Raw genomic sequence first — 288,358 nt, forward strand, 5'->3', positions numbered from 1 at the left:
CTTGTTTTGTTGTACTGTCTGGGAATTTTTTCTACATTGTCCTCCAGCTTGCTGATCTGATTTTCTGCTTCCCCTAGCCTGCTCTTAATTCCTTCTACTGTGTTCAATTCAGAAATTGTATTTTTCATTTCCCCCTGGCTCTTATTGAGAGCTTCTATGTTCTTTTATCATGCTGGTATAATCCTCAGTAAGTTCCTTGTAGTTTCCCTGGAATTCTTTGTAGTTTTCTTTGAGCTCACTGAGTTCAATAAGCTTCCCTATAATCCATGTTTTGAATTCCATGTCTGATAGTTTGCTTTCCTCTATTTCATTTAGCACTCTTTCTGGGGATTCTTCCTTTCCTTTTGATGGGAGGTTGTTTCTCTATCTCCCCATTTTTGTGACCCATCTTGTTTGTTGCTGCTTCTTAGATTGATCTGTTCTTCCTGGTTCTGCCCCTGGTGTTGTCAGATCATGTACCAGTCTGAAAGTATAATATTTTATAAATATTTATTGAATAAATAAACTATTTAGTGTATAAACCTATAAAACACTTATTTTGATGCAGATGTTTCATGTTCACTTTTATGTAGGTAAAACAAATCTGCTCTCTGATAGCTGAACTTGAGTATCTGATGTTGGGGGAATATCATCTAAGAATGTGATCCTACGTGATAAGCCCAGGATGATCACTCTCTCTGTTACACCCAATTCACAAAAACAATGGCTTTGACATGAACAGCATGGTAGAAACACCTGTGCGCAGTTCTCTAGAAGGATCTCAGTGGATAAATTAAAACAAGGGAGCTGTAGCTCTACACAAGGGAGATTATGAGCTGGACTCTTGAGGAGACACCTTGCTGTTCTGAGTTTCTGTGAAAGTACAGAGGAATTCAAGAACAGAAACTGCCAAAGACCATGATGAGGTTATATATGAACATGAACATGACATGAGTGCAGAGAATTGAACTGATGCCATTAAATTTCTATTTCTACCACATGGGCCCCACTCTTTCACTGATCACACATTGGCAGGACCCATGACTGGACATAAAGGTGAAATGAGTTTTCTTCACAACTATGAGAAATCTCTGACAAGTTCCATTTCTCAGCAGAATGGGGCCTTCAGAGTTCCTGTCACATGACTCATAGGTTCCATTACTCCTTGGCAGTGGACAGGCGTTTGTCTAAAACACTGACCTTCCTCAGGAAAAGCAACTATCTGGCTGCACAGATCCTACCTTCAGCTTTTGATTTCTTGTGGGGTATGTGAAAAACATCAGTAGTATCCCTCTTCCTTGTGCCCTTGAGGAAATGAAGGAAACACCAAGACGGGGAGGCTTGAAATGCTAAAACATGCCATGTTATTCTCCCAGGAAAGAACAAGGTCTTCCTATGCATCAGGCACTGCCAAATTGGCCCCTCGATATTTGCAAATTATGTGGTATGCATATCTTAGACTCTCTCACATTTGTTTTAATAAAATCAGGGGGAAAAGCTTTGTAAATGAAAATTTTTTTTTCTAAAATCCAGGTTTTATGATGGAAATATGACTGAATGAAATAGATCAGATATCTGCCCCCACCCCCATTTTCAGGTAACATTCCAGTGGAAATCTGTTTTTAAAAAAATTAAAGTTTTTCACTAATTTGAAAGGATATAGGCAGCTGTGTTCATAGCAGCATTATTTACAATAGCCAAGATATGGAAGTAGCCCAAGTGCCTGTCAGTAGACGAGTGGATTTAAAAAAAAGTGGTGGTACATGCAAGGGTGCAAAACAGTAGATTTTCAGTTGTTTATATGGAAAATAATACAAAAATTAATAAATAATACAAGAATAAAACTGTTCTGTGCATTCACAACTGTAAACCTTTTGCCTACCGTGTATATACAATGGTCATAAGAAAGACTAAACTCTACAATTTTCAACATCATGAATGGACCTAGAAGGTATGATGCTAAATAAAATAAGTCAGACAGAGCAAGACACATACCACATTATTTCACATATATGTGGCATTTAAAGAGCAAAATAAATGAACAAAATAGAAACAGGCTCACAGATACAGAGAACAGACTGATGGCTGCCAGAAGGGAGGGGTTGTGGGGGGTTGGGTGAAAAAGGTGGAGGGATTTAGAACTACAAATTGGTAATCACGAAATAGTCTGAGGATGTAAAATACAACAAAGGGAATATAGTCAATATTGTAATAATTATGAATGGTGCCAGATGGGTACCTTAAATATTGGGGGAACACTTTGTAAAGCATATGATTATTTAGCCACTATGCTGTACACCTGAAACTAGAACATAATTTGGAAAAAATTAAGTGTTTTTAAAAAAACCAGTCATAATAATGTGCACCGACATATAGAAAAGCCAGAATTTGGAGATTGACAGGGTCCTAATCCTCGCTCTTCAATTCATACTGTATGAGACGACTCCCAGCAGCTTACCTAAACTCTAGGAGCTTCAGTATCTTCTGCAGTAAAATGTAGAAACAATACTTATCTCAGAAGATTCTAGAGGGGATTAACCATGATATGAAGTCACTAGCACTGCACCATCCAATATAGTATCCACTGGCCACATGTGGCTATTGAGAAGTTAAAATGTGGCCAGTCAGAATTCAAATGTGCTGTGTGGCATAGACATCAGATTTCCAAGTCTTAGTAGGAAAATAATGTAAACCATCCTTTTTAAATTATTGATCACATGTTGAAATTATATTTTGGAATATATTGAGTTAAATAAAATATATTAAAATTTTTAATTTTATTTTATGTATTTACTTTTAGAAAGGAGAAGGGAGGGGAAAAGAGGGAGAGAAACATTACTTGGTTGCCTCTTGCATATACCCCAACCAAGAACTGGACCTGCAACCCAGCCATGTGCCCTGACTGGGGATCAAACTGGCGACCTTTCACTTTGGGGGACAATGCCCAACTGAGCCACTTCAGACAGGGCTATTTAAAACTTTTACATGTGCACAATTGTGTTATATTTTATACTAGAGACCAACAAAACCGGTTTGTGTTAACAGGTTCATTTATTTTTCTGCACATCTTAAAAGTTTCTGCAGCTACCTCTGAATCATACACACACAAAAGAATCTCCAAATTGTTGACTTTATATACATTTTAGGTTCTTTTCTTGCAAGGTTAACTGTTTGAAAATTGCAGTCACACATCTGTCAGCATCAAAATTATCTCCACATTAGAGAACTAAAAAGAAAAATAAATCTGATACATTGACTGCTGTTATCCATAAACCCCAATAGTAAAGCAGTATCAGTTTTCATTGTTTCATCTTTAAAGAATGTTATAAATTTGGACTTAAAATCCACGCCAATACCTTTTTTCTCTGCTTTATATATTGACATTCCACTGCTCCAACAAGGCAGAAAACCTGGGACAGACTTGAGTCTGGGAACATGCAAGCATTTCTCTTTTGCTCCCAAGAGGACTAAATGTGGAAAGCTGTCCAGAACCAAATGGAACCACTTGGCTTGCTCTAAAAACCAGAAGAGCCTGCGCATTTCCTGGGGCACGGGGAGCGGGGGTAGTTTGCAGGGTTCCAAAGTCGGTGGTTGTGGAGTTCACTGGGGAGCCAGCCATATTACTGGGAAAGAGGAATCAAATGTGTTCTGGAGAAAGTTCCCATTTCTGCCATCATCTATCCCATTTCTGTTGCAGGTGGATGAACTCTTCAGACTGTTGCCTAAATACCTGCTTACTCCAAAATCCATTCATATTTTCAAGGAATTCCAAAGCCATTTGAACATGGGTTCAAAAATGTTCTCCAATGGCTCTAATATTTACCAGCCTTGTGTATATCTAATCCCAACACACCTCAAGGGACCTCTTTCACATCCCAACAATCTCAAAGGCATACCTGTGACCAGCCAAAGTTGCCCATTTCATCTTCTTGTACAGTTATGACTGTGCCTTTCATAGTAGTAGACAGATTCTGTCTCCCTTTGGATTCAACCCACTATCCCTGGCTCTACCATTTGGCATCTTGTTATGGAACCCCTCCTTCATTTGATACCTCTCCAAATACATTCAAGTGAACAAGTCAGTAGTTCAAACCTTCTCTCCTGCAGACTGAGAGGACATGTGTAAAAGCCCTTACCACATGCCTGGTTCACAGAAAACATACACAAAATATTTGCCATCTTCATCATTAACAACCCCAAACTAGGATGAACAATCCTTTATTTACATAATTCTAATTAATTTTGTTGCTCTTTTTTTAAACTAGTCATTATGGAAACTAGTTTGGAGCCCTCCCCTGGAGGATCCCTATCCTGTGTCGAAGCTGCAGTTTGTCTGGATCCCACAAGTGTATCCAGCAGAGTGCAGCCTAACATCATTTCTCTCACTTCAGTTTCATCTGTACAGTCCAAATTCACACGAGCTCTTTTGGTTGCCATGTTGCTATTTCAGGTTAAAAGTATCAATCTTTTACATATACACCATAAACGAAGGTTCTGTTTTAATGTCTAGAATACATCAAACACTGTTGTCAGTGGAAATCAGGTTCATCCATGGGATTGCAAGGAAAACATTCCAAGAACCCACACATGGGATATTGTGGTGTGGCAAAATATTATTTGTGTGGAAAGAGAAGCTGTCCCTTGGATTTTCGATGTTCCATCTCCCTCTATCCCACCATGGAAAAAGTCCATTCATGTCCTCAGCAAGACCAAAACAAAAGCTAGTGTCCTGTCTGCTTCATATTAAACTTAGTCCCTTGAGCCCATGCAGTCTGCTGCAGTCCCTGGTAGCTGTTAGACCCACATAGGTACACGCTCGATGTGAGAGGCGGGCAAACGCAGGGGGGCGATTGTATTACCAGGTTGGTGTAGGTGGAGAGCACACTTCATTGTTCTCCTGGGTTTATATTAGTTTGGGTTTGCAAGGGACCAGGTGCTTTTTCAAAAGAACCAATCAACTTCCCAAGCTTTTGCAGGCTTTTTGATGGGTTCACCTCCCAACCAGGCTAGACTGACAGGCCTGTTTGGTCAAGCAACTCCCCCTGCACCATTTTGACTTCTACTGTGCAGGTATGTGCCTGCCTCCCTGCACTCCCACTGCCCCCACACACTGGTACTGGACAGGAGAAGGAAGGAGTGTTAATCCCCTTGGTGAAGCAATGCTATGATCCCCTGGGGTAAAAAACTGTAGCTTTCTGGTGAAGCAAACAGGTCTATGCTGCCCAGTTTATTAAGCTCAATGTTTAATTCCCTTACTCCCATTTCTCATTCATAATTTGCTAACTATCTATGGTAACAGCACCATTTTCAAAGGTGTCCCTTTAGATGACTCCCCTGCATTTCTTCACATGAGCACAGTACCTCAAGACTACTCAGAACCCAGTGGTTGCTCAACTTGTTAGTGACCAAAATGAAACCAAGTTCCCAGAACTTTACTAGCACCCACACTTACTCAACAATGTGCCCTACAAGAGAAGGTTGAGAGACATGTCGCCTTACAGAAGTCAGCACTGAGAAATGTCCTTGATGCCAGTAAAATACAGAGGTGGCAATAGGACAAGGCCCTTTCAAAATGTGACAGCTGTAATTACTTACTGGCCTGGAATAAAAAAGGGATCTGGCTCAGCAGGGCCAGCTTTTATGGGGGTGAGCACACTTAAGTTAGAAGGACAACCCAAGTACCCTGATTCAGGCCTTATACACCAGGGAGAATGCCCACCAGTCCCCAGCTTCCCCAGGGGATGGAGGATTGCTCTCTGTGGGCAGCAGGATCAGTGTCTTGCAGACACAGCAGGTGAGCTTCCAGAATAGTCACCATTTCAAAACCTGACAACGGTGTACCTGACCTGTGATAAGTATCATGTTTAGTGTCTAAATCTCTCAGGAGGAGGGGAATCATTGAGTCTCCTAAGAGCTCAAACTGAAAACACATCTCAGCAGGAACCCATGTCTTGTGTTGCTTGTTCCAGTGAAAGGTTAACTCCACAGCTTTCACCTGGGGCTGGAAGCCAGCTCTCAGTGAGGTGGTAGGTCCTAAAGCTGAAGGAAGGCCTCTGTGACTAAGGGTAAGAACCAAGGATGCCAATAAAAAGAAATAAAATACAAATTCATGTTAAAGGATGGATGAACCTCAAGAGCACTTTGTGAAATCAACACAGCCAGTCAAAAAGGATACACATTGTATGACTCCATTTATATGAAATGTCTAAAGGGGCAAATCTGTATTGAGAGAAAGCACATAAGTGGTTTCTTAGTTTAGGAGGAGGGGAGGTGGGGGGAGGAGGGGATAACAGCAAAGGGGTGAGGGGTGTCTTCTTGGGATAATAAAAATGTTTTAAAATTGTCGTGGCACCATAGGCACAATTCTGAACAGACTAATGGCCACTAAAGTCTACTTTAAATAGAGGGATTGTATAGTATGAGAACTATATCTCAATAAAGCTGTTAAAAGAATTAAGGGCCCAGACTGGTACATGATCTGACGCCACCATGGGCAGATCCAGGAAGTGCAGATCAATATAAGCAGCAACAAACAAGAAGAGTCACAAAAATGGGGAGACAGAGAAACAACCCCCCATCGAAAGGAAAGGAGGAATCCCCAGAAAGAGTGCAAAATGAAACAGAGAAAAGCAAACTATCAGATATGGAATTCAAAACATGAATTATAGGCAAGCTCAATGAGTTCAGTGAGCTCAAAGAAAACTACAAAGAACTCCAGGGAAACTACAAGGAACTGGCTCTTTGAAGAGATAAACAAAATCGACATGCCTTTAGCCAGGCTCATTAAGAAAAAAAGAGAGGGGACCCAAATAAATAAAATAAAATAAAGGAGAAATCACAATCGATACCACAAAAATACTAAGGATTGTAAGAAATTACTATGAACAATTGTATCACAAGAAATTTGACAACCTAGATGAAAATGGACAAATTTCTGGAAACATATAATCTTCCAAAACTGAAACAAGAAGAAGCAGAGAGCCTGAACAGACCAATAACTAGTGAAATTGAAGCAGTAATCAAAAAACTCCCGGCACACATAAGCCCTGAACCTGATGGCTTCACAGGTGAATTTTATAGAACATTTAGCAAAGAACTAACTCCTATCCTTCTCAAACTATCCCAAAAAACCGAAGAAGGAAGACTCCCAAACTCTATGAAGCCAGTATTACTCTAACTCCAAAACCAGGTCAAGACACAACAAAGAAAGAAAACTACAGGCCAATATCTCTGATGAACATAGATGCTAAAATCCTCAACAAAATATTGGCAAACCAGATCAAGCAACACACAAGAAAGATCATACACCACAATCAAGTAGGATTCATCCCAAGGATGCAAGGAGAGTTTAATATTCACAAATCAATAAAGATAATACACCACATAAACAAAATGAAAGACAAAAATCACATGATCATATCAACAGATGTTGAAAAAACCATTTAAGTACAACACCCATTTATGATTAAAACATTCAGCAAAATGGGAACAGAAGGAGCATACCTCAACATAATAAAGGCCATATACGAGAAACCTGAAGCCAACATCATACTCAATGGGCAAAAACTGAAAGCATTCCCCCTGAGAACAGGAACAAGACAAGGATGTCCACTCTCTCCATTCATATTCAACACGGTGCTGGTAGTTCTAGCCACAGCAATCAGACAAGAAAGAGAAATAAAAGGCATCCAAGTTGGAAAAGAGGAAGAAAAACTTTCATTATTTGCAGAGGACATGATAGTGTATATAAAAAACCCTATAGACTCCACCAAAAAACTACTCAACATAATAAGTGAATTTGGCAAAATAGCAGGGTATAAAGTCAATATTCAGAAAATGAAGGTATTTCTGCACAACAACAATAAAATATCAGAGACAAAAACTAGAAAGAAAAAAAAAACCACTTACTATAGCAACAAGAAAAATAAAGTACCTAAGAATAAACTTAACCAAAGAGGTAGAAGACCTGTACTAAGAAAACTACTTAACACTGAAGAAAAAAATTAAGGAAAATACAAATAAATCGAAGCATATACCATCTTCATGGATGGGAAGAATCCACGTCATTAAAATGTCCATACTACCCAAAGCAATCTCTATTAAAAAACCAATGACACATTTCACAGACCTAGAATACTTCAGAAATTTATATGTAACCAAAAAGACCCCGAATAGCCACAGCAATCTTGAGGAAGAAGAACACAGGAGGAGGAATCCCAATACCTGATACCAAACTATACTACAAGGCCACGATAATCAAAACAGTCTGGTACTTACATAAGAACAGACATATAGATCAATGGAACAGAATAGAGAGCCCAGAAATAAACCCAGGTCTATATGGTCAACTAATATTTGACAAAGGGGGAAGGAACATAAAATGGAGTGAAAAGAGCCTCTTCAACAAATGGTGCTGGGAGAACTGAACAGGGACGTGCAAAAAAATGAAACTAGACCACCAACTTAAACCATACATCAGAATAAACTCAAGATGGATCAAAGACTTAAATGTAAGCCATGACACCATAAAAGTCCTAGAGGAAAACATAGGTAGAAAAATTTCAGATATTCTACGTAACGATATTTTCACTGATGTATCTCCTAAGGCAATAGAAATAAAGGAAAGAATAAACAAACAGGACTACAATCAAACTAAAGAGTTTCTGCTCAGCAAAAGAAAACATCAGCAAGATGAAAAGGGAACCAACCATATGGGAAAATATATTTGCCAATGATACCTCAGACAAGGGATTGATCTTCATAATATATAAAGAACTTACATGTCTCAACAACAAGCAGACAGCCCAATTAAAAAATGGGCAAAGGACCTCAACAAACACTTCTCAAAGGAGGACATACAGAGGGCCCATAGGCATATGAAAGAATGCTCAACATCACTAGCCAGCAGAGAGATGCAAATAAAAACCACAATGAGATACCACCTTACACCAGTCAGAATGACCATCATGGACAAATCAACAAACAACATGTGCTGGTGAGGATGCAGAGAAAAGGGAACTCTAGTGCAGTGCTGGTGGGAATGCAGACTGGTGCAGCCACTGTGGAAAACAGTATAGAATTTCCTCAGAAACTAAAAATGGAACTGTCTTTTGAACCAGCAATTGCATTGCTAGGATTATATCCAAAGAATCCTTAAATACTGATTCAAAAAAACCTATGCACCCCTATGTTCATAGCAGCACTATTTAAAATAGCCAAGTGCTGGAAACAACCTAAGTGACCATCTGTAGATGAGTGGATCAAAAAACTGTGGTACAGGACACTAATGAAAAACAGAAACAAATGAACAAAACTGAACAAGGAACAGATAACAGTTATCAGGGGGGAGGAGGGAGGGAGATAAGGGGGGTAAGTAGAAGAGTTTAGTAAAGCAGCTAGTATAAATAACCCATGGACATGGACACAGGTGGGGACTGACTATGGGAGAAGGGGTAGGCTGGGTGGAGGGTAGCAATGGTGGGACAATTGTAATAGAAAAACAACAAGAATTAAAATTAAAAAAGACTGTGGTACATATACACAATGTAGTAGTATGTATCAGAAAGAAGGAACTTCTACCATTTGCAACAACACTGATGGAACTAGAGAGAATTACATTTAGCGGAATAAGGCAGGCAATGAAAGAAAAATACCATATGATATTATCTAATACAAGAGACTAATGAACAACACAAACACATGAGCAAACCTGAACCAGAGGTATGTAAACAAGGAGTAACTAACAGTGACAAGGGGGCAGGGGGGAGGGAGAGAAGGGGTAAGAAGGGGAAGGGTCTAGTCAAAGAACATGTATAAGTGACCCATGGACATGGACAACTGTGTGAGGACTGACTGTGGGAGAAGGGATGGGCAGGGTGCGAGGAAGCAATGGGGATAAAAGTGGGACAACTGTAGTAGAAAAACAAAAATTTTTAGTAGGGAAAACAAAAATGAAAGCAAAAAATATTAATAAATGAGCCAGCAAATCCCTGCTCCCCTTCAAAAAAAAACCTCACAGTAGAAAAGTGAACAAAATAAAATGTAAAGTATGGAAATGCAACTTTAGTGAATATTATGACGAGGATTTTCCTTCACACTGTATATTTTTCTCCCTACGTAATCCCTCCAGAATTTGGCATTCTGAAGAAGTAATGACATAAGGTTCTTTGCATAAAACTAATAAGACCAGTTGTTAATAGAAGTTTTGTTAACCATGACTTTGACTGGAATGTCATGCCTAAAGGAGGCACGCTTAAGCCCTGAGGAACTGGGATTGAGTTTCAAAAGTAATAAAAGCCCATGAGAAAAGAGGCCTGGTACCTTGGTTTGTGGTGCAGTCCATGGCAATCTTTCCAGGAAGGCACGGAGGTTGCTTTCCTGAAAGATGGCTGGAAGTGACCTTAAGGCACAATGGAAAACCTGAAGGACTCGGAAAAAACAGGTGTTCAAAGGCAAAGCTGAATGGCAAGTACGTGGCTCAACTTCTGTGCCCTGAAGGGCAGACTGAAAATCACCCTAAAGGTTCCTTGTGTAAGTTCCAGCAAAGCAGACATAAAAATCATATGTGATCCTTTGCTGCTCTTGTGTTTATGCAGATGAACAGGATAAATTAAAACTGGACTTAATGCAGTTCCTTTAATGACAAGGAGGGTAATCTTAAGGAGAAAAATTGTGATTCAAGGAAAAGCACAATGCTCAGTGGTAGACTATTTTTAAAAAGAAAAAAGAATTAAGGAAGTATTTAGTATCATGTTTTGGGGGAAAAAAAGTTGTCTAATACTGGTTTCTAAAGGTTTGTAGTTATGTCCAGCTTCCAAACTAATTTAAGGAAGGAGCAGGGTTGCCCTGAACATCCCACCAAAGAACTTCTATTGGGCATGCTGCCAGTTTTATGACTTCTTATACCTAAAGAGAAGAATTTTATATCATTTTGAGCTGAACCATCAAACTTAAGTTTCCTACAACTCAACAAACTAGGAGACAGGACTTGGGAATCAAGAGGCTTCACTGTTATGACAGCAAGCCAAGCTGCAGCAGCAGCAGGAACCTTTGAGGACTAAGGCCTATATAAGAGACGGTGGCCTCATGCCCAGCAAAGAAAGCAATTTCACTGCATCCTAAAATGTGACACCAAAACATACAGCTGATGTCAGTTATGGAGGCTAATTCTGTCCCGGTTGCTTCCTTTAAGTGACCTCTCAGCCAATGCAGGGGAAAGTTGGAACAGCAGGAATGAATGGTGGTCTCATAACAAGCACTCCATGAGGTTTTTATCCCTCATCTACCAGCTACAACAAACACTTAGTAGAAAAGGAAAAACCTTACTCATTTGGTGGCCTAGATACTTACAATTTTATTTTCACCTCAGAGAAATAACATGTTTCTAGGGTGAAGCACAAAGTAGCTACTTTATTAACATATCTAGCTGATAACAGCACAGCCACCTCTCTGTAACCCCAGAGGTTTGGGCAAAGTGCTGATCCCAAGGATGTGGCCCCGGATGTGTCCATGGGAATCATTCCTGCCAGACCAATGGGGTAATCAATAGGGCACAACTGAAGGGCTCAGCCAGTGACCTTGCACCCAAGGGGTTCAGATTATGAGACCCAAGTTACTATGCATGTGTCATTTTGAGAAACGGCAATTTTGATTGTTCTATTAGGTCAGACAAAATGCTATTTTACCTTGTAATCCAATTCAGATGTGCAAAAATATAACTATTTCTTCCTCAATGATCAGCTTCACTCACCTTTAATTTAAAAAATATGGTGATTGAGAGCTCACTACCAATTTGATTCTAAGATCTTTGAACCAACGTTTGCTACTCTCATAGTCCATGGTTAGTGACCCCTTGGGAAATCCCTGCTATGGGAAATGGCAGGATATGGGAGTCACCCACTGGAACTGGGGTGGCAGTGGGCAAGGAGGTGTGCATAAAATACGGATCCTTACAGGAAGGAAATATTCTGAAGGATCAGAATATATTTGAAAACTCATGCCACAGGTAATAGGTGTCATTTTTACTTTATTTAAGGAAGAAAAAGGGAGAGGAACAACAGTAATTTTCATAATACACAGAAGACAAGTTAGCACTGAAAATAAAAAGAAGGCTGTGTACGTGCCACCAGTCTGCCTTGCAGTTCTAGGATTAGTAACTTTAATGCAGCCTGTCATTTGTATTACTGTTTAACAAATTTATAATTGGCAAAATTAGGGATATGAATCACCATAAGTAAACTATGAGAAAAACCTAAATAACCCATTAAAAAGTCAATTAAAAATAAACCATAAATATGTGATGCACATTAGTGTAATAAAACCATTTTTGTAAACATTTTCTCCAACATAACATGGGCATAAAAAAAAAGTAAAAATGCTGCACTGAATACAGTTACTTGGATTTAAATACAGAAAGGTATTAGTTATTAAAGTTTTGAGTAAACCTAAAGACATATTTGTGTTTTGTTTTGAAGAGCACTACTAAAATCATTTTCAATGTTCCATATTTAATGGTATCACCATAATACTGCTTTCTTCTGTAATTTTGCCATTGGCACTTATGTGAAGTCACTGCCTTTTTAAAGGAATAAAATCTTCCCTTCTCCAGAAGAATGAAATTTTAACAGCTCACAATCTTTTATGGAGAAACCTAATTGGGCATCTGCTTCAGGATATAGCAACACAGACTGGGTGATGAGGTGGTGAAGTCAAGGTGACACCACAGCCAAGGAGGGCACACACCAGGAACCCACTCCACAAGCACAAATGGCCAGCCCAGTTGAAGAAATGAAGGCCACCAGTGAATTCAATTCTGTTCAACTCAAACACCAAGAGTATCAGGTGGGTGACTAGGGCAAATAGGACAGGCACTATTCTGACTTGAGCTCAGACCCCATCACATCTTAAGGGGAATCCAGTTTTCAACAAGTTCTAAACACTCAGTAATTCCAATGAAACACCATCTGCATTATCTGCATGATAACCCATTGCATTATTGATACTGAGGTTCAAGTCTGTGGAAAATAAACCCCTGATGTCTTGTCCTTTTATCTCTCCCATATTGATATCAGAAGTTTAGTCTTTTTTCAAAGACAGCTACCCAACTGTCACCTCTCTCTAAAGCTGTGGAAGGGACTACAATAGACCCAGACATCCAGTTCTTTCTCCTCCTGGCACACACGTGTTCATGGTGGCATGTTGTATCTTTCTTGAAAAGCCAGAACATGGGTAGAAAACTGCCAGCAATGATTTGATTTTGAGTCAAGTCCTGTGATGGTAGAAACTGGCCTATCTCAAAAGTCCCTTCCAAAGGTGAGATTAACTCTTCAGTCTTCTTTTCTCTGTTAAGAACAATTAGCTGAAAAGAACTGGTTTTTTCTACTTTGGACTTCAGCATTACTACAGTCATATAAATGGACAAACTGTTTCCATCACCTTGTCCTTACAAAAGAAAGGCTTTCTTAAGTGTATCTTGCCTTTGTGGGTATGTACAATCAGCTGTTGTTACGGCATTTGTGAGTACATTTATTTTTCACTAGATTTTCATAATTCAAAGAATAGCTTTTGGCAAAAATGCTGAGCCAGGAGGAAGAGAGAGATAGTGGTCAAAATGGATGTCAAATAAGATGAGAATGCGGGGCACAGCCTTGGCAAATAGGTGCAAATGACTGTTCTATTTTGGGGAGATAAGCTCCCCATCTTCATGTTATAAAAGAAAATTAACCACAAAGAAGGATTAAGCCTATGAAACACGAAGCTTCTGTTTGGTGCAGAGTACAAAGTAGCCCTCATGAAGTCCTCCCACTCAGAACCCAACAGGAAGAAGGAAGATGGCAGAACCGTGATGTTGAGCCTTGTTCCTTTCCCAAGAGACTGCTACCCTCAGAGCAACTGAGTGACCATGGAGCCAAGAAACAAATTATCACCCAAGACATTTATTACAATGTCATGAACATATTCATGAAGTAAAGTTGGTTTAAAAAACAGAGAACAAGTGAAAGAACAAGAAAATCCAGGGCTTTGATATTACACCTAAAACGAAGGAAGATAATGTTTTATGAATAAGCAGTATTAACAGTATTAACTACATTCTTAAAATAATTTTAGTGCACTGCATTTTTAGAAATACCCTCACCTCCCTGGAAAGGTTCTGGCAAAATCAAGTTTGTGTGACTACTCTGATATGACCACCTGTCTGCTACCAAACCCTGAACTGAGAACAATGTGGCCCCTTACGTTGTAGGCTACAGTGGTCCACCAGCCACTAATGGTGAATGTGTGAAAACGAAGCTTTCTGCTCTCTATACTTAGAAGATTGCATCAATCAGCATGATGAAGCCATATGGCTATTTCCCATCTTCACAGACAATTTCTCATGTGCCTACTGAAACCTGTGACAAAATAAGTCAAACTTCAACCTGATAGTTTTGGTATTAAGATTAAATTAAACAATAATGTTTTCCTCCAAAAACATATAAACTAAACCACCTCTTAATGCATTACAAACAATGAGGTAGGTGAAAAAAATAAACATGTGGTTGAAAAAAATTTTTTTCTTCTGCAAGTGCAGACTGTGGTAAAACTGCTGTCGCACTTCTAGGTTTAAACAAAAATTAAACCTTAACTGAGGCAGTGCTAATACTGTCACACAACAAAGTTCTGGCCATTAGACAAATGCACACATTTTCTTTTTCCTTTTTAGTAAGAACCATCTGCACATGATTTAGGCAAAACCTGGTACACAGAAAAATGACTGAGTTCTTGGTGAAGCCAAAAAAAAAAAAAAAATCCAAACAAAACGGGACCCCCTTAACCCATCCCACCCTGACCCACCCACAAAAAAGTTATCCTAGTAACTGTCTTTCACATTTTATAAATACTAACTTCTTAAACCTGCTCCTTCTTCTCTGTCCACATATTGTCACATTACAAAAAAGAAATGTCAATTAAATACATTGTTAATGTTACTATATTAAATCTGCTCTTGCTTCAGCAAACTGCTCATTAAGACCACCACTCTACACCTCCTTGTGCCCACTTCCAATAAACCAATGGCATTTTCACGGTCTCCACCTTCAGACACCCAAACGACAGGGTCACTCAGAGACAAGGAATTCTGGAGCTGAAGGAAAGGCGTTTGCTTTCTGGTCTTATGCTCAATCCAAAACACTGATAGCACCTGATGGTAGAATCTGAACAGCACCAGCTGCATTGCAGCCTTGATTTATTTTTAAGAAAAAAAAAAAAAAAAAAGACTGGGGATAAACTAGTAGGAAGAGCAGGAAGAAAAGGAGAAAACCCCACGCGTGATGTCTGCGCACATAGCTGTCCTGGACTGCCCCGGTGCAGCTCTGAGCTCCAGTTGCAGGAATTCCAAGTTCTCAGGATCCGGAAGACTCGGGCCAGTGATCCTTACTGCCATGCTTCTACCAGCTCAGAAGAGAAGTCCTGCCCAATGTCATAAAGTAAACCTGACTGCTGCCTCCAGATCGAACAGAAGCAAAGAACACCTGCAAGAGCAAGAGAAAAGGTAGGGCTTACTGTGGAAACACACTGCCTGAAGGAGCAATGCTCCCTGTGATTTTCAGCCAGGTAACCCCAAGCTCCCAACCACCTCAACATCTCCACATGCACAAGATGAAATCCAAAATGCTATTTTCAAAAGAAAATATGGGATGACATCAATCTTTCGTTCATAAGGAGTGATCATCTGTAGCTAAATATTTTTACAACCAAGAAAGCTAATTAAATAACTCTTTATACATTGCCATATTGTAAGCACTTCAAGAGAAAAAAAATGTTTCTGAAATTGGGTTATTTCTTTTACCTCCACTGCAAATGCCTTCTAAAAGATAAATGTGTTTAGAAAACTCAATGAGCAATAGGGAGGGCTCCTTAGCAACTTTTCTCTTTTAAAAAAATTAAGGTTGGTGCAAAAGTAATGTCTGACTTTTTTAAAAGAAAGTTTTAGATAGTATTTATTAAATTTGTGCCTCTTATAATTTTTTGATGTCACAGTGACTAATTTATAACCTTATTTTTTAAATTATCAAAGTATTGTTCACAATTGTCTGCAATATTTGCACCCATGTTCGTCCCATCTAAAAACCACATTAGAAATGTTTTAATCTATGAGTTTCATAAAGGTGCCAATACAAGTACAGCAGCAAAGTCTATTCAGAGAGCTTATGGGGATGATGCAGTGACTGAAAGAAGTTGCAGGAGGTGGTTTTCCCATTTCTGAAGTGGGGATTTCAGCTTGAAAAATGAGCCAAAACAGGGTCATCCAAAAACACTTGATTCCGAAGTGTTGGAAGCTGTTGTCACAGAAAACCCCACCATTACCTCTAGGAAACTTGCAGAACAATTTAGCGTAGCCCATACAATCGTGCTACGCCAACTGAAAAGGCTCAGAAAGGCTTCAGTAGTTGGAAAATGGATCCCACACAAACTGTCTCTGGAGAATCTGCAACAGCGTGTTGCTTGTTGTGAATCATTGCTTTCATGACACTTTTAGGCACCGTTTTTAGGTAGGCTTGTTACAGGTGCTGAGAAATGGGTCCTTTACCATAACGTTAAACGCCGCCGATCGTGGATCAGTCGAGGAGGAAGAAGAGTTCAATACCCAAGAGGAGGACTTCTTCCAAAGAAGATCATGTTGAGTGTATGGTGGGATATGGAAGAACTTGTCCATTATGAACTGTTAGACAACAATCAAACAATTACTGCTAATCTTTACTGTAAACAACTTCGTCGTTTGAAAGCAGCTTTGAACCAAAAGTGACCCTCCTTAGTCAACAGAAAGGGTGTCATCTTCCATCACGATAGTGCTCGTCCTCACACAGCTTGACTCACCAAAAATTTCTTGAAAGAGGTTGGTTGGGAAATATTGTTTCATCCTCCATAGTCTCCTGACCTTGCTCCTTCTGATTATCACTTGTTTCGGGGACTACAGAATGATTTTGATGTTCTTAGGTTGACATCAAGAGAAGAGGTTGAAAATGAGTTGGATTCAAATTTTGCTTCAAACCCTAAAGGATTTTACAAGCGTGGCATTTATAAGCTAGTTGACAGATAGAATGCAGTTCTAGAAAGCAAAGGAGGTTATGTTAATGAATAAATATTTTCATAATCCTGGGCTTTTTCATTTTTAAAATAGACCGAAATCGGACATTATTTTTGCACCAACTTTAGCTAAATGTATTAGTTACTTCATGACTTTATAAAGTAATTTTGTACCTTTTATTAATATACTTTGAGGGATATGGCATTGTGAGTAATTAACTTATTTAAATACCAGAAGTTCAAAAAATATTATACTTATGGCTATATTAAATACACTTGGAAAATATAAGCCAAAAAGCTGGTAAAATCCTGGATAAGGTCTAAGGTTGTATGGATTTTTAAGATAAAAGATTTGGAAGATATTATGTAGGGAAAGAAACGTCACTCCATTAGTAAGGGACTTCTAGATTGCAGGAGAAAGTGGGTTGGTTGTGAGGTGGCTTTTGTGTGGAGTATGCAGTTGGGTTGGGCAGGAGGACCAGCTGCAATGTGGAGGTCCACAGCTCTCTGTCCTGTCAAAGTTTTACAGTTATTTGAGAAGTCAACCTACAGCTTGGTTGCTAGAATATTTTCACATGGAGCAAGAGGTGCAAATGCTCTCAAGAGGTAAGTTTCTAAGATTGCAACTGGCTGCCTAAGGGAGTAAGGCATGTTTTTATCCAAATGAACAGGAAAGTGGGGCTTCGCAAAGACCAGCTCCCACCCTGATGTTCTTCCCAAAGCAGGCCAGAATGGGTCAACACCCTTGGACATCTATCTGCTCCACTCCAAAGCTGGTTTGGGGAGGGACTCCCTGTGAAGTGAGTAGGACAAGGATTAAACAAGGATGTGGTCAGTTTTGAAAAACAAAGGTTTTTATACTGGGGCTTGGATGCCCTGGGGTCTCAGCTACAAGAGGTACTTGTATTTCTGCATAAAATGTTTTATAGTCTTAGGCATTTCTGACATGCAAACTATAAAGTTACTGCACTACTCAAAAGGCAGACTAACAAGTGGTATCTTTCTAATATACATCAGGGGAGAGGGACCTTCTACTCTGCTCAAATCTGCATAGGTGGTTTCTTCTAATCACAAAAGAACCCGCTATCCCTAAGCCAAACATCGTCTAGATAGGCCACCTAATAGGGTTTAAAAAAAAATTCTATATGATAATTTCTGGAGAGATAAATGTCTCTATCTCCTCATAGCAAAAAATATATATACATATTATCCCAAACCCCATAAACACATCAAAAATCCACTACTAAAAAGTTGCTTGATGAAATTATTTCAGAATCTATCAAAACCCTAAGGAAAAGCTTCACCAAACTCCAAGAAAAATAAACCACTGCTAAAAGACAGTAGCAACTAAAAAGAATCTAGAAGAACACCATTACCTTGTCATTGCGTTCACATAAGAATTTCAGTCTTTGAGCCCTTTTGTGCATAAACACACCATCCAGGTGACCAGTTTCCACTGACCGGATCTCTATGGCCTTCTCTCCCCAGCCCATTGTCTGATTAGATCGAATATATGCTTTTTGAGAGGCAAAAACACATACATATTGTTAAAGATAAGGAAACAGCCATGAAAAGAAGCTGCTTATCACACACACACACACACACACACACACACACACACACACACACACCTCTAAACGTCTAGCATTTAAGAATTTTTAAGGAACTCTGCCTTTGTAAAATTTTGGTCTATCCTGGGGAACTATAATTTGAATCAATGGTTGAATCTATTAATTTCCCTGAGGTAGTGCTTATTTGGCTTGAGCAATGATCCACTGAGTTTACAGTTTACTGCTCACATTTTCACCAAACCAGTCATGAGGGAAGGCAGGAAGAAGAAATGACAAGTAGACAGTGACTTAACTGCAACAAAACCAAAATACTTTGAGGGTATAAACTAAAAGCCATGAAAATGTCAGCTGTCCACCATCATTCCTGCACCTTTCTTCATGAATGCATCTCAGAACACAAGAGGTGTTTCTGGTTGTGGCTCTGCCACTTGCAAGAAGCAAACCACATATCCTTCTCTGTATCCCTTTACTTGCCACAATCAGTCAACAACATCTGTCCTACCTTCCCTGAATGTCGTAAGGATTAAATGAAGAATTGTCAATGACAAGAGCTTTAAAAAGTATAAAATAATTACTTGGATTTTGTTCTAAAATAGTCCCATCTAACTTTCCACCATCTATGACCAACCACTCTGATGATAAATACACGAAGTTTTGGAGAAAGCTCTACTTTTACTAATGCTGCTTGCTCTTGAGTGATACATACCTACAGATGTTGGCATCTCTCCCCACTGCAGAACCACATCTTTGGTGATCCTTCCATAGGTATTCACATAAACCCCTTCATCTTCATAGCACACCAGAAGCTCCATCCCATCTGTGTTGGGGAGGATGATGATTGCATGGGGTTTGATGCTACACTGGATCTAGAGAACAGGAACAAAGTACAGGGAAGCAGGTTTGTGGCTACTTCTACCTGAAAAAGTGCTCAGTAAGATTCTCAGAGAATGCACTAGTTCATGTTTCTGGTGATAAATACAGCAACTGGATTACATTTTGGAAAATCTATGCAATCTATATCCCAAAGTCTACTTTTTTGAGTTCACATTTTCTGAGGTCCTTGAAACATTAAGATTGTGGGTTCCATCTAAGAAATTATGTTTCTCAAGCCACTGCCAACCCAGGGGTTTTCTGATCTACTAGTAACTGCCCCGATCCATCCCATGTTAGTCAAAGCCAGGACTAAGAGGTTTTCAGATGGGCTTCACGGAGCCAGGAGAGATAACTTCCACTTGTCTCAGAGCATGGAGCTATGAAAATGGCACATTTAAATACTCACCCCCATATCAGGGGAAGTAAAGAATCCTGCTTGTGTTAGTTCACTAAGCAGAGTAAAGAAAAAGTCAAAACAAAATGAAGCCAGTCAACCAACCATAGAGTGTGGGTTCTTTCTTACGTGTGTTGGTAGATAAATGTCATAGACTGATCCTGAATCCACATCAACAGCATGGAACCCAGCACAGGATCCATAGATCACTTTCAACCTCTGGCCTTCCTCCACAGTGAGATCCACCAGTAATGGCTTATGTACCAATTCTCCAAATGACTACAGGTACAAACAAGTAACCAAGAGAGAAGCAGTAAGATGAAGTAGACCTTATTTCTAATAGATCAAACTAGAGAAGCCAGGCCCAAGTTACAACCAAAGGTAAAAATACGTTAAAAATACATCTTTAATTTATCATGCTTTTGTCTGTTAACAAGAATCTAGAAAACATTTCTTCCAGAAGCCATGTCCCAAATTCTCTCTACCTAGCCCAAGAATTCTGCTCTGTCACTTACTATTTTGTTGAATGTCTTGGTGAGAAAAACATAATAGTGAAATAATCAGGACTTTCTATAGCATACTATTCAATTATTCAAATGCAGACAATGCACAGAGAGGAGGAGTTGTAGGACTCACATATTGAGAATTTTATCAGTATAATTATCACAGTAACTACTTGACTTCTATTTGACATTATTAGTCTTCTACTTTCATTCTGACTAGATATAGTGACAAAAGGCTGTAACATGTAGGCCTAGATGGCCTCAGTTCTTCATTAATATCAGTACCTACAGCTCACAAGACAGATTTAAATAAGATATTAAAAGCAATACAGAAATTATAAAATAAAGAATATATTAAGAGCAGATCTCAGAAGATCATTGCAATTTTATAACTAATCACTTTCATTCAACACGTAGATTTATTTTTTAAGCAAATATGACAATTCCATTTAGCCTGCTTAACTGGGAATTAAGCAATAAGCAATCTAAATATGTCAGTTTTTCCAAATAATTAAAGCTTATCCTGAATAAAATATATCAAAACTATTTCAAAAAATAAGTAAATAGAATGATTTTGGATGACAAAGTCTTAATTTCTCACCTTACACTAAACAGTCCCAGGGACTATGCTCAAGGTTTTGTGTCTAATATTAGAAATGATGTTATTAAGTTATTTATAGTATTTAATGTCACATTAATATCATTTTAATTAAAACTTTCATTAATTTGTATTTAGTACAAACTAAAATTATAAAAAATATTTTAAAATACCCATATAAAATATGTTCTATAATTTTTCTTTAAACAAAAATGGTGTATTATACATATTTTAATCTCCTTTCCTATTTAAGTTGTAATATTAGTCATTCCTTTTGTCATTCAGAATTTCTATAATTTAATTTTAATTAGTACTCTATTGAACAGATATACTTTAACGCTGTCTATTGAATACTTTTTATCTAAATGTTTATACACATACATCCATGACTTTAGGTGGAAGATCAAAGTTAGCTTTTTAAACGGAGGTGGTGTTTGTTATTTTGTCTTTTCCTCTGTTGATATATTGGCACATTGGTCAAAGTGTCTGCACAACATTCAGCTCTCTCCATCTCGCACTCTTGAGGATTTAAAAGCAGATAGCTAGGCTATGACATTAGAAATGGCCTCTCTTATGAAAAGCTCAACAACTCTATTAGCAGACAGCATTTAGGTGATCAGTTTTAACTGTTCAAGGCTTTTGAAATTATTTCCTGGTCACAGAGTGCAAGGCTAATGCTACTTTTCAGTGCACTTGATGTTGTTACCTTAAAGGCCATAAATTTGTGATATGGCTTGGGTGCCCACGCATAAACTTCCACAGAACTCTTCAAAGCAATTACGAGAAATTTGATTCTTTCATATTTTACTGAAAAAACAAACAAGAGAAGTACAAGTTGGTAGCAACATGGGATTATTAAATTCTTTTGGTTGTCTTCCACAAACTTAATAAAAACAACTTCTACTAATTCATCAAAACCAAAGAGAGAAAAATGTTGAGCGAGATCAAGCCTCACAATTTTCTTTTCAAGTTCTTTACTGTGTAATTCAGGCTGTTCCCATAGTGTTGGACCCAATATGAATACTCTGGTTACTATCACTGAGTACTTCCACTAATATTTCTAATCTTCTTATATTGCAAGTATTTAATTGTCAAGGACAATGCCAGCCACACCACCCTCAAGTCCCAAGGGCTCAGTATTACTTGAAAAGAATAATCATGAGACTCTCAGCTAAGAAGCTCCCGAATCACACAAGGAGGTCCAATCTTCCCCATGGCTTCTTCTGAGTCCTGAGACTCAGGAACATAGAAGGCTATACCAAAATATTCATTGACTGAGTGTGAATTCTATCTATTTACGTGTATAAGAACGAGTATCACTTCAAATCACTTCTTGATCTATAGAGGTAATAATTAAAAGGATCCTACCTAAAGTTCTATACCAAAAGAATTGTAGTAAAGAAAATATTTCTTCAACTATCTATACATATAAAAATATATGTATACACACAGGCATATACACACTCACACATGCGCACATGCACAAACACTCATACATGCACATGTGTATACACCCCCCACATACACTCACACAATGAGCACAAACATGCACATACATATGCACAGCACACACGCACACATGCTCACACACACCCGAATACACATCCACACCACAGTGTACCCACACTAACACACACTATTACACCACAGTGTACCCACACTAACACACACTATTACACCACAGTGTACCCACACTAACACACATGCACACACACACCATGGTATACACACACTGACACGTGTGGATGCACACACACAAATTCCTCCTTTACACAAGTGTTTTAGCTCTCTCACAGCCAAGCCACTCTGCTTAAAAACAAGGCATTCTGAGGGGACTTGAGCACACATGACTTACTGGTCTGATGCAGACTTTCCAGTTTCCTTATAAGTTACCTAATCTCACATTATGACTTCACCCTTCCTTTGTATATGAGTGATGACTTGTTAACTCTGATACCTCTCCTTGTTAAAGTCCATATATATTATCACTTTCAAATAAATCATTGACATTAACACTAGGATACAAAAGATTACAAAAGGTTGTCCAAACTAGTGCTATTTAATAGGATTTTCTGTGACTTTGGAAAGGCTTTATATCTGTACTGTTAACATGATAGTGACAAGTTACATGTGGCTATTGGGCACTTAAAATGTACTAGTGCCAATAGAAAAATAAAATTTCAAATTTATTTCATGTTAACTTATATAGAAATTTAAATAGCACACCCGCTTATATAGTACAGCACAGGTCTTGATAAAATGAATACAATTTCTTAAATGTAAAAAGAAAACAAATGAATGGCATCACATACTCATTATTTCCAGAAAATGCTTGTGATTCATTCTGTAAGAATGAGAGGCCTGAGGGTTTCTGGGGTTTTTTTTGTTTGTTTTTTTTTTTTACTTTTTATTTTTATTTCTTAATATGCTTTATTATGCTGCTACAGTTGTCCCAATTTCTTTTCCCTTTGTTCCCCTCCACCCAGAGATATCCCTCCCTTCAGTTGTCCCCCACCCTTAGTCCATGCCCATAGGTTGTGAATATAGTTCTTTTCAACATCTTCCTATCTACTCCACTCCCTCCTACTATGCCTCTTAATTCCTGTACCATCTCCCTCCCTTTCCCCTCTTCCTCCTCCCTGCTGACCTCCCCCGATAATTTTCCCCATACCTGTAATTGTTTTCCCACTCTCGCTGCCTACTTGGTTTGCCTTTGTTTCTATTCCCCAGATTCTGTTGTTGGTTGTTGTGATACAGTTTTCATTTTAATGTTCATAGTTTTGATCCTCTCTTTCCTAAACCAGTCCCTTTAACATCTCATATAACAGTGGTTTGGATCTAATAAACTCCTTCAGTTTACTTTGTCCTGGAAGCACTTTCTCTGCCCTTCGATTCTGAATGACAGCTTTGCTGATAGAGTAATCGTGGTTGTAGGTTTTTGCTTTTCATTACTGTGAATATTTCTTGTCAGTCCCTTCTTGCCTGCAGAGTTTCTTTTGAGAAACCAGCTGACAGTCTTATTGGGACCCTTTGGATGTAATTTTCTTCCTCTTTCTTGCTGCTTTTAAGATTCTCTTTAGCCTTAATTTTTGACATTTTGATTATAATGTGTGTTGGTGTGGTTCTCCCTGGGTCCAGTTGTTTTGGAACTCTGTGCTTCCTGGACCTGTCAGTCTATTTCTTTCCCCAAGTTAGGAAAGTTCTGCTTCATTATTTTTTCACATAATTTTTCTATTTCTAGTTCTTCTTCTTCACCTTCTGGCAAACCTATGATTCAGATGTTGGCCCGCTTATAGCTGTCTGATAAGTTTCTGAGTCTCTCCTCATTTTCCTCACTTCTCGTTTGCTCTTTCTGTACTGGTTAACTGTTCATTCCTTCTGTTCCAATTTGTTGATTTGATCCCTGGTTTTCTTGCCCTCACCACTAGTTTTGTATGTGTTTTTGTTCATTTCAGCAGGACTAGCCTTCATTCCTTCCCTGTCTTGTTTAAGATCTGCTGTTAGGTCTGTAAGCATTTTTATAACCAAAGCTCTGAACTGTGCCTCAGAAAGATTTCCTATTTCCTGATTCATTAGATTAGAAATTTGCTGTCTGGTCAGCTGCGTCACTGGGATCTCTATCATGATCTGTGCTATCCTGACAGTTTTGTGTTTACCTTTGCTTCCTGGGCAGGGCTGTCACACCTCCTATGCTATAGAGGGCAGAGCCCCATGCACTTGTCACAACCGGGGGACCCGTCTCACCACGCTATGGCGTTTTCTGTGGGGGCGGGGGTCCAAGATGAATTCCTGCTGTTCACTCTCCACTGAGAGACCAGGAGCCTCCTCCTCCGTTCCCACCTCCACCGGGCCTCATAGTCCAAGGCAATGGAGGTCTGCCTTCCCCGGCTTTGGAATCACAAGCTGACGGGTCTGGTCTGCAGCCGGGGGTGTGCCCCAGGCACTTCTCACCTCCCCTTAAATATGGGTGTCTGTGCTTACCACTGTTCTGCTGCCATGGACAGCTCAGCTTGACCGCTTCGCCCCTTCTACCTGTCCGGATGAGCACCACTTCTTCATAACTTCGTATGTTGGACTTCCATTTATTTTCTAGAACTTCTTGTTATTGCTAGTTTTGCGGTAGTTGTATTCTTTCTTAGTTGTGGAGGGAGATGGAGCATGTCAGTCTAGGCCTCCATCTTGGCCGGAAGTCTCCTGTTTGCTTCCGTGTCCCAGGGGGAGCTGTTGCTCCTACTATGTTGTAGGGGCGGAGCCTTAGGGATTCGTCAGTAACGGGCAACCTGTTTCACCCTGTTGTGGTGCTGTATGCAGGGGAGGGGTCTGAGAAGGAACAATGTCACTTGCCCAGCATTCGCCCCTTTTCTAGACACTTCTCCCACTTCCGCACAGGACTGGCGCCCCTCTAGCTGCTGCCCTGGCCGTCGTTCCCAGATGGGTGGGTCTGCGGACGTTCTAGGACTGTGGGGGCCCTTTAAACAAGTGGAGTCTGCTGAGAGACCGGCAGTTTCTGCCTCTGTCTCATCCCCCACTGGTTTGCACAGTCAGAAGCAATGAGACTTGATTCTCCCCGGAGCTGCAACAGTGAGCTGCTCTGGTGAGGAGCTGGGAACACTCCCCAGGTGTCCCTCCTGACTTTTTAAAACTTGTGACTGCACTTTCCACCGGCCTGCTGCTGCTGCCGCTGCTGCCACACCACATCGCGTCCTCTCTGCCAGGGCTCCGCCCCTCCTACCTGTCTGGATGAGTGTTTATTCTTTATATCTTTGTTTGCTGGACTTCCATGCACTTTGATTTTCTGGAACTTCTGGTTGTTTCTAGTTTTGAGGTAGTTGTATTCCTTCTTAGTTGTGGAGGGAGACGCAGCATGTCTGTCTACACCTCCATCTTGGTTGGAAGTCCCTGTTTTTGTTTTTTGATGATAAACTAATTTTCCTCGAAAAACTAATTTTCCTCTAATACAGCTGCCTCTAATTTTCCTGTAGAATAATCTATTCATAACATTTCAGCTGTTTATGAGCTTTTTCATTAAATTTAGTCTTAGATAATTTTAGTTATACCTCAACAAATAGAAATGTTTTATATAAATACAACAAAGAAAATCCTAATCTCAAAATCTATACCAAGGAGACAGTACTACTTTTTGGTATCACTCAGAATCATTCTAACTGGTGTGGCTCCTTATAATCATTATTAACCAATGAACTGAGGGCTGTGAACAGAGTACATAAACAAGAAGATAATGTCAAGAACTGTAACATCCCTGGGAACAGAGAACTATAGTATACACTTTCATAAAAATAAAAAAATATATATAAGCAGAAATCAATGTTCAATAGGCCCTTTATGTTAATAAGTCTTAGGTACATATAGACAATTTGTTGCTCTTCTCAACATCCCATTTCAAATGATAGATCAGAGTATATTATCGGCCCCATAAAACTTTAATTTGACTAAGCTCCATTATTTCCCCTTTATTCCCAACATTTGTATTGATATTTTTTATTATTTTTATACAAACACAAATTTTTTTGTTGTTGCTCTTGTGAGATATGATTTCATGGGAACCATGGCATGTATGCCACAAAGAAGAAAACAGTTGCCATGTGACACTGACTGGCCAGCTAGATTCAGTTACTAGCTAAGAGCTCAGTAGCTTTGAACAGTGCTCTTAATCCAAAAGGATAGCAATAGCACCTGGGGCAAACTCTCACAGGTTCTATCAGACTGCCAAGGACTCAACAGTCCTTAGTCCTCAGTCTTCTCAATGTAGAATAAGCCTGAAGTGCAAAGGACAACTCCAAATAGACTGGCTTTCCTTTGGCAAGGCTTCTTTAAAAGAGTTTATTTGAACCACATCTTACAGAGAAGAATGTGAACTGTCAAAGAGAAAAGGTGAAAAGTCTCTCACAAGATGGACTGTGCAGATGCAACAGAGGGCAGAATGAGCAGCAGAAATACACTGTATTATACTTAAAGATGCACCTAGTCTAGATGAGTCTTAAGGATTAGAAGGTGGCCTTAGAAACATAATAGTAATGAGCTATATGTACCAGAAACAAGTTTATTAAAAGCTTCAAAGAACATGTGAATTTTAGATGGAATAATAATTAAACCCTGGAAAAACAAAACCCTTATGACCCTCCTGGAACTCACCAACTTTATAGTGTACACATCCTTCCAAATCCCCGACGGTTGTCCATCCCTGCTTCTTCTCAACTTCTGGATCATTGTGAAGGATTTTATTTCTTAACCAGGACAAATAATAGACACGTAACTTATCCTTCTTGCCTAGCAAAACAAATAAAAATATTTTACATACACATTAAAAAGTAGTTATCATCATCAATAACAACAGTAACCAAAAGAAACTTCAATAAACAATAAGTATCACTCCCTAAGGCAGCAGTCCCATACCATTTTGGCACCAGGGACCATTTTTGTGGAAGACAATTTTTCCATGGACGGGAAATGGGTGGATGGTTTCGGGTGATTCTAGTGCATTACATTCAAGTTCATCTCTTGCTGTGTGGCCTGGTTAGTAACAGGCCCAGACAGGTACTGTTTTGTGGCCTGGAGGTTGGGGATCCCTGCCCTAAGAGAATTATCTTGTATCAATTTCACTAGAAACCCAATTCAAGCTATTTGGATGGACTTTTGAAACCCAAGAATTATCACAAGGTATAAATTTCTCTCCTAATACACATGTGTGTGTGAGCCCCCAAATACTTGAACAGGAATGTTCATAGCGGTATTATTCGTAACAGCTCAAAACAGGAAACAACACAAATTTCTATCAACAGCAGAATGAGTATACAAATTGTGATGTGGTCATACATAAGAATAAAGAGGAACAAAATACAGCTATGAACGACCAAAAAAAAAAGTGTTAAGAGAAGAAGCCAGTCACATCAACAAACTAAAGAATAAAAAATCCTGTGATCATATGAATAGATGCAGAAAAAGAATCTGACAAGAACCCAACACCCATCTCATGATTAAAAAACAAAAACAAAAAACCCTCTAGACAAATAAAAATAGAGGGGAACTGCCTCAGTTTGATAAAGAACATCTACCAAAAACTTACAGCTAACATCATATCTAATGGTATGAAACCAGATACTTTCCCCCTAAGATCAGGAAGCAAGGGAAGAATGTCCCTTGTCACCACTCCTTAATAACATCTCACTGAATGTCCCCCGCTGCAATAAGAAAAGGAATTAAAAAGTTTACAGACTGGGAAGAAAAAAATGAAACTACCTTTGCAGAAGACATGACTGTCTAGGCAGAAAATGCCAAACAATTAGCAAAAAATTCCTGGAACCAATAGCGAGTATAGCAAAGTTGCAAGGTTAATACAGAAGTCAACTGCTTTCCCATATATACTTGTAAAAGCAATTTGAAATTTTAAATCAACCACAGTCTGAAAAGGCAAAATGCTGAATGATTCCAACTGTAACGTTGTGGAAAAGGCAATATAGAGATAGTAAAAAGGATCAGTTGTTTCTAGGGGCTTTGAAGTCTGTTTGGATGATTATGCATTTGTCAGAACCCACAAAATGTACACCAAAAGTGAACCCTAATGTAAACTATGGACTTTAGTTAATGATTGATTCATCAATTGTAACTAATGTTCTAAACCAATGCAAGATAATAGGAGAAATTGGAGGTGGGTAGGGGGTAATATGGGAATTGTCTAGACTTTTTGTTCAATTTTTCTGTAAACCTAAAACTACTTTTAAAATAAGTAGCCAGACACAAAAGAATACCTATCATTTTACCATTTATATGACTTTAGTTCAGTGAAGGCAAAACCAGTCTAAGGTGTTAAAGTAAGTATCATGCTTCCCTCTGGGGAAAAGGGAAGCTGTCTATGACTGGCAGGGAGCACAAGGAAGCTTCTGAGGTGCTTGAATTGCTCCATTTCTTCACCAGGGTGAGGGACACATGGATGAATTCTAACTGTGACAATTCATTGAGCTGTACACTTACAATCTGCGAACTTTCTGTACTATGTCTTATACTCTTTTAAATGTTTTATTGATTATACTGTCACAGTTGTCCCAATTTCTTTTCCCTCTGCTCCCCTCCACCCAGTGACCCCCCTCGCTCCCACTGCCCCCCCCTTTTAGTCCATGTCCATTGGTTGCGCATATATTTTTTCTCAACCTCTTCCTGTCTACTCCACTCTCTCCTACTATGCTTCTTAATTCCTGTACCATTTCCCTCCCTTTTCCCCTTCCCCCTCCCTGCTGACCTCCCCCCAATATGTTCCCCATATCTATAATTCTTGTTCCACTCTCGTTGCCTACTTAGTTTGCCTTTGTTTTTATTCCCTAGCTTCTGTTGTTGGTTGTTATGATGCAGTTTTCATTTTAATGTTCACAATTCTGATCCTCCTTCTTCTAAACCAGTCCCTTTAACATTTCATATAATCGTGGTTTGGATCTAATGAACTTCTTCAGTTTTACTTTGTCCTGGAAGCACTTTCTCTGCCTTTCTATTCTGAATGACAGTTTCGCTGGATAGAGTATTCGTGGCTGTAGGTTTTTGCTTTTTGTTACTTTGAATATTTCTTGCCAGTCCCTTCTTGCCTGCAGGGTCTCTTTTGAGAAATCAGCTGACAGTCTAATTGGGACCCCTTTGTACATGATTTTCTTCTCTCTTGCTGCTTTTAAGATTCTCTCTTTATATTTAATTTTTGACAATTTGATTATAGTGTGTCTTGGAGTGGTTCTCCCTGGGTCCAGTTGTTTTGGAACTCTCTGTGCTTCCTGGACCTGTAAGTCTATTTACTTCCCTAAGTTCGGGAAGTTCTGCTTCATTATTTTTTCACATAATTTTTCTATTTCTAGTTCTTCTTCACCCTCTGGCAATCTTATAATCCGAATGTTTGATCTCTTATAGCTGTCCCAGAGGTTTCTGAGCCTCTCATCATATTCCTCACTTTTTGTTCCCTCTTTCTGCACTGGTTGACTGTTTGTTTCCTCCCTATGTTCCGATTTGATTTGATCTCTGGTTTTCATTTCCTCACCACTTGTCTCGTATGTGTTTTCGTTCCTTTCAGTGTGACTAGCTTTCATTCCTTCCCTGTCTTGTTTCAAATCTTTTATTAATTCTGTAAGCCACCTTATGACTACAGCTCTGAACTGAGCCTCAGAAGGATTTCCTATTTGCTCATCGGTTAGGTCACTCATCTGCTGCCTGGTGAGCTGTGTCACTGGGATTTCCATCATGGTCTGCTTCATCCTGACAGTTTTCTGTTTATCTTTGCTTCCTGGGAGGGCTGTAGGGGGCAGAGCCCCGTGCACTCGTCACTAACCCGCGACTGGCGCCACTGACTACTCTGTAGGGCTTTGTGTGGGGGCGGGGGTCCAAGGTGGATTCCTGCCGTTACTCTCCGCTGAGAGACCAGGAGTCTCTTCCTCTGTCCCCATACCCTCTGGGCCTCACAGTCGGAGGCAATGGGGGTCTGCCTTCCCCTGCGGTGAGCTGACGGGTCTCAACTGAAGCCAGGATTGCTTCCCTGGCATTTCTCCCAGTCCCACCGCTATCCGCGCTGCTAGCACAGACAGCACCAACCAACTTTTCCGCTCCGGTCGCCCCTCCTACCCATCCAGGCGAGCACCACTGGTTTATAACTTCATACGTTGGGCTTCCGTGTAGATTTATTTTCTGGAATTTCTGGTTATGTTAGGTTTTGAGGTAGCTGTATTCCTACTTTGTTTTGGAGGGAGACAGAGCATGTCAGTCTAAGCCTCCATCTTGGCCGGAAGTCTCTGTCTTATACTTTTTAAGTTTTAAGAATTTGGGAAAATATTGAATGTGGAAAATATTCAATATGCTAAGTGAAACAAAGACCACATAGTTTTATGTATAGTGTTTTATTCACATATTATGAGATATATTTATAGAAAAGAGAAGAAAATACAATAAAATGTTAACAAGAGTTATCCTCAAGATAAGATAACATTTATTCTTCCTAAGTTTTTCTATTTTTGAAGCTTCCTACAGATAACATGTATTACTTTTATGACTGTGAAAGCCATTAAGAAAAGAATACAAAAAATTAGACTAAAAAATTATCACTGGTATCAGCTGATTATTGATCCCCATCAATCATCTTGTTCACTGGATTACAAAATGCAGTTTAGATAATATTTTTTCAATTTATTTACTTTTAAAGAGAGGGGGAGGGAGGGAGAAAGAGAGGGAGAGAAACATCAATGTGTGGTTGCCTCTTGCACACCCCCAACTGGGGACCTGGCCTGCAACCCAGGCCTGTGCCTTGACTGGGAATTGAACCACAGACCCCTTGGTTTGCTGGCCAGTACTCAATCCACTGAGACACACCAGCCTGGGCCATTTTCAGTTGCAGAGCTATTTTTTCTCCTATTTCAGAACCTACTCCCCATCAACACTCAAGTTTTAAATGGTTGTTTTCTCAGTTATGAGATGGTGAAACTTCTGCATTTCAACAAACACCTTTACTTAAAACCAAAAGCCTAGTTGAAAACTAAAATAATTGCAAGAAATCTGTTACATATAAACAAATATAACAAGCTTGAGTTAGCAGATAACTAAATCAAAATCACTACTGGTTATTATAAGATTTACTTAAAGTCTTCTAATTTTGCATACTCTTGTGTCCTAGCACTAATACAATTAGGAAATTATGATCTATGAAACATGGATATGTATGCTCAAAGTTAAGCAAGCTAAAGAGATATTTGTGGAAAATGTTTTCATAAAAGGGTAAACTAAAAGGATAAACTAAAGGACTTATTGCAGAAGATGAGTAAATAAATATTAGTGTATCTATGCAAAAAAAATACTCAGTAGCCATGCAAAATGGATATAATGGAAGATGTTTAATGACATTGGAAGAGCAGGCTACATGGTTTGGATCAACAACACCAGCTCTAACTTCAGAACAGTGGTTACCATAGGTGGGTGGAAGGCACAGGACATGCTAACTGTTGTGTACAACAGTGTTTTAACATCTGCTAAAACCAGCTAGTGAGTACATGGGTGTCATATTTCCTCATTATTATTCTCTGTACATCTGAAACATTGCATAACCATTTTTATACAGATTTTTTTCCCCCTGTAAGTGGGTATTTTGGGTGTGCATGTGCTTAAAAGATTGAAAGTTAAAAACCGACAAGTTAATAATTTTATCTTTTACTTTTTATTTCTCCTACTTGCTTTTCTACAGTAGTTTCTTACTTTCTATAATGAACATTACATAATTTATTTTAAAAGTACTTTCTAAAAAGAAACTTAAAAGTGTAAATTGATGTAAGAAAAAAAATACATTACTTTTACTATCATGGCAAGAAATAGTTTCTTTCGCATAAGAAAGTACCACGGGAGGAAGTGAACCCAAACCTATGCACTGGATGAGCCAAATTAAACCCAGCAACCAATACAGGGTAGTGTACAGATCATGTGGGAGATGTCAATTACAAAGTACATGCTTCTGTGCTTTTCAAGACAGCACTTAGGAGGAGCCCCAGGTTAAGTGCACATGTAGGTCACATCTGAGTACATTTTCTTATCTCATTATTATAAAATCACCATACAATTGGTATCTCATTTAGACATTATTTCAGAAAATGAGTTAACTGAATCTTAGTGCTGGGAAGTACTATGTTTCAAACAGTGCTATAATTCTGCTTTACCAAACAAATACTTACCAGATATTGTCACCAAGACATTCAAGCCTTCAAGGACATCCATTTGCTGAAATCGTCTTCGGTTGATTAAAGGATATACCTTCCCTTGGCCACTTCTGTCCAACAGCATCAAGCCACTTTCGGTACCCACTAACAAATTCACTCCTGTTTCAAGAACACAGAAAGGTGTAAACTTTACACTGTGCTTGGCAGATAGTCTGGTTGTATGGAAAGGATAACACCACCTACTTGGCAGAGTGGTTTCCTTAACTCATCCACAAAAACAAATGCTTAGAACAGCCACAAGTTAAAGTAATAAAACTGCACACAAATAACCACAGAGAATGGTCAAATAACTTACTTAAACATAAAAAAGGACATAAGGGTGAAAAGTGAGCAAGCCTCATGCCCCTGACTTCCTCCACGCTCCACCAGTTCCTGTGCTTCTTCGGCTCCCCAGAATGAGCTCCCCATCACCTTTATAAGAGATTCTGCATTGCATTTGCCACAGTAGATACCTGAACAAACCTTTGTCTCATACCATGTTCCTTACTCTTCCTTTATCTATCATTATTTTCACTGGAATGGCTATATATAGCCATTAAATGCTTAACAGTTTATGACTGATCTGGCTTCAATCATTCAGTTTAAGGTTTTCTTAAAGACCATTCTCCATCATCAAGAAAGAAACAAATGCACTGTCCTGTGTTGCTCAGTTTCTCAGGAATATAAACATACTGCAACCTCCCCATGGGACCCACCATGGCTTTCTGACTACATGCTGAGTGTCTATACGCTCCCCAGCTGCATTCCTCTTCTTCCTTCTCACTTCCATGAACCTTCTCTCCTTAAATACTGACATTTCCTTTGTTGTTTGTCTGCTGGAGTAGTCCCTCGGAACTACTAACTCCTACCAAATTCCATACCCCACCCTCCCTGCTTTCTCCCTGCTGTCAATTTCTACTGAAACCAGCATCAACCTTCACCATCTTTATCAACAGCACCATCCTCTCCCACAACCACTCCCTCCAACTAGCCAAACTGACTACCAAAACCAGATAGATCTACTTCTTTTGCTTTCCTTTGCTCACACCCTACTGCAGGATCTGTCCTAACTGATGGACAGAGACTGTAACTGAGGCTGCTATAACAGCCTCCGGTCCCATTTTCTCATGGCTGCACATCAAAAATCTTATCTTCCTACAGTACTTGTACTACAAAACTACACACTCTCTATAGGAAAGGGTACAAAAGCCTCGATCATTAGCACTGATTCCTTAAACTGAGTAATAAAATCATTGAGATAAGAAATAAAGTAACTATGCTTTTACAAAGTAATTGCTCAATCAATTCAGGTAGATGAAATGATACAGAACAAAGTATATATTTCTTGAATGCCATGTTCCACGTTTTATTACACACATACACACACACATATACAAGGGGGCTCCCCCCCAAAATGCAATTATCTTCTGGATGGCAAGCCCCTTGTAGTACAGACTTCCCCCACTAGGTGAGTGTTCTAAGAACCCATCTGTGTCAGTTTATCAGCTGGCATTGTTGTGAGAGGCTGCATTTGGCTTCAGTGAATTTTTTTGAAGACTCTTTTTATGCATTGGCCCATTTCATGATGGGTGATTTACGAATGTGCCTGCCACAAATGCGCGGAGTGTTCAGCAGTTTTTGACCAAAAACGGCAAGGTCCCTGTGCCCCACCCTCCCTATTCATCAGATCTCGCCCCGAATGACTTCTTTGTTTCCCCAGATGAAAAAAGTCCTCAAAAGAGAACATTTTGCTGATGTGGAAGGGGTGAAACAAAAAATGGCAGAAACACTAAAAGACATCAAAATCGGCGAATTCAAAAACTGTTTTCAGTAGTGGAAAAAAGTCTTGATAGGTATATTGTAGCAAATGATGAGTACTCTGAAGGTGACTAAAAGTTTAAACATGTGAGAGAATAATTATGCAATTTTTAATAAATAAATTCCAGTTTCTTTGCCCCCCCCCCTTGTACACATCTTACTTCCAGAAAACTTCAAATGAATGAACGACTGTGAAGGCAACAGGAAAACACCCTCCCAGAGCCCTCCCAGTTGCATGCCAGTCCCTTAATGAGCAGGTGAACCCCACCCAAGCAATCCTAGTGAGAAAACCAGAAGCACCTTTTCAGTCCAGGGGGGGTGGGGGGAGAGCAAGAACCTGAAATTTACATATGTCCATACTATCACTGCTATTCAAACTCAAAAAGAACTTCAGCAACTAACTGAGTGCTACGCATGCATGGACAACAGCTACAGATATGCAAAAGCACTGTGGGCTCAAAACTAACTCCATCCCTGGAGCCCTCAAAATAAATAAATCAATAAATAAAACATGTACAGAAATCCTCATGAATTCTAGAGACATATCTACAATTTCTGTTAATAGTGCAACTTGATAAAAGCCCCATTAAAAATCTACTAGACATACAATGTAGATTTCATCTAGCCCTTGTAGAAACAGTGTATGTTTTACAAGAGCATCCTGCCCAATGTACACCTCTGTCAAATCATAGGTGCCTTCTATCTAGTACTATTTTAATGAGACAGTTTGGTAGAGCCTGATGCATTACCAAACAGCTTCTGAAAATTTGAGGGAAGCCTCTGGAATTTTTGGGAAAGGGAAAAACCTGAATATTCCACTGCCTTTCTTGAGTGATCCTTAAAATTAAGGACCCCCCTCCCAAACATAATCATTTGTACAACATAAGGAAAAAGGCTTTAAGTACATATGGCTTCTTCTTTTATAATCAAGATTTTAGAACGCACCATCTAAACCAGCCCTGTTCAACAGAATTTTCTACTGTGATGTCTAATATGTAAGCCAAAGACTATATGTGGCTATTAAGCACTTGAAATGTGGTTGGCCCAACTGGGGAAAAGAACTTTCTATTTTAATTCATTTAAATTTAATTAGCCACATGAAGCTAGTGGCTACCATAACAGCCAGTGTATCTATGGATGATACTGATATTTTATTAATCAGGTAACATCATGGCTTTGAATAAAAGTTCATGGCATTACACTTTTTCAGGCTTACAACAAGCCATTATGTTTTTACAAAAAACATTAACAGAAATATCATATACATGAGATCATGACTTAATGCTAAGAAAAATAAACTGCTGTCCAACTTAAAAACAGATTTATTATCAGGATAAGATAAACAAATGCTTAAGCAATGCTCCACTCATTTTCATATAATTTTACTTTTGAGATTGGCCATTTTGCTGTATCAATGTAGAATTTATTTGGACATTATTCTTAGCATTTTCCCTTCACATACCTATGTGAGGTAATTCTAAATAGCTTTAATATTATTTGCAGCAGATAAAACAAAACATTAACTGAAAGAGCTGCCACCAGACAAGAGTCTATCCAAAGGTCTTATTTCAAGTAGTACTTCAGCATTTTCCTGGTCAAACTTCAATATCAAGTAGCGACAAAGATCTGTATCAAGAATCTGGTATAACTACCCAAGACATGGGGCTTCTAAAATCTTTCTATTATCTGTGGTTTCCAAAAATAAACAGCATTCAAATATCAATCAGAATTTAACAATTAGAAAAAAGTAAAAGAATAAAAGATAAAGCTGAAAAAATCTTTTCATATAACAAAAAAATTGCAGATATTTTGGCACATCCTACCTTCTAATTCTCCCTTATGTATTTCCAAGAGCTTTGTAAGTTTGTAAAGTACTGATTACTAGCAGTCAAAGGAATACAGGCAATCACTGGACAATAACAACCTTTTAAATTATGGGCCTACAAAAATATTAGGTTTCATGCTCCAATAGTTTTTTTATAAACACAGTTTTTAAACCTTTTGACTGTTAGATATAATTAAACTTTTGCTAATTGTTCAAACATAAGCTGTATTAGGAACTGCAATTGTACTCAGAGGACTCTGGTGCAGGTTGTTGGGAAAAATGACTAAGAACTGTATAACATGTGACTTAAAATTTCCTTTAAATTTCATAAATTATGATATAGGCAAAGCACTGTAGTTAACTGCAGACAATTCATTATAAATGTAAGAACGGAAATAATCATGTTCAAAATAATCCTGGCTGTGAATAGGAAAACTGCCTTATTAAAAAAATATAATAAATATGCATCAAATTTACAAAACAAAGCAGTTATATAAGGTGATTTGATTTAAAAAGAATGCTTGTTACAAGCATTTTCCAGGAAGGTACAGAAAAAAATTGATGGATGTGACAATAGGCAGCAGAATGTAAATGCACCAATTTTACCATTTCAAAATGACGCTTCAGAGTCCTCTGAATTTTCTCCTCTTATTGGCTGTAGCTCTCACAGTACATGCTGTAAGTTTTCCAGGTCCAAGTCTTCATTTTAAATTTAACAGGTAACTCACAACAGCTACCACAAGCAGTTTAAGGACAAGGAGCAACTCAAATACGTTGACTTGTCCAAACATATTTCGACTTTAAAAGTTAGTTCCCAATCTCTCCTTTTAACATAGTGATAAAATGAAAATGAAGTTCCACTTCAGTTTTTAAAAAATAGGCTCAAGATACTCTCCTGTTCTTCTCAGAGGTATTGAAGAATACCACTTAGTGGCACATACAATGGAGTCCAAAACTTTGCAGAACATTCAAGGACTATAAGTGTTAAGACTGTTACCAGTGCGAACATTCTGGATAAAAATTACTTCAATTTCTTAAGAATTAACATATTTAACAGTATTTCTACACCAAGTATAACCTTTTTTTAAAAGTATATTTTATTATGTTGTTACAGTTGTCCCAATTTCTTTTTCCTTTGCTCCCTTCTTCCCAGTACCCCCTCCCTCCAGCAATCCCAACCCCCTTAATTCATGTCCATGGGTCATGTGTATAAGTTCTTTGGCTTCAGCCTTCCCTATATTATTCTAAACTTCCCACTGTCTATTTTGTACCTACCAATTATGCTTCTTAATCCCTGCACCATTTCCCCATTTCTCTCCCTTCTCTCACCCACCTGATAACCCTCCAAATGATCCCCATACCTATAATTCTGTTCCTGTTCTTGTTGTTTGCTTAGTTTTTGTTTTTAATTTTTAGATTCAGTTGTAGATAGTTGAGAGTCTGTTGTCATTTTAATGTTCATAGTATTGATCTTCTTTTTCTTAAATAAGTCCCTTTAACATTTCATATAATAATGGCTTGGTGATGATGAACTCCTTTAGTTTTACCTTGCCTGGGAAGCACTTTATCTGCCCTTCCATTCTAAATGATAGCTTTGCTGGATAGAGTAATCTTGTCTGTAAGTCCTTGCTTTTCATCACATTGAATACTTTTTGCCAGTCCCTTCTTGCTTGCAAAGTTTCTTTTGAGAAATCAGCTGATAATATTATAGGCACCTCTTTGTAGGTAACTCTCTTCTTTTTTCTTGCTACTTTAAAGATTCCCTCTTTACCTTGAACCTTTGGCATTTTAATTATGATGTGTCTTGGTGTGGGCCTCTTTGTGTCTAGCTTGTTTGGGACTCTATGTGCTTCCTGGACTTGTATGTCTATTTCCTTTGCAAAATTTGGAAAGTTTTCCTTCATTATTTTTTCACATAAGCTTTTGATTTCTTGCTCTTCCTCTTCTCCTTCTGGCACTCCTATGATTCGGATATTGGCATGTTTAAAGTTGTCCCAGAGGTTCCTCAGCCTCTCCTCATTTCTTTCAATTCTTGTTTTCTCATTCTGTACCAGTTGACTGTATTTTTCTTCCTTATGTTCCAAATCATTGATTGGAACCTGGTTTCCTTCCTTTCACCATTGGTTTGTGTGGATTTTCCTTTGTTTCATTTAGTATACCCTTCACTTCTTCCCTTATGCGTTTGACATACTTAAGCATATCTGTCCAGTCTGTGAGCATCTTTATCACCAGTGTTTTGAACTCTGTGTCTGTTAGGTTGGCTATCTCTTCATCGCTTAGTTCTCCCACTGGAACCTTAATTCGTTCCCTCTTTTGGGCCATAATTCTGTGTCTCCTCATCTTAACAGATTCCTGTGTTTGCCTCTGTGTCTTAGGTAAAGCTGTTGCTCCTGTTACATTGTAAGGAGCGGAGCCTTAGGTATTCATCAGTACAGGGCGACCTGTTTCACCACATTGTGGCACTGTGTGTGGGGGAGGGGTGCGAGAGGGAACAATGCCGCTTGCCCAGCACGCGCCACCTTTCCAGGCACTTCTCCCACTTCCATATGGGACTGGTGCCTTTTTTAGCTGTTGCCTTTGCCGTCGCTCTCAGAGTGGGTGTTTCTGCAGATGTTCTAGGACCCTGGGGGCCCTTTAAACTAGTGGACTCTGCTGAGACACTGGTAGTTTCTTCCTCCACCCTAACCCTCACTGGTTTGCACAATCAGAAGCAATGGGGCTTTATTTTCCCTGGCACTGAAACTATGAGCTGTGTGGTCTGGTCTGGCGGTGTGAGAACTCTCCAGGTGTCCCTCTCCACTTTAAATGTTTGACTGTGCTTTCCAGTGGCCTGCCGCTGCTATTGCTGCTGCTGCCACCAGACTACATCCTCTCCACCCCAGCTCTGCCCCTCCTACCTGTCTGGATGAGTATTTCTTCTTTGTATCTTTGTTGGACTTCCATGCAGCTCAATTTTCTGGAAGTTCTAGTTGTCTCTAATTTTGAGGTAGTTGTATTCCTTCTTAGTTGTGGAGGGAGACACACTGTGTCTGTCTAGGCCCCCATCTTGGCTGGAAGTCTCAAATATAACCATTTTTTATTATATAAGCAACCCCATGACAGACCTTTGATATGAACAAAAATGATGGCACTCAGCTCCCTGAAAGGATCACAACTGACACTCCCTGAGCAGCAGCAGTGTGCCGTGACTTGCTGTGCCACTGCTTTCATGTGATCCCAACTATCCCCCAAATGGTTATTGCTTCCTTTACCTAGAAGGTTAGTAAAGAAAAAGTCTTACGATCATTAGGGGATTTAAAATATTCAGCAGTGCCACGGACAAAAATCCAGAGCTCAAGGAATAAAAGAGAACATAGGTATATCTGCAATGGGTGGACACAACTTTCCCAGACCCTTGGGATCAAGGCTGAGCGGAGTTCACAAGCGGGCACGAGAGGGGCCAGCAGACAAAGTACAGAAAGTGGATGAGAAGGAAAGTTTATCAAATGTGCAGCCCTTCTTCAACAGGACGAGGAACACCTTGAGAGTCAGAAGGTGGATGCTGGGGGCCTGTGGTCAGCCTCGATTGTTTTGGGCAAAGTGAGCAGCTGTGTGAGGAGAGCTTGCTCAGTGCCTGTGAGAAATGCAGAGGTCATCGATGATGTTCCAGAAATGTACATGTTGAAGAAAATATGCTGGGGACTCAAACCAATGAACAACTGTGTATCTTCTAACCATTTGTGCTTACAATGTCAAGGGAGTAAGAAACTTTTCTGAGTAGGAGCCAGGTCCCTGATAAAAATAAGCAGATTTGGAGTTTGGGAAGAAAGACAACGAAAACAAAGTGAAGGCCTGAAAGACAAAGTCAGTCCAAGAGAAGGATATCTGTGGGAGTGAGGGAGGGGACCAGGGGTGGAAGAAAAGTAAGTTTTAGAAAGTGAGATGTCAGAGTTCTGTGCATGGCCAGCTCTCCTCTCCTGGGGTCTCATGTTGAGAAGACACTTCACCAACACTGCAAGTAATCAACAGGTAAAGTTGGTACCACAGCCCCACTCTGCAAACTGGGCCAGTAGCAGACTACTTTTAAAACCTTCATTTAGATGTCAGGCCCAAGGCACAAAGAGCAAAGAAAAAACACGTTAAATTTAAACATTTAAAGAAAAGCAATTCAACAAGTTTGTTCATCCTCCTTATAAACATGGACCAAATCAAATGTCTTTCTCATCTTTTTACTTTCTATCTTTACATGAAGAAATAGAGATGAGTCATTATTTTCAATACCTAATGGCTGGAGCACATGCCAAAATGCACATGTACCTGCATGACTGTACAGAAGGAGCAGAGCTGCGAGCTCAGATGTCTGCTATTGTATCTGTCAACAGCTCTTCAAAAATCTCCGAAGTATCCAAAACAGTACTTCTCTAAAAGAACAGCCTACCATTCAAAATAAAAATAAAAGGGCCAGAGTAACAGTAAGATACCTACCCCATAAGGCAGCACACAGAATCTCAGAATTAAATCTCTTCTTGTATTTACGGATCTCTGGGGTGTCACTCTGTGGCCTAGTGTTGGTGGGATTCACATTGACCACTGAGCCCTTCCGGGTAGGATCGTGCCTTATGGCTTCCGGCCTCATTCCATCACAGGAAAATCCCACTAAAACACAAGTACACCTGAAATTATTTTCTGTCCACACCAACATTGTGCCTGCCTCCCTCCCCACTATACCAAGAATGTATTCATGTATCATAACTGAGTCTTTGTCCAGGAAAAGAAACTTGTAGGAGATGGATATGGAAAAAGGAAATTAATTATGCAGCTAATTGCAAATAAGGCAATGCAAGCAGGATGGGTGCTTGTGTATCTAAGGTCTGAACCTGCAACGGCCACCATGCCATGCCTTAGCCACCAGAGGGAGCAACACAAAGTAACCAAGTCCTGTTGGTCAGCTGCTTTCTTGTTTCTGCTTTACTTACCCACAGAAGTCACTGTTGTCCCACTAGATGGAGAGATCTGTAGTAATCTGGGGTCTATAAAAGGTGTAAAGGAGGAGGAAGATTTGTGTTTCTGGAGTGTGCTACTAGCGGACTGAGTCTGCAATGTAAATTTCAATTTTATTAATACAATGACAATAAGAAGATAAACATTAAAACAGTTCAACCCACTCCTATACTGCACTGTTTCCCAATACAAAGCCATAGCCCTCCTGCATCAGTCTCCAAAACACTTTCGAGGGCGCCTCTGCACGTGCCCAACACTCTCAGCAACACGCTGCTTATGTCTCTTTTCAGGAATATTGCTGATCCAAGACAGAAATGCTGCATGCTTCTGATAAAACCTATACTTTATGCTCCTAGGTTTTTTTAAAACAAATAATTATAAGGAAAACTCCTAAAGGAGGTTTGAAATGTCTTGATCTCAATTCATCAATTTCTGAATTTACTCTCCTGTCCAAAAAAGTCCAATTAATCTATGCTGGAAACTTGGCAAGTCTTAATTTTATATTACTTATTGTAAAGTGAGGCTCTTGCCAGAAAGCTACAGAATCTTGGCTACCATTGTTTTAGATACATCATCATAAACCCATATCAAATAGGGCTCAGTCCTGAGTGGTGCAAATGACAAAATAAGCCATATGCCTTTGCTCTTTTAGAAGCACTAGTGTTTTGGTTAATAATGTAACTCAAGACCAAAAAAAAAAAAAAAAAACCCCACAAAGAAAGTGAAACAAATTGTTAAGTGAAAATGTAATGACAATTAAAAACAAAACAAACAGAAAAATAAACTTGCCAGTTTAGTGAGTTAAGGGTTATAGTAAATATTGTACATTAGAGCAAAATGGAGCACAGCTGAAATATAAATATAAGGAGTGTGAGTGCAGGTGGGATACATCATTGGAGAAAACAGAATTTATCTGCTCAGGTGCTTTCATCCTATACTGTCTCTCCTACGTGGGCAGATGAAGTCACCACAGCCAAGAGCCCACGCCCTCCTCGGCTCCCAGCTGACAGCGCTGCCTGCTCGTAGGTTTCCTGCTCTTATCCTATGATCTGTGGCCAATCTAGCCCATGCCAATCTGATACTGAGCCTACATTAGAAGCAGTGGACTTGTCCCTGCTTTTCAGGGGGAGAAGACTATTTTGATTCTTTCTAACAAGAGAACCAAAATAGAAGCAGGAGGGCCAGCAGTTAAATGTTCACATGGACAAAACTGGCTGAAGCTACACACCACTTTTAACCTCCTTCAACTATTAGACAAATGCATTTAAATCAAACCCCCCATGAAATCAAATCACTTATTTAATTCAGTAACAGGGTGCTCAAGGCGCACTCTGCATTGCACTGGTAGAAAGGGGGGTGGGGGTGCATGACCCCATTCCAAAGAGCAAAGGATCACCCAACTAGCACCCAGACTGAGCACCACAACCAAGCCTTTGAATGAGCACACAGAGCTTCCCCTTCACGATCTTACATTAAAAGCACACTCAGACTTTCTTGCTTAACATCCTTAATTTCTAGGTTTCCCTGAAAAACATTTGGCCTCTTCTTCAACTCTAAGTGATTGTGTATTTCAAGGAAAAAAGTCCTTTAACAGGGTTGGTGAAAACAAATAATGAGTAATCAATCCACAATACCCCCCAAAACAAAAAAACAATCCAGCCCTGTTTGAAGGAAATTTCTGTTTCAGGATGACAGATTTGTCCAGATAAGGCCAAGTCTGTTTAACCAACTTTTTCCCTGTATTTTATTTATTGGATAAAAAAATATATAAAAGGCAGATTCCACAAATGACTAAGAGTTTCATGTAATTACAGAATGGATCTGAGAACACAGCAATCACTTTATTTAGACTTTTAAAAAATAAACTTGAGTACAGAAAGCCATGCAAGTACACTGATCTAGAGAAGGAAACAGTGACGTGGCACACTTGGAGGGAGGCTGGTCTAGGTTAAGGGATTTGTATGCAGATCTGAAACATGTTACTTGGCGGGTGGGGAGAAGGGTAGGTGACAGAAGAAAGTAGGGGGGGTAGGGGTAGGGGGCGTTGGAAAGGTCTCCTTTGCAAACTAGCTACTAGGCAGTGCTGGTCTAACCCTAGGAAAGCAGCCAGCTGTGGTGCAAGACATACCTCATTAGTAGTGAGCTTGTCCTGGGGTGTCTGTGGGGACATGGTGGGTGTCGGCTGGCTGGAAGATGGGGAGGAGGAAGTGGAGGAAGTGGAGGAGGAATGGCTTTGCTGTAAGAGATCTGGCAAGAGGTGAATGCGACCGGCAAAGCCATTGCTCTCATGATGGCTGGCACGCTTTTGGTCAACTGTACTCTGTAGAAAAAACAGGCATACTTGTCTCGCTCAAGCACTGCTTTATTGCCTATGACCCTACAGATAACTGACTTTGTTCAGGTGCTGTGTGACTTTGCAAACTGCTACATTATCAAGGAAAGACCAGAAGAAATTAGCCTGAATTGGTCACACTTCCTTGCTGAATGCCTAAGTTGAGGCAACAGAACTCAAAGTACCTCATCTGGTGGCAACAGGACTCAAGCAGTAAGCGTTCAGTCTGATTTATCTGCCACACTAGATGCTGTTTCCAAAGTCATGAGCAATGTTTTTTTCTTTAAAAATATTTCTTTCTGAAGCTCTAGGAAGTATCCTGTCCCTTCTTTGAATCCTGGTCTTTTCCATATTCTTCCCACTTTCTAACTGCATTGCCATAGCATGAGACACATTCAGGGAAAAGTCCAAAATGCTGGGTAGGCACCCTGCTATCTTTATAGAGAAGCAGATCACTTTCCTTACAGCTAAGAAATGAACAGACAGTAGAAAAACTTCCAAACGGAGCGCATCAGTGGTACACATTTAACAGTCAACAGTAAGGAAACTAACATTATAGAACATACAGAGCAGCCTCCCTGTGCCGGCGGAGGCTTGTCCGCTCTGGCGGAGCCTGCCTGACCCCACTGCACTGCAGCACTGCAACTCGCGGGGCTGAAAGCTCTCTGCAGAACCACTGAGGCTCTCTGCTAAGGACTGGGCTCTGCCCCCAGCGCCACAAGCCTCCTGAAGGCCCCCCTCTCACTTTTCTACCATCAGACACAGACTGTGAGACTCAGCATGGTGCTTGAATGAGGGCTGCCGCAGAACATGCAGAGGAGCAGCAATGTGAAGTGGAGGACTGCTAGCACCTTCTTGGCATGCAGCACATACCTGCCTCCCTAGCCCAGACTCTTTACCCTCTGGGTCTTGTTAACATGAAAACAGATGGTGATGGAGAACCAGCATGAGTGAGTGAATGAGCAAGTGGGTTAATGACCACAGAAGAAGCTCAGCCTCCAGCAACGGTGCAGAGACACGGGTACCTGGCGGACAATCAGTGTGCCCTCCTTGGATGGGGTCATGGCTGGTTCACTTTCCATATCATCATGGACAATCATAGTTTTCACAGATTCTGTTTCACCATTGCTCAAATTCAGAGATGACCTATTGAGAAAAAATCCAAAGGTGAAGGACCACAAATAACATTAGTTGAGGAAATTCTGTTCATATACTTTTCACCTTCTCAAAGTCATTAGACGAGGTTAGGCCATAGGCAGAACATTTCCCTAAGGAAAACAAACACTTAAAATGCTTAGGGTTTTCCCCTCAACAAGTAAGTTCTTGCCAGTAGTTTGTTTTTGAGCAAAAAAAAAAAAGAATTCAGAATGAATGCTTATGGTTAATTAAAGTAGTTAAAGCAAACTGAATTTCGCTTTTACCCTATCTTCAAATGAAAAAGATAAAATAAAATACACATTGGGGAACAGGGGAGAGGCGCTTCCGCGCGCGCGTGCGCGCACACACACGCACACAGACACACACACACACACACACGGGAAAAAACACAAAGGCTGCCTGCTGCTGAATCCATAACTGTGTGTTACATGTTCCACAGAATCCTGTGATAGGTTTGGAAAAAACTGCCTGGTTCCCAGTGGAAAGAAGACTCAGTGGGGCGCTCTCATCTTTTCTAAAATCCACCAAGGACTGACGCTGCTCTGGTGTCCTCTGGTCCAGACATGGGTTCCCCGGTTCCTTCCTGCTCTCCATCATCATCCTCCTCATCCGTCGTCCCCGACTCCTCACTGGATGAGGAGTAGTCTGTCACTTTGTGCGGTGGTCGCACATCTTCAGCTGCTCGAAGCTCTTTAGCCAGTGCAGTCAAATCCTAATGCAGAGGACAGAAGAGAGAGTAAGGCCAAGCGGGGGTGGGGAGAGTGAAAAAGAAAAAAACAGCAAAGAATGAGAAGTTCTTCATTTTAACCATTAATGAAATAGCTACAACATCAGTTTTGTAAAACTGTTTTGTAGAGTATTTACCAGTATCATGTGAAGAGAGCACTTAAACCTTTTGATAGAAAAGACCAAAAAAGTGAAAAATAGGCAAAAATAGAAAAGACAAAGTCAAAGATGCTGTACAGAGTTCAAATCTCACACCAAAATAAAAACCCATAATAACTTGCTTATGATAAGCTGATGGCATTTCTTCTCAGCTATGAAGTAAAATTCTAGATAAATAAATGTGAGCAGACGGATCCTTGGAGTTTGTTATAAAGATACCTGCCTACATAACAATATTCTTTTAAGGAGATTATCCATAAAGCAAGATTCCAGTTAAATAACACTCATTTAAAGTACGTATTTGGTGAAGTTTTTATTTTTAACTTCAACTCTGAGTTTAAAAAATTTCAAACGAACAGAAAAATGCAAGAGTGAAGTGAGCAGCAGTATACCACTCATATCTTGCTTTGTTAACATCTTGCCACGGTCATATCCACGTTCATGACATATGAAGTGAGAAAGTGACAGCAGTGCTGCTGTGGGCAGGAGATGGGTGGGAGGCCGGCCAGGCACCACTGTGCATGCCTTACCCAGAATCCTCAAATTATCACCCTATAATAGTGCCAATGAATATGGTGAACATCAGAAAGGAAATTCAAGTAAAAGATTATTTTAAAAAATGCTTCATTTCCCTTTACTATTCTATACTATGTTAAGACTCAATTAATTATTCAAATGTAATTTCTAAGTGTGACTATTATTCATATTCTACATTTTCATGTAGAAGTCTAAAGTGTATCTTTCTGCATGGGAATTTTATTTAAAAACAATGACTTTTGCCCTGGCCATTGTGGCTCTGCTGGTTGGAGCATAATTCCATAACTGAAAGGTCATGGGTTTAATTCCTGGTCAGGGCCCATGCCTAGGTTGCATGTTTGGTCCCCAGTCAGGGTGCATTTCGGAGGCAACCAACTAATGTTTCTGTCTCTCTCTGTATCCCTTCCTCACTCTCTGGAATCAGTAAATATATATCCTCAGGTAAGGATTAAAAATAATAATAAGGACTTTTTACAAAGCAGGCTATGTAGCCAAATCCCCCACCCGACTCCCACGCCAACTTTTTTAGCAATTCCATCAAGAGTTTTCTTCTTCTCTCTAATGAAGAACAAGTTTTGTTTTTTTTTGTTTTTTCCTTTGAGCTTAAGGCTCTGAAAAAGCAGTGATCAAGTATTGGACCTTGAGCCTTGAGAACCATCTCATGACTACAGTTGTGGCTTTTTTAAAGTTTTTTTTAAAAAAAGCAATACTTAACAAAAAACACATGCAGCAAATTTTGTGTTAAAAAACTGAAGCAAAAGTTTAGGGTTTTTTAATTCTGGAAAGAACAAAAAGGTAAGTTGAGGAAGGAAAAGCAATGTAGATGGAATACAAGCTAAGTTTAAAAGGCAGTTAAGAGTGGTTCTCTGAAGCTGAATTTCCAGAGATGGGCTTACCACTTCACCCTGCAGTGCAGCCGAAGTCCATTGAGCCAGTGATGAGAAGTGCACACACAGCCCAGGGAAGCATAAAAGAGAAAGGGATACAGGGAGTACAGAAGTCAATTCAGGCAGGAAATCGTAATTCCAACAGGCTTCAAATTCCACAATGTGTGCAGGGACAGGTCAGTTAATGTAACAAGGATTAAAAGAGAAGTACGAGAAAGTCACAACTGCCGCTCTAGGTACCAAAAGGCAGAACTTAAGTAACAGGTGATTTTTAAAAGGCAATGGGAAAAGATTTATTCTAAAAGCCAGTATTATAAATCCCCAATTCACTGAGAATGTATAATGGTTAATGCAAAGCAAAGAGATAAAAGAGCTTTTCTTTCTTTTGTATTTTTTTAAAAAAATAACTAAGTTGGGAAGGAGACAGAAATTCCTCAAATCTGTAAGGGGACCCCACAGAAAGGATTACATATTTTTAATAGAAAGATCTCACTCAAGCTTGAAACAAATAAAACTGATTTTGTACAATTCTTACAGCAGGCTTGAGAGGTCTAAACACTTCTTTTTTGTCTTCAGGTTTTTTCACTGCATTTTCAAGGCGCTGAGATGGAGAACCTTCAGATTTGGATGATGCTGTGAAGTTCAAAAGAGATAAGAAAGGTGGATGCATACAAACATCCAAATGTGTGCTTCAAGGCAGACCCAGCCCATCCAGCCTTTGTCTCCCTCCACCTTGTCCCCCTGGCCCACTTCTGTTAGCCCTACTCATAGCAGGGCTGCCATATGCAGGCCTGACTACAGGGCTCCTGACTCCTTACTTAGACTCCATCAACACACTCATGTTCACAAAACCTTATTATGTCAATAATACTGTAGAAGGAAGTTTCACTGATCTATTATTATGAGTAGGTTTAAATAACCAATATTGATGGCAATAATTGATGGAGACTCTATTGAAAGAAGTAGGTTCAAATCTCAGCTTATTTAGCTAATCACCTTGGACGATTACTTAATCTCACTAAATTGTAGTTATCGTAATCTGTAAAATGGAGACTATATATATCACGGGATTTTTATAAGGATTAAATGAGATGATGCATGTAAAGTACTCACAGTGCTAGGCATGTGTAAGTTCTCAAAAACTATTACCAAAACTGTGATGACTACTAGTTCATTAGCAACCTATACTGTAACATTGTCTTGTGATTTGCAGCTATGTAAAAACCACAGGTCTGTTTACATGATTAAAAAGGATTTACAGTATACTAATCAGAGCCCAATATCGTTCACATAGAAAGGGAAACAGAAAGTCATCCTACATCTCACTCGGAAGCGCTCCCCAGAGCCACTCTGAGACCCAGGCTGGGAACCTGAGTTGCTGGACCCCGAGGAGCTGCCACTGCCAGGCCTGGGCACCAGCTTCTCTACTCTCTCCCACAGCAGCCTGGGCTCAATACCGCTGCTGGAAAAGAAGAGGAGACAGTAGCTAGCGCATCATCCTAAGATGCAGTACCAAATTAAAAGCACAAATAGCATTCAACTCACTGGAAGTTATAACACTGTTCATAGGTTTCATCTCAGATATCCTAACAAATCGAAAATGCTAAATAATATTCTACCATTAGTAGACCCAAAAATCTTCATCAGATATGAGAGGAAATGCTATTGTTTGGTCTAGAAGTGTTACTATTTCTGTCATAGCTACAAATTTAGTTTCTTATTATAAATAATTCCACTTAACAAATCACATACAAAATTATACTGCTTCTAGGCTACTGCACTTGCCCAGCCATTACTGGTCTCAAGAACGGACACTTATGCAGCCTACTCCGTTGCATGAGCTGTGCTGGAAATGTGAGAGAGAGCAGGGACTATGATGTGTCCCTGCCAGGGACGCCCCCAGAAGACAAGTTCGCCAGGACAGAAATGATGCACAGACTCAGTCACAGGAGAATCCTAGTCTGCTGGGGTCATTTAAGGACTAAGAAGGTTCTCTGCAGCTTCTGGACCACCTCCCCTCTCACTGCTTCAAGTTATACTGAGGATCCATGCCCAGAAGGCGAACTGCGGAGGTTCAATAACAATCAGGTACAAAACATTCAACACAGTGACTTCTCCTTCCTCTAGCCTGGTACTGGTCAGTGGAACTTACTGAGATGATGAAAATGTTCTATAGCTGAGCTGTATAATAAGCTAGCCACTAGTTACATGTGAAGACTCACCATTGACATTTGGCTAGTGTTACCAAGAAAATTAAGTCTTAATCATATTTAATTTTAATTAAATTAAGTGCAAATATAGTAGCCACTAGTCTCACACGACTAATAGCTACTGTACTGAACAGCTCTAGCACTTTAAACTAGTACTTGGTTAATTCACTATTTTACTGCAAACTGTAAGTCAACAACTGACTTTCTTTAGAAGCCCATGTGTCATTTCTGCACTCCCAAGGCCTTAGGATATCCTTCAGATAATAAGCTCCTACAGGTTACAATTCTCCTAACACCTGCCCCCCTTACTGCTGTTCCTTTCACTTACTCTCACAGAGAGATTTCATTTTAAAGCTGCCTACACAATCAGATTCAGACACTCTTTTCACTAGAGATCAATTTGATGTTATTCAAGTTCACAGATTTTATGGCAGTTTTTCTTTTATAAACTGATAATCTCCCCTTTGCCCCAGAGCTCCCTATTTACAGCATTTTTTATGAAAAAAAGATGACAAAAGACTGTAGAGGTCACTATGCAATAAACCTGTTCTTAAGCTTCTCTCTCTCTCTCTTTTTTTTTTTTTTTACCTGGTGGAGTTCCTTTGAGCTGCTTGGCTACTCTGCTGCCCACTGCCCTGGAGAGGGGAATCCCGTCGGGACAGAATAGGGGAACGAGATGTTGTTCTCACAGGAACCTTCGGGTAAAAAATACAGCAATTAAGTTCTTGAAAATATGAGAAGAAAAAAGGTTTCCCTACCAAAACATATTTTTACAGCAGTCCTAATTATGTTAGCTTTACTACCACTGACCTACCCTCGATTCCTGATCATTCTCTGCCCTCCACTTATATAACAGAAAGAGAAAACTTAGTCAAAGGCATCAAAGAAGCCAGGACAAATAGCCCTTCTATGCTTCTGTAACATTTAAATGATGTTTGGACTAAAGTTCGGTGGCAGGGGACACACAAAGCATTTCGCTGAGATAATGTGAGAATCAGGAAAATAAGCTCAAAGAAACCAAACAATGTCTACAAATGGCTCAGTAGGAAACAAAGACTGGTAGGAAGCAAGAAAATATTCAGAGGAAGCAAATTCCAAGTAGAGGAAAAACAAACTAAAATTTGTCCTTGTGTTTACTTTCACCAAGTAATTACTAAAAAAAAAAAAAAAAAAAAAGTTAAAAAATCTTAAAAAGCAAAACAAAACCAAAAATTTCTCAATTTAAAAAGAAAAAGTCCTTTTTGAAATTTTTGTTAAATGTTTTTTCTTAATAAAGTATTTTCTGAAAATGTGGGTAATGGTTTATGTTGCAAAGTAACTTTGTTGTTTTTGTATAAACTTGTAATACAACTGCTAAAATATATTTTGATTCTACTTATTCTAAAAGCTTCTTCTTTATAAACTTACTCTTAAATCATTTTGTTACCTAGTTTTTAAATATAGAGTTAACAACCACAATAGATACCAAACTGCCACTGGGTGAATATAACAACTCCTAAGTGTGGAACTTTCTCCACTGTAAGAAGTTCCTTTGAAATTTCATTGCCCCTTAATTTAGGTGAACTCATTATACCCTTTATTAAAATAAATAATTTTTTAAAAATAACAAAAAGGAAAAAGAAGCACACATCTGTCTTTCTGCTTCTTACCCTTGGAGGCACCTCGTCACTGTCTGATCTAGACCAAGCCTTTTGGGTGGGGTCAGGTACTTCCGACTTAGAGTCAGAACTCTGACTTAGCACCTCACTGCGGGAAGGTGGACATGGGTCCTGAGAGCGAAGATGGTGGTGTGCAAATTTGGGAGGAGAAGGGTCACTGAAGGAATGGGATCGCGAGACAGGGGAAACATTGTTCTTGAGAGATGCCAGGTGGGACCACTGTACCTTACAAGAAAACAAAACACAAAACATTCAATGCGTTCTGCATAAAACGCTTTTCTGGTCAATACCAAATCCAAAGCAGAAACTGGGAAATGCAAACTGGGTGCTATAGGGTTAGGTAAGCCAGGTAGCAAAACAGTTACACTTTAAAGTGAAGAAGTGATCTGGGGAACACAATATGTAGAAAAAGAACAAATGTACACTTAGAAGAAAAACTCTTAATATCCAGACAAACATTACAGATAGCAGTAAACATGAAGATTAAGAAACATAAAAAAGGCTTATAGAACTCCTGTCCTGATAGGGGGCAGCCGTGCTACATGCATATCCATGTCAAAGCAGAGACTGGACAGGTAGAGAGCGAGAGAGATCACAAGGTGAACATTGCCATTACATGCAGACCTAGCTATCCACCCTCCCAGTACCTGCAGTGTAAGATTTCAGACCATGTAACAGTAAAATAACACATTTAATGAGCAGAGACAAACCCCTCATGTTTTGACATACTATAACAGAATAACTTAAAACAGCCAACTTTTCAAATATACCAACAATTTTCTTTCTTTTCCCAAGTCTTAAAACACTCAACCCTAGATCTGCATACATCTTCATACTAGTTATGAAAAAGAACTTTATTTGGAAATATTCAATAGTATGATTCCCTAAATTGACCTACTTGACAATTACTTGTTAATTGAGTTTATCTGGTTGCTTTTAAATTGGGAAAAAAATTTCTGAAATAATCTGTATTTTCTTTAAGTTATATTTTATTATTTTAAAATGTGTTCAATATTGTAATTTACATAATTCTGGCTATATATCTATTATAGCAATGCATTAATGAAAACTGGAAATGCCAAATCACAATTGGTTCAACCTTCCCCAAAACAAGATTCAAAATTAGTTTCAGATTTATGATTTCTAGGTGACAGTCACATAACTCTAATTATTGGTATAACCCCAGATGCCTAAAATGTTTTTGATTTTCAGGGGGAAAAGCACAGAACTGAAAGTACTACCTGTAATTTTTTAAAACATGGGTTTTAGATAGAGTCCTACCTAAAAAAAGTTTCCCCAAAGAGAATGTTTTCATAAGTTTATATTTAAGCCAAAAGCAACTTAACACAGGAGGAAAAGGGAGAATATTTCCAGGTGCTATATTAATTAATCATTAACATAAAAAGTAGACCACATAATTTAGGAACTTCTACTTTCTAAACTGCTAGTGGCACAGTAAAGAGTTTCTATTTATGATAGGTTTTAACTTTCAGAATAAAAAATTTAATCCTGGACTCTTCACAGGAATGCCATGAAACCTATTCTACTTGCCCCTCCTCCCTTTCCTTCCCTTTCTTCCGTTGGCCCTGTCCTGCTCTTCACTGCTCCCTTTTTCTTTCCATCCCCTGCTCTCTGAAGTTACCATGGGCTTGTGGGACAGCTCTTCTGTGAATCAAGAAGCTGCTGATCCCATGCAAGCACTTCCCACCACCCTCTTCACCTCTCACCCCACCCAGCACACACCCACAACACCTCATGGTAAGGTCCTGGCTCTTTATTGTTTGAACTTGCACTGGGTTTATTTACTGTAAAGCATATTCAAATCCTTATTGGAATTTGTTTTTTGAAACACCACAGCTAATTTTTTCAAAAGAAAGTAAACTTTTGCCTTCTAACACATATAAACAACAGTAACAAGTAAACTTAGGCCTAAGAACTTGTTTCCAATATTCTCGGTTACATAGCTGCGTGGAGCAAAATGTATAAAACCAGTTGTTTACAGTGAGAAAGTGGAACCAGTGGGAATCTAAGATCTCTGCAGTGAGTAACCTTAACCATCTATTTTCCTCTCCAGACAACAGAGAGGGTTCTCTTAACTGCTGCACTCAACCCAGAGGTTCTCCCTCACCTAGACAGGGGGCTAGAAGGCTATGGCTGGCCAATAAGAGTTTATGACCTTTACCCTGACCTACTTCAGGGAAAGCCACGCCTAACTCATTTCATTAGATTGTAACTTTTTTTAGACTCTTGAACCTTTTGAGAATCTGATAAAAGACCCTTTTCCCAGAAATAAATAAATAAATAAATAAAAGCACGCATTTGGACAAACCAAAAACTTGTACATGAAGTTTAGGGTAGTCATTAGCTCTCTAAAGCCCACTCATGGAACATGCCAGGCACCAAGGATCACAGGTTAAGAAAAGGTTATGGTTCTCCCTCAAAGAACTTGTAACACAAGTTTTCTAAAAACTAAACTGAAAAAAATCTTTGTACTGGAATAAAAAGATACGTATTTGTAAACTTCCGAGTTAGGAAAGGAAAAACATTAAACTAAGAGAAGAAATCACTGAATCTAAATATTCTTAATAAGTACAATAAAATCTTTTTAAAAAATTCCTTATTTTCCCTATCAATTGAGGGGTCTCTTTAACTTAGTCTAAACTCACTCCTGCTTATCTTTTTTCTTTCTAAATGTGGTAACACACCAAAATGTGAATGCCATGAGCAGGCTGGTGGCTCAGTGAGCTATCACGTGCATCTCATGACCCACAGCCACCGGCTGTCGCTACCTGTGGCTCAGGTGGTCTCTGCAGGGCAGGATGCACAGACTCGGAGTTGCCATTGGAAAAAGACTCTGATCTGGAAGGCACTGGTGGCTCCAATACTCTGCCTGTCTGCTTAGACTGGGCTTCAGGGGAGCTGTGGTTAGTTTTCCTAAATCTATCTTCCACCTGCATCAGAGAATTAGAAGACATAACTCAATGTTAGTGGGGAAAAGCAGATACCAAAGAAAGCCTGGAAGTGCATGGACTGTAAAGAGAAGTTTTCTGTTTACTTCAGCTACAGGAAAATAAAGGGGTAGTTTAAAAAGGGAGGATACAAGTAAAGCAGGACCAGAAATTGATTCAGGATAAAGAAATACTTATGAGAATTGAAGTTTAAAAAGAGGCAGCCTTTAAATTCTCCTCCTGGAAAGAATTCTGGGGTTGTGCATGAGAGTAATAAACTAGAAAGAAAAAATTAAATGTGTCACAAGCAATTAAACCAACAGATTAAAAGACTGTCTTCAGGAATCCAAGACACATTTCATTCCAGCAAAAAAGGGGATTCCAGAACACTTGTTCCCAGAATCCACTCTCAGTGAGAGATTCAACGTACTCTACAGGCTGACCAGTTAGCTCCCTAGCTTCCTAGGACCCCAGAACAGTGACTGGCTGCTTTGCCACATCCTTACTGGGAGGTTCTCCCAAATACACCAATTCAGTAATAAGTCAGGATCACTGAAAAGTCAGTAAATCAGGTTATAGGCACACTTCATCCTTATTGCAATTTTGGAAAAATAATTAACCAGGCCACCACTGCCTTCATTTACATTTTAAAGAATAATTCTGCGATATAATCTTTCCCCTTTTTGTTTAGTTTAGTGTTCATCTCAGAATTGTTAATAATCTCTATGGATAAAACACTTAACTGGATAAGAAACCCTGGACGAGTCCGCTTACTTCTCAGAACCCCCATTTCTCAGCTAGAAAACCAAGTGGGTAGATCACCAGCTGAAGTCTATGACCCCTTCTAGCATTATTATTATCCAGTTCTTAAGAGGCAGGGAATCAACACAGGATCAATGTCTAAGCAACACAGGAAAGCAATACCTCTCGAGCTCTGTCAGGAGGCTCAAAGTGGGGCTTGGGCTCTGGAGCATGGTAGCTTGGCTTGTTCCTCTCCTGCTGTGCTGGCAGCTGCTGCTGTGGGTGCGGCCTCCGGTGGTCATGCTGTAGAGACAGGAGATATGCTTGTTCTTGTTGCAACTGTCTCTGGAGCCTCTCTGCCTGCCGGTGCTCCTCCATCTCCCGCCATCGGCACTCCTTGGAGAGGGAGAGAACACTAAATCTACGGGACACTGGAAAGCTTGCCTCTTCTCCAATTCATTCTCAACGTTTTTTAAAGATCATGATTTTTTTCCCCATGTTTTGTAACAAAGCAAAATGGGTGGGATTTTAAATAGCATATTACCTGTGGAAAAATCTGACAGCTTGTTGCTAACAATAATATCACTGGACAGAGTAAGAGAGAATTCAATTAAAAGTCAGTAGCAGTGGTTTCAAAAGGTACCTAGAGTAAACTAGGTAAAACTCCTTATGGCAAGTGCTTTGAACCTTCAGCCCTTAGCATTCTTGTTTGTTCACTGAATGCCAATTTCCGTTCAAAACCTGTTGTCTACCAAATGAGAACACTGAAGTTTTTAATGGGAAATAAGTAAATAAATAAAAGCCACCTGGAAATGTGCCCCAAGCATTAGGACCACAGAGGACATCTCTACTTGAGCCTGTCAGCCCATAGCACTAACCAGAATGGTCTGGTGATGAACACAGCTCTGCCCAGCTCAGGGGAGGGGTGGACACACGAGCCCTGGCACTACAGAACAAGACAGATACGGGGCGTTACCAGTAACATGGCCTGCTCCTGGAGCAGCTGCTGCTGAAGGAGTTCCAAGTGCCGCTGCTCCTCTTCTAGCTGTCGCCTGATATACTCCTGTCACACAGAAATTACCCAGCAATCAATTTATCCAAAAGGAAAGCATCAGAACCACCTGAAGGGATCACCAAGAACCATCTGCCCCATCATCTTTAGTGGTAATTCACTTAGTAATGAATGGCTAACAAAATCTATTGCTAAGGATTTTCCCAAGAACTTCAAACTGGCCACTAAGACCTGAAGAGTCTAATAAATGATGGCATGCTCTCCAATGGTACACACAAAGGTATCTGGAAGTTTTTCTGTTAGAACACAGCTGTTATACACAAATGCTGGGCTCTAAAGGACTGTGATGTTCCCCTTAGATGGGGAACTCTGAGGAAATCAGGAGTTTAATTTTAGGAAAGCAGAGGGCTCTCATTAATAAATGCTTATTACTCATTATTTATAACAATCACAGGTGGCCAATTTTTAAAATTCCAAACCAAATCTGTTTAATATTAAAATAAAACTAACATGATTTGTGTTTTCTCTGATGATACGGAAGGTACCTAGAATGTCTACATTCTAGAAGCCATGGTCTGGGAACATGAGGCTCAGACAACTTTTCACAAATGAACAGGCCCAGGCTCTTCATAAGGGTGTGTGTGGGTGTGTGTGTATGTCTGAAAGGAGGAGGAGGGGACAACTGATTTCTAATGTGAAGAGAAAAATAAACAATAAAAACAGGGAAACATATCCAAGATATGTATATAAAGAGGAAAAATCCAACCTTGAAGACGCATGCATAGTTAATGGACTAGGAAAGCAAGAGACTTTAGTCTGTGACCTCTCGCCAGCTCTCGACTTCCCATTTCCTCAGTCTCCTCATTTGAGAAAATCTCAGAATTATTTTGTGAGGCTCAAATATGAGATAGACATGAAATAACTTCAAAAAGAACCAATATTTTACCAACAAAAGAATTTTCCTTCCTTTTCAACTGGAAAGAAAGCTAAGTACTCTAGAAGAAAGGTAGGCTAAGGGGCCTATGAGGGCAAATTTTATTCTGAAAGTCAGATTATTTCTTTACAGGGCTACTGCTAACAACGCACTGATATCAAGCTGCACACTTTAAGATAAAAATAACCTCACATTTGGTCTGAACACAAGTTTTAGTTAACCAATAATTCTAATTGAGAGAATGCTGGATAACAGAAATTATGAGATTAAATTTCCTTAGGTTTATCTTACAAAGCGAACTTAGCACCCTTTCCCCACCCCCTGCAAAAGCCAATCTGGGGGAAAGCATATCCATAAGACCAGTGGTAAATGCACCAATTCCAACCTGGGCTCTATTTAAGCCTTACTGTCCATGATACATGCTATGCTAAGGACTGCCCTAGCATGGAATATGGCCTCCCCAGCAATGGCTGAGAAAGAAATCTGACTCCAAACTCATCTCTGCTTTGAACTAGACAGAATTAAACCATAAATTAGAAAATCCACTAGTACAGTCATTTGCTTTCTGCCTTCAAAACACAGGGACAACTGAAAAATCCACAACTATCCTAATCACAAAGGTCCTAACCTACAGTCAATGAACACACAGAACACAATGAAACATGTACACAAACATGCATACATATGCAGAAATATGTTCCTACAGCACTGTTAGCATGGAATGATTATTTTGCATTAGAATAAGAAAAACAGAATAAAACTGATTTTTGATGCTATTTTTTTAAAGAAGAGGTAACAAATACTATACACAAAAGCTAATGACTGCCATTAGAACAAAGACTAAATAGTACTTTCATAGCATTCTGTCACAAATTGTTAGAATTAAATTGTGGTTTACTTTTTAAAAACATGTAGTGTATATTTCCTCTTCTTCGCAGTCCCCAAAGGTAAATCAAAATGTAAAACAATACCAACTAAAACACAGCAGTTACCCAGCCCATGAAGTCATTAAGGTAACAGATAAAGGATATCACTTGAATCCTAGGAGAAACCAGTAACGCAGTAGGCAGACCCGATCCTCAGAAAACCCAAAGCATATCATTATAGTGTCAAAGATAAGAACTGAATAATCCAATTTGGAAGTTAATAACATTGTTTCCAAGTACTTTAAGTATGAATCTCAAGCTTTATTTAAATGTGTCCCCATTCATATCTTTTTTCTTTATTCAAAGCTCATAACAAAGAGTGATTTCATTCAAAGACATGAAAGGCAAAGAGGTTAGTGATGGGATCCACACTGACAACACGACCAGACAGCTCTGACCATTCCTGTTTGCACAGGTGGTCCAGGAATCAAAGAGATTTCTAAAGATAATTACATCTGGCACTAATAAAATGCTATAAATAAAACTAAAACCTGATTTTTTTGGTTAAACAAAACAACAATGTTATGACATTGTTACATGCTACATATGTATATATTGAATTATAGGCAAGCATATATTGAATATTCGGTTAGCCAGTGGCTACTTCAAATATTGCTCATAAGAAGTTTCTTAAAATTGGTTTACAATTTCATTTTAAAAAGGTTAATCATCATCTAGACATGTTGTGTTTCAAGCACTTAAGTTTAACAAGAGAAGACCACTTTTCTGGTTTCGAGGTTTCTAAAGTTTAATATTTATATATCTTTTTTTAAAGACAAGAGGCTCAATTTACTGGTGCACTTCCAATTGCGTCCTGAATAACTCCACACACATATGTGTATACTTTTGCCCCAAATACCCAAATTCTACAAAGTAACAAACCTCACAAACTCATGGTTGGAACATTCTTTGGGAACTAACCTGCTCTCTTTCAACTCTCCTCTTCTCTTCTTCTGCCCGTCTCCTATCCTCTTCTTCTTTACGCCTTCTCTCCAGTTCCTCCAGACGCCTCTTCTCTTCTTGTTCTCTTCTTCGCTGCTCACGTTCCTGCTGCCTCCTAGCTTCACGTTCTCTCCTTTGTTGCTGCATAAGGAAAAATGTAATCAGCAAGGGCCTTCTGGCTATGACTCTCAGGACAGTTTGCTGACCAGTTGCAGCAAATTAGGGGGCAATCATGGACTCTGTCTCTATTGGCCAATTACCCCACATTGCTCTTGGACTCAAATATATCAGCTTCCTCATAAATACTGGTTAAAGGTACTGTGTTTCTGTGAATCCTTACAGGGTTTGGTTTCATTTTCACATCAATTATTCCCCATTCTTCCCTGTACTCCAGCAATTAGGCACTAAGGAATTCTTAATCCTTGAGTACCACTAACAGTTACCCAAGGCTCTAAGTCAGAAGAAAAACACAAAAGAGAATGAAATAAAGGAAAACAGAAACAGGGCAAGTAAAGGAGAGGAATAATTTTAAAAAGGAGGGAAAAAGGCACACATCAGGAAAAAAGAGGAATTGACGTCAACCAGAATAGGAACTGCCATTATTACTACTACGAATATATTAATAAATAACTGCCTTTGAGCACATGCTTACTATGCATTTCAAAAGTATATTCAATATTTGATATTCTTTATTCCATGTACTTTATCTAATACAATTCTCATAACAAACCTAGGAAGGAGGTATTTTATTCCTATTTTATTCCTATTCTACAGATGAGAAAATAGGTTCAGAGAAGTTAAGGGACTTGCCCAGTGTCACCGGCTAGTAAGCGCCCAGCTGGAAGGGTCTCTCTGTTTCTAAAGCCTATCCTGTTAACCAGACATCATCCTGTATCCCATCAATATCTGCCAAAGGCGCCGCTGGCTCATGGCTCACCAGACTGGCTCTGACAGCCTTTCCTCCTCTTGGCTGTTCTATTTAAACTCACAGTATAGAACCATGTGACACATGGGCACTTATCTGGCTGCTTGTCTCATCAAGGCCCAGAAATCTGTGAGTAAAGTCCTTCCTCACTGCAGAGTATAAAATTAACAAGTTCTTCCCATAAATATGAAAAAAGAAATGCTAGCCTCCAGATGGGCACTGTCCAACAGAACTCTCTGGGATGATGAAAATGTGTCTCACCACCATTCAGTACACAGGCCACTAGTTCTTACTAAGCACCTGAAAGTGACTAGTATGATAGGGAAAGGGAGTTTCTGATTTTATTTCATTAAAGTTAATTTAAATAATCATGTGGTTAGTGGTTACTATATTAGCCATTTCTGAAGACACAGGAAACCAATATTATCACCACAAATTTTAATGTGACATTAAGATGAAATATTAAGAAAAACAAGAAAGTTTGGGGTAAAGCATTGGGAATATTAGACACAAATATTTATAATGGGTATACAAAGTAAAATATTTATTATAGTTTACATTTTCCTTCTGGGTTTTTCCCCTGACCCTTAACTAGCATTCAATCTGAAGGTAGACACTCAAAAATGATTTCCTGACAAATGTACAGCATCTTTCCTTGTGGAATAACTGAATAAAAAGGATTACTTGGTGTCTGTTATTTCTCATCTGAGTACTACTACACCATTATTCTCAGTGAAGCCTGGAGTGAGCTTTTGGCCCCAGCTCTTCTCTTATTTCATACATTCCACGTTTTGTGGTTTTGTTCCCCAATTGTCTGCTCTTAGAATTCCGTTTCCCCTGGGTGGGGTGGGATCAGGAGAACAGAACTCCTTTCCTGGTGTTTCTAACACCAACAATGCCCCCATACAATGCACTTGCTGCCTGTCGTTTGTTAGCTTAATGTCTTTATACTTTTTTTCAATCTTAGAAAAAGAGAAAAATGAGGCACTAGAGGGTGTTCAAAACCCCATCTAGGAGGACAACTGCGAGCAACTGTCCATGTGATGTAGGACTCAAACGCTGGGCTTTCCGCAGTGAGGTCATTTGTCCTCTGTGGCCTGTACGGGCCAAAGGAGGGCGTGGCTCTCAGCCCTGAGCACTGCCCTGCACCCCTTATGGGGAGAGGCTTTTCTTTCCTAAAAGGAGCTCCCAGAACATAAAACAAACAAAAACACTTCCCCTACCCCAGGACTCTGTTAAAAACAACAGAAAGTTGAGGTCAGAAATCTGAGAGTCACATCCAAGCAATGGTACTAGTCTTTCTTCTTCAAAGCAAATTAAGCAAAGATCTTTTACTTTATACCTGCTGCTTTTACTATCCAGGAACAAAATTTTTGATTTGTACCAGTACATCACTTACAATAACGATACAGTAGCTGAAAACACAACCTTTTTTCTAACACTGGCAATAAAAATCATTATAATTTGCCAATTGGGAAACATGGATTTCTTTGCTTTAAAGATAAATTATTTAATTCTTTCAGATATTCCTGGCTAGCCAAATTTTTCAAAGGAGAACATCTTTTGAACTTCTTTGGAGTAAGAATGCATTAAAGATAAAACAAAAAGCCTTCTGATAAACCTTAAGTTGAAATGCAAAGAAAAATCTCTCTCACTCATTTTAAAGCTGAAAGCACATGAGTGTTCTCCTTGAAGAGGTAAAAATGGACGCATCTGGAAGCTTTGGTCCTGAGGAGCTGCGAGTATAGCTTTGTGCATGTTACCACTTTTAGTGAGAGATACAGCACTACTTGCTGCTTAAGTTCTGAGGAAAAACCATGATGAAGCTGGACACTTTAAGGTTTATAAAAAAGAAATGAGCTGCTGCCATACACTGTCTTTAGCTAACACCTGAGGGCCAGGGGAGCAGGGCCCCACCTTTGGATGAAATAAAGAGCCCACAGTCACAGGCAGAGAGCTTCCTACATGGGCATGTAAACAACTTCTCTCAGTCAGTCAAAAGGACAACAACAAAAAAAAGCAAAAACAAAAGAAGGCAACTTGTGTCTACACCCTTAAAATTTTCCCTTAGCTTAGAGTTCAAGTTCCAAGCCAATCGGAACAATGTGAACAGGTCAAAAGAGGCAAAGGATGGTATATACTGAATTTTACAAATTTCAGATAACAAAGTAGCCAAATTGGGCTAACAGGGTTCTCTGAGAAGTTTCAGTATGCACCATGAAATTCTAATGAGAGAATTGAAAGGACTCAAGGGCTAGGGGTTCTGGTCCTGACTCAGCTGCCCTGGTACAAGCCAATTCCCTATGAGCCTCAGTTTCCTGACTTGTCAAAAGGTGCAGTAGGAGTGAGAAGGAGGCAGTCTATACTAGGTATCATCATGACATCATCTGCAATAAGCCAGGCAGTGAAAGATAAATATCTTATGATCTCACCTAATACAGGAAACTAATGAACAAAACAAACGAGCAAGCAAAATAGGACCAGAGACGTGTAAACAGGGAACACACTGACAGTGACCAGAGGGAAGGAGGGAGGGGGAGAAGAAGGAAAAGAAGGGGAAGGGTCTAGGGAACTAGTGTGAATGACCCATGGACACGGACGACTAAATGGGGATGGCCTGTGGGAGAGGGGGGAGGTGGTGGAGCAGGGGAGAGCAAAGCGGGGAAAATAGGACAACTATAACAAAAAAAACAAAAAATAAATGTAAAAAATATTTTTGGAAGAAATCAGTACTTTGTGTCTAAACTAAGAAAAAATTTAAAAAGGTTTCAAAAGCAGTGAACTATAAAATAATCATTCCTCTTGGAAAGACCTGGGTTCTACCCTCACTTGCCTATACCCTGGGAAGTGTGCCCAGATGCAGTGAGATCAAAAGTCAACAGAAGGGATCCAGGAAGTGCAGATCAATCTAAGAAGCAGCAACAAACAAGAAGGATCACAAAAATGGGGAGACAGAGAAACAACCCCCCGTCAAAAGGAAAGGAAGAATCCCCAGAAAGAGTGCTAAATGAAATAGAGGAAAGCAAAATATCAGACGTGGAATTCAAAACATGGATTATAGGGAAGCTTATTGAACTCAGTGAGCTCAAAGAAAACTACAAAGAATTCCAGGGAAACTACAAGGAACTTACTGAGGATTATATCAGCATGAAAAAAGGACATAGAAGCTCTCAATAAGAGCCAGGGGGAAATGAAGAATACAATTTCTGAATTGAAGAACCCATAGAAGGAATTAAAAACACGCTAGAGGAAGCAGAAAATTGGATCAGCGAGCTGGAGGACAACGTAGAAAAAATTCCCAGACAGTGCAACAAAACGAAAAAAGACTGAAAAAGAATCAAGAGGTTTTAAGAAAGCCACAGGATAACATAAAACATAATAATATCCATATCATAGGAATTCCAGAAGGAGAAGAAGAGGAGCCAAGGGATAGAAAACCTGTTTGAAAAAGTAATGACAGAAAACTTCCCTAATTTGATGAGAGAAAAAGTCATGCAAGTCCAGGAAGCACAGAGGGTCCCAATGAAGATGAACCCAAACAGGCCCACTCCAAGGCACATCATAATTAAAATGGCAACATTGAAAGACAAAAAGAGAATCCTGAAAGTAGCGAGAGAGAAACAGCTAATAACATACAAGGGAGCTCCAATAAGGCTATCATCAGATTTCTCAACAGAAACACTACAAGCCAGAAGGGAATGGCAAAAAATATTCCAAGCAATGAAAAACAAAGGCCTACAACCAAGAATACTCTACCCAGCAAGGATCTCATTCAAAGTGGAAGGTGAAATAAGGAGTTCCCAAGACAAAAGAAGGCTAAAAGAATACATCTCCACCAAGCCAGCATTGCAAGACATGCTAAAGGGAATGCTTTAAGAAGATGAAGAAACAGAGTCAGAGAGGACCACAAGTACAAAGGGGAAAAATGACAATGAATAAGTACCTATCAATAATAACAGAAGAACTTATGCACCCCTATGTTCATAGCAGCACTATTTACAATAGCCAAGTATTGGAAACAACCTAAGTGCCCATCTGTAGATGAGTGGATCAAGAAACTGTGGTACATCAGCACAATGGAGTACTGTGTAGCAGAAAGAAAGAAGGAACTCCTACTATTTGTGAAAACAAGGATGGAACTAGAGAGAATTATGCTTAGATAAATAAGCCAGGCAATGAAAGACAAATACCATATGATATCACCTAATACAGGAAACTAAAGAACAACACAAACAAATGAGCAAACCTGAACTAGAGGCATGTAAACATGGAGCAGACTGACAGTGACAAAGGGGGAGAGAGGAGGGAAGGAAGTGGGTAAGAGGGGGAAGGGTCTAGTCAAAGAACACATATAAATGACCCATGGAAATGGACAATGGGGAGGGGACTGTGGGAGAAGTGGTGGGAGAGTGGGGGGAAGCAATGGGGAAAAAAGTGGGACAACTGTAATAGAAAATCAAACAAAAATTTTTAGTTGTAAATAAAAGAAAGCAAAATAAATAAATGAGCTGGGGGTGGGGGTGGTAGTCAACACAAGGAGGGAATTGAAGAACTAAGATGTTATGTCTCAACATCAGCTGTTTCCAAAAGTGAGCAAGACTATCAACTGGAGGATAGAGGAAAAAATCCCACCAACTTAGAACTTCTATTTATTACACTTGTAGCTCACCCTTTTAAGATAGTGATTTTTGCCATGTTTTATAATGTACATAGGCAACAGTATATAAGTGCATATATCTGTCAGATATACATGCTCAATTTTTTTTACTGATGGGAGGCATAATGAATCTCTGAAGCCACTGCACTACTTAAACAATGCCACATGACCACAGACACATGTGAAAAGCCTTCGAGATGAACTTGCTGCCACTTCCTTAGATACTGTGCAGGAATTAAAATTAAAATTCTTTAATTTTTAGGAATGATATTGAAGTAAAGGCTCCATGGTATCACAATGCCAGAAAGAAAAGCCATGGGTTACATTTGCTTTTTCCTCTGTTATTTTAAAAAAAAAAAATTTTAAATTTTGAAAGCAAACCCTGACCCCATCTCTGCTGATGCCTGGGCTGTTATCAGAAAGAACCAGACAAGCATCAGGAATGCAGCAGTCTGGAAGAAATGACTGCTGCACAGCTGTGAGTCCAGATGCAGCCCAGCACCCAGTTCAAACCAGCCATGGGGTTCCAATCTCCTTGAGTCTCTAGAGAAGAAAGGGAGAGGTTGTAGAGGAAAGCCAAGCACAGGGTGAACCAATATCAAGGCTGGCTTTCCACATACCAGCTCTCACCTACAAGTATTGCCACCCCCAGTTCACTGAGGGCAGGCATGATCCAGGCCAGTTCATTCCCAAGACCGACTTCTTACTTGCCCCTCCTGCTTCCTATCCCTGAGCTGTCATCACCTGGAGCCTCAGGAAAGGATAGGACCTTGGCGCACATCCTCTGCTTTGGCTCAAAATGAAAACACTCAATTCTTGTACAAGGTAGTAAGCTCCAAAGTGGTGAAATGTGTAGAATCCATTTCCTTGGTTATTTCCTTGACTCCCTGCCTGGTGAGAAATCTTAACTTAGGAGGCAAATTTTAAATGCTCTTACAAGTAGATTTCTTCATTTTATTCATGTTTTAAATCAAAGTACAAAGTACTTTAAAGAGTCAAAAAGAATATAAGGCTTATGTAAAAAATAAGCTATCCCACTTCTCATTCCCAATTGTTATTGCCAAGATATAACCACCTTAAATGCTTTTAGTTTTCCCCATAGTATTTACATTCTGCTATTTCCTTTATTATTTATTATTTATTTTTTAAATAACTTATTTGTTTTTTTGTTTATTTATTTTATTTTTAGAGAGAGGGGAAAGGAGAAAGAGAGGGAGAGAAACATCACTGTGTGGTTGCCTCTCACTCACGCCCCCAACTGGGGACCTGATGTGCAACCTAGTCATGTGCCCTGACTGGGAATCCAACCAGCGACACTTGGCTCGCAGGCCGACGCTCAATCCACTGAGACATTCTGGTATTTCGATAACAGGCTTATAGAGTTATTTAAACATTTTTTCCACTTTAGACACCATCTATGGACTTCTCCCAAAGAATATACATTGCATCATACCATCCCATGCTACCAATCTGATCATGTGACAATATCTGGTTAAATGAAAAACCACATTCAAGGCTGAGTCATATATAAATAACTTTCTTTTTAGTTTTTTGAGGAGTCAGTTGCCTTTTGTTTGTTTGCTTGGTTGTTTGATTTTCTAAGGACTTATCATAAAATCATCTGTAAAGTTTCTTGCACTACCATAAAACTCCTTTCAATATGGTCAAATAAACCAAGTATTTTTCTTTATTCTTAGAGATTAAAGCCTCTCACAGCCCTCTCTTATGACGATCTGGACTGACTGCTCCCCAGGCATCACACACTTGTCCACCAATTTCTCAGACACCCTTCTGGACTCTCTCCTGTATAGAGTCCCATTTCCTGGAGCCCTTGTCACTTTCTTATTTGATGGAACACACCCTCTAGTAAATTCTTGAGGAAGAGTGGCAAGAAGGTAAAAGACTTCAGGGACTTCACATTGTCACAAAATTTCCACTCTCACATAGTACAGATAATTTTGGCTGGGAGAAATAATTTCCTCTCAGAATTTCAAAAGCAATGCTCTGTCATATTCCAGTTTCTGATATTGCTGCAGGAGAATGTGAGACGATTCTGATTCTTGTTACCTAGTCCAAGACCCATTCACATCCCTCGACCTGATCCCCCTGCTGCAGCTTTTAGACCCTCTTTTCATCCATGATAGTCTAAAATTTCAAGCTGATTTATGTGCCTGTCTCCAGGTCTATTTTTCATTCATTGTGCTGGGTAGTCAGTAAGTTTTTCGATCCAGAAATTCATATTTCTTAGTTCTGGAAACTTTTCTTGAATTATCCCTGTATGTTTTCCCTATAATATTCACTTTCTGGACCATCTATTAAATGGTAAACCACCTGGACTGATTCTGTTTTTCTTCTGTTCTATTTCCCATAAACTTACCTCTGATCACTAATTTGAGAATTTTAATTTATAACAAAAATTTCAAGTTCTTATTTTCTGAATATTGTTTCATGAATATTTTATCTTCTCTCTTCTCTAAGGATATTAAGATTCTGTGTATGCATGTGTATCTGTGTGAGACAGGTTCTTTGTTCCCTACATTTTCTGTTTCCTTAAAGTTCCTTCTGTTTGTCCTGGAATGGTTCATATTAAAGGTTTTTTATCAGTGTCCACACTTAAAACACAGTAAAAAAGCAATGACGGCTGTGAATAGCACTTGTTATCTATTGAGCTTTAGAGTAAGGTTTAGACTGCCAGGCAGCCCAATCATTTCACTGGGGCCTTATGTCCCCGTGCCGGGGCTGAGGAGAGGCTGTAGGAAAAGGAATTGTGTTTGTAATAAGCATGACTGCCAGCTCTGCGGGAGCTGAGTGAGGGGAGCATGTCTGCGGTCACACACTCAGTGCTCTTGTTTACAGCATCTCTCTGCACACACTCAGCTGTGCCTGATTCTTCCATGTTCTGAGTGTCTGAGCACTTTTTCTAGGTGTAAATATCTAATCTGCTGAGTGGGGAGCGCAGTAGCCTGGCTGCATGGGGTGGGGGCTTGGGGCCCTACTTGTCACCTCCCATTTTCTACTCCTCCAGGATCTGCAGTATCAGTATTCTAATTTTACTCTTCCTAGCACTAACACAACTCAATTTCCTTTCTTGTTCACATTGTCCTTTTAACTTATACCATTTTTGTTTTTTCACAGTCATTTCACTGGGGTTTCTTTTTTAAAATTTTTTCCCATTGGGATTTCTTAAAGTCTGTAACTTCAAGTTGTTTGTGTTCAACTGTTGTCCAAAGTTAATATGTAATTATTTAATTAAAATAATTACAAGTTATTCTAATAAATGCACATCATAAAATAGTAAGCAAACACCTTACAAATAGGAACAGGCTATATCTGATGATCTCAATTGTTGAATAAAAGCCTCTGAAAGGCTTTTTCTTCTTAGTTTCCTGTGAAAGTCCCACAGTCTTGGATAGAAGAGAAATACACACAGAAAAGAGGACAAGCTCCTTGGAGCCAGATGAGCATGTTTCTTTCACTTGTCCTTTTCCCCCTGTAGTAAATATCACAATAGATACTTTTTAAAATTGTAAATCAAACCCTCACACCCAGCACCAGACATCCAAGATGAAAGCTGCGATTCTGTCTTCACTTAGCATTGTAGTAAAGTTTCCAGATCCTACAAAATCCAATCAAATCATAAAGCCATCTTTTCAAGGTCACCTACATTTGCACAGTGCCTCGCAGTTTACATAACAAACCCTTTATGCCCAGGATGTTCCATAGGGTCCTCTGAAGTATTTTAAGCAGGCACTGGAACTCAAATTTGAGATCTCAAGACCAAAGGTCCATTTAAGAATGAGCATAAATTTCAAGAAAAATCCTTTTCTTTCCAGAGATACATCTAGAACTACAAATGGCTGGTTAAAATGTTTGAGAAATAGTTTTTAAGTACCATGTGTACACAGAGATGAACCAGACATAGCTCCTTCGCCACCAAATCTTGTGGGTAAGATAAATAACATATTTTTTAAAAATCCACAAGACAATGTGGAAAGTGGTTAAGTTTCCCAGGACCGACCCACTAAGCAAGTTCTGGTTGGGAGACCATTGGCAAAGGTGAAGAACAATGTAGTCTCTGACTCCTCCACATGATGCTCTAATATCTGAAACTGTAAACTGGACCAAGAGCAAGAATTTAAACTACTAACCATAAAAACCACTACAGTCATAACAGGTCCTCAACTGCAGGGGCTAAGGGGATAATAAAAGTTAAAAAAAAATTTTAAAAAGGCCTCTGTAAATACATCTTAATAGATGATTATTGTGAAAGCAAGAAAATGGCCAAAAATAAAACAGCAACAAAGTAACATCCTTCCAATACTGTGGGTTAACCTTCCTCCTGTGATTTCATAAAACAAAATCCAGGAGAGTCTAATGAATATGTCGTTTCAGGTTTACCTTAAGAATGATAAACATAACATTACCCTTCGAAGCATCTGCAAAGTGATGTCATTATTATTAAGCCATTCTTTCTTTCAAACAAAATCAGACAAATTGAGAAACTGCATGATGCCATGATTTCCAAATCTCTCAAATTTATAGATATCCTTATAACTTAAATCTTTGCATGCATGCCTGAGTAAATAGGTACTTTTCCAACTATACTTTAACTGTCTTTAAGTTCCCTTTCTAGTTTGCTATTTAAAAGCAATGCTTTAACCTCACAATTCTAAAAAATTTTCTAAATGTCTAGTGATAAGTGAGGCCCATTTAAATATGTTCTACTGTGTTCACTGGCACTAGTAGAAACTAGCTTTATTTTATTTTTTTAGGTCAAACTTGTGGCTAAGTTCACTTTTATTTTTTAAGTATATTTTATTGATTATGATATTAGTTATCCCAATTTTTCCCCGTTGGCCCCCTCCACCTGATACCCACCCCCTTCCCTCTGGCAATATCTCCCCATTAGTTCATGTCCACAGGTGGTGAATATTAGGTTCTTTGGCTTCTCCACTTCCTTTACTATTCTTAACACCCCCAAGTCTATTTTGTTTTACCAGTTATGCTTCTTGATCCCTGCACCCCCCCCCCATTCTCTCCCTTAACCCTCCCTGTTGATAACCTTCCATATGATCTCCATATCTATGATTCTGTTCCTGTTCTAGTTGTTTGCTTAGTTTGTTTTTGGTTTTTAGATTCGATTGTTCATAGCTGTGAGTTTGTTGTCATTTTACTGTTCATAATTTTGATTGTCTTCTTTTCTTAAATAAGTCCCTTTAATATTTCATATAGTAAGGGCTTGGTGGTGATAAACTCCTTTAGCTTTATCTTGTCTGGGAAGCACTTTATCTGCCTTTCCATTCTAAATGATAGATTTGCTGGACAGAGTAATCTTGGTTGTAGGTCCTTGCCTCTCATCACTTTGAATATTACCTGTCAGTCCCTTCTTACCTGCAAAGTTTCTTTTGAGGAATCAACTGACAGTCTTACAGGAACTCCTTTGTAAGTAATTCTCTTCTTTTCTCTTGTTACCTTTAAGATTCTCTCTTTATCTTTGGCCTTTGGCATTTTAATTATGATGTGTCTCAGTGTGGTTCTCTTTGGGTCTAGCTTGTCTGGAACTCTGTATTTCTTGGACTTGTATGATTATTTCCTTTGACAAATAAGGGTAGTTTTCTCTCATTATTTTTTCAAATTAGTTTTCAATTTCTTGCTCTTCCTCTTCTCCTTCTGGCACCCCCATGATTCAGATCTTTATATGTTTCAAGTTGTCCCAGAGGTTCCTAATCCTCCCTTTGTTTTTTTCAATTCTTATTTCTTCTTTCCGTTCTGGGTGAATGTTTATTCCTTCCTTTTGTTCCAAATCATTGATTTGAATCCCAACTTCCTTCACATCACTGTTGGTCCCCTGTGTATTTTTCTTTATTTCACTTTGTATTACCTTCACTTCTTCCTTTATTTTGTGGCCATATTCAATCATTTCTCTGCACATCCTTACCACCAGTGTTTTGAACTCTGCACCTGACGGGTTGGCTTCTCCTTTTTGCTTAGTTCTTTTTCTGGAGTTTTGATCTGTTCTTTCATTTAGGCCATACTTCTTTGTCCCCTCAATTTAACAGCCTCCCTGTGTTTGCTCTTGTGTCTTATGTAGAGCTGCTGCACCTGTTACATTGTAAGGGGGTAGAACCTTAGGTATTCGTCAGTGCTGGGTGACCTGTTTCACCACCTTGTGATGCTGTATATGGAGTAGGGGTGGAAGAGGGAACAATGCAGTTTGCTTGGCACATGCCCTGTTTCCATTCACTTCACCCACTTCCCGTATGCACCTGGCGCCTGTCTATTCGTTGTCCTGTTGATGGTTCCCTGAGTGGGTAGGTTTGTGAATGTTCTAGGACCATGGGGGCTCTCTGAATGAACTCTCCTGAGATGGGCAGTTTCTCCCACCACCCTAACCCCCACCGTTTTCACAGCCAGAAGCAATGATGCTTTATTTTCCCAGCACTGGAATTGTGAGCTGTGCTGTCTAGCCTGGGGCTGTTATCACTCTCCAGGTGTCTCTCCAAAGTTTTATCCACCACAAAGGAATGCAGGACTTGTTCTGCCAGCTGGCTGCCTTGCCCTGACTGCTTTGCCTCCATCAAACCGCTTCCTCCTCAGCCTGGCTCCCGAGCTCCCTGCCCCCATCTGTCTGGATGAATATTTCTTCTTAATTCCTTGGCTGTTGGACTTCCATATAGTTCGATTTTCTGGCAGTTCTGGTTGAATTTTGTTTTGAGGTAGAGGTAATCCTTCTTATGGTTGTGAGAGAAGGCAAAGTATGTCTACTTATACCTCCATTTTGGCTGGAAGCCCGAAACTAACTGACTTTAGCAAACCAGTCTATAGTTCAGATTCAGCTATTTCCAAGAACTTCTGAGGTCATGTTACCGTACACACATAACACCAACCCTTGAGGTTTTTAAGTGCAAATTCTGATAAAGCCGTAGTAAAGAAATTATTTGCTTCTCCTCAAAGGCACTCTTCTCCATCTTTAGGAAATAAAGAACATTTTCTGAATTAAACTAACTCTTAGAAAACATAACTATAAAAACACTAGAGTAGGATGCTAAAAGAAAATATATGAACTTATAGGGAGCTCTGAAAGATAAAAGTACTTCCCTCTGAACAACACTGAAGCTGCTGACTTGGCAGAAGACGAGGCCTGGGCTAGAGGGGCACCTGCATGACCACCACAGCAATTACTGTAAAGAGCACAGCTGGAACTGGGCTAACATGTGCTCTTGATGTGACATACAAATGACTGGCCAAACAAAAGCCTTCGTGTAGACAAAGAGGAGTGAAGAAATGGTTCTTATTTCTTTAAAATGCATGGAAACACTGCTGGGGTGAAGGAGTTTACCATGTCTTCCAAGATCTCATAGCCAAAAAAATACACAATGAACACACGTCACAGTTTATTAATTCTTTTCTTAGAAACTTCTGTGTTTTCCTAGTGTTACAATTTAGCTTTAGTACTAATCCAATTTCAACCAAAAATTTTTCCTCTTGCTTTCCTTTGTTTTTAATTTCTTCAATTTCCACCCACCTCTCTAAAATTTTAGTCCCTTTAGAATTTTTAGAAATGATAGAAATGAAATGTCCTTTGGGTGGAAGGAAAAGCAAAGTAAAGAAACTGCTAGGGCTCATGCTAACATTTACCCCTCAATGGAGAAAGGCAGATTCCCCCAAATCACCAAGTGGCAACGGCAACTCCAGGGCTAAAAAACTTTGAAAGGAAAAGATTATAAAGATAGGAAATTTTTTTTTTAATACCTGCAGAAAAATACTGAGATAGGCAAGTCCTGAATGTCCCATCAGCAGTGTTTATTCAAGAAAAGAAAGGGAGCCCTGGCTGGGTGGCTCAGCTAGTTGAAGTGTTGTCCCAAACATCAAAAGGTTCAATCCCTGGACAGGGTACGTACAGAAGACAACCAATTGATGTTTCTCCCCTTCCCCCCAACTCTCTCTCTAACTCTCTCTCTCTGTCTCTCTCTCTCTCTCTCTCTCTCTACCCCCGCCACCCCCGCCTCTCTCTAAAAAAATCAATAAACATATCCTCAGGTGAGAATTCAAAAAGAAAAGAAAAAGAACAGAAAGGGAGAAACAGTAGCAGAAAGAAAGAGGTGGCCTGCTTGGTGAAGTTCTTGACTGAATTTAAGAGCAAACATTAAAGTCTACAGAGCACATGCCAGGGTCTCTGCTGCAAAAGGGTAAGACTGGGAAAACATGGGGAACTGAGTCCCTCTCCCCCCATTTTTTGGTTTATTTTTAAAGAAAAGGATAAGTTGTAATCGCAAATAAAAAGCTTGATCTTGACTCATATCTATGCTAAAAAGGTCATCTATACACAGTAAAAATAATTTAATGTGCTATTGTTGTGATGGCACCATAGGCTTTCTAAAAGTAGCACACCAAACCACATGCTTTTACCAATAATTTGATAGTTTCCATGAGGTCAAATGAAGAAATACAGACTAGGAGACAGGAAACAATTAAATATGTAACCAGTTCAAAAACATATCCAAAGTATGGACTTGACAAAAAAAAGATGTGGTACATATACACTATGGAATAGTACTCAGCCATAAGAAAAGGTGAAATAGTGCCATTTTCAATAACATAGATCTTGAGAATATTATGCTAAGTAAAAGAGTCAGAAAAAGCTAAGAACCGTATGATTTCACTCATGGTGGGATATAAAACTGAAACTCACAGACATAGACAACAGCATGGTGGTTATCAGAGAAAAGGGGGTGCGGGGAAAGACAAGGGTAAAGGGGGCCAAATATATAGTGACAGAAGATGATGTGACTGTGGGTGGTGGGCACACAATGCAATATACAGACCATGTATCACAGAAATGTACACCTGAAACCTATATGGCTCTATGAACCAATGTCACCCCAATAAATTTAATAAAAAATAAAAAAGCACTTGAACAGAAAATGAAAGTATACCAATTAAGGTAGTAATCTTGACTTAAGATTAGTAACAGGGTTTTCTCAAAGACAATATCTTGTCAAATATTTTTATTAAACTTAGAAAAAGAATGAGAAAATATGCTAATCAAATATGTGGATGTCATGGGAGTAGGGAGGAAAAGTTAACAGGTATCAAATCAAGATTCAATTAAAAAGGGGCACAATACAATTAAATATTCTTTATTTTTGCTCAAAAAGAAAAAAACAGGTGAGAATAGGAGAAAAAGCCAGCCTATGAACCACTTTTATGGAGGGGGCGGGGGGGGGAGACAAGGTTCTATATGATCCAAAGCTGTGAAGATATATCTAAACATGAAAGGTAATATAGTAATATTAAAATTGTTTGGTGATGGGAGACGTTTATCACATGGGGTTCTGAATGTGGATAATATAATTATGTAGAATGAGCTGAGAAACAGTAAGTATACCCAGAAGAGAGACTGGGGGCACAGTCAAACAGGTGAGGGACAGGAAAGGGGTGGACGAAACTACCAGTATAAATTTGGCTGCATGAGCGCAGCATTCCCCACTTTTCCTCCTTGGATCATCCAAAAGCAACAAAGAAAATGGAAAACAGAAACAGAAACCTCACTCAAAAATATCTGCAAGGACTTCCAAGACTTCTAGTTCACATAGGAGCCAAGGAGGAGTAAGTAGAGAAAAACAAAGGGGAGAGATGCTAGCAGTAACGAATGTCAAAGAGCACTAAGTGAAGATGGGAGTATATATGTATAGATGGGTTTCTTAAAGATGCAGGACCTATGAGAGGCAAATGCAGTAATGCTTACCTGAAAAGAGGGTTCAGAAACACGTGTGAGGGGCAGATGGCAGAAGAAGTCCTTATACCCAGTGGGTATCATTTTGTGGCAGTTTCAAAGAAAGAACATTCGCACTGTGCTTCCTCACAACCTCAACTTTTGGACTTTTTTTTTTTTTTTTTTTTTTTGCCACTAACAGGTAGAAAAATGGTATCCCCTTTCAGTTTTAATTGTCATTTGTCTTATGAGTGAGGCTGACCATCTTTATCTACTTTGTCTGTTAATAACAAAAGAAATCCCTATTCCCCAAACAGTTCTGATTGAACCTTTAAAGCCAATAAAGGGCCACAAACCACTTGTGGCTCAAATATTACCAAATTACCTTCTGGGACCTAGAGTACAGACAATGCTTAATTTCCCAGGCTAATAAAAAGGAGCTAGATCACCAAGAATCTAAACCTGTGGATTACATTCATGCAAGCATTCCATTTTAGAACCCGGCTTCCTTGCTCCTGATCAAGAGATGCAGAAGGTGACTCTGAGTCTGAACTTTTACTGAGAAGCTGACATTAAAGAGCTAAATGACACAAATAGTAAGTGCAAAGTTCTCATTTAGTAGAAGTCCCTAATTCTTAGCCTCTATCTAGCTAATAAAACAACATGGCTTTAAAACTTCAGCTCCTCTCTTTGAGCCACTGCAATCATCATTCCCTACCATGTTCAGTTGCTTCATGAGAGATACTGGTCACCACCACTGGGCATGAAAGCAGTTCCCATGGCCTGCGTTACAAATGAGCTCAAGCTGAGCTGCCTTGGCATTTCAAGTTATAAACCACCAAACTAACCTGTTTTATGTGAGAAAGGAAAGTACAGCCCAGGATTAGAAAGGACAGTAAAAAATATTGCATGTTCTAGATGAACATGTAGAATAGAGCCTCAAAACTCAAGCATTCTCATAATTCCAAATGGTCAACATGCAACCTCAATAAACCTCGGAACCCACTCCATTATTTTCAAAGAGCATTGAGAATAGTTTTAAAAGTATTCCAAGAGTTTGCAAATAAACTGCAAAAAGAGTTATATAACTAGCAGTGTTGTCCCCTCTACAGAGGAGGGCTCTGTCCTCTGTTTTCTTCCTCAGACTCTGGATGAAGAGTCTCCTTGTTAGACAAGCCCTGGCTTTCTAGAGTGGAAATGATCAAGTGCATGGAATTCAGGTTATAAATACAGAAAACAAAACAAAAACTTCCCTCACAAAATGTAATCTTAAATAACTTGGGTAATAGCATGTGTTGTTGTATTTATAGAATAAAGCCCTGTACTGATACTATATCTATATATGTTTTGCATTTTTTTTCTGGTGTGAAAGATAGATGTGAAATAGGTGTGTAAATTAAATGGAAATAGAAACTAATCAACGAGAAATTTAAAGCTGTGAAATATATATAATAAAAGCAATTAGAAAAAGAAAATAAGAAACCTCTTTTGAGCCCCAAGTGGAACATAGGGAAATAATGTTTCTGTGAATTAAAAATGAAAAAGCCGTGGGTCACCATATTACTAATGTTGATAGTATTAATGAGTTAAATGAGCAGGCAGTACAAAATGTATTTCCCTACCGCAGGATATAACAAAGCCCACATTAACAACTAAATTATAGAAAAGCATTTGTATTATGCCTATTATAATTCTTTTCTTCACTCCTTACTTTTAAATGTACCTGAAGTTAAGGCATTTATAAAAATACCTGAAGTTAAGACATTTGTAGAAAAATGTTTTTCAGGTGAAAAACTCTGAGGGTTTAGAACTTGAACCAAAAGGCCAAAAGTGGAAAGCAACCAGGTCAAGCCTGAGCTAGCCAACTTAACAATGGAAACAGCCTCCAGAACCAGTGTGATACTCATTGGGACCCTGCTGCTCTGCTTCTATCACAGAATGACGCTGAGTAACTGTGGGGCAGGTCCTTGAATTCTGTACAAGAAAAACTTTTCTATGACCTGAAGGAATGTGAAGGCTTGCCCCTCAGAAGTATAGGCTTTCCTTTAGAAATTACTTAATAGCTTAGCCAGGAGGAAGGCAGTGCTTCAGGAGGCTGTAGAGATACTCCTGTGAATGAATGTCTGGTAACCAATACGAATAAAAAAAGAGAAAACCAATTTGGACATTTCCTTTCTCTACCTCTTCTAGCCGCCGTCTCTGTTCTTTCTGCTGCTCAATCCGTTTCTGTCTCTCTGCCAGCAGCTGCCTTTTATACTCCTCCTGCTCCCGGAGCTGCTGCTCCTGCAGGAGCTGCTGTCTCCGAAGAGCCTCTGAGCGTTCCTTGTTCTCCTGCTGCAGTCTCAGGAAATCCCGCCGCAGAGTAGACTCACCAGGCACGTTGACAATGGAGCTGTAGGAGGAAGCAGGGCTTTCAAGGGTGCAGATGGCTCTCACTGCCTCACAGTTACCCTCTCAATGAGTTCCTCCCACTCTGAGATGCAGCTAGTAAGTTCATTGCAATTACTGCATGTACAAGTTAATGGTATTTATTTCCTTTCATCCATTTCATAAATATCTTAAAACTCTGGGATGGCTGCTTGCTTGACAAGACATCTCTACTTAGGCTCCTCACATAACTCAAACTAAAATTAAAAGTTGAAATCATTGTCTTCCATATTCAGTCCCTCTTTGACCCCCCTATCTGCCATCGGTAAAAGCAACATAATGTCCTGGATCTGCCAGGAAAGAAATATCACAGTAACCTTCAGTATTTACCTTACCTTCATTTTCTTCATCTGGTACACCAAGTCTTATGTATTCTCTCCCACTTTCCCTGTTTTCAGGGTCAGTAGCTAAGCCCTAGTTGAGTCCCAAGAATTAACCTGATTAAACAGCATCATTCCTAGATGGTCTCTCCTCCACTTCCAGCACACCCAGAGTAATATGGTCAATAAATCTTACATGGCCTCTCCCATCAGATCATGCTCCTATCCAAAAATAATTACATTGGTCATGAAATCAGTTCAAATTACTCTAAAAGTTCTACTCTCAAATGGATTAAAATCTTCTCCATAAGAAGAAAAAGAAATTAAAGAGTTTTTTCAATAATTTCTCTTATCTCTTGCTATGCTCTCTTCAAACTGCCATCCTCTGCACTGGGTCCTATAGGTCTTTCACTCTTCTATCCCCTGTGTCCAATTAGTCAGTTATGTGTGGCTACAGCATGAACCAGGCAAGACCAATATTAAAATTTTAAATCCTCTTTTCCTTGATTAATTAGTTACTGTGAGGTTTCATACTACCAACTCTTCACCCTTCTGCTTCACTGTACATTGCGACACCAGAGATAAGAAAAACATGGCCTATAACATGGATCAGGGCAGAATATACCTAATAAAGGAAATGAAATGCTGGTCACCACACTTGTGGGAAGAGCAAAACAAGCAAAAAATTGTTTTGGGAAAAATTGTAGTGTTTTCAGTGGCAGCCCTACTGGCCTATCAGTGGACAACTGTGTGTGAAGGGCAGTTTCACGCACTATTAGACCTTTACCATCCACACCCCAGGCTACTGAATGCTAGCAGCAAGCTCCCCTCCCTGGACCTAACACAGCCCACATATTTCCAAGTGACTGGGGGAGGGGAAATAATGCAATCTTGGTAAATAACCACTGAGTAAGAGGATCCAGAGTGAGAAAATGTTTACAGGACTCATTTCAACAAATGGAGAAGAATGGAAGATATTAAGGCACTTTCAAAGTAGTTTAAGATTCGTCACACTACATAGAAGTGAGTCTTTTGAAATCCTGGCATGACTCTTCATATTGCAGGAAGCTGAACGGTGGCTTTATCATTACCTTGGCTCTCCTTCCTGTTCAGGCACTTCCTCCTCTTCTTCCTCACTGCCACTGTACTCATATTCAGTTTCATCTATTTAAAAAAAAGATCAATGGGACAGTTCACAAATCATGACACATGCAAGTACAGGAATGCATCTCCAAGAGAGTTAAGGCAGAAAATAATATACTCTGTGAAAATAACAATGTGCATGGAGAAGTTGGGGGAAGGAGTAGCAAGACACAACTTTCCCACAGTAAGTGGTGGCAAGTCCCTGGGCTATGCTTACTCACTGCCAGGCAAGAGCAGATTTCACTACATTCAAGACAACCCTTCAGGGGATGAGCTACTGAAGGGAAGCAGGGCTATGACAGGGGCTCCAAGCCCTCCACACAGAAAAAAAAAAAATGGCCCAAAAGCATCAGCAAATTCAGAAAACCCAAATCCACTCTGATGTCAAAATTAAAAAGAAAGACTTAACTGCCCAAACGAAGGCAACTAAAGACTTATTTTTACAATTGTACTCAGGGATCTACCTAAAGTGCAGCAGAGAGAAGGTCTGCTGGGCTGACAAGAAGTAAAACACGAAGTACATACTTATGGCAGGCAAAACAATTGGATGTTCCCACAAATTATAGAGGTGAAATCAGGGAGAAACTGATGAAACAATACAGCAAAAGGAGACAAAAGTGGCTCTCCTTGGACCAGACTTAAGAAAAGATTCAACATGAATAACTTATTTTTTTATTTCAATAGGTTTTATGACATCTTTCCAAAAGTAACAGTTTGTTTTATTGGTCCCTCAGTTAATACCAGTACCTGACTTTCAGAGGGCAATTTCATGCCACAGAGCAATCAAAACTAAAAAGATTGAAGAGATTTATAAAACAAAATCTCTTCATAAACAAGAAGTACATTTCTAACTTTTTTCCAGACCTAAGTTTAAAATCAGTTTCCTGGTAAGAAAAATGAGACTGAGAACTTAAACTATGGTTCAGTCTCTATAATATATAATTGTAGATACATCGTGTGTGTGTGTGTGTGTGTGTGTGTATCGCACACAAATTCATCAATCTATATCTCCTATGCTAGACAGTCAAAACTATATAATTTTAAAGAACATAAAAATAGGCTAGCTTCCAAGGGAAATTCCACCTAAATCATCTTTGGAGTCCTTTAAATAGCTTATCTGATATATCTAAAATTTTGTACAATAAACTGTTAATTATTGACAAGAAGCTAAGAATACTTGGAAGATGAATTAATGGATAGAGAAAAAAGAGGCCACTGTGACTTGAAGATAAGAAATGAAGATAAGGTGCCCACTGTCCTATCTGCAAAATGTGGATGATGAAAAATACACAAGATACTCCAGTTAAGTACTTAGTCCAATGCCTGGCATAGCAAATGTTTCATGACTGTTGGCTATTATTAAGAAATTAATAGAAGCCCTGGCCAGTGTGGCTCAGTTAGACTGTCATCCCATGAACTGAAAGGTTGTGAGCTCAATTCCCAGTCAGGGCACATGCCTAGTTTGGGGGTTCAGCTGGGGTGCATACGAAAGCCAACTGATCAGTGGTGTTTTTCTCTCTCTCTCACCTCCCTCCTTCCCCTCTCTCTAAAATCAATAAGTATGTCCTCAGGTGAGTATAAAAAGAAAGTAATGGGAAAAGGATCCAACATGCAAATGACCCTTACCAAAAAAAGCTTTATTTTGTTGCAAAAATTTAGTTCACTTTGTTAAAACTGCATAGCTTAATTACAAAAGGTTAATAATAATTTTTAAGACTGAGTGTATCAGAGAGCAAAACAATGATTGTGAACATCAATGATTTAACTCTGAATACCCAAGTTGTATAAGACGGAAATGAACGTGTAAACAGGTCAGTAAAGGCTTCCAAAGGTTGACTGTGACCGATTCTTTTATTGCATTGAATTTGGCTCTTTTTAGTTTCTTCTTTGGCCTTGAAATTTGAGTGTCAAAACAAATTCATGAACAATATACCTGTGATCCTAATGTTGTTCTGTAAAGTTACTCTAAGCATTTGCAAAACAGAAAGGTCGAAGTAAACTAGAGACCTCAGGGACGCAGCTTTCGTGAAGCTGGTGATGAAGCTTGATCGGTACCTTGCAGGACAGAGGAAAACAGAGCGCACGCCAGGCAGGTGAACACAGAACATAGAAAGATATCAAACCATGATATTGAAAACAGAAAGAAACCTCAATTAGCAAGCGTAAGGGCATGTTCACATTGTGCAATAAAAGGAGAAAAGTAGTTAGGTCATTCATGTGACTCAGGCCTAAGCACAGCGTGGGCAGAAACGGAAAGCAGTAAGAAATTCAGGAGTTCCGATGCGTGAAAATAACAGGTGAACACAGTGATGACAATGTTCACAGCTGATGCTCAAAAAACCGTGAGTGATGTATGTAGGTCACAACGTCCACAATTAAGTAAGAAGTGCAGCAACAGAGATGTGCTCCTGAGAAAGAACAATAAAAACAACCCGCTGTGCTGACCAGCTGCAGGGTCTAACTGGCGTCAGCTTGGCAATACACAGCACAGCTCTGTGGATACTGCCTGGAGCCAGGCAGACCACAGGCCCCTCACTGATCTGCAAAGCACAGACAAACTCCTCAAGCACTGGGTTAGTGAACACACTCACGGTTGGGACAGAAGCAACCTATGCTAGTTGGCAAAAAAAAAATGTTTTAATATATATACATATATATGCATTTTTTAAAGATAAAAATAAAAACAAGTTTAATACCTTTCTCTCCTCTCTTCTTTCTGGTCCGGTCTATATGGTCCTTAAGCTGGATTCTAACTTGCCTTTCATTTGGCTGATCCCTTATAAAAGGGTGTTTCAAAAGCTGCTCTGTGGAGGGCCGCTGCATGTAATTCTTCACCAGGCACCCTTCTATAAAACTAAAAAATTTCTTTGACCTATAAGTGGAAATAAAAAAAGATCATCAACTTACTACCCCAAAAGCAAGGCTCCAAAATGTCAGCAACTTATAAGCCTGAAATCAAAGAAGAGCCTCAGGATCTCTGTGAATGTACTATAAATGCACAGGGATGATGCAGGGGACATAAACAGGAGCTCGGGACACTGGGGACAGGAGCATGACTTACACACCATTGAAGGGTTACATCATTAACAATGACAACATGCCACAAACAGTCATAAAGGAAGTCTGATTTAAATGAACTAATGTTGTTCATTAATCATTTAATCATAGGGGTGGAGGAGGCGAGGAGGTAAAGGGGAAGTTTTTGCGAAAATGAAGGCAGATGGGAGGATAGATGTCTGGAACCTGAAAGACAAGGACAACATAGAAAATAAGAGAAGGAGCCAAGTAAGTGACTGAATGCTGGGGCTTTTCTTGAACCTGTTAATAAGACATTTCAATCAAAGTCTCAAATTGGTTTATAGTATTCCCTCACTTATCGCAGGTATTACGTTCTAGACACCCTCCACCCCCCGCGATAGGTGAAAATACGTGAAGTAGGAACCTTACATTTATTTTAGCATTTACATATATTTTAAGGCTTTATAAACCCTTCCCACACACTTGTAAACTGTTCAAAGTCCCTTATTAACCTTTCCCACTCCCTTATTAACCTTTTCCACATTTTTATAAACACTACTTATGTTCTTAAACATATTCTACACTCTTAAACCTCCGTAACTTTAACAACATATGTATATAGTACCACAAAATCCCGCAATATAGAGAAAAATACGCAATAAATACTTAAATATAATATTTTAAAAAGTCCCGTGATACAATGAGGCCACGATAAGTGAACCGTAACCTAGAGAAGGACTAATGTATTTATTAGTTCTTTATGTTTAATGCATAGAGGGGGAAATAATAGTTTTGAAGGGAGCAAAGACTCTGTCACCAACATTTATAAGACAAGCCACTTGGATTTTTGCTGAGAGGTGCCTGGCTCATGAGGATCCCATCCCTTGTTTTGGCCCAGGCAGTCTCACCCATCACATCTTTCCAGACCCAGCTCAGGATTCATCTTTCCTGGTGAGCCTTTCCTGGCAACACTCCACTCCACACGCCCCAGGTGAGAAGCCTTCCTTCTGGGGCTATCAGTACTTAACACACTAGGCACTTAATGCTCTGTCTCCCTTGCTGGTCTGAAATGGCACAGGTCAGAAACTGGTCCCTATTTTTCAATTTGTCAGCAATATCCAACACTGAGTATGGCAGACCACAATAAGTACATAATAAATTTTTGTTGAATGAATGAGTTATTCAGTCTTTGAAAATGTGATTTAGAAAATTAGTTCAATTCTTTCCAATGAACTTCACTGCTTTTAAGAATCACTTCTGTTGTCCTATATTTCCATTCAAACACTATTTCTTTCAATTCAACAAATATTTATGGATCAACAATTTATATTAGTTTATGCTAGGTTCTTTAAGAAATACACACAGAAAATAAAGTGGAGAATATGTATACACATTAGCAGGTATATCTATCATCAGACTTACAGAGGAAGACAAAAAAGGACTACTGCTAGAGTGGGTTAGACATTAAGGAAAAATAGAATCTTTGCTATTCCAAAAATGGGAGAGAAAAGCCGTCATTCCAGAGTGAAAGGAATGACATGAACAAAGGGCAAAAACTATTAGGAATAATAAATTGTTTTCTGTTGCTAGAATGAAAAGTGGAAAAGAACAGAAAAATAGGTTGGGGTCAGCTCAAAGAAGGGCCCCCAAAGTCACTCAAGGAGGTTGTTACTTTATTCTGTGGTAAACAAGGTACATGGAGGATGTAGTGGAATGCTCTAACAGAGACTCCCAAACCCCACTGCCCACAAGGATCATTTTGGGAGTCATTAAAAATACAAATACCTGGGTCACTCCTCAGACCTAACAAACCAGAAATTTTGAGGCTAGAGCCCTAAACTAAAAGATTCTAAAGGAATCATCATGTACTATGTCCACAGATTAGCACTTGGGAATCAATGTTCTATAGTACATTCTTTAAAATCAACTATCACATTCTGCTGGAAGAGAGTAGAACACTGATCATCGTGGAAGCCACTTCTCCAAAGACAGCAGAAGCTACATGCAGTAGACAGAAAGACAACAATCATAAAGGAAGGAGGACCTAATGCTTGCAATGATCTCGTCCCTTTGGAAAACTCAGGTAAAGTGAGAACAATGGATGAAAACGCATCTAATCAAGTTTGTTGGAGAAAGTCTGAGTAAGACCACAGGAAGAATTTGTTGTCATCTGCATCTGTCTCTTAACATCACTGTATTATGCACATAGTGGAAAATTCCCAAACTGCAAGTAATGAACAAAATCATCAGAGTGGGCCCAGCTGACAAGTCCTGGAAACTGTGAGGTACCCTGAAGACAGAGCATAAACTCCCTTTAATAAAATCTGAGAGAGAAAAAGAAAGTGTGTACTATTAGTTTTGCATGAGACAGGTAAAGTGATACCCCAGCCGCACAGCTTCCTCCTTGGTGATGTCCACTATATGCATTTGGTCTCCCTAGGGCTGGCCACCCATGGGTATCCAGTTATCATGTTTTAATACGGGAGACCATTGAGACTAAAATCTCTGCTACTGTACAGCCTTAAAAAACCTCTCTAAAAACTGGCAACCTCAGTTTTCTGAGTTGAATGTGGTTAAAGAGAATAAAAAGAATGAGAAAAAGAGTCTCTGCAAACAACAAGTGGGGAAAAGGATGGTAAAATGTTTTGGGAGAAAAGACAGGGAGGGACAGGGAGCAGCATGAAAGAAACAAGAGTGAAAACGTGTGTGTGCGGGTACACCCACAGATGGGAAAAGAAAGCTACAAAACATCGGAAGGTGAATAACCGAGAAGAAAAGAGAAGACAGTAACAGCTAAAAGACCAAATCCAGAATGAAAGGCTTAAACTCAAGATCTTCTACCTATACCAGAATTAAAACAGTCAGAATTGAAGAGGAGACAACACTAACTGGAAAATAGTTACAGAAAGGAAAAACACAAAACCAAACCATCATAATCAGGCATTAGTAAGATACATGAGCCCAGGAAAACAGGGAGCAGACAGAGAAGCGAAGGCCCGCAGGCACAGGGAGCCTGAGTGCAAACAAGAGCTGACACAAGAACTCATAGTTCAAGAGGGAACAAGCGGGCACAATTCTCAGACAAAAACAAAGCGTTGCCCTCTACCTTAATAATTTAAAAATTAAATCAAACTAGCATTTTTTTCACACTGCTTCAAGTCTTAACGCTTTCATCAGTGAAGGTCATCATCGTCTCTCTTCACGAATATAATTTTTTGTTTTGCAGATATATAACTGAGAACTGCAGGAGAAAAAAAAGGTGGCAGCCCAAAGACAGAGGACCCTACCTGTAATGTGTTCTTCTGGAATGAAAAAGGCACACTAACTTCAATGTTTTATAATATTAATAGTGAGTGCCACCATTAATTTTAACATCCTGTTTCACCTGAGGAACCATGAGTCAATACAGCCTTGCTTTTAAATGCAAAAATGTTTAGAAAAACATTACACTTAAAAGTGTGTTGATATAGTAAAATGGAACATTCTTCTTTAACCATGTCATGGTGTTCCATTACGGCCACTTGTCACTGTTTTGTAATACAAAGAGAATCTAGCAAGGAAAACAAAACAAACCAACAATACACTTTCTAACTGGTGTTTTGGGAACACTGGCTTTTGTGTTCTTTGTGAATCAGAATGGCCAGAATGTTTTCTCTGAGTAAAACTTAAAAAGGAACAATTTTAAAAAAGAAAAATAAGAAGAAAAGAACAACAACAAAAAAAAAATCATTGGTAGCTTACCATTTTTTTGACTTCAGCCGGGGAGGAGGGTTTCTGGGAATGAGAAACAGTGCTCTCATTGGATGCATGTCACAGAGAGCTGGGGAAAGGAGATGGTTGTGTCAGTATAGCACTTATTTTATTCATTCTTGATATCTAGGGCTCACTCATATATCAAAGGCTCTGTCCCATCATGTGATTGATATGCTTTATGTCAAGCAGGCTAGACAACTAGATATGAGCTCTACGGCAAACTCTGAATTCCCCATTTAAACAGCAAAATATAAGGAGGACCAGTACAACAAGAATGTACAATTTCAAAAAGACATCGAAAAGCTTTCATGAATCAAAGATAAATATTGATTCAAAGTGTTAGAAGAATCACAGTTTAAGTTTCTGAACCATCTATAAGATTTAAATGAAAATAATTTTAGTTTCTTTTGCTTTGCAGGCAGGCTCTCCACCCACTGAGCCACACAGGTCTGGCTTAATAATTTTATTTTCATAGGGTTGCCTGGAACACAGTTAAGCATAGTTAAACCCTCCAAAAATGTCAATTGTTCATTATTATAGCTATTATTACCAAGAAACAGGAAATCTATTAGAGTAAAATGGAATTGTTTAATTCTGTGCAATTACTGGTTGTACTCCCATCACTTGCCCAACAAAGGCATGTTAGGTACACATGTACACAATGGACAATATGGATTTTCATGTGTTTATTTACCTTCATGAGAATCTTACAAGACAGGTGGAAAATGGGAGCAAAAAAAAAAAAAAAAGACAAATACTATTCCCATAGTGTGGGGAAAAAAAAACCTGAGACAAAGGATCAGGTAATACTACTTCCCTGTCTCAGTTCCTCAAAAGAAAGCATGACAGAACATATGGTATTCACAGCAGATATCCATTTCTTTATTGCAAACTAATTCTTAGCTGTTAGTAATTTTTTTCATTCATTCAACAAAACTTTATTCAGCAACAACTACGTACCAGACAGCTATACGCTCTTGGTGTATACATTTTTATTAGGGAACCCAGCAGAAAATGCTATATATTTTTTTCTGTTCTCTGCAATTCTACCACATCCCTGATCAAAAATAAATTTTATGAAGTTGTCATTGATTTAATCCAAAGCAGAAGCAAAATTGCATAGGAATACCAAAAAAAGATCATTCTACAGGTTAAAAGTTTTGTCTCTATTTATAAATTCAAAACACAAGTAATACTTAAATTTCATGTGTTAAGACTGGTTTTACTGAATATTAAGTTCAACTTGTAGAAAGAAAAATTACTGTCTATTATCTGGTGTCACCGTAATTTCAGGTCTCACATCTGAATACAACTTAAATAAAGAATAATGTAGCCTAGAGACTCAGGGAGATCTCCAAAAGCAAAGTGTATACCAGGTATTCCTTTTATATCTAAAGCCTCATGGTATTTATGATTCTCTTCATCTGCACACCCCACCAGGAATGGCTTTCTTTCATTGAGGAATGAAGCCATTTTTTTTTTTTTTTTTTTTTTTTGAAGCCTTGAAGCTAGGGTTAAGTTACACATAACAATTGGCTATAAAGAACATTACTTACGGGGAGCACCTTCTGCCATCTCAATGGCTGTAATGCCACAAGACCAAAGGTCACTCTGCAAAAACAGAACAGTATGTTATAGGTAGCATATCAGTTATGAGGCCACTAGCTTAACAATGCTGGTTAGTCACACAAATGATATAAATATATTATTTGATATGTAAACTGAAAAGAGGTTTGCCAGGAAATTAAAAGCACAAACAGGTTTTAAGATACCTTCCAGAGGAATAATAAAGATAACACTGATTTGTTCATCAGAACCACTAACATCTATGACAGAGCTAGATCCAGTCCATTGAAAGCTCTCTCTGGCTGCTCAGTGTGTTTCTTCATTTCTTTACAAGAATTCAATAATTTAGACTCCTGGCCCTGATATATGTTTATGCTTGTGTTATGTTAACATCTCAAACTTAATAAAGATGTTAAAAATTTAAAGGCTAGAAAGTACTCTCTATAAAAGGTCCACAGCTGAATTAATAAAATCTAACACAGCTCACTACTGTGAGTCTTGCTGCCAAATCTCTCTACTCTCGCCTCAGACTTAGTAGGGGGTGAGCAATAAGCAAAGTGTCTTTCTGTGCACAGAATCTTTTATTTTTAAGTTTTGAATTTTAACTTTATTCACCACTCAAGTATAAGTTCACTTCTGCATCTCTGGAATTGTGACTCCCATGTGGTAGGCACTCAATAAATACTAAATGATGAAGGAATAAAATATTACCAGTTAATTTCTTAAAATCCAAACAAGATTTTTTTTAAAAAAGTAGATAATGGATTATTACTATCATTAGCATTCTTTTGTTTATATGCTACCCTAACAGGAATCACTTAAAGTTGTTTAGTTTAAGGATTTTCTAAATAACCTGTAATTATTTAGAGAAATAAAACACATATGATTACAAGGAGAGGCCCACAACTTTCTCCCTTGCGTTGATAGTTTTCTATATTATAAGGGTACAAAGGAGGGGTTTACCACCTCAACCGAATCAGTGACCAATCTCAGCAGCATCAGTGGTAGGACAAGCAGGTGTTCTACGCTCCCTAGTGTGATACAACACAGGCCACATATCTCCTCTGAGGCGATGTTGCTAAATATAGTTGGGTATAACTATGGATTTTTTAAAAATTATTTTTAATTTACTTATGTATGAAAATATTTTGAGAATGTTGGAAAATGTCTGCAAATTTTGGAGATATAGAATGATATACTAACAAGTGAAAAGTCATAATGTCTGCAATCTATTTTAAAGTACTTCAACAAATAAAAAAATAAAAATTCCTCTGCACCACAGGCTTTTAAGTTGAGTTTCATTAATTGGGTAATTATAGTAAATACTGCGGCACACTGAAGAGTGTTACGATATGAACTCAATTTCAAATATTATTAACAGGTACACCAGAATTTAAAAAGTGCATTATTGATATACGTCCCTAGAGGTCACTCTAATAATTTAAATTCACTTGTATAGCAAAATCACTTGTATAGCTCTTTAACAATTTCAAGCTATTGCTATATATTCTGACCATATTTTTAAAAATAAATATCTGATTATAATACATTCTTCAAAATAAAAAGGAGAGCAAACAGGGCAGAATCATTTAATATGCTAATAACAGAAAGTTCTATGCACAACAAAGTGACCCTGACCACTCTGAAAACAGTATATTATTTAGTAAGAAATCAAGTGATGATCGCAGAATGGAAACAGAAGACAGTAGCTAAATACTGTGCTGTAAACTTGCACCTGCAATACGGTGCCCATGTCATCCTCATAGAGAAAGCAGGAAGGAATAAGGGTGCAAAATTTGTAAGCATACCCCATCCCTCAGGAATGCCAGGGACCCAATGAAGGCCAAGCAAGCAGGTGCCTCTTACTCTGTAATCATAGGTGGCATCTGGATTCTCATCACAGGCGATGACTTCAGGAGCCATCCAGTAGGGGGTGCCTATGAATGTATTTCTCCTCCCAACGGTCCTGTCGAGCTGAGCACTCACACCAAAATCGACTAGGAGGAAGAGAAAGAAAAAGTAAACCACAATTAACAAACAAGGAAAATACTAGAGTAAGAAAAGTGAGGAAGAGAGAGGAAGAGAGGTCTTCAGAATAAACTGAACCAGTAATACTTTATGGACATGCAAACTCCTCAAGATCACCAACAATGATAAGGAGCAATTTTCCTGAGCAAAGCCAACAAGATCCTCTACCAGTCTGGAAGCTGAGAAACCTGGACCTGATCACCTCCTTGAGCTTCCCCTAAAGAGGAGTGGCATTACTCGCAGGGGTAACAGATTCAACATCTGTCTCCAGGTCATCCTCAAAAAACCACCTGGCCAGCTCTCAAGGTGAATGCCCCCACCCCGAGACAAGAGACTCACAGGCCAGGCAGTCAGTGCTACCTAGACAGCACCAGCAATCTACCACCCAGTGATTACTGAGGGACTATCACAGGCCTGGCACCATGGGGCAATGCAGGGCACACACACAGCTTGCTGCGTTGTTAGGAATAAGAACCATTCAAGTTACTCCTCTCTTAGTTTTGAGGGGATTTTCCAATTGGGTAGACTTCCTCCACAGATGACCAATCAATACAGGCACTATGCAAGATAGCAATGATGAAGACCATCTTATTTTTCAAGTAAAACTACTGTGCCTACAATTTTTGAAAGGTGGACTAAATTCTTACAAGCATAAAGAGATTTTCTGTGATGTCTTAGTGGAAGAAAACAATGTAAATTCTGTTTAAAAATCTGACAGAACTATTATATGAAAATGGGATGATAACGAGTTCAGATACAGGTAAGGGGAAACAAATATAAAAGAACCATTATAAAACCATCTCCAGTAAGACATCCTGAGCGCCATCCCTCCATTCATTCATCAATGCATATGTTTATTGAGCACCTACTACATTCAAGGCACTAGGCTAAGTACTGGGTAAGAATACTCTGGCAAATAAAATCAATCCTGGTCATTGCACATCCAGAAAAATAAAGTAAACAAACAGCTTTATAATTATAAATTGTGGTCATTATTATGAAGGAAACAAGCAGTGGAACCCAACACAGATCAGAGGGTCAGGGAAGGCCTATGAGGATGAAGGAAAAAACTGTAGCTTCAAAACTGGGGAACAGTATGTGAGAAGGCCCGGAGTCAGGTTCCAAAGAAGTTAAAAGTTAGTGACTGAGGAAGAAGAGAGAAGTGAGGGTCGTCACAAAATGAGGTTTGAAACTAGCAGGGGCCATGGCTTTTTTTGAGCCATGGTTAGAAATGTGGACTTTATTCAAAGTAAAGTAGAAAACCATTAGTGGTCTTTAAGCAGGAAAATGGCATGATGTGATTTAGACACTAGCCTGTCTACGACACAGAGAACAGAGCAGAGACTAGAAGCATGAGAGAAGGGAGGTGGAGCCAGGCCAAGCAATATGCCTGGTTACCACTTGTTAAATAGAGGAGAAACAGAAAACGTGGGTAGTAGACTGAACTTTGGGCTAAATGCAAACGGGGCAGGGAGTACTGCTGGTCTGCACCAGGTACAAGTATAAGATCCTGTGGTACATCTATCACGTACCAAGTTTCACCTCTGCATTCTCGGTCAGCAGTACATTCTGGCCCTTGATGTCCCGGTGAATCACATGATGGATGTGAAGATGTGCCAGTCCCTGAATAGGAAGACAGATCTGAACTTTAGTTCTTTACCACTGTTAAGTAAATAACCAAGAACACACTCTTTATGACAAAGTGCATGTGTAGACCAAAATGTTTTGTGAACCATATTTAGAACATACAAATTCAATCTTAGTGCACTTCCAGAAAGACATCACCCATAACACTACACAGACAGAAAGAAGCACCTCCACTCCAACTCCAATGGGTTAGGTCCCCCTATGAGCAACATCACCACTTTCTAGCTGCTCCTGGAAGACACTGCAGATTCCTTCTGTACTCTCTCTGCTATAATTTATGCTATTTGTGTACAGGGTGGTTCCTTTCCCATGCTACACCCCTATCTTTCAGTGGGTGACTGTGATATACTTGAACTAGACACATTCCAGGGGGAAAGCAAAGGGTGACAACGTGGCTTAAAGTTTGGCCCTGAACACTGCCTGGTTTTCCCAGCACACAGTGACAAACTGTCGATCAATCCCACCTCTACCTCAAGTGTAAAATATTCTGCCAAAGGAGCTGTGTGTTTAAGCATTTCTTTCCCGAAGAGACAAACACTACTGGGCATATAGTACTTTTTGATAACCTTGGGTCTGGAAGGAAGCCCAAAAGAATGTCTCTTTACGAAAGGAGGAGCAAGAACACAACCACATTTTGCATCCAAATATGGTCTAAAAGATAAAAATGCACCATTTTCACAACTCATTTACATGTTCCATCTTTAGCTAGAAATCTAGAGCCTACCTTCTTAAAATTACAAGGAACCTATTCACTCTGAAAGGACTCAATTCAGAAAGGGCAGATTAGACACAAGGGTTTGATTTTACTGTTTAATTTTTTATGGGTTTTATTGTTAGCATGTTTTGGCTATGAATTAAAGAACACTTGTTTTTCTAGCACAGGGGTTTCTAAATAATTCTTCACCTAAGTCTGCTCGTGAAACAGAACAGAGTGCATTTGATGGCTCTGTATATTCTTTCACTACACAGGATATGCAGTGCTATACCACAAAGCACTGACTAGGGAAAAAAGAGCACTAAAAATATATGGTATCTTAGCACTATAGTTAGGAAGAGTCCCTCCTTTCAGCAGGAAATAACTTTGAACAGCAAAAGAAGAGACCAAAAAATATTGACTCTAATTCTTTAAATATATTAGCTTCCCTAATTCTTTCCTATTTCCTGCTTTTATTACTTCAGTTCATTTTTTATTCTCTAACTTTCACAAACCCCCTCCATACACTTTTATAGGGTTATTTTAGCAACCAACACAAGTACCCATATGTTCTCAGACAAATGCGGCCTGGGTGCACTCTTGTTCCTTAAGAGCAATAAACATGAGAAATGTCTCCTTCCCTGTACTGTGAAGGATGGCAGCTTCTGCATCGACACTGCTGAAGTTGTGGCTAGCAGGGTCTTAACCAATGTCAACCCAAGTCATGATTGCTCTGAACAATGAAGACACTTTTCCTAGATGAAGTACCCAGGAGGGATGGAATATGTGTGTTCAACTACTCTCATGCCAAAAGTCAAGCCACAGTTGTTCTTTTTTAGCAGAGATGACAAGTCCAAATACACAGAAATACCCATTCTAGACCACTGAATCAATGTTTCAAAACTAGGGAACAGTTTTCCTGTAACTATTTCACTCATAGACACAGAACAAGGAGCTGTTGAAGGCTGTCCTTCAGTATTGGGTATGAAAGGCCACAAGTGTCCGTACTCTACAGAAAATACTGGTTTCTACCAAAATGTGCATAACTGCCGTTTGGACTGTGAATGTGAAATTGGGCTGGAATAAATGTGCTGGCTCTGTCCATAAACCTTTTGGTCTCAAGAGTTTCAGTGGACCAGCCCAAGAAAGCTTTTCTATATGCTCAAGACTCTCAACCTTTTGAGGGATCTTAACATAGCAGCATCTGAATCTAGCATCCACTAAGAAATGAGAACATGTTTTAGCACTATAGACATTACCCCTGGCCATGTCTTTGAGATCCCAGGTTACCTGCTTGGGGTGGCCGCCCTCCTTTCTCATGAGAGCTTACCCCCCCTTCCTACCATATTGCCTTCTCTCTACCAGAACTGACACTCAGTAATTCCTTCATCATGAATACACACCAGCTTTTGATGCCCCAACTATTCCAGAGGGTTTTTTTTTTTTAAGTTCATTTAGATTTTTGTCATAGAAAAAATTTCCATCCTAGATGAAATGCAGATGATGGAAACTACCATTTCATATGCTCAGTGAGGTGGAAAATACTTGCTGCATCTCAAAAAGATGTCTATTAAGCTATTATATTCGTTGAACAGGGGAATCAAACAACCTGGGCTAATTTTTAATGTTGCCTGAAACAAATGGTGGTAAAATAGCTAAATATACTTATTAAATATATAGTAGGTAAACAATGCTTGCCTCTGCATATAAAAGCATGTAAACTGTCTATTTGAAATATATTTGCTGCCTTGGATATTCATACTAAAATCTAGCTCTCTGCTTGAGAATTCCTACACTGGAATTACACGTAACAAACACTAAACTCCATCTCAGCAGTGCAGGACAGAGTACTTACTTTCCCACTTTTAGACTCTGCTCCTGGTAAAAACCATAAAAGATAGAACCCTGATGTTTTAATAATGAAATCTGAATATGATTATAAGTAGATGGTTCTCACAACTCATCCTCACAATTAGTTTTCTTAAGGGAAATTTCTATTTTCAATGGCTGTGCACAATATCTAAATAAAAAAAATTAAAACTTATCTCTATGAATTCTACATGGCATTTTTAAAATCTGCAGCCCTTTATGAAACTTAAATATAAAAATTGGGGTAAATTTACCTACAAATAAAAAACAAAGTAACTTTTTTTTTATTAGTGAGAGAAGCATAACAATTAGGTTCCAGTTTAACTCTATAGCCTTTATTTTTTTAATGTGGTGGCAAATGAAATGCAACCAAGTCATCTAAGTGTGTAATATAGGGATAAGTGAAGAGAAAACTGATGACTGACTGACCAAAAAAAGAGAGGCCCACTGGCAACTCAAAGGCACTTTTCAAGTATGGAATACTAAGAACCTTCTGCCTATGACACCAGCCTGGCTCTGCTACTAAAAGGAATCATTCGGAAGCTGCTGTAACAGTAGTTCAGAAACTTACTCTTAGATCATAAGCCAGTTTTCTAAGTGGCTGTAAATAATATTAAACATTAGAACCTTTCCTTGTAAATATTGCAAGATATTCTAACAATTAATGCCACATTCCACAGGATGATTTTGAAAGCCAGAATTTAGCATCTTAGACACAGGATTCCCATAAAAACAATAACAATAATTTCTCCTCTCCTCCATTTTGATTTTCTTTTTAACATCTGAAGATGATTTCAGAGAAATACAGAAAAAAAATTTTTTTATTATGTCTACTCTCTTTAGATACTTGCCAGAATACTTTGATTCTTTATATCAAAACCATGATATAGCTTAAATTATCAAAGCCAGCCAGTGATACAGAGCCCTTGGTTGTTATGAAAAGAATAATATGTACAGTTATAATTAATGTAAGGAAATACTTGGGGCAAGGGAAACAAAAATAAAACACAAGATCACATGTGGGGCGCTGGAGCCATGCCCTGTCCTTACCCTCAGGATCTCTCTGGAGATATAAGCTATCCAGTCTTCTTTGAGCGTGTTCCCTTTGGTGTTCTTCACAAGGTCTGTGATAGACCCAGCCCCACAGAACTCCATAACAAGCTATAAGACAGAAAAGACACACCATGACCATCACAGCCCAACAGTCAGTGAAGCATCATGGACATGAGGGCACACCCGAGACAAGTTAGGAAAACATAGTTGAACCCCTCTTGCCCTTCCTCAAGATTTGAGCACATTATCACTTTGGAAGTATTCAGATTATTGAAAGCATTTCACCACCCAATTTATTAACGATGTAAATTTGGTCCAGGAGATTGAGAGCTTCTGAAGAGGTTATGTTTCTTCTCTCTCCTTAGCACATGGGTACAGGAGGACCATTTTGTCCTTAATTAATGCTCAGTTATCAAAAATCTGAAAAAGACTCCCTAACATTGTTTCTCATTTGCCAGATTCACATTATTATGATTCTCAAACTATTTTACACTGACTGGGTTTAGTACAAGAGCGACGTGTTATTTCTAAGTAATACATAGTTTTTAAAACTACAGTATTTACTTTATCTAAATGTTCAAACAACATGGGAACAAGTATATTTTTAAAGTACCCAGAAAGAGCAACTGAACTAAAGTTTTTACTATGATGGGATTTGGGCAATGGAAAAGAAAGTATCCATTTCCTTTGTACTTTCTTAATTTTGCAAATTTCCTACAATGGCTTTTTTAAAAATAAGGAAAAGTATTCATCTATCTTCCTGCTTTGTAAGCCCAGAACCTTTGGTATAACAAATAAGATAACCATATTTCTGACAGAATCTCAGCTTCATCATCTTGAATATAAATGCATTTAAAAAGAGATAAGTTTGAATATATCAAGCCCAGGAAATTCCCTGGAATTTATTCTTTTTAATTAACTATTATCACTGATATTATTAAAAATTACTGGCATGTTTGTCTTCTTGCAATTTGTCTCTCACTTCCAGGTGATAAAGAAAGATGCATTCAGCCAAGTTTACATATTAATCAATTTCCATATATAAAGTTTTTTGTTTGTTTGTTTGTTTTTTGCTTTATTTTCAAGCTCTTAATCTCCTTGTTCTTTGGTTACGTTGCTCTTAAAACATGCTATTTTACTCCTGAAATACAAATTTAACTCCTTTCCAGGCAAAGTAAAATCAACATCAAAATAAGTATCAGTATAATGTCAACCAAGAAGGCCAAAAAGACATCGGGCATTAGCCCCTTTTTCTTTGCTTTTCTCTTTCCTCCCTCTGGAATGGCCCTAGTGCCCTTTTAATATAACCCAAAAGGAAACCCCACAAAAGCAAAGAAAATGTGTGCCCACCCAGAGCTGGTCATCATGTCCTGGAGGGCTCTTCTTAATGAAAGCACCGTAATATGTTGCAATATTTCTATGATGAGAATATTTCTTCAGCATATTTATCTCCAGTTTGATTTCTTCCTCTTCATCCTTTAGAAAAAATAAAAATAAAATGTGTGGCTTCTGAATGATGGGCATGATTTTACTGGAGATTCCAGTCCCCCCAAAAAGCGAGAGATCTATTCACTTTATACTAGTGCCAACAACTGGGGACTTTGAAATGTGATTACAGCCATGCAAGAAACACATAAGGTACAAAAGGTAAAGATGAACACAGGAAGCATGGAGCAGAGGGCACTTGGGTTCCCAGCTCTTGCACTACTATGTGAGCCTCAGGCTATTTACTCCACTTCCTTGGACCTCAATTTGCTCATCTGTAAAAATGGGAGAAAAAAAGAGAACTGATTGCTACTATTTCAACTAATTACTAGAAAAGGCTATTTCTTTTCTCAAATCCACTTGTGAAGATAAATCACCTGGCACACTTAAGGCAGAAAAGATTCACCTCTAACAACCTTGAGCAACAACAGCCTCACCCTCTGGTGAGGCCATGGGTAGATTACTGAATACAGACCAGCACCACAGGCCCAGTGGACAGCAGACTTAGTGAGAATCTACCACCTCAAAAAGAACCAGGTGAGTCCAGCAAGTCCCACTAACAAAACACCAATCAGCGGCAGCAGGTTGTTCTAGACTCAGTTCTTCCCCAGCCTCTTGCTTTATTAAAAAAGATAAGCAGGGGAAGAAATGCAGAGTCTGTGTGAGGAGATCAGAGGAGGAATGAAGGAAAGAGAGGATGACAGAGCTCTGGAAAAATAACAAGTCACCCTTATGACTGCCAGTCTCCACCCTTCTGTCATACGCACCCCTGGGGAAGAAACCACACCAGCAGGCTTATTCTGCCCTTTGTTGCAGACACATGACATAGAGAGGGTCTGCTAAACCACCTGCAAAAAGTCATGCTAAGAAAAACTTACAGGTAGCATGAGAACAAGGAGAAAACAGAATTAAAGTGAGAAAAAATAAAGAAACTGCAGGAAAAGAAAACAAATCAGCCTTGGTTAGTTAGAAAATAAAAAGATCTTTGAAAAAATCTGATAACCAAATTCCCTTTATTACACATATTTTCAAAAGGAAATGATGACTGGTTCCCTAAAATTTCCTTTTCTGCACTGACACACTCATTCCACTTACAGCTGATATTCTTCCGATGACTCAGAAGTTTCTGAGCAGTCTAGATGCGTGTGTGTGCCGTACGAGGAAAGAAGACAGTGCACATAAGAGCGCATGCTCCCATACACACACAGGAAGGAACACATTAACAAGAAAAGGTAAAACACACACACACACACACAAAGAAGAAACCTCTTGTTACAGCCTAGCACCTCCTAGTGCCATCTGACATCTGTGAGGCACTCACAAGGCCTCAAAGACCCAAAGGAAGTTTGGTTTGCAAATACTGTTCAAGACTAAAAGCTGCAACATCATTAACCAGGTATTAATGAAAAGACCACATGAAAAAAATTAACTATCATTTAAAGCACAACTTCCAGTTGTACATTACGGAGTTAGAAACCAAATACATAACAAAACATGTAATCATCTTAAAACAGTGATTCTCAAAACAATGGCTTCCAGCTCGGTTCTGAACTAATACTTGGTTTCCAGTATAGAATATTACGGCATATTTTATGGGCATAGTTGTCCTGTGGCTTTGGAGGTAATGACTCCAAATAAAAGCAGAATCACATGGCCAAGCAGTCTATATTAACAGTCTGTGCAATAATTCTCATTCAAACCCTTATGCACCAAATGTATATTGTATCATCTGTGACTTCAACATGGCCATGGTTTAATTAACAATGAAAAATGTGATACTGAATAAGTAAGATAACTATCTTAACTCTAAATGAAACCAGTGTTTAGCCGGGCTAGTGTTACAGAATAACACACTTCTATCGGGACCTTTCTTCAAAGGAACTTTATACTAAAATACAAAGGTTGACAATTTCTAATAACATAAGGTATAAGGAAGCAGGCCCCAAATAGAACTAGAAACCGCAGTTCATCAAAAGCTTTATCGTATGCTCTTTCTACACATTCATTCACATGCCCAGTGTATGTACATAGTATACACACAAACTCATCCACACAAAGTGCCATTCATATGCATCTGTGCATAGTGTAACACAACCATTCTCAGAGTATGTGCAGTGTACACACTCACTCACACCCAGTGTATGTGCATAATGTACTCGCACTCATTCATATGCCTAGTGCCATTCACATGCATAGTGTATGTGGACAAGATATACACACCCATTCACACAAAGTGTCATTCATGGTGTAGTGTATGCGCACAGTATACACACACTCCTTCACATGCACAGCATATGTCCATAATTTACATACTTGTTCAGTGTCATTCACACGTACAGTATATGTGAACAGTGTGCACATACTCACACGCCGTGTCAGTCACAGTGTATGTGTATAGTGTACACACACATGCAGTCATTCACATGTATAGCATATGTGCAGAGAGTATACATTCTCATTCACACACACAGCTTATGTGTAGAGTGTACAGTGACCACAACTTATTGGCACGGGGCACATGGAGTCTGCTCTCTTCTGAGTCACCACAAGTAGCTCCCGATGGTATCTCTGGGTTCCTGAGGACAACGCTGAAGAGGTTTGTCAAGATGGAGAGATTCTTAACAAAAAGCAGCACATAAACATACTCATGTTGGAAAAGCATGTGGTGTTACTCCTGAGACAAGGCCTACAGTTAAACACAGTGGGCCCTGCAAAGTCAAACATCCCACTTTCCTTACAATGGAATGGAAATAGGTCATTGGAAAGTGAACCAAAAAATTTTCTCTTTTAATACAAATCATTAAACCTACAAGGATCTGGGGTAAAAAGAATAATGTTGAATTAGAATAGGGGAAAATTAAAATATTTCATAATTTTGTTTCTGTAGTAAGAGCAGCCAATCACTTCTTGAAGCTATGAGCAAAACCCCCCAAAATTCCCGTTATATTTGCTTTAACCCTTTGAGTGCCAATGTTGCTGTGAGCAACGCTGACAAATTTTCCCAAAAGTGCCAGCGTCACTCCCAGCGGCACTTTTTTCAATGGCTATAAATGTAAATAACAATGGAATCATTCATATTTTATGTTTGGTTCTCTTTTTTGTAACTCGGGTTATATACTGATATAACTTTTTCTCATATTGACCCAAATTTCAAATTTTTACACTTGTTCAAATACTGACATACTAATTCTGTTACAATTTTTACTTACATTTTAAATGGTCCTTTTAATTTAATTTATTGTTGCAATAATTGTCAAAACTATGCAGAGTGCATGATAAGGAAGCTTTTGCTAATGGACATTTTCATTGCTTCACAGTATAGCATTAGCATTTTTTCTGGTGTCTCAGCAGAGTAGGTTTATTGCTCTCTCGACGAGAGTCCTTGAGACATTTGACCACCTCATATGGAGAGATAGGAACCTGAGTATGGATATGATATAGAGTGGGGGACCTTATACCATCCTACAATGAGTCAGTCTTTCCGATGAGGGGATATTGTTTACTGAGGAAATGCAAAGTGCTGCATCTTAGGTCCATATCACCAGCAATGGAATCACAGAGTATCCTTGAAATATCTGACCCCCTCATCTGGAGAGATAAGGACCTGATATCCTCTGACGAGTCACCCTTTCAGAATGAGGGGAACGCTGTTTACTGCGGAAACATGAAGTGCTGCATTGGTTCTTGGGGTATCCCTCTAGGAGGTTGTAAACACAACGAAGGTTATGTCTTTCTCTGTGCCAGAACCGATTTGGATGTCACCACTGCCCGACGGTGTTTGCGGAAAACGCGCACTTTTTTCTGCTTTCAATAAAAAGTATCAAAAGTTGGTATCCTCTGGGTGAAGCGATATTCTTATCATACTAGAGTGGATCATTCTTTTGTGCTGCAAGAGCAAGACTACTTTTGAGAGTCGTAGATGAAAAAAAGGACTCATATGAACTTATACGACTCTTACGGCCAGTATTCATTCATTTTGTGCACGTGCTTTTTTATATTGGAAAGACACTTATAGAAAAATTGAAAATGAGTGCCCCAATGAAGAGAAAGGACACTTCGCACGAAGAAGAAATTTCTAAATTGATCAGCAATGAATTGAGTGACAGCGATTTTGTGATAAGTGACCTTGAAACCAGTGCATCAGAAGATGAAGTAAGGGAAGATGAAACTGAACCATCTTCTTCTGAAAGTGATGCTAGTGAAAGCTGCTGGGCTGAGAGGGATGCAGATGGACAGGACACAACACAACTTCAACATCAGTTTGCAGAGCTTCCAGGTTTGAAGCAGCCCCACCAACTGATTCTAAGCCAATTGCTTCTTTTCATCTCTCCTTCACTGAAGTGCTGCTGAAGCTGATGGTCACCGAAACCAACAGATACGCACAACAAACTTACCCCTAATTCTAGAGTGAGTTCTTGGAAACCAATAACAGTTGCAGAAATAAAAGCTTTTATAACTTGTATACTGAACATGGGCCTAATTACCAAACCAAGCATGTTACAGCTACTGGTCAAAAAAGAAATCTTTGTTAACTCCTTGGTTTCGACACATGTTCTCTCGCCGATATCAGTTATTGCTGAGGTTTTTTCATCTTGTACACAATTCCAAAATCCGTACTCCTGATGATCCATCCTATGACCCATGTACTAAATTTCAGCCAATAGTTGATCATGCCAATCTATCTTTCGGCATTACTATACTCCCCACCAACAATTGAGCATTGATAGAGTCTGATTGGTACAGCAGATTGTTGTAGTACTTGCCAAGTAAACACCATCATCGCTGGGGAGTAAAATTTTGGATGATATGTGATGCAGTCTCAAATTACTGTCTTGTATTCTATGCTTACCTTGGAGCATAAAGTAATACAGACAAAGATGATGTGAAAAACATGGTTTGGCCTATACTGTAGTGACTAAATTGCTTACCATAGGAAATTATACGAATAAAGGTTACCACATCTTTTGTGACAGTTTTTTTAGTTCAATTCCCCTGGCTAGATACCTCTACTCAGTAGGGACATACATTACAGGAACACTTCATAGGAATTGAAAATTTCTCCCTCACCAGATTCTACAAAAGTTCAATGTGGGAGAGGTAAGATTTTTTACAAGTGCCTTTCTGTTACTGTGTGGGTTTAGGGAAAAAGAATCTCAAAGAAAGCAGGCATTGCTCCTTAGCTCTTATTCAGGTCCAGCAGTATCGAACACAGCACCAAAAAGAAATATGACACCAATTTCCAAGCCAGATATATTGGAATACAACAGATACATGGGAGGCATAGACACGTCTGATATGATGCTTTACGTGTATTTGGATGAAAGAAGAACACTAAAGTATTGGAAGAAGGTTGTGTTCAATGTATTATCAAGAATGCTGCTGAATGCAAACATTCTTCATAAGGAAAAAATTTTAGGTGTGAACAAACCAATGTCTTGATTGAACCTCAACACCTCCGTAAGAGAAGAGCTTGCCAGAGAATAGCATGAGGTTAGAGACACTATTAACAAATCCAGCAATGAAGAAAACCCACCAGGTACCTCTCACATATATGGTGTAAAGATGCTTCCAGAAAGAAAGCTAAGATTGTGTAAGAATGCTCAATACTGGAAAGAAAAATCAGGTCAAGAACAGTATGTGTGAGATGTGGCAAAGGACTGCACCCAAGATGCGTCGATAGCCACAAATGTTAATATATAAACATTTTACTATTATTTTGTTTTTTGCATTTCATCTTTGTTTATAAACTTTTTCACTGCTGATATCTATTGATATATGTCTCCAGTGTGAATGCCGTTTGTGTTCATTTTTTTGTATGTTATGAAGTTTTATTTTTTTTCCAAAAATTATGCAATATTTGGCATACTTCTTGCTTGTTATCCATGTTGTTATATGTTTTTTCCAAATTATAATCATAGGTTTTATATTATGCCATATATTATACTTCAAAAGCCATATTGAAGGAAAGAATTTATTTTTTCTAAAATAATTGTTATAATTTTAAAGCAACAAATTTTTTGCTAAATTGCATCAAAGAACACTGCTTACAAAAGAAGTGTATTTAATATATGTCGTGAAAATATCAGCAAATTATTATGAATAATAATGTTTTTATAGACATTTTCCATAAACTCTGCATTTCTTAGCAAAATAACCTGGCATTTCTCACACGAATTTTAGCAATTACACATGGTACGCAAAGGGTTAATCGGGGTGATCTGGAACAGAACTCGCAGTATTTCTGAGGTACGTCTGGATCTGCTATTGGGGACCTTAAAGTATGGAAACCAAAAGCAGGACCTGAAACCTAGATCGTGACTAAACGAAAAGCAAATCTACCAGGTAAGGTCCAGTGTGACCAAAACCAAATTCTCCACTAAAACACTCGATCATTAATTGAAGGAAACCAGAATATGTCAACCCAGAAAATGTTTCTTTGACATAAGGATTATTCTGAACTAAAAGTGTAAAAAAAGCACTCTGATCTCCCCTTGAAAGCAAGAGATAAAACTCCCATTTGAAAAACGTCCTCCCTCTACCAAATGGAAAAAAACTTATCCCCAGAGACAGGGAGTTGAAGTCAAGAGAATTCTTCACAAACAAACCTTTTTAAACTAACTCATGTTTTATCCATTTTGGGTTTATTCTGGTTTTTGGTGTAAATTGGTGGTCTAGTTTCATTTTTTTTGCATGTACCAGTCTAGTCCCAAAACCATTTATAGAAGAGGCTATTTTTACTCCATTTTATGCTCATACCCCTTTGTCAAATATTAATTGACCATAGAGACTTGAGGTTATTTCTGTGTTCTCCACTCTGTTCCATTGATCTATGAGTCTGTTCTTCTGCCAGTATCAGACTATTTTGATTACAGTGGCCTTCTAAGTACAGTTCGATATCAGATATTGTGATCCCTCCTACTTTGTTCTTCTTTCTCAAGATTTCTGAGGCTATTCGGGCTCTTTTTTGGTTCCATATAAATTTCTAAAGTATTTGTACTAGATCTGTAAAATAGGCTATTGGTATTTTAATAGGAATTGCACAATAGTCCTAGAGGTAAAATTTCAGATACCCCGCGTAGTAATATTTTCGCCTACATATTGCCTAGGGCAAGGGAAATAAAGGAAAGCATAAACAAATGGGACTATATCAAATTAAAAAGCTTCTGCATGGCTAAAGAAAACATCATCAAAATGTAGAAGGAACCAACCATATGGGAAAACATCTTTTTGCCAATGATACCTTGGACAAGGGTTTGACCTCCAAAATATATAAAGAACTCATATGATACGACTCAACATCAGAAAGACAATCCAATTAAAAAATGGGCAAAGGACCTAAACAGACACTTATCCAAGGAGGACATACAGAGGGCCCATAGGCACATGAAAGGATGCTCAACATCTCTAGCCATGAGAGATGCAAATTAAAACCACAATGAGATACCACCTCACAGCAGTCAGAATGGCCATCATCCACAAATCAACAAACAACAAGCGCTGGTGAGGATGAGGAGAAAAGGGAACCCTAATGCACTGTTGGTGGGAATGCAGACTGGTGCAGCCACTGTGGAAAACAGTATAGAATTCCCTCCAAAAACTAAAAATTGAACTGTAACAGAACCCACGGGCTGTTCAGTTACAAGGGGCCTGCCTGCTTGCCACCAGAAGCATAACTCTCAATACCAGAGTTTGGTGAAAAGAAAAAGAATTGTTTATTTAAAGGTTATACAGATTTAGATTATTGGTGGATTTCCGCCATTAAGTCTCATTTTCTTTAAAGCACCCAAAAAACACATAGTTCTGCCTCCCCCTGCCAAACCAGGCTAGTTTTGGAAAAGTCAGAGATACAGTTTTCCTACTTCCCAGACACAATTCAGTTTTACCAGCAGCTTCCAATCATTCGACTCTGACTGGGGAGGATTTTTCTGTGTTGCGGTGCTCTCCAGCTCTTAATTCAGAACTAGATGGAGTTCCCAGCCTCCTTGTAAAACCCCATGGATCTCTCCTCTCTGCAAACCGCATGGTTTTCCTTCCCAAAATGGCTGCTGCCTTATTTTTAAATCCCTGACTACAGCCTGTGACGCAGTGGGCATGGTAACCGGTTCTGACCATTCACAGAACCTTGTGCAGGCCCTGTATGCTCTTTCCTCACCATTCCATAGTCAAAATCCCTCCCATCTCCTTGGCACCTTGGAAGAACTAAAGCCATTTGCCTAACTAAGACACTAGCTCTGGGGATTTGGGGGGACTCTGCTCTGTAACAGAACTCCCTTTTGATGCAATGATCCCACTGCTGGAATTATACCTGAAGAATCAACACCAATTCAAAAGAACCCATGTACCCCTGTTCATAGTAGTGTTATTTATAATAACCAAGTGCCAGAAACAGCCTAAATGCCCATCAGCAAATGAGCAGATCAAAAACCTGTGGTACATTTACACAATGGAACACTGTGCAGCAGAAAGGAAGAAGGAATTCCTACCCTTTGCCACAGCATGGATGGACTGGGATAGTATAATAATAAGTGAAATAAGCCAGGTGGCAAAAGACAAATACCATATGATCTCACCTATAAGCAGAACCTAATGAACAAAACAAACGAGCAAAACAGAACCAGGGATACAGAAATAAGAAATACACTGACAGCGACCACAGGTAAGCTGGGAGGGGGATAACGGGAAAGAAGAGGAAAGGTCTAGACGAGAAACATGTATAAATGACCCATGGACATGGACAACAGGGTGGGGATTGACTGTGGGAGTGGGAGTGAGAGCAACTGGGGAAAAACTAGGATAACTGTAATTGAATAATAATAAAATCTTTTTAAAAAATTTAAATTAAAGAATTCAATAGCTGGCCCTGTCCAGTATGGCTCAGTTGGTTGGGTATCATCTCACAAAGTGAAAGGTGGCCTGTTGGATTCCAAGTCAGGGCACATGGCACAGCTGCAGGTTCGGCCCCTAATCAGGGTGCATACAAGAGGCAACTGATTGATGTTTCTCTCCCACATCAATCTTTCTCTCCCTTTCTCCCTTCCCTCCCCTCTCTCTAAAAATAAAATTAAATAAAGTCATTAATTCTTTAAAAACATAACTCAATGGAGGGATTGAGCAAATAAAGAGAGAGAGAGAGAGAGAGAAACTCATGGACACGGACAACAGTGTGGTGATTGCCAGGGGGAGTGTGGGAGGTGGAAGAGGATACGGGGGGATAAATTTTGATGGAAGGAGACTTGACTTGGGGTGGTGAATACCTAACACAGTGTACAGATGATGTGTTGTGGAATTGTATGCCTGAAATCTGTATTAATTTTGCTAACCAGTGTCACCTCAATAAAAAGGAAAAAAAGAACTCAAGATAAGTTTATTTCTGGCAACTCACATGGTTCACTGTCTCCCTGGACAAGGGTCCTCACCACCCCAACCCCACTTTGCTGTTCTAGAGTCACAGTCAATTTTCCTGCTCGGTTTGCTGCCTTCAATGGTCAGTTAGTTATGCTGTTTGATGGGACCTTGAAGAACTAGCACCTTACTGGTTAATCTGCCTTCTGCTGTGTCAATGGCACCAGAAAGCTCCGACCTTGGCTTTATAGTAATTTCTTGCTGTTTGCTACAATGGTACCAATGCAGACCAGTAACTCCTTGAGATCGGAAATTTCCACACTTAAGTCTTTTCTGGAGCAAAGCAGAAGGTAAATGGGGCCCAGAATCACCCATCATGCTGCCTTACCTTCCTGACCTACCAGAGGATCCCTTTAAGAGACTCTTGCCTTGGTCCATCCATAGCCTTCCCTAAGGCAGGGGCAAACTCCATGAAGCTTCCCACAGTGCAAGCAAGAAAAGAATAATGTGCAATGCTGAATAGTCTTGCTCCAAAACCCTAAAAGCAGGCCCAAGTAAGGAATGGCAACAAGAGGCACAGCTCTGAAGAAGGTATGGATGTGATAGCAGTACATGTTTCTGCACTTCTCTCTGGATCTATCTGTGTGCTCACATGTACACAGTCCTGCTTACATATCAGATATGATGAGTCAGATAAGGGCTGTACTCTGGAAAGGGTTTTTGATTAGAAAGAATGATAGGAACTTTTGTTCCTGGCCAAGATGGGAGTGTCAAGGACCACATTTACCCTCCCACTTGAACAATTAAAATTAGACAAAACATATGGAAAAGTTTAAGGCACTGAACATCAGGCATTGAAGGACACTGACCTCTGAAACATGGGAAGCATGAAGAAAACCCTACAACTGCTTAGCTTACTGCCCTGAGAGAGATTCCAGATTGCAGCAAAGAGACAGGAAACCCAATCAAGAGTCCAGAGGGTTCTGAGTTGAGGAAAAATATAGCTGAGAGGCTGCAAAGACGACGGGAGCTAGAGTTTGCAAGACAGAAAACTGAAGTGTGAGCAAGCTAAGCTCTGAGAAGCCCTGGTGTATTCAGCAGAGCCCTGTTCAAGACATTTTCATTAGGAAACTAGCAAACTACCTGAGGTCAGGGAGAGAACCCCGAAAGGATTAGGGGGTGGTAGGCAATACCCAGTGCTCACAAGGACAGGGAATACTGCCCAAATGAAAAACTAATCATTCTTAGGAAGTTTGTAGAGCATTCAAGAGACTCTTGCTCAACTAAGGGTCAAAATCAGCCCTAGACTAAATGTTGATCTGACACCAACAAAAGAATCTTTAAAAAGAATCAAACTGTTTCCAAGTAACTAAATGCATCCCACAGCAAAGCTCAAGAATTACAATATAAAACATCCAGTACCCAATATAACAAAAATCACGTGTCTAGCCTCCAATTAAAACTATCAGACATGCAAATAGACAGGAATAAATATACATTGGTGGGGAGGAGGTCAATTTAAACAAACTCAGAATACAGATGATACAAAATTAGCATACAAAAATGATAAACCAGCAACCATTATGCCTCCTGGGCCAACTCATTTGTTTCACATGGTCCATTACATTAGTGCATTTAGATAGCAACAACCTGGATTTATAGATATTTCAACTCCTCAACCAGGGTAGAAGAGTAAAACCCCACACATCATATAGATCATCTGTCTCCACTTTTCCACAACTTAAAAGTATATAATCATAGTTTTTTAAAAATTTAAATCACATACAGGAAAAACTCTGAACAAAATTGATATGTGCAATCTCACTGTTTTTTGATAAAAATTATTAAAATATTTTATTAGTTTGTGCCTGAATCAAAAGTATAAAAATTATCAAAAAATGAAGCAAGTAATTGCTCTACAGACCATTCTTGGAGAAGTGCCAGGAGAGGGAGAGGGTGGTGCCTGGGATGGAGGGTATCTAAGAGCAGTATTTATATAGTTCAGTTATTGCCCAATTCTTGAGGATAGTAGTGGCCAAGCAAAGATTTTGGGTATGTCTCATAGTTTTACCTTAATCTTTCCCTCATTCTTCCTGTCCCCTCCTCCCCTGCTTCATAAGCTTCTATTATGTGGTTTGTTTCATGATACAACGCAGTAAATGAGTAAAAGAAAAAAAAAAAAGAAATCAAACAATGATCACTCACAGAAAAGTAATAAAATCTTCCCTTGGTTAACCATCTTTCAAATGTGATGGTGTTAAACCAAAATCAATAGTATCTCTGACCTGACTCTTGCCGGAAAATAGAAATTTGCTACAATGTACCAATAAATAAACCTTAATTTAAATTGTATACACTGCCATTTTGTTCCAAATAATTATCTTCATTGTGGATAATCTGCATATCTTTGTTCTGAAATAGTTTCCATTCACTTATAACTGAGTTACTTTTAACACAGATTTCACATGCCTGAAAAAGTCTCTGAAGATCCTCATGGAAACCACATGTGAAGAGCCATTCCCTTAGCTCTAAGTATTCAAAAATGGTTTCCATAGAAGTGATTTAAGAAGGCACTGTCAAAAAAAAAAGATGACTACGTTCCACATATCTTTAAGTTAAAAAGGAAACAGAATCAAGACATTATAATTTCTGACCTCCTCCACCGAGGAGCTTTTAGTTGACCACATTCAGTTAAGAACATTCACTTGACAGTACTGTACCACACTGCATCCGCTCACACTGCGGGGAAGGTGGGGATTCAGCATCTATGTGAATACCTCTCCAACATTTCTCACAACTTCTTAAATCTCTGGGATCATTTCTCACTATGGTGGTGCAAAGGGAAGATATAATTATACTTTGTCTTATAAACTGAGCATTTGATACCATTCTGAACACAAAGCGTTCCTGAAGCAGCCTGTGAACTCAGACCACATTAATCTCTAGCATCACCTACCCTGTGGCAGCAGATAGGTGGACGGGCGATCCGCAGTACACTTTGCCAAGCTTTATAAACTCACTGCTGTGTGACGGACTAAGAGGGCCAAGCAGGGTTCCCATGCGTCAATCAAACCAACAGCCAGCCACCAAGAAAGTCCACACCACCATAATCTATTTTCTGCCTGCCTACTATAGCAAGATTAGGTCTATTGCTAAAGAATGATTAGCAGTGTGTGTCCTTAACTATGTATGCTGTGACCTTCTCTTCATATAAGGACACAGTGATAAACTGTAGGTGCCCCTCTTGGAAAAAACAATATGAAAAAATGCCAAAACCCAGATAGCAAAAGACTGGAGGAAACAGACAATCAAGTACCTTTAATATGTGATTCAACTAAGAATGATAATTCATTGCTAAGACTGATATTAACTCTTTGAGTGTCAATGTCGCTGTGAGGAACGCTGACAACTTTTCCCAAAAGTGCCAGCGTTGCTCCCAGCACCTCTTTTTTCAATGGCTATAAATGTAAATAACAAAGGAATAATTCATATTTTATGTTTTGTTCTCTTTTTGTGTACCTCAGATTACATATTGATAGGACTTTTTCTCATGTTGATCCAAATTTCAAATTTTTATGCTTGTTCAAATACTGACATATTAATTCTGTTATAATTTTTACTTACATTTTAAACAGTCCTTTTAATTTCATTTATCTTTGCAATAATCGTCAAAACTCTAAGCAGTGTGCATGATAAGGAAGCTTTTGCTAATGGACATTTTTATTGCTTCATGGTGTAACGTTAGCATTTTGTTTACAAACTGTTTTTCACTGTTGATATCTATTGATATATGTCCCTAATGTGAATGCCGTTTGTGTTCATTTTTTTGTACATTCTGAAGTTTCCTTTTTTTTCCCCCCAAAATTTATGCAATATTTGGCATACTTCTTGGTTGTTATCCATGCTGCTATGTGTTTTTTCAAACTATAATAATAGGTTTTATATTATGCCATATATTATACTTCAAAAGCCATATTGAAGGAAAGAATTTATTTTTTCTAAAATAATTGTTATAATAAAATAATTTTAATGCAATAAATTTTTTGCTAAATTGCATCAAAGAACACTGCTTATAAAAGAAGAGTGTATTTACTATATGTCGTGAAATTTTCAGCAAATTATTGTGAATAATAATGTTTTTATAGGCATTTTTTCATAAACTGCATTTCTCAGCAAAATAGTCTGGCATTTCTCACAGGAATTTTAGCAATTAAGCATGGCACTCAAAGGGTTAATCAGCTGTATTTTGAAGCTGTAAGGAAAGTTGTAACGACCTGGGGACACCCACTGATGCTGTTACAGCTTTTTACTGTTTTCCTTCTGAGACATATTCTGTACATAATACCTATTACTGCTGATACTGAGAACTATTTGTAGTTTATCAGAAAATAATTTTTCTTATAAATGTGATTTTTAAAGATACAGGATTATTGTTTAAAATGTGACTTTTATTGCATGCAGGAATAAAAAGTGTTTTCCAGAAAATATTTAGTTTTAGAGTAGAAGGCAGTAATAATATTGATGTAATTCAATTTAAACAGGCAACGAGAAGATTTTCACAGACTTCAAAGACGAGTTCACATCCCACCTGACGCTTGCTTCTCTTACTTCGTCTAGTTCCCCTACCCAACCAGCAGTGAAGGAGCTATACAGCAGTTACAGAGAGCAAAGGAAAGGTGTAGACTTCTTTTTAATTAAGATTATGAGAAAGACAACTGATTAGCAAACTTTTTGTTAGTAATCACTTTATATAGTTAGGGCAGTCTACTACCTACACAGTTCACAAAACTGTAGTAAGTCATTTTGGTCTAAAAATAGCTCATTAAGGATCATGTTCCTCCATTTTTCCTCCCTCCACACACTCATGCATGTGTGCACACACTGCAAGAAGGGAAATGGTAGGCTGACTCACTGGAGGAGAGATCTGGTCTTGGTCTGGCAACAAACAGTGACACTCCCTGAAGGAGAACACAGTGCTCCCTTTCAGGAAACCACCATCTCCCTGCATTCTGAAGGACTGACTATAAAACGAAATGCATGGCGAGTTTGTGAGGAGCCTCCTGGGTCAGGCGGTCCACCTCACAGTAGAGAGCAGAAAAAAAGAACCACAACCACCTGCAGGTCTAGCTCAGGTCTGAGGGGCTGGCTTTCTATAACAGAATTAAAAAAAAAAAAAAAAGAACAAGTAAAATAAATCCCACCATCATGAACACATTTACACACCAACTTCCTCAAATGCCATCTCCTCCTCCAAGAGGAAATTGACTTAAGAGATCAAAGTGCAAACCAATTGGTTACATGTTCAGATAAATTATCTCTCCAGTGAAGATTCTGAAAGGTCATCAACAAATCAAACCCATAAGCACAAAGAAGTATAATCCATGTTGCAAACTGCCCAACTCATCCACCACTACCTAGCAATACAAACCCCAATTTTACCATCTGCCATGACCCAAAAATGAAGGCGAGGAAGTTGCTATGTCATTTTTCTTGATAGCTTTTTAATAAGAACCAAGCCCTTGCATATGCCTATCCATTGAAACAAAAGCATTCAATCAACCCACTTCTTTTTTTTTTTAATTTTTATTTTCACTGTTTTTCTGTTACAATTGTCCCACTTTTTCCCTCATTGCTACTACCCCCCACCCAGCCCACCCCTTCTCCCACAGTCCATCCTGACCTCGTTGTCCATGTTCATGGGTTATTTATATTAGTTTCTTTACAATCAACTCACTTCTTAACAGACACTGTGTGTGGATAATGGGACAGGACGCACACATAAACGGCTAGTGACTACTAGGAAAGCACAACCAGCTGCTCTGAGGCTGAGGAAAGACCTCCCAAGGTGCACATGGACAGACTTTACAGACCAACCATTAAGGGGGCTGGGAAAAGCCAGCATCAGAGAAATCCAGAGAGGAGGAATCACAATGCATGCAGGATGAAGCAAGAACACCCACAGGCCAGCAAAATACTTTCAGATTCTCAGAGCCTAGACTAAGTTATCAATAAAACAAAACAAATCTGGAAGAGAAATCAAGAAAATCACCTCTTCCTGACAGGCTCAGTATTAACTGGGAGCCTCACAACGGAATCCATCAACAGTGTTCTCTCTCAGTGCATGCGTGTTTGTACACGTGAGTACATTCAATAGCTAGTCTTTCTAAGGCCTGGGCTAAAAAATGCCGCACAAGATTACCGTAGCCTCTGTTTGCAGAATTAATTACGCTGATTGGTTTCTTAATTAGACTGATTGGTTTCTCCAACTAAGCTAAGACACAGAATGGGGGAAAGACTGAGTTTAAAATGTAAGGTTCTCTAAGGCTTACAATCCTTACAAGGAAAACCTCAAAAAAAGGAAAAGAAATGACTCTTGACTTACGGGCCCAGAGTTAATAAAGGTTTAACTTGGTACTTGCTATTCAGAGCAAAGCTCCCCTTCAGTGGTTAATTTTAACAGAAGACAATGCTATTTTAATGACTTGGAAGCAAAGTCATAAATTTTAGGTATAATAAGTAACAAATACTGGAGACCTGTGTGTTTTTAAATGGTATTTTGAACTTTTCAAATATTATAAAAACAAGTGTCAATCCAGAGAACAGACCCCTGTAGGGCCAATGCAAGAGCTAATGAGGTTAAATTATTGCATATTTTGTATATGAATTATAGTATGTATAAATTCATAATATATAACATAAATATAATTAAGTTAATGCATATAGAAGAAAAAAACCCTAAACCTCCCCTTGAAAAATGTTCTGGAGCTGCTAAGAATTGCATCTCAGATACAGCAATCCTTGTGAGATCTGAACTACAGTATTCCCTCACTTATCACGGGTATTACGTTCCAGACCCCCCTGCAAAGTAGGAACCTTAAATTTATTCTACACTCTTAAACCTACATAACTGTAACAACATACGTATACAGTCCCGCAAAACAGCAAAAAATCCGCGATAATTAAATATAATATTTTTAAAAATCCCGTGATACAGTGAGGCCGCGATAAGTGAACCACGACATAAAGAACTACTGTAAACTAATTCACTATTTGGTCAAAGTCTTCACTGCTGCTTTTGCTACCTGTTATATCAAAATGCCATTTCTTAAACTTAGAATGAAGAACATTAGCACATATCCATCAGCACTGGACTAAGTGATTTATAGTTACACACTCAGTCAGATAATTATAATTTTAATTCATTAAAATCTTCAAGTCTGCACAGAAACTATCTTGAGCTCTTGAATCACTTGCATCTTCTATGTATAGCAAGTATACTTGGCATTACTCCATTATGCACCGAATCATTTTCATATAGTTACAGAAGAGAACTTCATTCTTAGACCAGATGTTTTTGGTGTTGGTGCTGCCCAGTACACATGGAAACCCCACAACTGTGTCCACCCATCACAGACATGGTGTCACAGCTTAGAGACAATGTAGCATCTGCCTATCTTTCCTTCCACACAAATGAAGCAACAGATGCTGAAGATGATGTATAAACAAATGCTGGGACTGACATTTGAAGACTGAAGTCAAATATCAGTAGAAATACAGGATCTATCAAACAAGTACCACATAGTACATAAATTTCAAACGTTACCAGGTTTTTTGTAAGTCATACACTGCTTCCTTTTGCTAACTTCATTTTTTTAAATACTCAGATGAGTTAAAATAAAATAATGAAGAACACCATGTCATTTAAGGAGCACCTTTCAAGGAAAATATAATGATTAGGTAGCGATTATGTACAGTGGTGATTAGTGACCACCTTTCAAGATCTTGCAGATCAACTGGAAAAACAAACATAAAAAACAACTAAAAATAATGTGCTTCTAGCCACATAGTACTATGAAATTACTTTCACTGGCCTGTTCTGCAGTAGTTTACAACCTAAGAACCGCACTGTGCACAGAGTCTATGGACACTATGGTCACGGTATGAATACACAGAGTCCCTGGCACTCTTAACAAGCTTTGAAGATAGAAGTGTATTGCAAGATGGTGACGAAAAGAAAGTTAAATGAAGTGTATGTTTGAGACTAGACAAGGCTAAGGAATTCACCTTCTAAATTATTTAGAAGAAACCTTTCTAGAATAAATACAAGTTTATTTTTAAACTAATGCAGCCATACAGATGAACACACATGTTCACTGGTAGTGTCCTGAGTGATTAACAGTAAAAAGAAATAGCTTTGATCCACAAAAGACATAGAACACACCAAAAAGTCATCTACAGTTATCTGGGGGGGTGGGGGGTGGGGGAGCATTCTAAGGAAAAAATTTTTTCTAGATGAGTACATTACTTTTAATATTAGAGAAAATGCGACCATATCACTTTAAAAGTAATTTTACATGTATACATATATACTCATAGATCTCTATATATGAAACTACAGAAATATACATTAACATGTTAACAATAATTAAGCCAAGGTGGCAAAATCATGAAATGCTTTTATTCCATCTTCTTATTTCTCTATATTTTTCCCATGAACTTGTAAGCTAACCTGATGAAAGTAGTTAAGGAAACATTCACCATCCGTGACAACCTCTGTTTTACCTGAAGCAGTATCAGCTGTGACTGCATTGGAACCACAGCACAAACCCCCTGGGCAGGAGGAAGATGCAGAGTCTTAGCAACTTCAGGAAGCCAGCAACCCCTCCCTCTCCCCAAGCTCCTAGGCCACAATCCCACCTGGTGACCCACACCACACAGCACTCATCTCCAGTTATCTCCAGCCCTCCCCACAGAGGAAACAGAAATGGGCACCTGCTCTCCATCCTCCTACAGGGGAAAAGAAAAACAGGAAAATAACTGGAACTGGAGGTCACTGGCAAGGCAGCAGGCTTTTCCTAAAGAAAAGAACAACTCGCTTTGTTGAACTTCAGTGTGAAAAAGCATCTTGGATCACGACTGTTACCCATCCTCTTGTCCCTTTTGTCTCTGGACTGACTAACCCTAACACACAAACCCTGTGAACCATGGTATCATTCATTACAACGCACTCACACAAACATAGCAAGACATGGTATTACCCTACTCAAACTATCATAAAGGACTGCCATGTTAGGTTAGCCAAGAGGTAAGGGAAGGCAATGAGAGAGGGCTGCTAGCACTGTGTGAGCTCTGTCGCTCCCTGTGTACCGGGTTACACGGAGTCAGGTCCAACCAAAAACCACAGATGCTGCTGCTTCACTCTGGAGTTCCAAATCTCTCTTGGCTCTACAATCTTCTTGTCCTTTTCCCTGTTGAACAAAAACACCTCTACAGTCATTTTCCAAATAAAGTGCTTTCACCTTCTTTCTAAACAACTTAAGGAGGAACAAATAACCAGAGAGTCTTCACCAGTTCCAGCCTAAGGGGGAAAACCCAGCATCTTCAGTAAGTGAAGAAAAGTGAGAGGAGACTCCTTGCTGCCCAAGTCCCCAGGCACATTAAAAGTGAAACAGCAACAGAGAAGGCATCTTTTTTTCTTCTCTCACTCATTCACCAGAGACGTGATCACCAGGGGGCTTGTGGGAAGGTGATTTATCATCAGGAAATATACCACACAACAAGTTCCCTCAAACTTAAAGTTACTGCTGTTATTGCTGCTCTCTTAGTTATGACAAAATGTGATGCCACAGACTTCGTTGTTTTATAAACATCCTTGTCATTGGAAAGGAGGATAAGTAGACCCTGAGAGATTTCTTACTTGAAGAAGTGTCAGGGACCGTGGTCAGGACAGGCAGGGTAGGGTGGGGCAAGAACACAAGCTTGCTTAGAATTTCACTTGTTTGGTTCCATCTCCCTATCTTTATTTCACCCCAAACTTCCACTACCTTAAGGATGAAAGGGGTAGGGGACATGCTGTAAGAGCAGCAGGGTCAGTAGAAAAATTAACCAGCCTCATAAAAAGGATGACAATTCAACAGCAGTGTGACATCACTGCCAAGACACGTGGCAAACAAAAATCCCCAAGAGCCATGTAAACTCTTCACTGAAGCCAATGAAGATGGGAGTTCTAAAAGAAGCTGCTAAGTAATACTTCATTTCTAGTCATCGAATGTTAGCAACATTACCTACCTTCTCATGACTCCTGCAGTTGAGCAAAGAAAAGTAAATCAGAAAAGTAAATATTTAATCATGCCCAAAACATGAGAAATAAAGTAGTGAATGTTTTCCCTATAACATTCACCTAAGTATCTCATATCCATTAAAGGAAAAGTTCTACAACAGGTAAATTTCCTTCTATTTCTGCAGCAATTCAATTCAGCACCTACTATGCGCAATATGGTGCTAGGCTACATGGCCGGCTCTGCACACACAGAAGAGATGTGCTCACTCAGAAGCTGGGGGACACGGTGACAGACTAACAGCAATGAGGAAAAATGAACTATCTCTACATGCAGCAACATGAATGAATCTCACGAACACAATGGGAAGAGAGAGCAGCCAGACACAGAGTTGTCTATGGCTCCATTTATGTCAAGTACAAGCACAAGCAAAAATCATCTATCGTGTTAGAAGACAGGGTAGTGGTGACTCTCGGAAGATGAGTCAGTGACTGGAAGGGGACACCTGAGCCATCCTGAGGTGCTGCCAATGTTCTGCCTCTTGACCTAAATGCTAGTTCATAAGTGGAGTGTATTCACTTCTTTTTGAAATTTACTAAACTTATCATTTATGCACACTTTTCTGTATGCATGTTCACATACAGGCAAAAGCAAAAAGACACAACCACCCTTGGGAAGTGGTTTCTTCCAAACCTGTAAGTTACACTCCTATAGCACTGGAATGTTAAAAGAAAAGAGAAAAAGTGTTCAACAATGTTTGGACATTAAAAAGAAACCAACAAAACAGGGTAAAGGAAAACTGTCACAAGGTTTCAGGCCAGGGGCAAAGCCCCCTGGACTTCTGAGGCCCCACACCATGGCAACCAGCAGATCACAGGCCCCAGAAGCAGCAGCCTTGGTTTGAAGGCAGGCTTCCAACCAGTCAAGCCTAGCACCAATGAGCAGCAGTGAAAATGAGAGAGAAAAACCAGAAAATCAATTTCCTTCACCTCACCACAGTTTTAAATAAATGTTTGATCACTGTAATGATTCTAAAGTTCATCTCAACCTCAACACATACTAAACTACATATAATGTCCAAGGGTTCAAAGGGACAAGGGTGACAAATTTGTGAAGTGAATAATTAAAACAAACAGGGGCTTTGAGGCAGGATACAGTGATAATATAATTTGGGCTTTGTCATGACAAGTTAGCACACAGAGCTAAAATCTAAGGCAGCAATTTTCAACTTTTTTCTTTGCATAACACACATAAACTAATTATTAAAATTCTGTGGCACACCAAAACATATATTTTTGCCTATCTGACAAAAAAAAATAGGTATAATTTTGATTCAGTCACAGCAGACAGCTTTTATTGTGTTGGCTGTTGTCATTTTTTTATTTAACTAAATAGTCAGGTATTGCATGTTTTAAAAATTCTTGTGGCACACTGGTTGAAAGTCACTGATCTAGGGGGTTGAGTCTATCTGTGGCACAGCTGAGATGTCAGGTGCAATGGGGAACAACAGGAGGAGACGCTGTCTCTCTGTGCCTGCGCACTCACGAAAGGGCAGCTCTTCCCACGCTGCTTCAGGGCCGCCTCTGGATTAATAGTGCATCCACGATATTGCTAGAAACTTAGCGAATCAACTAGCTGTCTCTCTAATCTTGTTTTAGATCGAACCCACTAAACTCACCCCTCCTTTCTATACGATCAGTACGAAGTCACTAGAGATTTCCCACTTTCCTTCTCTCAGGGTATGATGTTAATGGGGGGGGGGTAAGTTTTCTCCAATTAAACAGTTAAAACTTTTATTCTCAAACCTCTTACACTGTCATATACACTTAAGATTTTCACTGGACATTGACAAACTAATCAAATAAGCAGAAAATTTATTATATGGGGAGTTTAGTTAGGCTATGAATTTATACTCAAGTCCTATATAAAGATAATTTAAACTAAAAAGCAAGTTATTGGAATGTCATTTAGAAAAACATGGGTTTGAGTTGCTAAGGAGGTCCTTTTAAAAGGCTTTACCATTTTGAAAGGTAAAGTGTTTCAGTGGAATGAGCACAGGGTATTTGAAACCTTTTCTTTCCATCTGTACTGATTCACCATTTTATCACATCTCAAAGGGTATCTCATCATACATAATTAAAATATTGGAAGTTTACTTTTCAGGCAGTTTCATGAACAAAAGTACATGAACATACCAATACAAAACCATCAACCAACCATATTTAACTTGCCTGAGCTTTGTTTTTCACATATAAAAAGAAAGAAGGGGCCCTCTTGTGGATTTCTAATATATCTTCCACTACTGACATTATTCATTCATTCCACAGAGGTTCACAAAATGCCTACTAAAATCCAGGCACTGAATTGGTGCTTGGGATGGTGCATCACTGAAAAGAACAAAGATCCCTACTATCATGGAACTTATATTCTTGGGGTGAGGGGACGTGTGGAGCAATGGTAGAGGCAGGTGAAATACACTAAGTAGAACATATGAGCCCATTAAACACCATGGTATGGAAATGGAAAATGCTGGAAAAGGTAAGGGTATCAGGAGCAAGAAGCAGCAATTCATTGTGTCAAGGCGTGCGGGTGAGGGAGCAAGCAGTGCATTCATGAGGGAGTGGCATTCCTGGGAGGTAACAAGCAGCAAGTGACAGGTCTTTGGGCAGGAGCACCTTGGCAGGCTGGAGGACAATAAGCAGGACTGTGTGAATAGAGAGAGGGTGAGGGGAGCAGGAGAGGTCTGAGAAAGAACAGGTGACAGGCCAACCAAGTAGCACTGCAGGCCACCGTAAGAATCTGCATTTTTACTCTGAGCTGTTAGGAGTCAATAAAAGATCTGATTTGACTTTGTTTCAAAAAGATCACTAAGCTGCTATACAGATAAAACACTGTTAAACAAGCAGGAAGAAGGAAGGAAGATGTGCTAGGAGCTACTGTAGAAATCTAGGCAAGACATGATGGCAGTTCAAACCAGAGTGGTAGAAGTTCTGATAAAAAGGGGTCAGATTCATGTATATGATACTTTCTTACACTCTTAGACTGTTATCATTTGTTATGAAATTCAAATATATAAAAACAGGCAAAATAGTGTATCAAACCCTCTTGTACCTAAATCCAGATTCAACATTTACTGCCTTGTGGCCTACTCCCTCCCACCATCCACACAGGCCAAGACTATTTTTCATACAAACTGGATATTGTTTGGAAGTAGCACCAACAGGATTTCCCAACAGGTGAGATGAGTGATATGTGACAGAAAGGGAGTAGTTGGAGGATTCCAAGGCTTTGCTGGCCTGAGCAAACAGAAGTTTAGAGTGGCCACCAACTGAGAAAGGGCAAACAGGAAGACAAACAACACAGGTGTGAGGGAAGACCAGCAACTCACATGAGACATGTTGGAGTTGGGCTATCAGACATGCAGTCAGAGGTGATGACTGCAGAGTCAGGAGAAGAGTCTGGTTCCAAGGCCTGAGACTGCTACTCCTAGAAAGGCCTGCTTCCAAGGCAGGCCCTTAGCTGAAGCTGGGACCTAAATTTCAAGAGGGTTTCCACCACTCCCAGAACTGGTCAGAGTGGCTTGCTGTTCCCTAGATTGTGTGAACAATGTGACTTATGTTGAATACCTACTTTCCTTGTGGGAGTTTGAAATTCTGGGTATGTGCCAGGCAAAGGGTGCTTATGGGACCAGCTCCAAATAAAAACTCTAAGCACTGAGTCTCTAAGGAGCCTCTCTGATAGATAACATTTCATGTCTATTGTGACAACTCATTGCTTGAGGGGTAAAACATGTCCTATGACTCTCTCTGGGACAGGGCCTCGAGACATGCCCAGATTCCTTCAACTTTCATCCCTTTCCTTTGCCGTTCTTGTTTTGTGTTCTTCTATTGTACTGTAAGTCACAGCTGAGGGTACAACAATGTGCTGAGTCCTATGAGTCCTCCTGGTGAATCATCTGACCTCTGGATAATCTTGGACCTCTAATATGCATCCCTTTCAATAAATTTGTTGGGAATGGAAGCAAGAAAGGAGGTATCAGGATGAAAAGCACAATTTTGCATTTATAGCCCAACTAAAAAAATAAAGTTGGTGCACAATGAGAATGGGATCATTTTAAAAGTTCATATTTTAAAAAATACCAATTTATACAAAATGCTGGGTGGTTTTTTAAGTCAACTATTTATTTTACTCAGAAAAATGTCTTTCATTAATGAAGTGGTGAAATTAAACTAAGAAAATATGGAAGCTCTGTCTGACTAGAAAGTGCTTATTAATGATTACAAAGAACATCTTTTCACAACCACCTTTGTTTTACCAAGTGATCAAGAATAGCTCCTTCTAGAGCATAACTAATCTTTCTATTCCACCCTAGATCTCAGGATATATGTATTAAAGAGATCAATTATTCAGTAATCGTTTAAATGAATGAATAAGTGTAACTTAATGAACAGCATTAAAAAAATAAAACTCGCAAACCATGGTTGACATTTGCCATTTCTAGTCCCAATAGCCCAAAACTGCATCTGATTAGTCTTTTATCATATTTTCAGTAAAAATGAATAATACTTTCTTTACTCTTTTTGACATTTAAAATTATTGTACAAAGCAATAGAGAAAAATGTATGATTATAAAGTAATTAAAAATATACTGTACACACATTTTAAATTAAGCACTGTCTCTAATTTTATTTAGAAAGATGTTACATTCTGAAGAAGTAAGTAATGACATAAGGTTCTTTGTATAAAACCAGTAAGACCCGTTGTTCATAGAGGTTTTGCTGACCACAACGTTGACTGGAATGTCATACCTAAAGGAGGCATGCTTGGGCTCTGGTTGTTACCAAAAAACCCTGGGGAACTGGGATTGACTTACAAAGGTAATAAAAGCCCACGAGAAAAAAGGCCTGGTACATTGGTTGGATGCGCAGTCCATGGCAATCTTTCCAGGGAAGGAACGAAGGTTGCTTTCCTGAAAGATGGCTAGAAGGGACCTTAAGGCACAATGGAAAACCCGAAGGACTTGGAAAAGACAGGTGTTTACAGGCAAGGCTGAATGCCAGGTATGTGGCTCAGCTTCTGTGCCCTGAAGGGGAGACTGAAAGTCACCCTAAATGTTCCTTGCATAAGTTCCAGCAAAGCAGATGTAAAGATCATATGTGATCACTTGCTGTTCCTGTTGTATTTATGCAAATCAACAGGATAAATTAAAACTGGACTTAATACAGTCCCTTTAATGACAAGGAGGGTAATCTTAGGGAGAAAAATCATGACTCAAGGAAAACCACAATGCTCAGTGGTAAACTATAAACTAGTGCAGCTAACTGTCTTTAAAGTTTATCCTTATTTAAAATTTGTTTTCATTTGAAAGTTAAACTAGGTCTGTGACATCATCAAAGATGCTTAATTTGCAGGCAAGAAGAATGTCAAATGCCTTGCAACTGGATGTCTTTCCAATAACACAGTCTTGCAGATTTAGAGACTGCTTTGTGGGTTATGTTGCATAAATTTACAAGTGTGTTCTGTTTTCATAGGGCATATGTCTATGATCTCACTACCTGGGTGTCTGTATATATAGGCTTTACTTAATCCTGTCTGCATCATTGCCTCCTGAGACTCAATGGTTTGGCTGAACTAAGTGGTTGGGTTGGTGAAGCATGGGGTGGTCTGTGGGCTTCACTTTAAAACTGGTTTCTCTTTTCTATCCTAATGGCTTGGACAGAAAGGGCCCAGAGGTCTGAGGGGGGGGGGGGGACCTAAAATATTCCCCTCAGCCCAAACTAAGTATAGTGGGCAAAAGGGTTTTGGACAAGTGTAATGTGCCTTGCACACCTTCCTCCAAAGAAGCCCTTCTTTCCCCCAATGTGGGACATTGAAAAATTAATCCCTGCCTTTTGTCATCTAGTGGTTATGGATTGAATGATGTCTTTTAACCCTGTTGCCAACTCTGTTGCCCCCAGACTACAACAAGGATGCCAGCCTGTTAAACCAAGCACGCCATTGTCTGGGGACAGCCAACTCACCTGGAGTCTGCACGATCCTTCCCCAAGTGGGAAGGCCACCCTCCCCCTCAAACCCCCACTCTTATTAGGGATTTCTGGACCCAAGGGTAGGTAGGACGACGACCATGTCCAGCTTGAAGCAGCTAGAGGAGCACAAGACCTTTGTCCATTGTCCTTTATAAGATTATAAAGGGTCTTAAGTCTGAGAGGGGGGAACTGTTTTTAATATTATTAAAAAAATAATTAATTATATTTTTTAAAAGACTAATATAAGAAAGGGTGAGGCTGGGGAATTTACATGCATGACCCATGGACATGAACTAAGGGAGGTGGGACTGCTGGTGGAGGGGGGATGCTGGGCAGAGGGAAGCAAGAGGGAAAAAAATTGGAACTATTGTAACAATATAATCAATAAAATATACTTTTTAAAAAAGATGCTATATACATTTTTTGCCAATGCTCAAAAACTTTTGGAAAGTCTCCTTTAAAACTGCCAGGACATTCTTTAGAAACAGCTAATATAAGCTCAGCACCACCCTTGTGAAGTGCTCTATCATAGCCTGGAAGAAACTGAAAAGAGCACCCTAATGAATCTAGTACAGAATACGATAAGCATGAAATGAACCTGTGGAAGCTATTCTCTAGGTAGTCATTCAAACAGCACTAGAAGACAGCTCAGAAAGCAGGAGAAAAGCAGATTAACTAGAGGGGACAAAGAAGCCCCCTGATGCAGCAGCCTGCGGGGATCCGGACACAGAGAGGACCAGGGCACCTGCAAGTGGCAAAAGCCATGAGAACAGCAGGAAGAAAGGGACCTGGGTGTATCAGAAGTCTTCAGCAAAAGTAATGAGTTATTTTATTTTATTTAATTGGGAGAAGGGAACAAAGAAACCTCTACTTACCATGTAAAAATTAATATGCTGGATTGTTCATCTTTCATATTACTTTTATTTCTCACAAAAGCCTACCAAGTAGAAATTGCTATTCCATATGACAGACAAGGAAACTGAAGTTTTATTAAATTTAGGTCTACGCCCTATTCTAATAAAAGATGTTAATATTGTCTTGGGGTAAAAGTCATAACATGCTATTTAATAATGAGGCTAACAGTCTATGAAGTTTATAAACTATAAATTCACCTTGAAAAATATTCATAGACCTCAAAGTCATGTTTTCAGGAAAAAGGAATAAAAAGATAAATCATTTTAAAAACTTCAGTGATGATTCTAAAAACAAAACTCAGAAATATATTCACCCCTAACCACTAATAACTTTAAAGGGCTCCTTTAATTTCTTTCCCAGGGGGATGAAATTTAAGTGTAAAGAGCACGTTTTACTAATAATTCCTTACAATTAGTGTATAACATCTATGATTAATTTTAATATTTTTTACTAAAAAAAGTGAGTGCTATAAAACATGATTCTCTTCTTGAGTCCTCTATTACAACAGTGTATTATGATCATTTGCCTGGACAATGAAATCAATAATGTGTATCTGTTATAAGTTTATTCACATGCCCATCAGAAATAGAACATGCTGTTCAATTCATCAAAGATTTGAATACCTACAACTAACAGGGCATGGCAACGTCTTAGTTGTCACTACCTTAAAATCTGACAACAGAACATCATTGCTGTGCTCCTCAAGTAAACTTAAGAGACACCATGGTCCAATGAAAAGAAGATCGAGGTACTATTCTGGTGACGAGTTATGGATCTCTAGGCAAAGCAATCACCTTTCTGAACATTAATTGTTGTTATTCATAAATAAAATGAAGACTTTTCAACATGAAAATGCAAAATGACTGAGGTGTACAACTAACTTAGCCTAAACCTTCCTCTGTCTATTAAACAAGCACACAAAAGAATTTTCATATTTTTAAGTTCCCAGTTACATTCTTAAATTGGAATGAATTAATCCAAAATAGAAACACATTCTATCCATCACATCATACCAACATGGTTATTTTTAAAACACTTCTCAGGTCCCTATTTGTTGAGCAGTTCAACCTTAATCCTAAATTAATTTGATAGTACTTTGGGGAAAGATGGCGAGAAAGACTCAGAGGAAAGAGGAGCAATAGCATCTAGAAACATTGTATCCTAGCCTTTATTCTTTTGTGGAGACATGAGGAGAGGGTGGTACCTGCATCAAAGACTGCTGTATGAATTCAAGCAAGTGCCTGTGCAATGCCAGGAACAAGTCCTTAAAAAAAACACTAATTCACTTCGCCCACTGTACACTTTCCAGTCAAATCTTCTTTACCACTTAACGATTAATTCTAGTATCTAGTGAATTTTTTTTAAAAAAGAAACTATTAGAAATAATATAAAGCTTACTCTGACTCATCTGTAAAAGGTGATATGTTCATCTTACTCTATGCCAGGTGTTTTCAATGGGGGTGCTATCACCCAAGGGGATGAAAAGTGGTTCTTGGAGGTGGAGGAAAAAAACCACCACTTTTGTGTATAAAGCATAAAGATATACATACAGTATATGAACAGAGAGTTTAAAATTTTCTTGTTTTGATTAGAGAAGAAATATCTTAAAAGGCTTCTTCTTAAGGAGATGATAATAAAAATAAAGTTAAGAAACACTGCTGTAGTCTATGAGGATACATTTAAACTGTTAGTTTTCAACATCACTATACTTTCCAATTAAAATAAATCAAAATTTAATCAATTTCTAACTTATTTTAAAAGCATTTATTCAAGGAGTTGTACCAATATTAAAAATAAATAAAGATGTACAACATGGGACCTTTATCCATCTACAGATAGGCTGAGTAAAGAAGTGGAAATCAAAGATCAAAATCATTAAAATTTCAAAGTTATCTAAAGTAAGAAAATTTAGCATCCCACAAACTCGGCACATCAGTTTCTCTCTCAGTAGATATGAAATAGAAGGTAGTTTGTTAAGAAAGGTAGGAGGCAGAGAGAGATGTGGCAAGAAAGACTCTTTGGGGGAGGGATACACACTGGCTGTCACAGAGGCACTGATGGCAGCCCCGACAACCATGCACAACCCTGTACAGGTCCACGACCTACACAAGGGCAGGAGAAAGCAAGCCTGCCATATTCAACTGGCCTCTGAGGAACAACAGAAGGGAACAATAGGTCACAAGATCCATAGAGATTTCCCCCTCCCTTCCTTTTGTTCTTCTTTCAGTCCAGACAAGAATAGCACATTCATTACATTGTGCTCCCTTCCAACTGAAAAGTAGCGAAATCATTAAGCCTCACAGGCCTTGTTTTGTCACTGGAGTAAGCTTGTTTTGCTCCCTCTAGCCACAGCATGAACTACCCAAGGGCAAGAAATTTGTCCTCCTCTGTGGGCCCACCTCAGATGGCGCTAAAATACGTGTCCACCAGAAGTGATACACACTGCTTAGCATTAGGTCACTTCTCCTGAGGTCCTTACCACATTATTTGATGACAGGCTGTATAAAGCAAGAGCAGAGCAGGCTTTTTTGGATGCTTTTGACAACCAACATGGAGACACAGTCAACCATGACAGTTATGTCAAGTGCCATGTCAAGAATGAGGTAATGGGGTGTAACAGAAATGCCCTTAGAAGAGGCCCAGAACCCAAAATCACAAGTCTGGACACTTGGATAAGGACTTCATTTGGACACCGATGTGAGTGTCCAAATTGGACACCCCTTCAGGGCTATAAGAACTCAGAGCTCCAAACACCCAAAGCTCAAGCTTAGCTGTATCACGGGTCATGCTTGGAGCCCTGCCAGACTTCCACTCCACTGTACACATGCAGCCACTGCAGACACTTGTCTTGAGACCGACTCCCACCTCTCCATCTGCTAATGCCACCAGTGACCGGGACTTTGCGCAGGAAGCTCACTCTACTCACTTCTATTGTGCAAGCTCCCCCTCTCTGTGTGTAACCTGCATGACTCCATTGGCTTATTGGGGAGGTCTCCTCTAATAAACCTGGCATTGTGGAAAGACACAAACATGTGTGAGTGACACCTTTTAGGGGATGCTTCCTTGCTCACAAACAGGCAGAGGCTAGGTTTTTACTGGTTGTTCGAGGCAATGCTGTATTTTTATGTAGCTTTTATACTCATACCTCTAAAAGCACAGTGCGAGAAAACTGAAGGGTACCCAATAAAATTTGCTGGCTGGCTCCCTGCACCCCAATGGGATTCGGGCCCAGAATCTCCCTGTCTTCCAAGGTGTATGCTACAATTACCAATCACACACATTTTGGACATAAGACTAAAAGAAAGTCAAGATCCATCCATCTTTTAAGGTCCAGATCAAACCAGCTTAGACCCTGATGTTTGAAATTGTTGATAGTTTCAAAGATTCAATTAATTGAGAACTAAAGATCTGGGTTTGATCCCGGAACCCTAACTAGTAATGTACCCCTGAACAGAGGTACCAGTGTGTCTGATCTAGAATTCCCCACTAGTAGATACAAGGAGGCGGCTTCAGGTACCATTGAAGTAAGAGTTTTCAAACTCAAGCAAGCATTAGAACACCCTAAAGAGCTTGTTATAACCCAGATTGCTGGGCCCCAACCCAGGACTTCTGCTCCAGGAGTCTGGGATCAAACCTAAGGCTCTGCATCTCTAACAAGTTCTTGGGTGCTACTGCTGGTCCAGAAACAAGATTTTGAGAATCTGCTACTTTAACCCCATCCTATGCCCCAAGGTCTGGTGGAGGAAATACCACTGGATCAGTCAGAAGACTGGCTTTCAGCAGCTCTCCCCCTCAGCAGTGATTAGCTACAATGAGAAACCACCCCACACAGCACTGTCTCACCTCCATTCGACGTAAACGCCAATATTAATTAAGTAGCCTCTGTTTTCTCTGCAGCATCCCAAAAATGTCTAGTCCTACTTTGTCCAAAGCAATAACAAACACAACCAAGGGCATCAAAACTGCATAACAATACCTAGATATAAGGGTGGACTGTCACCAAGATCATCTAGCCTAAGCTTTTTTAAGCTGTTTATCAAAATGCATGCCTTTTTATATAGTGTTGATTTGTGAACCATGTAAATGATTTATGCATTCAAGAATTAAATTAAATCAGGAGAAAAAGCAAACCCTATAAATGAATCAATATAGGAAATGAATCTAGCTATATACAAAACTAATAAATCTTACAGAGAAAATAATCATTTCATGTAACTTCTGAACACAGCACTCTGGGCTTAATGGACATATTGTAAAGACAATATGAACTTCAGATAAATCTTAAACTTCACTCTATGTCTAACTGTTTAGTAATATCATTATTAAATTCTGAGATTATTTCATGTTCACTTAAAAATAAAGCAAATAAGTAAATGCATTACTTTATTATGAACCGATGTTTTTCAGTCTAGGAGGAAAAAGAAATATGAAGTATACAAGATTTTAAAAATTAGAGAAAAACCTCTTAATTTTTGAAATATATATTTCCATATTGTCTAATGAAAGGACCTAGAAGCAGTAACACCTCAGCAGCAATGAGTACACTTAGCACTCAAACATTGGTTTCAAAATACATTTTCCACTAAAAGGGACTAAGACTCCTCAGAGGAAGTGATTCCACATTCCAGCAGAGGAGCTTCACATATCTGATTGTGCCAGAAAACAAGAAGTAAAAACTAATAGGGTCCTGTCAAAGGGCTATAAGAAGCCAGTCGTGGGAGAGCTTCCATGGCCTCATTTGGCAACACTTAAATAATCATCATAGCAGCTTTAATTGATAGAAGCATCTTGAACAAATAAAATTGAACATGTCTTTAGCAATATCTAGAAAAAGAGAGAGGACAAGCAAGGCTGGGAGTAAATAAGAAGGGAAACTCTTCTTTATAGACTGATATGACATAAAAGATAGAATCTGAAAACCATCATTTCTCAATAATAACTAACTCAGGCAAATGAATGGCAAAACCGTTAGTTAAAAAGTTGTGGGACCGTATTAAGTCCAGTCTTAATTTATCCTGTTGATTTCCATGAACACAACAAGAGCAGCAAATGATCACATATGATTTTTCTGTCTGCTTTGCTGGAACTTACACAAGGAACCTTTAGGGTGATTTTCAGTCTGCCCTTCAGGGCACAGAAGCTAAGCCACATACCTGCCATTCAGCCTTGCCTGTAAACACCTGTCTTTTCCAAGTCCTTCGGGTTTTCCATTGTGCCTTAAGGACACTTACAGTCATCTTTCAGGAAAACAACCTTCGTTCCTTACCTGGAAAGACTGCCATGAACCGCATGACCAACCAATGTACCAGGCCATTTTTCTCATGGGCTTTTACTACATTTGAAAATCAATCCCATTTCCTCAGGGTTTTTTGGTAACAACCAGAGCCAAGCATGCCTCTTTTACACAAGACATTCCAGTCAAAGTCTTGGTCAACAAAATTCTATTAACGACTGGTCGTATTAGTTTTATGAAAAGAATCTTATGTCATTACTTACTTCTTCAGAATGCTAAATTCTGGAACCAGGATCAGGTAGGGAGAAAAATATACAGTGTGAAGGAAAATCCTTGTCCTTCTAATATTCATTAAAATTGCATTCCCACTTTAGATTTTTTTTTGTTGTTGTTCACCTTCCTACGTGTGAGGTTTTTCTTGCGGGTGGGGGGATTTGCTGGCTCATTTATTTATTTTGCTTTCTTTTTCTCCCCTACACGAAAATTTTTGTTTGTTTTTCTATTACAGTTGTCTCACTTCTTTCCCTATTGTTTCCCGGTACCCTGTCCACCCCTTCTCCCAGTCAGTCCCTACCCAGTTGTCCATGTCCATGAGTCATTTATACATGACCCTTGACTAGACCCTTCCCCTTCTTACCCCTCTTCTCTCCCACCCCCTCCCCTTGTCACTGTAAGTCTGCTCCTTGTTTACATGCCTCTGGTTCAATTTTGCTCATTTGTTTGTGTTGTTCATTAGTCTCCTGTAATAGGTGACAGCATATGGCATTTTTCTTTCATTGCCTGGCTTATTTCTCTAAGCATAATTCTCTCTAGTTTCACTGATGATGTTGCAAATGGTAGAAGTTCCTTCTTTCTTTCTGCTACTTAGTACTCCATTGTGTAAATGTACCACAGTTTTTTGATGCACTCATCTACAGATGGGCAATTAGGTTGTTTCCAGCACTTGGCTATTGTAAATAGTGCTGCTATGAACAGAGGGGTGCATAGGTTCTTTTGAATTGGGGTTTCAGGATTCTTCAGATATAACCCTAGCAATGGAATTGCTGGTTTGAAAGGCAGTTCCATTTTTAGTTTTTTGAGGAAATTCCATACTTTTTCCACAGTGGCTGTACCAGTCTGCATTCTCATCAGCAGTGGACTAGGGTTCCCTTTTCTCCGCATCCGCGCCAGCTCATGTGGTTTTGTTGATGATGGCCACTCTGACTGGTGTGAAGTGGTATCTCATTGTGGTTTTTATTTGCATCTCTCTGATGGCTAGTGATGTTGAGCATTCTTTCATACGTCTATGGACCCTCTGTATGTCCTCTTTGGAAAAGTGTTTGTTAGGTCCTTTGCCTATTTTTTCATTGGGTTGTATGTCTTCTGATGTTGAGTCGTATAAGTTCTTTATATATTTTCGAGATCAATTCCATGTCTGAGATATCAATGGCAAATATATTTTCCCATATGGTTGGTTACCTCTTCATCTTGATGTTTTCTTTTGCTGAGCAGAAACTCTTTAGTTTGATGTAGTCCCATTTGTTTATTCTTTCATTTCCCTTGCCTTAAGAGATATATTGGTGAAAATATTGCTATGTGGAATATCTGAAATTATCCTGCCTATGTTTTCCTCTAGGACTTTTATGGTGTCACGACTTACATTTAAGTCTTTGATTCATCCTGAGTTTACAGTAGTCCCTCTCTATCTGGTGGTTCACTTATCGCAGGCTCACTGTATCGCGGGATTTTAAAAAATACTATATGTAAGTATTGATCGCAGACTTTTCATTATAGCACGGGATTTTGTGGTACTGTATATGTATGTTTTTAAAGTTACGTAGGTTTAAGAGTGTAGAATATGTTTAAGAACATAAGTAGCATTTTGAAAAGTGTGGAAAAGGTTAATAAGGGAGTGGGAAAGGTTAATAAGGGAGTGGAAATGGTTTATAAGTGTGTGGGGTTTATAAAGCCTTAAAATATATATAAATACTAAAATAAATGTAACGTTCCTACTTGGCAGATTTTCACCTATCACGGGGGTGTCTAGAATGTAATACCCACGATAACTGAGGGAATACTGTATTCTGGTGTATGGTGTAAGTTGGTGATCTAGTTTCTTTCTTTCTTTTTTTTTTTTTTCTCCATGTCCCTGTCCAGTTCTCTCAACACCATTTGTTGAAGAGGCTCTTTTCACTCCACTTTATGTTCCTTCCCATTTTGTCAAATATTAGTTGACCATATAGACCTGGGTTCATTTCTGGGCTCTCTATTCTGTTCCATTGGTCTATATATGTCTGTTCTTATGCCAGTACCAGATTGATTTGATTACTATGGCTTTGTAGTATAGTCTGGTATCAGGTATTGTGATTCCTCCTCCTGTGTTCTTCTTCCTCAAGATTGCTTTGGCTATTTGGGGTCTTTTTTGTTTCCATATAAATGTTTGAAGTATTTGTTCTAGGTCTATGAAATATGTCATTGGTATTTAAATAGGGATTGCATTGAATCTATAAATTGCTTTGGGTAGTATGGACATTTTAATGATGTTGATTCTTCCCATTCATGAGCATGGCATATGCTTCCATTTATTTGTATCTTCCTTCATTTCTTTCTTCAGTGTTAAATAGTTTTCTGAGTACAGGTCTTTTACCTGTGTTGCTGTCTATATCCTTCTTGAAGTCTTTCAAGACTGTCCTTACATATTTGGGTGCTCCTATGTTGGATGCATATATGTTTACAAGGGTTATATCTTCCTGATGAATGTTTCCCTGCTTTTTTTTCATGTCCATTTGCTTGAAATTCTTTTTTCCATCCCTTCACTTTCAGTCTGTGTAGATCTTTTTTACTGAGGTGGTTCTCTTGTAGACAGCATATATGTGGGTAATGCTTTCTAACCCATTCAACTACCCTATGTCTTTTGATTGGTGCATTTAATGCATTTACATTCAAGGTTATTATTGACAGGTACTTATTCATTGTCATTTTCCCCCTTTGTACTTGTGTTCCTCTCTATCTCTCTTTGTTTCTTCATATTCTTAAAGCAGACCATTTATCATCTTTTGCAAAGCTGGCTTGGTGGAGCTGTATTCTTTTAGCCTTCTGCTTTCTGGAAAACTCTTTATTTCACCTTCCATTTTGAATGAGAGCCTTGCTGGGTAGAGTAGTCTTGGTTGTAGGCCTTTGTTTTTTATTGCTTGGAACATTTTTTGCCATTCCCTTATGTCTTCTAATGTTTCTGTTGAAAAATCTCATGATAGCCGTATTGGAGCTCCTTTGTATGTTATTTTTTTCTCTTGCTGCTTTTAGGATACTCTCTTTGTCTTTCAATATAGGATTTTAATTATGATGCATCTTGGAGTGGGCCTGTTTGAGTTCATCTTCATTGGGACCCTCTGTGCTTCCTGGACTTGTATGACTTTTTCTCTCATCAAGTTAGGGAAGTTTTCTGTCATTAGTTTTTCAAACAGGTTTTCTACCCCTTGCTCCTCTTCTTCTCCTTCTGGAATTCCTATGATACAGATATTATTATGTTTCATGTTTTCCTGCAGCTCTCTTAAAACCTCTTCACTCTTTTTCAGTCTTTTTTCATTTTGTTTCACTGTCTGGGAATTTTTTTCTATGTTGTCCTCCAGCTTGCTGATCCGATTTCCTGCTTCTTCCAGCCTGCTTTTATTTTCTTCTACTGTGGTCTTCAACTCAGAAATTGTATTCTTCATTTCCTCCTGGCTCTTATTGATAGCTTCTATGTCCTTTCTCATGCTGGTGTAATTCTCAGTAAGTTCCTTGTAGTTCCCTGGAGTCCTTATAGTTTCCCTGAAGTTCTTTGTAGTTTTCTTTGAGCTCGCTGAACTCATTGAGCTTCCCTATAATCCATGTTTTGAATTCCATGTCTGATAGTTTGCGTTCCTCTATTTCATTTAGCACTCTTTCCAGGGATTCTTCCTTTCCTTTTGATGGGGGGTTGTTTCCCCGTCTCCCCATTTTTGTGACTCTTCTTGTTTGTTGCTGTTTCTTAGATCGATCTGCATCTCCTGGATCTGCTCCTGATGGCATCAGATCGTGTATTAACCTGGGCCTAGGCAGCCTGTTGGAGACTACCAGAGATGTACTGCCTTTGTCTGTCTCCTTAAATTGTTAATCTATTCAACCTGTGATCAACTGTCAGGCTTAAGCATCGAGGGTGGAGCAGATTAATTCCTGCAGGCTGGGCTTTGGCTTCCCCTCAGGCTGATGTCACTTGGAGGGGAATGTCTGCCTGTAGTATGTGGGATGAGTCAGCACTGGGACCTGGTCGGCTGCTCCCTCAGTTCTCTCCTCAAAGCCACCGCCCCAAAGGCTCCCCAAGCATCTTTAGTCCTCTCTGCCCTCCCTCTGCTTGAGCCCAGGGTAAGTGGGGGCCAAAATATTTTCGTATGTGATCAGTTTAAGAGCTGTTTGTCTCCAGCTGTTTCTCTCATGCCAGCAAGAAACCCTGTGGATACTATTTGACTTTCCACTCTGTTGCTGTAGGCTGGGAAGCTCAGCTGGGAGTTTAGACCCTGCCCTTCTCAGGGGGAACCCCCAGCTACTGAGCTGTTTCTCAGTCTCTTCAGCTACCACCCATGTGAACCCAGCCAGCCCTTTCGCATGTCCGCACTCCCTACCGGTCACGTTGTGATGAAGCGGCCTTTTCTGTCTCTCCGTGGTTATAAGACTTCTCACCAGCTAGTGTTCAGTTGGTTATTCCGGATGATTTTTCCACAATTTAGTTGAAATTCCAGATTGGTCCTGGGAGGAGGCTGGTGTGGCTTCCACTTACTACTCTGCCATCTTAGATCTCTGTGCCCTAGAAGACTCTCTCTATTTTAAGAGAAGCATGCTCAAGTATTTATAAGTGAAGGTCTATGGTGGTGACACAATACACATAAAGAACACTGACAACTGCTGAATGGAAGCGAAGGGTAGAGGGTATTTATTCTTTGAACAGTTCTGTAATTAATAATATTTTCATAATAGAAAGTAGGGAGAAATTATTAAAATAAAAACATAAAATTTAATTCTCAGACAAACCTTAGTAAAGAATGTATGGACCCCAAGTTTAGACTCACTGATCTAGCTAATTGATCTTTTTCCTCTCAGGAATGTCATCTCAAAATAATAGGAGACCCTAAAACTTCAAGAAATAAATTATCAGCTCCTGATATGTACCAGCAATAACACAAGCTGACATTAGGACACAAGGATTGAAATGGAGTTACCAAGATTCAAACACACCACACAGAAATGAATGCACACTCAAGTTGGGAAAACCTGGTGTTTGAATGAATGCCAACTGTCTGTGGCTTTTCTCCAGGCAGGCACAGGGCAATGATGCAGCCTCCTGTGTTATAAATCCTTAACTTGTAAAACCAATCATTTATCTTGCTTTGTTTTCTGCATGGACTTTAATTATGATACTGTATTATAGTTTTACCACTGGGGAAAACTGGGTGCAGGGTACATGGGACCTCCCTATATACTTTCTACAAATTCCTGTGACTCTATAATTACTTCAAAAATAAAACAACACATTATAGATCACATGTCCTGGTCTTGTCCCATTTGAATATATCCTTAACCTGCTCCTTAAAACCTTCCTGTAACCAATCAGATAAATGACATGCTTTCTTTAAAAAGAGTCCTTCAAGATCCTAAAGATAATTAATTCTTAAAATTGTTAAAATCTGAGAAGAAACAGAAAGAGATCTTTACATCTCTTCCAGACCCCCTAGTTTCCGACACAGCCCCTACCACCTCACCACAGGTGAAATGTGAATTCTCCACTGCGACTGGTTTCCAGGACATGTGATCAAGAAAAGCAGGTGCGGTGGACTCAGCGCAGCCGCTCTCGAGCATACCTGTTCAGGACTGCCATAGCTGACAGTTGAAAGGACAGCAGCCACGCACTCCCCTTCCCACATGCTGCTTCTCTGGCCTTCCAAGCCTCAGCAATAATAAGTAGACTGGTAGGTGCCTCTTGATTTCACCTCAGGAATAGGCTCAAGAGTCAGAGCAAGTCTGTGATTTTTCCCCAAAATAAGCATTCGCCCATTTTTGCTCCTGACACGATATTGAGAGGTCAAAAACCAGGAAGAATCCTGCTCTCATCAAGTGAACCCTGTTGCAGGAACTCAGATCTCTGGGTAGGGGCATGTTTACATGCTCCTCTGTCCAGGTGTCCTGTGGCTCAGGAGATAAGCTGGCCTTCTCTCTGCCTGTGGCTTTAGGCTGTACAGGCCACTGAGTCATGGAATCCTGAGAACAAAGAGGTCTGTTAAGTACTCCATCTGCCTCCTTGTAAATAAAGTCTTAATAGGAGCTGGCCTTGAGGATTAGTGGGTCTGCTTTGTATCCTTGATAGGTGCTATCTAAGCCATGAGTTACCCTAGCTGTGTTTTACACATTAATGATACATTGTAAAAATCCTTTCACTATTGGCTATAGAGCTCTCCCCCCCTGTTCTATTTTTGTAACGTTTGAAATCCTAATAAAAGGACTTGGGGTCTCATGCTCGCTGTTGACTTGCCAGAGCGTGCAGCGGCCCCCTGATCGTCTCCATTCTGCTTCCTGGAATTACTCACGTGTCCGGGATCACAACGAAATCTACAGAACCCTCTCCAACAGTGCCTTCTGCTGGCATGGAAACTGGAAACTGGTTACAAAATCTCCGTCATGCTAGCCTGCTCCCAGGTCCCACCCAGGCCAATGCGTACACCTTTATAACAGCTGCTAAGGTGCCCTTGACGTGGGGCACCAGCAAGGGCACATTTCATGGGGTGCTGGCTGCACAAGGTCCTTTGTCCATAGTGTGCTCCACACTCTAGCACAGAGGTCACTGCATAGAAAAGCACACAGGAAATATTACTGAGAAGCCAAGGTGGTAAATGGTTGAGTTTGCATTTGTTCTGAAGACTCACCATCTGATTTTCATTTCACCGCAACACATGGGTTTTGCATAATTATTTTTAAAGGAGTCCTGAAAATGCCTTTTTCCAACACTGCCTGATTTTTCAGGGAAGGAAATACCTTTTGTATACAACTCAACAAAAGTAGAATACAAAAGTGTGTGTTACACACAGTTGTCCATGGATCTTACAGCTACATTCATAGAGAGATAAGTGAAAGGAAATAAATACACCAAAGCACCAACAATGGGTATTACAAGGTGGTAAAAGTATAAGAATTTAACTTTTAAAAAATATTTTATGTTTTACACTTTTTTAAAAATAATGATCATTTATTGCACAATCAGAGCCAGGCTTAGAGGAAGAGGCCCTCTACAGAGAAGAGAAGCCTCACTCACAAGTCCACTTGAGATGATAAAGGGAGCATGGCCAGGCCAGCACGACAGCAAAGTCAGCCAGGGCAGCACAGGCTGAAGTGAGGAAAGCAACTCAACTCTCAGACTTCCAAATGCTTCATAAAATTCCAGAAGATTACAGTTACAATGGCACCCATATGTCTGCCAGTATACCAGTAAGGAAGTGTGTTCCCAGATGACAAAGAACACAGGCTCCAGTTCCACCACTCCCCACGCAGCACCAGCAACATGCACAGCAGGGTGAATAGGAGCTTGGTAGGAAGGCACTGATCATTCCCCTCACAGACAGCATATCATAAATAACTTCTGTATTTAAATCACAGTAACTAAGAACTTGCTGCTCCTTCACCACTCTTTAAAATAATCTTAAAAATAATATTTAATTGGAATGCATCCAATTTCTCACTGAGATGTACACTATAACACAACACAATAGTCCAGTATGTTTTTTATTATTATTGATTTTTAGAGAGAGAAGGAGTGGGGGAGTGGGAGGACATGGGGGGGGTGGGGGGAGAAATATTGATCTGTTGTTCCACTTATTTATGCACTTATGGTTGGTCCTTGTATGTGCCCTGACCAGGTATCGAACCTGCAACCGTGCCATATCAGGACTACATTCTAACCAACTAAGCTACCCAGCCACAGCCCATATCAGAGTATGTTATAAGAATCTTTGGCCAGTCAACCAAGCAATGGTACTTTTTCATTATAAAGTCTCCACATTCTCTTTGGCAGAGAAAAGAGAGCAGTCACTTCATAAAATGTCACACCTTCAAATATCTGTATAAAGCTCTATTGGATGTCCTGTGGTCCAGAATCAATATTTTCTAACTCTTATTAAGAAATATACATACTAGAGCTGAGCACATTGTTAGCAACCAAAGGGAGAACAAAGCAGTGGAGGAGACTTCTCTAGATTATGCACCTGTACACATGAGATCAACTCAGCCATTATCTTGCATGACAAGCCCCAGATTTGGAGAAATCACAGTTTACTCAAAGATATCCCAAACACCCAAGGCTGCTGGTTAACTCTCTCTAGAATATGTGATATAAGATGGTAAACCTTATTCATAATTATGCAAATCAGAAGCAATCGTGAGAGTATAAAGTAAAATTTCTGATGAAAATACAGTTGACCCTTGAACAACATGAGGGTCAGTTATAACTTTGACTCCCCCAAAATTAACTACTAATCACCTACTTTTGACCAGAAGCCTTACCAATAACAAAGAGTTGATTAACACATATTTTGTATATTATACGTACTATATACGACAGTCTTACAATTAAGTTACAGAAAAGATATTAAGAAAATCATTAAAAAATAATTTGCAATATTTATTGAAAAAAACCTGCATATTAAGTGAAACTGCATATTTCAAATCCATGTTGTCCAAGTGTCAAATGTAATTTAAATAGGATGGATTTAGTGCACTATAATTTATGACTACATTTTTTAAATGAAATATGGACTCATGCACATATATACATGCACAGCAAAGGGAAATATACTTACTTTTTGTCTGAGTTAATTTCTCCTCTTTCCCATCTAAAGCTACACAGTAAATCCTCACATAACCATTTTAAAACTATTTTTTGCTACTACATTTTGCCAACAATCTGCTCAGAGTTCTAGCAGATGTTTCTGTTTTCAAACCTCTGGGAACTTGGCTAGATCTGTTTCCTTTCCCCATGTTAAAAATAAAAGAAATGGCCCAAATGTGGCCTAATCCCTAGAGAAGTTTTTCCCTACCCCACACCCCTCAATGTCCCTACTTATTTGACCTCCATGATCCCTTCTTAACTCTCTTCCACTAGAGAATATGTTTCCAATTATGGTCCATTATGTTGCCAAAGATGACATCACTTAGATGTGTGGGTTTTTTTGTTTTTTTAAGAAAATGCTACTGACTGTTAGTTACTTGGGAACCACCTGCAACAATTTAAGCCAACTATTGTGCTGGGCCTTATAAACCCACAATGTCACAGGAGGGCAATTTGTTCAAGATCAATTCTCTAGACAGAATAATATACCCTCCCACTGGGGCTAGAGGGACTGCAGCAGGGGGGGTGGTCCTTGTCTTTTATCTAATTATTTCCTTAAATACATTTGTGACCCAATCTTACCTCAGTAACATCCATGACTTTGATGGCTGCCAGCTGACCTGTTTTAACATGTCGACCCTGAAAAACAGAAAAGAAAATTAGCACCACTGCTTTGCACAAGTACTAGAACAGAACAGTTGAAGCTTCAATAAATCATTTCTTCTGTATTTTCCAAAAAAACGATGATGAAATAGTCTGTGCCTTTCAAAAGAACAATATGGTTGGTAATACCAATGAACCACACTTCATAAACAAAACATTTAAAACAAATGAGTTCTGATCAATTTCCCCTTTCTTTCCAGGGTTTAATTTACCTATCATCACCTCTCAACCCAAGCAACTTAAATGTTATCTTCTATACACCAAGTTGAACACTCTTCATTTCCTAATATTCCACATGAAGGAAATGACAAAAGAAAATCACAAACAAACCAAAAACACTTCTAGATGTTTGCTGTCAAAAATAAATAATAGTCATTTTTCCCTAGGAGTTTCCAATACCCATTACTCGATTTTACAAGAGTTATACTGAGTCTTCTTTGAAGCTTCCTTATAGTAAGGTTGTAGAAAGATTAGAAAGTAATTACCCAGAATAAAGGGAGTATACAAAAAGATTGCAGGGGGGAAGAAGAAGGGAAAGAGGGGTAGACAACAAGGGGTCAGCATGTAAGCTAAGGCTTTTTCACAGCTATATTTTAATTCCTGACCTAGAACCTAAAAATCTGTTGTCCATTTAGATCACTAGGTATTTCAAATTTGACATCATTCTCCCCTCACCAGATGAGGCTTACTGGATCTAATTACTGTCAGTCTTGCTTCTCTCCATCCACTCTTTGTCATGAATGCTCTGCTAGTCACTTCCCAGATGAGTAACAAAGAGCTACACAGATATCCTGAGCACCATCATTTAAGGATTTTATGAAAAATGGTCCTTCTGTAACAAATGTAATACAGAAAGAACGTCTCCATGTTTTCCAAGAGCCTGCCTGCCTTTCTTGTTGAGGACCGATGATAGAGCATTATGAAATTTAGAACTTGAAACTCAAGGAATGCTCTCCCTTTTTCTCTGGGAAGTTTGCACAGGAACTCAAGTTCTAAAACTCAAGTTACAACTCAATAAACAGAAAAAAAAAAAAGAAAAAGAAAAAAAAAAACCAACTCTGTGAAAATGATACTGCCTTACAAGTATGTCTCTAGCCCTGACTGGTGTGACTCACTGGGTTGGGCATCATCTCACAAACAGAAGGGTCACCAGCTTGATTCCTGGTCAGGGCACATGCCTGGGTTGCAGGCCAGGTCCCCTGTTTAGGGTGTGGGAGAGGCAACTAATGAATGTTTCTCTCCCCTTCTTTCTCCCTCCCTTCCCCTCTTTCTAAAAAATAAATAAAATAATTTTTAAAAAATAAATAAAGTCTCCATTATATGTGGTCATGCTGATCCAACAAAGGCCCAACAATTCAGAAGTAAGATGCATGCAACAATTTAATATACTGGAACCCAGAACAAACACAATCCACAGGCCAAGAACCTCCTTCCAGTTCTCACCTATCTGCAGACATCTTCCTAGTCACCGCAGTGAGTGTGGGCACCATCTGCAGTTCAGGCCATCTGAAATCCTGCCTCTGAGGCAGGCAGGAAGACTGCACATGGTCCATGTAGCAAGGAACTAACTCTGCCTTCTTGACCTTCCAGCCACCTCCCAGCTATCACTCCACAGGTTTGTTTCCCAGCCTGCCTAGTCCCAACATCCCAGAAGTGACACCTCTCCTGCTGCCTCAGAGTACCTATTGTCACACCTTGTTGACCATCCCTGCATAGCCTGGGAGAATAGTCTGGCACTATTAATGCTGTCCTGTCTATACACTGAACTAAAAAACGAAGAAGCCACCTGACATCCACAGAAGTTCCATCTCAGAGGCCTGCAGAGCGGAGTACAAATCTGTGCCAACAAGGTAGTGATTTATGAAGGTTATGTGGGCTCCCATATCTTTCACTACCTGTCTGTCCAATATTCAGCATGTATTCAGTGTTCCCCTCTGAATCGCTCATTTAAAATGTCTATCTATGTGTGTAATAGGCTCTGTAACCTCAGCCTTCTTTTTAGCATTGTATCCACAGCACTGTTCTAAGCATTACTACAAAGAACACTAAACTCTGCTTTGTGTCCTGGGAATGGGCAGGACCCTGCAGCTACAGGATAGCAGTCCAGAGCACGGGCTAGCCAGACTGGATCTGCCCCTCATCTCCTCGACACGGAGCCTGAGACCGGGGCACAGCACAGCTCTGTTTGCCTCTGGATCCTCTCTGTCATGAAGGTAAGAGTGGTGTCCACTTCACAGATTTATTGTTGAGAACAGTGAATACATAGCACGTGATCAAGCAGAACCCTGGTAATAAATTATGACTATACTATCTCAGCTGATGATAGAAATGAATTTATTAGCACAGTATCAAGCAACTCCCATGAGTACCTATCACTGCAATGCAATCATGAAACCAAATCATGAGCTCCTTGAACCCAAGAAGGGTAGAACTTAAGAGGACAGAGTATTAAGTAATCCTCCAGTACCATCCATGTAAGAAACACAAAAACCATCTCCTTAGCACCCAGTCAGCCCTCAAATCTGCAAACATACCTGTTACTCTTTCTGTAGTGGGACTACTTTCAACTTACTGAAGCACATTTCAGTGTCACAGGAGTTGCCTGGCTTTCTCTCTTTTCCAGAGGGATAAGCAGTGCTGTGTTGGGAATGTGTAAGGCGAGATGTGGGGGAGGGGAGGGTCTTCTGAGTGATACGGTAACAATTAAGATCCTTATAGAACAAGGAAATCCACTGGTCTATTAAAAAAAAAACCTCTCCAGATGTTTATATAATAGCGGTATATTCCTTTTTTTCCCTTTATAATTGAACTCAAGACTGCAAGTGTATTCTCAAGACTTGGCAGTTTGACAGTGTCATAAAGGCTGAGAATGGTGAATTCATTCAGTATTTGCTTTATACAGAACATTAGTTTCCCTTACTGAGGGATTACAGAAACAGGACCTAACAACTTATCAATTATTTTTATGTCACATAACAGACCTAACACATACCAGGTCTTCCAAAATTAAGCCCATTTTAAATTAAAATTTGAACCAGGAAACTGTCTATAATGATTCTGCCTCCCTCCTTCCTAAGAAACAAGACAATGCACTGAAAGAAATGAATCTGGGATTCGGGCAACATTGGGCTCTCATTCTTTCACTACCACCTCATTGCTGTATTTCCTTGGGAAAGCTGCTTAACTTATATGAACTTCCTCAGATCACCGTAGAATCCAATGCAGGTTATAGTAAGTACACAGCATACATAAAGCCCTGGCCATCACACCAGGTAAACACTCAGATGAGCGTCTTTGCTCCCTCCAGAGGCTCGTGATTCCCTGACCCTTTCTCACTAATGCAGCTTTCAACTACCTCAGACCTCATCAATTTAGGCCCCTTTTTCATCTTCAAAAGGCATGGACAATATGTGGGGAGGCAGTAGGGTGCTATAGCAATGTACTCTCTCTCTCTCTCTCTCTCTCTCTCTCTCTCTCTCTCTCTCTCTATATATATATATATATATATATATATATATATATATATATAAATTTGAAACTAACGGAAGTACTATTATTCTATCTGCTGAGATGGGCCACCATATGTAAAGGAACCAAAATGGCCAGCAAAATAGACTGAGGAGAAAAACTAAAGCTGGGACTCAAAAAACTGAATGTTAATATGTATGTAATCGTGTGCTAAGGAAGTTACGTGAAGGATTTTTTGAAATGGTAAAAATTTGTGTGATTTACTCAAAACTATCCATGGGAGAACATACAATTACCCCTCTCAGGGTGGACTGGGTGCCCATAAGGGAGGTCCCACCCACATTCCCATGGCAGGGCTTTAACTGTGACAAAAGACTCCCTTCATACTGCCTCAGTAGCATGTGAAGAAAAAATACACACAATTAGAACTGCATTGTGCGAGAGACTTCAAGACACAGAAACAGGCATTATTTCCTAAAGTATGAGGCTCTAATGTGCTGTATCATCCCATTTGACCGCCATTCCATCTCTTAAAGACCGTTTCAGACTTCCGGCAAAGATGAAGGCCTAGAAAGACACATTGCCTCTCCCTCCACAACTAAGAAGGAATACAACTACCTCAAAATTAGAGACAACCAGAAGTTCCAGAAAATCAAGCTGCATGGAAGTCTAAAAAACAAAGATAAAAAGAAGAAATACTCATCCAGACAGGTAGGAGGGGTGGATAAGAAGCGGTGTGGCAGCGGCAGCAGTGGCGGCGGTGGCAGCAGGCTGGCAGAAAGCGCAATCACACATTTTAAAGAGTAGGGAGGGACACCTGGGTACGCTCTCAGCACCAGACCAGACTGCACAGTTCACAGTTCCAGCACTGGGGTAAATAAAAAGACTCGTTGCTTCTGACTGTGCAAACCAGTGGCGGTTGGGACAGAGGAAGAAACTGCCAGTCTCTCAGCAAGAGTCCACTTCTTTAAAGGGTCCCCATGGTCCTAAAACGTGCACAGACCCACCCACTCTGGGAATGACAGCCAGGGCAACAGCTAGAGAGGCACCAGTCCCATACGGAAGTGGGAGAAGTGCCTGGAAAAGGGGCAACTGCTGAACAAGGTGCATTGTTCCCTCTGAGACCCCTTCCCCACATACAGCGCCACAACGTGGTGAAAGGAGTTGCCATGTACTGACAAATACCTAAGGTTCCACGCCTTACAACGTAACAGGTGCAACAGCTCTACATAAGACACAGAGGCAAACAAACACAGGAGCCTGTCAAGATGAGAAGACAGAGAAGTATGGCCCAAAAGAGGGAATGGATCAAGGTTCAAGTGGGAGAACTACGTGACGAGGAGCTAGCCAACCTAACGGACATAGAGTTCAAAACACTGGTAATAAAGATACTCACAGACTTGACAGATATGCTTAAGTATGGCATATGCATAAGGGAAGAAGTGAAGGCTATGCTAAATGAAACAAAGGAAAACCGACATGAAACCAATGGTGAAGGAAAGGAAGCCAAGGTTCCAATCAATGATTTGGAACATAAGAAAGAAATAAACCATCAACCAGTACAGAATGAGGAATCAAGAATTGAAAAAAATGAGGAGAGGCTGAGGAACCTCTACGACAACTTTAAACATGCCAACATTCAAATCATAGGGGTGCCAGAAGGAGAAGAGGAAGAGCAAGAAATTAAAAGCTTATGTGAAAAAAATGGTGAAAAAAAACTTCCCAAATTTGGTGAAGGATATAGATATACAAGTCCAGGAAGCACAGAGAGTCCTAAACAAGCTAGATCCAAAGAGGACCACACCAAGACATGTCATAATTAAAATGCCAAAAGTTAAAAGTAAATGAAGGAATCTTAAAAGCAGCAAGAGAAAAGAAGAGAGTTGCCTACAAAGGGGTGCCTATAAGACTCTCAGCTGACTTCTTTGAAGGCAAGAAGTATTCAAAGTGATGAAAAACAAGGACCTACAACCAAGATTACTCTATCCGGCAAAGCTATCATTTAGAATGGAAGGGCAGATAAAGTGTTTCCCAGACAAGGTAAAGTTAAAGGAGTTCATCATCACCAAGTTGTTATTATATGAAATGCTAAAGGGACTTACTTAGGTAAAAGAAGATCAAAACTATGAACATTAAAATGACAACAAACTCACAACTATCAATAACTTATTATAAAAAATAAAAACAAAATCCAACTAAGCAAACCAGAATAGGAACAGAATCATGAGTTTGGGGATCATTTGAGGGTTATCAGCCGGGAAGAAGAAGGGGGAGAAATGGGGAAATGATGCAGGGATTAAGAAGCATAATTGGTTGGTACAAAATAGACAGGGGGGAAGTTAAGAATAAAATAGGAAAGGGTGAAGCCAAAGAACTTATATTCATGACCCATGGACATAAACTAAGGGGGGTAGGACTGCTAGAGGGAAGCAGGGTACTGGACAGAGGGGAGCAAAAGGAAGAAAAATTGGGACTACTGTAACGACATAATCAATAAAATAAACTTAAAAAAAAAAAAGACTGCTTCACATATTCTGCTCATTACAGATAAATAATATTACCACTTTCCTTAACCTGACTCTGGATCCAGCATGTTGTATCACTGAAACTCCTGGCCTGTGCATGGAGAGATTAGGAACTTTATATTAATAGGACCTTTCTTTCCATTGCATCATCTATGCTTAAAGCATGCTGGTAAATGACTTGGTCAATATTAAAAATGCATTCCTAACATCCATGTGTGAATTTGACTCTTCTGTTCTATTGTCTACATTTCTTGGATGTGGTGTCCCTTCGAGTTTACAAAATGCCAGAGAGAAGGCATTAAAGGCCATGGCTTGCTTTATTGATGAGACACCACGTAAACACTGATGCACTTATGAGACATCTGATGATAAAAAGCCTCCCAATACTATTTTCAGTTATTTTCCCAATAGATACTGAAAAATCCTACGAGAAAAACAAAGCAGGTCATTATCCTATTGTGCAGATGGAGAACTTGATTGAAATTTATTACTAAGTTATCTACCCAAGATACAATGGCAGCAGAATCCCTTTTCTACAATGATTATATAAAATGCAAGAGATGGACTCCTACTATTTCTACCAACTTGTCAATATTCTGCTTTTGAAGTTTTGCTTTTAAAGAAAGAGCTTAAATTACTTCCCCTCAATGCTCTCAGAGATGGCACACAGCAAGATTTCAAATTAAAATTTTTACTGTAATTGACACTACATCACACACAGTTAGAATGGCTCATGCTAACCACAACTGTCCCCTCCAGTAGGAGTAACTTTCATGGCACTTGATTCACTTTTTGTCTTTAAATGAGGAATATATGCATATTCTTTTTTTAAAAGGAAAACTCAAAACTATTCTTGGCAGACATACAGGCTAAGGAAAATGCCCTAATTCTCAACTCTTCCTCATCATTCTAATAGTCAAAATTGCCAACTTACATTTGCAAATATGCATTACATTTATGATACATGTCCTCAAGGAAAAAAAAATCACACCTCATGGTATAAAATGAAGGGGCCCTGTGGTAGCCTATCTGTCTGCCTCCAATAAAGTCTGTCTCTAATCAACAGGGAGGAGCCTAGCAGAAGGAAAAGCAGTCAAGGGAAGCTTTTAAATCCCAAGAAAGAAAGATGGTGATGCTCCTATCTTCCTAAATGGTCTGCCACCACCAACTACTAGGTAACTAACTCATGGTGCATAATCTTTACCTGGACCCCAATAACTCCATTAAAATACATCTGATGAATAAGTATTATCACTGAGAGGAAAAATCAAATTGTCTCATTCACAAGAGAAAACTTAGAGGGGATGCAAATAAATGAAGTAAACAAAAGACAGGACCCTTAACTCAGACTTCAATCCTAGTGGTCATGGCACTATCAAAGTGGTCATGGCATTACCAGTCCTCCTCCAACCTTCTTTTGTCCTTGTTATTTGTCAACACAGCACCACCACCAAAGTACCCTGACAAGGAGTGCACCGTAACTTAACAGCACCTTGTCTACTTCTACTGCTTTCTACTGAAATCCTTTCTTCACAGAATCATAAAGCTTTCGTACTCACTCAGCCTGATACAGTGGATGAGAGAAGGAAATTCTATTGTTTATGACTCTAATTGTACATACAATTGTAAATTGTAAATGCAATTTAGGATTAACAAATATTTTATTCCCTCAACAGCCCAGGCGGATGCATGCACACTTATAGCCTGAACACCAGCAAGCATGACCATGAGACACCCTGGAAACATCCCAGTCCTAGAGAAAGACTGTGAGAACAGGACACAAGACACCATCATGTCACCACTCTTGGGACATTTAGTGAACAAGGCACTTTATAAACATTATCATTTATTTCTCACATAACCCAATATATGTATTACCCCCATTTTACAGATAAAGAAACTGAAGTTTTGAGAGGGTTAACTAGTTCAAGATTCACAACCAGACTTGTTCCCTACACCAGGCTGGGACTTTAAAATAGAAATTGCAACAAATGTCCTATTCAACCAACTTACAGAGAGACTGCCAAGTATACTATTCTATAACGAATATTTTAAGTGATTATAATTAAACATGGCAATACAGTAACCAATAATAAAACTTATTTTCCATCCCAGGCCTTTCCTTTCCTGTTATAAATCATAAAAAGTCAATTAAAGAATATCCAAAAGGAATTCTTTATGGAACCTGAAGTCATGTGTCAACATTCAATCCCCTTATTACCGGCTTTCTGAGAGTGAGAATGGACTTTTGTTTGTTCCTTCACCTTATCATAAATTTTCTTTCAACAAATACGGGAGATCAGAATGCTTTTTCTTTCTGCTGAGTTTAAATCTGAAACAAAAACTATAAAGAGTAACTGCCTAAAATTGGTTTTCTATTTGTTTAATAGCAAAGCCTACCACTGCAAATTTCCGTAAGCTGAAGACTGACTACATTTAACCAGTGCCCAGGACATGCCCCACACTGCCCAGGGGATAAAAACCACACCCGCCTTCAGGGAACTTATAATTTAGAGGCGTGTAAAAAAATCCACAGAAAGAAACACAACATGGTGACAGACAACACTCCGCAGCAGAAAAACTTAGGAAACAACTTGAAACCAAGTGCTCTGCTCTAACATGAAGCAAACATTACTACGGGGCTAGTGGTATAGACCAACCATGGAGGCCGCAGCACAGCCTTCAGGGATTGTCCTGATAGCCTTGAAGATCATCAGAGGACAGGATATGGATACCTTCAGATTTCAGCTGCAAATAATCCTTACCAAACACCAGAAAGGGACAGGTATGCAATTATCCACAGGCCAGGAGAAAGGGGGAGAGCTCAATGATTCACTATGACTAGAAGCTGTGTCACTAAAATGGCATCACCTCTCTCTAGTCATGTAATGACAGAAGTAGCTTGCCATACACTGCACCCAGTCAAGGAGGTGCCAGTCTCCCACTAAGTTGCAATAGGGCTTCTATCAAGATGTGATGTGTGCACCTTCTGCAGAAGGTACAACAACCTGTTTGCTCCTCACACCATCCAAGTTGGAAGCTTTGTTCCTTGATGGTATGATTTTTTTTTTTTTGTGGTGTTTTGTTGCTTTAGGGATGTAATGTTTTGGATATTACTAGTTGATTGTAGGGAGAGAGGTGTCAAGTTTTTCTATTAAGGAAGTCAATTTCAGTTTCTCACTTTCACCTGTGACATGCAGCTTTCCAGATCCCACACGAGACCCCAACATGAGAATTCTGTAAGTGGGGTATAGGAATCCATGGCTTTTTTATCCAGTCTCTAGTGATTCTTATGCATTCTGAAGTTTTCCAAGCTTATATGAAAAAGCCCAAATTTAAGTTCTCGTATCCTTTTTGGATTATATAGTATTTATTACAATATTACATGCACTCATTGCCTTAGCTGAGGGTTCTGGTATGTGAAAGTTCAATTTGTAACAAGAAAATTATAACAAATGTCAATTATGTTTACCATAAAATCATATAACTTATGTTCTGAAATGTTCCTGAGTTCAAAGGACATGCAAGCCTAATTCAACAAAAGAGTTGATTTTACAGATGAGAAACTAACTCAGAGAGATAAAAGGACACAAGTCTAGTGGCTAAGCCAAACTTGGTTTGCCAATTCTCTCTCCAGGATGTCTTCTTCAAATCACTCATATTTTACCTTAAAATTTTCTACTGGGCACCTGAAACTTTATATAACTTTATTAACCAATATCACCCCAATAAATTATATATATATATAACTCCAACTGGGAAAGAGGGACAAACAAGCACAGCAGAGAGGATTTTAGGGCAGTGAAAATACTCTTGTAAGATACTAAGATAATGGATAGATGCCATTGCACATTTGCCCAAACTCATAGAATGTACACTAAGAGGCCCTGGCCGGGTAATTCAGTTGGTTAGAGCATCATCCCAATTCACCAAAGTTGTAGGTTCATTCCCCAGTCAGGGCACATACAGGAATGAACCAATGAATGCATAAAGACATGGAACAACAAGTCGATGTTTTTCTCTCTCTCCCTCTTCCTCCTCCCTTCCCCTCTCTCTCTAAAATCAATAATTTTTTTAAAAATTTAAGAAAAGAATATATACCAGGAGTGAAGCCTAATGTAAACTACAGACTTTGAGTGATGGTGATTTAGCAATGCATGTTCATCAATGTCAACAAATGTACCACTCTGGTGGGAGATTATGTATGTGTGGGAACAGAGGGTATATGGGAAATCTCTGTGCCTTCCTCTCAATTTTACTGTGAAACCTAAAACTGCTCTAAAAACTAGTGTTTTTAAATTTTTTAAAAAAATTTCAATCCACTCTCCCCTTATATTTATTTTTAAGAGCAAATGTAGAACTTACATAACCATGTCATAAGTGGCATGAGCTCATCACTCAATCCACCAACCACTCTATCTAAGGTTCTCTACACTTACCCACCACAAAACAAACATCAGCTTCACTGGTTCTGCACTGCAAACCCCCAAACCACTTCTGAGTGTTCTTTTCCAGGAAATGTCTGCAAAAGATCCAAAATCAACCAAAGGGGAAGGAATATTACCCAGACACCACTTTGTGAGCCATGTGAGATAAGGAACCAAATAATTAACTTGGGAGACAGATCAGAGCACTTCAAAAGCATTTTTGTCTTCTGAATCCCTCCTTACAACAGAGCAGGCATTATGGCAACACGACCCCAAGGAAACACGCTTCTCAAGTGCTGCTGTCATCATACCATCATACCCTTCCACAGCCCAAATCAGCTGTGAGGTGAGCAGGCTCATTATTTTGCACATTTTATCCTTGTAACTACTATTTCTTATTATAATTAGTATCTGGTTTATTTACCTCCTTCTCCCCTCCATGATCAGGGCTGTGGATGAGCAGGACAGAGACCGCTCGGGAATATGTAAGTGTTGTGAGATCAGTCAAGACTTGCAATTTAATGACAAGACAGTGTTTTTATTCCCTAAAGTTTCAAATTAAAGACTTCAATATAGAATTAGGCCTTTCTGAGGTCAGAGCTGCCTTATCTGGAACACTCCATTTAAGGAAAATAGCAGAGAATGTGTAGACTTAAAGTTCTACCAAGAATTAAACAGTAAAATAGCATGGTAAGACTCCAATCAGTGCCCACCCCGCAATAAGTGAGTCATTTTGCACTGCTGACTTAGCACACAGTTAAAAGTAAAATAATTTATGCACCACATCATTTTTCTTTAAGAGACCAATCTGGATGGAAATCTTTCTCACCCTAAAATCTTGATTAGATTAAAGATACTTTTCTTAAAGGCTGAGGGAAATCATTATGAACATCAATTACTATCCTGTCCTTGCAATTTAAGTGACAGCATAGAGGAACATTACGTCAGACACTAACAGTCTGGCTCCTACAAAAAAAGGGCCCAGTCATCTGGGCCCTGCATGCTGTTGTCATTTTCGGCTGTGTTCCAGAACAGATGGGGCGGGGGGGGGGGGGGGGGGGGGGACTTGGTGGGTGAGTAGGCCAGACAGCAAGTTAAGTTCCAGTCATGTGATCTATCACTGTAGCGAAAATTACCTTTAGGTTGGTAAGGTAAGTGGAGACATGGATGAACAAAATGACAGAGTTGTGCAAGGGAAGAAATACTGCCATGAGAGTTCATGAGTAAGTAGTTCCTTCAAAGAGGGGACAGAAGATTTGGATGGGCAGTGGGTGAAGTGGGAAGAGAAGACAACTGCTTTTTAAAAGCACCTGGTGAAGCTGCATGAAAAAAAATCGTGCCCCTTCCAAAGCAGGCAGCAGCCTGAGGTGTGTGTACATGGGAGCCAGTGTCTAGACAGCAATTACATTCTAAGAGGGAGAGTGGAAAATTAAAAAGCACCAACAGTAAAGGGCCCAGAAAATACAAGGACAAAAATTAGCATATCCATTCTCACATTCATAGTAAAAGAAAAAGCACTGTCAAGTGTTCATACCAAAGCATTTATAACAATGGAGATTTCTGATTCTATCACTAATATTTAATAAACATTTGCAACTGCTTTCTCCTCTACTCACTTGAAAAACCCTACTGTCTTCAAGTTCAGCAATTTTAGTTTAAAACAACAAAAGAACATTTAATAGCATGAAAAGCTCCAAATCCCTTCTATAGTCAAATATGTGTATTAAAATCACTTTTTCTACTTTAGGCACTGTGTTGATAAGGCTTACCACACTCAACAGCTAAGCAATTAGCCAAACTGGTAATGCTAGATCTGGAGTTCAATCATATGACTGTCAAGATTCATTAAAATACTATACTCCTCAAGGTCATTTAATTAAGCATTGGATAAAAGATAACTGACCAATGGAGATACAACCACTAAAACACACATTCCCTCACACAGCAAGATCTGCACATACAACATATACTACTTCACATTTGTTCATTGTCTGAAGCTACTAAAAATAGTGAATTCATCTTTCTCTATTTTTCTGTATTATCAATATTTTTATGATTAAAAAATAAGAAACTGTTTCTTCATTAGTTCATTTCACATGTTAAAATATTTAAATATTTAGCTGGCATATAATAATCTGAACTCTCGCATTCCCTTTGAAACACATAAGGTGACCATAGGTCCCTACTCCAAAGCAAGGAATCCTGTCTTTTTTTTTTTTTTAACATATATATTAAGTTTTAACTTTGAGTTTCTCAAATAAGAAGGTAAGAAAGAATGAGGGAAGGGAGCTGGGCCTCATGAATGACCCATTGGGGAGCCCAATGTTACAGCATAACATAACCAACCAGGGCTAAACTACGCCAACCACTGTGAAGTCAGAGCGCACACAGCCCTGCATCATACAGAAAACAATGAATTTTAATAAAAAGCTTGACTAACCACTTTCCCAGAACAAAAGATGAAACAGAACTCTATGGGTTCCTTTTTCCCTTTTCCCATCACTAATCCTCTCATCCCCAAGAAGTTTCCCTACGTGTCTCCCCTGTGACTTCACAGAACACTCGATTTTTAGAATTATACCCATGGTATAATTTCAATATTAAAATATTACTTTAACATCACTAAGGCACACAAACTGAATTCTTCATTGGCTTAGAGGGAAAAAGCTGACAGTTTCAGGCAGACATCAAAAGGTAAGAGATTAAGTGATGCAAAGGATTCTTATTCCATTCTGGGCTCCTGCTCCGCCCACAGTCGACTTTTACACTTCACCAACCCAACCTTCAATTAAGGTTTTCAAATTGTTCCTTACTTTTTCTCAGCATTTCAAAAAGCTGACTCTAAAATAACACTGCCCTTGAACATGGATATAGTCACAGAATTTATATAAAGTCAAACTGTAAACAGCTTTTTGTCTCCCTGAAATGTGGTCTCTAAGGGTAGTACGGCAAATCCTCACTTAACACTGTCAATAAATTCTTCGACTTTAAGTGAAACGACGTATAACAAAACAAGTTTTAGCACAGGGTAATTGATATAAACAAGGGTAAAGTTCCTAGAACATCACATCAATGTTATAACAAAACGATGGTATTCAAGAAAATGCTGTATTTGTTTTCCTTTTAGTCTTCAAAGTCTGTATACAACTCTCCATTTGCCTGTGCTGAATGTTTCAAAGATACTTCACTCATTACTCATAGTTCCCCTACTCCTCCTAAATAAAACAGGTAAAAGAGAAAACCCACCTTTAGAGTTTCTCCTTTAGGTCACACTTGAATGATGCATCCACATTCTCAAGTTTTCAAAGTCAAAGCATTTTCATGCAAACTCACACTAAGTTCATCAAAATATAATTTGATCAAATGAAAACAAATCACTGAAGTCTTAAGAGCTATTTCCACAAAAAATAGGAAGAGCTCTAGTCTCAGCATTTGAAAACAAAAATTCTCCTCAAAGCATCTTTTGTTTAAAGTGTACTATTAAAACAGATGAGGTTTTCTCCATGTTATATACCAGTTTTTGTGAGCTGTGCACATCTATTCCAGCTTTCTAAGAATAAGAATTATAACACTGGGGAACACAATTTTCATTGAGTTAGATCTGACACTTGTTTTTGACTAACTTTTGGCATCTGAATCAAAAAATGACCCCAGTTTTCTCTATCACGTCAACTTTTAAAGGCACAGGATACCCTCCCTTTGTCCCAAAAATCATACAAAATGTACATACAAAAGAAAATTTTTTAAAAATTACCTGAAAATACTGTTTCTTTAGAGTTATTTTATTCATATAAAGGCTATATATTGTTACTGTAAGTCAAATTGTGTACAAGTAGTAAAGTTCTGCTACCAAGCATACATATTAAGGTATTTTATCTTTTCAAACGACAGGCTAGGAAATGCCAAAATGAGATACTTGAAACAGCCTTCTTCAGTGGCAATACTTTAACAAATTGCTTCATGAGACCCAGTTTTACGTGCAGAGGTGGGAATAGAATGTTCTTTCTATCAACAAGTGGCTCATGTAGAATGTTTGGATCACCAGGTTTGAGGTCAGATCTTGGAGGCCAATTCGACTCCACCCAATGCTTTTCATGAGCTCTGCTGTCCCACATACACAGAAAACAGGGATACTTGGTGTATCTTCGTTGCTGAGCAAGAAGGAAGCAGACCATTTGAAAGTCAACACAGATGATCCAATTGTGCTTATGATATTGCAACAGATCAATGACTCTCTTTATGTCTTCATATTCTTTATGAAAACAAACTGAATGGCCAATTGGGACTGCACCAAATAAACTGCCATTGTGGAGGAGGACACACTTCAAGCTCCACTTTGAGCTATCGATGAACAGTCGCCATTCAGCTGCGTTATAGATTGGAATTCCCAATTCCTCCATTAAACCGTATATGTTATGGCAATACACAAAGTCACCGTCACTTCAAAAGTACTACAAAAATGCACTTTCTCTTCATTGAAAGTAGGATGCCTTCGCTCCTTTTCCAAGCAAGGTTTTCTTGTTCAGTCTTGATGTTAGGAGTTCTGGAGCATTTTTGGATAGTCCCAAATCCCGCGCCAAATCATTCAACTCATGCTGATCAAATCAAATCCCTTACAAACTGAGTCACCTTCAATTTCAAAATCTTCATCGTAGCTGTCACTTAGTTCTTCACTATACTTCTGTTTTTTGAAAGAGGGTATTTCAGTGAAAACTGGCACTGCACTGGGATTTCAACTGAATGAGACACTGGGCGTATAGCTGATGGTAGACTAGGATACTCTTTTTTATATTTGTTTTTCTTGTTACATCTTGACGTTTTCACTATACAAAAGGAACAGTCACTTGAATGATGTCTGGGCTCTCGCCAAACCATAGGTATACCAAATGGCAATTTATCACGTGTTCCTTTCGTCCACATCTGTAAACTCTCGACACACTGCTTGCACACCTTGTGAGGGGCCCAAGACTTATCTTGAGCACCAAGTTTTACTTTAAAATATGCAAAATAGGCTTGCCTGACAAATGCACTGATGCTTGTCATTTGGGAATGGTGAAACTGCCACGGATATAACAAAATGAATCAGGGTTGTTTAGGCACTTAACGACAAGAAATAGCAGAAGCAGACATGATCTGAAGGAAAGGAAACAAATACGTATATAACTAAAAAAATAAATTCTGCTAACTCCTTGTATACAGACAAGAACACGAACTACAGTTCAGAATACAATTCACTATATAGAGCAGCACACAACCTCTCACTACTCTGTCTCATTTGTAACTGAATAGCCTAGACAAGTATGAACCTGTCACAGATCTCCAAGGTCATCCCCCACCCCTGCCCACTCAAGGGAGGTTTGCTCTCAGCCAATAGGAGAGCACTAGTGCTTCCTTCGATCCAGGCTTGATCCAGCCTCGAGTGGTCGCATTAAGATAAGCTGTATAGAAAAAAACTTGACGTGATAGAAGAAAACTAACTGCAGTTTTGAAATCAGCATGCCTATTTAAGTCTAAAACAGTAGAAAAATCTAACTCAACAGGAATTATTTTGAAAATTGTTCCCCTAATGAAAAACTGTGAATAAATAAAGGAACAGGTTTATAACTTTACCAGGCTTCAGTAAACCCAGTGGGTCACAGAGTCAGTGTTCTGATCACTCCTGGCAGAAGGCCATGCAATGACCACATAAGTAAACAACGAGACAAAGTGGAATGGGGATTACATGCATCTTCTATTTTTCTCCTCTCCTTTCCTCTTCCTTCCTATCAATAAACCTACCCTCCACCCAACAAAGAGAATGATAAAGACGCACCCATTGCATGTTCATTCTTTCAACGAATATTCTTAACTGATATTTATTTTTGTGTCTGGCACATACAAGTGTACAAATACTTTAATATACAATACAGGCAGTTCTTGCAACAACCTCACAAATAAGAAAACCATATCTACTTTACAGAAAGAAAGTGGCAGTTCCAAGAGTTTAGAAAACTAGCTCAAGGTCACACAGCTATGAGAGAGAGAGAGAGAGAGAGAGAGGTGGAATTCCCGTGCAGGGACCAACACACTTCCTCATAGGCCACAGCAATTTCAAGTTAAGGTCTGCATTCCAAAATCTGCTCACAGACCACTCACGGACACCAGCAGGTGGGTGGAAATGAGGAGATAAAAGCTGGTGAAGAAGAAGCATCTGGTCATCAGGGTTGCCTAGCTCCTTGGGCACAGCACAGGGATGTTGTCAGTGGGCTGCTTTATGAAAGCCCTTTCCCCTAACCCTACCTCTACTTTTCAGTCAACCCGACTGGTACCGCAGCCTCAGGTGTTGCAACCAAGGTATCTTGAGAAATCAGACAGTTGCCAAGTAATCACTTGAAAACTGTGCTGCTACCCCCACAGACTCTACTATCCAATGTCCACTCTGCAGAACTCCTGAGAACATTACTGGGGTCTAGGCAAAGCCTGGGGCTATCAGTATGTAAGGGCAAGACTCAGAAAATGATGCAAGGGAGAAAACTAAGACTTCTCAACTGCCTGGGGGATCATAAGCTCATCTGGGATAAGTGCACTTGAGCAATCATGAATCTATGCAATTGCCTAATTAACTCTGGCTTTTAAGATCCTTAACTGAGAATGGCAGGAGAAATGCCCAGTGACACTCTTTCTTCCCAGGAATACAAAGCTCTGCTTTGTGGTTCAGCCCAAATCTACCTGTTCCCTTTCATCAACCCCCTGATGAGACAACGTCTGTCAATGGACTTGCTGCTCCAGGAAGCTACTCTCTTCAATCTACAGCCACAGGAATCCAAAATTACCCTACAGAACTGTAGCTGAAAAGACAGCAGTAAATTAAAACTCTTGAAGCCAGAAATACATCAAAATTTGCTTTCTTAAGGTAAATTCAGGATATTAAAAATAAAAAGAAATTGTGATTATCTGAGTAAATTGCTCTCTCTTCCACTAAGCAGGTTTATGATCTTGAATGAGTCACTTAACTTCTCAGGAGCTTCACCACCTCACTATAAAATGCCCTGGCTCCGAGGTCTGCCCGCAAGCCAGCATTTTGATTTACCAGGCACTGGTCTCCACACCAGGGATACAGCAGGGATAAATGTAGAAGTCTATGCCCTCATGCTAAGAGGTGGACACAAGCAATAAAAAAGTGACAAGTGACTGTATTTGCTGCTGTTGGGAATACTTTCTGACTTTTTTTTAAAGCTACAGAGGAAAACCCGGCAGAAGAGGGAGTGCCAGGAAGGGGAGGTTGGTATTTTATACTGGGTGGCCAGAGAGGCCTGATACCCTGTCATATGGTCAGAGAGGGAAGGAGGTGAAGAATGACTTGCCCTGGAGGACCTAATGAGCTTGAATTAATTTACACAGAAACAATCACAGGCACCACGGGGCAGGATGCCCATTCCCACCACCTTGTCCAGGGCATTACGTTCTGAGGCTTGTAGGCAACGCAGTGGATGTAAGAAAGCTGCAACAACGGTGACATGCTCCATTCCCTCAGGTCAGCAGCAGACAGTGCCCCAAGGATGTCCCTCTGCAGTGTATCTCTGAAAACAGCACCGCCTAGCACACATCACGAGCAGAATTTTTTCTCTGGACTAGCCAAGCCACTCCCAACACCGACTACTTCCTTATGCAAAGCTCAGACTTGGGTTATAGAGGACTGGGGGCTGCAGAAACAAAACCAGAGCCGCTGGCCAAAAATGTCTCCAAATTTTTCCATTTATCACCTGACTACACAGCTTCTCTTCAGCAAAGCTCATCCTCAAGGCTGAGGTCTGAGGCCTCTACTGGCAGAGCCCAGCTGGGATTGTATAACCAAGCACTGAAAACAATCTCCCTTTTTTTCTATGAGGACAACAGTCAGAGAGAAAACGAAATGCTTTTAATTGAAAAATAAATCCCTAAATTTATGGTACACATCACTACATATTTTTTGCTATGTAGCTAGTTGGGCTGTGAGGTTACAAAACTCGCAGACTGACTCATAACAAGAGCCTATGAACAGAGCCATATTGAAAACAGCCATTGCATGTTGTATTGTTATGGCTGCACTTCTACCATGTCAGTTTACCCTGGCATCTTACTAAGGCAATTCTTGCAACTCTATGGCCAGAAATCACTTTCTAGATGCTGAGAAAGAGAAAGGTTCCTCTCCCTGATAATTCATTGACTAAACGGGACATCACATTTCCTATAGTGGTGCATGGGGAGATGGGGGTGGGAGGTTCTTTTTTTTTTTTTTTTTTACTTGATCATTCCAAAAAGTAAGAGGATACAAAATTTCTAAAACCCAGATTTTTGATTTCTCTTGAAAAACAGATTTGTTAAAGCTAGGTCCCTAGGTCCAAGGAAAGACTGTCTAGAGCTGAGCTCCACAGAGACTGCTGAGGGCTGGCACAAGCTCTCCAGAAATGCCTCCAGTGGCCTCACCACTCAGAATACTCACCTATGTGCATACTGCCAGGGGTCCTATGTGTGGTCACAGTGGCTCTTCAACCCTAGCTGACATTAGTCATCAGCAGGGATTTGTGTTGCTGTTGTTGGGTGTTTTTTTGTTTTGTAGGTAATTATATATTATAGCTTGAGCCTCACTAAGATCTAACGGATCAAAATCCCTAGGAGTGAGGCCTAAGTGTCCATATTTTGTAGTCTCCCCTAAATAATTCAGAATAACTGCAACTATGGCCCCATGAGGAATGATGTTATAGAGACTCTAGTATGTATCTGCAAAACCCACATTCCCAATAAAAAATAAAAAGCTCCCCCCTGAAAACTATAACCCTAGAGCATATGTTATAATTAGTAAGGATCGCACTAATAAATGCATGACTGTTATCTCCGGATGTGTAAAACAAGCAGGTGTGGTTTCGCCAGCATAGGAAAAGGTTAAATAGCAAACGCCTCATAACCCTCCAACAAAAACACCAACTGATAAATAGCCAAACAAGTGCCCTGCCTCGTTCCCCCTTCTCTGGGAGCCAATATTAATTTTTCACTTGAGAATGAATGAGTCATTAACAAGAAATACACCAGGACAGCAGGTGTAAACCAGGGCTGCCCTCCACCAGGCTTCAAATTTTTTTGAGAAAAAAAAAAAAAATCACCCAGATGGCAAATCACTAATTATTAGAGTCTAAGTTAAGAGGCAGGAAAAGTAACACGCCCAGCACCTAACTCAGAGCCTGCACACAGCAAGCCCTCAGTAAACAGTTTTTCAATGGATAATCAGGAGACCAATGAAGACCAAGTTGTGAGTGGTAGATGCTGGTGTGATGGATCAGTTTAGTGATTTGAAAGCACAACCTTTACACACAACTATACTGCTCCCAAGGCTTATCCTCCTTCTCCCCCTTCTAAACCTTGCACTCAGATACACTGAGTGCCCACTTGTAGCCTTGGCTCACGTGTATAAAACAAAATTATTTCCTCTATATGTGGGGCATTCAAACTAGCCAGGTGCCTGCCTATAGTTTAGTGATCATATGTTTCATAAATAAACTTACTGTCTCCTTTCCGCTATATGTGTTTCTCTCTCCCTTGAATTAGTCTCTTGCAAGACAGGTAAGAAATAAGGAACAAGCTGGCAGGGGTGGGGAGTGGGCTGACTCAGGTCTCTCCCCCACAACAGTACAACCTCCAAATCTCTCAGGTACTCTCTCATCAGTGGCTTCCTGACAAGTCCACCAGAGCAATCCTCTGCTTCAACATAGCATCTGGAAATAAACTCAGTGAGATACAAATTCTTCACAGGAAATACAATCAAATGGAGGAGACCAAATATGACCCAAGAGCTGACTCACTTCTGAAGTGCAAAGTTCTCCCACCTGCCTCTGAGGCAGACAGGTAGGGCTCTTCCTTTTCCAGCTATGAATATAGGCCAGTTGCCCCCAGAAAGCTACCCTCCTAAACTGAACCCGAAAACAGCCCTATAAAGTCACTCAACAACAATATAGAGAAAGCTTGAAGGGTAAAGACTGATGGAAGGAATCCTGAAAAACCACTACAAAACTCATGAATGTCTACCAAGTGGTTCTGTTGTGCTCTCTTGTCCAATTCTACAACAGCCCTGAGAACAGAGCCTTTTTCCACTGTGGACTGGTAGTAAGTGTAAGAGTTACCAAAGTTCTGCTTTAAAGTCCCTAGAGCTCTGCAATAAGAGAGAAAGTAGACTTACAGCTACTGCCAGGTCATAAAACTATTGAGTGGCAGCACAGGGCTGCAGACCACAGACCCTCAGCCATTTCGCTATTCTGGCTTCATATGCCCAGAAGATGAACAGACAGGCTGCCATGAGAAACCCATCTAGCCACCTATCAATTGTCCAAATGTTCTGTTTCCACAAATGGCAGCCACTCAAATTCTGCATAACATCCCAGCCCCAAAAGCCCAAGTCAGCTGTAGGAAGCTAGTAGAAAGCACTCTTGCTTCCCTAATCCTCCCCTTTCCCAGCTCCAATTACAGCCACTCAGGGAGGGTGGGCATGGAAAGCTGAGAAGAGGCGGTTTTAGCAGGTCAGAGCCTCACAGCCCTCTGCTGCCCCCAGTGAAACAGAGGAAAGCTTTGTGCAACCCATGCTCAGTTTCTTCCCAGAGATTTAGAATGAGGAAATTCCGTTCACTGCCAGGCTTTTGTTAAAGAGCTCCCGTCTAGATGGCCATGCCCTTAAAGGTCTTCCCCAGTGCCTCTCTAGCCATGTCACCTCCAAAAGAGCTGACAACTCAGCAGACATATAAAGAAAGTACTTCTGTACTCGACCTGAATGGGAGTCAGGGCCTGGGCCAGACCAGGGTTCTAGTCAAAAGAACCTCCTTTGAAAATTCCTCAGGCATTCTAAATTCCAGGAATGCAAGTCACTGCAAGGAAAGCAACTGCCCAGACGGCGGTCACGGCGGGGATATGTCCAACTGTGCCACCTATGCCCAGCTACCTGTGCCAGCCTCCCTGTGCCAGATGTGGGTGCATCACCACAGTGAAGCCAGTAGATTCAGCATTGTATCAAGGTGTGGCAATTTGCCAGATTCTGTATTCTGAGAGGATTTCTCTCAGTCATTTAAACTGAGGCACCTAGAAAACTGGTTCACATAATCCTGGTGCCAAAGGTCACCACCTACATCATAAGAACACCATTTACTGGACGCTTAACTAGAAGTCAATTCACTTTCCATATGCTTTCTAATCCAGACGACAACCCTGCTTGGCAGGGACTCCTGGCCCTATTTTTTCAGACAAGGAAACAGACTGACAGGGGTTAATTAACTTGTCCAACCTCACAACCTGAGACCCATCAGGCCTCTATAATCACACAGCCTGTCCTTCTAGCCCACAGCTCCGTAACCATGTTTTCTCCTCAGTACCTGCCTTAAGCTAACATGGGACTGTGCAGAGGCCCTGGCTCTATACAGGTGCTGGATGTAACTCATGGGTGGGAGAGCTATGGCTGAACAGAGAATTAAAGTGTCATTTTCTTCTCAGAGCTCCCACTCTCACTGTAATTCAATTACCTGTCTACAAAGCAAGAGTATCTTGAGCAATAAAGCTTGACTATCTTACCTCTATATCCTCAGCACCCAATGTGATGCCAGACACACAAAGCACCTGGGGTCACTGTTTGATGGATGACTGAGCCCAAGCAAAATCTCGGGCAAGTCACTGGAAAAGATCAAGCATCACTGTCTTACAGTCTACACAATCATAAAAGAAAAAATTATGAGAAAAATATATATCTAAGAGCAAACTCCAAAACCTTTACATAATCTTAAATATGAAATACTTCATTTACACCAAAACCAAGTGAAAAGAACACTACATTGCCTTTAACTTCTAGAACAAGTTCATAAAACACAAATGCTTCACTTTTAAAAGCTCTAGTTATTACTGCTTAAACATTACTTTGTTCCCAGAGGACTTACAATTCCAAAGAAAAAAAGTTAGTTCTTTGGACTTCCAGTCAAGAGGGGGCATAAGTAGACACACTTCATTCATCTCCTCACACAACCAGGAGAATTACAACTAACCTCAAAACAGAAAACAACCAGAACTGCCAGAAAATCGAACTGCATGAAAAGTCTGAAATCAAGGATTTAAAGACGCTGTATTCATGCAGACGAGTAGGAGGGGTGAAGACAGGGAGTCGGAGCGGGGTGGATGCAGTGTGGCGGGGGGGGGAACAGCAGCAGGACAGGCAGTTCACGTGTGCTGGATGAAAATTGAGAAGAATATCATGGAAGCAAGCAATCCCAGCCCCAGGCCAGACTGTGAAGTCCAGCACCAAGACGATAAAGCTTCATAACTTCTGGCCATAAAAACCAGTAGGGGTTGGGACAGCAAAAGAAACTGCCCATTTCTCAGGACACTCATCTTAAAGGGACCGCACAGACTTAAAACATACACAAACCCACCCAATCCAGGAATCATCATGAACACAACAGCTAGAAGAGCGCCAGCTGCATATGGGAAAAGGATGAAGTTAACAGAAATGGGGAGAGTCCAAGGCAAACCTCTAGAAGCCAGGCAGTGGCAATGTCCCCCTTCTGACCCCTCCCCACACACAGAGCCACAAAGCAGGTGAAGTAGGTCGCCCTGCCCTGGTGACTACCTAAGGCTCTGCCCCACACAACTTAACAGGTGCACTAAGATAGAGTCAAAGCAGCTCTACCTAATACACAGAAACAAAGAGAAGGAGGCTGCCAAATTGAGGAGACAAAGAAATATGGTCCAAATGAAAGAACAGAACAAAACCCCAGAAAAATAACTAAATGAAATGGAGATAGCCAACTTATTAGATGCAGAGTTCAGAACATTGGTGATCAGGATGCTCAGAGAACTCACTGAGTATGGCAAAAACATAAGTGAAGAAATGAATGTTACACTGAGTAAAATAAAGAAAAATCCATAGGAAACTAACAGTGAAGGAAAGGAAGCCAGGATTCCAAACAACAATATGGAACATAAGGTAGAAATAAACATTCAACCAGAACAGAAAGAAGAAACAAGAACTCATAAAAAAAAGGAGAGTTTAAGAAGACTCTGGGACATCTCCAAAAGTACCAACATCCAGACCACAGGGGTCCCAGAAGGAAAAGAGGAAGAGCAAGACATTGAAAAATTATTTGAAAAAATAATGAAAGAAAACTTCTCTAATTTGGTGAAGGAAATAGACATACAAGTCCAGGAACCACAGAGTCCCAAGCAAGTTGGACCCAAAGAGGACCACACCAAGACATATTATAATTAAAATGACAAAGGTTAAAGATAAAGAGATAATCTTAAAAGCAGCAAGAGAAAAGCAGAATTACCTACAAAAAGAAGAAATTCCTACAAGGGAGTTCCCATAAGACTATTAGCTGATTTCTCAAAAGAAAATTTGCAGGCAAGAAGGGACATGCAAGAGGTATTCAATGTGATGAAAATCAAGGACTTACAATGAAGACTACTCTATCCAGTAAAGCTATCATTTAGAATGGAAGGGCAGATAAGGTGCTTCCCAGACAAGGTAAAACTAAAGGAGTTCATCATCACCAAGCCATTATTATATGAAATGTTAAAGTCACTTATTTAAGAAAAAGAAGATCAAAACTATGAGCAGTAAAATGACAACAAACACACAACTATCAATTGAAGCTAAAAAACAAAAACAAACTGAGCAAACAACCAGAACAAGAATAGATATGAAGATCATTTGGAGGTCTATCAGCTGGGAAATCGATATGGAAATCATCTGGAGGTCTATCCGCTGGGAGGAGGAAGGGATAATGGGGGAAAAGGTACAAGGATTAAGAAGCATAATTGGTGGGTACAAAATAGACAGGGGGATGTAAAGAATAGTATAGGAAATGAAGAGCAAAGAACTTATAAGCACGACCCATGTACATGAACTAAGCGGGGGGTTGCTGGAGGAAAGGGGGTACTGGGCAAAGGGGGGGAAAGGTGGAAAAACTGAGACAACTATAATAGTATAATCAATAAAATATACTTTTTAAAAAGTTGGTTCTTTGGAGTCAACCTGTTCTTTATTATGTAACTGCCAACAAGTTAAAAGACTCAATTTTGAGCTAAAAATAAATATATATACACATTATTCCAAGAAACAGTATTTTACCTTAGCCTGTGCACCACTTTATTTTTTAAGTAGAACACCTCTAGTTTGTATGCAGATGTCTCAGTATGTCTGAGAGCAAGCTTAAGAACATAAGATAGTAGGAAAACCCAGAAATGTTTTAAAGGCTTAAGAGAAATGGAGTCTGAATTTTTTAAAGGAATTAAAGATAAAGCTCAGTTAATTTTCACTTATAATACAGCTCCCCTTCACAAACTCTTCCTCTTCGTTGGAGAATTTAGAAAAGCAAACTCAAGAGGAAATGCCAAGAAGATGGTGTCATGCAAGAATCCTCAATAAAAAGGAAACTAGAACAGACTTCTTTCTATGAGAAAAATGCCCAAGGAAACCCAAGGAAGTAAAATGTTATGCAAAGAGAAGTCTGACCTAATTTAATGAGCCTTTACAGTCTAATGAAAACTAAAAATACAAAGTCTAAAATATCTAAAGTAGAATGGCAATCCTTTTCCACAGTGTCAAACTACCAAGATAGATCAATTTAACTCTAAGAGAACATGCTACCTGAGGTGTGTGATTTTTCCTAATGCTTATATCCCAGACCTCTGTCAAATTTCACATGTTTTCTTTCCTTTCTTCAGACCATATGCTTTCTCCAAAGAGAATGAGCATTTAAAACAAAACTATGGGATCAGTCAGGGTTATGGTTATCGAGAGTGTGGCTGGATAACCTAGGTCCTGGGAGAATTTTAGAAAATAATGAACTTCCTTGTCCTTGATCACTGACTTGACCTGAGCCATAAATAAATGCAGAGTATGATGTCCCTGAAAATGTTCAATGTGTCTGTCCTTAAATCTTTGTTAGCACCTCTTTTCAAATAAAGAATGTAAAATGAATAGTTACCACAATTTTGACACACAGTGTCTGATTTATCATCGTCCAAGAATAGAGGGTTCCAGGACTATATTTATTACTATAAAAACTATTTGAAGTTTTGTTTTCCCATGGAGCCTGTATTATATGTCCTATTACTACTACTAAATGTCTGACTTACTGAAAAAAAAAATTTTTTGTCCTGGGTTCAAGTCTCGATTTTTACCATTTGTAAGGTTCAGCTTACTTTTCTATAGATCCAGTATTTTCACTTACTATTTATTATTTATCAGGAAGATGTTCTCAAATTTTATAGAGATATAAAGATACAGAAACAGAGATTATACATAGTATTTTCAAAACCCTATACAAAGTATCCTGAGGTTACTAATAGAGAATGAGCTAAAAATAATAATAAAGTTAATATATCATCATTTCAAAAAGCATTTGTTAAACTCATTATTTCAGTGACTTTCTAATGGCACTGTAACTGTATAAAATAAAGGCCCAAAGCTCTTCATGGCCTAAGCTTCCCACAGGAAAGAAGCTTCCCTCCTGCTCACCCATAACCCCAAAAGGACACTCAGATACTTGTGAGGAGATCTCAGAATTGAATGAAATCTTAATAGTGCAACAAACCCTGTGCCACAGTGCTCTGTATGGAACACATGGAAAATCAACAACCATGGAGTTGAGGGTCTCATCCAAACACAGCCCGTAAGGGAATTCATTTGTAAGTGACAGAGGCCATTCAATTGTAAAACACACCTGTGGTAAAGGTGAACTGGGACCCAGAAGACACAGGTTAGTACTTGTAATAACTGACTTCCCACAATATTTTACCAGTATTTTTCAACTGCTATGAGGCAGAAGCTGGTATTCCCAGCTGTGAAACAGAAACAGAGTGAACTAGATGGCATTCACTCAGCTTTCAGATTCCCTCTTAGCTTCATGAGATTTTTATTAAGGTTCATCCTGAAATCTTACAGCAAGTCTAAGAATCAGCACTTGAGATGCCATGATTTCACTGACATCAAGTGTCTTCAATGACCTCCTGAAACACAGCTGACCCAGAATTAGGTACAGATGGTACATCTAATTCTGCTTATAACTGAAACTGAGAGTGCACATACCTTTCTATACATAATTATTCACTTTAGTGAGCTCACTTTAAACCTCATCACCACAATGAAACTCCTCACCTCATGCAAACCAAAATCAAAACTAAACAAAATCTCCAAGACAAGCAAGGCCCAGGAAATTACTTCTATGCACCTAGAAAGGCTATGCAGAGCTCAACAGAGTGAAGCGAAGGCCTTTCACCTCACCCTCCCCTCCACCGTGTGTAATTCCAGCACTGAAACCAAGGAAGTTCACATGTACTCCATTTCACAGGTAAGCAAGGAGAACACTGTTTGGAACTGCTTCATAACTACCTCAGTCACTGAACAGAGGAAAAATGCCAAGAATTGTTAATTCATGTATGTGCTTACAATTCAAAGCTCCGAAGTGTTCATAAGAACAAATATTTTTCCTTACAGCAAAAGATGAGTTATATTGTAATGCCTATTTCCTGCTGGAAGAAAAGGGCCCAAGTTCAAAATATGCTGCAATCAAATCCTTCTCCAAGATGAATGATTTAAGGTACACAATTAAATTTTAAGTCTTCTCACAGCATTCTCATGACAAATTTAATGAATCCCCCTCAAAAAATGCAAACTGACCTATAAGGTCTAAAGAAAATGTGTCTGGAAAATTGATATGCTGAAATTCTGGTCCTAGAGCAACAGACTTTGCTAATATTCAACTTGGATAAAGTGATGAGACGAGTGCCCCCCCCCCCAATAAAGGAAACTAACCCAGCGAACCTGCAACAAAGGAAACTCAGTTCTGAATAAAGCTTCCCTGCAATACAGAAATACACATATGATGCAAGTTACTACAGACAGATATTCACTTACTAAAGTCACCTAGGGAAAGAAAAGTCAGGCGGTAAACATCAGTATGTATTTGGAGTCCACAGCTGGGAATCTGCAGATGCAGAGGGTTGACTGCACAGGGGTCAGCACCCTTAATCCCTGTATTGTTCAAGGGTTAACTGTACTTGTCTGCACAAACTGCCCTGTCCAGCAACCCAGAGAGCCTGGAACACAAGCCTGAATCGGCTCTCAATTTCTAGGACAACATCCATCCTATTCTGAAGTATTCTGCATGACTGCAAATTGTTCTCCATTGAACAGTCCACTCTGCTTAATTGAGAAGCATTAAGAGGTAGATGAGACAGAAGCTAGGGAAGGAGGTGTTACTGAAAAAAAAAAAAATGTTGGGGGGTCGGGGGGACAGAGACAGAGGGACCAAAAACTTTTAATATGTGCAGACACAGAGATGATAAAGTATCATTTTTTGGAGTTTCTGTTTCTTCAACAGTTTTTTGGTCCACCTACTAATAGGAGTAGGTCTCCTTCCAGAAGAGTTGCACCTGGGGTCAGGGATAACTGCAAAGTGGGTGCCAGGTAGGAAACAGACAAAAATGGAAGGGGCAAGAAGATGGCCATCATTGCCTTTGTCATGTCTAAGCAGTTATTTCATTCCCTGGCACTGGTCATGTGAATTCGGAGTCTGTATAACATACAAAGGGCCTTTGCTAGGAAGCCCAGAAGAAAACCTTTAAGACTTTTAGCCTAGAATACAAGAATTTTTCACTCTGCTTTACAAAATAAATAAAAACACATCAAAACATCAAATTAAATGTTTAAAAATCACTTGACAAATCTTGTCACCCTCTTACTCATTAATTATTCCCAAATCTAGCAAATAAGATCAGTTCCTCATTAAGTTTTCTTAGCTGCCCATATCCACAATTGTTTCACTATCTCAACAGTTTCCCCTAGATAATAAATAATCACCTTAAATTCTTTCTGGAATAAGGCATAAATAATAAAAACAGATGCATTTATCCACACCATGCTAGTTCACTATCTGGAGACAGCATACAAGTGCTGGGTTTTTGAAGCCATTATAAATAATATCTTCACATTCCTCCCTTCCATCTCCATAACTTTGCCTTATAAAAATTCAAAAACCAAAAATGTCATTAGGTTTCCCCTTCCCAGTAAGGAGCTGTTGAGAACTGAGAACATGTTGCTATTCTGAGTACCAACCAATACGCCACCTTACATTCTCTAAGGGGCTGTTTTAGTTCACTGTGCCCCCAGCTCAGTGCCTCCAATATACTGTGACTAGAACAACATCATAACCCATAGTCTTTGGAAGTGACTTCCCACAGAATCCGGCAGCAAGATGAAAACATATTTAGTGTTAAAGAGACGCCCTGTGGATTCTCTCTGCCCTTGAAAGCATTTCACCCTTCTGCCCCTGAAAACACACACCCTTCTGGGGGCTGTCCTTCAGCGGCTCCCGCAAGGCCCCCTGACAAATCCTCAAGCAGCAGGAACTAAGATGCCCACAAGAACCTTTGCCTCAACCTTTTGTGGTTTAAAGGGTTAAGCCATCTTGCTGTGAATGGCCCTTAACCCTTTAAACCACAAAAGGTTGAGGTACCTGTCCAAAAGTACATAACTAAATCCAAAGTAATCACCAAAATCCCTTAGTGTGTTGGCAACTCCTATAATGAGTATTGCTTGGAACAAACAAGACAACCTTTTAGACTGGAGCCTGGACATGTTTTCCCTGAGTGTCCTAAAGTCATATAATTTGATTGAAAAACTCAGTGGATCCTTGCAAACAAAAATGTCTGAAAGCTAAAAGTGGTACACACATTTGTTAACATCCATATCACTGTTTCATAATCGGAGTTACATGGGACCTTAGGATGGCAACTGACTTCATTTCTCAGACTCCATGACCTCAACAGAAAAGACAGCCCATTTTGCTAGGTCTTCCAGGGCATAAATGTGCTTCTATTCTCCTTTAAGCAGCACGATGAGAGTGTTTAAGTTCAAAATGCCAAAGGCACATTTCAAAAACTTTTATCTCAAAGCAAGTTTTTCTCTGAAAAGGTGTGTCATGGGGAAGGGATAGTGCCCTCTAGAAAATTAGTTAACTGTTTTATTCAGAAGCAAATTTGGGAAACCAGTTAAGCTTAGCAAGAAAGTCAAATCACAGCTCTGCCAGTGACTGGCTCTATACAACCTTGGGCAAACTGCAAAACATCTGTAAACCTCAGGTTTAACATCTAAAAAATGAAGCTAATCACAGTGCTTGCCTCACAGCAATAATTTGAAGGATTAAATCAGATAGTGTTGCACAAGCATGCTCCACTCCTGGACTAGTAACTCCTGGCATGCATAAAACATGCAGCAAAGGCTGGCTATTGTTATTTGCATCTTTCCCTCTGCACCAAGCACAGATCTGGCATTGTTGTGCAGTCTGCTAATGCACCCCCATCCCCTCCACTCCCACCCCCGTGCCACGACTGCTTGAGGCTGCTGGTGCTCCGTGCAGCTGGAGCCTGGCACCAGCAGAACTAGGACTGGTTTTCCTGAAACTGATACGATTTCCCAAGTGGACATGGGACAGTGGCTAGCAGCAAAAATGATCTGGATGCGGCCAGTAAAACTCGGTGCGGTTTAGTGGGATGAGCCTGAATTCCAACCCAACACCTTCAAGCTCTATGACCACAGACAGGTAACTTAACCTTGGCTCCTCCAGTTTTCTCTTCAGCAAAATGGGAATATTACTTTATCTAAACTAATCCTTTCAGGTGAAAGCACTAGCTCAGGGTCTGGCTCAGTTTACTATAAAATACCATCCTTTCTTTCCAACCTTTATTTTTAACTTCCTAATGCTACGTGCCTTCTGGTATAAGTAAGGCTTGAGCTTACCAACCTTGATAACCAGACAACGGGCTGGGTGTTTTATGAGAAAATGTAGGTTGATAGAGAGAGTGGCATTCTCTCCTGAGCCAGGAATGAACCAATGGGCAGGTGGACTAATGAGATAATGCCACATTTCAGATAAGAACATGAATTACTGAGGAACTAACTGTTCAATAAGACAAGTTGGTGCACTGTGAACAGACCCTAAGAAATGTAAACCAGTGTGGCTATGTGATTCTTACCCTATTTTATTTTCACTGACTTTCAAGTAATCTTTCCTTGACAGACCAGGATTCTAATACCGTGGGGTAATTTCATTTATCCTCAGGCACGTTATAAATATTTCAATTTCAATATAAAACTAATTTTAATCTACTTTACAACCCTGGAAGGGAGGTTCAGAGGAAAAGCATAACAAAAAACAAATAGGGAACTAAACACCATAAAGTCTGAAAAGTGCCGTTCTCCAAGGAAGAAGCCACAGAACTCCCTTTTCAGACCCTGAGGTCATGTATCCCGTGGGGGGAGAGAGTGGGGAGGAAACTACAGAGCTCTGACAAGGAACATAACAGCGACACCTCCCCCTGTGCTGGCTCCTTTCGGACCAAACTAAGGCAGAGTCCAGTGTAAAGGGAAAGCAGCCCACATGTATAAGTGAACGTGACACACTGTCCAGCCCATAGTCAAGATTCATACATGTGAGCGTGTTAGAGGTTCAAATAATTAAGCGTATAAAGAACAATTTAAAGGGTGATTTCTGAAACAGTTATACAACCCCCTCCTTGACAAAACTTCACCCAATTCCCTCCTAATCCATTCTGGAGAAACTAAGTAAGAAAGAATTTTTTTTTTTAAAAAAGACGCTGGGGGACAAAAAGATGACTTGCCTATTCCATTGGCCATTCCTCCCACATTCTACAAGTAGGAACACGAAAAAGAAAGGAATGTGCTTTGAGAAATGCTCATCACTAAAGTACAAAGCCAAGGAGCTGGTACTCATGCAGAGAGGACAAGAGTAAGAAGGACAAATGCTTTGGGTGATGTCCTAACCACAGTCCACTTAACCAAACAGTTATCCTCCCTAAAACCCCTCCAGGCCATGGGTTATTCCTCAGAAATATGCTTGGAGCCTGTGTTATTTAAAGACCTAAAAACAATTACACATGAACATAACCCAAACCTAATACCACTGATATTGGTGGGCCCAGAACCAACAGGGTATCACTGTACTCCTGCTGACGATGATGAGAACTACCATGACTAAAAACGCCAGGACAGTGCAGAGGCTGGTCAGATAGTGATGCTCACGTTTACACATTGATGCCGCTGACAAAACTCCTCCACCACGAACCCCGCTCATCCTGAGAAGCACGTAGCTCAGGTGTTTTCATCTCCACTGAAACCTAAGAGGTTGTCGACCCAAAGACTGCTCTAATGAGAACCTGGCCTGCAAATGCCTAGCCCAGTCCCTCCAGCTGGTGAGGCCTTCCCACAGGTGGCCAGCACGGCCCGCCACCAGTGCAGACACTCCCCGGGTAACTGTCTGAAGACTTATGACAAGAAAACCCTTGTACCCATGTGGATTTAGAGCTCTACAGATTGTAAATTTTCACTCCAAAGCAAATTTCAACACAAACACCTCAACTTTTATGACCTCCAGACAATCTCTCCAGCTAAAACTATCCTTGAATTTATTCATATTTCCCCCCTAGGCTGTATGTACATCAAGCCTCAAATCAACCAAAAAAAAATTTTCTACAAAAAAATGCCCATAAGCTAAAAGCTAACTGGCCTGCCACTCGGCGCTTCCAGTCTACTTCTAGTCAGCTCTGTCTGCAGCTGCCTGTAGTCAAGCCCTAACTAAGGACAATTTCCCTTTCTTTAAATAAAATGAGTCTTGGTTTCAGCTTCAGCACCTACGAACAGTCCCTCAGTTTACATGGCATGTAATCATTGATCTAGGAGTTGTGTGTTTCCTGCTAGCTTTCCCTACCGCAGCACCTGCTCCATGGATTTCCCTGGAGACAGCACAGCGCCTCACATTCAGTAGGTACCCAATACATACTTCCTAAACAACTTAAGGGGCCTTAAGGAATCCCCATTCTGGTCTTTTGCCTGAGCCCTATTCTACAGATGAGACACACCACTCCAGGCATTAGCTATCTGTTTTCAGGATCACCTGGAACTAGGAATCCAGCAAGAATCACTCTCTCAGCCAAGGATTCTACCGTTTGGTTTACAAAAATGAAAAGGGAAGAGAGAGAGCATTTCCATAAAGTTAGTACCATTTTTAATATATTCCACGGAAAGTTTACCAACTTCTGACATCTGTTTTCTCTTTTCCTTTCTCAGGTGAATTCATTCTCTTCAACCTGGTAAGAATGTGTATATGCACAATTGTGGAACACCAAATTCTTCAAAGAAATGCTACTTCACAACTAAAAGGCTGTTACTAAAATCAAGACTTTCCAACACACCAAGATAAGAGGTCAAACAAACCAAGAAAGGCAACTGACCTCCCAGTAGCAGGTATCAGTGCCAGCCGACAGAGCTTCCCAGGCCCCACGGTGGGGGAGAAGGAGCACAGGGAGAAATGAAATGCAGAGAGAGATAAAAGGGTAGAGGGTTTACAACAGAAGACATTATCTGGATCCTGTCCCTTTTGTGAGATCATCTTGCTGACCCTAAACTTGTCTCCTCACTCCTTATTTCTAAAAGCCGACTCCTGTATTTCAAGTTCAGAGTCAAAAAATGGTAAATTGACATTAAATGGACACATAAAAGCTCTTCAATAAGTTTGTCCTCTCACTGTAATCTACTGATTTCAATCCCAAAGCAGAACAGTGGGAACTTTTTTGTTGTTATGCTTGCTTGCTTTTAAAAGGCAAATACCAAAAGCAATTTTTACTTCCATATACACATCCAGGCACATGTTTTTTAAGGTGTATAAATGAAAATCTATTTCAGGTACTTCCCTGCTTTGAACAGCTTCTCTTACTGCACTCCAGACTTACCATTTACATACAATACCCACCAACTTTCTCTCAAAAACCCCATAAAATACTAAGATACTCCGTTTTACACCAAAGACTCAGGTTGTGGCTGATCCTTTGAAATATACAATCTGAAAACAAACATGCACTAAAAAACAAACGGAAAAAAAAAACATTTAAAGGCCTCTGCTTCTCCAAAAAAATAACTCTACCCTGAGGATAGTGCCATTAAACACAGCTCCTAATTTCTCCAGTGCCTCTAAAGGATTTTCCACTAAAATCACACACTGAGGTGCCACAGGTGCAAGCAATTCACCTCCTCAGCATTTCCATCAAACACAGCCAGTAATGAAGTGACATTTTGGGACTTTCTTTGTTGGTTAGTTTGTTCATTGCCTCAGACAACTTTCCTAATACCTTATCAAAGGCTTAGAAGAGAAAAAAAAAAAAATCCCTTGGAAGAAGTGGTAGATAAAGCTGTAGGAACGTGGCATCCAATCTTATGTCCCAACTGAACTGTTTAATTTGTGGTCACTTGCAGTGTAGGCCTTCTCTAATGAAAAGGTGGAAAACATCTGTTCCTTTAAAGAAGCTTTAATTATTTTACCCTTGAAATGCTTAACCCTGTTATGGGGACCAGATTCATCACTCTTCCCTTCCCAAACCCAGCAGAAACTTACACCAGCCTTTACCAAGAATATGTACACAAAAGCAGCACCAGGTCAAGCCTTCAGATTTTTCTCTTGGTCTCATCCTAAACTCTCAGTGAATTCTACCTAGGTTGCCAGCCTCAAAATGTGTTTGAAGGGGAAAGGGTGGGGACATAAGGACATAATTTTTTTATTTAGCTAACATACTTGCTAATAAACCCTGTAAACCTGGATTCCTCAATATTGTCTATGTTTCAGCTACATACTCCCTACAACTAGAAATCTCAAGTTTCTATAAAAACTAGAGAAAGAAAAAAAAATTAAATGGATCTAAAAATCAAACTACGTAAGTCGGAGGGGGCGGGGGGGTACTTAAGGAAACAGGTCCACGTTTGGCCTAAAATTTTTTCCCCAAAGATCTGTAGTGTTCGTAGAAGTCAAATGTAATTTAGTTTTAACGAATTTAAATTTCTTTAAATAAATATAGTTAAAAGCATAATTCAAAATGTACAAGATGCCCAAAACAGCATTTTTAGAGCAAGCTCTCATCCTGCAATTAGAAAAAGTAATCCCACAAAATTAAAATTCCAGAAGACAGGATATTGATGTGATTCAGCTGTAAGCAGTCAGCTCTCCCAAATATAATATAGTTTACTGTAAAAGAGCAACAAATCAAGCCACTTCTTAAACTCGGAAAATAATAAATAAGTTTTTCACAAGTGCTCTAAAACAATAAAAACCATATTTATTCATCAGAAAAGTATCAGCATACACTTTTATTTTAAAAGAATAAACAAATCAAAGGACATGTCAAAATGGGATTTCAAGTAATTTGGTATGAGAGTAGCTGATTGGCAGCAACCACAGCAGAGATACCAGGTGGGACCAATACAACAATTCTAAAGAGCAGACCTATTTAGAAGGGGGGTTGGGAGGCGAGCAAGGGAGGGGATCTGCAGCAACAAGAGCGGGCAGAGGATTTCATACCTCTAGGGCTGTTTCCCAAGCTTAGAACTCTAGAAATCCATTTAGTAACTCACAACCAGAAAGGAAGTTTTAACCACACTTTACCACACCCTGTTCACATGGACACTGAATGACAATGGATGCTGAGTGCACACATTCTGTGCTCATAATTAGGATGTGCTTCAGACGCAAAGTTCTAAAAAGCCACTCATAGGTGAGTGTGCAATGCATGTACACACATCTGTGTGGCACTTCAAATTTAGACACACCAGAGAATCACACATACAATGAGGAAAAAAACAACTCATGGCCCAAAGGCAGCTAGCTATATAATACAGAACAATATAAATTCAGGATTCACGGTCAGAAGATGTGGGTTCTATCACCTTTTGTTTTAACCTCAGGACAAATGATACTATGCTTAGCACTGTGTGTGAGAAACTACCACAGAACAACACTCTGCTGAAGAAATATATGGCAGGAAAGAGGGTACAAGTAGGATAGTTGTGGAGCTGACAGGGTATTTCCACTTTTTCTTTTAGTATTTCTCTGATTCAAACTTTTTATAATATAATCTTATTTTAGAAAAAACTCTTTCAATACTTAATCTAGAACTACAATATTTACAGGCTTCATGTGCTCTATTTCACCACTGAAAATAACACAAATAAACCAAAGGAATGCACCCTCAAACACTTTTTAACAAAACAAGTGCCAGCGTCACTATTGTATCTAAGTTTAACTCTTGGTGTCTCACTATTTAAGTCTGCTAGGCGAGCTACTCATCTGGGAAAAAGAATATTAAAAAGTTAGTAGAAACAACAGTGGGGTGATTGCAATGGGGGGGTGTAAGGGTGAGGGGACTAAATGGTAATGAAAAATAATACAATATTTTTTTAAAAGAAGGTGAAGGGATTAGCCAAAGAACATATATGTATAACCTAGGGACACAGATAACAGTGTCCTGATGGCCAGAGAGAAGGGGAGTGAAGTATGGGTGGAGGCAAGCAAAGGGGGGCGAGGAATGGGAACATGTGTAATAGTGTCAATAATAAAAATAAAAAATAAAAGATAGAAAACAAAAAAGTTAGTATTGCACTATCAATAAAAGAGGATTAAAATTTTCTGCCCCATTATAGATGGCAAAAGTACCTAGAACTCCTTGCATCATAAAATTATCAGATAAACTTCTAGTGCTTAAAGAGTTGCTCTCTGGGAAACTGACTATTCAGAATAACTCAATTCCTGCCCTTTTCAAATAACTGAGGTTTCAGAGGTTCAGAACCATATGCTAACTGCATAGAAGTTATAAGCCACCCAACTTTATTCTTAGAAGAAAGAAATCAGCAAAGAGCAGATGGCCAGAAAATGCCACCTGCACCCGTATCTTCAAGTGAGGCAAGAGCTGGCAGCTGGCTGTGAGGGAAGGTGAAGCCCACCTGGCCAAGGTTCTGCCACAGATGCACTGGCACATTTCTCATGCACCCCAAGGACAAGGCTGCACACTAGCTCAAGTCTCCTCACCTCCTCACAGAAGGCAGGGGGAGAGCAGAACCCTTTGGTTCTAGCCAAAAGGTAGACCCTGCAAATCTAACGTCTATAATTCAATAAGTAGAAAAAAAGAAAATAAACTAAATTTCATTAATTAAAAGATCGAATTCTCTAAATCTGCTCTGTCCAATTTCAGAAGCCACTTCAAAACCTGTAAGTTCTCTTTTTATATGCGAAGACAAATTCCACTGTTAAATTTTAAACAGCCAGAATCCTCACAGTTCTTAGCAGAATGGTGAAGGAAAAAAGTGCTAGAAACACCTAAGAAAAACAGGCAGTCTCTGTCATCTCACATGGTTTTCTCCCTTCAAGTACTGTTTCTGAGAGTGGTTTATAAAATATGGGGTGTTTTCAGCCCTGGTAAGAATAGTTATCACAACTGGGTAGAGCAGAAATAAAGGGTAAGAGCATCTTGTCAGGAAAATCCAAGTTCCCATGAAGAGCTCACTATGCTATCCCAACACATGGGCAGGGAATAGACACCACATTTACTGAGAAGTGTCACTGCTGTATAGAACTGAAGCCTTAAAAACTTGATCCACAAATGACCTGATCAATGCAACAAGTCACTCACTGAGACAAGGGTCACAGCTCTCCTATAATCCCCCATAGGAACTCTTTGTTACTTTCCCCATGACAGGAAAATTGCTGACCAAATGGGAGCCCTAAGAAAGCCTCTCAGATCAGTATACAAGTCTTAGAAGCATCTGAACTCACAGCCCTAAAAATAAAGGCAGTACCCCTTTATAACTGTCCCCAAGATACCTTAACATTGGGTTAATACAGATCATTCTCACAGATCCCTAACTCATAAATTTGAAGTTTACCTTGCTCTGGTCTTACCAGCCCCCTCAAGCAGAAAACTTGAGACCAAGTTGAGAACTGAATGTAAACAAATTTCTACTTTTAAGACTCAAATTAAGTAAAACCTCTTTTTAAAAAGAGAAGGTGTGCTGAGCTGGATGAAAGCCTCTCATTTCACTTCAATTTAAAATCTGGAGAGAAAAATGGGTTTGTTCTTTCAGGCTTCTAAACTGTAATTTACATATTATGGCAGTAAAGGTGGAAGCTACTTCTCACTGCCCCATTCACGGAGGTAGTGCTAATTCATGTCTTCTTTACCCATTTCAGAAAACACCATGAGAGTAATATGCCTGTGTGTCCTAAGCAGTCAATATGAGTTCCCTCTTTCACCTGCTTAATCCTAAATGCCCCACTATCAGTCAAAACCTTTACAATGAAACCACCTCAGAAAGAATGAGCAGGGCCTCTGAACCAGAGCTAGATGATGAAAAATAAGGAGATGCAGGGCACACAACAGGACACTATTTCCAGGAAAAGAAGGTAGGGCCAGAGGAAGTTGGAAAGTAGCACTACATAGCATTAGTTCTCACTCATTTTATTCAGGCCAAAGTTTGCACTAAATTAAAGGGGCTTTGTTATTTTGGGCCCCCACTTACACAACATAAACATCTTAAAGGGAGTGAGAAGACTCAGATCAGAAAGCAGGGGAGAGGGAGGGCAGGCAGCATGGTTTGAAGCCAGAGACTAGGAAAGAAGCCCTTCACTTAAGGGCTTAAGGAAAACAGCACCAGTCCAAAGAGGTCACTGAAGAGAACAGATACTCCCAAGTTATCCAGGCTGTGGCCTCCCCGGTCTGCCCAAATTAATGACCGTCAGAAGCCATCAGTATCTGACTGGGAGGCCTCTCAAAAAAATCCCAAGTGTGTGGAAGTTAGGGCTCAGATTCACTGCTGGGGGTTACTTCTCCAGAATCAGACTGAACCAAACCCAAGAGTGCAGGACTTCGAAGGAAGGGTCCTTTACAATTGTCCTACTACCCAGAAGGCAGGACTCACTGGAACACGTGAGGAAGCCCTGTAGTCAATCACAGTCGTAACATTTTCTGTGTCTAACCCAAAGACAAAATTTGGCATGTGTTACTTTATTTAATCCTGACAGCTCTATTAGTTACTACTCTTGGCCCCATTTTTTTTTCAACTAAGGACACTGATATTCAGAAAAATAACTTTCACCACATGGCCCATTACTAGTAAATGCTAGAACAGGGCCAGCTGACTCCAAAACCTACACTTTGAACCACTAGGTCAGCAGTTCTCGAACTTTTTAGTCTCAGGATCTCTTTACACTCATAAAAATTAAAAACTCCAAAAAGCTTTTGCTCAGGTGGGTTATATCAATATTTACTACATTAAAAATTAAAACTGAATAATTAAAGGGGGAGAGGAGAGAAAGAAACAAAATAAAACTCCTTTGATCTAACTTAGAAAATCAGCAAGAAATTCCTGATTAACAAGAGTCTGTCAACCTCCACACTTCCCACATAAAATGAAGAAGTTCCTAATAAAATGGTTTTTTAAGAGTCCTCAAGCATCACCATGTTGGACTGATTCTCAAATGCTTCCCCCCAACCCCCCTTTTTTTAAAAAACTCTTTATGGCCTTAGGTGAGATAAATAACCTCTACAGGCTTCAGTCCCATCATCTGTAGCTTTGGAAATAACAACTAATGGGTGTATTTTCAGGGCAGAAGACTCAACAGGGTATCTGGCATATAAACATTCAAATGTTGACTGTAATCACTGCCAGTATTATTAGCTATACAGAAGGAGAAAAGGACTAAGGAGAGAATTTTCCTCTTCCAAAAAACTTAGCAAAGTTTTCTGAACAGACATGTTTCCTTCCCTTACTCTAAAAATAAGGTTCTTTTCAAAGTGAATAAGGGAAGGGCTTTGCTTATGCTGACAGTGCAAGCCAAGAAGACTAAAAACTATCTTCAAATATTTATTTTCCCATTTCAGTGTTTACATTTCTTTCTGTCTTCACAACAAGCTTGAAAAGAACAGTTACTGCAGACACTAAGACCAAAAAGCACTGCTTCAAGTCTTGATTCTGCTGGAGACAGTGAATGACCTTCACTGTGTGGTGCTGCTACAATTTATATAATGAATGAGAGTTACAAGACAAGAAAAGTTTTAAATTATGATGGCTGGGGGAAAATGAGTCAAGGTGATATAAATCCTCATCAAAGTCAAAGACACTGGCAGATGGTCTACTGAAGGCTCAATAGTATTTTCCATCCTCGTAGGATACTCAATGTTCACCTCCAGGGGCCTATAGTCAACATACCCCGTGCTTCCACAAGTTCTTCCATCTTTTCCCCTTGGTGTAAAATAATGAGTAGTCTCCCCTGTAGCACAGGAAGGGCCAGAGTCTCAGACATAAGGAAGAAGAAGAGGAAAGGACTGCCTTGCTGACATTTACAGGTTAAGAGGCAGAAGTCACTCTGGGAGCCCCAAGGCTCATTCCCCCACTACAGTTCCCACACTATTGTACTGCTACAGTTGACTTCTCAAACAGTGCTCGCCAAAAAAGGACCTTATTAACAACTCTTACCTGTCTGAATGAATATGAATTCATTTCTGGAGTTTAATTTAGAGATTTGCTGGAAATTCTATTTGCCATTATATAAATAAAACAGGTTTTCAGAATCACATTTATTTACCTTAACCTTTTTTTAGTCAACAGAGTTTATGAAAAGTAAATCTATATAATAAGCCCTAGTTCAATTAGGCATAGAATACTCAGACTGAGAAAGTAGCTGGCAACCTCCAGGGAACTTAAATTACAACCACTAAGAACCCAACGCACAGTGTACCAGCTATTACAGAATTATTCTCTGCTTTGATATTTCTTAGGTTGTACTGAATTATTATAAAAGTAATATAGACAAAAAAAAACCTTTGGACTCAAATGATATTTCAGGGAAAAAAACACTTTAGGACTCCTATCCATGATAAAGATAACTGTTTTCATTTATATCCTACGTAAAATGTCTTCACGAATGTTTTTTTCCCTTTGGGGTCATACAAGTTGTAAGCTGAAGGCAACAGAAATCACACCTTCCCCGGGGAGGAGGGTCCTAGGGGATGGTGCACTGAGCTCACGTACAGCAAGAGTTTATGCCGCACAGAAATCTATATCCCTTACTGGTATTTTTATATTTTTAAAAAGTACTACCATCCTCATTTAATGTCTATGTACTAAATATCAACTATGTGTAAGGAAGGGCAGTACTGTGTGGATGTGAACTGTATTTGAGCAGTCAGCTGCAGAGATATTATGGAACCTGTCATGGACTGTCAGAATGGCCTCACCTCTGACCTGCCTACCAGGCCCTGTATTATTGCAAAAAATAAAAATAAAATAAAATAAAAAACAAATTCTGCCTTCCAGGAATTACAGGAAACAATCTTGATTTAAAAAAACAATAAGCAAATGCCCTACCAGAGGTACCAAGGAATATGATGGCCAGCAGCAATCCCATGAACATGACCCTATTTAATTCTGACAAAGATTCTCTCTTGACCAAACTCTAGCCAGGCTCCGCCAAGCCTCCTTCTCAACTAAGCCTTAAACTTGGCCTATAAACACTTGAAAACACACACACACACACACACTTTCTATAACAGCTCAAGGCTGCATCCCTAAGGTACATTAATGTACCTGCCTAAGAAAACTCAAGCTGGCAAAAGAAGTGACTGTGTGATTGTTCTAGCAAATGACTGAAGACAGGGCCCATCTCCCAGTCTCTGTGGGAGGGTAGAAGCCTAATTTTAGTAAGTGCGAGTGAGCAAACAACCCAGATGGAGTTCACACGGCGCAATACCCACTTCCCTGACTCTACAGAGGTCCCACTCATTCCCTCCCTACTATCTCATTCTCCCTTTAAAACACCCAGTTACCTCTACAAATTGAGGTTGAGTCCAGTTCATGCTGGACTCTTCCCACTTCGTTCAACTTGGACAATCCTCACCACCACCTCATGAACAAGCACTACTGGGATTAGCTTTAATCTTCAACTGAAAAATGAGTTCCTAGATTCAGCCTTTTCCCCAGGGTTACCACCTATCTGATGGCAGGCCTGGCAAAATTATCTTCCCACCCCTTAACACTTCTTTTAAACTACATGGACCCCCTTGGGGAACCCAGAAAGCAAGGCAGAATGACAGGGTCCAAGAGGGAAAGGAGGTCATTCGATGCTGTACAAAAAACAAGGTCAGAGCCTAGTAGTCCCCAGGGTACTCCCAAAGCTGTGAAAATGGTGTGTGGGGGTGCGGGTTGGTGGTGGGAGTGGATAAAACAAGTTCAAGATGTCTAGGAAAAGATCAGGGAACCAAAAAACATTCTATAGATCATTATCCCATATCTTTCTCTCTACAAATCTCCAAGCACTGAATCACCTCTCAGAGGCAGCAACTATCAATTTTGTTCAACGGAAACTGACTTCAATTGCCCTGTATAAAAAGACATCCTACTGCTCTTTCTTTAACCAGCATGTAAGTCACTACTAGTATTGACAGAAGGCATTTCTTTCTCAATATACAGTACCTAACATGTTTTTATACCTCAGGTTGGCCACTGTGTTCATTAATAGTCTAAGTTCGTTTCTTGTTACTTCTTTTGTTCACTGGATTAAGAGAGGATCCGAGTTTATGTAGATACTCCTTGGTGTTTGAAGTTTCCCAGTCTTTATCTAAGAATGTATTTTAGTGACTTCAGAGAAGAAAAAGTAAAAAAGAGCCTCTCCACTTTTGGGGGGGTGGGGAGGCTGTCACTTTTAAGCCAACCTTCCTTGGTGGTGAGAAGGTAGTAGAGGCCAGAGTACAGAGTGAGCTTTGAGTCAAACCCTGATTCATGGGCAGCCCTGCCACCTCCTAGCTGTGCGATGCTGCCATGTGAGGTAACCTCTCTGAATTTCATAATATCTCCGAAGGCTGACACACAGCAGGAGATCAACAATGTTAATTCATGCCACTCCTTTCCATTTCAGTCCATTCCTGGCAAACTTAAAAAGTACAGAGGTTAAAAGAGACGGGAATCTAAAATGAAAGAGCAAGAGGGGAGAAGAAAGTAGAGAGAAAAGATGTAATTTGGGCCTGAACTGTAGTGAGTAACCAGAAAATGACAGCTTTTTTCCTTTTCAAACTTTATGTCATCTGAGTCACCTGTTCCAGACACAGGCTTCAGACCTTGAGCAATTCCAAAGGAGTGGCAGAGAAAGGAAAAGAAACACCCATTATCTTTCAAGTGTGCATTCATCAGCATGTTGAATAAGCAGCCCTACCTCCAGACTACTCCAGACCTGTCTGTTTTCCAATTATCACTACCAAATATTTCCCAATTTCATACTCAGGCACATCAAAGAGATAACAATTAGTAATAAAGGGAAAAACTCACATTATATAAGGCTGAAGTGACTTAAGTAATTTGGAGCAATAATGCACATTTCTAAATTCTTTGGACCGATGCAACCAATGTAATTTAATTCAAGAATTAAAAAGAAGGCACTGCCCTCATTACCCAAATAAGGGGGGCAGCTTATTACTGCTGTAGTGAATCAGCAGCCCTGGCCTCACTTTCTGCATCTCCCAGAAACTATGCCCCACTCACAATGTCTGACCCACAACCAACCAACCCCCTCAACTGAGAAAAAATGCATTAGAGGTCAAAATGGCAGCTCTTCCAGGTGAGAAATAATTTCATGAGATTACACTTTATTAGAAGTTTTATCATCTGTGTTTCATGGATTTGTCATAGTGACTAACCTTTCATAATCAAAAATCCAAATTACACAATAGCCCCTTTTTCCGTGTGGACAGCTCATGATAACATAAAATACGTCACACCTGCCTCAACAGTAAAAATGAGTTGTCAAAGAGAGAAAGGAACGAAATGTGGAGGGGGGTGAGGGGAAGGAGAAGAGACAGAGAGGGATAAACTTCTTTGATACCAAGGTTTCATTGTGTTTATTTTAATGCCTATCCTTCTAAAGTGTTCTTTCAGTCAATACCCTTTAAGTATACACCCACCAGGTGCCAAGTCCAAGTCAAGTGTCCTAAGCACAAGCTCTACAGCCCTCACAGAGCTACATCAGGACAGCAGAGGTCAACAATCATTACAGCAAAATGTGAAGAATTTGATCAAGTTAGAAGAGGGCACCAGGGAACATACTGCAAAGGAGGTTATCTTGTCAGAAAAATATACTGAATATAACATATCTGAATAATTGAAAGTCAGCAACAGAACGAGTTATTACAGTGCACTAGAGCTAAATTCATAATATATAAGGATCAGTTATGTGTCAGGTATAATGATAAGCAAGGGGACAGAGAGCGGTGATCCCTCTCCAACACTAATCCAAGATTACACAAATAAATGTAAAAATGCAACTGTGTCAAATGCTATAACAGTAAGGGACAGTGCTCAGAGTTCCTATTATCTGTGACCAGGATCCAGCTAGGGACGTCAGGGAGAGATCAGAGAAGTCTTCAGCGCCTGGAAGGCAGGAATAGGACAAGAAGCAGGGGCTGGCAGACGGCCGTGCAGTGGCAGTACAAAAATGGACTGAATCAGGGGCTGGACCAGCCGGCCTAGAGTCACATTAAAGAGTTTGGCCTTTATCCTATGAGCACTGAGCAACTACTGACGGAGGGTAGCATTGATCAAGTTGTTTAGAACAGATTCTGACAGCTGAACTGCAAGGAACAGATCAGGTGTAGAGAGGCCAGTTAGGATGAAGGCTATTGGCGGGGATTGTGTGAAAACAAGTTGGAAGGAATTCTGACCTCAGCAGAAGCAGCTCTAGAATTTTTAGCTTTAAAAGTATTTGATATCAACCCCTTTTGGTGGAACAGAATACCTGTAAATAATAAACTTCTGGAAAGTGTAATGGAAAACACCATTAGTAAAAGAAGGTTGGAAAACAGATTTCTTCCTGTAAAAAAAGCATCATTCATCCTGACAGCATCTCAGCAAACATTCAAAGCTGTCCTGAGATTTCAATGTCACTATCACAATGAGCTGTCACCCAGAACTCACCCATCATATTCGTGCAACTCTCAAAAATTTATGCATTTCTCTCTAAAGTAGTGCCCCCTTATCCATGGGGGATTCAATACAAGAAGCCCAGTGGATGCCTGAAAACGAAGTTAGTACCAAATCCTATATATGTTTTTCCTATACACACATACTTGTGATAAAAGTTTAACTTATAAATTAAGCACAGTAAGAGACTAACAATAACTAATAACACAACAGACGAATAATAACAATATACAGCTGATCCTTGAACAACATGGTTTGAACCACAGGGGTCCATTCATACATGGATGTCTTTCGATAAATATATGAGTACAGTTGGCCGTCTGTATCTCCAGGTTTCGCATCCATGGATTCAACCAACAGCAGATCAAAAACAGTATTTTCAATTCATGGTTGGAAATCTGTGAGAGTGGAAGACTGACTTGTATGCATTGTTGTACACCACTCAGATTTCCGCATCCGAGGATTTTGGTATGTCACACGGGGAGGGGAGGTGCCTGAAAGCTCCACAGAGCATACTGAGAGATGACTGCAGTTAAGTTTTGGGGGAGTCAAAAGTTACACATAGATTTTGACTATATGGGAGCAGGGGAGAGGGTCAACACCATTAAACTAAGGGTAAACTATTGTGATAAATTATGTGAATGTGGTCACTCATCTCAGGGGATCCCTTGCTGAAGTCTTCATAAAGGCTCAATGTTTTCTGTCAGAACACGTTTTCTGTTCATGTTTTCCACCCACAAATTTAATGTCTTTTCCATCATTTAACTAAGTACTTATATCACACACTGTAGCTATAACTTTTGCAGTTTGGGGCATGATAACAAAACTAGCACAAATTTCTTTGACCCTCTTCACAATTTCAGGGAAGGAAGATTCATTCTTACCATACATCTTAGAACCTCAAAATATGATTTTTTTTTTTCTTACTTAAATGAGAATTTTCACCTTTTCAGTTCACGGAAGCACTTAATGGCTTCTCTTTGGCATATCCAAATCGCTAGCTGCATCACTGCTCTTAAGCTTTGGGGCCATTATTTAGTAAAATAAGGGTGACTTGAACACAAGCCCTACAATACCTAGACAGCTAATATGATAACCAAGATGACTCAGTGACTAAGGGCAGATAATGTATACACTGTGGACACACTGGACAAAGGGATGATTCTTGTCCTGGGTGGAATGGAGCAGGAGGGTGCAGGATTTTATCACACTACTCAGAACAGTGCACAACTTAAAACTCATGAATTGTTTATTTCTGGAATTTTCCAGTTAATATTCTTAGCCCACAGCTGACTGCAGATAAGGGGGCACTAGCGTACCTCCATTTCTACTTCCATTACTGACTCCTATTCCATCAGCACCCAGACGGGTCTCCTTGCCTTCAGCCAAACTCTGCTCCGTGCCACCACCCTACTGCTTTTGGAGGTCTTTCCAGTACAAACTGGTCTCTTTCTCCTGCTTCAAACCCTTCATCTTGCAGCTTCAGGATAAAGCAGGAATTCCTTGGCTTGGAGCACAGGATTTCCTGTGTGCCAGCTAGCCCATTTGCCTTTTGTTTTGGCCTTGCTGGACCCCAGCAAATGACTGAGAAGAGTGATTTAGGGTATTCTGGGAAGGTTTACTCCAAAACCTACAGATTTTTCATTTGATCTCAGCAGAAAACCAGTATAAAAATAAAGCAGAAGCCCTGGCTGCTGTGGCTCAGTGGATTGAGCGTCAGCCTACAAGCCAAGTGTCGCTGGTTCAATTCCCAGTCAGGGCACATGACTAGGTTGCACGTCAGGTCCCCAATTGGGGGTGCAAGTGAGAGGCAACCACACAGTGATGTTTCTCTCCCTCTCTTTCTCCTTTCCCCTCTCTCTAAAACAAATTATTTTTTTAAAGTAAATAAATAAATAAAGCAGGAGGCTTATACTTGCTGCCCTCACCAAGAAGCCTTCTGCTCAGACATTGTCCAAGAAATAAAGACCTTTGCTCTCTGACAACTTCCACCTGTCTGGTACAGAAATGAAAATACACAAGGCTAGATTTGGCAAAAATAATTAGCCTGGAAGTTTGCCACGGGTGACCCCATTCATCCCTGAAGAGACTGCTCTGCCCCATCCTCTCTACTCCCTCTTTCTGCCCTAGAACCTCCCTGCTTTCTGGCCTAACCCCTCCATGCCATCTTAACAGGGATTTCACTCATACAGCAACCCAAACTCAGTCACTACAGAGTACATTTGCATGTTAAGCCTTTGACCTTACATAAAGGAAAAACAAAATGCTTTGGTGCTAGTCAAAGAAATCTTTAAGTTGTGGCGAGTGAGAGGAGAGGTGGTCTAATTTTAGTCTGGTGTCATCTCTTTGTCTCTGAACAACGCCCTGACCACAAATGCTAGTCAAAACCTATGCTAACTGAGTAGCCCCTTCTGACTCCCATCCCCTTTTCTCCAGGTCCACAGATGCTAAACTCGTCTCATCTACAACACTCTGTACTAACAGTCTTGAATCTGAGGAACTCAGAGCCCATCTTCTCAAGGCCTTTCCTCCGCCACAACTATCCCAGGCTTCAGCTCCAGCCAGACCACAGTACAGTGACCATGCTGTTTCCTGGAGAGCATGACCAGTGCACAGATGCAGAACCTCTCCCTGGAAAGCAACACTGGGAAGACAGACAGGGAAAAAGTGCTGGCCACACAGAGTACAGCAGCCCACCCTTCTCACAAGGCCAAGGGAGTGTGGAGAAGGCAGGCCAGTTCTCAGAGAGCAACACCCAAGTCCTTGAGTTCACCACTGTGTGCATGGGTGAATAGGTAACAATCAAACACTGTTCATCTGGCAAACTAATGATGGCTGAACTCATACACAATTACAGATATATATATATAAATTTTGACTTGCTATGTAATAAGGCTAATCGCAATCTTTTAGGTAAACTACCTGATATTAGTACTAAATTACCAGTCAGCATAATAGCCATCATAGAGGTATGAAATAATGCACCTCAGATTTACTTTGTGGTTTTTTAATATATACTTTTAATACAACAGTAAACTTTGTGCATATAACAATCCACTGCTACAATGTAAAAGAAAAATAAAGGGATGGGGTGAACACATTTCACTAGGTCGTTGTTTTCTTTATATTTACCATATTATTTAATTTTGTACATATTATCAGACAAAAGTAATTTCAAAATTTTAACCTTCTCTATTATTAAAGGAATTATGGTATAACGAAAAATGAATCAGCTAACTCATGGCACCTCTGTTCTACCAATAGTCTCGATAATAATGGAAGGGAAAATGATAACTTCTTATCAGACACTCTAGAGGGGCAAGCTCAGTTAAATTCATAAAATGCCATTACGTGCAGATCTGTCATTTAGTCCTCCAGCCCTCTGAGGTCAGTATTACAATTCCCTGGCTGCAATTCACAAAACAAAGGTTCCAGGAGGTGAAGTGACTTTTTCAAGGTCACTGCCATATGTGAAAGACCTGGGACTCAGAAACATCAGACTGAAAATCTGTGCTTTTTCTACAGTCACTAGTCCAAGAGCATGGGCGCCTGGGAGCTGTGCACCTTGAGGAGGAGGATGGATGCTGGTCACCTGCCCATGCCCTGGCGCTGTGCAAAGCTATCTATCTGCCCACAGAGCATATCATCTTCAAAGAAAAGCTTAATGGGATGTTTTTCAGGCCAAAAAAAAAGAAAAAAAAATTAACTTCAAGGAGAGAATATGTAACTTTCCTAACGTTTCAAAATTAGTAGTTTGAAAGAAGAATATTTAAATCTTTGTCTGATTCCAAAATTCCTGTTCTTCCCACTGCCCCAAGTGCTGTTTGTACATTTTGTCCTTTGGCCTGTTAAGGTGAGAGCCACAGGGGCTGACAGGCAAATCACCTACACCTCCTGGACACCTCTCTTGTTCCTCAATATCACAGTATCTTATCTGCCACTGCTCCTAAACCAACTGCCATACCTAACGCCCACTGCCAGATTTCAAAGAGACCCAGATCTAATTCTAAACTTGACATCAATCTGCTGGATGAACCTCATGAAAGAAGTTTACTGCCTGGGCCCAAGAGGCTGTGGGTCTTGTACAAGCCTTATGCATAGTAGTTTCCTGACACCCCTTTCATCATTCCACTAAAGAGCCAGGCCTTTCCTAACCATCGCCAGCAACTTCCTTCCTCATTCACAGGTCAGGTACAACCTCCAGGTCTAGGCTCAGCAGCTTTTGTGCTCCTGTAGACATAGAGCCCCAGGCAAGGGCCAGGGCATCCGGAAGCCTGAGAGTCACAAAGGCTGGCTTTTAAATCACTGCAGCTGGCTGAGTGGGATATTTCACAACACAAGCATCCCATCAGTTCCAATCCACAGTACCGAAAGTCACCCAGAAAGGTTCTCTGGGATGCTGTGATGCTGACTCAGAGGTCAAGTGACACAGGGCCCTTGGCCAGGAGGATGGCTGCTAAATCCTAAACATACTAAGGACAACAGCTCCAAGATCCCACTTTCATCTTTCCAAGTTCGCCAGCACGTAAATGTGGTTGGGGGGGAATGGGGGAGAAGACTAACAGCTGATTGAAATCATTCTATAAACCCAGGAAGTTGAAGCCTCGCTTGCCTTTTTTCAACACAGCCAGAGAAGAGGGAAAATGTAGCTGAGCAGGGACTAGGAGGGAGAGATCAAGAAGAAGGAAAAAAGACTCCTGTATTTTTTAACATCCCATCTTCTGAGTAGCTAAATTTTAACAACTATTAATCTCAAAATGGTAAAGCCACTATTTCTGAGATGGCTGCTTGCCATTTTCCCTTCAGCCCCACGCCACTCAAGCCCATCTTGATTATACTCCTGAGGGGTAGGTAATCAGGTTCTCAAAGGAATAAAATCAACATGAAATAAGTAAGTTCTGGAAATTTTATTAAGGAAAGTGTGGGAGTTCCTTTAGCCTTGGAACCATGGTCAATGACACACCAGTTACTTTTGGTGGGCTTTCTGAGCCCATTTCAGCTCCCACTGAGTTTAACATTAATAATAAATTATATTAAAATCTATACCTACTCCTTCAATGTTGATCTTACTGTGTATGTTACCACAGTAACTTATTGAACCAGCTTCCCCTCCCCAATTCTAAATAAAATAATTCAAAATTAAGAGGCAAATACACTATTGGTAAGTCCACATGAGATATGAAACTTTTAATAATTTTCCTTATCATTTCTGGAGAAAGGGGAGAAAGATAAAATCCACCAGCAGGAACCAAAACTAATTTAATATAAAAGGAATCTCAAGTGAATGAAAAACAGGAACAGGGTGCAACATCAGGTTCATGTCCAAATTCTTTCCTTTTCCCCTAGCCTCCACACATTATTTCATTTGTAAAAGAGATGACTTTCTGCTCTTTGCTTTATAATTTTAAAACTTACTGTCCCATTCAAATCAATGTAAATGTACTCTTTGACAGATTTCTGAAATAAAGTGATTCAATGGGATTAAATTTTAAGAAGTTATGGAATCCTCAAGGGAAAAAAAAGTGCCTTCAATCACACAAAAACCATTTCAGTTTGTTCTAATGCGACTGGAACAAGCCCTCGGGAGACATGGCCCAGTGCTGAAGGACATGCATCCCACTAGAGTCCTGGAGGCAGTGACCTGCTGTCTGTGATACAGAAGAGCCACCCTCGGGGATAAAAGGGGATGCATGAGGCAGCAGACCAGCTCCTTCCTCCACCTGACCTTCTTAAACAAGAATTTCTCTGCAATGGTACCAACCTGGATAAGTTTAACTTCTGCTCTTCTTTACTATAAACAACACACAGTCTGAAAAACTGTCCCCACTGCCATCAAAAAGGGGGAAAGGGAATGAATGAGAAGGGTGAGCTTTTCAATCATGAAGAGATGGCCTACCAGTCAAGTTTACAAATACCTCTACCCCAGACACAAAACCATATCATCACAAAATCTCTCTCAACCAGAGGAAAACAGAAAAAGTAAACTATGAATATAATCCCCAAATAAAACACCTATCAAACCATTCTCTAATATCACAATAGTGTAAATCTACAAAATGCCATGCAGGTATGTCAAATCACAAGGAAGATATATGAAAAAAAAAAGTTTTGCATACAAAGTACATTAAGAAAGCAGAGACCACACCAAATAAGCCTCTCCTTTTTCCAATCGTGGTCCACAGACACATTGTAAAGGTGGGTGCCTGGTTCCACTCGACTCCCAGGCTCCCTGGGAAGACTGCTCTCTCCTGCAGGGGCACCCACAAAGGGCTGTGGAGCTACAGGAGGAGGAGCAAGGAGAGGTCCGAGCACCCCAGTGAGTTGCCTTCCGCATGCCAAAGAGGGCTGTGCTGGGGCTACAAAAAAATGCCTTCAACACTGGTGAAGATGGCTCATGCCAGGGAACACCCTGAGTACCAAAAGAGAGTAAGGCAACAGGAGACCAGAGGTGTGACAGGATTTCATGACAGGGACACACTACTGGAAGCAGCACTGGGTCTTCAGTGGGGTGAGGAGCAGCTAAACAAAGATGGGTGAGAGTAACTGTCCTTATAGGTATGGTCACAGTGAAGCCCTAGACCAAAGCAGAACAGAACAGGATGAGGATGACAGTGCTGAGAACAGTGGGCAAAGTAACTGGATTTCATTTGAAAATAAATGTCTATACAATTAAATATTCATTTAACAATTGCTCACTTTTGCTGGAAAAAAAAAAAGTTCATTAGCCTTCAAACTATCTTGACTACAACCTTTAATTAAAAATTCACTTAAAGGGGAAGCAAAAGCCCCACCTACAGATACTGATTTACCCCAACCCTTGGTCCTTAAGCCTGACAGCTGATCACAGATTGAATAGATTAACAACTAAAGGAGACAGACAAAGGCACTAGATCTCTAATAGGCTCCAACACAGTGCCTAAGGCCAGACTGGTACACAATCTGACGCCACCAGGGGCAGATCCAGGAAGTGTAGATCAATCTAAGAAGCCACAACAAACAAGAGTCAAAAAATGGGGAGACAGAGAAACAATCCCCCATCGAAATGAAAGGAAGAATCCCTGGGAAGAGTGCTAAATGAAATAGAGGGGAGCAAAATATCAGCCCTGGAATTCAAAACATGGATCATAGGGAAGCTCAATGAGCTCAACAAGCTCAAAGAAAACTACAAAGAACTCCAGGGAAACTACAAGGAACTTACTGAGAATTACACCAGCATGAAAAAGGACATAGAAGCTATCAACAAGAGCCAGGAGAAATGAAGAATACAATTTCTGAATTGAAGAACACAATAGAAGGAATTAAAAGCAGGCTAGAGGAAGCAGAATTTCGGATCAGTGAGCTGGAGTACAATGTAGAAAAAAATTCCGACAGTGCAACAAAACGAAAAAAGAATGAACAAGACTGAAGAGGCTCTAAGACAGCTGCAGGACAACATAAAACGTAATAATATCTATATCACAGGAATTTCAGAAGGAGAAGAAGAGGGGCAAGGGATAGAAAACCTGTTTTAAAGACTAATGACAGAGAATATCCCTAACTTAACGAGAGAAAGAGTCACGCATCTCCAGGAAGCACAGAGGGTCCCAATGAAGATGAACCCCAACAGACCCACTTCAAGACACATCATAATTAAAATGGCAACATTCAAAGACAAAGAGAGAATCCTAAAAGCAGCAAGAGAGAAACCGCTAATAATATACAAGGGAGCTGCAATAAGGCTATCATCAGATTTCTCAGCAGAAACATTAGAAGCCAGAAAAGAATGGCAAAAAATATTCCAGGCAATGAAAAACAAAGGCCTACAACCAAGAATACTCTGCCCAGCAAGGCTCTCATTCAAAATGGAAGGTGAAATAAGGAGTTCCCCAGACAAAAGAAGGCTAAAAGAATACATCTCCACCAAGCCAGCATTGCAAGAGATGCTAAAGGATCCACTTTAAGAAGATGAAGAAACAGAGAGGAACACAAGTACAAAGGGGAAAGATGACAATTAATAAGTACCTATCGATAATAACCTTAAATACAAATGGATTAAATGCACCAATCAAAAGACACAGGGTAGCTGAATGGGTTAGAAAGCATGACCCACATATATGCTGTCTAAAGGAGACTCACCTTAGAACAAAAGATCTACACAGGCTGAAAGTGAAGAGATGGAAAAAAATATTTCAAGCCAATAGACATGAAAAAAACCTGGGGTAACAATACTTATATCAGACAAAACAGATTTCACAGCAAAGGCTATAAAAGAGACAAAGAAGGACATTTCATAATACTTAAAGGAACAATCCATCAAGAAGATATAACCCTTGTAAACATATATGCACCCAACATAGGAGCAACCAAATATGTAAGAAAAATTTTGAAAGACTTCAGGAAGGATATCGACAGCAACATACTCATAAGAGGGGACTTTAACATCCCATTGTCAACAATGGACAGATCTTCGAAGCAAAGAAACACCAAAGATATTGAGGCACTGAACAACACTCTAGATCAAATGAATTAAACTGATATATATAGAACTTTTCACTCCAAAGAAGAAAAATATATATTCTTTTCAACTGCACATGGAACATCTTCAAAGATAGACCACATAGTAGGACACAAAACAAGCCTCAATAAATTCAAGAAAATTGAAATTATATCAAGCATCTTCTCAGATCACAATGGCTTGAAACTGGAAATCAACCTCAAGGAAAAAACTCAAAAGCATTCAAATTCATGGAGAATGAATAACATGCTATTAAATAATGAATGGGTTAACAATGAAATCAAGGAAGAAATCAGGAAGTTTCTGGAAACAAATGATAATGAACACACAACAACCCAAAACCTACAGGATACAGTGAAAACTTCCTGAGGGGAAAGTTCATAGCAATACAGGCCCACATAAAAAGGACAGAAGAATCCCAAGTAAAAAATCTAACCCTACAGCTACAAGAACTAGAGGAACAACAACAAACAAAGCCCAGGGCGAGTAGAATGAAGGAAATCATCGAGATCACAGCAGAATTAAATGACAAAAAGACTAAACAAACAATTCAAAAGATGAACAAAAGTAGGAGCTGGTTCTTTGAAAAGATAAACAAAATCGACAAGCCTTTAACCACGCTCATCAAGAAAAAAAGAGAGAGGACCCAAATAAAGAAAATCAGAACTGAAAGAGGAGAAATCAAAACCAATACCACAAAAATACAAAGGATTGTAAAAAATTATTACGAACAACTGTATAGCAAGAAATTTGACAACCTAGATGAAATGGACAAATTTCTGGAAACATATAATCTTCCAAAACTGAATCAAGAAAAAGCAGAGAGCCTGAACAGACCAATAACAACTAGTGAAATTGAAGCACTAATCAAAAAACTCCCGGCACACAAAAGCCCTGGACCAGATGGCTTCACAGGTGAATTTTAAAAAACATTTAGGAAAGAACTAACTCCTATCCATCTCAAACTATTCAAAAAAATCCAGGAAGAGAGAAGACTCCCAAACTCATTCTATGAAGCCAGTATTACCGTAATTCCAAAACCAGGTCAAGACACAACAAAGAAAGAAAACTACAGGCCAATATCGCTGATGAACATAGATGCTAAAATCCTCAATAAAATATTGGCAAACCGAATCCAGCAACACATTAGAAATATCATACACCACAATCAAGTGGGATTCATCCCAGGGATGCAAAGATGGTTAAATATGGCATATCAATAAACATAATACACCATAGAAACAAAATGAAAGACAAAAACCACATGATCATAACAATAGATGCAGAAAAAGCATTTGACAAAGTACAACACCCATTTATGATGAAAACTCTCAGCAAAATGGGAATAGAGAAAGCATACCTCAAAATAATAAAGGTCATATACGAGAAACCTGAAGCCAACATCATACTCATTGGGCAAAAACTGAAAGCATTCCCCCTGAAGTCAGGAACAAGACAAGGATATCCACTCTCTCCACTCTTATTCAATATAGTCTTGGAAGTTCTAGCCACAGCAATCAGACAAGGAAGAGAAATAAAAGGCATTCAAATTGCAAAAGAGGAAGTAAAACTGTCATTATTTGCATATGACATAATATGACATAGAAAATCCTATAGACTCCACAAAAAACTACTCGATATAATAAGTGAATTCGGCAAAATAGCAGGGTTCAAAGTCAATATTCAGAAATCGAAGGCATTTCTGTATACCAACAATAAAATATCAGAGAAAAAACTAGAAAAAAATTCCATTTACTAGGGCAACAAGAAAAATAAAGTGTACCTAGGAATCAACTTAACCAAAGAGATAAAAGACCTGTACTCAGAAAACTACTTAACACTGAAGAAAAAAATTAAGAAAAATACAAATAAATCGAAGCATATACCAGGTTCATGGATGGGAAGAATCAACATCATTAAAATGTCCATACTACCCAAAGCAATTTATAGATTCAATGCAATCCCTATTAAAATACTAATGACATATTTCGCAGACCTAGAACAACTATCTCAAACATTTATATGGAACCAAAAAACACCCCAAATAGCGAAAGCAATCTTGAGGATGAAGGACACAGTAGCGGGTATGACAATACGTCATACCAAACTATAGTACAAGGCCACAGTAATCTAAACAGTCTGGTACTGGCGTAACAACAGACATATAGATCAATGGAACAGAAGAGAGAGCCCAGAAATAAACCCAGGTCTATATGGTTAACTAATATTTGACAAAGGGTGAAGGAAGATCAAATGGTGTGAAAAGAGCCTCTTCAACTAATGGTGCTGAAAGAACTAGATAGGGACATGCAAAAAAATGAAACTAGACCACTAACTTACACTACACCAGAATTAACTCAACATGGATCAAAGACTTAATATAAGCCGTGGCACCATAAAAGTCCTAGAGGAAAACAGAGGCAGGAAAATTTCAGATATCCCACATAGCAACATTTTCACTGATATATCTCCTAAGGTAAGGAAAATAAAGGAAAGAATAAGCAAATGGGACTACATCAAACTAAAGAGTTTCTGCTCAGCAAAAGAAAACATCAGCAAGATGAAAAGGAAACCGACCATATGGGAAAATATACTAGCCAATGATAACTCAGACAAGGGACTGATTTCCAAAACATATAAATAATTTATACATCTCAACACCAAGAAGACAAGACAACCCAACTAAAAAATGGGCAAAGGACCTGAACAAACACTTCTCCAAAGAGGACATACAGAGGGCCCATAGGCATGAAAGAATGCTCAACATCACTAGCCATCAGAGAGATGCAAATAAAAATCACAATGAGATACCAATCTCACAACAGTCAGAATGGCCATCATCAACAAATCAATAAACAAGATGTGCTGGCGAGGATGAGGAGAAAAGGGAACCCTAGTGCACTGCTGGTAGGAATGCAGACTGGTGCAGCCTCTATGGAAAACAATATGGAATTACCTCAAAAAACTAAAAATGGAACTGCCTTTTGAACCAGCAACTCCATTGCTAGGATTATATCTGAAGAAACCTGAAACACCAATTCAAAAGAACCTATACACCTCTATGTTCATAACAGCATTATTTACAATAGCCAAGTGCTGGAAACAACCTAAGTGCCCATCTGTAGATGAGCAGATCAAAAAACTGTGGTACATTTACACAATAGAGTACTATGTAGCAGAAAGAAAGAAGGAACTTCTACCATTTGAAACAACATCAATGAAACTAGAGACAATTGGGCTTAGATAAATAAACCAGGCAATGAAAGAAAAATGCCATATGCTATCACCTATTACAGGAGACTAATGAACAACACAAACAATGAGCAAAATTGAACCAGAGGCATGTAAACAAGGAGCAGACTTACAATGACAAAGGGGGAGGGGAGTGGAAGAGAAGGTGGATATGAAGGGAAGGGTCTAGTCAAGGAACATGTATAAATGACCCATGGACATGGACAAGTGGGTAGGACCTGACTGAGAGAAGGCGTGGGCAGGGTGCAGGTAGTAATAGGAAAAAAAGTGAGACAATTGTAATAGAAAAACAAACAAACAAAAATTTTTAGTGGGGGAAAAACATGAAAGCAAAGTAAATTAATAAATGAGCGAGCAAACCGCCCCCCCCATAAAAACCTCACATGTAAGACAGTGAACAAATGAAAATCTAAAGTATGGAAATGCAATTTTAATGAATATTAGAAGAACAAGGATTTTCCTTCACACTGTATATTTTTCTCCCTATCTGATCTCTCCAGAGTTTGGCATTCTAAAGAAGTAATGACATAAGTTTCTTTGCATAAAACTAATAAGACCAGTCACTGATAGAGGTTTTGTTGACCATAACTTTGACTGGAATGTCACGCCTAAAGGAGACATGCTTGGGCTCTGGTTGTTACCAAAAAGCCCTGAGGAACTGTGATTGACTTTCGAAGGTAATAAAAGCCCACGAGAAAAAAGGCCTGGTACATTGGTTGGTTGTGCGGTCCATGGCAATCTTTCCAGGGAAGAAATAAAGGTTGCTTTCCTGAAAGATGGCTAGAAGGGACCCTAAGGCACAACGGAAAACCCGAAGGACTGGAAAAGACAGGTGTTTACAGGCAAGGCTGAATGGCAGGTATGGCTCAGCTTCTGTGCCCTGAAGGGCAGACTGAAAGTCCTAAAAGGTTCCTTGTGTAAGTTCCAACAAAGCAGACATAAAAATCATGTGATCAGCCCTGGCTGCTGTGGCTCAGTGGATTGAGTGTCGGCCTGCAAGCTAAGTGTTGCTGGTTCGATTCCCAGGTAGGGCACATTACTACGTTGCACATCAGGTCCCCAGTTGGGGGCGCGAGTGAGAGGCAACCACACAGAGGTGTTTCTCTCCCTCTCTTTCTCCTTTCCCCTCTCTCTAAAAATAAAATAAGTAAACAAATTAATTAAAAAAATATCATATGTGATCATTTGTTGATCTTGTTGTGTTTATGCAAATGAACATGATAAATTAAAACTGGACTTAATGCAGTCCCTTTAATGACAAGGAGGGTAATCTTAAGGAGAAAAATGGCATTCAAGGAAAATCACAATGCTCAGTGGTAGACTATAAAGTAGTGTAGCTAATTGTCTTTAAATTTTATTTTCACTTAAAGTTTGTTTTCATTTGAAAGTTAAACTAGGTCTGTGGCATCATCAAAGATGCTTAATTTACAGGCAAGAAGAATGTCAAATGCCTTGCAACTGGTTGTCTTTCCAATAAGAGTCTTGCAGATATAGAGACTCGTTTGTGGGTTATGTTGCGTAAATTAACATGTATGTTCTGTTTTCATAGGGCATAAGCCTAGCATCTCATTACCTAAGTGATTGTCCAAACATACAGGCCTCACTTAATCCTGTCTGCATTGCTACCTCCTGAGACTCAACGGTTTGGCTGAACTAAGTGGCTGGGTTGGTGAAGCATGGGGTGGTCTGTGGGCTTCACTTTAAAACTGGTTTCTCTTTTCTATCCTAAAGTCTTGGACAAAAAGGGCCCAGAGGTTTGAGAGGGGGAGAGACCTAAAATATTCCCCTCAGCCCAAACTAAGTATAGTGAACAAAAGGGTTTTGGACAGTTGTGACATGCCTTGCACACTTTCCTCCAAAGAAGACTTTTTTTTTTCCCCCTAATATGGACATTGAAAAATTAATCCCTGCCTTTTGTCATCTAGTGGTTACAGATTGAATGATGCCTTTTAACCCTGTTGCCAAAGCCGTTGCCCCCAGAATACAACGAGGATGCCAGACTGTTAAACTAAGCATGCCATTGTCAGGGGACAGCCAACTGACCTGGAGTCTGCAAGTTCCTTCCCCATGTGGGAAGGCCACCCTCCCCTCCACACCCCCACTCTTATTAGGGATTTCTGGACCCAAGGGTAGGTAGGACGACAACCATGTCCAGCTTGAAGCAGCTAGAGGAGCACGAGACCTTTGACCATTGTCCTTTATAAGATTATAAAGGGTCTTAAGTCTGGGAGGAAGAATTGTTTTCTTTTACTGTTATAAAAAATTAATTAATTTTTTAAAAAGAAGAATATAGGAAAGGGTGAAGCCAAAGAACTTGTATGCACGACCCATGGACATAAACTAAGAGGGGTGGGATTGCTGGGAGGAGGGGGGGTACTGAGCAGAGAGGAGCAAAGGGGAAAAAAATTGGAACTATTGTAACAACATAATCAATAAAATATACAAAAAAATGCATTTAAAACCACCACCCAATGCACACATCACACACATTTTAATCAAAATAAGGGTTTCTAAAACTTCCACAAAACACTCACCTTGGGTACATGTAATACACTCTATTTTCCACTCAGTTAAAAGAAAGATGGCAGTCTTGACCAGCAACACTGGCTGTGCTCCCACCAATGAACTACACCCCACAACAGGAGAAACACAGGCCTACTCTGTCATTTTATGAAAAGCAGACAAAAATTGAAGACAAGAAATCGTAAACCTAATACTAAGTAAAAATCAGCTGCTGCTGCCGCTACCACCACTGCTGTCGCCTCCACACCGTGTCCTCTCCACCCCTCCTACCTGTGGATTTTGTAAACCATTTTGTTGGAGGTGTGTAACCAGTGTAGGACTTGTACAAGAAGAAATTCACTTTTTATTCAACCCTGCGTTGATTGTTTCACGCCTCTTTACTGAGGTGCTAAATCACAATGAATGTCTTATCATCACAGGTACTGAACAGTATAGTGAATACACAGGCTATGCCGAAACGTATCATTGGGCCCAGAGCCATGAAGATGGGAGTGAAGGGGACAACTGGCAGCGATGCAATATTGAAATTGTCGCCATTGGTTCCCCTCACTTCAGACGCTACCTCGACCAGTTTGTGCCTAAGAAAATCAGACGTGAGCTTAACAAGGCCTACTGCAGATTTCTCCATCCTGGAGTTCCTTCAGAGAATCTTCCTGCAGTGGCCATAGGAAACTGGGGCTGCAGTGCCTCTGGGGGTGATGCCAGACTAAAAGCCTTAATACAGATACTGGCAGTTGCTGTAGCTGAGCGAGATGTGGTTTATTTCACCTTTTGGGACTCAGAATTGATGAGGGACATTTACAGCATGCACATTTTTCTCACTGAAAGGAAGTTGACTTTTGGAGAAGTATATAAGCTCTTGCTACAATACTACAATGAAGAATGTAGAAACTGTTCCACCCCGGACCAGACATGAAGCTTTAGTCATTCATATACCATGCTGTTCAGTCCTGTGCAGAGACCACCAACCAGCCAGGAAAAGGACTGGGGTCTGAGGAGCAGAGTAAATAGAACCTCCTTCCACCTCTTAGCAGAAACATCCTGTTAGAGTAGTCAGGTGTAATATATGAACTGACTTAATATAAATGTGTGAATAATCAACACTTGTATGCAAGGAGGCTGTCCCTTCCACACATGTGCAATTGTCAGTTTGTACATCTCAGCCCCCTCCAGTTTTTTCCATTTTATTCCATTTTAATCTTCATTCTTTGATTGTTCTCTCTTTGCCCATCAGATTTCTTATGAAATCCGATGAAAGGCTGTTCTCATCCCATCAGGTCTCTTTGATGCCTCTGTGTGATACAAACTGCCTCTGCAGCCAGCAGAGGCCACTACTGCAGGGAAGAAGCTGGAATCCAAGACCCTCCCCTAAAGGGTTTGCTGAAAATATCTCTGTGAGCCTTTCATCCCCAACTCATTATGATGACATTATTAGAGTTTTCGAAATTTAAGAGTCGGGGCTTTTTTATGCATGTTAAATAATACAAATCTCTTAGGTTAAGACAGTTTTTGTATTTAAGACAGAATAATTTCCAGAAATAGTTCTTCTGAGACATCACCTTTATCTGTTATGGTTTGTCCTATTTCCCCTGATCAATTTTTATTGGTAATGATTTCAGAAACTGACCAAGATGGAAGAAAAGGTAGAATAATACAGAATTTCCCCAAATGATGTTTAAAAATAATAGATTCAAGAGAGCTGAAGGACTTTTTGTTTCTTGGGATTTTTTTTTCTTTTTAAATTAGTATTGTTGTTTGTTTCTTGGTGATTGAGGCATACTCATACAACCAACCTTTAAGAACTTGGAACTTAGTGCAAATTTGCATATATTGACGTTTCTCTGGTATTCAAAGTTTATATAGTTAATAAATTTTCATTAATAATCATCTGTCAGAAATGCCCACATTATCTATATTTTATATATAATATAAATATATCTTCTTTAAGTTTGTCTATGTGCATCCATGTAAAATCTAAATAAAACAAGTTGTGGAAAAATATTTTTTAATTAAAAAAATTAAATAAAAAATAAAGTAAAATAAAAATCATACTTTCTGAATTTAATGTCTCTCACAATGTCAAGCAGACTTTTTCAAAGAAGATTCTGAAGAAAAAATAGGGAGAAAGGGACACAAAGTCAAAATCAACAAATCATTTTCTGAGCCATAACTCTTTGAGTTACTTCTGCTTTTATCTGTTGCTTCATTTTTAGCATCTTCACAAATTCCTGAACCATTTGTGCAACACTCAAATTTTCTTCATGTCACAAACTGATTTATTTCTTCATTTTGCCAGATTTCTAAATATAAATCAGTTTCTTTCACATACTACAAAAAATACAAAAATCTAGAGCCGTGGTCTCTAAACCTGGCTGCTTAACATGTTAACATCAACTGCTGGATTTGGCTTCAAAAATACCAAACCTCGACCTCATTCCAGATTAATCAGTGCAGCTCTGGAAAAGGCTGAATTTTTAAAAGGCTTCCAGGTGTGATGGCAATGTTCTCTACTTTGACAGAAGGTTTTGGGGTAAAGCAGGGTTTCCAATGTCTTCTACAAACTCAAAGCTCATTAAGATTTGTACAGTTCATTACATGTAAAATTTCCCGGAAAGAAAAAAACTGTAAATAAACACTGCACTCCATTTAATGACATGTAAACTGAAATGTCTGAGGGTAAAGGGTACTAATTTCAACAACTTATTTTGAAAGGCCTTAAAAAAATAGCTACAAACAGGTAATCTCATTTTATTGCATTTTGCAGATACAGTGATCCCTCACTTATCGCGGGTATTACGTTCCAGATCCCCCCCGCCCCCATGAAGTGGGAACCTTAAACATAATCTACATTCTTAAACATACATAACTTTAACAACATACGTATACAGTACCACACAATCCCACGATATAGTGAAAAATCTGTGATAAATAATTAAATATAATATCTTTTAAAATCCCGCAATACAGTGAGGCCGCGATAAGGGAACCGTGATATAGCGAGGGACTACTGTACTGAATTTTTTTTACAAATTGAAGGCAAGACCATCCACCATGAAAGAAATTGCAACTTGCTAAAGGCTTGGGTGGCGGTTAGCATTTCTTAACAAAAAAGTATTTTTAATTAAGGTACGTTCATTGTTTTTATAGACACAATGCTACGCACACTTACAGATTACAGGAGAGTGTAAAGATAACTTTTGTATGCACTGGGAAACCAAACAATTCCTGTGACTCGCTTTACTGTGGTGTTCAGGAACTGAACCGACATTATCTCTGAGGTATGCCTGTACTGTATGATTTCAACTATGACATTTGGTTGTCAGGGGAGGGAGGGGAATGCAGGAATAAACAGGTGGGCACAAAGGATTTTTAGGGCAGTGAAACTACTCTGTATCATCCTATAATGGTGGATTCATGTTATTATATATCCGTCCAAACCCACATAATGTACAACACCAAGAGTGAACCCTAATGTAAACTATGGACTTTGGGTAATAATGATGTAGGGTTTTTTTTTTATCAGTTATAGCAGATGTACCACTCCGGTGGGTGATGTTGATAATAGCAGAGGTTATGCAGAGGGGTGGGGCTTATGGGAAATTTCTATACCTTATTTTTATATTTTATTTATTTACTTTTAGAGAGAGGGGAAGGAGAGGGAAAGAAACATCAATGTGCGAGAGATACATCATTCAGTTGCCTTTTGCATGCCCCCAGCTGGGAACCTGGCCCGCAACCCAGGCAATGTGTCCTGACTGGGAATCAAACAGGCAACCATTAAGTTCACAGGCCAGCGCTCAATCCACTGAGCGGCACCAGCCAGGGCTCTGTACCTTATTTTTAATCTATTTGCAAACCTAAAGTGCTCTAAGAAAATTAAGTCTTTAAAAAAAATAGGACGGACTGATGGATAGACATGTGTATAATTATGTGAGAAAGCAAATATAATAAAATGTTAATTATAAAACCTAGAAAGTAGTTGTATATAGGTATTCATTTTATACTTGTAACTTTTCTGTAGATTTAAAATTTTTCATAAAATGTTGGACATGTTGGAAGGAAAGCTCCCCAGGCAATTATAATACAAAGATATTACCTGTAAGTGTGGTCCCCAAAGCAACAGCTCCCACAGCACCCAGTAACTTGTTGGAAAGGCAGATTCTCAGTTCTAGGCCTACTAGACCAGAACCTGTGAGGTAGGGCCCAGCAAACCATCTAACAAGCGCCCCAAGGGAGGGGAACCATGGATGGAGACATTGCTAGCATGCTGCAGAGACATGCCCCACAGTCTGGATCAAAACTCCAGTGATTTTCTTGACTAGGACACCAGGAAGTGGTTTGGGCACTTGTGTTTCCTGAGTTAGTTCATGAGAGCAAGTTGAACTTCACCATTTCCTAGCTCTTTGCTCCACACTATTTCCTATATGAAGTCCTAAATGCGCTCCTCACTTGGTTTCACCACTGTCTTTGTGTTTTACAATTTTTAATATAAGAGCTAACAGACAAATCAAATCAACAAACAAGTGTTTCTCCTATTTCTCTTTCATTTTATATTCATCTGTACTTGAATTAAAAAAATTATAGTCTAAAACACAGGTCATTTATATGGAAGTTTTGTCTGACAAAAAGACTTTTTATTTTAGATAAAATTGGCCTTATCTTCACAGAGTCCCACAGTTACAATCTAAAGACGACTGAAAACAGGTTCTTTATAATTCTGATATTTTGAGACAATACTATTTATTGAAATAATATTTTGTATAAACTCTCAAAGGACCTTTAAAATACACTCCACTCAGTTTTTTGAAAATGGTAGCTACAGGAATAAAGGCTACATGTTCTAGCTATTTGTGTTTCTCTAGATCATCTGTAGACTATTCAAACATATAGCATTAGAAAGTTATGAGAGGGCAGAACTGAATTCCTCTTCTATCTCATATAGAGCACTAATGCCAAGCAAATATCAAGAATATTATGCTCTTTCTTATGCAGTTTAAAGAATCTGTTCTATAATCCAGTCCATTAAGGCCCTTTAACTCCAACATAGTTATTTATGTTCTAAGAAAAAACCTGAAGCCTTGATGATGGCATATGAAAGTGTCACCTACAGGTTAACTACAGAATGGAAAACTGAACAAAAGACCAACCACTGAAGGCCCACGATTAACTCCAAGATGATTAGCTAATATTAGCTGATATTTAACTAAAACTAATGGATTTCAACAATAACATCAAAACTAAAATACTACAGAGGAATGGCTCATAAAACAGAGCATCCATAACTACAGTACCTACGTAACCCACAACAAACCACATAACTTGTGACAGAAAGTGATGGTTATATCAGGTTTTAAACCCCACAGATTCAAAAGCAGTTTTCCTAATAACTCCTCTAAAATTCTCAAGTCACCAGAAATGTACAAGCCCAAAGACCCCTTTATAATTCTAAATCCTCACTCAAAAGATAATAATGCAATTTCAAAACTCTTACATTTGCAACTCTCTAGCATATAAAGCAATCTGATCGGCTTATCTTGTTTTTAATGATTACATAATATTTTTTATTCATAATGTGGATTCTCAAATCAGCATTTTAAAATATCTTAACTGGAAGCCCTGGCTGCTGTGGCTCAGTGGATTGAGCATTAGCCTGCGAGCCAAGTGTCGCTGGTTCGATTCCCAGTCAGGGCACATGACTAGGTTACACGTCAGGTCCCCAGTTGGGGGCGCGAATGAGAGGCAACCACACAGTGATGTTTCTCTCCCTCTCTTTCTCCCTTCCTCTCTCTCTAAAAATAAAATAAACGAACAAATAAATAAATTATAAAAAATAAAATATCTTAACTGGAGAGGTTTATTTTTTTATCTTAATAATTAAAGTGTAAGAGACGAAGCAGTTAAATGAGTTATCCCAACTGAGTCCAACTTAATTCTAGTATCTACACCCAAATCTGAAGAAGTTATAAAGCTAAACATGACAGGCCAAGGACTTCATATACAGGTCAATGGACCTTCACTGGACTCAGTCAAGACGAGGTGGCCACAAAGAAATAGGCTATATGACTGAAAGAGATGGAATCTACACTATAACCAGCAAGTCCTACAGAATGCTGAACACCGTATGTGAACATCCCCTGGCCACAGGTGCCCTGGCTCCCCTCCAAATCATCCGCAAATGCCACCCACCAGTTTTCCTTTCACACGCACAGTGTAGAGGCTGATTTTGGCACAGGAGCACTATATGAGAAAATGTCTCTTTTCATGTTATCTTGCAGACTAGAAGCTAAAATGATGCTAAGCAGTGTTGTCATCATCATCATATTGTTAACACACCCAGGAGTTCCAGTGTGCTTGCACAGAGGTGCAGCCTCAGCAGTCTTGATTATCCAAGTAAGTGTCAGATGAGATAAGCATGGTGCATATCTTACCATTTACCTTTTGTGTCTACAGACTAAACAAAATAGGCAAAAAGAAATGGTTTCAAAAAGAAAAACATTCTTTGCTTACCTTTTTAGTCTGGAAAATGTCAAACACACCATAAAAGTAGAGTGCACGTCTGTGTATCTGTCACCAGCTTTAACAATTATCAATACATGGCCTATCTTGTTTCATTTTTACCTCTACTCACCTCCCTCCTGGCACTGGGCTATTTTGAAGTAAATCCCAGACTAGTATCATTTCATATGCAAATACTTCACTACTTATAAGGAGCAAATGCTTTTGAAACTAGTATTTCCCAACGCTGACTGTGAAGTCACTTGAAAAGCTTTTAAAAAAATACCAATTTCAGGAGGTCTGAGTAGGATACTGGAATCAGTTTATTTTGTCTCTCAGAGTAAATCTCTTATAGCTGGCAGAGAACTAGTCCTTAAAGTCTAGACCCAAAGCTGACTTTGGTTTCATTCACTCCAAAGAAAGAAACATCTGAAGAAAACAGAAAATGTGGCAAAAATACCAAACCAAGAAACCAATTTAGACCTAAACCACCGTCTGGCGACATCCTGTAAGTAGAACCTGGTGCCCTGTAAATTTCAATCACCTTCTAATGAATACCTATACTAGTGGTTTCAAAAGGGCTGCCTTTTGGAAGCACTCAAATTTTATTTTTTTGAAGATTTTATTTATTTGTTTTTAGACAGAGAGGAGAGGAGGAAGAAAGAGGGAGAGAAACATCAACATGAGAAAAACATCAACTGGCTGCCTCTCAAATGCACCCTGATCCCGCAACCCAGGCACATGCCCTGACCAGGAATTGAACCTGTGACCTTTCACTTTGCAGAATGACACCCAACCAACTGAGCCACACTGGTCAGGGCAGAACTCAAAATTATAGAGATAAATAGGCCCACATTGGCTCACCCTTTCCTCCTTTAGAAAAGAAACCTGAGGCCCAAAGAATGAAATGACCAACTCAAGATAACTGGTCTTACTACTGCAGCAGCGAAGGAAATCCCTTCTGGTCCCTTGAGGCTCTGTCCTCATGTCCTCACTGCTCTGCCTATTATCCTCCCAGTACCCAAAGTCTGGCAAGCCAGTACTAGGGGAAACTGCACACTGGTTGGACAGCACAAATGCTAAGTCCATTCCTATGCACCACCATTTTTAAATAGGCCACTATCAGTTTAGAACACATCCACAGGTACCATGCCCAGCATTGAGAAAGTCAAACATAAAAACAACACTGAAAGGACTTAAGATGCTCAGCAGTCTAAAGCTAAGAAGCCTCAGGGGAACATGAGTGAGGTCTTCCTTACCTGACTAGTCACCACCGATACGGGCAGAAGCTACAGAGAAGAGACTGTCCGCGGGCATTTCTAACTGTGAGTACTGTGAATAATGACCACAAGCTCCTGTTCCTATGAGTTTGCCAGGGACAGGACAAATAACTGGCAGGAGGTGCTGTGATGTGGGAGAGCTTCCTGAATGTGAGCAGGAGGAAGCACAGACTAGTTAACCTATAAGTCCTTCTCCAATTCCATGATCAAGAGCTCACTTAACCCCACCAGCCCAATTTATGGTTCCTTTGCAACTTTGTTGAGAGAACAATACATGCTGGCAACAAAGAACTTAAAAATAAGTAGGAAATGATTTAAACCTATAAAAGATCATTTTTAAGTTTCTTAATGTGAAACCCTACAACCTCTACTCAGTGGGTTTCTGGCCCTGGGTCTCACCTATAGAAAGGACATAAGTTACACAAGGATAGAGGCTTTCTTAAGCCTAACTTCACAGAACAAAAACACAGATTCTAAGAGTTTTCCAGAGACTGTGCAAAATGCATTATAATCTGCTTTATTCACCTCTGTGCTTATCCAAAGCCTATTTTTCTTGCCTTTACTGTAATGCATCTAAACGTCTTCAGCAATGCTCTCTGACATTTACTGTATTTACAAGAAAATGTCACTAGTGTATTGGTGATACAAAGTGTTTGTACAGTGTTATATGAAAAAACATTAGGGGAAACATAGTCAGAAAAGATGCTGAGTACTCCTGCTATATACAGTGTCGATGTTTGATATACACAAGACCAGCTCAACTATGTGTGATTCTGCAGGACAGGAGAACATGGGTAAGGAACAGATGATTCTGAAACCCTTCTAGTCCTTAGTCTCAATAGATTCTTCCTCTAAAAACAGCCTAGGTACCCCCTAGGAAATATCCTCTAATCAAGTTACACATAAAGTCATACCTATGAGTCTTTTACAAACCATGAAAATTAAAAACTCCCCTAAAGAAGAACCTCCAACATAACACCTAGCTGAAAACTTTAAGCCAGTCAGAAAATTATAACCAGTCATAACCTTTCCATTCAGGTGATGATGGTTAAAAAAAAATTTTTTAATTTTTTTAAAGCAGACTGACTTACCTTGTATTTTTCTTTTTTTGCTCAAATGTAGAACTAGCTAAGAGCAAATTTCCACACTCAACTGAATCTGTGTTCCCCATAACTGAGTTATTATAAATCAAGTAAAAGGAACAAAAGTAAGGCGAGAAAAAGATGCAAAGGATTTCCAAATTCAACACCCAGTAGAGTCACGGGACAGGAACTGACCAATAGCAGCAGACATAGGGTGCTGACCAAGCTCAGCAGTTCAGAAGCTCGAATGCACATCAGAATAACCAGGGGAGCTTTTAAAACCCACTGCCTAGGTAGCACGCCGGGACAATCAAATCTAAGTCTCTTGGGTCTCAGCACAGTATGTAATGAACTTTCAACTTTTTTAAGCTTCCCAGGTAACTATGCAGTGCAGGCAAGACCAGGGTCACTGGTTTAGGGTGAAGTTTAAAAGCTCCCCAAAAATGATCCGAGGTGCATGACAGTTGAGAACCTCTGCCCATGGCTTCTCTAGCTCCCTCTTGCTGTAAACCGTGGTCAGGAGCTTCCAGACCCAATGAGGACCTTGGGTTACCAGGTGCAGCAGGAGTTAGGGAATGAAACACCGCAGAGAAGTTGCTATCAATGAAGGCAGGCCTATTGTCTTGATGACTCTTACCAATTTGAGGGGAAAGGAGCAGCCAGGAGAGGGGCTCTGCCTGCTAGGCATTGGGCTGAGAAGGTTCACCTTAGCTTTATGAAAACTCTTGTATTCTACACACACAAAGCAACACACCGCCCCCAATCTTAACACACAACTCAGAATATCCCGAATGCAGACTACCTCTTGGGCCTTTACTCCTGCTTCCAATCAGCTGTCCCCTAGTTCACAAAGTCTGGGCAACCTCCTCTCTGGAAATGGCTTTTTACACTGGTCTAGAAGGAAAACAAAACACTTCTCCAAAACCATTCAGAGTGGCTTTTGGATCCTCAAGGTCCCTTTAGGGGATTAACTTTATATCAAATGCCTCCCATGAAGTGTTAAAAATTTCTAGGTTTTTTTCTTTCATTAACCTCAGAGCCTACCAACCCGTTCTACAGTAGAAATTAAATTTCAAAGGCCTATTTATAAAATGGGAATGTGATTTCTATACTATTTAGATAATTGAGAGATCTGAATTCATGCCAGTAAAGTGTCTATGGAGTACTGCTAAATGCAACAGCTAAGAGCATAGTTTTTAAAGGACAAATTTTAAATGTTTTTTTAATGTGATGCAGAGAAAACTCGAGTATTAAAAAGTGTTATTCTGTAAAAACCAGCGTGATGCAATAAACCGTAAAATATGGTAACTATTCTGACAAAACCAGAAATACAGCAAAAATTCTACTTGCTTTCCAAATTAAAGCTTAAGACAGACAAATCTAGTAATTATTCCATACTAAGAAAACAGAAACAAAAGATTAGCTTAAATATCTGAATTTCAGGAAATACAATCTAAAAATCAAAGGAAAATGATAAAAAGAACTATGTTAATTACAGTGCCTGCATATAACAAGCAACTAGTAAAAGTTTTTTTGTTTCTTTTTTCTTTGTTTTTTTTTAATGAGTAAGATGAGAGAAAAGCCAAGTCAACAGGTCAGTTTAGACAAAACCATAAAAGTCCATTTGGCAGTCTACTATAAAGCTGGTAAGTATCTTTAGTCATCTGGACTCACTACCTTTCTGGCAACATGAGGGAGGGTGAACTAGAGGCTCTCTGAAGTTCTTTCCAGAACTATCATTGTAGGACTCCAGGACCTCAACATAAAAACCACTGACCTTATCCACTATCCTCCCCGCCACCCAAAAGACACACACTTAAAGTATAACTGTGACATATATATCTCTGCCCAGACTGATTTTTTTTCCTTGCTTCTTTCTCAACAGTACTTTAAATCTTCAAGCTCTTCCTACCTACGTCCATTGATTCCCATTTTAGAACTTCCTTATTCTCACAAAGGCTTTTGCATTTTCTATTTCAACAATGAAACTTTTTACTACCTGTTTTCCTAGAGACAGCATGTAATCAAGAAATAAAAGAGCAGAGCATGGCTCCAAGTCTTTCCCAAGTTATCCACTTGATTATATTTATACCTGCCCATTTTTCCCCTCTTACTCTAAACAGTGTGAAAGTTCTGCTGTTGTTTGGGTCTGCAACACCACAATGACATCATCTATTTTCACTACAAACTCACTGCCATGGTTCAGCTGCCATCATAGGCCCCAGACTCAATGTGACTGCCTCACCCAGAAACCCTGACTCATTTTCTCTCTGGAACACTTCTGTGCCAAGAAATGCACTGCAAACTAAAATGGAATAGGAGAATCATAATCAGTTTCTTAGTCTGACTTTTGTTGTTGTCATTAAATCAACAAACAGGGTGAGAGGGTAGCACTTCACTGCCCTGCCTTTAGCCCAGACAGAGAGAAAGAACTAATGGTGCTGGGACCCTAGTCCTGCCCAGGCCAGAATCCCTCCCTGCTCATCGTAACCTAAGGGATCATGTTGCATGATCTCTTACAGTCTTCCCTGCATAAACATCCTGTTACTCTCAGAGAGACTACAATCCCAACTGAAGGTTATAGTCCATTCACAAAATCATCGACTTTGAATGTACAGATACACATTTTATACCACAAAGGTAAGACATAATCTTCACCCTAATAAGCCATCCTAACAGCTGTGTTCCAGTGATATGTCTGAATCAGTTGTTAACCACCACTTCCTGTCCTAAACCTCTTTGCCCACCTAGGTCCTTAGCATTCAATGTGTGAAACTGCTTTAGTTAGCATCAGCTGGAAGCTGATTAGAGCTGTAGCATCTCAGGCCATATCTCAGACCTGCTGAATCAGAATCTGCATTTTAACAAGCTCCCCAGAGCTGACTGAAGTGCACATTAAAGTTTGAGAAGCACCAAACTAGGTACAGAAAAACAAGGGAAAAGAAAAGCTTAAGGGCTGGCAACTTCTCTCTTCCTTTGCCTCTCAATCCCACTAGTTCCTCTTCCCACTGTCCTCCAGGGCCCCAAACCCTCTTACCTTCTCTAGGCCTAGTCATATCTTGCCTATCAACTCAACCTGTCCATACCCTGGGAAACAGTCTGGGCAAATGGTTAAGTACTAAGCTAAGAAGTCAAGATGGAAAGGCCTTAAAATCTGGTTTCTCCACTGCTTACTAGTTATGTGACTACAGGCAAATTACTTAACCTCTCTATACACATGTAAAATAAGAATTAAAATGAAAAGCTATCTATAAAAGATTTCATAGGCAGTACAAGATAGCTATTTTTTTTTTAACACATTGCCAACATGTCCCTTCTCTTTACTATTTCGAATAAAGCACGCTGGTTCCAAAACTCCTACAAATCTATCCAGCCTGCAACGTCAGCACTTTTCTCTTTTATCTTCAACTCTCCATTTTCATCAATTTATATAATCACATAACAAAGACTAATTTGTCCTCACTGAGCTAAGCACATCTTGATTCTCTTCTAAACCCACCACAATCATTGTGGAATACCCTCAACTCAAAACAAATGGCTTCTGCAGCATACATAGTATACAGCAGACTCCCAGGTGCTAACCCACTAAAACTGAAAATCACCCAGTAATGGAGCCCATACCAACTTTTTTTAATGAGAAAAGCCCACGAATTTGTAAAATAGCTCATTAATTCGAGTCTATTCTTTTTCCCTATTCATAAAGAAATTAATTATTCTTCCTAAGAACTGAAATTCATCTTCAAACTTCATCTTCTGTCACATAAATGGCAGGTACAATCTGGTTATTTTACCTGTAGACAGACATAATTTTCCCTTCATAATCAACATTTCTGAGAACGAAATAAACTTCACGCACTCTCCTAAACAACCAATGAGAAGCCTGCAAACTGAAAGCTGGGTATGCATGGCTTCCTCCCTGCCCCAGCCCCATTCTCATTTCCTGTGGAGCTAAGAAAAGCACGTCTGGTGTTGCCATACATGAATTGAGGCATTTGAGCATCTAAAACCAAAGCAATTTATGACTTATTTATCACTTTGCTATTCATTCTATACAAATAAATAGATGAAAAGTTCTAACTTCTAGTTCTAAAACAGGACATGTGGTAACTTTGCAATTAATGGTAATTACCTTTTTATAAAATGAAGACATTAAAAAAGATCAGTATTATAGCTCTATCTCAGTTCATCCAAATGGAATTTTCCAAAATATCCAAAACTTTTTAATGTTCTTTAATGAAGAATAATAGTAAGAGAAAGAGAAAACTGAGATAAGACAAAGGGGGCTTTAAAAAGTTTGCCAACCCATCCTGACTGACCAGTGTGGCTCAGTTGGTTAAATGTCATCCCACACACCAAAAGGTCACTGGTTCAATTTCCAGTCAGGTCATATGCCTAAGTGGCGGGTTCAGTCCCCAGTCAGGGCACGTATGAAAGGCAACCACTGATGTTTCCCAGCTCCTGGTGAGCTGACAGGTAACTGCAGCTGCTGAGACCCTAAGAAAGACCAGCAGAAGATCGCCTGCAGAGCCTGGTCCTCATCCAAACTGCTGACCCACACAGAATCACGAGCAAATAAAATGATGGTTACTTTAAGCCATTAAGTTTTGGGGGTGGTCTGTTACATAGCAAAGACCAACTGAAAGAGGCATTTATCACCATCTGATGTATTTGTTTTCTGTCTTAAACATCATGAAAGGGCTGTCTTTTTTGCCAATTCTGTATCTTCATCATCTAGAATAGTCTGTAGCACTTTTGTGTTGAATAAATGTACTATATGTCTGAACAGAAGACCTTATGTATTCCTTAGTTTCTAAAAAATAAAATTCCTAATTTATTAGTTAATATAGCATTAGTACTTTAGAACACAAAGTTATTTTCTGTGTCTTCACCGTCTTTATGGTATTGGTATGAACTGAATTGTGTTTAACCTCCCCCAAATTTATGCCAAAGGCCTAACCTCTCCATACCTCAGAATGTGACAATATTTGGAGGCAGGATCTTTAAAGAGGTAATTAGGTTAAGTTGACTGGTGTCCTTCTAAAAGGAGATCTAGACACACACAGATACCAGGGATGCACATACACAGAAGAAAGGCCATGTGAGGGCACGGCAAGACAGCAGCCATCTACAAGCTGAGGAGAGCAGCCTCAGGAGAAACCAAACCCAGCACGTTCATCTTGGATTTCTAGCTGCTAGAACTGTGAGAGAATTAATTTCTGTTGTTTAAGCACCCAGTCTGTGGCAGATCAAGCAAACTACTACAAGTATGGAGTTCACATACATTTGTTCCTGTGGCCTTTTGTCATTACCACATTCTCTTAAAGATAAAAAATCATTAAAAGATTTATGGAACAAATGTTAGGTGGCAAGTAATTTTTTGAATTGATTTTTAACTAAGAGATAGGTTTTAGTCCCATTTCTGTGACTGCTGAACTCTGTGATTTCAGAAGCGGTCTAGCCTCTCAGAACAAATCATAGGCCCATTCTTTTACCAAAGTTTGAACCAGATAATCTTCAAGCCCCCTCCCAGCCCTAACATTCAAGCAAACAAACATGGAAATTATTACCAAAATGTACAAATGAATTCTGCAAATGATTCTAAAAGGAGTTTTAATTTCCATTTTCATTCAGGGTTGGTTGATATCGCTATTAAAAATCATAGGCAGGAAGTTTTCCCATAGTTTGTTGATAAAAGGAAGGACAGAAATTGTTAGGGTGAGTTATCAGATGGTTGCAGAATGTATTTCTTATACTCTTTTGGGGGGAGAGAAGTTTTCTTGCTGCTTTCTTCAAAGAACCTCTTTTGAAATATAAGACAATATATGAGGTATATTTTAAGTATGAATATGTTGTACAGAGATGGCGTAATCTTCTCAAAGTTCATTTCTCAACAAAGGTTTCTTCACAAGCAGGGAAAATCCTTCCCTGTAATTCAGTCTCAACGGGTTGCTAGGATGAAATCTGCATTCTGGGTCATTCCTTACTTGCTAATATTTATAAAAAAGTTAAATGAAAACTATGTTTTGTGAGTTTAAGAATAATAAATGTTAAACTAACCCTGATAAGACTTGAATTTAGTGTTTACGTAGCACCATCACTTTTCTAAGTGCCTTAAAGTCACCACCATTTCTTGAGGCAGCACTCCGGACTGGATTTGTGGTTTATCTGTATTGTATGAGTGAGGTTCTTCAAGATACTGAACAACTTGCTTTTGTCCCAGGCCAGCTGAGGTTCAAGGCTGTAACTGAAATGGAGAGCTCCTTGGGGATTTGTTATTTGGGGTGGGGTCAGGGTGATGAGAGAATAGGAACTTTTTCATTTATCATGAAACTGGAATATTGGGTTAGCAAAGCACATTTTTCCTTAGATGAAATATTTCAAGCATAATAAAGATTTTGGTTTAACAAAAATTGTTGATGAATCAACCCTTGAAGTCCAAGGCAAACTATCTTTTTTTAGTTTAATCTCTATTGTATTTTTTGTTCCCACACCATTTAGTCGCCTTATATCCCCCTCCCCCCAGCAATCCTACACTGTTGGCAAACTATTAGTGGTTCAGGAACAGAATCTTTTATCTTATCTCTCTATACTCTTCTGATAATGATAGGTTTGTTATCTAGGTATGTAAGTTGTACATATTCTGGAACAAACTTTTTACCATGAAATTTTTATAAAAAATAAAAAGCTAATCTAGGTAGAGCTACGTTACATCTAGATATCTTGACTGCCAAATGGTGCCATTTCTTTAGATCTTTTATTTTTTCCTCTTCTGTGCTGTATTTATAGGGCCACTAAAATTCTGAAAGAATCAGTGATATTATCAAATTATCCTTTCATACATTTGCAGATGGAAGACGAATCAAAAATATCTCTAGGTGCCCCCTAACAAATATGTATTTGATGTTATGGGGTGGGGGGGTTACTCTCTATGTGATACAGACATATGTATGAACAGACATGAGTGCAAAATAGAAAAATTTTAGTCAAAAGAGGCAAGTCCCAAGTCACAGAACTTTTGGCAACTGCAAGAAAGAGCTTCTTGAAAGTATGCGCTAGGGTCAGTCATTAGTAAAAATATGAGAAAAAAAATAGGTTCTTTTAGAAAACAAATTTGGAGGACTCACACTTCCCAATTTCAAAACTTACTACACAAAGCTACAGTAATCAAGAGAGTGTGGTACAAGCATAGGACAAACAAATATCAATGGAATAGAATTAAGAGTCCAGAAATTTAAAAAAGAAAAAAAGGGTTCAAAACTCTTACATTTAAGGTCAAGTGGTTTTCGATGAGTGTGCCAAAACAACTGAATAGGAAAAGACTAGTCCTTTCAACAAATGGTGCTGGAACAACTGGACATCCACATGCAAATGAATTATGCTGCACCTCTGTTTCCTATCACATACAAAAATTAATTAATTCAAAATACGAAGTCAGTCCAGAGAGTATCCAGCCATGTAACATGAAAAACAGAGACACTTCTTGAAGATACAAGATACAAGAAGCACTGCATTTAGGACAATGACGCCTCAGTCCCCTTCAAAGTAGGTGCCTTGGGACCTCAGTTTTCCCACTCACCATCAGCTACCCTGTCGTATTTTCCTGAATCTCATCAACGGTCTGAAACCTCTCCCCTTTCAAGGGTGAATTTAGTTTTGGGAAAAGCCAGAAGTCACAGGGTGCCAAATCTCAGCTGTAGAGAGGTGTCATCTGGGTGACTTGATGTTTTGCCAAGACTCTGCATGAGACATGATGTGTGAGCAGCATGTGGTCATGATGAAGCTGCCAATCACCAGCTGCCCACAGCTGCAGCCTTCTGAATCATCCAAATAGATTTCGTGAAGGAATGTTCCAGCTTAATGCAAAATTTGATGCAGCTTCATTGCTCTACTCACTAATTTTGAATGCAACAACCACACAGTAAACATGCTCACTTCATGGCATCTACCACCCCCTCTTACTAGTACAGTGAATTATCGTTGTTCACTCACGCGCGTTCTAGTCCATACTCCTTGGCTCCAGGTTACTTGATGTCACGCACAGCGCTCTCATTATATTAACAATGGTTGGACTTTATCCAGACAGACCTCATAAATCAAAGAACTAAATATAAGAGTCAACACTACAAAACTTAAAAAAATACATAGGTGCAAATCTTCATGACCTTGTCTTAGGGAGTTTTCTTAAGACATGACACCAAAAGCACAAGCAACAACAACAACAACAACAAATAGCTAATATGGACTTTATCAAAATTAAAAGCTTCTGTGATTCAAAGTAAAAAAGTAAAAGCTTGCCCTGGCCGGGTAACTAAGTTGGTTAAGAGTGTTGTCCCAATATTGCAGGTTCGATCCCAGTCAAAGCACATACAATAAGCAAACAGTGAATGCATATGTAAGTGGAACAACAAATCGACCTACCTCTCTCTCTCTCCCTCCCTCTCTCTCTCTCCCTCTCAATAAATAAAATTCTTAAAGTAAAAGTCAACCCAAAAAATGGGAGAAAAAAAATTGCAACTCATTCACCTGATAAAAGACTTGTATTTGGGATATCTAAAGAAATCTTAAGACTCAAAAAATTTTAAATAACACAATTTTAAAATGCGCTAAGAATCTGAACAAATATTTCCCCAAAGAAGATATTTAAATGGCCAACAGCACATGTAACATGTTCAATGTCATTAGTAATCAGAGAAATGCAAATCAAAAACCACTAAAATAAGATAACACTAGGATGGCTATAATCAAAAAGACAGATAATTATAAGTACTGGCAAGAATGTGGAGAAACTGAAACCTTCATATCCTCTGGTGAGAATATAAAATGGTATCGTTGCTTTGGAAAACAGCTAGCAGTTCCTCAAAAAGTTAGACATACAGTTACCAAGCAATTCCACTCATAGGCATATACCTTAGAGAAATGGAAAATAGTCTATACTAAAACCTATACACAAAGGTTCATAGCAGATTAACTTCTAATAGCCCAAAAGTAGAAACAACCCATATGCCCATCAACTGAATAACAGATAAAATGGGGTATTATCCATACAATAAAGTATTACTCTGCAACAGAAAAAAATGAAGTACCAATACATGCTACAATGTGGATGAATTTTGAAAACATGCTAGGTGGAATAAGCAGTCACAAAACACATATTGTTTGATTCTATTTATATGAAATATCCAGAATCAGTAAATCTACAGAGACAGAAAGTACATTAGCAGTAGCCTAGGAACTGGGGAGAGAAAAGGGGAGAGGTAGTAATAGAATGGCTAGGATATGGGATTTCCTTTTTAGAATGATGACTGTGTTCTCAAATGCAGCTATGATTGCACAACTCTGTATATATACTAAAAGCCATCAAATTACATGCTTTAAGTTGGTGAATAGTGTGATATTTGAATTACGTTGCAATAAAACATTTTAATGGTGTTCTTAATATCCAAGATTGTTCTCTTCCTACACTCCACTACTCTCATCAAAAAGGGGGAAGGGCTGTTTCCACAATTTCTCTTGTTGCTGATGTCTAATAATGTATGAATGGTGAAGAGACAGACCGGACACACCACTGGACTTTTACTTCTGTCCAAGATGGAGTTAAAAGAGACTGAATTTACCTTTCCACTTGGAAACCAAAACAAACCCATACAAAATTTATGAAACAAAGGTTTTCAAAAAACTAGACATTAAACAATGAAGGTCAGTGATCTCTGAAAGATATGAAACAAATGCAGTGAGCCATACAACTGCCTGGACTTATTCCTTTTACAAAGTTTGTGGGCACAGCTCAGGCAGAGGAAACCCAAGCCTAACTTGGCGGACTCCTTCAGCTGAGAAGGAACTGAGATTGAAGGCAAAGCAAGGCAGCTAGAGTTCCAGGTGACAGTATCTGAGAGCTGCACAAAAGAAGGAAGCTCTGCAGAGGGACCCCAGTGCTTTCAGCCAAATAATAATCAGCACATACAAGTAAAGAAACTACCCAAGGCTGGACATTAATTAAGAGTATTCAAAATGATCAGAAGAAACAGTGCAGGTTCTCACACAAGAATAGGAATAGTGGCTGTTCCCACCAAAAAATGGGAAAACTTATAAATTGTGGGGAATTGAGTAGAGTACTCAGAAAGGTCTTATCTGAGTAGTGGGGCAAAATTAGCACTCAACGCACTCCTGGTCAAGAACTCCTTAGCAAAATCAAAAGAGCAAGACACAAAAGAATCAAATTATTTGCATGTAACTTAACTGCACTCCAGAACAAAGCTCAAGGATACTTATAGAAATAAAATAATACCAAGAACACAACAAGGTAAAATTTGGAGTGTCTGGCATCCACTCAAAAATTACCAGATGAGAAAACATAAGCAATAATGAGAATGATCCATCGAAACCAAACCAATACTGACAGAGGTATTGGAATTATAGAGAAGGAATTAAAACAGCTATTATATCCGTATTCCATACATTCAGAAAGTAGAAACAATATCTGAGATGAAAAATACACTAGATGGGCCCTGGCCAGGTGGGTCAGTTGGTTGGAGCATCATGTTGTACACCAAAAGATTGCAGGTTCCATCCTTGCATACAAGAGGCAACCAATTAATGTTTCTCTCTCTCATTGATGTTTCTCTCTCTCTCTCTGTCCCATCATCTCTCTCTAAAATAAATGAAAGCAAGTCCTTGGGTGAGGATTAATAATTTAAAAACATTAAAAAACAATACACTAGATGGGATTAATGGCAGAGTTAATACTGAAGAAGAAACTAGCCAAAGTGAAGCCCAAAAGAGATTAAAAAAAAAAAAGGCTGTCGAACAACTTTAAGTGGCCTAATAAACATGGGATGAGAGTGCCCAAACATAAAAACGAGGAAGGGAGATGAACGGGAAAAAATCAGAAGAAATAGTGACTAAATTTTTCCAAATTTGATGAAACTTCTAAACCCACAGATCCAAGAGGCTCACAAACCCCAAGCAGAAAAAACATGAAAAAACTACACCAAAACACATCACAAATAAATTGCCCAAAACCAAAGATAAAGGGAAACTCTTAAAAAGTCAGAGAAAAATAGCATGTACATATATAAAGGAACAAAATAAGGACAGCAGATTTCTCAGTAGAAGCCATTCAAGTGACAAGCCAGTCCAATAACATCTCTAAAACACCAAAAGAAAAAACTAACAATGTAGAATACTATACCCAGCAAAAATATGTCAAAAATGAAATCACCAAGAAAGTTTTCAGACTTACAAAAGCTGGAAAAATATTCATCACCAGCAGTCCTCTAACACAAAATAATGAGAAAAACAAATCATTTAGGCAAAAGGAAAACGATACCAGATAAAATATAGATCTATATAAGAAATGAAGAGCACCAGAAATGCAAACCATATGGGTACATACTGACATCCCCAGTTCCCATGCCCCCTCTCCCCCATCCGCAGCTGCCTGAGAGATAACGGGGTGTTTCAGGCTGAAAATAAACTAAACCATGTTCCGCTTTGATCAGCCTGTTGCACCCGCAGCTGCCAGATAGCCAAACGGCCGACAAAGCTCAATCCCCTTTTTCTTCCCCCTATAAAGCAACCCCTCAGAGAAGGAAAACTCTGACTCCAAAAAACCTCCGCTGCCTTGCGGCATACCTCTTCAGGGGAAAGGCTAAGGGAGTAAACCCCGACAGAAAATCCGGAGCCGGAGTCCCTAAGGCGGTTTGACGTTGTAGTCAACACCGGCAACTCCTGCAGCGCACCTGAAGCCAAGCTGTATTGACTCCGTCTTTCCCTTGGACCCTTCAGCTGCGAAGAGAGGGGGGGTCTGCTGCATGGGCAACAGCAGACCCTCCATATCACCCTGCCCAGGCTCTGTAGCTTCAGCTTCACTGGAGAGGACACTCCAGCGTCATCGCAAGATGTCGATTCAACACGGGAGGAGACAGATACCGTGTCACTCCCGAGTCGGACTGCACAGCCATTCTCGGCGGTGCAGATAGACTCTTAAGAAGCTACACCATCGTCTCTCGAGACGGACAGTTGCCGATAAAGCAACCCCCCTCTCCCCTGGGAGTCCGGAGTCCTGACCAAATGTGGCAGGGCTCCCTCCCCACCTGCTGATTCTCCCAATAAATTTCTATTTTCCTGCCCGCTGCATCTTAATGGCCTTCTGAGCGACTCTTATTCTTACACATACATTAGGTTTTTTCCGTACTATTTATATCCTTTTAAAAAATAGTTCACTGTTGAGCGATTTCAGCTCACCTTACACAACCACATCAAAATTACAACTAAACTATAGAACAACCATCATTTGGAACCATCAGGAATCAAGCCAAATGATAATACTACAACTACAGAATTAAAGAAGAAACTACATCATGACTGGTAGGAGAGGCAGAGACATGGAACTGGCTGGTCCGACACCCATTGTGGCAGATAAAAATCTGGAGGGAAATCTAAGGAGCTAAGGGAACCAGCCCCACAACAGGTGCCCCAGCTCAGGATTCCAATGCCAGGAAGAGAAGTCACCATAACTTCTGGCTGTAAACACCAGTGGGGATTGAGGCTGTGGAAGACAGAAACTCGGGACTCCCTGGCAATTCCTCTTAAAGGGCCTGTGGACTTACTCAGACTCATTCCCTCTGAGCCCCAGCACAGGGACAGCAGATTGAAAAGTACCAGAAGCATACAGGGAAGAACTGAAGTGTCTGGCATCAGGATGAAAACTAGGGGACACCTTTCTCCCAGACAGAACTGCAGGCAGAGGCCACTGTTCCTTTTCTGAGCCTTCCCCACCCTCACAGAGCCAGCAGATGGACACCATATCTGAGACTTCATCATCCTGGCTCACACAGCTTGACCCACCCTGGTGATTCCCTGAGGCTCTGCCCCACCCAACTTTTGGGCCCACCCAAGCTGTTTCCAGCAGCTTTTCCAAATGAATGGCTTGTCTTGGCCCATGCTTCAGATTTTCCTTAATTGTCTCAAAAAAGCAGCATCTGGCATCAGTGAGCCCTGTACTTCTTGCTAAGCTGGTCCAGGCCTGGCACTAACAGCAGCCATCCTTGATTCACAGCTTGGCCTTGCCTGGGCAGATCTAAGCCCAGCACAGGTAGCAGCCATCTGCAGATCACTTTGTAGCTTATGCTGTATGATCCCGAAAAGAACACAGGCTGTGGATGACCTTGGACTTGCCAACAGCAACCAAGGTTCAACAAGAGGTTGTACACAGCTGACACAATGGGAGCACCTGACATAATGAGAGTACCTCGAGTACCCAGCCTGGGTAAAAGAGGAGGCTGTGCCTCTGGATGCTACAGGACACCTACTATATTAGGCCATGCTACCAAGCCTGAGAGGTGTAGCAGCTCTACCTAATACATAGAAACAATCACAGGGATGCTGCCAAAGAAGACAAAGAAACGTGGCCCAAATGAAAGAACAGACAGAACAGAACTCCAAATAAAGAACTAAACAAAATGGAGGCAAGCAAGCTACTAGATGAAGAATTGAAAACACTGGTTATAAGGATACACAGTGAACTTATTGAGAACTTCAACAACATTTTAAAAAGCATGGAAACCACAAAAAAAGAAACAGTCAGAAATGAAGGATCACTAACTAAAATAAAGAACAATCTACAGGGAATCAACAGTAGAGGAGATGAAGCTGAGAATCAAATCAGCAATGTGGGATATAAGAAAGCAAAAACACCCAGTCAGAACAGCAAGAAGAAAAAAGAATCCAAGAAAATAAGGATAGTTTAAGGAGCCTCTGGTACAACTTCAAGTGTATCAACATTCACATCAAGGGGATGCTGGAAGGAGGAGAGACAAAGCAAGAAATCAGAAACCCATTTGAAAAAATAATGACAGAAAACTTCCCTAACTTGGTGAAGCAAATAGACATACAAGTCCAGGAACCAAAGAAAATCCCAAACAAGATGAATCCAAAGAGTTCCACTCCAAGACACCTCAAAATTACAATGTCAAAGTTAAAGACAAAGAGAGAATCTCAAAAGCAGCAAGAAAAAAGCAGTTAGTTACCTATAATGGCCTATAAGGGAGCACCCATAAGACTGTCAGATGATTTCTCAAAAGAAACTTTGCCGGCTAGAAGGGATTGGCAAGAAATATTCACAATGAGGAAAAGGACTTACAACCAAGATTACTCTATCCAGCAAAGCTATCATTTAGAATGCAAGGGCAGATAAAGTGCTTCCCAGACAACGTAAAGCTGAAGGACTTCATCATCACTAAGCCCTTATTATATAAAATGTTAAAGGGTCTTCTTTAAGAAGAAGAAGATCAAAAATATGAACAACAAAATGGCAACAAATACATATCAACAATTGAATCTAAAAAACAAAATAAACAAGTAGAACAGAAACAGAATTAGGGATTAAGAAGTACCAATCGGTAGTTACCAAACAGTCATGAGGATGTAAAGTAGAGCATAGGACATAGAGTAGCCAAAGAACACATATGCATGACCCACAGACATGGACAATGGTGTGGGAATTGCCTGAGAGAGTGGTGGAGGGCCTGGGTGGAGGGGGACAAAGGGAGAAAAACTGGGACAACTGTAATAGCATAATAAATAAAATAAAATTTATAAAAAACAGTTAACTGTTTAAACAAAAATAACAACAATATATTTTGAGATTTATGACATATATAAAAGTAAAAGGTATAACAAAAATACTATAAGGCCAGGCAGGGAGAAATGGAAGTGATACTTTTGTACTGCTCCTATATTGTACATGAAGTATATATCATTTGAAGGTAAACTGTGACAACTTAAGTGTGTTCTAGAACCCCTAAAGCAAACTATAAAATAGCTAATAAGCCAGAGAATTGAATCATAAAACCACTCAATTAATCCAAAAGGAAGCAGGACAAAAAGGGGAGAAGGCAATGAGAAGAAAATCCTTAGCAGAAAGAGCCAGGAAGGAATGAAAAACAAATTAATGTCCTGTATTTAGCACTTTAGATCAGTTTTTTCATATAGTACATAAAAAGGAGTATATATTTTCAACTAATTGAGTAGCAAACTAATTCAATCCTGGTGTTGATGACTGTCAGAGGTCTTGTTTAAACAAAATAAAACAAAAAGATGTTTGTATTTTGATGGCTAGCTAAAGCCTCTTTGCAAGCATCATTAGAAAAAGGTTAGAAATAGTTCACTTGATATTGATTTTTTTTTTTCAAAAAAGCCCACAAAAGCATTTTACTCAGTAGACTTAGGAAAAGAAAATTAACTTTTGTCTATATTATCAAAAAGCATATAGTACCTATAAAAAAGGCAAAACTCCACCTTTTAAATCATTTCCTTTTTTAATTGAACTCAGAAACTTATTAAAAATTATGTGAATATCACAAAGCTATACCCCATTGTTGCCATTTTACAAAAGTCACTTCCGGGCCTAAAGTCATGGAGAACAACCACTGAATAAAGCAGTCTCTACTATTTGTTCACTGTGGGGCACAATGTGACCTATTCTGGGCCCTCCGTTCACCAAATATTCTAGATATCATTCCAAATGTTGCTCAGAGGACACTCCGAGCAGTGTGATGAGAGCTCCTTCTTCACAGTACTCTGGGGATGCTAAATGGATAAACTGTTAACTCCTAACTGATGCAGGAGACTCAAAAGAGCAATGAACATCAAAACAGCAGCAGATATAGGACACAAGGCCACTCAATAGACAGAAGGTTCAAGGCAAACGGTAAGGGACCAGCAATTACCATAACCAATGGAACACACCCCTCCTATCTTTATTCAAAGTTCTATTAACCAAGGTGATGAGTCATCAGCTCAAGTCTTGTTTTAACCACAAGCTGACTCTTCCTGTTCCTCACCCAACAATACCTCATCCACAGAATCTGAATTTAAATCATAAACCTCCACTGTGTACACCACATCTAGTTTAGCAGATATAGCTTAGCTATACTCCCACAGACCATGCTCTTCCTCACCTGAAGTATCATCCTCTTCAAACTGCTTGCTCTGTGCTCCACAGGCACAAGCTGACTGCTCTTCCTGTTCACTGCCACCAGTGAACAAACCACCCATGGTGCCTAGCACATATTATGTATGGATTAAGTACGTAACAAATGATTAAAGGGAATCTTGCCTAGAAGAGCAGTCACAAAATATTTACAGACAAAGAAACAGAAACCAGATTCTAAGCTCTCAAATCACTAAAGAGTAAAGAGCTAACATCCATAAGTTTTTTTCTGGAAACTAAGGGAAGGAGCAACAAGAATGGATGCGAGAGGATACAGGGTGGGCAAAAGCAGGGTTACAGCTGTGAGTACACGAGTTTATTCTCCTATTATTATTTATTACTTAGTTGTCCCACCCTGTATGTACCACATACAGAGAGAGAACAGAGATTCTCTAGTATGCCAACTTCAAACAGAAAAGGCCCTAGAATTTAAGGTATGCCCTAGCAGGTGAATGAATATACTCTATAAATTGTATGTGACTTGAATGTACATCCTCAACCTCAGGCAATACTCACTGACTAACTTGAGATACCCAATTAATTTTATTTCCCTTAGGTAATATCAGTCTTGAATTGAGATCTCAAAACTAAACAGTCATAAAAGTACACAGCAATTATTCATAAAGAGGGTCCAGAAAAACTGATCAACCGAAGGGTTTTGGTCATCAACAGTATTGTGTTATTATCATAGCTGGTAAGAATGAAAGCTCTAAGTACAAGAATTTTCAAAAGGTATACCCTTATTAAATTTAATTAGATATGAATGCAGTAAAGTCCCTAATAAAAGATATCATAAATGTACTTTAGAATAAAAGGTAAGAAAAATACTCTGAAAGGTACACTTGAAGCAAATCAAATGAATAATTGTACTCCCCCAAATACAACATAACAAATCATTTAACTTGGTATACATCCTTCCAACCAAAGAAAACAAATTTTGTCTTTCCTTTTAAATCCTGGTGAGTGAAGAGCTTCTGCTAGCGATAAAAGAAAACTCCAGTCTTTAGCATCATGTGGCGAAAGGCTGGGTATTAAAACAATGGAATTACCCCAAAAAAGCGTGAGAAGGAAAAACTGGTTTGGCCTAGTTCCTGATACTAATGGCCTCACTGAGAGTAATCAGTTTGTCTTCACAGGGATAAGAAACTATATTCACTTAAAAATAAATGACTTAAACTCACAGTAATGAGTAACAGTGAGAATGGGGAAGGTAAAGTCTTCAAGGAAGCACAGACAAGGCAGCAGCAGGGTCACAGAACCAGAAGGCATTTGGTTATACTGATGAGAAACGGGAAGAGCCAGGCAGATCGATTTCCACTCTTTCTCCTTCTATATACAACTCCAAGGCACATTCCCATCGGGCAGCTCTCCTGCCCAAGGTAGGGATGCCAGGCCGCAGTACCCACTGAATGTGTTATTCACAATAGCCAGAAACTAGGAACAACCGCAACACCCACCAACTGATGAACTGGCAGAACATAGCTGCACATCCATACTCTAGAAAACTGTTCAGCAATAAAAAAAGTAACAAGCTACCACACTCAGCAGTACAATGAACCTCAAAAACATGATATAAAGTAAAATGTTCAAAAGAGGCAAATTTAGCCCTGACAGCTGTGACTCAGTTGGATGGGCGTCATTCCACAAACAGAAAGGTCACAGATTCAATTCCCAGTCAGGGCGCATGCCTAGGTTGCAGGTTTGGTCCCCAGAAGAAGCAACTAATTGATATTGCTCTCTCACATGGATGTTTCTCTCTTTCTCTTTCTCCCTCTCATCCCCTGTCTCTAAAAATAAATAAATAAAATTTTTTTTCTTAAGGCAAATTTATAAAGACAGGATTAGTGGTTGTAGGTCTGGATTCAAACAGGGATTAACTGTGAATGAGTATGAGGATCTTGTTAAAGTGATGAAAGAGCTCTAACACTGATTTGGGGTGATAGCTGTATCATTCAGTAAATTTGCTAAAAATCACTGAAATGTAAGCTTGAAATGAGTGAAATTCATGATACATAAACTATACCTCCATAAAGGTATTTAAGAAACAAATAAACAAACAAACAAACAAACAAAACCCTGCTGAAGACATTTCTAAATCTCTTGAAGAGATTCAGAGGAGCAGCAAGCCTAGTCATAGCACTGCTCTGCAACCTGCCTCACTCTCCCTGACCCCTCACCCTCATCTCCCTGTGCTTGCAGCTTCCAAAGTATTTCAGCATAGAAGTCAAGCACTAAGGCACTGCTTTATTTCTGTTTTTGCTGTGGTTGTTTTTGTTAGTTACTGATCTGGATGAAAAGTAACAAACACCTGAGCAAAACTAAAAAAGTGTAAAATCAAAGATAAGACTCCTAGTTAACTTCTAGGCTGATGAACCTAATCACAGAAGTCATAGGGGTTAATCCCCATAAAAATAATTATAAGGTAAACAGAAGAATAAAGAAATAAAGGGGAAGAACTGACAGAAGAGATGATTTCTAACAAGTTTTGACAACTAAAAAAACAGCTGGAGCAGTAATTTATTTAGCAAAGAAGAAAACCTTACAACCTAGGTGCATACTGGGAAGGGTACCAAATGTGGGGCAATCTGCCCCATAGAACCCTGAGAAGATCTTCATTTGGAAGCAACTGACAGCAAGTGACACATCTTCAAGCTAAAATCAGGAGAATTGATATTTAGTGACTGAATGTCTCAGGTTCCCTGTCACTACCTCATACAGTTTTGGTGACTATCCCACATCACTCCACACCCACAAGAACCCAGAGGTTTATTCCCTGAAGAAATTGAAGGAGAAATCCTCCAGATGAGAGGACATGAGGCAAAGTGGTGGAACACAGGATTGAAAAGTTAACATATTACACTGTAGGCTCTCCAGGCTCCCTTCTCTGCCATGAATCCCAGAACTCCAATAAACAGATGTAGAATCCCTAGGCAGGAAAAGCCCCTGAGTATAATTCTCGGAGAAACTGACAGCAAAGAAAAGGGGTTCCCAATCTATGATAATGTACTGATCCCCACCTGTCCTCCCTACACTGAAGTACCTACCACTCATCAACAACCTCCTGCTCTAGTACACTGAGCCTGCAATTCATTTCTAGTGCCTTACTTTTAAATATAAGCAGACTCATGAATCTCCAGGCATTTAAGAAAAATCTTCAGCATTAAAAACAAAGACCAAAATAAACAAGAAAAATGAAATCGGGGAGAAAGAGGGAAAAAAATACAGGAACACAAGAAAACCAACCAAAAAGAAAAACTATACCGAATATACTCAGAGATAAGATATATACATGAAAGAATAGATGCGATTTTTTTTTAAGTGTTGCTCTAAATTAAAAATGTGACAGTCAAAAATTCAATAAAAATATTGAAATGTAAAGTCAGAAACATCTCATTATAGCAGAGCAAAAAGACAAAAAAATACATAACAGTAGAGGAAAATATAGGAAAAAAAATTAAGAAGTGATTAATAGGACTTACAGAAAAAGAAAGCAAAGAAAATGGAGGGGAGGACAAAAAAATTTCCCAGAATAAAAAGGCATCTCCAGATTTTAAAAAAATTAACCAAGTACTTAGAACAGTAAACGACAACGAGGACACTCACAAACTCTAATACCAAGAATAAAGAAAATATCCTAAAAGCTTCCCAAAAGAAGTTTAAAACAGGTCACACTCAAACAACAGAGCAATATATTCAAAATTCCAAAGGAAAAAGATACTCAAGGTAGAACACTGTCCACCATACATAGCTAACATGCAAATTCCATATAAGGGAATAATAAAGATATTTTCAGTCATCCAAGGACTTGAAACCTTTACAACCCTTGCACCTTTTTTTATAAGGCTACTGGAGGATGTGCTTCAGGAAGATAAGGTAGCAAACCAAAAAAGTAGACTGTAGTTTCCAGGAAACAGTTGTTTCAGGTAGCACTAGAGAGCAACTATACCTGGCCAGGGAGGAGATACCTCTAGGGAGAAAAAAGTTGCATCAATAAGTTATCTGAAACACTAAATCATCTGACTTATTTAAGCATTTGGAAAAATTGTTGATAAATACTTAACATTGCCAGGCATTTGGTATTTTTTAGAGCACTTCAGGTGAATATAATGATAGGTAAGACAATACAAGGGGGAAGAAGTCTTTAAAAAAAGAAATTAATCATATTAGACCACTTGTCTCAGAGATAAATGTTATTTACAGTTATAATAATACAATTATCACTTTAATTCAAAATTATGATAGACTTATTTAAGGAAGGAGGTGAATATAAGAGCTAAATATTCACCTACTGTAGAACTACATTCATAGTTCAACAACTACACTGTTAAAAGAAGTCAAATAAGTATATAAAACTGATAAATCAAGAAACAGCCACATATGCACATAATTTAGAAATATGGCAGTATATTTCAGATGAAGCACCTAAAAGCACTGAAAGCAGATTCCTCTTGGAAATAGGATACCTACTCCAAGTTCTGACATGAGAATTTTAGTCACTAGATTGTAACTATGTGTATTCATAAGTTCGATAAGTTTTCTAAGGCCCTGCTTACCATATAATGAAAATAAAGTTTTTAGCTCATAATATAAATGTGTTTCTTTTTTCTTTTAACTATTTAAATTTAATAGAATAATTTGTCAATATTTGGTTATACTTGAGATAGTTACAATGCCCCAGAGATCAAAGGCAAATCAAACACAGAGCTGTCAGCAGCATGTGCTCACCCCCCACTTTTCCAGGCTGGGAGAACACCTGCTGGGGGTAGACAATGGCCCTCAATTCGCCAGCTTGCCAATGCAACAAATCTACCCAAGAGCCTACTAAGACCCCTGGCAGAATCAATCCTGCCAGTTCAGTATTTTCCCAGAAATTGAGAATAACTGTAAAAACTTTTATAGCTATTTGACAGGATAACATTATGTCCTTTGATTTTAATTTTTTTAAAAATGATTGAGGCTTGTATTTTGTATGTCTACTTTTTTATTTCACTTTTTAGTTATTTGTACTTTGTATTACAGCACAGAGAAGCCCTGTGGAGGCTCAAACACGCATTGAAATCTGAGCCAGCTACACACGCTGGTGTCTGCTGTGTCTGAGTACAAGTGTGCTCCGTGGAGGGTCTCAGGAACCAAAAACATTACAGGATGTATAGTTAATATTACATATTTGGTATTTTTCATCCAGTCCATCCCCCTGCTTCCTTCATCACGCAGGACAGGGCTCAGCCCAGGTAGCAGCACCGTAAGCACTATCAGTTGTTAATGGTTTTACATCTTGTCTCCCCAACTTAGTTCTAAGTTTCTCATAACGCTACACAGATATGAGAGTGTCTAGAATCCAGTTTTAAAAACCTGGTAAGTCCTAAAACTTATCATTGTCCTTCCTTTTGAAATTCTTTTAGAAGAAAGTGCCTCCCAACTCAGTGCCTCCCAACACATCACTTATCTTCTGAATAATGCCAGAAGGCTTTTATTACTGAACCAGGTTCATAACAGAATATCATTATTCTGTCTGGTGAACAGTCATAAAATATTATAAAACCTAAGAACATTTAGCTGCTGTGCTGGTCACTGGTAATATAGCATCACCCTGCCTTCTCCATTCTCTTCCTCACCAGCCCTTCATATCTCAAAAAAGTTTATCCTGATTCAATTCTTGCATTATCATTTTAGGGAAAAACAAAACAAAACAAAACAACTGTCAACCAATGCTCTAAAACTTAAATTAGTATTTGGCAATCTCTACCCCCTGAAAATCAAGTAACTGGTCCCAAATTAAATAGTAAATATATCTTAATATTTTTAACACTGGTAATTCCAACCAGTATTATAAGAAACCCACTTGAATTTGTAAAAAATGTTTTATAGTAAACATTCAAAGCAATTTACTTGCAAGTACTTTACACGATTACCTGTGATCCACTAACTATAGATGTATCTACTTAAGAAAGAAACAAAGCTTTAAAAAGGTAAGGTAGTAGTAACCTAAAATTGTTTCAACCATTAAAAATTCTCAGTAAGTAGTGTTTGATTTTGAGAATTTCCTGTGAAGTCCTTGACTCTAATACAGTCAACTAACTGTCCAGCAGTCTGCACTTCCGTATACTTTACTTCAATGCCCAGAATAGACCTGTACACAAGATGGGGAGTGGGCCTTCCAGTGTATCTATTACATATCAGTGCTGCTCTCTGGTCAACAGTTCTGCTTCAGTATCTGAACCACCTCGGTCTGAAGGCAATATACTTGTGTAATTATGTCAATATCCTACTGCTGTCTGCAAACTTTCTTAAATGATTAGAATATAGAAAAATGAAAGCACGGATACTAATAAGAAGCACAGCTATCACAAACAGTACAACTGAGAGATGGAAAATGTCTGATGCTCTAAGAATAGGCTAGTCCTTGGCTCAAGCAGTTGTTCACAACCAGATGACCAAGCATTTACTAATAAAGCAAAGAAACAAAATAAAAGACCACGTATGGCATTCATGTGTCAAAGTATCCATCTCTAGGTTAAAATGTACTTAGCTTATAATAGTTTTAGTTCCCTGGGAATTAAACTCCTTCCATGATGATTCCTTGGCTTAGCACACCTGTACAGGGATGCATTATTTCAAAAGTAGGATACATTATTTCAAAAACACAATTGCTCTTCCAGAATCAGTCCACGAAAATCTACAAACGCATAACACCGCACCAAAAGTGCCCCTAGATAGTATTTTTGGATTATGTCAGCATGTAGAAATACACATATATCCAATATTGGTTAAGAAAAAAGTCAAGATACAAGTTTACAGCTCTGCAAATGAACTTCTATTTATCATAAAGTTTCAAGCAATAAGAACTAAAAACTCATCACCTGGTGGTTAGATGTTCCTGATTTAGTTTAGTTCCAAAACAGTTTTGGAAGTTTAGGAATGATATTTCTTAAGAGCTACATACCAACACATGTTCAGCAGAACTGGCTTTCTCCCCCCTTACCCAGGTCCAGAAACCTTCCAGCATGAAGAACGCTGTCTCAGAACAAGCTTGTACATGCCACTCAGCACAGACCAACCTTCCTCCTAATAAAAGCATCTACTTCTACAAAATTTGTTTTGACCCACTGGGCAAAACATCTCCAGCTGAGAACAAGAGATGTTACACCTACAACATAACATTTAACCCTTTGAGTGCCATGTGTAATTGCTAAAATTCATGTGAGAAATGCCAGGCTATTTTGCTAAGAAATGCAGAGTTTATTAAAAATGTCTATAAAGACATTATTATTCATAATTGGCTGAAAATTTCACAACACATAGTAAATACACTCTTCTTTTGTAAGCAGTGTTCTTTACGCAATTTAGCAAAAAATTTATTGCATTAAAATTATTTTATTATAACATTTTAGAAAAAATAAATTATTTCCTTCAATATGGCTTTTGAAGTATAATATATGGCATAATATAAAACCTATGATTATAACTTGAAAAAACACATAGCAACATGGATAACAAGCAAGAAGTACTGCATAAATCTTTGAAAAAAAAACTTCATAACACACATAAAAATGAACACAAACGGCATTCACATTAGAGACAAATATCAATAATATCAACAGTGAAAAACAGTTTATAAACAAAATGCTAATGCTATACCGTGAAGCAATGAAAATATCCATTAGCAAAAGCTTCCTTATCATGCACATTGCATAGTTTCAACGATTATTGAAAAGATAAATGAAATTAAAAGGACCGTTTAAAATGCAAGTAAAAATTATAACAGAATATGTATTTGAACAAGCATAAAAATTCAAAATTTGGATCAACATGAGAAAAAGTTATATCAATTTATAACCTAAGGTACACAAAAAGAGAACAAAACATAACATACAAATTATTCCATTGTCATTTACATTTATAGCCATTGAAAAGAGTCACTGGGAGCAGTGCTGGCACTTTTGGGAAAATCTGTCAGCGCTGCTCACAGCAACGTTTGCACTTAAAGGGTTAAAGAACCCCTCACAATAGCTTAAGTGCTCGCTTCAAAACAAAGACTAACAGTTTTAAAAGCTACATAATTTATAGGGCACTTTTTTGGTGAGCAATGTAAAGTGTTTTTAGCATTTTCACAAATCCCAAGGCTCCTTCTAATCCAGTAGGCAAGCAGTGCACCCATTTAAAGGGCTATACCAAAGCCTGTAAAAAATGAGTGAATTCCCCACGTTCAATGGAGCCCAAGAATCCATGCCAACACTCTTGCTCTCTACCACCACTGCTACCACCTTTCACCTTCTCTCTTCTGGACTGCTGCCCTAGGATAACTACCTTTCCTGTTTCTTCCCAAAACATCATCTGATCAAATCTCGTACTCCTAGGGAGCTGTAACCCTGGCAAATTTTCAATGGCTCCTCAATGGTCAAAGAATGATTGATTTCCCTCCTCAGATCATGCGCGAATAACCTCTCCCTGAGATGCCCACTGCTCCCTGAACCTCCTGCCATTTCCAAAGGTCACCCTTCTGCCACACACACAGGATGAGGCAGGGTCAAGAGGCTCAATCTCTCCTGGGAGTAAGCTCTGACTCCAGACACTGCACCCACTGAGTTCTAAACTTCCAAACTTCCTTTCTCACTCTCCATACAACCTTCCTCTCCAAATGCAGGATTTTCTTTCTCCACGTCAAGACATATTGGAACACTAGCCACTGAATGCTCACAAAATAAAAAATAACAGAAGTTACCCCAAGAAAAAATAAATGGTCAAATTATTAAAAATAATAAAACCAATGTAACAAAAAGGAATTTTGATTTATTATCTTTGGCTTTTATTTTTCAAGTTATCACCTTCCCCCCCCCTTTTTTTATAATTCATTTATTTGTTTGTTTATTTATTTATTTTCAGAGAGAGGGGAAAGGAGAAAGAGAGGGAGAGAACTATCACCGTGTGTTTGCCTCTCACTCGCCCCCCCAACTGGGGACCTGACATACAACCTAGTCATGTGCCCTGACTGGGAATCAAACCAGCGACACTTGGTTCACAGGCCAACGCTCAATCCACTGAGCCACAGCAGCCAGGCCTTCACCTTCCCCATTTGATGAAAATAATTAAAATTCTCTACATTTATTCAACATGCACAAGATCATCCTATATGTGGTATTATGAATAAAACCTTGTAAACAGAAACTTAATTTATATGAATATTCTTCTCTATGAGTCCTCAAAAACCTAAGGCAAAAAATTAATTTCCTTTTTTAAAGATAAAAGTATATACTGTTCAATTATACCCAGACTATTTACTATATTTTTTCAGAGATAGAGGAAATTATAAACTATCAAACTATCCTCAAAAAAAGCCATTTTCAACTTCCGGCCAAGATGGAGGCCTAGACAGACACGCTGCATCTCCCTCCACAACTAAGAAGGAATACAACTATCTCAAAACAAGAGACAACCAGAAGTTTCAGAAAATCAAGCTGCATGGAAGTCCAACAAACAAAGATATAAAGAAGAAATACTCATCCAGACAGGTAGGAGCAGCGGAGCCGGGGCGGAGAGGACACGGTGTGGTGGTGGCAGCAGCGGTAGCAGTGGCGACAGCGGCAGCAGCGGTAGGACAGCAGAAAACACAGTCACACATTTTAAAAAGTCGAGAGGGACACCTGAGGAGCATTTCCAGCCCAGACCAGACCATGCAGCTCATGGTCCCAGTGCCAAGGAAAATCAATCCTCATTGCTTCTGACTATGCAAACCAGTGGGGGTTGGGATGGAGGAAGAAACTCAGGAGAAGCTGCTTTTTTAAAAGTTCCTCAGGGTCACAGAACGTCCACCCACCCACCCACTATGGGAACAACAGCCAGAGAGGTGCCAGTCCCATACGGATGTGGGAGAAGTGCCCGGAAAAGGAACAAGCGACATTGTTTCCTCTCAGACCCCTTCCCCGTATACAGCACCACAACGTGGTGAAACGGGTCACTCGTACTGACGAATATCTAAGGCTCCACTCCTTACAACATAACAGGAGCGACAGCTCTACCTAAGACACAGAGGCAAACAAACACAGGAGTCTATCAAGATGAGGAAGACAGAGAAATATGGCCCAAAAGAGGGAACGAATCAAGGTTCCAGTGGGAGAACTAAGCGATGAGGAGATAGCCAATCTTACAGACACAGAGTTCAAAACACTGGTGATAAAGATGCTCACAGGCTTGACAGATACGCTTGAGTATAGAAAACACATAAGGGAAGAAGTGAAGGCTATGCTAAATGAAACAAAGGATAATCCACACAAAACCAATGGTGAAGGAAAGGAAACCGGGGTTCAAATCAATGATTTGGAACATAAGGAAGAAATAAACAGTCGACCAGTACAAAATGAGGAAACAAGAATTTTTTAAAATGAGGACAGGCTTAGGAACCTCAGGGACAACTTTAAACTTGCCAACATCCGAATCACAGGGGTGCCAGAAGAAGAGGAAGAGCCAGAAATTGAAAGCTTATGTGAAAAAATAATGAAGGAAAACTTCCCAAATTTGGTGAAGGAAATAGACATACAAGTCCAGGAAGCAGAGTCCCAAACAAGCTAGACCCAAAGAGGACCACACCAAGACACATCATCATTAAAATGCCAAAGGTGAAAGATAAAGAGAATCTTAAAATCAGCAAGAGAACAGAAGAGAGTTACCTACAAAGGGGTGCCTATAAGACTGTCAGCTGATTTCTCAAAGAAAATTTGCAGGCAAGAAGGAACTGGCGAGAAGTATTAAAGGTGATGAAAAGCAAGGACTTACAACCAAGATTACTCTATCCAGCAAAGCTATCATTTAGAATGGAGGGGCAGATAAAGTGCTTCCCAGACAAGGTAAAGCTAAAGGAGTTCATCATCACCAAGCCATTATTATATGAAATGTCAAAGAGACTTACTTAAGAAAAAGAACATCAAAACTATGAACACTAAAATGACAACAAACTCACAACTATCAACTGAATCTAAAAATAAAAACAAACTCCAACTAAGCAAACCAGAATAGGAACAGAAACATAGGTATGGGGAGCATTTGGAGGGTTATCAGTTGGGAAGGGGGAGGTGGGAGAAATGGGGAAATGGTGCAGGGATTAAGAAGCATAATTGGTTGATACAAAATAGACAGGGGGGAGTTAAGAATAATATAGGAAAGGGTGAAGCCAAAGAACTTATACACATGACCCATGGACATAAACTAAGGGGGGTGGGATTGCTAGAGAGAAGGGGAGTTACTGGGCAGAGGGGAGCAAAAGGAAAAAATAATTGGGACTACTGTAACAACAGAATCAATAAAATATACTTTTAAAAAAAGCCATTTTCACAAAACATCAAAACTCAAATAACTGTTAATTCACTTCACATACAGCCTTCTCAAAATAAGCAACTATTATCAATATAAAATGAAAAGTTCATAGAAAAAAATGAAAAAAGAAAAACTTAACCAAGTATTGGGACTACAGGTTGTTCAGGTTACAAGGGTTTTACTTGGAATTGCTTTAAGAAAAAAAAAAGCTTCTTTATAAATAATTAGTCACAAATACTTTTCAAACTCTGCCACTATCTAATCCCAAAACCTCCATCTGTAAAGTCCTAAATAAACTCCTATGCATAATAGATGGTTCTAGAAATGGCACATTTGAAGGGAGAAGAAAACGGAGATGTTAACTGTTTCTGCTATCTTCACCATCACTAAGATTTAAACTTCCCAGTTCATAAATAATAAAGAACTTCTTGTAGCAATCAGAAAAATGTTAACACTGAATATTTGATGCTAAGGCATTAATTTTTTTAGGTGTGAAAATAGGATAGTGATTATCTAAAAAAAAAAAAAAAGATAAGTACTTAAGTGTTTACGGGTCAAATAGTTGAGATAATGGAGGGGAGGAAGATCACAGATACCATATTAGTCATGTGCTGGTAACTGTTAAATTTGAGTGAGTAATCTATTCTCTCCCCTTGCATATGTTGAAATTTTCCAAAATAATAAAATAGAACTGCTGGTGAACAAAATCTCAGGCAGTATTTTGTTCATGACTGATGCAGCTTTTGCACAGATTTCTTAATTCCTTTGTTTTGCATTATTTGAGAATTTCTCCTCAACTGTACAAACTTTTGTAGTCAGAGAGCTGTGTCACTGCCAGTATCCCAAATACTTCCCAAATGCAGGGCTCAGCAAATCTATTTCAAAAGTTTGGAGAAAAGGGGGATGGAACCAAAGAGGAAACAAGGAGCAGTAAAAACTTAACAATGAACCTGTTACCATGAAGAACTCCCACCTCTTAAAACCAATTAATACATATGCAGGTTTCATTCTTTCTTTTTCTTATGGTTTAAAAACATACTGTTGGCTTCTGGTTTACTTCACTGCCCTTCATATCCATGCGGACCCCCGGAGATACAAACAATCCAACCACTGTGTAACCGGGTCAAAAACAAGCTTTGGCTAACTCGCTTGGAAGAGTACGCTCACCACTTAGATTTGGCCTGAAAAACTGGGTTAGAAAAAAATGCTGCTTAAACAAAAACTAGGGCTAGGAAGAATGTGTTTAAGCCAGTTACCAGGCCACTCAGTGAGTTGCAACACAATCTTTTCCAAAAATTTTCCAAAGGCTTCCAAATTCAGTTGAGCCCAGAAGGCTGGTTTAACAGATTTTTCAAATTCAAAAATCTGACCTCAACAGTTAAAACAACAAAACACAAGCTAATTTACTTGGGATAACCTACAACTTCAGACCATACACCAGTATACAGCCCAGGCCAGGAAAAGTTGGGGCTGGAGAGAGGCATTCTAAGGGACAGATAAACCCTACTCATAAAGCGGAAGACAAACAATAGGATCTACACTTAATCTGGCCTAAGAAAATGTCTACAGTCAGCTTCCAAACCACCCCCCCCCCAATTTTTAATGAAACAATGACAATTCTTCGTGGTAAACCACAAAGCCCTGCTTCTATCCCAACCTTGCACCCACTCTTAACAGCTGGAAAATACCCCCAGTGCAGATAACTTTCAGAAAACGTTTGGTAGTAAGAAACAAATCATGACATGGAGAATTTAACATTGTGTTTCAAATATTCAAGGCCTGTGCCTCCATTACCTACGGCTCTTTCATAACCTCTCGAATGTGCACTGGATAAAATGAACAGCACTGATAATCACATCAGGTGTCAGCTACTCAGGGCAGACTCATAGTCTCCAGATTTGTTAGTCCCATTTGCGGCTGGGCGGGGGCGGGGCGGGGCGGGGCAGGGGGCGGTCGGAGTGTTAGGAAAAGGGAGAAAGGCCTGGGCTAGCTGTGAAAGCTGGGCATCCTCTTTACTGCTCCTTCTCCCTCGGTTCTGTTTCAATTACAACACCTGTCAAACAGGTTATTCCTGGAATTCAGATTTTATAATCCTCACACTGCAATTCCTCCTGCTCCTGTTGCCCAAACACATGCCCCTCCCCTTCCTTCCCAAAATATGTATCCATCAGTAGAATGTATGATAGTTATAAAGTGTCACAAACTCTGCACCCTGAGCCCTTGGCAAGCATTCAAAAGAGGAAACGGTGACAATTTTCAAGAAGATCAAGGCAGTGGCTTAGGATAATCATAGACAAAGCCTGTCTATTCTGAATTTTAATTAACATACACAGTAAGAAGGCCAGATTTGGGAAGAACAAAAAATAAATAAATAAAGGCTGTCTTATGGGAAAAAAAAAAAAAAAAAGTCCTCGCATTTTAATATAGTGCATGCCTAAGAGTGTAGCTTATTTCCTTATCTCAAAGCCAGGAAACGAGGTCTTTTAAGGCCAGTCTGGATATAAGCTATGTTTAAAAACAGAGGGCCTGCAAGAAGCAGCCCCTTTCCCAACTTTGGCCAAGCGGCGTGGCCTGCGGTCAGCAGCGTGTTTACCACCAGTTTGGTCCCCGACAAGAAGTTTCAACAAGCCACGGGAAACAAAGAAGGTGCCTCACACCGACCTTATAGACTTGTCCGTAGGTGCCATTTCCAACCACTTCCACCAGCTCAAAAATCCCAGCAGGATCCTAGACAAGAAGGAGAAAAGGGTTATCTTCTGAAAGCAGCACACAATAAATAGATAAAACGGGACGGCTGGAGAGAAAGGGCGGCTTCAACGAGGTGGGTTCCGCCAGCGCGGTCGCCCAGAGCCAAGGGTAGGGTGCGGTCGCGGGGGCGGCGGTGGTGGGTCGCGCCCCAACCCCGCACACGCGGACACGGCAGACAAAAGGGCCGCCGCACCGGCGGCGGCGCCCGAGCGCCCGACGCCCCAGGGCGCGGTCCCAGCTCCCCGCGCACCCGCGGCCGGTCCGTGGCGTCTACTCACCCGCAAAGAGGAGAGGTCGATGTCCACCAGACTTTTTGCAGGGGAGTCGTTCGCCATTTTCCCTTTTTGCCACCCAAAGCGAGTGTCAGAATGAAGACAGCGATGGCTGGGTGATCTCGTCACAGGCCGGGCGGCTGCGGGCGGAGCGTGCGCGGGGCGGCGGCGGTGCTCACACCATGGCGGCCAGCGGCGGCCCCGCGTAGCCCGGCCTCAGCCCCGCGCCCGCGCCCGCGTCTACTCACAGCCCGGAGCTGGGGGCGCCGCGCCGCCGACAGTGGAGCGAGTGCGCGCGAGGCCTGGAGACAAAGCTCCCCGGGCGGTGGGGGCGGAGCGGGGAGGAGGGCGGAGGAGACAGGCGGCGCGGGAGGAGGGGACACGAAAACATATTCCGCGGAGAGAGAAAACAGCTCCCCCTTTCCTGCGCCGGCAGGAAGGACAGGCGGAAAGGCACTCCCACCGTAGCCCCGCCTGGAGGGCGCGGGGCGCCCGCCCGCGTGGCGTGAATGTGCATCAGAGGTGCGGCCGAACAATGGCCGTAGGGGGCCCAGCAGAGCGCCTTCCCGAAGGGCCGGACACGCAGAACACGGCCTCGGCGGCCCCGGTGCGGTGCCGAGCGCAAAAGGGCGCCCTCACCTCGCGCTAATAAGCAAGGACCTAAATGCCGAAAGGCAGCGGACCCTTACCCATGTATGGGAGAGTCTGTATGCTGCTGTAGCTCTAAAGGGATGCGAAAGGGATGTACCCAAGCGGAGGAGGGTACTCACTCCCCACCCCCACTTATCCCTACCCCTTCCCGCACTACCCGGTTCTGTACCCTCAAGACCCTCAATTCTCCTTCTACATGGTTTCCTGGTCCTTTCTCTTCTTTTCCAGGCCAATCTTCTGACCTGGCTGTAGTTGGGAAATTCGCTGAGCATCCCTTGGCTGCGGGGTCCCAAAATTTGGAGTGGGAACAGTTTCCGAACAATTCCTCTAATAGTGTTGTGCTGGGTTACCTCACTCAGGTGAGTAGTTTTTGGGGTCATCAGTACTGACCCAGGTTTTGTGCCTACAGATCATTAAGGATAATAAACAGGCATCTTCCAGCAACTTTGGAAACTTGTCAGTGGTTAGGCAATTTAATTCTACTCACCAAGAATTTTTACTAGATGAAAACTTTCGATGGCTCCCTATTACCTCACAACAGGTTCTCAAACCTAAGTGCGTAGAATCACCAGCATGGATTGTAAAAGCACTGATTGCTGACCCCACCTCCAGTTTCTGATTCAGCAGGTCTGGGATAGGCCTGTGATTTGCATCTCTAACAAGTCCTGAGAGGATGCTAGCATTGCTGTTGCTGGAATCAAACTTTGAGACCAGTAGCCTCACAGATGTAAATCCAAGGCCCTTCATAATTAGGCTTCACAAAAATCACCATCATCATCATCTACCGGCTGATGCTTTGCATACAGTACTTCTGTAGGCCAGGAGTGATGCTATCCTTATTTTAGGGATGAGTAAACCAGAGTGCTGAGAGATAAGGGATGTGCCTAAATTCCTTAAAAGCGCAGCCTGGATATGGAGCAGCTCAGCCTATTCCCGAAATAAAAGTCTCTGATTCAGCCAAGTTAGTCTTTTACCCAGAATATGGTTAGCACTCTCCTGCCTCCCAGCAGTTTGGTTCCCAAGATTTTCAACTATGAGAATCCCTTCTAAGGCTAAAATACATTCAAAGACTCCTAGAATCCACTGGCTGAGAAAATTATAATAACAAGAATGTTACTATGAATTTAATAGTGCTTTAAATCATTTTGTTTCTTAATCTATCAACAGCAATGGCATTATCTGTGACTGTAAATTAAATAGTTTAGAGAGCTAGACTGATGTTCATGTGAACTTTCAGACCATATTATTAGTGATAATATATTAGTAGTGTTTATTATTCTTGACAGATAGCATGTATTGGGTCCAGACAATGTATTATTTTGTTATTTTTCACATTAACTCTAAATAATAGGTGCTCTTATTTTTCCCACTTTCCACATTAGAAAACCAATATCTAAATAAGTTAAGTGACTTGCTTGGTATGCCTAGCTGAAGCTGATGCATAAACTCTAGCCCCCACCTCACCCATCCAGGATCACAGCCTCAAGTCTAAACTTATGCTCTAAGGCCTGCCTCAGACCATTCTCTTCTCTGCCTAGGCAAATTCTCTCTATCACCTCAAGCTCAACTCAGAAACTATCTCTTGCCTCTCTTATAAGCTTTCTCTAAGTCTGTCTCCTTATGCTGCTATTTGCCGTATCATCATGGTGGCAGTTATTTCCCACTTTCAATTCAGTACCTTTTCTTGAAGTGCCTACCCTGTGCAAGGCATTGGCTTAGCCATTTTCCAAGATAGAAGGAAGATTAAAACATTTTACCCTCAGAGCTTACAATTTGATAATGGGTGCAAGATAGTTTCATAAACGGCTACAGCTAAGGCAGAACATGATAAATTCTGGCTAGACTAACAGAGATCTAATGGAAAGGATGCTGGGTTTGAGGAAAAATGAACTGGATTTCAAACTAGTTCTATTACCATTTGTGTAACCTTGCACATGTTGCTTAACTTCTAAGCCTCTGTTCCTTCTTCTGTGTACTAGATGAAGACTAGAGAAAGGAAGGACAGTTAAGAGGCCAACTCAAGAGCCCTGACCTGTGTGGCTCAGTTGGCTGGGCATCATCCTGCACAGTGAAAGGTCACCAGTTTGATTCCCAGTCAGGGTTGCAGTTTGGTTCCCATTCAGAATGCATACAAGAGGCAACCGATCAATGTTTCTCTCAAACATTGATGTTCCTCTCCCTTTTTCTCCCTCCCTCCCCTTCTCTCTAAAAATAAGTAAAATCTTTTTTAAAAAAATAAAAGAGGCCATCTCAAGAGAACAGGCAGAATAATCAGGCTCGGAGACATAAGATGTAAGAGTTCTTGGGCCAGTAGACTCCCTTAAGACTTGGGTCCTGTGTTTAGGATCCTTGTTCACATTTGGGAGGATGCTGTCATGAACAGAGGAGAGGATGAGAGTTGCTGAGTTGTGGTAGCAAAGGAAGGTTTGGTTTTGGACTCTGCAAAGTTAGTTAACTTTTCATACAGAAGTAGTGTACCCCTCCTCAGCATGCAACTCTCCTTGAGTTCCAAGGACAGGGGCATGTTCTCAATCAACAGGCACACGTTAGCTCAAACTGCTATGCAAAATACCACAAACTAGGTGGCTTAAATAACAGACATTTATTTTCTCACAGTTCTGGAGGCTGGAAGTCCAAGATTAAGGTTCAACGTGATTTGGTTTCCAGTGAGAGATCTCTTTGTGGCTTGCAGATGGGCACCTTCTGGCTGTGTCTTCACATGGGTTTTCCTGACTACTAGTACACAGAGAGAAAAAAATTCTCTCTCTCTGATCAGGGCCCCATCCTTATGACCTTATGAATTTAAACTTAATTATTTCCTTACAGGACCCAGCTCCAAACACAGCTACACTGGAGCTTAAGATTTCAACATATGGGGGGACATAAACATTTAGTCCATAAAAAGCCATGTGCAATATGTGATGCCAGGAAGTAGACTTCAGTCATGGCCTTTGTCCTCAAGAATCTATTTGAGAACACAAAATAAAACCACCCCAAAATACATTCAAGATAATAATTTGGAAAATAAATACTAATTTGGCATTTTAGGCTGAAGGAAAAAAATAAGTTAGTTGGACAAAGAATGAGAATCTGGGTGAAACTTTCAGAGAAGAATCTCTCTTTAGTTCTTTGGAAGAGGTGGTAAAAAAGAAACTTCTTTAAAATGTCAATGGTATCAGAATTCCTCAAGCAGGCATGGTTTATTGAAAATGAAGAGCAGGAATACATCAAAACTGTGAAAGGATCCAAAGGTGGTCCTGGGTCAGCAGTGAGCCCGTATCCCAGCTTCAACCCCTCCTCAGATGTTGCTGCCTTGCATAAAGTAATAACAGTTAAAGGTGTGGATGAAGCAAGCATCATTGACATTCTAACTAAGAGAAACAATGCACAGCATCAACAGATCAAAGCAGCTTACCTCCAGGAAAAAGGAAAGCCATTGGAAGACGCTCTAAAGAAAGCCCTTACAGGCCACCTCGAGGAGGTCGCTTTGGCTTTGTTAAAAACTCCAGCCCAGTTTGATGCTGATGAACTCCGTGCTGCCATGAAGGGCCTTGGAACTGATGAAGACACTCTGAATGAAATTTTGGCCTCAAGAACTAACAGAGAAATCAGAGAAATTAACAGAGTCTATAGAGAAGAATTGAAGAAAGATCTGGCTAAAGACATCACCTCGGACACCTCTGGAGATTATCAGAAGGCTCTGCTCTCTCTTGTTAAGGGTGACCGAGCTGAGGAGCTTGGCATAACTGAGGACCTGGCTGATTCAGACGCCAGGGCATTATATGAAGCAGGAGAAAGGAGAAAAGGGACAGATGTGAACGTCTTCAACACCATTCTTACCACCAGAACCTTTCCCCATCTTCGCCGAGTGTTTCAGAAGTACACCAAGTACAGCCAGCATGACATGAACAAAGTTCTGGAACTGGAGATGAAAGGTGATGTCGAGAAACGCTTCACAATAATCGTGAAGTGTGCCACGAACAAACCAATGTTCTTTGCTGAGAAGCTTCATCAGGCCATGAAGGGTGTGGGAACACGTCATAAGACATTGATCAGGATCATGGTTTCCCATTCTGAAATCGACATGAATGATATCAAAGCATGATATCAGAAGCTGTATGGTATCTCTCTCTGCCAAGCCATCCTGGATGAAACCAAAGGAGATTATGAAAAAATCCTAGTGGCTCTTTGTGGAGGACAGTAAACATTTCTTTGACGATCTCAAGATTTTTGATCAGGAGATTTTTTAAATGATGTCTTTTTATGCCATATTATAGATTTAAATAGGGAAGTTTAAAGCAGGATTAGTCTAGCTAACTAGTTTCTGAAAACTATAGCTTAGAAATCATTTTTATATCACAACTCTATATAGTAGAGATAAGTTTTAAAAAATATATATGTAACCTAAACTGTAAAATCCCATAAAAGGTTGTTCTAGTAACATTACCTGAGAAAGATGTGTATGTAACAGAAAATAAAATGATTTTACAGGAAAAAAAAAAAAAAAAGAAGAATGAGAAGCTGAAAGAATGAGGACACTGGCCACCCTGGGCTGGAGCACTCAGTTCAGAGAACCCTGAGAGAGAAATTCTGATGATTTAGAAGGGACCAGAAGATAAAACTGAGCCATGGGCAATGTAGAGGTTAAAAACCAAACCCAGATTATCAGTCGAGTCAACCGAGACTGCCAAGAGCTCTGATGGCAGATGAGAGCTCAGCAGGCCAAGGGACATAAATGTGCCTCTTTCCAGGGTAAATCAGCTCACACCCAGTCATAGAAATTCCAGGGGGAGCCGAGTTACGCAAGAGGTCAAAATGGACAACATCACTTTACAAATGTCATAGTTCTTTCTTTATTGTTAAAATATTGATGGAAATTGATTTTCAGCTTCACAATGGGGCAGGGCAAGGAGGGCAGCAGAACTGTGAAACAGCCTGAATATATCTTAAGGGCTCAGGGTCATAGAGGGCTTAGCTTAACTGGAAATAAATGATGAAAGTAAGTAGTGAGCAAGGGGAATTAAGTCAAGCAAAGGAAACAATGGTGGGTTATGTGCAGGAAAAGCTCAGAAAGGGAAAAGCATAGGCTTAAGTGTCAGAGATCTGAGTTCTTAATCTCTGATGGACAAGGTATTGAGCAAATGCTTACCCTTTCTGTCCCTCAGTTTTCTAATATGTGATATTAGGGGATTGAATGGAAATGACTGAAAAATCCTATAGGGCCTTGGAGACACTAATGTGGGTAACCCTGGTTTCAGCCCTATAATTGCCCATACCTCTTCGCCATAGTGAAAATGAGTTGCTATGAGCAATGAGAGTTAAGGGAACATGTGGAATATTGTAAATTCAGTGGCAGAGCTCAGCCCTTTAAAGGCCATCTTTGAGCATGGATAGACACAATCAGAATCCATGTAACTCGTCGTCGTCGTCGGCAGCCGTCCGTCTCGAGAGACGATGGTGTAGCTTCTTAAGAGTCTATCTGCACCGCCGAGAATGGCTGTGCAGTCCGACTCGGGAGTGACACGGTATCTGTCTCCTCCCGGGTTGAATCGACATCTTGCGATGACGCTGGAGTGTCCTCTCCAGTGAAGCTGAAGCTACAGAGCCTGGGCAGGGTGATATGGAGGGTCTGCTGTTGCCCATGCAGCAGACCCCCCCTCTCTTCGCAGCTGAAGGGTCCAAGGGAAAGACGGAGTCAATACAGCTTGGCTTCAGGTGCGCCGCAGGAGTTGCCGGTGTTGACTACAACGTCAAACCGCCTTAGGGACTCCGGCTCCGGATTTTCTGTCGGGGTTTACTCCCTTAGCCTTTCCCCTGAAGAGGTATGCCGCAAGGCAGCGGAGGTTTTTTGGAGTCAGAGTTTTCCTTCTCTGATGTGCCCTGACTGGAAGATCGAACCAGCAACACTTAGCTCGCAGACCTACGCTCAATCCACTGAGCCAAACCAGCCAGGGGCAATCCATGTAACTAGTGTATCAGTTAAATTAAAAGGAAGCAAGTACTCCAGTGCACAAAAGGATGGTAGGTATGGAATGCAGAAGCAGATCAAAGGGCAACAAAAAAAAAAAAGAGTGGGCCAGAGGCAAGACAGACCTCCTACCCCAGCTACCAGGACTGTAGATGTTGTCACTTCTGTGGTAAGGGAATTGTCTTAGCTCAGGTATTCCAAAAGGAGATCCTGAGGCAAAGATTTGGTGCAGGGAGTTTATTTGAAAGGCAATCCCAAGAATGCAGTGAAGGGATGGGAAAGTAAAACATGAAATGGAGACAAGTCAATGAATGTGCTGATGAGCAGGTTATCACTGTGGACAGCTGACCTAGATGGACCTAGCTAGAAAAGGAGAAAATGTAGATTTACCTTACTTTATGTGTCCCTGCATTCAAGTTTTTTGTAAACATTTAAAAAATAGTATTTTCAATGCAGAGGAACTTGCTGTTTATAGAAGACCTATTTGAAATCTTTTATAAAAGGGAATTACTGTCCCTTAACTTATCCTTTTGTAAATTTATATTTTATATGTCATAATTGCTTAAATCAAGTTTAGCTATGAGAAGTCCTTTACCTGCAAAATCCTCTAGTGGCCTCAGAAATGAGGTTAGAGATAGCCCTAGCTATAGAAATCAAGATGGTAGCCATACAAAGTGGTTGGGAGAAGTAGTTGCCAGGTTTATATGGTTTTGATAGGTGGTTGGGCAAAGGGAATCAGAGGCTCTGCCAAAGGAAGGTCAAGGTAGGCCTACTAACTGAAGAGATAACAGATATTATTTATACTTGATCACATATTTGTGTTCTAAGCCTGTGCAGGAAGTGACCTCAGAAAAAGACCAGTGAATTTCTCTATACCACAACTGAACTAGAATCCTGAATTTGCATATGATGCATCATGTCCCAGCCAACATGCATCAGAATGTGGGAGTTAAGGGGACACATGAGATACTGAACTCACTGAAGGGGAGAGTTCAACCATAATCATGTTTGTCACTTCAAACATGAATGAACCACAGTGCTCCATTAGTGATCATGCAAGCTGGCCAGTCCTATTGATTTGTAGTTCTCAATAAATTATATTGATTCCAGTCTCAAAATCTTCTCACATATGCTCTATAATAAAAGAGTAAATGATGGCATACCAACAAACTATGAACTATAAGTGCCATATTTATGAATTATAAAATTTGAGGCCTTTTCTGTTCTTTTGAATAAACATAGTTATCATGTTCATCCTCTCTCCATGTCTATATTGTATACTTGGTGGTCAACTAATTTAGAAAATATAGTCAGGACCACGTCAAGAGGCCAGCCATGACTAACATAAATCCTGGATTTGTCCTGATTCTTGACTACAGACAGCTCCCTGAGATTCATTGGGAGTTGATGAGTAGGAAGGTGTTGGGGTATGGGAAGAGTTGGACGAGAAAATGTGTTTGGAAACCCCTCTCCTGGAAATGCAACTAAGAGTCACAAAAAGGAAGGAGCACTTATTCTTATAGAATTGTATCTTTTAGTGCATTAGGACTCATCACTATTACCTGCCTCACTTCTAAAAAATCTATTTAGATTTAAAATAGTACTTGTGGAGAAGTACTACACAAAAATATGTGACCTTTAGAATCACATCCTAGCTCTTTAGATATAGAGAAGGAAAGGTGCAGAAGAAGTGGGATCCTTCAGGGCTCTGCACTGAACTGCCTGCACAGCTCAAGGCTGAGTTTAGGGTCACTGAGAACCACATAGGACTGGTGGAAAATTTACTAGTATACAAAGGGTTTTCCTGCGGGAGGGATCCTTATCACAGCCCTGCAATGGCACAGCTTTACAGCCATTAGCATTTTGCAGATGATGACGGTCAGATTTAGGTGAAGTAAGTGATGTATGCAGTCACACCAGTCTATGCAGAGAAGCCCAGACCACATCTGGCTTGTCCTCTCCTGCATCAGGCTGCCTTTCCTCAAGAAAACAGCCTATCTGTCAAAGATTCTGTCACCTGACAAGTAAAAATACTTGGCATTGTATTAAGAAGCCCCTGAACTTCCTCTACAAGGAATTATTGTTATTTTTCAACATGTGCTGAATTTCAGCCATGGAATAATAGGTGCTGTCCTAGATGCAGATGGTCCAGAGCCTTTGGGCTTGCAATCTTGATGAGTCAACAAGCCTGGCTAATGGAGAAATGAGGGCAATATACTTAGTTAAAATGGGGTCTAAAAAGAGACAGTTTAGGTAATTACATGTCTGGTTATACATTCTTGACTACTTAGAGCTCTGACTGACACTGCAAAGACACTGCCCAGTTTGTTGGCTCAACCCCAAGTATGAGGCTCTGTGTCATTTTTAAATATTGAAACAAAAAAGCCAAGGGCCATAGTATTTGTAATGTAGACTTAAATGCACTAAAGAAGAAGAATAGAGCCTTAGACGGTATCCCCAGATTTACCTATTCATTTCAGATGTATTTAATATATTACACACATGCATGCAGACACATTAACACTTTACCAAATACCTCCTTCTCTTACACAGTATTGTAGTGGGGAAGAAGAGAAAGCATGAGACAGTTTTCAGTGAGTTGTAGTTTTAGCTCTGCAGGGACTTGCTGGTATTTGGGTTTTGGTTCCTCTGTGCATCTAAATTAACCATGATTGGCACCCCAGAGGGTGGAGAACAGCACATTGGACCCTGAAACTGACTCTGGCTGGGGATGAGTAATAAAGTGTGGCTAACACAGGGTCTTTGGTGTTCCTACATAAATGGATCCAGAAAGAGCATTCAAAGATAGTGATAGTAAATCTGTTATCTTGAATTCTCTAATTCTAAACTGTGATGGAATTCTGCCACTTTCTTTTATATTATATCATGTGACACTACAGTGGTATGTTTAATCATAATAATAGTAAACAATAATAAAACAATTAGGTTAGCTATTCATGGCTACACTTGATCTGGCTGATGGGGTGTATACAAATATAAAAATCTATCATAGTGTACACTTTAATGTGTATAACTGTGTATTATACCTCAATTAAAAACAAACACTGCTGTGTTTGACAGAAATCACATGGTAAAGTAGAAGGAACTCCGAAATAGAGGAGGATAGATCAAGACATCTCTAACCCAAACTCACCCAAGTAATTAAGTGCAAATGAGGGGAGTTGTTAAAAACCCAAAAGTGTCAGGAAAAGTACGGAATCTGGACAAACTGTTAAGGTACTTGCACTCAATATAGGGGGATCTAAAAATGGGAGGAGGAGGATATCAGAAATAATTAACCTGGGGATTGCAAAATGGCAGCAAAGTAAGAGGACCTCCTTTGTACCTCCTCCCAGAACCAAACTGGAAATAAAACTAAAGAGGGGAAGAGCCACCTAAAATAAATAACCAAAGACTATCTGAAAAAGAGACTTTTAATCAAAGACAGCCAGAAACCAACTAGAGACCAGCAGGACATGAAAGGGGATGGCCCTATTCCCCCAGGCTGCAGCATGGCTGTGGGAGCTTACCACTGAGATGAGAGAAGCCTGGACCCCGGACCAAGCTCCCGAGCATGGAGCAGCTCCAGTGCTGAGGGGGTTTCTGTACCAGGATATACAGTATTCCCTCACTTATCGTGGGTATTACATTCTAGACACCCCCATGATAGGTGAAAATCTGCAAAGTAGGAACCTTTCATTCCGTTCCCAGTCCCTTAGTAACCTTTCCCACTCTCTTATTAACCTTTTCCATACTACTTATGTTCTTAAACATATTCTACACTCTTAAACCTACGTAACTTTAACAACATACATATACAGTACTGCAAAATCCTGCGATATAGGGAAAAATTCGTGATAAATAATTAAACATAACATTTTTTTAAATCTCGCAGTACAGTGAGGCCGTGATAAGTGAACTGCGATATAGAGAGGGACTGCTGTACCTTGATACCGCAGCAGCCAATTTTCTTGAGAAGAGCAAGCCCCTCCCAGGGGAAAAACAATTGCCCCACCCTGTGGGATACTGTTCATCCCACCCCCTGGAATCCAGTTTGCCTATCCTTTGGAATCCTGCTCACCCCGTCCACTGGAATTCTGCTTGCCCCACCCTGCATGTCTTTTCTTTCGGGGCAGATTTTTTTCTTTTCTCTCATCACGCATCTTAACCCCTGCTGAGGAGACAAGCAACATAAGCAGACTCAGGGGGTGTCTGAGACTAACTCTAGAGCATAGCTATTCCACACACTTTTCCAGGAACCAGACTGGTGCTTCCCCCTCATGGGAGAGCCATAAAAATACCCTCCTGGTTTCTGACAAACCCAAAATCTGGGCTCTGGAAGCCCCACCCACTAGCCTACGAGGGGCTCTGACCTGCCAAGTTCAGGGAAATAATCCCAGACAGATTCAGACAAGTGGCTCAGGGTCAGGGGAACACACTCAATCCCTTCCATGATATCTGAAAAGGCACCTCCCATGGGAGGTTCAGGAGTCCCAACCCCCTGATTCTGCCAGAAGCCCTCTCAGCAACAGTCATGTCAGTGACTAGTCTAAGACTGACAGGAAGTTGGCAAGCAGAAGTAGGTAGAGGCGGGTTCTGCAGTGCCTTGGGATATTTGCTGACCCTCCCTCCATCCAGTGCTGATAAAATCCAGCGTTGCAGCACATCTTGGCCCATCCTATGCATAGCCAAGCCCAAAGGAAAAAACAAACTGTGGATCACTTGTAGCTTTGAACAGGCTGCTGAAGGCTAGATGTGGACAGCACCTGACATTGGTTTACACCAGACTCAGACAACATCAGAGCCACATCCAGAACCCAGCAGGCAAGCATTAAACTCTGCTGAGGCAAATTCCACTTTGTTCTGTTCCATTACTTTAATTATTTTTCTTTTTTATAGCCTTTTTATTATTTATTTTCTTTTTCTATTTTTGTTGCTCTATTTTTCTTTCATTTCCTATTTTACTCTTACTTTTGCTTATTCCATTTTTCCCTTCTTGTTTCCTTCTCTTATTTTTATTATTCTTTCTCTTTCTTTGTCACTTTTTCCTGTTATCTTCTTTCTATTCATTAGTTATATTAGTTCTCTTCCTTTTCTCCTCTCATAACCATTTTTCTTTCCTTTGGTCTTCTCTTATTATTTTTCTTTCCCTTTCTCTATCTACTATTCTATTTCTCTTTCCAATTTTATTATTCTTTTCTCTTTTGTCATTGATTTTGCTGTTGGGTTCTTTGCTTGTGTGTGTGTGTGTGTGGTTTTGCTTTGTTCTGCCAACACCAGTATAACAGCTAACAAGATGTGGTGGAAGTTGAGTCTCTCAGTCAGCCAGCCAGAGGGGAGATCCCACCAATGAACAAGCCAACAACAATCAGGACCCAAATACAACAGCAGTGCCTACATAACACAAACAAAGAGTGTTCCTAGATCATCCAGCTAAGGGTACTAAAGAGACTGCACCACTGGGTCCCAAAAGACTTCTACCACATAAGGCTACCCCACAAAAACAGGGAACCAAAGCAGATCTATCTAATACATGGAAGCAAACAAAAAGAGGGGGCTAAAATGGGGAGACAAAGAACAACCTGCAAACAAAAGGAAAGGAGGAATCCCCAGAAAAAGAGCTAAATAAAATTGAGGCAAGCAAATTATCAGACATAGAGTTCAAAGTAATGGTTATAAAGATGCTCAAGGAACTTAGAACTATATCAGCATGAAAAAGCACATAGAAACTATGAATAAGAACCAGGTGGAAATGAAGAATGAAACATCTGATATGAAGAATACACCAGGAGGAATTAAAAGCAGGCTAGATGAAGCAGAGGATTGAATCAGTGATTTGTAAGATAAAGTAAGAAAAAACACCCAATAAGAGCAACAAAAAGGAGAAAGACTTAAAAGGAACAAGGGAGGTTTAATAGAATTTTGGGACAACATAAAACATAGCAATATTTGCATCATAGGGACACCAGAAGAAGAAGAAAGGGAGCAAGAAATAGAAAAGCTGTTCGAAGAAATAATGGCAGAAAACATCCCTAACCTGGTGAAGAAAAAAGTCACACGTCCAGGAAACACAGAGAGTCCCAAACAAGGTGAACCCAAAGAAACTGACACCAAGATGCATCACAATTAAAATGGCAAAGCTTAAACACAAATAGAGAATCTTAAAGGTAGCAAGAGACAAACAGATAGTTACCTGCAGGGGAGCTTTGATAAGACAGCTTATTTCTCAACAGAAACACTATAGGCCAGAAGGAATTAGCATGAAGTATTGCAAGTAATGAAAAGCAATGTCCCCCAACCAAGACTACTCTATCCATCAAGGCTTTCATTTAAAATGGAAGATGAAAAAAGAGCTTCCCAGAATCAAAAAAAAAAAAAAAAAAAGGCTAAAGGAGTCCATTTCCACCAAACCAGCATTGCAAGAGATGATAAATGGATTGCTTTAAGAAGGAAAAGAAGACTATGAAGATGAAAACAAAGAAGAAGGAAAATAAAGAGAAACATGAGTTCAAAGGGAAAAATGGCAATGAATACCTATCAATAATAATATTTAATGTAAATGGATTAAATGCTCCAATCAAAAGACTTACAGTAGCTGAAAGAATAAGAAAACATGACCCATATATTTGCTGTCTACAAGAGACCAACCTCAGAACAAAAGATTTACACAGGCTGAAAGTGAAGAGATACAAATAAATATAAAAAATAAAAAACTGGGGTAGCAATATTTATAACAAAAAACAAAAAAGGTCACTACATAATACTAAAGGGATTAACACAATAAGAGGAATTAACTCTTGTAAACATACATGCACCCAATATAGGAGAATCTAAATATACAAAGAAATTCTTGGAGTACTTTAAGAAAGAGATCAACAGGAATACAATCATTGTAGGGGATATTGACACCACTTTGTCATCAGTGCATAGATCTTCCAGACAAAACATTAACAAGGAAACAGCAACTTTTAATGACAACTGGATCAAATGGATTTAACTGATATTTACATAATGTTTCATCCCAAAGCAACAGAATACACATTCTTCTCAAGTGCACAAGGATCATTCTCAGAGATAGACCACATGGTAGGACACAAAGTAAAACATCGCAAATATAAGAAAACTGAAATCATATTCAAGCATTTTCTTGGGTTGCAATGGCTTGAAACTAGAAACCAACCTCAAGAAAAAACTTAAAAAATTCAAATAATGGAGGCTAAATATCATGTTATTAAATAATAAATGAGTTAACAATGAGATCAGGGAAGAAATCAAAAGTACCTGGAAACAAGTGAAAATGAACACACAACAGCAGAAAACCTATGGGACACAGCGAAGGCAGTCCTGAGAGGGAAGACCATAACAATACAGGCCTACCTAAAAAAGATAGAAAAATCTCAAATAAACAACTTAACCTTACACCTAAAAACTAGAAAAACAACAACAGACATGGTCAAGAGTGAGTAGAAGGGAGGAAATAATTAAATTTAGAGCAGAAATAAATGACATGAGACCCCTCCCCCCCCAAAAAATCAAAAGATCAGTGAATAAAGAAGCCATTTCTTTGAAAAGATTAACAAAATTAATGAACCTTTTACCAAATTCATCAAGAAAAATAGTGGGGACTTCTGGCCAAGATGGAAGTATAGGTAGTCACACTGTATCTTCATCACAACTAATAAAGAATTTCAAACAACTTCAAAACTAAAAAAATTTCAGAAAACTGAACTACATGTAAGTTCACCAGAAAAAAAAATATTCAGCCAGAAAGGTAGCAAGGGCAGAGCCAGGATGGAGAGAACAAGGTGTGGTGCAGAGGCAGTGGCTGTGGGGGCAGTGCTTGGTGGCCATAGCTGGTGGCATGACTAGTGGCAGTGTGGCTGGCTGCAGTGGTAGCAGCACAGGAACTGTATCCATAGTGAAAAGTGCAGTCATTCATTTTAAACCTGGGAAGCAATCCCAGCCCCAAATCAGACCATGCAGCTTGCGGTTCTAGCGTCAGGGAAAATAGAGCCACATGGCTACTGACTGTGAAAAACAATTGGGTATTAGAATGGGAAGGGGGAGAAGTGCCTGGGAAAAGGGCAAGCAGCACTGTTTCCTCTAAGACTCCTCCCTCACATACAGCGCCACGACGTGGTGAAATGGGTCACCAGCACTAATACCTAAGGCTCTGCCACTTACAATGTAACAGGTGCAACAGCTCTACCTAAGACACAGAGGCAAACACAGAAAGTTGTCACAATGAGGAGACAGGGGAGTACAGCCCAAAAGGTGGGGAAAGATCAAGGTTCCAGTGGGAGAACTACGTGATGAGGAGATAGTCAAACTAACAGACGAGGAAATAGACAACTTAACAGATGCAGAGTTCAAAACACTAGTTTTAAAGATGCTCACAGACTTGACAGAAAAGATTAAGCATAACAGGGAAGAAATGAAGGCTATAGTAAGTGAAATGGAGGAAAATCCACATGAAACCAGGGTTCAAATCAACAAATTGGAATATAAGAAAGAAATAAACAATCAACCAGTACAGAAGGAGGAAACAAGAATTTTAAAAAATGAGGAGAGTCTTAGAAACCTCTAAGATTACTTTAAACGTGCCAACATCCAAATCGTGGGGCTGCCAGAAGGAGAAGAGGAAAAGGAAGAAATTGAAAACTTCTGTGAAAAAATAATGAAGAAAAACTTCCCTAATTTGGGGAAGAAAATGGCCATATAGGTCCAGGAATCACAGAGTCCCTAATAAACCCAGTGAGGATCATACCAAGACACATCATAATTAAAATGCTAAAGGTTAAAGATAAAGAGAGAATCTTAAAAGCAGCAAGAGAAAAGGAGACAATTACCTACAAAGGGGTACCTATTAGACTATCAGCTGATTTCTCAAAAGAAACTTTGCAGGCAAGAAGGAACTGGCAGGTATATTCAAAGTGATGAGAGGCAAAGACCTACAACCAAGACAACTCTATCCAGCAAAGCTATCATTTAGAATGGAAAGGCAGATAAAGCTAAAGGACTTCATCATCATCAAGCCATTATTATATGAAATGTTGAAGGGACTTACTTAAGAAAAAGAAGATCAAAACTATGAACATTAATATGACAACAAAATCACAACTACCAACCACAGAATCTAGAAAAAAACAAAACTAAACTAACTAGACAACCAGATTGGAAACAGAGATATAGGTATGGGGAGCATGTGGAGGGGTGTCAGTTGGGAGGAGGATGGGGAGAGAATGAGGGAAATGGTGCAGGAATTAAGAAGCATAGTAGGAGGGTGCAGAATAGGCAGGGCAGTGTTGAGAATAATACAGGAAAGGGTAAAGTCAAAGAGCTTATATGCACAACCCATGGACTAAGGAGAGTGGGACTGCTTCTGGAGGGAGTGAGGGTGTTGGGTGGAGGGGAGCAAAGGGAAAAGAAATTGGGACAACATAACAGCAAAATCAATATAACATACAAAAGAAAAAAGAAAAAAAAGAGAGAGGACCCAGATAAACAAAATCAGAAAAGAATGAGGAGCAGTAACAACTGATACCAAGAAATTCAAAGGGTTATAGGAAAATACTGTGAACAACTATATGCCAAGAAAGTGGACAACCTGAGTGAAATAGATAAATTTCTAGAAACACACATTTTCCAAAAATGAATCAGGAAGAAGCAGAAAACCTGAGCATACCAACAACAACTAATAACATTGAAGCAGTAATCAAAAAACTCAAAGCAAACATAAGTCTTAGACGAGATGGCTTCACAGATGAATACTACCAATTATTCAAAGAAGAAGTAACACCTAGCCTTCTCAAACTATTCCAAAAATCCAAGAAGAGGGAAGACTCCCAAACTATTTCAATGAAGCCAGTATTATCCTGAGTCCAAAACCCGGTAAAGACAAAACAAAGAATGAAAATGACAGGCCAGTATCCCTGATGAACATAAATGCTAAAATCCTCAACACAATATTAGCAAATCAGATCCAACAATACATTAAAAAGATCATACACTATGATCAAGTGGAATTTATCCCAGAGATTCGAGGTTGGTACAATAGTCACAAATGAATGAATGTCATACATCACATAAAATGAGAGTCAAAAATCACATGATTATATCAATAAAGGCAGAAAAAGCATTTGATAAAATCCAGCACCCATTTATGATTTAAAAAAAAAAAACACTTAGCAAAGTGGAAGTAGAGGGAGCATAACTCAAAATATAAAGGTCATATAAAAGAAACCAGACAACACCATCAGACTCAATGGGCAAAAACTAAAAGTGTTTTCCATAAGATTAGGAACAAGACAAGAGTCCCTAGTTTCACCACTCTTATTCAACATAGTACTAGCCATAGCAATCAGACAAGAAGAGGGAATAAAAGGCATCCACATTGGAAAGGAGGAAATAAAATTGTCATTTTTCACAGATAACATGATATTTTACATTGAAAACCCTATAGGCTCCACCAAAAATCTACTTGACCTAATAAATGAATTTTGCAAAAAGTGTGATACAAAATCCATACTCAGAAATTAATGGCATTTCTATACACCAATAATGAACTACCAGAAAGAGAAATTAAGAAAACAATCCAATTTACTATTGCAACCAAAAAATTAATTGCCTAGGGATAAATTTAACCAAGGAGGTAAAAGACCTGTACTTGGAAAGCTATAGGACACTGAAAAAAGAAATTGAAGAAGAAACAAATAAGTGTGTCAGAACATGGTGGTTCTGATCCATGCGATTGGCAGGAGGGAGTGCGGCTTCTACTGCAGCTTCCACTGCAACTGTGCAAGCTCCAAGCACAAAGGCTCCTCCTTCCAGCCCAGTTCCTTTGGGGCATTTGCGGCCTACATTACCCATTCATAGTTAAAACATGGCGGCAGCTGGACCTCCCGCTGGACTTTTGACATTTACAAAAGAGCCATATGCAAATTAACCCAGTCCAAGTTCCCTCCATAGGAAATAAAAATGGACTTTGCTCGTTCCCAGAAGAAATGTTGATGGACCTAGCATGATGTATAGACTGGGGAAAAGCTGGGAAATGCTAATAAGTTGTTAAATGTGTTGATGGGTAAAACTCACCCTAACCAAAATCTATGTTCGAAAAGATGTGGAGATGGCACCTGCAAGTGCAAAGCAGGAGACTCCAACAGGCCCTCTAGGTGGACCAAGAGTCTCCTCTTCCCTTCCCTTTCCCCTTTCTTTTTTTCTCCTTCCCTTGCTCCAGTGGGCCCCTTGAGGTAGACTGGGAGTTTCCCTCGTATCTCTAATTTCTTTACTTTCTCCAATAAAACTGGTGTAAAAACCTAGACTGTTTTCTGGGTGATTTCTCAGAGCAAAAGTAGCCTGATAAAGTGGAAGCATATACCGTGTTCATGGATTGGAAGAATTAACATCATTAAAATGTGTATACTACCCAAAACAATCTACAGATCCAATACATTTTCTATTAAAGTACCAATGGTTATTTTGCATATCTAGAACAAATATTCCAAAAATTGATATGGGACAAAAAAAGAAGAACCCAAATAGCCTCAGCAATCTTGAGAAAGAAGAACAAAGTTAGAAGGATCACAATACTTGATATCAAATTATACTAAAAGGCAAGTGTAATCAAAACAGCCTGGTACTGGCATAAACAAACACATAGATCAATGCAACAGAACAGAGAGCCCAGAAAGAAACCCTTATCTTCATGGTCAATTAATATTTGACAAAGGATGCAAGAACATACAATGGAGTAAAGAGAGCCTCTTCAATAAAGGTGTTGGGAGAACTGGTAAATGCCAAAAAATGAAACAAGACCACTATTTTACACCATACACCAGAATAAACTCAAATTGAATAAAACACAAATATAAGTCATGATACCAGAAAAGTCCTAGTGGAAAACATAGACAGAAAAATTTCAAATACTTCACATGGCAATATTTTTGTCAATATAGGTCATAGGACAAGGAAAAGAAAGGACAAAATAAACAAATGGGACTACATCAAATTTTAAAGCTTCTGCAGAGCTAATGAAACCATCATCACAATGAAAAGGGAACCCACTGTACAGGAGAACATATTTGCCAAAGATACATCAGACAAGGGTTTAATCTCCAAAATACATAAAGAATTTATACTACTCAACACCAGGAAAACAAACAATCAAATCACAAAGTGGGCAAAGGACCCGAATAGACAGACACTCTCCAAGGAGGACATACAGATGTCCAATAGACATATACAAAAGTGTTCAACATCACTAGCCATCAAAGACATGCAAATTAAAACTATAATGAAATACCACTTGTTATTAGTAACAAACAGCAAGTGCTGGCGAGGATGTGGAGAAAAGGAAACCCTAATGCACTGTTGGTGGGAATGCAGGCTGATGCATCAGCTGTGGAAAACAGTATGGAATTTCCTCAAAAACCAAAAACGAACAAAAAAACTAAAAATGGAACTGCCTTACCCACAGTGATTTCACTGCTGGGACTAAATTCTTAGAATCTTGAAACACTAATTCAAAAGAATATATGAACCCCTATGTTCATAGAAGTGCTATTTACAATAGGCAAAATCTGGAAACAGCCTAAGTGCCCATCAATAGATAAGTGGATCCAAAAATTGGTACATTTACACAAAGGAATACTATGCTGCAGTGAAAAAAGGAATTCTTACTTTTTGCAACAGCATGGATGGAATTGGAGACTATTAGTTTAAGTGAAATAAGCCAATAGGTAAAAGACAAATATCGTATGATTTCACTTATAATTGGAATCTAATGAGCAAAATAAACTGATGATCAAAACAGAACAGATACATAAAAACATGGGACAGACTGACAGCTGTGGGGGGTGGGGGTGGCTTGTTGAAAGAAGGTGAAAGGATTAGTCAAAAAACATATATGAATGACCCATGGACATAGACAACAGTGTGGGGATTCACTGTGAGAATATAGAACAAACTGGCTGGACAGGGTCAAAGGAAAAATAATGGAACTACTGTAACAGCATAAACAATAAAATATTTAAATTAAAAAATAAAAAGAAGAAATAAGAAAGAGATGCACGCAACAAACCCATCTGCCCGTGCACCCAGGCACGCCTGGCTGGCATCAAAAGACATGCAACCAACACACCTGGCAGTGCACAGAGGCGCCCCCATCCACCAGAACAGACACACAACCAGTCCGCCCACTGCTGGCCCCATGCTAGTGTGCAGAAGAGCCTTGGATCTTCCCACTCCCGTGAACAACCAGTCAACCCGCCCCTGGCCTTCGAGAGGGAGTGCACTTGCCCCCGGCTGAGGCCAAAGTTGGATGAAGTGAACTACAGGTACTTTGTAAAAAGTTTTGGGCACTGGCTCTGAAGAAAGAGCTAGGAGAACAGTGGACTAGATCACAGTAAAGAATCATCCCCAGTGCTATGGGAGATATCACTTAAGCAGACTACTCCCCGACGAGTGTCATCAGCTGGAGGCAGCAGCTCAATAACTATAAACAAGAAGGTCACACTACGAAGGCAGAAAATAAAAGCAGATCAAATCTAAGAAGCAGAAACAAACAAGACCAGCACCCAAAATGGGAAGAAAGAATAACACCCTACCAAACAGAAACAACATCCCACCAAAAAAAAAAAAAAAAGAATTCCCAGAAGGGGGGATAGATGGAATAGAGGCAAGTAACCAATAAGACATGGAATTCAAAACAATAATAATGAGGAAGCTTAATGAACTCAATAAACTCAAAGAAAACTACAACAAACTCCAGGGGAACTACAAAGAACTCCAGGGAAGCTACAAGGAACTTAGTAGCAGCATAAAAAGGGACATAAAAATTATCAATAAGAACCTGGAAGAAATGAAGAATATGATTTCTGAACTAAAGAACATAGTAGAAGCAATCAAAAGCAGGCTAAATATACCAGAGAATCAAATCAATGAGTTAGAGGACAACGTAGAAACAAATTCCCAGAAAATGCAACAGAATGAGAAAAGACTTAAAAAGAATGAAAAGGGTATACAAGAACTACAGGACAACATGAAACAAAACAATATCTGTATCATGGGCATACAAGGAGGAGAAGAGGAGCATGGGATAGAAAACCTGATTGAAAAACTAATGACAGAAAACATTCCTAACTTGATGAGAGAAAAAATTATGCAAGTCCAGGAAGCAGAGAGGGTCCCAACGAAGATGAACCCAAAAAGGCTTACTCTAGGGCACATCATAATTAAAATGGCAACATTCAATGACAAAGAGAGGATCCTAAAGGCAGCAACAGAAAAACAACAAATAACATACAAGGGAGCTCCGATAAGACTATCAACTGATTTCCCAATAGAAACACTACAAGCCAGAAGTTAATGGCAAAAAATATTGCAAGCAATGAAAAACAAAGGCCTACAACCAAGACTACTCTACCCAGAAAGGCTCTCTTTCAAAATGGAAGGTGAAATAAGGAGTTTCCTAGACAGATGAAGACTAAAAGTATACATCTACACCAACCAGCATTACAAGAAATGCTGAAGGGAATGCTTTAAGGAAACGAAGAAAAATAAAGGGAGAGGAACACAGGTACAAAGGAAATGAATAAATACCTGTCAATAGTAACCTTAAATGTAAATGGATTAAATGCTCCAATCAAAAGATATAGGGTAGTGTAATGGATATGAAAACATGACCCACATATATGCTGTCTACAAGAGACAGACCTCAAGACAGAAGATTTACACAGACTGAAAGTGAAGGAATGGAAAAAAATATTTCAAGCAAATGGACATAAAAAAAAAAAGCTGGGGTAGCAATACTTACATCAGACAAAACAGATTTCACAGCAAAGGCCATAAAAAGAGACAAAGAAAGACATAATATTTAAGGGAAGCAATTCATCAAAAAGATATGAGGTTGGTGCAAAAACAATGTCCGATTTTGAGGTCTATTTTAAAAATGAAAAAGCCCATGATTATGAAAATATTTATTTGTTAACATAACCTCCTTTGCTTTCTAGAACCTCATTCTATCTGTCATCTAGCTTATAAATGCCACACGTGTAAAATTCTCTAGGTTTTGAAGCAAAATATGAATCCAACTCATTTTCTTTTTTCTTTTTTTTTGGCTCATTTATTAATTTATTTTGCTTTCTTTCTTCCCCCACTAAAAATTTTTGTTTGTTTTTCTATTAGAGTTCTCCCACTTTTTTCCCTATTGCTTCCACACACCCTGCCCACCTCTTCTCCCACAGTCAGTCTCCACCCAGTTGTCCAAGTCCATGGGTCATTTATACATATTCTTTGACTAGTCCCTTCCCCTTCTTATCCGTTTCTCTCCCTCCCCTCTCCCCCCTTGTCACTGTTACGCTACTCCTTGTTTACATGCCTCTGGTTCAATTTTGCTCATTTGTTTGTATTGTTCATTAGTCTCCTGTATTAGGTGGCATCGTATGGTATTTTTCTTTCATTGCCTGGCTTATTTCACTAACCATAATTCTCTCTAGTTCCATCCAGGTTGTTGCAAATGGTAGAAGTTCCTTCTTTCTTTCTGCTACAAAGTACTCCACTGTGTAAATGTACCACAATTTTTTGATCCACTCATCTGCAGATGGGTACCTAGGCTGTTCCCAGCACTTGATTATTGTAAACAGTGCTGCTATGAACATACGGGTGCATAGGTTCTTTTGAATTGGTGTTTCAGAATTCTTCAGATATAACCCTAGCAGTGGAATTGCTGGTTCAAAAGGCAGTTCAATTTTTAATTTTTTTGAGATAATTCAATACTGCTTTCCATAGTGGCTGCACCAGTCTGCATTCCCACCAACAGTGCACTAGGGTTCCCTTTTCTCTGCATCCTTGCCAGCACCTGGTGTTTGTTGATTTGTTGATGATGGCCATTCTGACTGGTGTGAGGTGGTATCTCATGGTGGTTTTTATTTGCATCTCTCTGATGGCTAGAGATATAGAGCATTCTTTCATATGCCTATGGACCCTCTATATGTCCTCTTTGGAGAAGTGTTTGTTCAGGTCCTTTGCCCACTTTTTAATTGGATTCTCTGACTTCTTGGTGTTGAGTCATATAAGTTATTTATATATTTTGGAGATCAATCTGTTGTCTGATATCACTGGCAAATATGTTTTCCCATGGGGTTGGTTCCCTTTTCATCTTGCTGATTTTTTTTTTTTTTTTTTTTTGATGAGCAGAAACTCCTTAGTTTGATATAGTCCCATTTGTTTATTCTTTCATTTATTTCCCTTGCCTTTGGAGATATATCAGTGAAAATATTCCTACATGGGATATCTGAAATTTTCCTGCGTATGTTTTTCTCTAGGACTTTTATCGTGTCACATCTTACATTTAAATCTTTGATCCATCTTGAGTTTATTCTGGTGTGTGGTGTAAGTTGGTGATCTAGTTTTATTTTATTGCATGTCCTTGTCCAGTTCTCCCAAAACCATTTGTTGAAGAGACTCTTTTCACTCCATTTTATGTTTCTTCCCCTTTTGTCAAGTATTAGTTGACCGTAGGGACCTGGGTTTATTTCTGGGCTCTCTATTCTGTTCCATTGATCTATATGTCTGTTCTTATGCCAGTACCAGACTGTTTTGATTACCGTGGCCTTATAGTATAGTTTGGTATCAGGTATCGTGGTTCCTTCTACTGTGTTCTTCATCCTCAAGATTGCTTTGGCTATTCGGAGTCTTCTTTGGTTCCATATAAATTTTTGAAGTATTTGTTCTGGGTTTGTGAAATATGTCATTGGTATTTTACTAGGGATTGCATTGAATCTATAAATTGCTTTGGGTAGTATGGACATTTTAATGATGTTGATTCTTCCCATCCATGAACATCGTATATGTTTCTATTTATTTGTATCTTCCTTAATTTCTTTCTTCAGTGTTATGTAGTTTTCTGAGTACAGGCTTTTTACCTCCTTGGTTAAGTTTATTCCTAGGTGCTTTATTTTTCTTGTTGCTATAGTAAATGGGATTTTTTTTTTCTAGTTTCTGATATCTTAATGTTGGTGTACAGAAATGCCTTCGATTTCTGAATATTGACTTTGTACCCTGCTATTTTGTGAATTACTTATTATATCGAGTAGTTTTCTCATGGAGTCTATAGGGTTTTCTATGTACGCTATGATGTCATCTGCAAATAATGACAGTTTTATTTCTTCTTTTACAATTTGGATGTCTTTTATTTCTCTTTCTTGCCTGATTGCTGTGGCTAGAACTTCCAACACTATGTTGAATAGGAGTGGCGAGAGTGGACATCCTTATCTTGTTCCTGACTTCAGGGAGAATGCTTTCAGTTTCTGCCCATTGAGTATGATGTTGGCTTCAGGTTTCTAATATATAGCCTTTATTATGTTGAGGTATGCTTTCTCTATTCCCATTTTCTTGAGTGTTTTCTTCATAAACGGCTGTTGCACTTTATCAAATGCTTTTTCAGCATCTATTGATATGATCATGTGCTTTTTGTCTTTCATTTTGTTTATGCGATGTATTGTATTTATTGATTTGCAAATATTAAACCATCCTTGCATCCCTGAAGTGAGTCCCACTTGATCATGGTGTATGATCTTTCTAATATGTTTCTGGATCAGATTTGCCACAATTTGTTGAGGATTTTAGCCTCTATGATCAGCAGTGATATTGGCCTGTAGTATTCTTTCTTTGTTATGTCTTGACCTGGTTTTGGAATTAGAGTAATGCTGGCTTCATCGAAAAAGTTTGGGAGTCTTCCTTCTTCTTGGATTTTTTGGAATAGTTTGAGAAGGATAGGAGTTAGTTCTTTCCTAAACATTTTGTAAAATTCGCCTGTGAAGCCATTCAGTCCAGGGCTTTTGTGTGCCAGGAGCTTTTTGATTACTGATTTAATTTCACTAACTGTTATCGATCAGTTCATGCTTTCTGCTTCTTTTTGATTTAGTTTTGGAAGATTATATGTTTCCAGTAATTTGCCCATTTCATCCAGGCTGTCAAATTTCTTGTGATACAGTTGTTCATCATAATAATTTTTTACAATTTTTTGTATTTCTGTGGTATCAGTTGTGCTTTCTCCTCTTTCACTTCTGATTTTCTTTATTTGGGTCCTCTCTCTTTTTCTTTTCTTTTTTTTTTTTTTTTGATGAGCATGGTTAAAGGCTGGTCAATTTTGTTTATCTTTTCAAAGAATCAGCTCCTGGTTTTTTTAATATTTTGAATTGTTTGTTTAGTGTCTATGTCATTTAATTCTGCTCTGATCTTGATGATTTCCTTCCTTCTACTCACTCTGGGCTTTGTTTGTTGTTGTTCCTCTAGTTCTAGTGGCTGATGCATTAGATTTTATTAGAGCTTCTTCTATCCTTTTTAGGTAGGCCTGGATTGCTATAAACTTTCCTGTCAGGACTGTTGTTGCTGTAGCCCATAGGATTTGGATTGTTTTGTGTTTATTATCATTTGTTTCCAGAAACTTTTTGATTTCTTCCTTGATGTCATTGTTAACCCATTCATTATTTAATAGCATGTTATTTATTTTCCATGAGTTTGAATGATTTTGAGTTTTTTCCTTGAGGTTGGTTTCTAGTTTCAAGGCATTGTGATCTGAGAAAGTGCTTGATATAATTTCAATCTTCTTGAATTTGTTGAAGCTTGTTTTGTGTTCCTTCTTTGAGAATGTTCCATATGCACTTGAAAAGAATGTATATTTTGCTTCTTTGGGGTGAAAAGTTCTATATATATCAACTAAGTCCATTTCATCTAGAGTGTTGTTCAATGACTCAATATCCTTGGTGTTTCTTTGCTTCAAAGATCTGTCCATTGTTGATGATGGGCTGTTAAAGTCCCATACTATGAATGTGTTTCTGTCTATATCCTTCCTGAAGTCTTTCAAAATTTTTCTTAAATATTTGGGTGCTCCTATGTTGGGTGCATATATGTTTACCAAGGTTATATCTTCTTAATGGATTTTTCCTTAAATATTATGAAATGTCCTTCTTTGTCTCTTTTTATGGCCTTTACTGTGAAATCTGTTTTGTCTGATATAAGTATTGCTACCCTTACTTTTTTTATGTCCATTTGCTAAGAATATGTTTTCCCACCCCTTCACTTTCAGTCTGTGTAGATCTTTCATTCTAAGGTGGGTCTCTTGTAGACAGCATAAATGTGGGTCATGCTTTCTAATCCATTCCTCTACCCTATCTTTTGATTAGAGCCTTTTATCCATTCACATTTAAGGTTATTATTGACAGGTATTTATTCATTTCCTTTGTACCTTTGTTTCTCTCCCTCTCTCTTTTTCTCTTTTTCTTAAAGCATTCCCTTTAGTATCTATTGCAGTGCTGATTTGGTGGAGATGTATTCTTTTAGTCTTCCTTTGTCTGGGAAACTCCTTATTTCATCTTCCATTTTGAAAGAGAGCCTTGCTGGGTAAAGTAGTCTTGGTTGTAGGCTTTTGTTTTTCATTGTTTGAAATATTTTTTGCATTACCTTCTGGCTTGTAGTGTTTCTATTGACAAATCTGATGATAGTCTTATTGGAGCTCCCTTGTATGTTATTAGTTGTTTCTCTCTTTCTGCTTTTAGGGTTTTCTATTTGTCATTAAATATTTTCATTTTAATTATGATGTGCCTTGGAGTGGGCCTTTTTGGGTTCAATTTAATTGGGACCATCTGTTCTTCCTGGACTTGCATGACTTTTTCTCTCATCAAATTAGAAAATTTTTCTATCATTACTTTTTCTATCAGATTTTCTATATCATGGTCCTCTTCTTCTTCTTTCATCCCTATGATACGGATATTGTTCATTTTATGTTGTCCTGCAGTTCTCTTAAACCCTCTTCATTCTTTTTAAATCTTTTTTCATTTTGTTGCATTTTCTGGGAATTTTTTTTCTACGTTGTCCTCTAACTCACTGATCTAATCCTCTGCTTCATTTAGCCTGCATTTTATTGCTCCTACTGTGTTCTTTAGTTCAGAAATTGTATTCTTCATTTCTTCCTGGTTCTTATTGATAGTTTATACATCCTTTTTTATGCTGCTGTCGTTAGTTCTCAGTAAATTTTGTGTAGCTTCCCTGGAGTTCTTTGTAGTTTCCCTAGAGTTCGTGGAAGTTTTCTTTAAGTTTATTGAGTTCGTTGAGCTTCCTCATTACTATTGTTTTTAATTCCATGTCTTATAGGTTGCTTGCCTCTATTTCACCTATCCATTTTTCTGGGAAATTCTCCTTTCCTTTCGGTGGGGTGTTGTTTCTGTTTGGTGGGATGTTATTCTGCCTCCCCATTTGCAGTGCTGGTCTTGTTTGTTTTTGCTTCTTAGATTGATCTGCTTTTATTTTCTGCCTTTATGGTGTGACCTTCTTGTTTATAGTTGTTGAGCTGCTGCCTCCAGCTGACGCCACTTGGAGGGGAGTAGTCTCCTTAAGTGATTTCTCCCATAGCACTTGGGATGATTCTGTACTGGCACCTAGTTTTCTGCTCTCCCAGTTCTCTCTTGAGAGCCAGCACCCAAAGTGTATTATGAAGTGCCTCTAGTTTATTTCAGTGTCCTTTGGTCTCCACCAGAGGCGAGTGCATTCCCTAGCGCAGGCCACGGGCAGGTTGACCCATTGCACAATTGGGCGGAAGGGTCCAAGACAGACTGGTTGCTCTCCTGTTCCTGCGGATGGGTAGGCCGCTATGCCCTGGTAGGCAGTTTTGTTGTGGGCCTATTGAGGCGGCCAGTGCATTGGTTTCACATCTGTTGGGGTGGGTCTGGGTGGCACCTGTGCACAGCGGCAGGAGCGCTAGCGTCACACCAGCTGGGGTGTGCCCAGGTGGCGCCTGGGCGTGGTGGCTGGTGTGTTGGTTTGGCACCTATTGTGGTGGGCCGGGGGGTCTGCACATAATTCTTAACTGGTAAAATGCAATTCTTGACACTTTCTGTATAGAGTTCTTATCTTTCTTTTTTTCTTGTTCTCTTATCTCCTGATGATTAGGCCAAGGGTTGGGAGTAAGAAAGGGATTAGCTAATAGGAGCAAAGAAAAAATTAACTTGGAATTATTGAGATGATCCCTAACATACTGCATGCACTATTTGCTTTTAAAATGTGTTAGCAGAAATAAATGCGTTATAAATGTAGAATGATGTGCTTTCTGCCAAATGGTTATTCACCTTGGTTTGCTTTGTTAAGATTGTAAATACAACAGATCATGGCATTCCTCTTTAACTGGATTGGGTTTTTCCTTTTTTTTTTTGCCTGATCACTTCAGCTTCAGGAAGGTATGGGGCCATTTCAGGATTTGGCGTCTCTCTAAGTGGATCCTTAATATCAGGTTGTCCACTTATTTCCCAGGATGCTTTGATAGCCAGTATTGACTCTGGTGGCTGTTCCTGGTTTTAGGTTTTCTCTTGTTTCTCAGAGGATTTATCGATTATTGTGCTAGACACTTTCTCTCACTTGCTTCACTTATCCTTGTGTGGTCCATTTAATTCTTTGTTCATGACCACCAAGAGCCTGGATCTTGCCTCCATCTGCAACATACAGATCAGAGATTTTCAACCTGTGTGCCACAGCAGGTACACAGGTTAACCACAATAAGCACAATGGTGTGCCACAAGAATTTTTAAGACATGTGATGCCTATTTAGTTAGGGGCACTCACCTCTTTTCCCTTTGATTGTCAAAGAAAATAATGACAACAGCCAACAGAATAATAGCTGTCTGGTGTAAATGAATCAAAATTTTAACTATTGTTTTGTCAGATTGGCAAAAATATATTTTTAGGTGTACCACAGAAGTTTAGTAATTAGTTTATGTGTGCCATGAGATGAAAAATGTTGAAAATCATTGAACTAGATAAATAGAACAAAATAGAGAGCCTAGAAATAAACTCATGCCTTTATGGTCATTTAATATTTGACAAAGGAAGCAAGAATATATAATGAAGTAAAGTTAGTCTATTTAATAATAGTGGTGTTGGAAAAATTGGACAGATATATGTAAAAAAATTAAACTAGATTACCCTCTCACACCATATACAAGAATAAATTCAAATTGGATTAAAGACTTAACTGTAAGTCTCAAAACCATAAAAATCGTGGAAGGAAACATAGGCAGTAAAATCTCAGAGATTTCTTTTTTCAATATTTTTTCTGATATATTTCCTTGAACAAAGGAAACAAAAGAAAATATAAACAAATGGGACTACATCAAACAAAAAAGCTTCTGCATAGCAAAAGAAACCATCAAAAAGATAGCCCATTGAATGGGAGAAACTATATGCCCCTGATACATCTGGTAAGGGGTTAATTTCCAAAATTTATAAAGAACATATACAACTCAACCCCCAAAACTCAAACAATACAATTAATAAATGAGCAAAGGACCCGAATAGACATTTCTCCAGACAGGACATATGGATGGCCAATAGATATATGAAAAGATGCTCATGGTCAGTAATCATCTGGGAAATGCAAATTGAAAGCACAATGAGACATCACCTCACACCTGTCAAAATGGCTATCATCAATATATCAACAAACAAGTGTTGGTAATGATGTGGAGAAAAGGGAATTCTTATACATTGTTGGTGTGAATGTATATTAGTGTAGCCATTTTGAACAACGATATGGAGTTTCCTCAAAAAAATTAAAAATGAAACTGCCTTATGACCCAGCAATTCCAATTATGGGAATATATCTGAAGAAACCTGAAACACTGAATATATGCACTCCTTTGTTCATTGTAGTGCTATTTACAATAGCCAAGATTTGGAAGCAGCCCAAGTGCCCATTAGTAGATGACTGGATTAAAAAGCTGTGGTACCTTCACACAATGAAATACTACTTAGCTGTAAAAATAGGAAGAAATTCTTATCTTTTGCAACAGCATGGATGAACCTGGAGAATATTATGCTCAATGAAATAAGCCAGTAGAGAAAGACAAATGTCATATGATTTTACTTAGATGTGTACTATAAAGAATATAAACAAACAAAACATAAATAGACTCATATAAAGATAATAGACTGATGTTTGCTAGAGGGAAGGGGGATTGGTGGCCTGGGTGAAAAATGTAAAGAGATTAAGCAAAAAAGAAAAAAGAAAGAAAGAAAGAAAAAAAGGAAGGAAGGATGGAAGAAAGAAAGAAAGAAAACACAGACTGAGACAACAGTATGCTGCTTGTCAGAGGGAAAGGGGAGTGGGGTAGGGGAGGAGGGCAAAGTAGAGTAAATGGTGGTGATGAGTGCATGGTGCAGTATGCTGATGATGTGTTATAGAATTGTACACTTGAAACCTGTATTGTTCTATTAAGCAATTTTCTTCCAAAAATTCAATTAAAAGGATAGCTGCAAAACAATTTTTAAACTTGTTAAAGTATTTGGCATATGGACCTACTCAATAAATGCCAGCTATTACTATCATCATCATAATGCTCATCATTTTTGCTATTTTAATATAGAATGTATAAGGAAAAATAATAAAATAAACTATTCCTTAATATTAAATATTTGGGATGTTTTCTATTTTATTTTTTATGTATTTAGATAAATATACAGCTAATTTAGACCACTTGATTCAGTTAATCATTTTTTACTGTGCTTTTAAAGATGTATACTTTCTTATTGCCCTTGTATTTAATTTGCTTGGATGTTTTTGTATGATTTAGAAGGCAATTATAATGTATTGTACAGTTAAAATTTGTTAAGAGGATAGAACATTTTGTTAAGCGTTATTATAACAATAAAAAATTTTAATTAATTAATTAATTAATCAAAAGACAAGACATGCTCCATGGGGTCAGGTAGCTGTTCCCTTTCAGTGCTAAGACCCAGCACTGGTGGCTTCCCTGGAGTGATCCTCCTGGCTTTCTTCAAGACTTCCACTGCCACTTCCCTCAATAAGAGGGTTCCAGTATGCACACTTGCCCAAGTGTACTCACTTTAGTCACTTCTGAGCACTGTTTCCTCAGCGGGAATGTTCCCCAAAGGACCTATATCAATTACCCATGGTCCACTGGGGGAAAGATAAAGTCAGATTGAATAACGGGTTCAGTGGCTTATAAAAACTAGTGGTGTAGAGCATATCATTATAACCAGTACTGTTCAGGAGAACTTCCTGTGATGATGGAATTATTTTGCATCTTTACTATCCAGTTTGTTACCCACTAGACACACTTGAAAGGTAGCTGGTATAACAGAGGAGCTGAATTTTTAATTTTATTTTAATTAAGTTAATTTAAATATAAATAGCTACCTGTAATGTATTGGACAATGCAGGTTTTAGCCCACATCAGTCTCAGCCTTAACTTGCTGGGACCTCACTATGGGCCAACAGAGAGTTGAATACAAACCATAATTTTTAGGGCTGGAAGCAGGAAAGGCTGCAAAGAGGCTGTATTAATTTCCTATTGATGCCAGAACAAATTGCTATTAATTCAATGGCCTAAAACAACTAAAGTTTATTATCTTATAGTCCTGGAAATCAAAAGCCAAAGTCAGTCTTGTTAGACAAAAATTAAAGTGTAGGCAAGACTGGTTCCTTCTGGAGGATCTAGGGGAAAATCCATTCTTTGCCTTTTCCAGCTTCTGGAGGTGGCCTCCATTCTTTGGTTCCATCATTAAAGCCAACAGTTTAGCATCTTCCAAATTTTTCTATGACCACTGCTTCTGTCATCATATCTCTTTCTCTGCCTCTGACCCTCCTGCCTCCCTCTTGTAAGGACACTTGTGATTACATTGGGGGCCCACTGGGATCATTTAGGAAAATCTCCTCATCTCATATTTCTTAATTTAATCACACCTGCAAGTTCTTTTTTGCCATGTAAGGTAGCATTCACAGGTTCCAGGAATTAGGACATAGATGTCTTTGGGGGGCCATTATTGAGCCTACCACTCAGGGTGACCAACATCTTTCATGACATAAGATCTGGGCTAATGGTATCACCCCTGGAAGTTGTCCTGGAGGTGGTTTCAACCACAGAAGTCTTTGTTTTGGAGCAATTCTCATCTTCACACTGGACATGGTGAGTTGGATTCAGTTTGTGATAGAGGGAGCAGAGTCCAAACTCCTTGGGGAAAGGCATTTAGGTTCAGCAGAGACCAAAAGCACTGAGATTGGAGACAGAGGCTCAGTTCTTGGGGCTGATAGCATGGTGACAGGCTTGGGAGATGGGGTGATTCATATTGAGGGAGTAGGGTGGGAAAGTGTTGGTGGGTAGGAACCTGCACAATATCTTCTGAACATTGAAGAGGTAGTAGCTGTTTTTTGAGCCAGGAAGTTACATAAACAGAGCAATGTTTAAAGATTAAACTGGCAGTTGTGAGCAAGCCAGGCCAGAGTTGACGGGGTGGGAAACTGGCAAATAAATACAGACATGTAATGTAATAAATAGTTTCAGAACAAGCAGTGGGAATGGGGAGAGGACAAAATATATGCAAGAAATGGGGTGGAGAGATCAAGCAAAAATGAAAAAGGACTCATGGACATGAACAACAGTGTGGTGATTGCTGGGAGAGGGGAGTATAAGGAGACTAAATGGTAATGGAAAAAATACAATAAAGATTAAATTAAAAAACAAAACATCCTGTCAAATAGAAAATGCACTAAAAATACCACTGCTGAGCTAAATAAAAAATATCCGCAGCATTGTAAATAATTCTGAAAAAGAAAAAAAAAAAAAGGTTTCAGTTTCTGTTGGTTTATATGCTCAAATAATTTTGTAAGTCATTTATCAATTGTAGTAGAGCCTATTGTTAAATGGTTTTATTAATGCCTACAGTTGTCACCATATGCCATATATTAGCAAGTATACATTGATACTAAGTATTTTTTAAAAACATAGTCACTTAGGAATTTGAAAGAGCAAAATGTTATAGATATTTAAGTTAGCACATAGAAGATGTACCTCTTAGGACTGCTCCTTCAGGAATAGCAACATTGTCACCATAGGAAGTTTTGACATTTGCTACCTTTTAAAAAAATGAGCCCTGCTTTAACTTATTAGATGGCTCTCTGTGGCTTACCTGCCATGTGGAATTTGTTCCGATAAATCCAAATCTTAATCCATTTTTTCTTGTCACTTGTCATCTCAATTTTTTTTTCCGGTTCATAAAATATACTTATTCTCTCTTCACCTTGATCAGTCTTTGCTCATTGTTTGTGGATATGGTGATAGTTGTGGCATTTCTACAATTTTATTCATAGATCTTATTTCAAATCTAAAACTTGTCGCCCTCTCTCATAATTCATTTATACCTTAATGCAGCCCTTTCTTTCATTTTAAATTAGAATTTTTCTCTGTCATAGCTTGGTTTTTATTCCTCACTCTTAGTATTCCTTCTCCCTCTATCATCTCAAAATCACTTCCCTTTCCTCTAGACATATCTTAAGCTTTTCTTACTTTCTCTTTTCCCTCTTATTCCCATCCCACCTTTATTAACCTTAATTCATTGGTTGTCGATAGTGCTGTGGTGAAACTTTTTCTCTAATTTGGTTCCTATTTCTTCTTCTTCATTATTTTTGTTCTCTCTCTCTCACTATATATATAACTTCTGGTTAAACCTAATATTGTATGATCCCTGCCTCTCACTTCATTCTGCCTTCTTCCCTCTCTTTCTAATATACAATATAAATTTTACTTTCCTTCTCTCATTGCCTTGTCCCTACTTGCTACTCTTATAGCTCCACCCTCTCCCCTCTCAAAAGTCATTTTTCATTCAGTTAGTAAATTCTTACAGGTTTTTCCTTTCATATAATAGTCTTAATCTCTTTATACCTATATTAATACTGGCTCATTTGCTATTGAAAATGTGATTATGGGTGGAGGTTATTTTTGTGGGTATGGAAATCTTTCCCAGGCTGTGTGGTTTTGTTTTGGTAGCACCTTCACAACACTATACAAGATGTGGAGGGAGGTGTGACTCTCATTCAGCTACTGGAGGGAATAACCCACCAAAGAGCAACACAACAACAACCAAAACCCAAGTACAAGCAGACAGCCCAAATAAATGGCATAAAGGGCATCCAAAGAGCATCAAGTTCATGAGATGAAGGGAACTGCACCACCGAATCCCACAGGTCTTCTACCACAGAAGGTCACACCGTGAAGACAGGAAGTCAAAGCAGACCAACCAAAGAAGCAGAAACAAACAAGAAGAATTACCTGAAGAGCAGAAACAAAGAAACAATACTTCATTAGAAGGAAACGAGGAATCCCCAGAAAGAGTGCTAAATGAAATAGGGGCAAGCAAACTATAAGACATGGAATTCAAAATAATGGTTATGAGGAAGCTCAATGAGCTCAGCAAGCTTAGAGAAAACTACAAAGAACTCCAGGGAAGCTACAAGGAACTTAAGGTAAACTATTACAGCATTAAAAAGAACACAAGAACTATCAACAAGAGCCAGGAGGAAATGAAGAATTTGAACAATTTCATACTTGAACAACTGAGTAGAAGGAATCACAAGCAGGCTAGATGAAGCAGAATATCAAGAACAGTGATCTGGAGGCCACTGTTCAAAAAAATTCTCAGACGCTATAACAAAATGAAAAAAGACTGAAAAATAATGAAGTGGGTTTAAGAGAGCTGCAGGACAACATGAAACATAATAATATTCATATCATAGGGGCACCAGAGGGAGAAGCAAGGGATAGAAAACCTGTTTGAAAAAGTAATGACAGAAAACTTCCCTAACTTGATGAGAGAAATGGTCACTCAAGTCTAGGAATCACAAACTGTTCCAATAAAGATAAACCCTAACAGATCCACTCTGAGACACATCATAAAATGGCTAAATTCAAAGACAAAAAGAGAATCTTAAAGGCAGCAAGAGAGAAATACCTAATAACATACAAGGGAGCTCCAATACAGCTATCAGCAGACTTCTCAACAGAAACACGACAAGCCAGAGGAGAATGGCAAAAATATTCCAAGCAATGAAAAACAGAGGACTACAACCAAGACTACTCTACCCAGAAAGGCTCTCATTCAGAATGGAAGATGAAATAAGGAGTTTCCCAGTATGTAAAAGAATACATCTCTATCAACTAGCATTGCAAGAAATGCTAAAGAGACAGCTTTAAAGAGAGAGAGAGAGAGAGAGAGAGAGAGAGAGAGAGAGAGAGAGCAACACGGCTCCAAAGGGAAAAAATGACAATGAATAAATACCTATCAACAATAACCTAAATGTAAATGAATTAAATACTCCAATCAAAAGACATAGGTTAGCTGGATGGATAAGAAAACATGATCCACATATACGCTGTGTACAAGACACCCACCTCAGAACAAAAGATCCACACAGACTAAAACTGAAGGTATGGAAAAAAATATTTCAAGCAATGGACATGAAAAAAAACCTAGCTGAGATAGCAATGCTTATATCAGACAAAACAGATTTCAAAACAGAAATTATAAAAACTGACAAAGAAAGATATTTCACAATATTTAAGGAAATAATCTTTCAAGAAGATGCAACCTTAGTAAACATATATGCACCCAACATAGGAACACCCAAATATATAAGGAAAATCTCGGGGGACTTCAAGAAAGATATCAATAGCAACACACACATAATAGGGGGCTTTAACACACCATTGTCAACAATGTATGGATCTTCCAAGCAAAGAAACACCAAAGGTATTGTGGCACTGAACAACACTCTAGATAAAATGGACTTAACTGATATATATAGAACTTTTCACCCAAAAGAAGCAAAATATACATTCTTTTCAAATGCACAGGAAACATTTTCAAAGATAGACCACATGGTAGGACACAAAACAAGCCTCAACAATTCAAGAAGATTGAAATTATATCAAACATCTTCTCAGGTCACAATGGCTTGAAACTAGAAATCAACCTCAGGGAAAAACTCAAAAACATTCAAACTCATGGAGACTGAATAACATGCTATTAAACAATGAATAGGTAAACAATGAGATCAATAAAGAAATAAAAAAGTATGGAAACAAATGAAAATGAACATACAACAGCCCAAATCCTATGGGACAGAGTGAAAACAGTCCTGAGAAGAAAGTTCCTAGCAATACAGGCCTACCTAAAAAAGATAGAAGAATTTCTAATAAACAACCTAACCCTACATCTACAAGAACTAGAGGAACAACAACAAACAAAGCCCAGATTGGGTACAAGGAAGGAAATAATCAAGATCAGAGCAGAATTAAATGACATAGAGACTAAACAAACAATTCAAAAGATCAACAAAAGTAGGAGCTGGTTCTTTGAAAAGATAAACAAAATCAACAAGCCTTTAACCAGGCTCATCAAGAAAAAAGAGAGAGGACCCAAATAAACAAAATCAGAAATGAAAGAGGAGAAATCTCAACCGATACCACAGAAATACAAAACATTGTAAGAAATTACTACGAACAACTATATGACAAGAGATTGGACAACCTGGGTGAAATGGACAAATTTCTGGAAACATATAATCTTCCAAAACTGAATCTGGAAGAAGCAGAAAGCCTGAATAAACTGATAACTACTAGTGAAATTGAATCAGTAATTAAAAAACTCCTGGCACCCAAAAGCCCCTGATGGGATGGTTTCCCAGGTGAATTTGACCAAACATTTAGGGAAGAACTAACTCCTACCCTCCTCAAACTATTTGAAAAGATCCAAGAGGAGAGAAGACTCCCAAACCCTTTCTATGAGGCCAGTATTATCCTGATCCCAAAACCAGGTGAAGATAAACAAAGAAAGAAAACTATAGGTCAATATTGCTGATAAATATAGGTGCTAAAATCCTCAATGAAATATTGGTAAACCAGATCCAGCAATACATTAAAAGGATCATATACACCACAACCAAGTGGGATTCATCCAAGGGAATTCAAGAATGACATAACATACATGAATCAATAAACATAATACACCAAATAAACAGAATGAAAGACAAAAATCACATGATCATATCAATAGATGCTGAAAAAGTATGTGATAAACTACAGCACCCATTTATGATGAAAATTCTCAGCACACTGAGGACAGAGGGAACATACCTCAATGTAATAAAAGCCACATACAAGAAACCTGTAGCCAACATCATACTCAATGGGCAAAAAATAAAAGCTTTCCCCCTAAGATTAGGAACAGAACAAGAATGTCCACTCTCCATTTCTATTCAACATAGTTTAGGAAGTTCTAGCCACAGCCATCAGACAATAAAAAGAAATAAAAGGCATCCAAATTGTAAAGGAGGAAGTAAACTGTCATTATTTGCAGATGACACGATAATGTACATAGAAAATCCTATAGACTCCACCAAATACCTACTCGACCTAATAAGTGAATTTAGAAAAATAACAGGGTACAAAGTCAATATTCAGAAATTGAAGGCATTTCTGTATACCAACAATGTAATATCAGAGACAGAAAGTAGAAAAAAATTTCCTTGTACTATGGCAACAAGAAAAATAAAGTACTTAGGAATAAACTTAACCAAGGAGGTTAGACTTTTACTGGAAAACCTGCAGAACGCTGAAGATAGAAATTAAGGAAGATACAAATAAATGGAAGCATATTCCTATGTTTATGGCTGGGAAGAATTAACATCATTAAAATGTCCTCACTACCCAAAGCAATCTATAGATTCAACACAATCCCTAGTAAAATACCAGTGAAATATTTCACATACCTAGAAAAATACTGCAAAATTTATACAGAACCAAAAACAACCCTGAATAGTCTCAGCCATCTTGAGAAAGAAGAATACAGTAGGGGGAATCACAATACTTGATATCAAACTATATTACAAGACCACAATAATCAAATCAGCTTGGTACTGGCATAAGAACAGACATATAGATCAATGGAACAGAACAGGGAGCCCAGAAATAAACCCAGGTTTATTTGACAAAGGGGAAAGGAACATAAAATGGAGTGAAAATAGCCTCTTCAACAAAGGGTGTTGGGAGAACTGGACAGGGACATAAAAAAATGAAACTAGAATACCAGCTTACATTATACATGAGAATAAACTCAAGATGGATAAAAGACTTAAACATAAGCCATGACACCATGAAAATCATAGAGGAAAACATAGGCAGTAGAATCTCAGATTACCCACACAGAAATATTTTCACTGATATATCTCCTAAAGCAAGGGAAATAAAGGAAATAATAAAGAAATGAGACTACATCAAACTAAAAAGTTTCTGCTCAGCTAAAGAAAACATCAGCAAGATGAAAAGGTAACCAACCATATTGGAGAACATATTTGCCAATGATACCTTGGACAAGGGTTTGATTTTTAACATATATAGAGAACTTACACGACTCAACACCAGCAAGACAGACAATCCAATTAAAAAAGGAGCAATGGACACCCTGGCTGGTGTGGCTCAGTAAATTGAGTGCCGGCCTGCGAACCAAAGGGTGGCTAGTTTGATTCACAGTCAGGGTACATGCCTGGGTTGCAGGGCAGGTCCCCAGTTGGGGGTGTGCAAGAAGCAAACACATTGAAGTCTCTCTCCTTTTCTCTCCATTCTCCTCTAAAAATGAACAAAATCTTTTAAAAAAAATAAGTTGTTAAAAAATAAATAAAAAATGAGCAAAGGACCCGAACAGACACTTCTCCAAGGATGACCTACAGAGGGCCTATAGGCATATAAAGGATGCTCAACATCACTAACCATCACAGAGATGCAAATTAAAACCACAATGAGATACCACCTTACACCAGTCAGAATGGCCATCATTAACAAATAAACAAACAACAGATGCCAGTGAGGATGTGACGAAAAGGGAACCCTAGTGTACTGTTGGTGGGAATGCAGACTGGTACAGCCACTATGGAAAACAGTATGGAATTTTCCTCAAAAAAAAACTAAAAATGGAACTTCTTTTTGATCCAGTGATTCCACTGCTGGGATTAATCCTGAAGAATCATGAAACATCAATTTAAAAGAACCTATGAACCTCTATGTTCATAGCAGCACTATTTACAATAGCCAAGTGCTGGAAACAGCCTAAGTATCCATCAGTGGATGAGTGGATCAAAAATAGTGGTAAATTTACAAAATGGCATACTATACAGCAGAAAGAAAGAAGGAACTTCTACATTTTGCAACAGCATGTATGGAACTGTAGTGTATTATGCTTCATGAAATAAGCCAGGTGACAAAACACAGATACCATATGATCTCACCTAATACAGGAACCTAATGAACAAAAAAAACCAAATGAGTAAAATAGAACCAGAGGCATGGAAATAAGGGACAGACTGGCAGTGACTTGAGGGAAGAGGGGAGTGTACGAAGCAGGGAAAGAAGGGGAAGTTTCTAGCCAAGGAACTAGTATAAATGACCCATGGAAATGGACAACAAGAAGGGGATTGACTATGGGAGGTGTCTGTCTGCAGGACAGGGAAGAGCTATGGGGTTGGGGGGTGGTGGAGTGGAACAACTGTAATAGAACAACAATTTTAAAAAGAAATTATACAAATATTATGGATAGGTTATCTTCCTAGCTAAATATAACACTTAACATTTAGTTCATCTGCCTGACAACCTGTGCATTCCTTTCAGACAGTCTGTACCTACAGCATGCATTTTGGCCACTGGATATCTCTGCCCAAAAGAAGTCAATCTACTTTAGTAACCTGGAGAAAAACTTCAAAGGAAGAACCAGAAGCAAGCTAGTGTCCCTGAATAGGCTTAGGACCATACTGTGGACTTGGGGAAGACTGTGTCTGGTGTGGTGGAAGTTTTGAAATGTGTCAGATTCTACATAGCACAATGTACTCATTCATGTCTCTAGACACCTAAAGATATCCAGAAGTTCTTATATTTTCTTTTCTTCAGAAAATTCTATTGTTAAAGTTATACACATGCATTAAAAAGTGAAATCATTTTAAGCTTCTAACAAAAGCAGTAGTCCTTGTTCCAGCCTCCAACCCTGATTTCCACTTCAAGAGGATTTCAGTTCCAATTAGTTTACTACTGATTTTCATTTTTGCTGCCATATTTTAAAAATAATTTGACTTTGCTGCTATTTCTTTATTTTTCTTCTTTGATATTATCCTATGACTCCCTTATGTGGAAGAAAAGACTCAGTTCCCATACATTACACTTTCTCTCCCAAAATAAGTATATTCTATTTTATATCCAGTAGTAATTGGTATCCAGTATTTGTATTACTTTCACTATGGAAATATTACTCAAAGCTTAGCTGTGTGGTGAACTATTATTAGCTACCTTTTCTTTCTTGCTCAACACCCACCCCCTGCTTTTTTTTTGCTTTCCTCTGGAGATAGCAGCCTTAATTTTTCTATTTAGATTTGTATGTGCCCATCACTAATTTATCTCAATTCTTATAAATGTTCCAAAATGAGAATTGTCTCTCAGTATATTCAAATATAATAAGTCACTTATCAATTTTATTTTTTGCCCTTGGAGCCATCTTCCCATAACCTTTGACCTCCTGTTTCAGTTTGAACTGGTGATACTCCCAGGCCTGCTGCTCCACATCACTGCAGGACATTCTCCCGACGATCAGCATGGGGACACTTTTCTCCCTTCTCACTTGCATTAAATGCCTATTCCTAGATCCTGTTTGCCTTTGCTTGGATAACTCCCTCATTTTGGTAGAGCACAGCACTCCTTAAATTTAAAAAAGAAAGAAAGGAAAAGAAGGCAGGAAGGAAGGGAAAGAGGGAGGAAGAGAACAGAGCAAGGGAGGGGAGGAGGAAAAAAAGAAAAGAAACAAGAGAGGTAAAAGGCAAGGTTAAGTTTCAGAAATTTTATTCTATGCTTTTTAACTGATGTTTGGTGGAATTTTGGTTTTGGAAGAATTTGCCCTAGAATTTTAAATGTGTGTAATCATTGTCTTCTACTTTTAATATCATTTATGAGTACTCTGACACACTTTGATTGCCTGTCTTTTCCTAAGACTTCATGTCCTTTCTTTCTTTCTTCCTCTTCTTTTTAAAAAATCATTGGAGGCCTTTAAGATATTCCACTTGTCGTCCTATTCTGAAATTTCATGTGGCCTGTGATCGCTGTTCTTTCCTTGCTCTTGGCACTTGGTGAACCCTCTACATCTACAGGAAATTGCTCCATGTGATTGGTTTATTTCTTCTTCTTGCTTTTCTCTGTTGATTCATTCTTGAATTCCCTTTTAGATAATGGACCATCTCTACTTATTTGCCAATATTTAAAAAATCTTATCTAAGTTTTTTTCTTTTTCTTTCTGTTCTATGCCAGGGATATTTTCTAACTATATTTTCTATCCCTTTCATTGGGTACTACTTATCTGCTGTCGTATCTTTAATTCCTAAGCACTCCCCTTCTTAAAAATGTCTTTTTTTAAAAAATTAATTTTTTAAATTAATTTGTTTGTTTATTTAATTTATTTTTAGAGTAAGGGGAAAGGAGAAAGAGAGGGAGAGAAACATCACTGTGTGGTTGCCTCTCACTTGTGCCCCGAACTGGGGACCCTATGTGCAACCTAATCATGTGCCCTGACTGAGAATCAAAACAGCGACACTTGGCTTGCAGGCTGATGCTCAATCCACTGAGCCACAGCAGCCAGGCCTTAAAAATATCTTTTATAACCTCATGTTCTTGTCTTTTGGATGCATATATTTACTAATCTCTGTAAGCTTATTAATTATATCTTTTCTTCTGTTCTTTCTGTATTTTTCTCTTGTCCTACCCAATTCCAAGCTTCTTAAACACTTGTGGTCCACGTCAGAAGCCTTTCCCAAGTGGTGATCCATTTACAATGCAGAGTACAAATTCTGTGTGAGTAGGTGACGTGTTGATTTGTGGACTTCATTCTTTCATGATCTGGCTCAGCTGTTATATTGGGAAATTCCCAAATGGAAATAGTGTTTTCTCTCAGGCAAGTTACTCCTGCAAGGGAGGAACTCCCCTTTTGACTCCTGGGAGACATAAGCATGGTTATCTATGTGCTTGGAGTCAGATTGGTGAAGGGATGAGAGATGTCATTATCCTAAGTGTCAACATTCACTTTCTCCTCATTTCAGTGTGGTCACACCATTCTTCACTGTTCCTGCTGCCCTGGAGGTCAGTCTCTACAGTTCAAGCTTTACAGAGTGAACCTCTGGTTTCATACAGCATGAGCAGGGACACTGGCCTTGCTGCTTAGGGAAGAAAGGAAATAACTGACACTTAAAATAACTTTTAACTATATATACCTGTTTTTAGTCTCACTTGGACTCTCACTCTTTTTTCTTCCCAATGTATTTTATTGTATACAAATGATAAAGCATAAATAACTTCTGACTTCCCACCAGACTCTGATGATTTTTTAATAGTTTATTTTTTACTGTATTTTTTTCCATTACTATTTATCCCCCTGTTACCTTCTTTCATCTCCACCCCCCTTCAACTCCTGCACTTGGCAGTCGCCACACTGTTGTCCATGTCCATGAGTTCTTTTTCTTTTTGGCTCAATCCCTCCACCTCCAACTACATCCTATCAGAGCTGTCGTCCTGCTCTTTATCTATGAGTCTGTCTCTATTTTGCTTGTTAGTTCAGTTTGTTCATTATTCCACATATGAGTGAAATCATATGGTATCTGTTTTTCTCCGACTGGCTTATTTCACTCAGCATAATGTTCTCCATGTCCATCCTTGCTGTCACAAAGGGTAAAAATTTCTTCTTACTTATGGCTGAGTAGTATTACACTGCATAAATGTACCATAGTTGTTTTATCCACTCATCTACTGATAGACACTTGGGCTGCTTCCAAATCTTGCTATTGTAAATAATGCTGCAATGAACACAGGGGTGCTTGTATTCTTTCAAATTAGTGTTTCAGGTTTTTTGGATAAATTCCCAGAAATGGAATTGCTGGGTCATAAGGAAGTTTCATTTTTAATTTTTTAAAGGTAACTTCATAATGCTTTCCATCGTGGCTGCACCAACCTGCATTCCCACCAACAGTGCAAAAGTGTTCTCCTTTCTCCACATCCTCGCTAGCACTTGATGTTTGTTGATTTATTGATGATAGCCATTCTGACAAGTGTGAGGTGATATTTCTATCTCCTCAGGCAAGGGAAACAAAAGAAAAACTTACACAAATGGGACTACTCAAGCTAAAAAGGTTTTGCTCAGCAAATGAAACCAGCAACAAATAAAAAGACAGCCCACAGAATGGAAGAATATATTCATTGATATATCTGATAAAAGGTTAATATACAAAATTTATAAAGAACTTATAGAACTCAATACCAGGAAGACAAAAATCCAATTAAAAAATGGGAAAAGGACATGAATAGGCACTTTTCCAAAAAAGACATACAGATGACCAATAGACATATGAAAATATGCTCAATGTCACTAAGCATCAAAGAAATGGACTTTCAATTCTAAAAGTACCTAGTTTAACTATTTATTCCTTTAGAGGTCTTCCTAAGTGCGTCAAAATTCCTGGAAATGAGAAATGTCTTCAAATGTGGATGCTGAATAACAAGAAAAGTCACCTTGTATGTGAGCGACTGAGGGGTAGGATGGTGACCACATCACAAAGGTGGTCAGTCTTCAGCATTTCACAATTTGCAGAGGACCAACTGGGGCAAATTTGATTGAGGGATGGAGAGAGAAGTGATGGATGGAAAGAGTACTGAGTCTGGTCAAGTTTCTTCTTGTTACTTATTAGTTTCTCACCTCATCAACTCTGAATTTGTTACACATGGAGGAAGAGGAAAGAGAAATATAACTTTACTGCTTTCATGCTTTTAAAGAAAAATTTTATTTATTTATTTTTTGAGAGAAAGGAAGGAAAAAGAGAGGGAGAGAAACATTGATGTGTGAGAGAAACACTAGCCATTTGCCTCTTGAAGGCTCTCAAATGGGGATTTGGCTCACAACCCAGGCATGCGACCTGGCCAGCATTTGAACTGATCGCCCTCCAGTTTGCAGGACAATGCCCACGCCATTCAGCCACACAAATCGAGGCTCATTCTTTTTTTCAATTGACTTTTTAGAGAGTGGGGGGGGGGGGAGTGGGGGCAGGAGAGAGAGAAAGACATTGATTTGTTGTTCCACTTATTCACACATTCATTAGTTGGAACAATGCTCTAACTGAGCCACATAGTGAGGGCCTGTTTTCATTCTTAGCAGCACAGGTTCATAGATTGGTGGGTGGGACATCTCTGTGTATGAATTGGGGAGATTGTTACTATAATATTGCTTAGGAAGAAACATAGTAGTTAAAATTGGGGAGAGGACAGCTAAGAACTTCCATAGGTATAAACCATAAAACATAATTTTCAAAACTTCCTGCAAATAATTTTATCAAAACTCTTATTAATATACTAAAGTACACATATATTATTATTTCTCTTATTTTGTATGCATGAGTCAGAACATAAAGGCTTTTGTATGTGTAATTACTAAAACAGAGAAGGGGCTTTAGCTCCAGGTCTTTTGTTGTCTATGGCAGGATGTCATCTGAATTCTCAGAGTATAAACAAGGGAGAAAAAAATGAAGAGACTAGAAAGTGGATTTTAAAATGATATTAGAGGTAAACAACTATGTTCATGGCAACTTCATTCAGAATGTCACCAAAGTGGAAACAACACAAATGTCCATCAACATAAGAGTAATAAATAAGCAAAATGATGGAATACTACTCAGACTAAAAAGAAATGAACTTCTAATACATGCAACAACATAAACTAATCTCAAATGCATTGGGCAGTACAAAAGAGGTCAGGCACAAAATTATGCATACCATATAATTTTTTTCAGATGAAGTTCTAATCTATTAATATAAACACCAGAACAGTGGTTGCCTGTAGGAGTGAAGAATGGAGATTAACTAAGAAGAGGCATTAAGGAACTTTCTGGGCTAACAAAACATTTCATATTTTGATTGGAGTGATGATTACTTAAGTGTAGATATTTGTCAAAAATCACTAAATTAATACTTAAGAGCTGTGCACTTCACTGTATCTAAATTTTACCCTAATACTTTTTTTTTATTAAAAAAGAGAAAACTAAATTAGGAAGACTTTCACATTTTTTCCAGAATGCTCATGCTGTCCCCCCCCCCCCCCAAATTTCAGAAGTACCAATATTTTAATTCTTTTTTTCTCTGTATCAGGGAAGTTCACTGTGGAAAGTGTTTCTTGCTAGAGCATATGAGGGAGACCACAAAATACCCAGAATTCATTTATTAAAAAATTATGTACATATTCTTTCATGTTTAAATTTCAGGCAACTTAGAATTACTCACCATTTGATGTAATACACCTATTGAGACATTTTTTTCCACTGCTCAGAACAGTTCTAGGACTTGTGGATTTTGATGCTTTTTAGTGCTTCTGCCATTTTTTTGTTTCACCTCTTCTACATCAACAAAACATTTCCTTTGAGGACTTTTTTCATTTGGGTAAAAAAAATGAGAAAAAAGGTCACTCAGGGTCAGATTTAAGGAGTAGGGAGGGTGGTACATGGGGATCATGCCATTTTTGGTCAAAAACTGGACACTCAGTGCAATGCGGGCAGGTGTGTTTGTAAACCACCCATCATGAAATGGGCAAACACATTGAATCTTCAAAAAAATTTACTGAAGCCAAACACAGCCCCTCACAACAATTCCAACTGCTACACTAATACAGGTGGGTTCCTAGAACACTCACCTAGTGGGGAAAGCCTGTACTACAATGGGCCTGCCCTCCAGAAGATAATTCTGTGTTTTTTTGGTCTCCCTTATATATAACCCAAACTCTGTTCCTGTCTGATTCCTACTCATTTCTCTGAGACCAATTCTGGAACAAGCTGCACAACTCCATCTCTGCTTAGGGTAATACTCCTCATTTGTTTGAAACAGCCAGAGGCATGGGAAGACATTGAACAGTTCAAACTCTGAGAAACTGTATGAACTGAGTCTAGGTGGGGACTCCCTTGGCTGGCAAACCTGGGCTTGCAACCCTGTGCCCTGGGTGCTCGCACCAAGGCTCCACCAAACAAAAACGCAGAACTGAGCCGGGGAGAGGGACCCATATGGGAAAGCTGGGTGGAACTGCAGACTCGGTAGGGAACCCAGGCAGGCAAGTGGCACACACAGGCATACAAAAACGCTCCACCAGGCAGGGACGCAGGCTGGTGCTGCAGCTTGGAGGCAACACAGAGACTTCTTTGCTGGTGGAGCGGAGACAGAATCTGAGGTTGGGCAGGGACTCTTGGCATGTGCACTGGCTCACCAGCAGAACAGCATTGCTAGACAAACCTGAGGAGGGTTGGAGGGTACTGCAGGACCAGGGGGGAGGGGACTCAAATAAAGTGTGGCTCACAGCAAAGCAGTGGCAGGCCCATGAGTGAGAGATTAGCAACCACAGAATCAAGCTGGATCTCCTCACAGTCAGCCAGAGAGAAAAGATTTGAAACCCATGGAATTTTGACCAGGGGTGGATTCAGAAAAAGAAGACAGCGCCCAAAGTTTGCACTGGGTAAAAACTCTTTCTTTAATCGTTTCCTACCTTCTCTCCCTCCTATTCTTCTTCTTTAATTTTTTTTTTTGTTTCTTTATTTGTCTGTTTTGTTTATCCTCCATCTCACACTAAACATACAGCATATAACTGCTATATAAACCTAATACTATACACTTCCACTTTTTCACTTCATTCTGCATTCTTCCCTCCATTGTTCAACATACAATGTAAATATCACTTACTGTCTCACATAGACTTGACCCTACTTGCTACTATTATTATTCTATCATCTTCCCTCTCAAAAATCATCTTTCTTTCATTTAAAACAACTAATATCTCTTTCTCCTATAGTATAATAGTCTTAACCCATCTACATATATTAATACTAGCTCATTTGCTGCTGATGGTGTGATTGTGGGTGAGAGATATTTTGGAGGGTGCAGATTTCTTGCCTGGGTTTTGTGTGTGTGTTTATGTTTTAACAGCATATCCACAAAAGAACTCAAGACAAGGTGGGCAGAGTGACTCTCAATCAACTAGCCAGAGGGAAGGATCCACCAAAGAGTAACTAAAATAAAACCAGACAGCTTGAACAAATGGCATAAAGGGCATCCCAAGAGCATCAGGCTTAGGAGATCAAAGAGACTGCACCACTGAATCCCCCAGGTCTCCTATACAGAATCTCATACTACAAAGGCAGGAAATCAAAGCAGACAACTCTAATAAACAAAAACAAACAAGAAGAATTCAACATGGGGAGACACAGAAACAACGCCCCAATGAAAGGAAAAGAGAAATCCCCAGAAAAAAGATAGATGTAATGGACATAGGCCAACTATAATACATGGAATTCAAAAGAATGTTATAAGGAAGCTCAATGAACTTGACAAACTCAAAGAAAACTACAACAAACTCCAGGGGAATTACAAGGAACTACAAGGAGACAACAAAGAATTGCAGGGAAGCTACAAGGAACTTACAGAGAACTACACCAGCATAAAAAGGGACATAGAAACTATCAATAAGAACCAGGAAGAAATGAAGAATACAGTTTCATAACAGAAGAACACAGTAGAATCAATCAAAAGCAGACTAAATGAAGCAGAGGATCAGATCAGTGAGTTAGAGGACAATGTAGAAAAAAATTTCCAGATAATACAACAAAATAAAAAAAAGTTAAGAAGAATGAAGAGGGTGTAAAAGAACTTCTGGACAACATGAAACAAAAAAATATTCGAACCATAGGGATACAAGAAAGTAAAGAAGAGGAGCTTGGGATAGAAACCCTGAATGAAAAAGTAATGACAGAAAATTTTCCTAACATAATGAGAGAAAACATCATGTAAGCCCAAAGAAGCAGAGAGGGTCCCAATGAATATGAACCCAAAAAGGAGCACTCCACTGCACATCATAATTAAAATGGCAATATTCATAGACAAAGCAAGAATCATAAAAGCAGCAAGAGAAAAACATCAGATAACATACAAGGGAGCTCCGATAAGACTATCAATTGATTTCTCAATAGAAACACTACAAGCCAGAGGAAAATGGCAAAAAATATTTCAAGAAATGAAAAGCAAAGGCCTACAACCAAGAATACTCTACCCAGCAAGGCTCTCCTTCAAAATGGAAGGTAAAATAAGGACAAAGGAAAACTAAAAAAATACATCTCCACCAAGCCAGAATTGCAAGACATGCAAAAGAGAATGCTTTAAGAAAAAGAAGAAAAAAAGAGGAGAGGAACACAGACACAAAGGGAAATGAATAAATACCTGTCAATAATAACCTTAAATGTAAATAGATTAAATGCTCCAATCAAAAGACATAGGGTAGCAGAATGGATACAAAAACATGACCCACATATATGCTGTCTACAGGAGACCCACCTCAAAACAAAAGATTTACACAGACTGAAAGTGAAGGGATGGAAAACAGTATTCCAAGCAAAGAGACATGAAAAAAAAGCTGAGGTAGCAATACTTACATCAGAGAAAACAGATTTCACAGCAAAGGCCATAAAAAGAGACAAAGAAGGACATTTCATAATACTTAAGGGAATAATTCACCAAGAAGATATAACCCTTGTAAACATATATGCACCCAACATAGGAGCACCCAAATATTTAAGGAAAATACTAGAAGACTACAAGAAGGATATCAACAGCAACACACTCATAGTAGGGACTTTAACACCCCGTTATCAACAATAGACAGATATTTGAAGCAAAGAAACACCAAGGATATTAAGGCATTGAACAACACACTAAATCAAATGGACTTAACTGATATATATAGAACTTTTAGACACAAACCAAGCCTCAACAAATTCAAAAAAATTGAAATTATATCAAGCATCTTCTCAGACCACAATGCCTTAAAACTAGAACTCAATCTCAAGGAAAAAACTCAAAATCATTCAAAGTCATGGAGAATAAATACCATGATATTAAATAATGAATGAGTTAACAATGACATCATGGAAGAAATCAGGAAGTTTCTGGAAACTAATGATAATGAATACACAACAGCCCAAAACCTATGGACACAGCAAAAGCAGTCCTGAGAGGAAAGTTCATAGCAAACAGGTCTACCTGAAAATGATAGAAGAATCTCAAATAAAAATCTAACCCTACAACTACAAGAACTAGAACAACAACAACAAACAAAGCTGAGGGCAAGTAGAAGAAGGGAAATCATCAAGATCAGAGCAGAATTAAATGACATAGAGACTAAACAAACAATTCAAAAGTAGGAGCTGGTTCTTTGAAAAAATAAACAAAATCAAGAAGCTTTTAGCCAGGTTCATCAAGAAAAAAAGAGAGAGGACCCAAAAAACAAAATTAGAAATGAAAGAGGAGAAATCATGACTGATATCACAGAAATACAAAGGATTGTAAGAAATTACTACAAACAACTGTATGACAAGAAACTTGACAACCTAGAAGAAAAGCTGAATGAAGAAGAAGTAGAAAGCTTGAACAGACCAATAACAAAGAGTGAAATTGAAACAGTAATGAAAAAACTCCTGGCACACAAAAGCCCTGGACCGGATGACTTCAAGGGCAAATTTTACAAACATTTAGGAAGAACTAACGCCTACCCTTCTCAAACTATTTGAAAAATTCAAGAAGAGGGAAGACTCCCAAACTATTTCTATGAAGCCAGTTTTACTCTAATTCCAAAACCAGGTCAACACACAACAAACAAAGAAAACTACAGGCCAATATCACTGATAAAATATATACTGAAATCCTCAACAAAATATTGGCAAACAGGATCCAGCGACACATTAAAAAGATCATACACCATGATCAAGTGGGATTCATCCCAGGGATGCAAGGATGGTTTAATATTTGCAAATCAATAAATACAATACCTGACCTAAACAAAATGAAAGACAAAAATCACATGATCATATCAGTAGAAGCAGAAAAAGCATTTGATAAAGTACAACACCCATTTATGATGAAAACATTCAGCAAAATGGGAATACAGGGAGCATACCTCAACATAATTAAGACTATATATGAGAAACCTGAAGCCAACATTCTACTCAATGGACAAAAACTGAAAGCATTCCTCCTGAGATCAGGAACAAGACAAGGATGTCCACTTTCTCCACTCATATTGAACATAGTATTGAGGTTCTAGCCACAGCAATCACACAAGAAAAAGAAAGAAAAGGCATCCAAATTGGGAAAGAGGAAATAAAACTGTCATTATTTGCACACAACACGATAGTATACATAGTAAACCCTATAGATTCCACTAAAAAACTACTCAACATAATAAGCAAATTTGGCAAAATAGCAGGATACAAAGTAAATATACAGAGATTGAAGGCATTTCTGTAAACCAACAATAAAATATCAGAGATAGAAACAAGAAAAAATACTCATTTACTATAGCAACAAGAAAAATAAAGTACCTAGGAATAAACTTAACCAAGGAGGTAAAAGATCTGTACTCGGAAAACTACATAACACTGAAAAAAGAAATTAAGGAAGATACAAATAAATGGAAGCATATACCATGTTCATGGATGGGAAGAATCAACATCACTAAAATGTCCATACTACCCAAAGCAATTTATAGATTCAACGCAATCCATATTAAAATACCTATGACATATTTCAGACCTAGAACAAATACTTCAAAAATTTATATGGAACCAAAAAAGACACCAAGTAGCCAAAGCAATCTTGAGACAGAAGAACACAGGAGGAGGAATCACAATACCAGACATCAAACTATACTACAAAGCTACTGTGATCAAAACAGTCTGATACTGGCATAAGAACAGACTTATAGATCAATGGAACCGAATGGAGAGCCCAGAATTAAACGCAGGTCTCTATGATCAACAAATATTTGACAAAGTGGGAAGGAACATAAAATGGAGTGAGAAGAGCCTCTTCAACAAATGGTGCTGGGAGAACTGGACAGGGACATGCAAAAAAATGAAACTAGACCACCAACTTACACCACACACTAGAGTAAACTCAAGATGGATCAAAGATTTAAATGTACATCATGTCACCATGAAAGTTCTAGAGGAAAACATAGGCAGGAATATTTCAGATATCCCACATAACAATATTTTCACCAATACATCTCCTAAGGCAAAGGAAATAAAGGAAAGAATAAACAAATGGGACTACATCAAACTAAAGAATTTCTGCTCAGCAAAAGAAAACATCAGTAAGATGAAAAGGAAACCAACCATATGGGAAAACATTTGCCAATGATACCTCAGACAAGGGATTAATCTCTAAAATATATAAAGAACTTACACATCTCAGCACCAAGAAGACAGATAGCCCAATAAAAAAATGGGCAAAAGACCTGAACAAACACTTCTCCAAGGAGGATACACAGAGGGTCCATAGACACATGAAAGAATGCTCAACATCACTAGCCATCAGAGAGATGCAAATAAAAGTCACAATGAGATACCACTTTACACCTCTCAGAATGGCCATCGTCAACAAATCAACAAACAACACGTGCTGGTGATGGTGTGGAGAAACGGGAAACCCTAGTGCACTGTTGGTGGGAATACAGACTGGTGCAGCCTCTATGGAAAACAGTATGGAATTTTCTAAAAAACTAAAAATGGAACTGCTTTTTGAACCAGCAATTCCACTGCTAGGATTATACCCGAAGAATCCTCAAACCCCAATTCAAAAGAACCTATGCAACCCTATGTTCATAGCAGTGCTGTTTACAATAGCTAAGTGCTGGAAACAGCCTAAGTCCCATCTGTAGATGAGTGGTTTGAGAAACTGTGGTACATTTACACAATGGAGTACTATGTAGCAGAAAGAAAGAAGGAACTCCTGTCATTTTTGACAACATGGACGGAACTAGAGAGAATTATGCTTAGTGAAATAAGCCAGGCAATGAAAGAAAAATACCATATGATATCACCTGATACAGGAGACTAATGAACCACACAAACAAATGAACAAAATTGAACAAGGAACAGAATAACAGTGTTCAGGGTAGAGTGGGGAGGGAGAGAAGGGGGATAAGTGGGGGAAGGGTCTAGTCAAGGAATATGTATAAATGACACATGGAGATGGACAACAGGGGGTGGGAATGACTGTCGGAGAAGGGTTGGCTGGGTTGGTGGGAGCAATGGGGGAAAATCGGACAACTGTAATTGAGAAAGAATTTTTTTAAAAAAAGAAATAAGAGCACCTGTAGATGTTTCCACAATGCCTGTCTCTTAGTAGTAATTTAATACATGTTGCTATTTTTATTGATGGGTTTTTTAAGGGGCAGGTTCCTGAAATAAGGTCAGTGACCCCTAAGATTCCGTGCCACCCTCACTAGAATGTTTCCAGCTTGGCTTACCTGCCACCTCTCTTCCCAGTTTCCTGACATTTGGGCAGGGATAACAGGGGTGTCCTTGGAGACAGAGAAGGATGTGGGTAGCCATCATCATGACCTCTGACTATCCCCACAGTAGCAACATGGGAACCTTGTTTGTCTGGAGCCACCACATTCCACTTCATCTTACTTAAGACACTGATTGATGTCTCCAAACTTCTCACTTGAATTCTGTTCTTTCTTGGCTTATCTTCTAAACCTCTAAATTACATATAAAAATGGGGCTTGGTTTAATAATTTCTCTAACGCAACCCAGCTGGATGAGATTACTAAGTCAATTAATAAAAATTGCCTTTAAAAAGAGTTCCAAGACATTCAATAAACATTAGTCACATATAATAATATCCTCTTACATGTCACCTGCATGTCTCATAGAGAAATCACTTTTTCCAGGGAGTGTGCATAGGATTTAGTAAGTGATGATGCTCAAAAGGACCCATTGAATTCACTCAGCTAACATCACCTGAGAACAAATATTTCCCTTTCTCATGCTCAATACCTCACAAATGTAGGTCCTCATTCACTTTGAGATCCTATGCTAAGGGGCTACCTGCTACCTTGGCACAGTTGCTCTCTATGCCAAACCTAGGAAGTGATATCTTGAACTAAATAGAACAGTGGTTTGGTACATTGAAGAAATGATGACTTTGCTGACTTAAGTTTAAACTTTTGGTTTTAATAATTCTGATACAGGGAATCTCCATAGTTCTGGCTCCTGCAATTGGTTCTCTGCCATCAGTGTGGCCAGAGCAGCATGCACCGGTGAAAAAGCGCATTGGCTGGGCTTTGGAACCAGGCCAAACCGGGTTTAAATCTTGGCTCTGACACTTACCAGCTGTGTTATCTCAAGCACATAACCTAAATTTTTTGACCCTCAGTTTACTCATCTGAAATGCCTTGGAGGTTATACAGGTACTAGCACAGCATGGGAAACATGGAGGTCTGGAGTAAATAAGAGCCATAACAGTACAACAAAATAATAATTTCCACCATTTTAGTTGGGATGACAACAAACCAGTTGTTAGTGCCTTATTTGCACAACCTATGCCCAGGGAAGCCACACAGAGTACACATTCTTCATAGCATGAGGAATCTATTGTACTTATACTACATAGTGGTAGGTAATACAGAAATTACATTTTACCATTGAACCTAGCTTCATACAGCTTAAGATTCATATCTGTGCCCTATTGGTTCTAGCCTGCTTCTCACACAAGAGGAAACTGCCTCTTAACTCTAATCTTTGAGGTTTACATCCTTTCCTAATGGGATCCTGCACAGCTCCTTTAAAATTAGGTGAGATCTTCCCTCTGTACAAACCAGACTCTGACTCAGGTGAAGCTCATGAATGCCTCCCCACTCTGATAGAGTTCTTTAGGTCCCTGAAGTTTGCTCCCATGACCTCAGGTAAGTCAACTTGTTAGGCAAGATAGGTAGTAAACTAAGGCAGGGAGGAGGAGGGAGACATGTCTCACCTGTTGGCTCAGCAGTACTGAGCCTGGTCTAATAAGATTGCCAGGCATTTCAAACACCATAAGCAGGGTTAGCGCAGGAGTAGGGGAGTCCTTGGGACTGTGTGCTGGGAAAGGGACCTTCTGTAGTAATTTCACTAACAAAGACAAAGAGCCTTTACTAGCTGAGAAAGGAAGCTTTTGTAGCTGTACATTATTCCCAAGGTTTGGAAGAAGGAGAAGGAAGGGTACCTAGAAGCTGGCTAAAGTATTTAACCCCTGAATCACAATAGTTGGTGCACTCGCATTAGCTGAGTGCCCACTTGTAGCTTTGGTTCAAGTGTACAGTATAGAACAAACTTACTAACAATTTTATTTCCTCTATATGTGGGGCATTCAGACTAGCTGGGTACCTGATTGCAGATTCATGCTCATATGTGTTTCATAAATAAACTTGCTATCTCATTTCCATATGTTGTCTCTTGTTTGAATTTGTCTCTTGAGAGTGAGGCAAGAAGAGAAACAAGCCAGGGTGGGTTGGAGTCTCCCTGACTTGCGTCTCTCCCGAGTAACAATTTTACCTTCCCTGATCTGTTTTCTCCTCTTTAAGTGCTCTGGTTTGGTCAGTCAGATAATCCCAGGTAAGCAATCTGAGAAGCAACATGAACCCCAGCACTCTCTGACCCTGGTACCTTCTTTCCCATAGGAGCAGATACACTTACATAAGGAAGAATCTGCTTATTGGATTTCTCTCTGGACTGCTGAAGTCCTCAATACTGCTTGCAATAGCTCCCTCATTTCTCCTCAGCTGAAATAAAACCGCCTTTACCCTGTTGCTCATTTTGTCAGCAAGCTCTTCCCCCACTTTAGGAAGCCCTGATCCATACCAGACCTCACTCATGATTCCATTTTCTCCTGTCTTTTGCCTGCCAGGCAAATCTTGGACCATCAGGAATTTAATACTGGAAATTCTACTCCTAACATTACTTGTCTAGTTTCTCATCTTTCCAAAAACTCTTTTGTGTCCATCATCCTACTTTATCTTGCAACAATCTCCAAGGTAAGGCACTTTCCTATAATTGACTGATACAGAAACTGGGATTTCAAAAGAGTGTATCTAAATCTCAGTAGCCAATAGGTGGTCAAACCTAGAGTAAAACCTGTGTTCTCTGACACCTACTACTTCTAAAATCTTCAAAATCCACATTTCTGTATTCTCTCAATATGCTTAGGATACTTCTTTCTCATGTGTAAAGTTTGACTGTTGCAATAAATAGCTCATCACATAGGGGTGACTTAGGCTCATGGATATTAGGAGCAGGGAGGAACCTTGAAAATCACCTCGTCCAACCCTGTTCATTATTCAGATGAGTCAAAAAGCATCTACAAGAGCGTACCTTGCT

General features: G+C 39.3%; 1 protein-coding gene and 1 pseudogene across 40 annotated transcripts; one reads left to right on the plus strand and one right to left on the minus strand.

Annotated features, from left to right (window-relative positions):
* Positions 1-15,166: 15,166 nt before the first annotated feature.
* MAP4K4 (mitogen-activated protein kinase kinase kinase kinase 4) lies at positions 15,167-233,989 on the minus strand. Of its 40 annotated transcripts, none has more exons than XM_090281887.1 (32): positions 233,616-233,989; positions 233,251-233,316; positions 135,818-135,874; positions 94,661-94,786; positions 93,308-93,418; positions 89,580-89,670; positions 87,886-88,016; positions 86,010-86,064; positions 84,442-84,520; positions 80,379-80,554; positions 77,631-77,703; positions 75,974-76,184; positions 58,475-58,636; positions 55,658-55,744; positions 54,865-55,077; positions 53,782-53,943; positions 50,984-51,217; positions 49,923-50,029; positions 48,444-48,583; positions 47,660-47,757; positions 45,352-45,527; positions 44,683-44,803; positions 43,454-43,645; positions 41,301-41,418; positions 40,810-40,980; positions 32,679-32,822; positions 27,136-27,270; positions 21,689-21,789; positions 19,987-20,160; positions 19,321-19,480; positions 18,420-18,559; positions 15,167-15,488 (listed from the first exon to the last, which is right to left on the minus strand). In XM_090281887.1, the coding sequence occupies exons 1-32, from the start codon at positions 233,670-233,672 to the stop codon at positions 15,405-15,407; spliced, it is 4,152 nt and encodes a 1,383-aa protein (XP_090138013.1). In that variant the 5' UTR covers positions 233,673-233,989; the 3' UTR covers positions 15,167-15,404. The 40 variants fall into 40 exon arrangements, with proteins under 40 accessions (XP_090138013.1, XP_090138012.1, XP_090138019.1 ...); XM_090281886.1 differs by having other exon boundaries at positions 48,444-48,586; positions 233,616-233,988; XM_090281893.1 differs by having other exon boundaries at positions 54,865-54,984; positions 233,616-233,987.
* A 3,371-nt stretch (positions 233,990-237,360) lies between these two features.
* LOC150006617 (annexin A1 pseudogene) lies at positions 237,361-238,638 on the plus strand (annotated as a pseudogene).
* The last annotated feature ends 49,720 nt before the right edge of the window (positions 238,639-288,358 follow it).

The sequence above is a fragment of the Furipterus horrens genome, unplaced genomic scaffold (assembly GCF_987537825.1).
Source record: "Furipterus horrens unplaced genomic scaffold, mFurHor1.1.pri manual_scaffold_6, whole genome shotgun sequence".
Classification (NCBI taxonomy): Eukaryota; Metazoa; Chordata; class Mammalia; order Chiroptera; family Furipteridae; genus Furipterus; species Furipterus horrens.

Coding starts and splice junctions, on each gene's coding strand:
- MAP4K4 (XM_090281886.1), bottom strand. CDS start 233,672: ATGGCGAACGACTCCCCTGCAAAAAGTCTGGTGGACATCGACCTCTCC. Junction 93,419..94,660: donor GACATGATGACCAGCTCTGG/GTGGGCACACAT, acceptor TCTGTCTTATAG/CTTGTTATGGAGTTCTGTGG. Junction 21,790..27,135: donor ATGTGTACACTATAAAGTTG/GTGAGTTCCAGG, acceptor TTGTTTTTTCAG/TAAAATATGAAAGAATCAAA.